Source organism: Bufo bufo, chromosome 7 (assembly GCF_905171765.1).
Source record: "Bufo bufo chromosome 7, aBufBuf1.1, whole genome shotgun sequence".
Taxonomy (NCBI): domain Eukaryota; kingdom Metazoa; phylum Chordata; class Amphibia; order Anura; family Bufonidae; genus Bufo; species Bufo bufo.
Window position 1 is genome coordinate 5,110,721 of NC_053395.1, and position 255,879 is coordinate 5,366,599.

General features: G+C 46.2%; 4 protein-coding genes across 6 annotated transcripts; 1 reads left to right on the plus strand and 3 right to left on the minus strand.

Moving 5' to 3' along the window:
- Window positions 1–30,529: 30,529 nt before the first annotated feature.
- ABCB10 (ATP binding cassette subfamily B member 10) lies at window positions 30,530–55,725 on the minus strand. Its single transcript, XM_040441788.1, has 13 exons — window positions 55,018–55,725; window positions 46,846–47,046; window positions 46,146–46,348; window positions 45,077–45,211; window positions 44,807–44,953; window positions 44,506–44,641; window positions 44,094–44,189; window positions 43,476–43,685; window positions 41,072–41,151; window positions 33,690–33,870; window positions 33,216–33,259; window positions 32,977–33,011; window positions 30,530–31,531 (listed from the first exon to the last, which is right to left on the minus strand). Exons 1-13 carry the CDS (start codon window positions 55,388–55,390, stop codon window positions 31,273–31,275), a joined length of 2,100 nt encoding a protein of 699 aa, XP_040297722.1. The 5' UTR covers window positions 55,391–55,725; the 3' UTR covers window positions 30,530–31,272.
- Window positions 55,726–70,208: 14,483 nt separating this feature from the next.
- Window positions 70,209–106,308, minus strand: LOC121008279. Of its 2 annotated transcripts, XR_005780546.1 has the most exons (5): window positions 105,916–106,308; window positions 105,356–105,482; window positions 104,379–104,452; window positions 75,221–76,132; window positions 70,209–70,259 (listed from the first exon to the last, which is right to left on the minus strand). XR_005780546.1 is itself a non-coding variant. In XM_040440724.1 (4 exons), the coding sequence occupies exons 1-4, from the start codon at window positions 106,229–106,231 to the stop codon at window positions 75,846–75,848; spliced, it is 804 nt and encodes a 267-aa protein (XP_040296658.1). In that variant the 5' UTR covers window positions 106,232–106,308; the 3' UTR covers window positions 75,117–75,845. The 2 variants fall into 2 exon arrangements, 1 of the variants encoding a protein (XP_040296658.1); XM_040440724.1 differs by lacking the exon at window positions 70,209–70,259 and having other exon boundaries at window positions 75,117–76,132.
- Window positions 106,309–106,362: 54 nt separating this feature from the next.
- On the plus strand, window positions 106,363–188,578 carry LOC121007910. Its single transcript, XM_040440179.1, has 11 exons — window positions 106,363–106,472; window positions 123,276–123,502; window positions 137,073–137,264; window positions 137,518–137,543; window positions 137,903–138,191; window positions 141,093–141,341; window positions 157,636–157,661; window positions 161,395–161,665; window positions 162,366–162,563; window positions 162,975–163,193; window positions 188,284–188,578. Exons 1-11 carry the CDS (start codon window positions 106,363–106,365, stop codon window positions 188,502–188,504), a joined length of 2,028 nt encoding a protein of 675 aa, XP_040296113.1. The 3' UTR covers window positions 188,505–188,578.
- An 8,493-nt stretch (window positions 188,579–197,071) lies between these two features.
- On the minus strand, window positions 197,072–209,951 carry LOC121008277. 2 transcript variants are annotated; one of them, XM_040440723.1, is made up of 9 exons: window positions 209,716–209,951; window positions 209,595–209,620; window positions 207,763–208,027; window positions 202,466–202,660; window positions 201,488–201,562; window positions 201,345–201,382; window positions 200,634–200,919; window positions 199,469–199,663; window positions 197,072–197,374 (listed from the first exon to the last, which is right to left on the minus strand). In XM_040440723.1, the coding sequence occupies exons 1-9, from the start codon at window positions 209,798–209,800 to the stop codon at window positions 197,343–197,345; spliced, it is 1,197 nt and encodes a 398-aa protein (XP_040296657.1). In that variant the 5' UTR covers window positions 209,801–209,951; the 3' UTR covers window positions 197,072–197,342. The 2 variants fall into 2 exon arrangements, with proteins under 2 accessions (XP_040296657.1, XP_040296656.1); XM_040440722.1 differs by having other exon boundaries at window positions 209,701–209,951.
- Window positions 209,952–255,879: the final 45,928 nt, after the last annotated feature.

Here is a 255,879-nt window from a genome sequence, read left to right on the forward strand (position 1 = left end):
TGCTGAAGTGAGTTTGTCAGTTCAGAGGTGCCATGTACTGTGTCTTCCATTTCTCCAACCCTGCGTTCCACCTCAGCAGTACGGTTTCTAATTTTCTCAATATCATGACGCAAAAGGTTGACATCACTTTGTAGGTGATCTATTTTTGCAGTTAGGGCGGCCTGGCATTCTATCAGTTTGAGGCATATCATCAGGTTGATTTGTAGCTGTGTCCTCCTCCTCTGACTCATGTTGTCTATCAGAAGTTTGCCAGAAGCATGGGAAGGCGCTGTAGTTGTTTTTCGCCCCGTATACAGCTGCGTGTGTGAAGTAAAGAATCTTGCAGAAGGACACTAGTAACTGAACACCATTCATATATAGCCCATGTCTGTCAGCTTTATCTCCCAGTAACTATTTGGCTCAGCACAGCAGGTTTCTCCGCACTATAGGGGTTAATGCAGCTCAAAGCTCTGAGTGATGTGGTGACCCTGCTGATAAGATGGCCGCTGAGCTGTCCGCTGTCTCAGCCTCTGCTCCACCCTATCTCTCTCCCCAAACAGCAGGAACGGCAGTTCTGTAATGTTTCAATTACTTTTATTACAGTAGGAATACTGTGGCCTCTCACCCCCTCCACGCTAGTCCTCCTCGGCTTGTCTCACTCTCTCCTCTTCTTCTGCAATGGCAGGCACAGTGTCCTCAGATGCAGTGCATTTGGTGTGGACCTCGCGTTCCCTCCTCACCACCGATCAGCTCAAACACCACAGGCTTTTCAGGAGGTCTCTTCCAGGGATGTAGCACAAGTAGCAGGTAAGATGGAGATGGGAATGAGCAGGATTATTGTCAGAATGTATGGAGAGCCTTCTTCGATGCATCCTCACACCATGCCTGCCAGGCCACTCCCTTTTTCCCATTATTGTCGCCACTAATTTATGGCATTACAAATTAAAAAAGCAACGAGTATGCTTCTGGACAGGCAACATGGCAGTGTTTTTCTGTATTAATAAGTTGACCTCTTCGTCTCCCCCTGTACTACCACTGCTCCGACATTTAGTTCTCTGCTGTTTAGAACTCAGCATTTGGTTCCACGCTCGCCATGTACCGGGCGTCCATAACTCGGCGGCTGATGCTCTTTCCTGTTTTCATTGGCAGGAATTCAGAAACAGCTTACCGGGTGCTACCATGGAAGGCCTACCGTGCCGAAGCAGCTATGGGATTAGCCGAGCAGCGCATGATGTCTCTGGTGAGGGCGTCGGTGACGCCAGCAACTTGGTCCGGACATGGTACGGCCTGGGCTGAATGGTGGGCGCAGGTAGGGGATGTAGCGGTTGCAGACTTTTTGTCTGCTTGCTTGGAAGTGATAATTTCATACTTATTAAGCCTAAGAGAGCAAAGGGTTTCTGCTGTGGTTGCGCAGCATTGCTTGTCCGGAGTTAGTTTTTACTTTAAGTTGGGCAGTTGGCCAGATGATGTTACCAAACATTTTCTAATTAACCAAGCCATTAAGGGCTGGGGAAAAGAACACGTCCGCCGCGAGCGCAGGCGCCCCATATCATATTCTCTATTAATGCTCTTATGCAATGTCCTGCCCGTGGTTTGCTCCTCACCCTATGAAGTCATGCTGTTTAAGGCAGCCTTTTGTTTGGCATTTTTTGCCACCCTTAGGATTAGGGAGCTGGTGTCCCAATCGCATTCCCGGTTGGGCGGTTTATGTGGTCGCGACGTTCTCCTCAGTGACTCCTCAATCTGGGTTTTCATTTGTCGCTCCAAAACAGATGTCTTTGCACTCCCCCTTCATAAGGTAGATGACCCTGTATGCCCTCATGCGGTGGTGTCGCAGTTATTGAATACACGCTCTCCGGTCTCTCCTGTTCTCCTACATGCTGACTGTAGCCCTCTCACGCGTTTTCAGTTTAAATCCATTTTTCACCGTTGCCTTTTTGCATTAGACCAGGGGTGGCCAACCTGTGGCTCTTGAGCCACATGCGGCTCTAGCTGTGGAGCCGGGAAGCAGTCAGGCCGGCTCACTCTCCACCCCATGCTCATCTCTTTTCCTGACCGGGCACTGTTGCTACTTTGCAGCTCCAGCTCACTCTCCAGTACATCCTGATGCACACAGTGTGGGAACGTAGTACGTGGGGACACGCACTATGACCTGACATTGTGCTCATCGGGTCACAGTGGAGAGGGTGTCAGACCTGCAAAGTAGCAGGTGCACAAGCAGGAGCCCAGTGCCTGATCAGGAGAGGGAAGAGATTTTTTAAAATCAAAGAACTGAGCATGGGTGTCTGATCTAGGCATGGGAGGTTCTGATCTGAACATGGGGGGGTCCTGGTCTAATCAATGGGGATCTGATCTGAGCAATGGGGGTCAGATCTGAGCATGGGGGATCAGATCTGAGCTTGGGGGGTCAAATCTGAACATGGGGTGGCAGATCTGAGAAGGTGGGAGTCTGATTTGTGTTGTCTGGTCTGATTTGGAGGTCTGATGAGGTTTGGGGATCTAATTTTAGGTCAGATGATGATTGGTGATCTGATTTAGGAGTCTGATCTGAGGTCTGATGAAAAATATATTTTTTCCTTTTTTTCTCTGATAATGAAAAATAAGATTATTTTTTTCATCAGACCTCAGATCAGATGAAAAATATATTTCTTTTCTCTTATTTTTCTTTGCTAAAACCTAGGTGCATCTTGTAGGGCGAAAAATATGGTGACTTGTGTGTAAATGTAGAGCTTGTGGCTCCTGGTAGTCATACTTTTTTTGGGGGGGTCTTTGTGTCTGTAAGGTTGGCCACCCCTACATTAGACCTTCCTGTTGCGGATTTTGGTACCCATTCTTTCCGCATTGGCGCAGCTACCGAGGCGGCCAGGGCGGGCTTGCCGGAGTCTGATGTCCAATGGATTGGCAGATGGAGGTCTGTGTGTTTTGCTTCCTATGTCCGTCCACATTTATTGATTTAATTTCTATTTTCAGATGCAATGCAGCCCACCATCTACTTCATTGGACATTCCTATATGTTTTTAGCCGGCCAGCGGGCAGAATACCGTCCGAGTGGCCGCAGTCTCGGCTTTCACAATATTCAGGTTATGTGGCGAGGTCCTTCCAGAAGCCGTTCAGTAGACCTCATCAGATCAGTTCGCTTGCTGGTGTTTATGGTCATTCACGCAGGGGTAATGACCTCTGCCTGTTAAAAATCGCAGAGCTGATTACCCTGATTAGAGCAGACTTGGAACGCCTTCCTTTCTTCTTTCGTGAGGTTGTGATAGTCTGGTCTCAGATCATTCCCAGGGTCACGTGGCAAGGTGCTCAGAATTCCCAGGCCATAGAGAGGGCCAGAATGGTCAATGCCCGGATTGCCCGATTTGTTCATTCACGGGCAGGGGTGGTAGTGAGTCACCGCCAACTGAAAGGTGACATTATGCGGCTTATGCGGCCTGATGGGGTTCACCTTAACGACATTGGGTTAGACATCTTCTTGTCAGGATTGCAGCACAGTGTGGAGCAGGCTTTGTTTTTGTTGGGTGGGGGTCGGAGCGCCGTGTAGGGGTACACGGGCTCCTCAGTGGAGGTCGGTGAATTAATCAAGATGGAGAAGAAGGCGGACTTGCACACGGGGGATTCCGTGGGGCATACTGCTTCTTGATACTCCAAGTTTTGTTCCATAATTTTTGATATTGCAAAGTTGGTGGTTGGAGTAAATCATGAATAAAGCTGTGACCGACTCTCACCCAACAAAGAAGGTGTCCTGGTGTTTATTCATTAGCTGCAAGCATTTAAAGGTGGGGTAAAGGGTTATAATTCTCGGCAGTCAGATACAGCACACATTCCTGGAGCCACGTTCCATTTTCATTCCACATTGTAAATATGTTGTTCACAAGTCACTGAAATATCATAGTCGAGTGCTGATCAATCACATCATTTTATTCAAATGCATTTATGAAGATATAAAACTAAATTTGGAGCCAAACAGGACCCCATCGAGGTCTCTTATAGCTGCTAGTAATAGTCATCATGAAAACAAAAGAAGAAATTCTGAGTGCAACCATTAAGATGATGACTTTGTAGCGGTCAGAGGAGGGAGAGACCGCAAAGCAGGATTCAAGTACAGTACAGCGGACAAGGAGACTGAAGCAAAAGCCGGCTTTATTAAGGAGCAAAATGAAACTGCCGGAAAACCTGAGTAACAATACAGTACTCCCGCACCAGAGGCACAATGGGTCAAAGACAGGAATGGTATTAACAGGTGAACATACACTCACCTAAAGAATTATTAGGAACACCTGTTCTATTTCTCATTAATGCGATTATCTAGTCAACCAATCACATGGCAGTAGCTTCAATGCATGTCGGGTTGTGGTCCTGGTCAAGACAATCTCCTGAACTCCAAACTGAATGTCAGAATGGAAAAGAAAGGTGGGCTACAACAGCAGAAGACCCCGGGTACCACTCCTCTCCACTACAAATAGGAAAAAGAGGCTACAATTTGCACGAGCTCACCAAAATTGGACTGTTGAAGACTGGAAAAATGTTGCCTGGTCTGATGAGTCTCGATTTCTGTTGAGACATTCAAATGGTAGAGTCCGAATTTGGCGTAAACAGAATGAGAACATGTATCCATCCTCTGATGGCTACTTCCAGCAGGATAATGCACCGTGTCACAAAGCTCCAATCATTTCACATTGGTTTCTTGAACATGACAATGAGGTCACTGCACTAAAATGGCCCCACAGTCACCAGATCTCAACCCAATAGAGCATCTTTGGGATGTCGTGGAACGGGAGCTTCGTGCCCTGAATGTGCATCCCTCAAATCTCCATCAACTGCAAGATGCTATCCTATCAATATGGGCCAACATTTCTAAAGAATGCTATCAGCACCTTGTGGAATCAATGCCACGTAGAATAAGGGCAGTTCTGAAGCCAAAAGGGGGTCCAACACCGTATTAGTGTGGGGGCACTAATAATTCTTTAGGTGAGTGTAAATCATCAACAATGGCAATGGAGTTTTGCATATACACAGAATAAGCTAAACACAGTGGCGTACACACAATCCATGGGGCCCGGTGCAAAACTGAATCATGGGGCCCCCCTCCCCGTCGCCGCCCCCCCAACCTCCCTCCACCAGCAGAAGAGTTAGGCTACTTTCACACCTGCGTTAGGTGCGGATCCGTCTGGCATCTGCACAGACGGATCCGCACCTATAATGCAAACGCTTGTATCCGTTCTGAATGGATCCGTTTGCATTACCACGAAAAAAAAAGATAATGCAAACGGATCCGTTTTGACTTACACTAAAAGTCAATGGGAGGCAGATCCGTTTTCAATTGCACCATATTGTGTCAGTGAAAACGGATCCGTCCCCATAGACTTACATTGTAAGTCAGGACGGATCCGTTTGGCTCTGCATCGCCAGGCGGACAACAAAACGAATCTGCACAGACGGATCCGCACCTATAATGCAAATGCTTGTATCCGTTCAGAACGGATCCGTTTGAAACTGGCGTTTCTGGGTCCGCTTGTGAGATCCGTATCAAGGCTCTCACAGTGCAAAACGGATCAGTTCAGCCCCAATGCATTCTGAATGGATAAGGATCCGTTCAGAATGCATCAGTTTGCCTCCGTTCAGCCTCCATTCCGCTCTGGAGGCGGACACCAAAACGCTGCTTGCAGCCAAACGGATCCGTTCAGAACGGATACAAGCATTTGCATTATAGGTGCGGATCCGTCTGTGCAGATACCAGGTGGATCCGCACCTAACGCAGGTGTGAAAGTAGCCTAACTCTGCTATATTTCTGTAGCCTGCAACCTCTAACTGCCCAGTTGGGCTGAAACTACTACACCCAACATGTTTTGGCAGTAATAGTAAATGGATATTGGTGCAATTCTGGGCTACTAGTCTATATAATACATATGTAATTATATAGACTAGTAGCCCAGAATTGCACCAATATCCATTTACTATTACTGCCAAAACATGTTGAGTGTAGTAGTTTCAGCCCAACTGGGCAGTCAGAGGTTGCAGGCTACAGAAATATAGCAGAGCTAGTTATAAAGCCAGCCCCTGCCAGCCCCCAGCAGACCCTACTCTGAACTCACTCACTCACTCATAAATGTGGTGAGCAATTAGGAAGACTTTTTTTTTATTTTTTTATACACAAATCTAATCTTATCTTATCTTAACTTCCGGACCGGCACCGGCTTCTTCGCGCTCTTCCGAAAGCGCCTTTTCCCTGCTGCGTCTCGGCATCATGTCCGGAGCGGCCGCCCAACAGGAAATGACGAGGCACGCCGCACCCGCACGGGGAGGAGAATCAGGGGGTGGAGACTCAAGGAGGTTAGGGCTGGCCTAGCTTGGCACTGACTGTGCAGCGCAGAAACGCAATACTGGGCAGCGGGCCCCGGGTCGGCCGCCCGGGTTAAACAGGCAGGCACAGCACTACTGCAGGGCGGGGCCAGGGGTCCACAGGCGGCCGGGCCCCCTGGAGTGCCGGGCCCGGTCGCAACTGCGACCCCTGCGACCCCTGTATGTACACCCCTGGCTAAACAGTAAGCAGTCAGCTTGCAGGCTACTCTCACTGCCAATTTCCTAGCTAGCCCTGCTACCCAGGGGACGCTTCTACAGCGCACTGACTAAGTCCCTGACTCTATAACCTATCACAGGAAAGCACCGGTGCCACTCACAGTTCTGAAGATTCTCCTGGGTACAATAAGATGCAGTCTGGATCCAGGTCCGGTCGCTTGCTTGGCTGTCTTTCTCTCTCTGGTCACAGCAGATGCAGATCTCCACCTAGTTTCAGCTCTGGCAGGAAGGATCCGGCTTGTACTGGTCTCTACACACGGTCCCACTCCTCTGGAACACACGGTGAAGTCCTCTGTGTGCAGCTCCACAGCTGTCAGGGAAAACTCAGCTAATATAGCCTCCTGCTGCTCCAGTCTTTTACTGTTATCTCTCAGCCATCCATCTCTCCCTGTTATCTCAGCAAGGCCTCAGCAACTTCTGGAACAGCCCGGGGAAAACTTCTTATCTCTTTCTTAGCCTCTGGCCAGCACAACTCAGGTCCCTGTTTAGTCACAGTGGCCTCTGGTGGCCGGAGGGAAACATGACAGTCTGCATAGATATAAGTGCTGGAAATGCTGCTGGTTGATTCAGGGCGGCCTCTTACATGCCTCCCCACTTAAAGGTGGCAGTCCTCGACCTCACTAGATAGTCGATGGAAAAAAAACGGTCCACCAGTCTTCACATTTGTTTCCATCTGAGTTAACACATTCTGGGTATGGGGCAGGAGGAGAAGGTGTCCTCTGAATAGGTGCAGGATCTGCGGACTGGCATGGCCGCAGCATATTCCTATGTAAAGTCCGTGAAGCAAACTCCTCATTTTCAACTTGCACTTCATAAACCAGACCATTAGGGTACACTTTGTATGGCTGTACTTCCCAACGCTCACTCAATTTGCCTCTGGGGCATTTCTTTCGTATCAGGACCTGGTCTCCAGGCTTCAGTGGCACCTTCTGGACTGGAGAACGGACCGTATGAGTTCTCTACTGTAACCGCTGGCCTGCCAAACGGCAGATGGTCTGGAGTCGCTGACGGTGTTCTTTCACCCATGAGGTGGTTGATCGCTCCATTAGGTCTTCTGGCTGTTCCAGGTTCAATTCAACGATTTCTCTACCAGCTCTCCTAAACAGAAACATATACAGGGTATAACCAGTGGTGGTATGGACCCGATTATTGTAGGCCCAGACTAGTTTGGCAGGTAATCAGGCCAGTGTGCGCTCTTGTCTTCCTCTAGCGTTCTCAGCATTTGTAGCAGTGTCAGGTTGAAGCGCTCACAGGCCCCATTCCCTTGGGGATGATAGGGGGTCATCCTGGATTTTTCAATACCGTACAGTCGGTGTAGCTCCTCCATTGCTTTCCCTTGAAACCACGCCCCTTGATCTGAGTGGATCCGCTTTGGACACCCGTAGACCCGGATGAAATCCTGACAGATAGCGCGTGCTGCGGACTCAGCCGTCTGATCCCGAGTTGGGGATACTACTGCAAATTTGGAGAAGTGGTCAAACATCAGTGGCCTTAACCCCAAACCCATCTCAGGGTGTAACGCTAAGCACCGACGGAATTCCTCATCATATCTCCACCAAGCGCTACTGCCATGGGCTCCGTAAGCACTATAAATCGTGTCCAGATAGACGAACAATTCCGAGCAACGGTTAGGGTGGCGCTGACCCATGATACAACCTAAGACCAAGAAAGCTTGTAACCAGTTATTCATGGTCTTGGTGACCCTTGATTTACGTTCAAATGGCTTATCAGAAAAACGCCTCTCCTTGTCTATTGTATGCTGGTCCACCGATATCAATGACCAAATATCAATGTATTGGTTGGACCAGATTTTGTCTCTTACAGTATCATTCAAATGGTATCCCAGAGGGCTAAAGCCACAAAAGAAGGAGTCCTTATGAACCCCTGCCGAAACTGGAGCCGGTTTCTGAGAAGGAGGAGGGGTTGGAAGAGGAGGCGACAACTTGCTAACAATGCTTTCAGCGTAGATGCCAAATCAACCTTAGCCCCACCCGCCCCCCATGCCCTGGTATATTGGTACTCACCAGGTGCTGAAGTTGCCGACGCCGAGGAAGGACCGGGTTCTGGGACCTCAACCCGGGGTCCTCTATTGGTGCCAGGCTGGGAGCCCTGGATGTATGACTAGGCACCTGCCTCTTGCGCTTTGAACATAACGTCCAGCCAGACTCCTCAAATGCGCCCCTTGATCAAGCCGAAGGTGACGGAGAGCACCATACAGAGGACCTGGAACACCTACTTCTCCCGGAAACTCTGGAATGGTGACGGGACCGGCGCCTGCAGGAATTACGACGATAGCACCTCCTGCTTTCCCAGGAGGAGGTAGAAGACACAGAAATCTCCCTGCGCGACCTAGCAATGGAAGCGGGGGAGATGGCGGGGGGGGGGTTACTACAATAGGGGACTCCAGCTGTATACCAGCTGTTCCAACCTGGCCTTGGCCACCATCTATAGAAATGGGGGCAACATCTAGCCCTTTTGGCTATCGCCTAAAACAACTGCCGGCGCTGTGGGCTGGGAATGAGGGGGGTTGGGGGAAAATCATGGGCTGCTGACCTGCCATGCGCATGTGAGATTGTGAAACAGCTATTTCTGCATAATGTCTGTATTTAAACTGTCATTTGGCATTCTGGGCACTAGAGGCCACTGTTCTGCAGCTACAGCCAGCACACTCTGAGATTTGAATATGCAAAACAGATGATGACTCATGCTGCTGCCTGTGAGTGAACCAGGAAGTGTGTTGATCTGGCATGGTGGAAGGATTGTGCTGTGAGGGACTAAATCCGATTCCATCCTGGCTTGCAGATGTCAGGCAGTTAATGGACACTCAGAAGAAGGAAAGTAGCTGTAATACCCTTTCTGTATCCAGCTCTTTTGAAAGAGAGGTGTAGCGTCCCACTACGTGTGTGTGGACACTGCTTAAAAGCATTTTTTACCCTAAAAATTGTATTATGCTGTATTATGTGACGTTGTACTAACTTATCTGCAAAATCCCTGTTACCAGGCAGATTAGGTGTAATTTATACATCCCACTACTAGATGGGGATAAAACTTAGGTTCTATAAATACCTAGTTCAGGCCTAGTTAGTGGGGAGGAAGAGAGAGTCAGTTTGTGGAGATCAGACAGGGTCATCCATTGATCTCAAGTTACTCTGCTGAGTTCGGAGAGAGTGCAGATCTAGCACTTCTGCTAAGTTAAAGTCTAGCCCAGAAAGGGACAAAAGAAAAGACTCAAACAACCAAAGGATAAAAGCCATAAGTCCGGCATCCAGGACCTTTGGATATTTAGGTGAAGGATACCATAGCCTCCTGCAACCTCACCAAATTACACTGACACAGAAAATTCCGGCTAAGCTTAAATCTAGCCTAAGAAAGCCTAGAAACAGTGGATCTACAGATTAACTCTAATACCAACAAGAGACTGTATTCTGTACTGCTGCAGCCAAAGTCAACCTCATTATTACCACTATTGGTTGTACCACCATTAACGGTACTGGCGCCACGACAAATAACATCAAGGGACTCAGCCGCAACAAGCACCCTAAGCACCCCTAACATCAAGGGCACCTCAACCACCATCTTGGCTGATGCTTCCTACCACAAAGCGTGCCCCGGAGGATTTCGTGCTGTCCACCTCAACACTGTGCTCCGGCCCAGGGGGGCTTTCTGCTAACCGTGAGTAAACCGATGAACTGTGTGTTATTATTTGGCCCCTCATCTGTCCACCGTACACCTCACGTGTTGCCCCTGCACTACTGGCTGGCTGCAGAGGTTGTCCTAGGAAGACCAGTTCAGCGTGTGGACAGAAGGCCTCATAATCAAGCAAGGCCGCACGGTTGCTAAGAAGTTGGTGGCCATCTCCAGTAGGCTGCATCCTCGGGCCCAGAACGGACACAGGTCAGTACACCTGGTTACTGATTGCAATATATTGTGTGGCGCCTGAAGTTACAGAGACTAGCCTAGGCCTAGCATTAGTCAGTCAGTTAGGATTGATATTGTTTTGCTAGGCTGTACTGTACTGGACTGCAGCGCAGTTATTGACTTGCAGGCTCTGCTGCGTTTGCCACCGGCTAGGGGTGTCCTCTGTAGCGGCACAGCACGACTTGCAGGCTCTGCTGTGTCCTCCGTCAGCTAGGCCTGTCCAGTAGGCAGGGACATTGACTGTGGGTCCGGGATATAGCGTTTCTATGCATGTTTGTATTGCTTTGGTGATGCTTATGTTATTACTTGTTTACGTAAAGTTTTCTGTTCTTGCATAGTAAGCTGGTGTCAGTGTTGCTTTCCTTGTCTGTGACTTCGCTGTATTCTGGGGAGCCCACCCCTGGTACACGGCCCAGAAACGAACAGTGGGCATTGCCGGCGGGCTGTGACCTTAACGGACGGGAAAGCGGGTACGCCGTGCGGACCGCCGGCCCCCTTTTGAAGCAACAGAGCTGGCCGTAGGCTGCGGCAGCAACGTCTTGCTCAAAACATCAGGAGCAGAGAAGGCGGGCTGAGGGGATCTGAGGCTGCTCAAAAACTAATATAACCAGCCCTCGCCCCCCCCCCCCCTCAGAGTATCGCCAGAAGGGCATTCCTAAGGGAAGCGTCCCTTGCGGTCATCTTGGAGTAGACAGAGCCAGTCAGTACCTACCAAACCTGGCTACTCCAAACGCCTATTACAGGAAATAACTCACATAAGCACTGAGGCTGCGGGAAGAACTATATAACCTCCTGAGAGGGAGGGGTTAACAGCCCGTCCCCACCCCTAGAGCATAACACCATTAACGAGGAACATTTTTAACATTAACACCTTGCTGACCAGCACCATTATAGGGGCCAGACGACCCACATGACCATGGGGCTTGGGAAGGGGGACCACCAGTCCCTAAGCACCCTCCCCAATCCATCGGGCGCTTGCCAATATGGGGGAATAGAGAGGGGTCTGCTCCTCCTGTTTACAGAGGTATGGGAGCTTAGAGAGGGGTCTGCTCCTCCTGTGTACAGATATGGGGGCATAGAGAGGGGTCTGCTCCTCCTGTGTACAGATATGGGGGCATAGAGAGGGGTCTGCTCCTCCTGTGTACAGATATGGGGGCATAGAGAGGGGTCTGCTCCTCCTGTGTACAGATATGGGGGCATAGAGAGAGGTCTGCTCCTCCTGTGTACAGATATGGGGGCATAGAGAGGGGTCTGCTCCTCCTGTGTACAGATATGGGGGCATAGAGAGAGGTCTGCTCCTCCTGTGTACAGATATGGGGGCATAGAGAGGGGTCTGCTCCTCCTGTGTACAGATATGGGGGCATAGAGAGGGGTCTGCTCCTCCTGTGTACAGATATGGGGGCATAGAGAGGGGTCTGCTCCTCCTGTGTACAGATATGGGGGCATAGAGAGAGGTCTGCTCCTCCTGTGTACAGATATGGGGGCATAGAGAGGGGTCTGCTCCTCCTGTGTACAGATATGGGGGCATAGAGAGGGGTCTGCTCCTCCTGTGTACAGATATGGGGGCATAGAGAGGGGTCTGCTCCTCCTGTGTACAGATATGGGGGCATAGAGAGAGGTCTGCTCCTCCTGTGTACAGATATGGGGGCATAGAGAGGGGTCTGCTCCTCCTGTGTACAGATATGGGGGCATAGAGAGGGGTCTGCTCCTCCTGTGTACCGATATGGGGGCATAGAGAGAGGTCTGCTCCTCCTGTGTACAGATATGGGGGCATAGAGAGGGGTCTGCTCCTCCTGTATACAGATATGGGGGCATAGAGCGGGGTCTGCTCCCCCTGTGTACAGATATGGGGGCATAGAGAGGGGACTGCTCCTCCTGTGTACAGATATGGGGGCATAGAGAGGGGTCTGCTCCTCCTGTGTACAGAGGTATGGGGGCATAGAGAGGGGTCTGCTCCCCCTGTGTACAGATATGGGGGCATAGAGAGGGGTCTGCTCCTCCTGTGTACAGATATGGGGGCATAGAGAGGGGTCTGCTCCTCCTGTGTACAGATATGGGGGCATAGAGAGAGGTCTGCTCCTCCTGTGTACAGATATGGGGGCATAGAGAGGGGTCTGCTCCTCCTGTGTACAGAGGTATGGGGGCATAGAGAGGGGTCTGCTCCTCCTGTGTACAGATATGGGGACATAGAGAGGGGTCTGCTCCTCCTGTGTACAGATATGGGGGCATAGAGAGGGGTCTGCTCCTCCTGTGTACAGATATGGGGGCATAGAGAGGGGTCTGCTCCTCCTGTGTACAGATATGGGGGCATAGAGAGAGGTCTGCTCCTCCTGTGTACAGATATGGGGGCATAGAGAGGGGTCTGCTCCTCCTGTGTACAGATATGGGGGCATAGAGAGGGGTCTGCTCCTCCTGTGTACAGATATGGGGGCATAGAGAGGGGTCTGCATCCTCCTGTGTACAGAGGTATGGGGGCATAGAGAGGGGTCTGCTCCTCCTGTGTACAGATATGGGGGCATAGAGAGGGGTCTGCATCCTCCTGTGTACAGAGGTAAGGGGACATAGAGAGGGGTCTGCTCCTCCTGTGTACAGATATGGGGACATAGAGAGGGGTCTGCTCCTCCTGTGTACAGAGGTATGGGGGCATAGAGAGGGGTCTGCTCCTCCTGTGTACAGATATGGGGGCATAGAGAGGGGTCTGCTCCCCTGTGTACAGATATGGGGGCATAGAGAGGGGTCTGCTCCTCCTGTGTACAGATATGGGGGCATAGAGAGGGGTCTGCTCCTCCTGTGTACAGATATGGGGGCATAGAGAGAGGTCTGCTCCTCCTGTGTACAGATATGGGGGCATAGAGAGGGGTCTGCTCCTCCTGTGTACAGATATGGGGGCATAGAGAGGGGTCTGCTCCCCCTGTGTACAGATATGGGGGCATAGAGCGGGGTCTGCTCCCCCTGTGTACAGATATGGGGGCATAGAGAGGGGACTGCTCCTCCTGTGTACAGATATGGGGGCATAGAGAGGGGTCTGCTCCTCCTGTGTACAGAGGTATGGGGGCATAGAGAGGGGTCTGCTCCCCCTGTGTACAGATATGGGGGCATAGAGAGGGGTCTGCTCCTCCTGTGTACAGATATGGGGGCATAGAGAGGGGTCTGCTCCTCCTGTGTACAGATATGGGGGCATAGAGAGAGGTCTGCTCCTCCTGTGTACAGATATGGGGGCATAGAGAGGGGTCTGCTCCTCCTGTGTACAGAGGTATGGGGGCATAGAGAGGGGTCTGCTCCTCCTGTGTACAGATATGGGGACATAGAGAGGGGTCTGCTCCTCCTGTGTACAGATATGGGGGCATAGAGAGGGGTCTGCTCCTCCTGTGTACAGATATGGGGGCATAGAGAGGGGTCTGCTCCTCCTGTGTACAGATATGGGGGCATAGAGAGAGGTCTGCTCCTCCTGTGTACAGATATGGGGGCATAGAGAGGGGTCTGCTCCTCCTGTGTACAGATATGGGGGCATAGAGAGGGGTCTGCTCCTCCTGTGTACAGATATGGGGGCATAGAGAGGGGTCTGCATCCTCCTGTGTACAGAGGTATGGGGGCATAGAGAGGGGTCTGCTCCTCCTGTGTACAGATATGGGGGCATAGAGAGGGGTCTGCATCCTCCTGTGTACGGAGGTAAGGGGACATAGAGAGGGGTCTGCTCCTCCTGTGTACAGATATGGGGACATAGAGAGGGGTCTGCTCCTCCTGTGTACAGAGGTATGGGGGCATAGAGAGGGGTCTGCTCCTCCTGTGTACAGATATGGGGGCATAGAGAGGGGTCTGCTCCCCTGTGTACAGATATGGGGGCATAGAGAGGGGTCTGCTCCTCCTGTGTACAGATATGGGGGCATAGAGAGGGGTCTGCTCCTCCTGTGTACAGATATGGGGGCATAGAGAGGGGTCTGCTCCTCCTGTGTATAGATATGGGGGCATAGAGAGGGGTCTGCTCTTCCAGTGTACAGATATGGGGGCATAGAGAGGGGTCTGCTCCTCCTGTGTACAGAGGTATGGGGGCATAGAGAGGGGTCTGCTCCTCCTGTGTACAGATATGGGGGCATAGAGAGGGGTCTGCTCCTCCTGTGTATAGATATGGGGGCATAGAGAGGGGTCTGCTCCTCCTGTGTACAGATATGGGGGCATAGAGAGGGGTCTGCCCCTCCTGTGTACAGATATGGGGGCATAGAGAGGAGTCTGCTCCTCCTGTGTACAGATATGGGGGCATAGAGAGGGGTCTGCTCCTCCTGTGTACAGATATGGGGGCATAGAGAGGAGTCTGCTCCTCCTGTGTACAGATATGGGGGCATAGAGAGGGGTCTGCTCCTACTGTGTATAGATATGGGGGGCATAGAGAGGAGTCTGCTCCTCCTGTGTACAGACATGGGGGCATAGAGAGGGGTCTGCTCCTCCTGTGTACAGACATGGGGGCATAGAGAGGGGTCTGCTCCTCCTGTGTACAGATATGGGGGCATAGAGAGGGGTCTGCTCTTCCAGTGTACAGATATGGGGGCATAGAGAGGGGTCTGCTCCTCCTGTGTACAGATATGGGGGCATATGCAGCATATGGGTAGGTTACCCGACACTGCTATATCATAACGTGTATTTCCCTTTAAGCCAGTTAGGCCTGTTCCAGGCAATCCTTATTCCAGCCAGCAGAGGGAGCCCCCAGTTTAGTATAAATATGCTAGGGCCTAGCCTAGGAAGTTAGTTAGAAGTTTCTAGAGTCAGTGCTGAGAGATTCAGAGGTCAGTCTACAGTGCAGAGATTGCACTCCTGGTGTGGAGGGTCATTCCCACCCAGCTTTCCAGGTTAATTACACCTGAAGTACTCCAAAGATAGAGCCTTCCATCAGGAGGGAAGAAGACCTCTACCAAGTCTTTACTCAAGGGTTATCACCAGGATTTAGGTGTCTGGACCTTGAGGATATTGCTGCAAGTAGCATAAGAGGAAATCCCTGAACCTAGGAGGCCTGTCTCGAAGTTAGCCTTGCTGTAAGTAAAAGCCTGAACCACTACTGTTAACTGTATGGTAAAGTGTGGAATAACTCTGGAACTGTATTCACTGGCTGTTCATCCTACTACAAATCCATGCAGTAAAGTTGACCTGTTATATGCATATCCGGACTACTCCATTATTCCACCTATCACTACACGGTGTGTCACCGTTCAATTGACACTGGCGTCACGACAACTATTAACCGCCTGTTCCAGCATTGACCCGGATTGAAGACGACAGTGAATCCCAGGTTAGTGGGTTGCCCTGCACTACGACTCCCCGTATACCTAAAGCCGCTCTACTGACCCCCTGGGATACTGCATCGCTCTTTTTGGCGTCACGAACAGGATCCGCATGCTTCTGGAGTGCAGAGAAGTGTGAACTGTGTACTTTAACTATTCCACCACCGTATTGCAAGGACTGTACCCTTTATTCCCAAGTCGGTGGATTACAATTGTGCCTGGGAGGAATCGGAGGCGCTGTGCTGTGTTGCGCTACCCCCAGGAAAAGAAAACCGTGTTGTGGATTACAATTTATTCACTAGTCAACAACCCTGCTTGCTGTCAGGGAATGGTGATCAAGATGGCCACCGGCCGCCTGGAGTAAAGTTTCCCGCGCTGCTGAGGACCTTCGTGGGCGGATCCCTTCAAAGACACAGAGAATCCCGCCCCTCTTCATCATCGCACCGCCGCGGCCCTGCTTCTTCTACGTCACCGCGAACTCAGGAAGTCCGAAGTCTCGCGGGACTTGGCCTGCGCAAACCCGGCGATACCGGTAAGAACTTGTAACCGGAGGGAAGGGGATTGTTCCGGCCCCTTTAGTCGCCAGCGGCCACATCGTAATATGCTAACATGTCAGAACCGGGAGTTCCCGAGCAGCCGGCCCCGGGAGAGCTCGCAGCTCCTAATCATCCTATGGCCCCCAGCATGATGCCCTTTACCATGCCTTACTATTTCAGGGCCCCATGGTTTCCCCGCTATAAAGGAGAGACCCATACCCTAAGAGACTTTAAAGAAAAGTTGCTGGCATTATTCAAACTGTACCCCATAAATGCCGATCAGCAAATGGAAATCCTGCTAGCGCAGCTGGAGGGAGCTGCCCGCAGGGAGGTATTATCCTGGCCTGCTGCTGAGCGGAGTACTCTAGAGCAGATATTCACCCGCCTCAGGGCCACTTTTGAAACAAGGACTGCCTCAGAGATAAAGATGCACTTCTTTGGCAAGAAACAGAAGTCCGGTGAGTCCCTCCGTGACTATGCCCTATCCCTTCAGGAGGCTTTAGGGGCTGTAATTCAGATAGATCCCAAAGAGGCTGATAATCAGGACCAGACCCTGAGGGAACAATTGATCACCGGGGTGTCTAGTGAGCAAATAAGGACCCAATTAAAGATGCTGTCCGCCCAGCACCCTAACAGTACCTTTCTGGATTTTAAAGAACTGGCTATAAAAATTCTGGGGTCAGCAGTACCTGCAGAGTTGAACATCCCACTGGAGTCACCAGCCTGCAGGCCAAAACCCCTTATCCCTGCTCAAGCTGAGGCCGGCCAAGCTGTTCAAGCTTCAGCTGCTGATGCCATTGCCGTACTGACGGATCGAGTAAACCATCTCACTAAAAGTCTAGAGAGAATGTGCAAAAAGATAGAGGAATGGGAAAAACCCATAATGTCAGAGGAAGAGTTTCTGTCACCTCCTAAACCATTCCCACCTCCATACCAAGAGACTCACCCCAGGGATCCTGGGAGGCGTAATAGAAATCGTTCCAAGGAACGCAACCGGCCCGTGTGCACATACTGTAAAAAGGTGGGACATACAGAATCCACGTGCTGGCAGTTAAACGGGCTACCCTCGAGGCTGAGGACCACCCCTCGGGAGGTAGAACAATAGGTCCAAAAGATCCAAGTTGGATGCCCCGGTATGTAGGATCCCATCCTAAAATCAATGTAGAGATCAACGGGGTCCCCTTTGAAGCCCTACTAGATACTGGGTCCCAGGTCACTACCATTCAGCTGCCCACATTTGAAAAATTCTGGGACACCAACCAGTTAACCCAGCCGCCTGAATCCTGGGTAGAGATTATCGCCAGCAATGGCAAGCCAGTAAAGGTTCATGGATACTGGGAACCCACTCTGCAGGTGGGAGAAGCAACCTTGCCCCAACAGGGGGTGATAGTAGTCCAAACCGGCGACAGAGGAGGACATCCTGTCATTCTAGGCACCAATGTCTTCAAAAACTGTTATTCTGTTACACCAGACTTTGCCCACTGCTTCCTCTGCATCCAAGAGGGTGATTCAAAAGACTATTACTGTGTTAAGTGCCCAGCAGAGGTTTGCTAATGGGAAAGGAGAAATTTGTACTGCCAGGATTCGTGATATTAAACCTGTGACTTTGCCTCCTAATTCTCAAACTCTTTTATGGTGTCATGCTATCCCGGGAGTCCAAGGCCGAGATTATCCAGCCCTGGTGGAACCAATCCAGATGGAGAACTACCCTTATGTGAGAGCTGCCAAGTGCCTGGTGAACGTCTCCCAAGGTAAAGTACCTGTCCGTCTGATTAACCTGAGTGATCATCCTGTTGCGCTTACTAAGCATTGCAGTGTTGCCCAGCTTTCTCAGGTGTCCTTCCAAGACATCATTCGTCTTCCAGTGACAGAAAAGCCGCCAGCTGCAGGCAGTGGACGTCCGTCGGAGACCCAGCCACAAGTGCCCTGGTGGGAAGAGCTCCATGTAGGGGACGAGACTACCCCCAACAACAACAAGAAGGGATTATACAGCTTGTCAAAGAGCACCACGAGGCCTTCAGTAAACATGCTACTGATTATGGAGAGGTTAGTGCCATACAACACACCATACCTACTGGCTCTCATCCTCCTATCAAGGAGAGATACAGACCCTCACCGCCTACCTCATATCAGACTGTAAAGGAAATGATCCAAGAGATGAAAGACTCTAATTTAATCCGGGACAGCCGTAGCCCGTGGGCTGCACCCCTGGTCCTTGTAAAGAAGAAGGATGGTGGTATCCGTTTCTGTGTGGATTATAGGAAAATTAATCAAATAACCCACAAAGATGCATACCCACTGCCCCGCATTGAGGAGTCACTAACTGCTTTGGGCTCCTCCGCCTATTTCTCCACCTTGGACTTGACCAGTGGCTACTGGCAAGTACCCATGGCCCCTGCAGATAGGGAAAAGACTGCTTTCACCACTCCCATGGGCCTATTCGAATTCAATTGTATGCCGTTCGGGTTATGTAATGCCCCAGGAACTTTCCAGAGACTAATGGAGCGGTGTTTGGGTCACAAAAACTTCGAAACATTGCTGCTGTATTTAGATGACGTCATTGTGTACTCAAAAACATATGAAGACCATCTGAAACATTTAGCAGAAGTATTTGAAATCCTTATCAAATATGGCCTGAAGGTAAAGCCATCCAAGTGTCACTTGCTCAAACCTGCAGTAAAATACCTGTGGCATGTGGTAAGCGGAGAGGGCGTGCAACCTGACTCTGATAAGTTAGCGGCTGTCCGTAATTGGCCGGTCCCCACTACCGTCAAAGAGGTGAGGGGTTTCCTTGGTTTTGCCGGCTACTATAGACGTTTTATCCCCCATTTTGCTCAAATAGCTGATCCCATCCAGGAGCTCTTGAGGGGGCAACCCAAGAAAAGTCCTAGAACTCCTGTGCCCATCGAGTGGAATGAGGAAAGAGAGATAGCGTTCCAATTGTTAAAAAAGAAACTGACCGAGCCTCCTGTGTTAGGTTATCCAGATTATAGCAAGCCCTTCCATCTGTATACTGATGCTAGCAAGCGAGGCCTGGGAGCTGTGTTAGCCCAGATCCAAGAGGGAAAAGAAAGAGTGATAGCTTATGCAAGCTGCTCCCTGAAAGGTGCTGAGAAAAATGACCAGAATTATAGTTCCTTCAAACTAGAGTTCCTGGCATTAGTGTGTGCAGTGACGGAGAAATTCAAAGATTATCTAGCCGCCACCCCGTTCATTGCATTCACTGACAATAACCCTCTGGCACATCTAAATACAGCCAAATTGGGGGCTTTGGAGCAGAGATGGGCCTCTCGCCTTGCCAACTATAATTTCTCTGTAAAGTATCGTGCTGGACGTACTAATGATAATGCTGATGCTTTATCCAGGCTTCCCACAGAGACAGCTCCTGATGATGTGCGAGATGCTTGGGAAGATGTAGAAATGCCGGCCTTCTACAACAAATTTGCTCAACAGGATCAGGCTCGAGCTACCAATGACAGAGCTGCAGTTCCTTCACCCTCCAGTAGGCCTGAACTCAAAGAAGAAAGGTGGGTGAAACTACAGTCTGAAAGTAGAGTGCTGGGTGAGTTGTTGGACTTCATTACTAGTGGCAGAGCCCCTGAGAGGATTCGGCGTAAGAGTGCAGATCCTGAGCTCATCAAACTGTGGAGACAGCGCCATCAGCTCTTCATACAAAAGGGCCTATTGCTACGGAGAAGCTTAGACCCGGTGTCCAACGAAAGGGTACACCAGATTCTCATACCCCGACGAGATACAGGTATGGTGTTGGAGATGTACCACAATCAATCCGGTCACTTTGGGGTCCAAAAGACTGAGGCTAATATCCGCCAGCGGTTTTACTGGGTGTGCATGAGAGAAGACATGGAGAAGTGGTGTCGGGAGTGTGTAGCCTGTGCCTTAAAACGAAGTGAGCACCATGATCAGAGGGCACCACTGAGACCCATTGTAAGTACTCGTCCTCTTGAACTTGTCGCCATCGACCATGTGAAACTGGAGCCTAGTCGCTCAGGGTATGCTTATGCCATGACTATTATTGACCATTTCACTAAGTTTGTTGTAGCGGTGCCTGTGAGAGACCAGACAGCCAAGACTACAGCTGAACTGTTCTGGAAGCACTTCCTCCTGCCCTACGGATGTCCAGAAAAGATCCTCACCGATCAAGGACCTGCTTTTGAGTCCCATCTGTTCCATGAACTGTGCCGCTTACACAACTGTAAGAAGATCCGGACAACGGCCTACCATCCTCAAGGTAATGGATTATGTGAAAAAATGAATCAGACCTTGATAGAGATGCTGAGGGCCGTACCTCCTGACACCAGAGGAGATTGGCCCAGTCTGTTGCCACAGCTCATGTTCACATACAATCATACCATACATTGTTCCACCGGGTATACCCCCTTTTATTTGATGTTTGGGCGCCAAGGGACATTGCCTGCTGATCATTCATTGGACATACACGTACCTGATTGCATTAACCCATTACCTAACACCGACTGGGTTGCTGAGCATCAAAGGCGATTGAATACAGCCAAAGCCATTGTTCAGGAACGTATGGACTATGCTAGGGACCGACAGCAGAGAGACTATGATCAAGCAGCCCATGCAGAACCCTTGACAATAGGGGCTGTGGTATGGTTAAAAAATAACCGCCGCACCAGTAAACTGGACAGTAAATGGGAGCGAAGTCCCTATGTTGTCACTGCAATTCCAAATGTTGGAACTCACACTTATGAGATCACCCGGGAAGGCAGGGGATCCCAAATTGTGCACAGGAACCGGTTAAAGCTCTGCCTGACACCAGAACCTAGTGCCGAGAGTTCTAGATCTGAATCCCCTGTGTCAGAGTCATCAATACCGCCCGAGGATCCTATGCAGGCTGTCAGTAATCTAAGGTATGACGCTGATCCCATGCATTGGCTTCTGACACCGTGGCTGAACTTGTTGGTGCCTGCTCCGGCACCTACCGTATCTTCACCTCCAGAAGAGCCGGTTCAAGATGCCCCGGATCCAGTTTCCCCTCTAGTGGATCTAGTTGTTCCTGTTGTTCCTGTGGTTCCTGACCAAGGTCTCACTGATGGAGACCCTCCTGTTGCTCCTCTCTCTTCTACCTCGTTGCTAAGGGAAGAGGAGACCCCTGTGTTGAGAAGGTCCACCCGGATGACCAGGGGACGTCCGCCAGTCCGTTTAGGGGACTTTGACTATGCTGGTGGTGTCTCTTCCCGAGCAGTTGCTACTGGTAATACTTTACTTGACATTTGTGCGCAAGAATGGACCCCTCCACGTGAGCCCTTGCCTGTTATAAACCCACAGGAAACCCCTGTGTAGTTCCCTTATTATACTTCAGCCAAGAAAAATGGACTAACCGGGTTCACCTTAAGTCCGCTGTGCCAGGTCAACGGCCGTGCCTAAGAAGCAAGAAGACGCCCCTTTCCCTTGCTCATTTGTTCATTAAGTTCCAAATGTTATGTTTTCTGTGTGAAATGATTATTTATCATATTTATAATGTAATGTTTAAGTATGTACCATTTTATGCCGGTTCAGGAAGGTGTGTGTGAGTACGAGGCCTTACTCACGTTAAAGTCTGGGGGTGTGCAGCATACGGGTAGGTTACCCGACACTGCTATATCATAACGTGTATTTCCCTTTAAGCCAGTTAGGCCTGTTCCAGGCAATTCATATTTCAGCCAGCAGAAGGAGCTCCCAGTTCAGTATAAATAGGCTAGGGCCTAGCCTAGGAAGTTAGTTAGAAGTTTCTAGAGTCAGTGCTGAGAGATTCAGAGGTCAGTCTACAGTGCAGAGATTGCACTACTGGTGTGGAGGGTCATTCCCACCCAGCTTTCCAGGTTAATTACACCTGAAGTACTCCAAAGATAGAGCCTTCCATCAGGAGGGAAGAAGACCTCTACCAAGTCTTTACTCAAGGGTTATCACCAGGATTTAGGTGTCTGGACCTTGAGGGTATTGCTGCAAGTAGCATAAGAGGAAATCCCTGAACCTAGGAGGCCTGTCTCGAAGTTAGCCTTGTTGTAAGTAAAAGCCTGAACCACTACTGTTAACTGTATGGTAAAGTGTGGAATAACTCTGGAACTGTATTCTCTGGCTGTTCATCCTACTACAAATTCATGCAGTAAAGTTGACCTGTTATATACATATCCGGACTACTCCATTATTCCACCTATCACTACACGGTGTGTCACCGTTCAATTGACACTGGCGTCACGACAACTATTAACCGCCTGTTCAGCATTGACCCGGATTGAATCCTAGGTTAGTGGGTTACCCTGCACTACGACTCCCCGCATACCCAAAGCGGCTGCTGACCCCCTGGGATACTGCACATAGAGAGGGGTCTGCTCCTCCTGTGTACAGATATGGGGGCATAGAGAGGGGTCTGCTCCTCCTGTGTATAGATATGGGGGCATAGAGAGGGGTCTGCTCCTCCTGTGTACAGATATGGGGGCATAGAGAGGGGTCTGCTCCTCCTGTGTACAGATATGGGGGCATAGAGAGGGGTCTGCTCCTCCTGTGTACAGATATGGGGGCATAGAGAGTGGTCTGCTCCTCCTGTGTATAGATATGGGGGCATAGAGAGGGGTCTGCTCCTCCTGTGTACAGATATGGGGGCATAGAGAGGGGTCTGCTCCTCCTGTGTACAGATATGGGGGCATAGAGAGGGGTCTGCTCCTCCGGTGTACAGATATGGGGGCATAGAGAGGGGTCTGCTCCTCCTGTGTACAGAGGTATGGGGGCATAGAGAGGGGTCTGCTCCTCCTGTGTACAGAGGTATGGGGGGCATAGAGAGGGGTCTGCTCCTCCTGTGTACAGATATGGGGGCATAGAGAGGGGTCTGCTCCCCCTGTGTACAGATATGGGGCATAAAGAGGGGTCTGCTCCTCCTGTGTACAGATATGGGGGCCTAGAGAGGGGTCTGCTCCTCCTGTGTACAGATATGGGGGCATAGAGAGGGGTCTGCTCCTCCTGTGTACAGATATGGGGCATAGAGAGGGGTCTGCTCCTCCTGTGTACAGATATGGGGGCATAGAGAGGGGTCTGCTCCTCCTGTGTACAGATATGGGGGCATAGAGAGGGGACTGTTCCTCCTGTGTACAGATATTGGGGCAAACAGAGGGGTCTGCTCCTCCTGTGTACAGAGGTATGGGGGCATAGAGAGGGGTCTGCTCCCCCTGTGTACAGATATGGGGCATAGAGAGGGGTCTGCTCCTCCTGTGTACAGAGGTATGGGGGCATAGAGAGGGGTCTGCTCCCCCTGTGTACAGAGGTATGGGGGCATAGAGAGTGGTCTGCTCCTCCTGTGTATAGATATGGGGGCATAGAGAGGGGTCTGCTCCTCCTGTGTACAGATATGGGGGCATAGAAAGGGGTCTGCTCCTCCTGTGTACAGATATGGGGGCATAGAGAGGGGTCTGCTCCTCCTGTGTACAGATATGGGGGCATAGAGAGGGGTCTGCTCCTCCTGTGTACAGATATGGGGGCATAGAGAGGGGTCTGCTCCTCCTGTGTACAGAGGTATGGGGGCATAGAGAGGGGTCTGCTCCCCCTGTGTACAGATATGGGGCATAGAGAGGGGTCTGCTCCTCCTGTGTACAGAGGTATGGGGGGCATAGAGAGGGGTCTGCTCCTCCTGTGTACAGATATGGGGCATAGAGAGGGGTCTGCTCCTCCTGTGTACAGATATGGGGGCATAGAGAGGGGTCTGCTCCTCCTGTGTACAGATATGGGGGCATAGAGAGGGGTCTGCTCCTCCTGTGTACAGATATGGGGGCATAGAGAGGGGTCTGCTCCTCCTGTGTACAGATATGGGGGCCTAGAGAGGGGTCTGCTCCTCCTGTGTACAGATATGGGGGCATAGAGAGGGGTCTGCTCCTCCTGTGTACAGATATGGGGGCATAGAGAGGGGTCTGCTCCTCCTGTGTACAGATATGGGGGCATAGAGAGGGGTCTGCTCCTCCTGTGTACAGATATGGGGGCCTAGAGAGGGGTCTGCTCCTCCTGTGTACAGATATGGGGGCATAGAGAGGGGTCTGCTCCTCCTGTGTACAGATATGGGGCATAGAGAGGGGTCTGCTCCTCCTGTGTACAGATATGGGGGCATAGAGAGGGGTCTGCTCCTCCTGTGTACAGATATGGGGGCATAGAGAGGGGACTGTTCCTCCTGTGTACAGATATTGGGGCATAGAGAGAGGTCTGCTCCTCCTGTGTACAGATATGGGGGCATAGAGAGGGGACTGCTCCTCCTGTGTACAGATATGGGGGCATAGAGAGGGGTCTGCTCCTCCTGTGTACAGAGGTATGGGGGCATAGAGAGGGGTCTGCTCCCCCTGTGTACAGAGGTATGGGGGCATAGAGAGGGGTCTGCTCCCCCTGTGTACAGATATGGGGCATAGAGAGGGGTCTGCTCCTCCTGTGTACAGAGGTATGGGGGCATAGAGAGGGGTCTGCTCCCCCTGTGTACAGAGGTATGGGGGCATAGAGAGAGGTCTGCTCCTCCTGTGTACAGATATGGGGGCATAGAGAGGGGTCTGCTCCTCCTGTGTATAGATATGGGGGCATAGAGAGGGGTCTGCTCCTCCTGTGTACAGATATGGGGGCATAGAAAGGGGTCTGCTCCTCCTGTGTACAGATATGGGGGCATAGAGAGGGGTCTGCTCCTCCTGTGTACAGATATGGGGGCATAGAGAGGGGTCTGCTCCTCCTGTGTACAGATATGGGGGCATAGAGAGGGGTCTGCTCCTCCTGTGTACAGATATGGGGGCATAGAGAGGGGTCTGCTCCTCCTGTGTACAGATATGGGGGCATAGAGAGGGGTCTGCTCCTCCTGTGTACAGATATGGGGGCATAGAGAGGGGTCTGCTTCTCCTGTGTATAGATATGGGGGCATAGAGAGGGGTCTGCTCCTCCTGTGTACAGATATGGGGGCATAGAGAGGGGTCTGATCCTCCTGTGTACAGATATGGGGGCATAGAGAGGGGTCTGCTCCTCCTGTGTACAGATATGGGGGCATAGAGAGGGGTCTGCTCCTCCTGTGTACAGATATGGGGGCATAGAGAGGGGTCTGCTCCTCCTGTGTACAGATATGGGGGCATAGAGAGGGGTCTGCTCCTCCTGTGTACAGATATGGGGGCATAGAGAGGGGTCTGCATCCTCCTGTGTACAGATATGGGGGCATAGAGAGGGGTCTGCTCCTCCTGTGTACAGATATGGGGGCATAGAGAGGGGTCTGCATCCTCCTGTGTACAGATATGGGGGCATAGAGAGGGGTCTGCTCCTCCTGTGTACAGAGGTATGGGGGCATAGAGAGGGGTCTGCTCCTCCTGTGTACAGATATGGGGGCATAGAGAGGGGTCTGCTCCTCCTGTGTACAGATATGGGGGCATAGAGAGGGGTCTGCTCCTCCTGTGTACAGATATGGGGGCATAGAGAGGGGTCTGCTCCTCCTGTGTACAGATATGGGGGCATAGAGAGGGGTCTGCTCCTCCTGTGTACAGAGGTATGGGGGCATAGAGAGGGGTCTGATCCTCCTGTGTACAGGTATGGGGGCATAGAGAGGGGTCTGATCCTCCTGTGTACAGGTATGGGGGCATAGAGAGGGGTCTGCTCCTCCTGTGTACAGATATGGGGGCATAGAGAGGGGTCTGCTCCTCCTGTGTACAGATATGGGGGCATAGAGAGGGGTCTGCTCCTCCTGTGTACAGTTATGGGGGCATAGAGAGGGGTCTGCTCCTCCTGTGTACAGATATGGGGGCATAGAGAGGGGTCTGCTCCTCCTGTGTACAGATATGGGGGCATAGAGAGGAGTCTGCTCCTCCTGTGTACAGATATGGGGGCATAGAGAGGGGTCTGCTCCTCCTGTGTACAGATATGGGGGCATAGAGAGGGGTCTGCTCCTCCTGTGTACAGATATGGGGGCATAGAGAGGGGTCTGCTCCTCCTGTGTACAGATATGGGGGCATAGAGAGGGGTTTTAGCACTTCCCACTTTGGTTGCCATATTTTGGCTGGTGGGGTGATTTGAGAAGATGCTTAGTCTGATGTGGTGGGTGAATCCCCTGAAATTCCCGAGGTATTTGAGCCTCTTAACTTTTATCAGCTTGTAATGTAAAATGGCAGAAGGAATTTCTACTCTTACTTGGTGTCACAAGAGGGTAAACTTCATCTTCATTCTGCTAACAACTCTGAGGAATATGATGTCCCCACATCTGTCCTTCTATTGTAGTTGGATAATCTTCATGGAAAGAGGCCAATGTGGCTGCAGACGAGTATTATTATCTTTTATTTCAGTAACTTAAGAAACAAATTCTTAATCCTCACGTTTTCCCCTTCTCATCCTGTCTTCCTTCCACCTCCTCCTCTCCCTTCCTGCCCTTCTTTTCTTCCGGTCTCCTACTTTCTTCTTCCCATTCCCTCCTCCTTCTCTCTTCCTTCCTCCCATTCCTTCCTTCCTTCCCTCTCCTCTTTTCCTTCCTTCCTTCCATTCCCTCCTCCTCCTCCTCCCTTCCTTCCTCCCAATCCCTCCTCCTCCTCCTCCCTTCCTTCCTCCCAATCCCTCCTCCTCCTCTCTTCCTTCCTCCCATTCCCTCCTCCTCCTCTCTTCCTTCCTCCCATTCCCTCCTCCTCCTCTCTTCCTTCCTCCCATTCCCTCCTCCTCCCTTCCTTCCTCCCAATCCCTCCTCCTCCTCCCTTCCTTCCTCCCAATCCCTCCTCCTCCTCTCTTCCTTCCTCCCATTCCCTCCTCCTCCTCTCTTCCTTCCTCCCATTCCCTCCTCCTCCTCCTCCTCCCTTCCTTCCTCCCATTCCCTTCTCCTCCTCCTCTCTTCCTTCCTCCCATTCCCTCCTCCTCCTCTCTTCCTTCCTCCCATTCCCTCCTCCTCCTCCTCCTCCTCCTCCTCCCTTCCTTCCTCCCATTCCCTCCTCCTCTTCCTCTCTTCCTTCCTCCCATTCCCTCTTCCTCCTCTCTTCCTGTCTCCTTCTCTTCCTTTCTTCTTTTACTTTGTCTTCTCTACTTCCTCTTTTATCCTTTCATTTTCTTTCTTTTCCAGATCAACCTTGTGTATATAATCCAGCAGGAAGGTCTTCCGTCTCACCCAATCTTCCCGAGGGTTTCTTTTTTGTCTCAGTTGGAATTTCACATCCATTAACGCACTTTCAATAACCTTCCGGATATCCTTGGTCCTCTACCGAGTCTTCACGTGGTCTTCCTCGGTGTAGTTCTCTATCGCTATAACAGTTTTGGCTCCCATGAGTCTGAATACTTTTTCAGTCTCAATGAAATCTCCACCTGTCTTTTTGGTTAGGACAATGATAGGGACGACTCCTGTAAGAGACAAAGTACTTCTGAGAAAAACATTCAAGCTCAACCATGACAACCCCATAGTTTACACAGCAGAGAGCTCCTCCATAGGAGATCCAGCAAATACTGCTCCCTAATGATTAGACCGCTCATCGCTGGTCATTAGTCATGAGATAGAAGTCTCAGCCATGTAGTCGTCTGACTACTCTTACTGTAAAGAATCCTTCCCTTTAGTCTTCAGTCTCATGTATACAGCGTGCTCTGGTCCGATGTACAGCTCTGGTAATAATTCATGGGACAGTTCTTCATGTTGACCTCACATCTATTATCTTTACGATCTCCTTTAAATGGGATCCATCAGCTCCGACCCCCCCCCCCCTCAAACTAGAGCACGTGGTGTACAGCGTCAATGACGCCGAGTCCGATTATGTATTTTTATCTTCTACGACATGGTGCCACAAACCAGCAGTAAAATGTATTGCGGGGACTCCCAAGCTCTGCACATAATGGAGTGGAGTCCCCTCAATGCGTTTTACTGCTGGTTTGTGAGAGCACAGCCCCAGAATGCAGGTAAGTATGAAGATACAAAATACTTCCTCAGACTGAGCGTCACACTATAGACTGCTTGCGCTACTTTGGGGGGGTGGGGGGGCTGACAGATTCCCTTTATGGCTGTAGATCCCGGATGATGGGCATCAATGACAACGAGGAATTTAATTTCAAGGCGTATTAGAGAGTTGCAGGGCTTTTCACGACATTCATTTCTAGATGACCGAGCACTGGAGCAGGTTCACACAGCACAGTTTCATGATCTGTGGTTATACGTTGGGTGCCCTATGTTTCTGTATCTGCCCCTGGTTTGCACTACGAAAAGATGCCCGATAACTGCTCCTTGAGGAGGCGGCCATTGAACAGGGGCGGATTGGGAATTTAAAGTGGTCCTGGAATAAAATCTAAAAGTGGATCCATGCTGTAGGTGGCTCCTAATTGACAGAAGGCGGGGCAACATAAGTAGGCGTGGTCAGCAATACACTAGTGCGGCACCAAATACCCCCCCACCAGAAATACCACAGAGCAGCACAAAGAAGCGCTGCCCCCGCTGCAGTATTCCACTGTCTCACTGAGGATGGAGCTACAGTTGGGGGGGACCTGTGTCTGCCGGTCAGGTGCATAAGGACCTGATGTTTCTAGCATTAATTAATGAGCCATGTGAAGGGCTTGGGCAGCCCCCCTGGGCATGGGCCCACTATGGCCAGTCTACCCATGGTCATTGAGGGTGCCTTCAGCTGCCTCAGTATTTAGAGGGGCCACAGATGCCCCTCACCCACTAAACCCGTCATTTTCACACAGTTCTTCATAAATAGTTTTATTTCGTCCATTGCTTCTATTGAGAATGTATGCGAGACGCTAAAGAGAGAAGAGATTGTAATTACTGGACCTCATCTCTAATGCTCTGCATGATGCCCGGGGGTCCGCTCTGCAGGGCCATCTCAGTTATATCTAGCCAACATTCAGGCTTGCTCCATATCAGGTGGGGGCTCCACATCTGGGGGACACCAGCCTCCCCAAGACCCTGATGTGTGCAGAAAAGGTACCTATTCCATGTCTTCTGCACCTCATTTTTGAGATACCCTCAACAATTTGGTGGCCCCATCACACACAGTAGCATACCTTCAATGAAGGCAGACCACATGACTGCTGCTGGGTCTGGAGGGAGGGGTATCCGGAGCTGAACTCCTCTTCCCAATATGAAAACATGGCATGACCATACAGCCGCTTCTAAGGGGAGCTCAGTGCAATTATCACAGCTTCCTATGCAGTCAATGGTAACTGTATAAATTCCCATGCATGGAGCTCCCCCTAGTGGTGTATGCACTGTATGAGGGACATTTGTCAGGTCTCTAGTGTAAATACAATGAGTTTTTCTAAGGGGCCCCATGAGATCTGTGCGCACCCCTGATCACCCATATATGAAGATGGGGACGATGAAGTCGGAGTAGTTGGGGTTCAGTTCAGCATCTTGCAGCCTCCTCATCATATCTGTGTCGTTATCCATCCACTTCACCTTCTCACCGATGGGGATGAAGTTTCCTGGAAATAACCAGACACAGGACATTTCAGAGAAGCCCCAGCTCTGGAGACACCGAAGCAGGGCCGTCAGAAATCTACTACTATATCTCATTGTCAGCAGGGACCATAGCATAACCCCCATCATCCCTGTCCCTAGGAAAATACAAAGTCTAGCAACACAATGTATTACCCCCACCATGCCTGTATTCAGGAGGTTACCTCACACAACAGAGTTCTTTCCTCATCCTCATTCCCAGGAGCTTACAATCTAGTCCACCCTTATTCACACAATAATATCAGTAGCTGGAGTATTTTCACGCAGGACAACACCTGAAGTTCTCACTCACCCAGTTGGGCATAAATTTCAGCTCTCTCAAAGCTGTTCATGGTGGAGAACCCTCTGTTGTCCACAATGGTGATGACCTGGGTCAGGTCGTAGGCTTTCCTTATCATAGTCATGGCTCCTCCGTCATCTCTTTCTCCAGCTTTAGCATATTCTATAAACTGTTCTCCCTCGGAGGATTTCCCATGACCAGTGAAACCAAAGAGCTGCAGCAGAATCCGGGAGTAGTCCTCATTACCACCATGACGCATGAACTGCCTCAGAAGCTGCCAGACATAGCCATAGATTCTTTGAGGGGCTTCGTCCAGGCTGAAGTCATGGATGAAATCTCTTGACTGCGTCTGACCCATGTCTACAAGGTTTCTGTAATTCTGACTTCCTTGACTTTTTATTTCACTTATCACTTTATAAAAAGGAAGGGGGGGGGGGGGTTGGTGAAATAAAATTTTATGAGCACTGTGTGGTTGAGAAGTAATAACTTTCCTGGAATACCACACCCATCATTTTCTAATGCTGCATTTCCACAGGACAATGAACTATTAAATGATTGACTGGTGGTCTGAAGAATCAGTGGTTGCACAAGGTACAATATAAACTGGTTGTAGGATGGTATTTATAAAAGGTAACAACATTGTCATCAAGCTCCAAAATGTCACCCCAAAGAGCACGCTGCATCCCGAGGACACTGGAATCTGAGGGACCCCTGCATCTGTCAGTGTCACAGCTGGATTTGTAGGATGGTCGCGGCACGACTACAGCCCAGCAGACAACACATGAGATGATATTTGTCTCATTAGATATTGTTATGAACCATCTTTTGATGACAAGAGAAATATTGCTGGACAGCTATCCACCATTAATGGTCCCAGCTAGGTGAATGCTACTTGAGGCTTCAGGACGCCATTACACATGCCACCAAATCAGAAGCTACAACCCAGGAGATGTTCTCAAAAATAGCTTTTTATTTTTCTGTTTTATGTAATAACATATTACTTATCTCGTTACCATGTGCGGAGATACATTTATCCACAATAATGGCTGGAACGTCCAAAGCAGCAGCAAGGTAGGGCCCGGAGAGCACCCGGGAGGTCACACATCACCAGTGCTAAAAAAAAATGCTAAAAAAGTAAAAAATGATGAAAACTGATTCCAAAAACTCCTGAAAAATACATCTCATGTATAAATAAAAATTATAATAAAATACAGCATGGTGCGTTTGTCACGGGGCACACTTCACAGGGTGCTCATCAGGGAGCTCATGACAGGGTGCTCATCAGGGGGTGCTCATCACGGCATCTCTACTGCGCAGGGGGTTGGACTGTTTCTCCATCAGTTTAGTGAACAGTCCGTTCCTGTTCTGCAGAAGCTGTTCGTGTTTCCCACACTCCACCACTTGGCCCTGGTCCAGTACGGCCACCGCGTCTGCATTTTGGATAGTTGACAAACGGTGGGCGATAATGAGAACCGTCCGCCCCTCCATCAGGCGATCCAGAGCTTCCTGAACGAGGTATTCATTTTCTGCATCCAGCGCACTGGTTGGAAACACAAGCAAAAAGAGATGCAAGGAGAAAGCAAGAACACAGAACACCCTGCTTGGTTTAATAGTGTGAAAAGACCTCAGACCGCCAGCTCATAACCAGCATGGATCGGCAATATAGCCGGTCGATCGACGCTTCCTTAGCTGTATTTTTATGCTGCCGTTTCTGGCCCGAGGAATAAAGCACATCATAAAGACGCGCAGTGAATGGTGTGGATTTTAAATTGTAAAAGTAGCAGAATTGTTGTTTTGCCCGCAGCAAAGGGTTAATACAGATAATGTGCACCCCACTATGGCCAGCTGTAGAAAAATGCAGCTGATCCTTAAAAAGAAGCCTCATACGGTTAAGACTATGGATGATAAAAAAACTAAATCATTACATGCTTAAGGAGATCAGACTGCATGGCGGGAAGACCTTGTGACCACCAGAAGGAGGCACATGGCCACCTCATTGGGGGAGGGGATGTTATTCTCCTTGTACTATTGTATGAATTGTAAAAAGGGGGGGGGGGGAAAGTCTGTAAAAGATTAAAAACTGCCCGACGTGTCACGAGAAAGAGATGGAAAGATAATGATGTGGTGCCTACTAAGACTAGTGGTGAGCGTATTTGTACCACCCATCCAAAGTTGATTCGGTCAAACACTTGATGTCTGAGACCTCTCTCGGTACAGCACTAAAATGTATTGGCTTGTTTTACCTGAAGCTGCGCAAGACTTCTGTGAATTAATTCAGTATTCATTTCTGCACCTTTAAAAACATTCAAAATTAGGAATCCGAAGTAGCAGCCGGTACCAAACCCGACTTCGGACTTAAAGATGCAGAAATGACTACAGAATTAATTCACTGAAGTCTCGCGCGACTTCGGGTGACACTAATGTTGGCTCCACGGAGGCCATACATTTTAGTACTGTACAGAGACAGGTCTCAGACAGCATTAAAACCAAAGTGTTTGAACCAATCGACTCGCTCAAGCCTAATTTAAACCACCGGCCCAAACATGTCGGGTCATCAACAAGGAGGCCCCACAATACACAGGAAGTGTCTGATCACTGAGGGATCCAGTACTGGGACCTCCACCAAATGCGAGAACAGGGGCTCTGTGTCCCCCATCTGAAAGGAGAGGCCGAGCGCTGCACTGGAGGGAAGACAGTCATAAAAGGGGAGAGGAGGTGAAGCTGCAGGACCCGGATTGTCCGGCCAGTCATCGACTATTTTTGATTTTCCGTCTTATTTCCGGGTCGGATTCGGCTTCATTCTCCAGTAACCTATTCTAATACCAGGATGGGATCTCAGCCGAGAGAAGACAGTCCAGAGATCCCAGCGAGGTCTGGACATGACACGGTCTGTCTGCAATGTTAACCCTTAGTAGTTAGAAGACCCAAAAGAATGGAACAAGGGGCGAGGCCAGCTCCTGCATGATTCTAGCGATGACTCCTTACCTGGTGGCTTCATCCAGAAGAAGAATCCTTGGATTCTACAAAAGAAGAAAAAAATTAGATTACCTGTACACGCAAGATTACCTATAGACATGAGATTACTCTTGGTCCGCGCTTTGTAAAAACACGTTATATGCAACGTAATCACATCTGATAAATACAAATCACTTATCACTACAATCCACATCATCATCCACGTCTAACCAGATTGTGATCCTGTCCAGTGATCATCATGTACCTACCTTCAGTAATGCTCTGGCAATTGCAATTCTTTGTTTCTGGCCACCTAAAAATATACAAAACGGTGGACGAGTATTTCAATGGATGATGTGAAAAAAATAACAATTCACTGAACTTTTTGCTCAGATTTTCAGATAAAAGAAATGTTGACTGAGGAGACTGAAGCAGATAAAGGCTCCTCATAACCATCACAAAATCATCCTAGCAGAAGTTTTCATTTTGCAAAGTTTTTATGCTTTTTCTTGCTGAAGTTTTCCCTGTGCACCTACAGAATGAATCCGGTAGATGAAGGGGTCATACTTGGCCCAGTAGACCATCAGAAGGTCCATGTGTGTGGAAAATGAGCACAAAATACTTTCAACAATTGGGGCACCTTCTGGACCAGGATGTGATGCCCTCACTGAACTAGTTACCCATCTTCCCCTTATGTCAGATCCATATTGGTTGGTTCTTTGCAGACGTTGAGGCGGCCATACCTGACAGAAGGACGCCTTTCTCCCCGACAACAGTGTTAAATCCTTTTGGAAAATTTTCAATGAATCCCAAAGCATTGGCTATGTCTGCCACTCTATGGATCTGCTCTTGTGTGACTGAAGAAGGGTCCTCTGCCCCGTAGGCAATATTCTCGGATATTGAGCAGGAGAACAAGACTGGTTCCTGCAGCAAAGAAAAATGCAGAAATGATAAAAATACGCTCCACCATCTCCCATAACATTATTAACAACTGGGGAAAGACTCGCATAGTGATGATCATAGAGCAGATGACAGGAGGATATATCCAGCTTGTCCATCAACAAGACGCAAGTCCACATACTCATCAGGGTACGGAGCTAAAGATGCGGCTGCTGCATTTGTGGGAATTGTGAGGGTGGATTTGATTGTGGGGACTATAGTGGAGTCTGCCGGGCAAGAGGTTCCCAAAGGGCTCGGGGTAGATGGTGGACATTCTAATGCTGGAGTGCAGAGAGTTTATCCTGCTTCACCAGTGGAACCATAGACATAGTGCCACGCCCTATAACCATAATTTGCTTCTTGACCACCATGGACACCATGGTAAATATCATTTACAGAGGGTGCAAGGTAATTCAGCTTTGGTTGTGTGTAGGGATGAGCGAACCCGAACTTTACAGGTTCTGGTTTGGTGTTCGGGTGGTGAGGGAATTACGTTATGGATTTATAACGAAATTTGTAGATGGAATGCAAAATGGAAACCTTTAAAAGGTTGTCTCACTTCAGTAAGTGACATTTATCATGTAGAGGAAGTTAATACAAGCCACTTACTAATGTATTGTGATTATCCATATTGCTTCCTTTGCTATTATACACTGTTTGTTTCCATCAGTGGTGGTCGTTCCTGTACAATATAGCACTAGCCTATGTGCGCTCCCATGGTCCTGGCCACCAGAGAGGCCAAGTGTGATATCCTTGTGATTAGTCCTAGAGATGCTTTTCCAATTGACCTGTGATTTATGTGACTGCTGTAATGCTTGTGATCTGTAGTGATTTTATGGCCCATCCAGATCCTTAGCTTTGATTGTTTACCTACATATGGCATCTCTTCTCATGTGCCTTACTTCAGTGATTAATAGATTCATGAGCTAAATTCCCCCTAGTTCTGTGATCACACTTCCTATAAATATAGACCCAGTCTAAGGGGAAGCACTCTCAGGGGTCCGCAAGAGCCAAAAGCCCCATCTCTGCCAAAGCACCATTTTGCCTAAGCGCTTGCCAGTTAATCATGGCAGTCGGACAGGAGACGGAGGTGCTATGTGTACTACTCCAGCACAGGTATGCTACGATATTGTCTCACTCAGGCTCTGGCTGCTCTTCTCATCACTATGGCTGTCTACTTTCACATTCATCCACACCGTCCACCCTCTGTCCCTTCTCTCCACATCAGTCCCTTCGTCCTTCCCTCACCCTTGTTCAGTTCATATACACTTTATACCCTCATACATTACACTGACCCATCTTCGTCTACAGTGCAGCATAAAAAAACACCAATATAAATCTCTCACCCACTTGCTGTCTCTTTCTGTTCTCCTGCTACTGGCTGCAGGAGATATTTCACCAAATCCTGGCCCTCCCTCTGTTGCTAACTTCTCCTCTGCCACACACAGAAACCCCAAAAATCTGATTAATGTTCACTGCACGTCTTCTCCAGTCTCTTAACTGCACACTCTGGAACGCACGGTCAGTCCGTAACAAACTACCCACAATCCACGATTTCTTCCTCTCACGCTCTCTGAACTTGCTGGCCCTTACAGAAACCTGGCTTGACCCTCTGACACTGCATCCCCTGCTGCCCTATCCAATGGTGGACTTCACTTCTCCCATACCCCCAGACCTGATGACAGGCATGGTGGAGGAGTAGACATACTACTTTCTCCACAGTGCACATTCCAGGTCATTCCCCCTGTACCCTCTCTCACATTCCCCTCTTTTGAGGTTAGGTTCACACCATTAGACTCTTCCATTCATTCCCCCTGAGAGTTGCAGTTGTCTACCGTCCCCCAGGCTCCCCCCCCCCCAATTTCACGATCACTTTGGAGCTTGGCTTCCTTACTTCCTATCTTCTGAATCACCAACCCTTATTATGGGTGATTTTAATATCCCCATTGATGATCCCATCTCCCCATCAGCCGCTCACTTTCTTTCTTTAACCTCCTCTCTTTGCCTATCACAGCTCACTTCCTCTGCCACGCATGAACAGGGCAATATACTTGATCTACAGTCGTGGCCAAAAGTTTTGAGAATTAGATAAATATTGGAAATTGGAAAAGTTGCTGCTTAAGTTTTTATAATAGCAATTTGCATATACTCCAGAATGTTATGAAGAGTGATCAGATGAATTGCATAGTCCTTCTTTGCCATGAAAATTAACTTAATCCCAAAAAAAACTTTCCACTGCATTCATTGCTATCATTATAGGACCTGCAGAGATCATTTCAGTAATCGTCTTGCTAACTCAGGTGAGAATGTCGACGAGCACAAGGCTGGAGATCATTATGTCAGGCTGATTGGGTTAAAATGGCAGACTTGACATGTTAAAAGGAGGGTGATGCTTGAAATCATTGTTCTTCCATTGTTAACCATGGTGACCTGCAAAGAAACGCGTGCAGCCATCATTGCGTTGCATAAAAATGGCTTCACAGGCAAGGATATTGAGGCTACTAAGATTGCACCTCAATCAACAATTTATAGGATCATCAAGAACTTCAAGGAAAGAGGTTCAATTCTTGTTAAGAAGGCTTCAGAGCGTCCAAGAAAGTCCAGCAAGCGCCAGGATAGTCTCCTAAAGAGGATTCAGCTGCGGGATCGGAGTGCCACCAGTGCAGAGCTTGCTCAGGAATGGCAGCAGGCAGGTGTGAGCGCATCTGCACACACAGTGAGGCAAAGACTTTTGGAAGATGGCCTGGTGTCAAGAAGGGCAGTAAAGAAGCCACTTCTCTCCAAAAAAAACATCAGGGACAGATTGATCTTCTGCAGAAAGTATGGTGAATGGACTGCCGAGGACTGGGGCAAAGTCATATTCTCCGATGAAGCCTCTTTCCGATTGTTTGGGGCATCTGGAAAAAGGCTTGTCCGGAGAAGAAAAGGTGAGCGCTACCATCAGTCCTGTGTCATGCCAACAGTAAAGCATCCTGAGACCATTCATGTGTGGGTTTGCTTCTCATCCAAGGGAGTGGGCTCACTCACAATTTTGCCCAAAAACACAGCCATGAATAAAGAATGGCACCAAAACACCCTCCGACAGCAACTTCTTCCAACAATCCAACAACAGTTTGGTGAAGAACAATGCATTTTCCAGCACGATGGAGCACCGTGCCATAAGGCAAAAGTGATGACTAAGTGGCTCGGGGACCAAAACGTTGACATTTTGGGTCCATGGCCTGGAAACTCCCCAGATCTTAATCTCATTGAGAACTTGTGGTCAATCCTCAAGAGGCGGGTGGACAAACAAAAACCCACTAATTCTGACAAACTCCAAGAAGTGATTATGAAAGAATGGGTTGCTATCAGTCAGGAATTGGCCCAGAAGTTGATTGAGAGCATGCCCAGTCGAATTGCAGAGGTCCTGAAAAAGAAGGGTCAACACTGCAAATACTGACTCTTTGCATAAATGTCATGTAATTGTCGATAAAAGCCTTTGAAACGTATGAAGTGCGTGTAATTATATTTCACTACATCACAGAAACAACTGAAACAAAGATCTAAAAGCAGTTTAGCAGCAAACTTTGTGAAAACTAATATTTGTGTCATTCTCAAAACTTTTGGCCACGACTGTAGTCTTCTTCCGTCACTGCTCAGTCTCAAACTTTAGTAACTTATCCTACCCACTTTCTGACCACAATCTTCTTTCATTTACCATAAAGACCTCTCACTTTTCTCATGGCAATCCTACTTTTCACACTTACAGAAACCTACACACCATTAACTGACAGCAACTTATTAACACCCTACAATTACCTCTTACCCCAATCACTTCCCTCCCCTGTCCAGACTTGGCTGCCAATCATTACAACCAGACCCTCAAAACCACCCTAGATGAAGTTGCTCCAATATCAATCCGACCCTCTCGACACAGAACACGGCAGCCCTGGAACACACCTGAAACACGTTTTCTCCAGCGCTGCTCCAGATGTGCAGAACGCTTATGGAGAAAATCACGAATATCAGCAAACTTCCTCCACTATAAATTTATGCTCAAAACATACAATTCAGATCTCAACATTGCCAAACAAAAGTACTTCACCTCTCTCATCTCCTCACTCTCAAATAACCCAAAATGACTGACACTTTTCATTCCCTTCTAAGCCCTAAAGTTCCTGAACCTGTCACTGACCTCTGCGCTGATGGCATGGCCACTTACTTCAGAGACAAGATTGGCAGTATCCGGCAGGAAATAATCTCCCAGTCCCCAAATAATTTCAATCCTCCTTACTCCAATTCCTCCACATGCTCTCTCTCCTCTTTTGACCCTATATTAGAGGAAGAAGTCTCCAGGCTTCTCTCTTCTTCTCGACCCACGACCTCTAGCAGTGATCCTGTTCCATCACACCTCCTCCAGTCACTCTCCCCGGCTGTCATCACTCACCTAACTACAATTTTTAACCTCTCTCTCTCTCTTCTGGTATCTTCCCCTCCTCTTTATAAATACTCTATTATAACCCCACTACTAAAGAAACCATCTCTTGACCCGATCTGTGCTGCTAACTACTGACCTGTTTCTAACCTCCCCTTCATCTCTAAACTCCTTGAACGTCTTGTCTTCTCTCGCTTAATAAGCTATCTCTCTGCAAACTCTCTTCTTGACCCCTTACAATCTGCCTTCGCCCTCTTCACTCTACAGAAACTGCCCTTACTAAAGTGTCTAACGATCTCCTAACAGCAAAAAGAAATGGTGACTATTCGCTACTGATTCTGCTGGATATCTCTGCAGCGTTCGATACCATAGACCATAAACTTCTCCTCACCATGCTCCACTCAATTGGCCTTAAGGACACTGCTCTCTCTTGGTTCTCTTCCTATTTCTCTGGCCGCTCCTTTAGTGTATCATTCACTGGCTCTTCTTCGTCTCCTCTTCCTCTTGATGTTGGTGTTCCTCAGGGCTCAGTACTAGGTTCTCTACTCGTCTCCCTCTATACAGCCCCCCATTGGACAGACTATCAGTAGATTTGGCTTTCGATACCATCTCTATGCTAACGACACCAAACTATACACTTCATCCCCTGACATCACCCCTGCTTTACTCCAAAACACCAGTAATTGTCCTGCAGCTGTCTCTAACATCATGTCCTCTCTGTATCTAAAACTGTACCTCTCAAAACCTGAACTTCTCGTCTTTCCCCATCTACTGACTCACCTAAACTTGCCAGTTTAGGGGAGTCAGCACTATCATAACTCCTGTGCAACATGCCCGCTGTCTTGGGGTCACATTTGACTCTGATCTTTTCCTTTGATCCCCATATTCAATCACTTACACGCTCTTGTCATCTGCACCTCAAGAATATCGCCAGAATCCGCGGTGGAAACGGCAAAAACTCTTGTTGTTGCCTTGATTCATTCTCGTCTTTACTACTGCAACGCATTACTAATCGGTCTCCCTCTCGCTAAACTCTCCCCCCTTCAGTCTGTCCTAAATTCTGCAGCCAGGCTCATCTATCCATCCAACCGCTACACTGAAGCTACTAGTCTGTGCCAGTCACTCCACTGGTTCTCCATCCACCACAGAATACAGTTCAAACTTCTCACCCTCACCCACAAAGCTCTCCACAGTGCTGCACCTCCATACATCTCCTCCCTCATCTCCATCTACCACCCTACTAGTGCTCTCCACAGTGCTGCACCTCCATACATCTCCATCTACCACCCTACTTCTGCTCTCCACGGTGCTGCACCTCCATACATCTCCTCCCTCCCTCATCTCCATCTACCACCCTACTCCTGCTCTCCACAGTGCTGCACCTCCATACATCTCCTCCCTTACCTCCATCTACCACCCTAATTCTGCTCTCCACGGTGCTGCACCTCCATACATCTCCTCCCTCCCTCATCTCCATCTGCCACCCTACTCCTGCTCTCCACAGTGCTGCACCTCCATACATCTCCTCCCTTACCTCCATCTACCACCCTAATTCTGCTCTCCACGGTGCTGCACCTCCATACATCTCCTCCCTCCCTCATCTCCATCTACCACCCTACTCGTGCTCTCCATTCTGTTATCGGCCAAAGATTAATAACCTCCATAAATTTATACCTCTCACTCCCGTCCAAGACTTTTCTCGAGCTGCACCTACTCTCTGGAATAATAAATGTAAGCTCTTGCGAGCAGGGCCCTGACTACTAGTGGTTCAGTTGCATATAAGCCAGTTACTTTGGTTTTGTACATGAACTCTATGAATTTGTAAAGCGCTGTGGAATATGGTGGCGCTATATAAATATTATTATTATTTTTCCTATAGTGTGCAAGCACGACCACCACTGCTGGATTACACGGTTATACGGATACGTGCTGTGTATAATGTGATGGAAAGGAGGCAATATGGAGAATTACAATACATTAGTAAGTGCCTGGTATTAACTTTCTCTACATGATAAATGTAACTTATTAAAGTGAGAGGACCCCTTTAAGAGGCATTCTGTTTTGATCCGTCATAATAGAAGTCTATGGCCAAGTATAACAAATCAGTCTGGTTTCTGTTATGCAGGACAGAAAACAAAGTCCTGTCGATAGGAAACCAGGCGGATCGGTTAGACTTGGCCATAGACTTCTATTATGACGGATCAAAACAGAATGCCTCTCAAAGAATTCCATTTTGCATTAAATCTATGAATTCCATTATATTCTGTTATAACGGAATCCATACCGGAATTCCCTCACCACCTGAACCCGTAAAGTTCGGGTTCGCTCATCCCTACACACAACCAAAGCTGAATTACCTTGCACCCTCTGTAAATGATATTTACCATGGTGTCCATGGTGGTCAAAAAGCAAATAATGGTCATAGGGAGTGCTGTTATGTCTATGACTAATATCAAACCAGTTCGCCTGGTGAAGTGGGATAATCTCTCTGCACTCCAGCATTAGAATGTCCACTATCCACCCCAAGCCTTTTGGGAACCTCTTGCCAACCTGAAACTGTAAAGTTCGGGTTCGCTCATCCCTAGTTGTGAGGGCTCTTCTGAGAACATGGTCCATATACGGTAGAAGCTGTGTCATATATGCTCTTGTTTCCATGAACTACTACTCTTATCAGAGTTATCAGAGCGACACATACTTTAGAAGCTAGCCACAAAGCCATGGACCATTTCTGATGTTGGAAGACTTGTTGATATATAGGATGTTGATGGTTACCTGACTGACGGTGCCAATCTTAGACCGTAACCACAGTGGGTTGAGGTGACAGACATTGTGGCCATCAATATAGATGGATCCTGGAAAACAAATAATGGATAAAATCAGTAAAGTCATGCTGATCCTGAGAAGATGACCAGATGGTAGTGCAGCCATCCCAACCTGGTCGAAAAACCAAGTCAAGTAATGATGAAATCCAACATTAACATGATTTAAGTATAGACCTCGAGGAAGGGACAAATCAGACCCAGTGTTACAAGATCTGGGAAGTGCCCTACAACTGTATTGCTTGGTAAATGGCACATGTTGCGGGGCTTGTAAAGCATGTGATTTCAGATCTGTATCAAAAACAATAACTTGCTCTGCAACAAATCGCACTTTTACAATACGTGACTTTATAAACTGCAAGAGTAAAGGTGTAGTTTATATTTGTCAATGTTCCTGTCCAAAAGACAATAAGGGAGTTGAGAAGAAAAATATGTGAACCCATCAATGATAAAAAGAATATCACCCCTGTAGCTAACCATGTCATCGAGAGACATGCAGGGGACCCTCGGGTCCGCAGATTTTCAGTGTTGGAAGTAATTCCCCCTTCGCTAAGACAAGGGGACTGGGATAAAAAAAAATCCTTCAAAAGGAATCTGAGTGGATTTATAGGGTGACTATGCCCTGCTATGCATTAATTCCATCAATATAGGTGTATTCTACGCATACTGTAGATCAGGGATTTATTTGGATGAGAGAGGAGGCACTGATTATCTATCTTTTTTATTTTATGATTTGATTGAACGTTTATTGGATGGTGCCTATAGGTTATCGACCTGGGGTGTTAGGATGAAATCAATTGGCCCCCCGTACTGAGTAATCAGATGAAGCACATGTAAATATAATTAATTTGCAAACGTCTATGTGCCTCCTGAATAGCGCTCCCTCCCCAGGCTGTGGAGGAGGCGCCTGCGTCCCATTGACCTGCAGCGCCACCTTCCACCTGGTGTCACGGATGGTGTACAGGAAACAAGACAATGCAATATAATCAATGACTCACTGGATCCACAACTAAGGAACAAAAGGGAGAGCCCTGCATGAGACCTGCCACTCTCCCTGACTTCTCAGCCTATGCGAACACCCCAAAGGTGGATGGGCGCATATCCACGTACCTCGGCTATCTAATACCTGAAGACCCTACAATAGTGAGGGGACACGACCACCGGCTCCCTACACTAGACACGGAGGGAGTCAGGGTCTCCTGAAAATCCAGCAGACAGAAAATCACAAATAAAGGAACAGCACTTATCTTGCAGAGGACTGGGAAATAGAAACAGCATGCACACACACTCCAGGAAGTTGTATAAGCCGCACACTACTGCATTATGGGGAGGAACTTAAAGGGAAGTAATCAGTCCAACTGCATGACAGCTGAGATAGACTAACGAGATGAGGAACTGAAATCAAAACAAAGAAACTCAAGGAGGAGGATCTGGAAGGCTCCTGTCAGAGCTTCTCAGCTGTCTGGTTGTGACACCTGGCTACAGGGAACGTGTGCGTTCCACTTACCTGGAAGTGGGCGGCGTCGTACAGCGATACGTTCCACCCGCCGGAAATGCTTATTCCAATGGACGGAAGGCTTGCCGGACACCGGTATTTAAACCTAGCGCCTGGCGTCTGCAGCATCACGCACATTGGAGATCTGGCCATACTACAGAGACCGTCACATGTAAGTGGTGGATTGTGGCATAATTATTTTATTGCCACAACCTATAATTATCTGTTTTTGATAAAGTTCAATTCTCTGTTGTAGGTGGCGCAGTGTCATCACCTGGAATCACATGTGACACGTCTTAAAGGTCCCAGTATTGTACATAAATATAAGACAGTGTCTCTTTCTTTATTTTTTTGTTTATCATCATTTATCCTTTTGAGTATTGAAAATTCTGTCCCCTTTATCTCTCTTGGATGGACCCCCCTGAGGAACCCGAGTTGGGTGAAACGCGTCGGAGAATTGGGGAGTAACTTTGATGATTAGAGCCTACTAGGGCGAACTAGGATAGGAACGAGGACGGAGAGGCTCCCCCACCAGGGGCTGTCTCTGGGCTGAGGGTGAGGATAGGGTCTTTGTAGGGAAAATCATCCTGCCGATAAGCCTCATTACCCCTCCCACCCCTTTCCCCTCCTATTCCTAGTTTTTGGCTTTTCGTTTCACTTTTTTTGTATTTTTCTGCATCTTTTCATTTCACCATGTACTTACTGAATAGGGCTGCAATAGTCAGCAGTGAGACCTTTCTGGTCCAATTTTAAAATGATTCTAATAAATAGTGGTTTTAAGGTTCTTTTTTGATATTTTCTTTGGTTACGCTATATTCTAGTTATATGGGAGCCATTGTCATCTTACGTAAATGGCTCATACCTGTACTGGGATCATACAGCCTTAAGAGCAGAGAAACTAGGGTGGATTTTCCAGAGCCACTTGGTCCCACCACGGCCATCACAGATGCTGAGGGGACGGTAAGGTTCAGTCCTTGGAAAATAGGTGCATCAGGCCGGCTGGGGTACATGAAACAGACATCACGAAACTCCAGGGCACCTTTAAACTTCTCTGGTGCAATCACTAATCCCTCTGTAATAAACAAGAAATGAAGGGGAATCATCAAGATTATCAGGTACTGGTCATCATCATCCATCAATCATCACAAATCATCTGGTATATGAATATTCATCACATTCACCCAAAAATCCTCATCCATCAAAAACCTATTATCCATCTCATTCATTGTCAATCACTCATTTTGCTTCAGTCACTGATTCATTCATCATCTTTAACCACATTATCTTCATCACCATCATCATCAACTCCTCTAATTATCATCCACCAGTCATCAGTAGGTGAAATCTGAGCCAAGTTTCAACCATGAAATGGGGTATAGACAAAGGAGTCGCCTCCTCTCGCTGCTCAGAAATCTGCTCAGTTCCTCTTCACAGCCGCTCTGCTCGAGTTTCCATCTTATCTTCAGGACTTTGGTCTCACCATTAAAAGGCATCGCAGGTTTCCGGTCCAACAGTTCCCAGATACGGGACCCGGCGCCAAATCCCTTCATCAGCTCGGAATAGAATGAACTGATTCCTGGAACAGAAGGTGAGGCCATAAAGACGTTACTTCTAGGTGACTGCAGCTGAGCTGAGCCTGGCAGCAGATCGTCTCTGCATCTACAGCTCGGAGATTAATCTCCAGGTAACAGTGAAATGCTCCGCTATCTCCTTCCTCCACAGTCTAATGATGGAGATTAATGCTGGACGCCTCAAACATAAAAGTATCTATGAGTCCTCGAGGCTGACGGTACAGTCGGGACCACAAGGTCGGCGAGACTTCAACCCCTAGAAGCTTCCAGAACTTATCATTATAAAAAAAAAAGATGAAGTATGGAATAATTAGTGTGTACCTCCAATGCTGATCCCCACCCAGAAGGCGTACATCAGGAAGGAGGACAGCTCACCCACAGTCATGTGCGCCGCGCCGGCCAGCAGGCCACCTTTATATAAGACAGCCAGCACAATGAGGTTCCCGGACAGGCCGGTCTGCAGGAGACAACAAGCAGAGGAGATCCAGGATTAGGACCACAATAAAAAGGCAAAATCCAGACAGAGGACGCCTCATAGATCTGAAGTGACAATACCGAGTAATGACACCTATGTCATAGAAGAAGAAAGGACACACAAGATGGACATCATGTCAGTACTCACTAGGCCAAAGAATCCGGCCCGAGCAAAGGCCTCTTTATAAGCCAGGTCCAGAACAAAGTCCACTTTACCGTCATACTTCTTCATCTCCAGCATCTCCTTCCCAAAGGCTCGCACTGTCCGGATGTTCCCAATACGCTCCTCCGACAACTGAGGATACAAGCCACAGTATAGGCAGGTAAGGGCTACACAAGAGCCACTGATAAGGGGCCTCCAATGAAAGGTCAGCACAAAGGTCACAATTAAAAAGGTCGTTTCCACAGAGGACATTACCTGAGAGGCTTCAGCAAGAGAGTCCTGAGTAAGCTTTGAGACTTTTCGTAAATATCTCCCATAAATCACTGCGACAATGGCGAGCGGCGGGACGATGCTGAGGACAAACATGGCCAATTGTGGAGAAACAAAAAACTGCAAAGGAAGGAAAGACATAAAAATAGAAGTCTGCCTCATTGTGTGTACAGTATTGTATATATAACAGAAGTGTACGCACATATCTATGTGTCTGTGTGTGTACAGGTGTGGACATATGTGCGTGAATAAGGGTGTATACGGTGTGGATGTGTGTGTACAGGTGTAGATTTCAATGCATGTATATACAGGTGCGGACCTATGTGTGCGCGGGTACAGGTGCGGACCTATGTGTGCGCGGGTACAGGTGCGGACCTATGTGTGCGCGGGTACCGGTGCGGACCTATGTGTGCGCGGGTACAGGTGCGGACCTATGTGTGCGCGGGTACACGTGCGGACCTATGTGTGCGCGGGTACACGTGCGGACCTATGTGTGCGCGGGTACACGTGCGGACCTATGTGTGCGCGGGTACACGTGCGGACCTATGTGTGCGCGGGTACAGGTGCGGACCTATGTGTGCGCGGGTACCGGTGCGGACCTATGTGTGCGCGGGTACCGGTGCGGACCTATGTGTGCGCGGGTACAGGTGCGGACCTATGTGTGCGCGGGTACCGGTGCGGACCTATGTGTGCGCGGGTACAGGTGCGGACCTATGTGTGCGCGGGTACAGGTGCGGACCTATGTGTGCGCGGGTACAGGTGCGGACCTATGTGTGCGCGGGTACAGGTGCGGACCTATGTGTGCGCGGGTACAGGTGCGGACCTATGTGTGCGCGGGTACAGGTGCGGACCTATGTGTGCGCGGGTACAGGTGTGGACCTATGTGTGAGTCTGTATACGAGATATAAGGGCCAGCTGCCCTGTTTCGGGCTATGATAACCTGCATTTGTCCAGGGTACCACCGACACCAAAACACTCACGCTCTCCCCCCAGCATCGGGTACCCGTCTGCGGTCAGCGCTCAGCACATACACACATTATACACGGAGCGTTACCATCATTCCCACTCCGACAGACGCCTGCGCCAGGGCTCTCAGTCCATCCGACAGGTTCTCTGTGACCGATCTGCCAATCAGCAGCGTATCTGATGACAATCGATTGATCAGCTCCCCGGTGCGGGTCTGGTCAAAGAAGCCCACCTCCTGTCTGAGAAGTGAGGAGAAGAGGGAGGAGCGCAGCCTGCGTACGATCCGCTGCCCTGGGGGAGGGGCCAGAAAAGTGTCCATTATAGAAACAATGTAACAGAAAAGGAGATGACAGTAAGTGTCAGCGGTGAGGGCGGCGGCTGCTCTCTGCATAAAATGGCTCCAGCAGGAAGTCAGCTCCCCTGATCTCAGTCATCAGGACCTCGGCAGGCACTTACCTAAGGGTCACTGGGTCTGACCAGGTATAGGATGTAATAGAAGTGATTACACCACAATATCCAGTCCAGCAGGTTATAGGTGTAACTAGAGACCTAGCTGTTATCGGCCCGGAATGGTTATGGAATGTCCCCATGGTCATACAAAGGTTCCATCACTGGACACTGAGGCCACCAGGGCAGACATGGAATTCAGCATAAATGTGAGGGAAGTGAACAGCCAGACCTTGCTGCACACTGGCCCATGGGGGGCGAGTACAACCAGTGCTGTGGGGGCTCAGCAGATGAGGGACCACAGTCTCCTATATACCTGTACTTCGTGCCATATTTCATACCTGAGGTTTGCATGAGGTAGACGCGGGTCCCATTGGCCGCAGCTCCGCAGAGGAACACCCCGCTCAGTAAGGCACACAAAGTTGTAAGGCTGGATGTCAGATCCTGAGCGGAGTTCGAGTAGATCACATCAATCACTTTACCAAGGAAAAATGGAGCAGACATGGTGATCACACTAGAGAAGGTGAGGAACCCAACCGCGGCTGCAGGAAGGAGACATTGCTGAGTTATTAACCGAAAGTCAGGAGATTGTCCAATGTCTTGTAGCTTTACCTTTACGATATATCAAAAACACATCTCTCCTCCCCCGTGGAAGATCCACTGAGATCATGGACCACAGAAGCCTCCACCACCAGTCACATCATGGACCAGAAAAGTTCCCACCACCAGTGACATGATGGACCACAGAATCCCCCACCACCAGTGATGTCATCAACCAAAAGAGCCCCCACCATCATGGACATCAGCTCCCACCATCAGTGACATCATGGACCACAAAACCTCTCACCACCAGTGATGTCATAGACCACAGAAGCCCCCAGCAGTGACAGAAGGCTGTCAATCACAACACACATCACATCCAGATCGAAAACTTGCTTGTGTGAAAGAAGTGTAAATAGTGCGATGCCTTCTGACTCTACTCTTGTGAGGGGATGAGAGGGATCTCTGAAGAACAAAAAGGCAGGCGGAGAACATTCAGGTTTGGCAGTAGCTTACTCCCCGCTCCACACTCAGAGTGTGCATGTTCATGGGGGGGAAATAACTTTTGGTTGAGCTCAGTGGCGTGCCTAGGGTGTTCGGCACCCGGGCGGGTCCTTTCTTTGGCAACCCCCCCCCCCCCCCCAATACTTTAAAAAAAATTAGTGCCCCCTCCATAGTAATAAAGTCCTCTGTGCCCCCTCCATAGTAATAAAGTCCTCTGTGGCCCCTCCATAGTAATAAAGTCCTCTGTGCCCCCTCCATAGTAATAAAGTCCTCTGTGGCCCCTCCATAGTAATAAAGTCCTCTGTGGCCCATCCATAGTAATAAAGTCCTCTGTGGCCCATCCATAGTAATAAAGTCCTCTGTGCCCCCTCCATAGTAATAAAGTCCTCTGTGCCCCCTCCATAGTAATAAAGTCCTCTGTGCCCCCTCCATAGTAATAAAGTCCTCTGTGCCCCCTCCATAGTAATAAAGTCCTCTGTGCCCCCTCCATAGTAATAAAGTCCTCTGTGCCCCCTCCATAGTAATAAAGTCCTCTGTGCCCCCTCCATAGTAATAAAGTCCTCTGTGGCCCCTCCATAGTAATAAAGTCCTCTGTGGCCCCTCCATAGTAATAAAGTCCTCTGTGGCCCCTCCATAGTAATAAAGTCCTCTGTGGCCCCTCCATAGTAATAAAGTCCTCTGTGGCCCATCCATAGTAATAAAGTCCTCTGTGGCCCATCCATAGTAATAAAGTCCTCTGTGCCCCCTCCATAGTAATAAATTCCTCTGTGACCCCTCCATAGTAATAAAGTCCTCTGTGCCCCCTCCATAGTAATAAAGTCCTCTGTGCCCCCTCCATAGTAATAAAGTCCTCTGTGCCCCCTCCATAGTAATAAAGCCCTCTGTGTCCCCTCCATAGTAATAAATTCCTCTGTGCCCCCTCCATAGTAATAAATTCCTCTGTGCCCCCTCCATAGTAATAAATTCCTCTGTGCCCCCTCCATAGTAATAAAGTCCTCTGTGACCCCTCTGTATTAAAAAATAAAATAAAAAAACACAGTAACTACTCCCCTTGTCCCGTTCCTGAAGCTCACAGTCCTCTCTTCTCTGCAGACACAGATCGCTCTGCAGCACTGTGTGGGCAGGACTTATGCAGATGTCCGGGCTGCAGGCTCCGCCTACACAGGCCAGCAGCGCGATCTGTGCCTGCAGGCTGAATGGTGGAGCGGGGAGAAGTCTTCCTGCTCTACCATTCAGAATGCCGACAGCCTGAAGGAGGAGAGGAGCGCGGGGAGCTGAGTGGCGAGTTGACAGGACCGCAGCTCCCTGCGCTCCAGCAATGAGCGCTTCTATCTGTATTGATGGCAGCGCCCATTGCTTCTGGCACCCCGCTGAGAGCCGGCACCCGGGGAGGACCGCCCCCCACCCCTTAGTACGCCACTGGTTGAGCTATCTGAAGTGTCACCTCCATAGCAGATGTTCTTACAAAACAAAAAAAAACTTTGGATCTGCAGGAAAAGGTCTCATGTCTATGTCCAGTTAAGGCTACTTTCACACTAGTGTCTTTTGCGGATCAGTCATGGATCTGCAAAAACGCTTCCGTTATAATAATACAAGCGCATGCATCCATCATTAACGGATCCGGTTGTAGTAGGTCTTCTATAGCTATGACGGAACCGTCTTGAACACCATTGAAACTCAATGGAGGACGGATCCGTTTTCTATTGTGCCAGATTGTGTCAGAGAGAACGGATCCGTCCCCGTTGACTTACATTGTGTGTCAGGACGGATCCGTCTCGCTCTGCTTCGTCAGGCGGACAACAAAGCGCTGCAGGCGGCCTCCGGAACGGAATGGTAACTGATCGAAGGCAAACTAAGGCATTCTGAGCGATCCTTTTCCATTCAGAATGCATTAGGGCAAAACTAATCCTTTTTGAACGGATCTCAGACATGGAGAGCCAAAACGCCAGTGTGAGAGTAGCCTTAGCGATAAGAGTGGCCATTGTGCTGTGTCCTGCTGCAGGGCAGGGGACACAGCGTTTACAGCCTTCTGGGTAGGATATGGCTGACCCCACCACATAACACGCTGAATAAACAGACTCTGATGAAAGCTCCAGATATCAGGAGAGGACATGCCCTGGACCCAGTCACCGTCTACAGCAGCGCCAATCTCTATACCCAGAGCTGAAGGCTAGAGAAGAGCTGAGGCCTGGAGTGGTCTGACGGGAGCATTACACAAGGCTATGCTGTCCACCCTCCTGCTCACATGTGCCCCAGAACAGTATCATGGTGTTCATTGTCCTATCAGTCCCCCCATCATCCTGCCCGCAGTCCCCAGAATGAGAAGGTTACAAGTCTTTACTAATTCATTGAACAGGAAAAGCTACAATCTCACTTGGGCAGACGTTTTCACACAGGCGTCGATAGGATGCAGGTGCGTTCAGGGAAACGAGCGAGTTCGCAGGCAAAGTCCGTCAGTTTTGCCTGAGTTCGCGTTTAGTTTTTATCACGCGGGTGCAATGCATTTTGCACGATAAAAACTGAATGTGGTACCCGGACCCGAACCCAGAGTTCTTCACTGAAGTTCGGGTTTGGGATCAGTGTTCTGTAGATTTTATTATTTTCCATTATAACATGTACCGTATTTTTCACCCTATAAGGCGTCACGTACCTGCTCCTCCCACTTTATGAATGAAGCAGGCGGAGCAGGCGCGTGACGTAGTGAATGACGTTACACTGCCGCCGCCGCCCGCTCGGCCTGCCTACAGGAGTTTCAAGTGAGTACCGTACTCTATGTACTCTGTGCTGCAGAGGATTACTATAGTTTAAAACAGCGCCCATGCCTACACGTTACCTATTAATACTACAGTGAGTGGGGCCCGGTGTAATAGAATACAGTGACTGCACCGGGCCCCGCTGCCATTACACCAGATGCCGGCCCCCGCCCCTCCTCCCTCCCTGCTGATACACCGCCGGCCGCGCTGTGCAGCATCGCGGTCGGCGATGTATCGCTGTAAATGGCAGTATTCGCCCCATTAGATGCACTGCCATTTCCCCCCCCACTTTTGGGGGGAAAAAGTGTGTCTTAGAGGGCGTATTTTTCGCCCTATAAGACGGTGCGTCTTATAGGGCGAAAAATACGCCCTATAAGACACACTTTTTTCCGCCAAAAGTGGGGGGGAAATGGCAGTGCGCCTTATGGGGTCCCATAAGACGCACCTAGGTTTTTGAGGAGGAAAATAAGAAAAAAAAATGTTTTAACCAAAATGTGTGCTTTTGAACAAATGGGGATCTGTGGATGACGCACTGTTATGGAGGGGGGGGATCTGTGGATGACGCACTGTTATGGAGGGGGGGGATCTGTGGATGACGCACTGTTATGGAGGGGGATCTGTGGATGGCACCGTTATGGAGGTGGGGATCTGTGGATGGCACCGTTATGGAGGGGGGGATCTGTGGATGGCACCGTTATGGAGGGGGGGATCTGTGGATGGCACCGTTATGGAGGGGGGGATCTGTGGATGGCAGCGTTATGGAGGGGGGATCTGTGGATGGCACCGTTATGGAGGGGGGGATCTGTGGATGGCACCGTTATGGAGGGGGGGATCTGTGGATGGCACCGTTATGGAGGGGGGATCTGTGGATGGCACAGTTATGGAGGGGGGATCTGTGGATGGCACAGTTATGGAGGGGGGATCTGTGGATGGCACAGTTATGGAGGGGGGATCTGTGGATGGCACAGTTATGGAGGGGGGATCTGTGGATGGCACTGTTATGGAGGGGGGATCTGTGGATGGCACTGTTATGGAGGGGGGATCTGTGGATGGCACTGTTATGGAGGGGGGATCTGTGGATGGCACGGTTATGGAGGGGGGATCTGTGGATGGCACGGTTATGGGGGGGGGGATCTGTGGATGGCACGGTTATGGGGGGGGGGGATCTGTGGATGACACTGTTATGGAGGGGGGGATCTGTGGATGGCACTGTTATGGAGGGGGGATCTGTGGATGGCACTGTTATGGAGGGGGGATCTGTGGATGGCACTGTTATGGAGGGGGGATCTGTGGATGGCACGGTTATGGGGGGGGGGGGATCTGTGGATGGCACTGTTATGGAGGGGGGATCTGTGGATGGCACTGTTATGGAGGGGGGGATCTGTGGATGGCACGGTTATGGGGGGGGGGGGGGGATCTGTGGATGGCACTGTTATGGAGGGGGGGATCTGTGGATGGCACGGTTATGGAGGGGGGGGGGGAATCTGTGGATGGCACATATATAGCATCTTATACTATATGTGTTTCATCCATAGATCCCCCCCATAGCAATGTCCCTGTGAGGGAATGACCCCCAATACAGGTGTGGGGGCCGGCATCTGGTGTTGTAATGGCAGCGGGGCCCGGTGTAGTCACCGTATTGTATTACACCGGGCCCCGCTCACTGTAGTAATCTCATGTAACGTGTAGGCATTAAACTATAGCAATCCTCTGCGTACTCACTTGATACTCCTGTAGCAGGCAGGCGGCAGCGCAACTCGCTACGTCACGTACCTGCTCCTCCCACTTTATGAATGGGGAGTTTGAAGTGAGTACGCAGAGGATTGCTATAGTTTAATGCCTACATTAATGCCTTACATATGATTACTACAGTGAGCGGGGCCCGGTGTAATAGAATACAGTGACTGCATCGGGCCCCGCTGCCATTACACCAAATGCCGGCCCCCGCCCCTCCTCCCTCCCCATTGATCGCGGCCGGCGGTGTATCAGTGTTAGCAGAGTTAGCATTCGCCCCATAAGACACACTGCCATTTCCCCCCCACTTTTGGGGGGGGGGGGGTGCATCTTATAGGGTGAAAAATACGGTATGTCCTGGACAATTTTTTATTTCTTTTTTTTCAATTTTGCAAATTTTTTCTAAAATTCAGTTTTCACTTTCCATCATGGGGTATTGAGAGCAAAATGATGGGGAACATGGATTCATTTTATTTTAGCACAAGGCCACAACATAGAATGTGAAAAGGATCTGAAGGCTTTCCAAATGCAGTGTAACTGCCAGCAACGCATAAAATAATGGAAGACGGACAGGATAGAGAGCTACGCGGTTCTGATCCGCGAGTGCGGTTCTGCGCGGTGTTGCCCAGCAGCTCTCGATTCTGCCTGCCTGCCATTATTTAGTGTTTTGCCTCTTTGGGAGGCTGCCTCGAGTCTTGACCGGCTTCAGGTGGACACTACATGGTGTGAATGAGCCTCTCGCCCAGGTTAATATTCAGCAGACATCCTAGCTGTCGATTGTGGTCTGATTTGGGGGGGGGGGGGGATCTGAGGCTTCATTCACTTGTAAAAATGGAACAATTGTTAAATGTTGCACAAAAAAATGTAACCTCGGCAAAAAGAGTCGAATGCGTTAAACACGTAGGGCAGGAACCTGGAAGATAAGACCCAACATCCTGACATCAAGCCCAGAATCTGCTGGGGAGAAGACTCTGAAGTCACTTATCTCTGTGACAACACCCACACACCCCATAGTATGAAAACTAAATGGACTGAAGGGGGTGGGGTGGTCATATCCTGGACACCTCTACTAGAGCTCATCTTAGGAGTAAGCAATGGAGGGTTAGGGTTAGACCAAGTCTGTGAGCCGCAGCTCCACCGAAGACTGTGTGGTAATGGAAGCCATCACCAGTAGATCCGCTGCTAGTACGACAGGTCATCATCAGAGACCGCAGCACGGACAGAACTATAGGGAGAGCAGAGGAAAACCCTGGCCAGGTGCTTGATGGGGCTTGAAGGTCCCTCTGCCGTCTAAGAGGGTACCAGTATTATAAATGGCACGTTGTAGATGGGGCCCTTGTACAAGGTATGCATTGGGGCCCAGAAGCTTCAATTTAAAGGGTATTCCGTTTGGTAAAAGTTAAATAACTTTTAGATTGGTGGGACCCCCATTGATCATGAGAACTGGGGCTCCATACTCCCCGCAGCTCCCCTGAAACGACTGCAGCCGCGTGCGGCCGCGCCATTCATTTTTCTGGGAGTTCCGGTTTAGCCGAATACATCACTAACCTATCTCCGGAATAACCATAGAAGTGAAAAGATCGGCCACACACATGTGCAACCAGCCATTCTGGTCATTTCAGGGGAGCTGTGAGGGGTACGGGGCCGCCGTTCTCGTGATCTGTGGGGGTCCCAGCGGTAGTACCACCACTGATCTAATAATGATCCTCTATCCTGTGGACAGGGGGTTTAGTTAGCAACAACCGGAATACCCCTTTAAACCTCTGAACTGCATCATGGCCTTACAAAGTGCAGACGGCCTCCCTCTATTCAGTAAGATGCCTGTACACATGGAGAGGAGAGCAGGTGTTAATAGGACAGTCCCTGAGGGATGCGGCATGAAAAGAGCAGGTGCCGGATGCTCCTGCTGCTCATTGCATCTCACTGGATTCCAGGAGAAATATATCCAGCACTGCCTCTCCACGGAGCTACTGAAAGGTCCCTGAGGGCAGCGTCACCAAACAGGAATATCATCCGGCATACTGCCTGGATCTGAGATAACATATAGACAGACAAGACTAGAGAGAAGCTGTGCAGGGTCCATACATTGTATACAGAATAAGTGCAGATACTGAAAATTACACACCTGACCAGGTCAGAGATGCCCACACTACAGCAGCACCATCCCCGGGAGATGCCCACACTACACCAGCACCATCCCCGGGAGATGCCCACACTACACCAGCACCATCCCCGGGAGATGCCCACACTACACCAGCACCATCCCCGGGAGATGCCCACACTACACCAGCACCATCCCCGGGAGATGCCCACACTACACCAGCACCATCCCCGGGAGATGCCCACACTACACCAGCACCATCCCCGGGAGATGCCCACACTACACCAGCACCATCCCCGGGAGATGCCCACACTACACCAGCACCATCCCCGGGAGATGCCCACACTACACCAGCACCATCCCCGGGAGATGCCCACACTACACCAGCACCATCCCCGGGAGATGCCCACACTACACCAGCACCATCCCCGGGAGATGCCCACACTACACCAGCACCATCCCCGGGAGAAGCCCACACTACACCAGCACCATCCCCGGGAGATGCCCACACTACACCAGCACCATCCCCGGGAGAAGCCCACACTACACCAGCACCATCCCCGGGAGATGCCCACACTACACCAGCACCATCCCCGGGAGAAGCCCACACTACACCAGCACCATCCCCGGGAGAAGCCCACACTACACCAGCACCATCCCCGGGAGATGCCCACACTACACCAGCACCATCCCCGGGAGAAGCCCACACTACACCAGCACCATCCCCGGGAGATGCCCACACTACACCAGCTCCCTCCCCGGGAGATGCCCACACTACACCAGCACCATCCCCGGGAGATGCCCACCCTACACCAGCACAATATACCCACACTAACCCTGAACTATCCTCACCATTCCCTTGTACTAATAACACCAGGTACCTGTCAGCCTCCACTTCTCTGGCTGGGCCAGCTCAAGCAACCTTTTGACATCCTGGGAGGCCAGGCTCTTTTTTGGATCTTCCTTTCTTTGGCTCTGCACCTTCTCAGACTCCCCCTCAGTCTTGCTGGTTGGAGCATTGCTGTAACACCTGTAGTTGGCAGCAGATATTGACTGGCAGCACCATGTCCTGTGCAGTCTATAAACTCCAGAAGTCCTCCAGGGCACAGGCCATTGGTGTATTGGTCCATTGATGGTCCTTTGGGGGTTTTTGCAGAAAGTCCTATAAGTGTAGCACCCAGCATGGACAGGTCGTCTGCAGAGCAGCCACAATCTGCCCTTGACAGTTGGCAGCCCCAGCGATAGGCTCAGCATGGCTGCAGCAGGTCACGGCAGCCTCCAGGGTCTCCTGCAGCTCAGGGGCACATGCAGGAGAGCAGATCATGAATGGGCTGAGGGGCAGCTGAAGGTCAGGAGCAGAGGGTCACCTGCAGGGGGCTTCCTCCATGTGCTGCTGCAGTCAGTCAGTGTCCTCCTGGAGTAGTAGTAGTGGTGGTGGTAGTAGTGCTGGCTAGGTAATATGGAGAGATAGGGCCTGTGTGGGGATCTGAGATAAGTCTGCTCCCTCCTCCTCTGTGGGTGTGAGTCTCTCATGATCTGCTATGTCATGGTGTCTGCTGCTGGAGACTGTCAGCTTATTTCTCCCCAGCACTCAGTATTACAACAGCCACCACTTCCCTAACTCACCCTCCTCTCTATTACACCTCTGCCCCTCCCCCAAGGGTGGGGATTAACCCCCTCTTTACTGGCTGGAAATTCCTTCAGGAAATGATCATTCAGTTGCATTCAGAAGTCTGAGTCTCCTAAAAAATCACATAATAATGAAGGATTATTACATCTGCTGCCCAGAAAACAGAGAAATTACCAGATTATTTATTTATCTATCATAGATACATGGCATCCTGCCTCCTGTATATATATATAGATACATCATATCCTGTCTGTCTCCTGTACATATAGATACATTGTATCCTGCCTCCTGTAGATATAGATACATTGTATCCTGCCTGTTTTCTGTACATATAGATACATTGTATCCTGCCTCCTGTAGATATAGATACATTGTATCCTGCCTCCTGTACATATAGATACATTGTATCCTGCTTGTCTCCTGTACATATAGATACAATGTATCCTGCCTCCTGTACATATAGATACATTGTATCCTGCTTGTCTCCTGTATATTATACGTTGTGAATGTGATATGTTTGCTTCCCTGCAAGGAACTCTCATGACATCACAGTACCATGTGACGGGGGTGGGAAAGTGACATAATCCAGTCATGTGACTATTCTAGGTCAGGACAGAAAAGTGACAGCAGGGACAGAAGCGTGTTATAGACCGTGAAGCTATATACAGTAATGTCACCTCCAGTCACCTTCATATGCTGCATAACCTGATAATATACACCTCAGCTGCTGCAGAACATCATCATACTATCTTTAGCTGCTGCAGAACCCCATAATACACACCTCAGCTGCTGCAGAACCTCATAATACACACCTCAGCTGCTGCAGAACCTCATAATACACACCTCAGCTGCTGCAGAACCTCATAATACACACCTCAGCTGCTGCAGAACCTCATAATACACACCTCAGCTGCTGTAAAACCTGATAATACAGACTTCCGCTGCTGCAGAACCTCATAATACACACCTCAGCTGCTGCAGAACCTCATAATACACACCTCAGCTGCTGCAGAACCTCATAATTCAATACACACCTCAGCTGTGTATACTATCTTTAGCTGCTGCAGAACCCCATAATACACACCTCAGCTGCTGCAGAACCTCAAAATACACACTTCAGCTGCTGCAGAACCTCCTAATACACATCACAGCTGCTGCAGAACCTCATAATACACACCTCAGCTGCCGCAGAATCTTATAATACAAATCACAGCTGCTTCAGAACCTCATAACACACACCTAGGCTGCTGCAGATCCTTCTAATACACACATCAGCTGCTGTAGATCCTCATAATACTAACCTCAACTGTTGCAGAACCTCCTAATACACATCTCAGCTGCTGCAGAACCTCATAACACACACCCGGCTGCTGTTGAACATCTCAGCTGCTGCAGAACCTCATAACACACACCCGGCTGCTGTTGAACCTCATAATACACACCACAGCTGTTACTGAACCTCATAATACACACCACAGCTGTTACTGAACCTCATAATACACACCACAGCTGCAGCAGAACCTCATAATACACACCATTGTATCCTGCCTCCTGTACATATAGATATATTGTATCCTGCCTCCTGTACATATACAGTCAGTCCATAAATATTGGGACATTAAACACAATTCTAACATTTTTGGCTCTATAAACCACCACAATGGATTTGAAATTGAACAAACAAGATGTGCTTTACCTGCAGACTGTCAGCTGTAATTTGAGGGGATTTACATCCAGATCAGGTGAACGGTGCAGGAATTACAACAGTTTGCATATGTGCCTCCCACTTGTTAAGGGACCAAAAGTAATGGGACAATTGTCTTCTCAGCTGTTCCATGGTCAGGTGTGTGTTATTCCCTCATTATCCCAATTACACTGAGCAGATAAAAGGTCCAGAGCTCAAGTCTTCTATTTGCATTTGGAATCTGTTGCTGTCAACTCTCAAGATGAGATCCAAAGAGCTGTCACTATCAGTGAAGCCATCATTAGGCTGAAAAAACACAACAAACCCATCAGAGAGATAGCAAAAACATTAGGCGCGCCCAAAACTACTGTTTGGAACATTCTTAAAAAGAAGGAACGCACCGGTGAGCTCAGCAACACCAAAAGACCTGGAAGACCACGGAAAACAACTGTGGTGGATGAGCGAAGAATTCCTTCCCTGGTGAAGAAAACACCCTTCACAACAGTTGGCCAGATCAAGAACACTCTCCAGGAGGTAGGTGTATGTGTGTCAAAGTCAACCATCAGGAGAAGACTTCACCAGAGTGAATACAGAGGGTTCACCACAAGATGGAAACCATTGGTGAGCGTCAAACAGGAAGGCCGGATTAGAGTTTGCCAAACGATGTCTAAAAAAGCCTTCACAGTTCTGGAACAACATCCTATGGACAGATGAGACCAAGATCAACTTGTACCAGAGTGATGGGAAGAGAAGAGTATGGAGAAGGAAAGGAACTGCTCATGATCCTAAGCACACCACCTCATCAGTGAAGCATGGTGGTGGTAGTGTCATGGCGTGGTCATGTATGGCTGCCAATGGAACTGCTTCTCTTGTATTTATTGATGATGTGACTGCTGACAAAAGCAGCAGGATGAATTCTGAAGTGTCTCGGGCAATATTATCTGCTCATATTCAGCCAAATGCTTCAGAACTCATTGGACGGCGCTTCACAGGGCAGATGGACAATGACCCAAAGCATACTGCAAAAGCAACCAAAGAGTTTTTTAAGGGAAAGAAGTGGAATGTTCTGCAATGGCCGAGTCAATCACCGGACCCTGAATCCGATTGAGCATTTCACTGTCTGAAGACAAAACTGAAGGGAAAATGCCCCAAGAACAAGCAGGAACTGAAGACAGTTGCAGTAGAGACCTGGCAGAGCATCACCAGGGATGAAACCCAGCGTCTGGCGATGTCTATGCGTTCCAGACTTCAGGCTGTAATTGACTGCAAAGGATTTGCAACCAAGTATTAAAAAGTGAAAGTTTGATTTATGATTATTATTCTGTCCCATTACTTTTGGTCCCTTGACAAGTGGGAGGCACATATGCAAACTGCTGTAATTCCTGCACCGTTCACCTGATTTGGATGTAAATCCCCTCAGATTACAGCTGACAGTCTGCAGGTAAAGCACATCTTGTTTGTTTCATTTCACATCCATTGTGGTGGTGTATAGAGCCAAACATGTTAGCATTGTGTCCATGTCCCAATATTTATGGACCTGACTGTAGATACAATGTATCCTGCCTCCTGTACATATAGATACATTGTATCCTGCTTGTCTCCTGTATATTATACGTTGTGATATGTTTGCTTCCCTGCAAGAAACTCTCATGACATCACAGTACCATGTGACGGGGGTGGGAAAGTGACATAATCCAGTCATGTGACTATTCTATGTCAGGACAGAAAAGTGACAGCAGGGACAGAAGCGTGTTATAGACCGTGAAGCTATATACAGTAATGTCACCTCCAGTGTCCGAGAGAAAGACTTCCATCATGTGTTCAAGGAAGGGGGAGGGGGGTAACGCGGACACTTCATATGCTGAATAACATCATCATGCTATCCTCAGCTGCTGCAGAACCTCCTAATACACACCTCAGCTGCTGCAGAACCTCATAATACAAACCTCAGCTGCTGCAGAACCTCATAATACAAACCTCAGCTGCTGCAGAACATCATAATACTCACCTCAGCTGCTGCAGAACCTCCTAATACACACCTCAGCTGCTGCAGAACCTCCTAATACACACCTCAGCTGCTGCAGAACCTCATAATACACACCTCAGCTGCTGCAGAACCTCATAATACAAACCTCAGCTGCTGCAGAACCTCATAATACAAACCTCAGCTGCTGCAGAACATCATAATACTCACCTCAGCTGCTGCAGAACCTCCTAATACACACCTCAGCTGCTGCAGAACCTCCTAATACACACCTCAGCCGCTGCAGAACCTCATAATACAAACCTCAGCTGCTGCAGAACATCATAATACTCACCTCAGCTGCTGCAGAACCTCCTAATACACACCTCATATACTGCATTACCTTATAATACACACCTCAGCTGCTGCAGAACCTCCTAATACACAACTCAGCTGCTGCAGAACATCATAATACTCACCTCAGCTTCTGCAGAACCTCCTAATACACACCTCAGCTGCTGTGCAACCTCCTAATACACACCTCAGCTGCTGCAGAACCCCATAATACACACCTCAGCTGCTGCAGAACCTCCTAATACACACATCAGCTGCTGCAGAACCTCATAATACACACCTCAGCTGCTGCAAAGCCTCATAACACATACCTCAGCTGCTGCAGAACCTCATAATACACACCTCAGCTGCTGCAGAACCTCATAATACACACCTCAGCTGCTGCAGAACCTCATAATACACACCTCAGCCGCTGCATAATCTCCGAACTCCTGATGAAGCTGCATCGCGGCGAAACATGTCGGGTGGAGGAGTGTTAGGCGCGGCATTTTAGGCAGGAATGAAGGTTGAATGTGACCCGTGTATGTGTGTGGCCACCATTGTTTGATCAAATGTGAGTTGCACGAATCAAACAATTCCATTACCATTGGCAATAATTGCTACGAGTTTCTGGGAGACTGTAAGATAACATTCAATGGTAGCCGCCTAGATTGCACCTAACGGTTTATTAATGACTGTTGGTACAACTAGGGACAACCCAGGGCAAAGGGAGGGGGTAAATAACCGCCCTATTACTGGCCCATTAACAAGCACCACCAACCCCTTCGCATAATGACACAGACACCGTTCTTCCTTTCAACACTTATTTTGTTGGGTGGTAATCGGCCACAGCTGATAATTTTAACGCCAACCATAAAACCTTTGAACCGTTCGATCTGCCAGCCGCTGGCCTCCCAGCGGGCAGTTCCGCTCATTTCCTCCGATACCTCTCCGTTGTCTCAAACTGCCGCCAGCTGTGACTTAATATAATAACCGGGTAGTAATATCTCCATAAAATGGAACGACCAAGGTAACACCAAAACAACCAAATATCCACTATACCGCTGCTAGCCAAAAGGGAGGGAGGGTGGGGCGAAGAGGAAGGCGGGAACCGGGCTTAAGTAAACCGTTAGCCCCCGCCTCCTCCTTATCCCGGGAACAGCCATTAACCCCTTCCTATACCCCTTAAACCCTTAAATCACAAGGGGGCAGAAAAAAAACCCCAGGGGCTTAAAAGGGGGGGAAGAGGGGAAAAAAGAGGGCGGTGGGGAGGACCACCAGTCCCTGTCCACCCTCCCTAGACAGTCAGGTGGCCACCAGAACTCTCGCCTCGCACATCAGTACCACACATGTAAACTGCACCTGATCCTTAATGTAGTCTGGCTATCCTCAGTTGTGTGACAGGCTCTGCGCCCATAAAATAACCAAATGGTCCATAAAGTGTGCGGTGGCACCAATTGCAAGTGAGGAACCGTCACCCCCTCTCATTCCTGATAGTTTTAACCTATCCCTGTAGGTCTTTAGATATTTAACAATAAATAATGTTATTTAGTTTAGGACCCCTACAGGGATTTTTGTCGGTTCACTGACCGAATTGAGTACTTGTAACCTCATAATACAGACCTCAGCTGCTTCAGAACCTCATAATACACAGTCAGCTGCTTCAGAACCGCCTAATACACACCTCAGCTGCTGTAGAACCTCATAATACAGACCTCAGCTGCTTCAGAACCTCATAATACACAGTCAGCTGCTTCAGAACCGCCTAATACACACCTCAGCTGCTGCAGAGCCTCATAACACACACCTCAGCTGCTGCAGAACCTTATAATACTAACTTCAGCTGCTTCAGAACCTCATAATACTCACCTCATCTGTTGCAGAACCTCCTAATACACACCTCAGCTGCTGCAGAGCCTCATAACACACCTCAGCTGCTGTAGAACCTTATAATACTAACCTCAGCTGCTTCAGAACCTCATAATACTAACCTCAGCTGCTGCAGAGCCTCATAGCACACACCTCAGCTGCTGCAGAACCTCATAATACTAACCTCAGCTGCTTCAGAACCTCATAATACTAACCTCAGCTGCTGCAGAGCCTCATAGCACACACCTCAGCTGCTGCAGAACCTCATAATACTAACCTCAGCTGCTTCAGAACCTCATAATACTAACCTCAGCTGCTGCAGAGCCTCATAACACACCTCAGCTGCTGCAGAGCCTCATAATACACCTCAGCTGCTGCAGAGCCTCATAATACTAACCTCAGCTGCTGCAGAGCCTCATAACACACCTCAGCTGCTGCAGAACCTTATAATACTAACTTCAGCTGCTTCAGAACCTCATAATACTTACCTCATCTGTTGCAGAACCTCCTAATACACACCTCAGCTGCTGCAGAGCCTCATAACACACCTCAGCTGCTGTAGAACCTTATAATACTAACCTCAGCTGCTTCAGAACCTCATAATACTAACCTCAGCTGCTGCAGAGCCTCATAGCACACACCTCAGCTGCTGCAGAACCTCATAATACTAACCTCAGCTGCTTCAGAACCTCATAATACACACCTCAGCTGCTGCAGAGCCTCATAATACTAACCTCAGCTGCTGCAGAGCCTCATAACACACCTCAGCTGCTGTAGAACCTTATAATACATACCTCAGCTGCTGCAGAGCCTCATAACACACCTCAGCTGCTGTAGAACCTTATAATACTAACCTCAGCTGCTGCAGAGCCTCATAATACTAACCTCAGATGCTTCAGAACCTCATAATACACACCTCAGCTGCTGCAGAGCCTCATAATACTAACCTCAGCTGCTGCAGAGCCTCATAACACACCTCAGCTGCTGTAGAACCTTATAATACACACCTCAGCTGCTTCAGAACCTCATAATACTAACCTCAGCTGCTGCAGAGCCTCATAACACACCTCAGCTGCTGTAGAACCTTATAATACTAACCTCAGCTGCTGCAGAGCCTCATAATACTCACCCTAAGCTGCTGTAGAACCTTATAATACTAACCTCAGCTGCTTCAGAACCTCATAATACACACCTCAGCTGCTGCAGAGCCTCATAGCACACACCACAGCTGCTGCAGAACCTCATAATACACACCGCAGCTGCTGAAGAACCTCATAATACAAACCTCAGCTGCTGCAGAACCTCATAATACTCACCTCAGCTGTTGCAGAACCTCCTAATACACACCTCAGCTGCTGAAGAACCTCATAATACAAACCTCAGCTGCTGCAGAACCTCATAATATTCTCCTCAGCTGCTGCAGAACTTCATAATACACACCTCAGCTGCTTTAGAACCTCATAATACTCACCTCAGCTTTTGCAGAACCTCCTAATACTAACCTCAGCTGCTGCAGAACATCATAATATACACCTCAACTGCTGCAGAACCTCATAATGCTCTTCTCAGCTGCTGCGGAACCTCATAATACAAATCTCACCTCCTGCAGAACCTCATAATACATAGTTCAGTGTGGAGCGATGGCGTAGTGTATTTATAAGCACTCACTCTACTCTCTTGAGATGAAATGCAGTGTGATGAACCAGAAGCATCACTCACATGAGGTGCCGGGGAGTGCCGGGTGTCGGACCCCCGCCAATCAGATATTGATGACCTATAGGTGATAAATATTGTTGACCCTTTCGCTCCATAACCTGTTTTTTGACCTTACTTTACCCTAACTGAAGCTGGACCTTCCCTGGACATCCCAAGACAGGAGGGTGCATCTTCAATACTATGTATTCATGACAAGCTGTTACCAGTGCCTGCTACACAACCACATCTGAAGAATGTGAGTATTAGCAGCACCAGCCGTCTGGTAAGTGGTAGTAGTAGTATTATTAGGAGGTCCCTGGTTTCCGATAGGTGCTACATTATTATTGAGGACAAGGAGGATGAGATTGTGGACTGAATAGAGTCCTCCTCTCAGTCACAGCAGGATGACATGGAGGTGACTTCAGAGTAGTAGTGGGGGAGTGGGGCAGTGGTAGCGACAATGTCACTTAAGGCAAATACAGACCAGGGAATTGGGAGGGAGGCCAAGGAGCTTGGCTGCCTCCAGCTATTTGCAAAATGTGTGAGTATCTCTAGTATGGCACTTTTTTTCTCCACAATGCCAGAAGACAAAAAGCACTGCCATGTGCAAGATCTGCAGGATTATAATAATCTCTCCTAGACTTGCATTGACAGAACAGTCTGCCGCTACAACGTTTTATATGTGTGACGTTCCATCTCGCTGGAAATCTACTTTGCAGATGTTAGAGCATCTGTACAAGCAACGGAAAATGATGAATGATTTCATCACGCATCAGACCACCTCAGCAGGGAGGATATGCTGTTTCGAAAGCCAGACAGTGGCAGTTAAGCAGAGACTCCTCTCACATACTCACGCCATTTGAAGAGTCCACCAGATTTGCTAGGGACAACTACGGCATCAACTATCTCACCCCCCTTACATTTATCTCAGAGCAGACATTAGTGGTGATGCAACAAGGGACGATGGTGGAAGAAGAACAGCTTACACATTGTGCTGTTTGTCGAGTAGCTGTGTGGGACCCATGTGAAGAAAGTCCTATGGAGGTGGAAGTGGAGGATGAGGATCTACCACTGGAGGAAGAGGAGTCATTTGTGCAGGAGACATTTGTGCAGATGAACAATCATCTCAGTGGGGGTGGCGTTGGAAAGATCTGAGTCCTTGGGCACACTGGCCAGAATGGTGAGCTGTATGCTCACTTGCTTTCACACTGACACGTGTATCAAGCCATCTGATTATTACTAGATAGATGCTTTTAGACCCTCACTATCAAAGCAAGATGGGGAAATGTTTTTCTGTTGCCAAAAGAAACGACAAATTACCAGGAAACACTGTGTCTGAGGCCCCTATCCACCCACCACAGAGTCCCCAATCTCCCACCATCTCCGCTACCACAAGGAGCAGAAGTTGCAGTTCAGTATCATCAACTTGGTAGAATACTTTTTTACCGTGCAGCGCTAGGATAACGCAAATAAGCAAGTGAAGACCTCTCACCTCAATACCCAGGTTCAGGCCTACCTAATCTCTGGCCAGTCTCCGGCCCATACCCAGTTCCCTGACCCCATGGATTTCTGGGCAGGGAGACTGGAACAGTGGCCCGAACTAGCACAACACGCTCTCTATCTTTTTTCTTGCCCAGCCTCCAGTGTCATCTCGGGGGGCTTTTTAGCATGGCAGGGGGTGTGGTGACACCCAAACGGAAGAGGTTGTCCTCCATCAGAGTCCCAAAAAAAATCACTTTTGTCAAAATTAACAAGGCATCGATCGTGAGGATTTTCATACCCCTCTGACTGATGCCAACGAATAGTTCTGCCCTTGCTGACGGTGCCCCATCTTGCCACTGCCTCTGTCTAAATGCCTACCATCATGTTCTATACCATATGACTGCTGCCCCCACTGCAGATGCAACTCCCTCCTATTGCTACTAAATATCCTTACTGTGACCACCATTACTGCTACACAGTTACCACTACTACTACTCTACTACCCATACTACTACTACCACCACCACCACTACTACTACTACTACTACTACTACCACCATTACTACTACTACTACTACTATTTCCCCTAACCTACCACACACACATCTGTTGACTTGTCTGTTCCATGCTATGCTGCTACTGCTGCGACTACTATATACGCTATGCATCTGACACTACTACTACTATTGCTGCTACTAATACTATCCAGAGACAGCTAACCTACTGCCTTGTATCTTCCATGCTATGCTGCTTCTTCTGCCGCTACTATTGCGGCCACGTGCCACTTATGACCCTTTCCACATCCACACTGTACTGCTTCTGCTATTACTACTACCCCTACTACTACTACTACTACTATTGCTGCCACTTGCTTCTTATTACCCTACCCTTTCCCCATCCACACTGCACTGCTGCTGCTACTACAACCCCTACTACTATTACCACTACTACTAGCACTGCTATTACTACTACCACCACCACCACTACTACTACCACCACTACTACTACTAGTACTATTACTACCCCTACTACTATTACTACCACCACCACTACTACTACCACTACTACTACTACCCCTACTACTACTACTACTATTGCTGCCACTTGCTTCTTATTACCCTACCCTTTCCCCATCCACACTGCACTGCTGCTGCTACTACAACCCCTACTACTATTACCACTACTACTAGCACTGCTATTACTACTACCACCACCACCACTACTACTACCACCACTACTACTAGTAGTACTATTACTACCCCTACTACTATTACTACCACCACCACTACTACTACCACTACAACTACTACTAGTACTAGTACTACTACTACTACCACCACTACCACTAATACTAGTACTACTACCACTACTATTGCAGAAACATGCCTCTTATTACCATACCCTCTCCACATCCACATTGTACTACTACTAATTATAATAATAAAGTTTATTTCTATAGAGCCACCATATTAAGCAGCACTTTACAAATTCATAGAGTTCATGTACAAAACAAATGTAACTGGCTAATATGCAACTGAAACACTAGTAGTCAGGGCCCTGCTCGCAAGAGCTTACAATCTATGAGGGATTGGGGGTGACACATAAGGTAGTTGATTGTGATAAGTAGGATTTGAGCCATTATTGAACTGACAGGAGCGGTGCCGGCCGATCTGCTTCGGGTTTGGTACTACTAGAGGATCGAGTTCAGGCCAGAGGAGTTGGTGGGGAGAGGTTTAGTCGGGGAATAGTCAGTTTAGGCAGCTTAATAAGCCTGCCTGAAATGATGTGTTTTAAAGGCACGTTTGAAGGTGGAGAAGATGTGAATTGACCTAGTATTCGGGGGCAGAGTATTCCAGAGAATAGGTGCAGCTCGAGAAAAGTCTTGAAGACGTGAGTGAGAGGTACGAATTATGGAGGTTATTAATCGTAGGTCGCTAACAGAGCAGAGAAAACGAGTAGGGTGGTAGATGGAGATGAGGGAGGAGATGTATGGAGGTGCAGCACTGTGGAGAGCAGGAGTAGGGTGGTAGATGGAGATGAGGAGGAGATGTATGGAGGTGCAGCACTGTGGAGAGCACGAGTAGGGTGGTAGATGGAGATGAGGGAGGAGATGTATGGAGGTGCAGCACTGTGGAGAGCAGGAGTAAGGTGGTAGATGGAGATGAGGGAGGAGATGTATGGAGGTGCAGCACTGTGGAGAGCAGGAGTAGGGTGGTAGATGGAGATGAGGAGGAGATGTATGGAGGTGCAGCACTGTGGAGAGCAGGAGTAGGGTGGTAGATGGAGATGAGGGAGGAGATGTATGGAGGTGCAGCACTGTGGAGAGCAGGAGTAGGGTGGTAGATGGAGATGAGGAAGGAGATGTATGGAGGTGCAGCACTGTGGAGAGCAGGAGTAGGGTGGTAGATGGAGATGAGGGAGGAGATGTATGGAGGTGCAGCACTGTGGAGAGCAGGAGTAGGGTAGTAGATGGAGATGAGGGAGGAGATATATAGAGGTGCAGCACTGTGGAGAGCAGGAGTAGGGTGGTAGATGGAGATGAGGGAGGAGATGTATGGAGGTGCAGCACTGTGGAGAGCGGGAGTAGGGTGGTAGATGGAGATGAGGGAGGAGATGTATGGAGGAGCAGCACTGTGGAGAGCAGGAGTAGGGTGGTAGATGGAGATGAGGGAGGAGATGTATGGAGGTGCAGCACTGTGGAGAGCAGGAGTAGGGTGGTAGATGGAGATGTATGGGGGTGCAGCACTGTGGAGAGCAGGAGTAGGGTGGTAGATGGAGATGAGGGAGGAGATGTATGGAGGTGCAGCACTGTGGAGAGCAGGAGTAGGGTGGTAGATGGAGATGAGGGAGGAGATGTATGGAGGTGCAGCACTGTGGAGAGCAGGAGTAGGGTGGTAGATGGAGATGAGGGAGGAGATGTATGGAGGTGCAGCACTGTGGAGAGCAGGAGTAGGGTGGCAGATGGAGATGAGGGAGGAGATGTATGGAGGTGCAGCACTGTGGAGAGCACGAGTAGGGTGGTAGATGGAGATGAGGGAGGAGATGTATGGAGGTGCAGCACTGTGGAGAGCAGGAGTAGGGTGGTAGATGGAGATGAGGGAGGAGATGTATGGAGGTGCAGCACTGTGGAGAGCACGAGTAGGGTGGTAGATGGAGATGAGGGTGGAGATGTATGGAGGTGCAGCACTGTGGAGAGCACGAGTAGGGTGGTAGATGGAGATGAGGGAGGAGATGTATGGAGGTGCAGCACTGTGGCTGACATGGGGGCTGATGGCTGGCTGACATGGGGGCTGATGGCTGGCTGGCACATCTGTAGAGTGAAGAGGGCAAAGGCAGATTGTAAGGGGTCAAGAAGAGAGTTTGCAGAGAGATAGCTTATTAAGCGAGAGTAGACAAGAGGTTCAAGGAGTTTAGAGATGAAGGGGAGGTTAGAAACAGGTCGGTCGTTAGCAGCCCAGGTCGGGTCAAGAGATGGTTTCTTTAGTACTGGAGTTATACAGAGTGTTTGAAAGAGGAGGGAAAGACACCAGAAGAGAGAGAGGTTGAAAATTGTAGTTAGGTGAGTGATGACAGCCGGGGAGAGGGACTGGAGGAGGTGAGATGGAATAGGATCACTGCTACAGGTTGTGGGTTGAGAAGAAGAGAGAAGCCTGCTGCTACTACTACTACTACTACTACTACTACTACTACTACTACTACTACTACTACCATAACCACTACTACTAGTACTACCACTAGTATTGCAGCCACGTGCCTCTTTTTAACCCTATACTTTCCACATCCACACTGTACTACTGCTGCTGCTACTACCATTACTACTACTACCACTACTACTACCACTACTACTACTAGCACCACTACTACTACCAGCTACCCGTTCCACATCCACAATGCACTGCTACTACTACTACTACTATTACTACTACCACTACTGATGCAGCCACTTGCCTCTTATTATGCTACGCTTTCCTCATCCACAATGTACTACTACTACCAGTACTACTATCACCTGTACTCGCGCATCTTCCGATCATGCTCCAGTGAGGGAATTAAGGACGGCACATTGTCTTTGTACCGTGGATCCAGCAGGGTGGCCACCCAGTAGTCCACACACGTTAAAATGTGGGCAACTCTGCAGTCGTTGCGCAGGCACTGCAGCATGTAGTCGCTCATGTGTGCCAGGCTGCCCAGAGGTAAGGACAAGCTGTCCTCTGTGGGAGGCGTATCGTCTGCGTCCTCCGTATCCCCCCAGCCACGCACCAGTGATGGGCCCGAGCTGCGTTGGGTGCCACCCCGCTGTGAAGATGCTTCATCCTCATCCTCCGTCTCCTCTTCCTCCAGTAGTGGGCCCTGGCTGGCCAAGTTTGTACCTGGCCTCTGGTGTTGCAAAAATACTCTTTCTGAGTCACTTCGAAGAGACTGGCCTGAAAGTGTTAGAGATGACCCCTCTTCCTCGTCCTGGGCCACCTCCTCTTCCATCATCGCCCTAAGTGTTTTCTCAAGGAGACATAGAAGTGGTATTGTAACGCTGATAACAGTGTCATCGCCACTGGCCATGTTGGTGGAGTACTCGAAACAGCGCAACAGGGCACACAGGTCTCGCATGGAGGCCCAGTCATTGGTGGTGAAGTGGTGCTGTTCCGCAGTGCGACTGACCCGTGCGTGCTGCAGCTGAAACTCCACTATGGCCTGCTGCTGCTCGCACAGTCTGTCCAGCATATGCAAGGTGGAGTTCCACCTGGTGGGCACGTCGCATATGAGGCGGTGAGCGGGAAGGCCGAAGTTACGCTGTAGCGCAGACAGCCGAGCAGCGGCAGGATGTGAACGCCGGAAGTGCGAACAGGCGGCCCGCACTTTACACAGCAGCTCAGACATGTCGGGGTAGTTTTGAATGAATTTCTGCACCACCAAATTCAGCACATGCGCCAGGCAAGGGATGTGCGTCAAACCGGCTAGTCCCAGAGCTGCAACGAGATTTCGCCCATTATCGCACACCACCAGGCCGGGCTTGAGGCTCACTGGCAGCAACCACTCGTCGGTCTGTTGTTCTATACCCCGCCACAACTCCCTCGCGGTGTGGGGCCTGTCCCCCAAACACATCAGTTTCAGAATGGCCTGCTGACGTTTACCCCTGGCTGTGCTGAAGTTGGTGGTGAAGGTCTGTCGCTGACCGGATGAGCAGGTGGAAGAAGGGGAGGAGGAAGCTGAGTAGGAGGAGGAGGCAACAGGAGGCAAAGAATGATGCCCTGCGATCTTTGGCGGCGGAAGGACAAACAGCCAAACAGCTCTCCGCCTGGGGCCCAGCCGCCACTACATTTACCCAGTGTGCAGTTAGGGAGATATAGCGTCCCTGGCCGTGCTTACTGGTCCACGTATCTGTGGTTAGGTGGACCATGCCACAGATGGCGTTGCGCAGTGCACACTTGATTTTATCGGATACTTGGTTGTGCAGGGAAGGCACGGCTCTCTTGGAGAAGTAGTGGCGGCTGGGAACGACATACTGTGGGACAGCAAGCGACATGAGCTGTTTGAAGCTGTCCGTCTCCACCAGTCTGACAGCATTTCAAAGGCCAGTAGTTTAGAAATGCTGGCATTCAGGGCCAGGGATCGAGGGTGGTAGGTGGGAATTTACGCTTTCTCTCAAAGGTTTGTGAGATGGAGATCTGAACGCTGCCGTGTGACATGGTGGAGATGCTTGGTGACGGAGGTGGTGGTGTTGGTGGTACATCCTCTGTTTGCTGGGCGGCAGGTGCCAACATTCCTCCGGAGGTGGAGGAAGAGGCCGAGGCAGCAGCCGAAGAGGGAGCAGGGAGGGCCTGAGCACTTTCTTGGTTTTGAAGGTGTTTACTCCACTGCAGCCCGTGTCTCGCATGTAGATGCCTGGTCATGCAGGTTGTGCTAAGGTTCAGAACGTTAATGCCTCGCTTCAGGCTCTGATGGCACAGCGTGCAAACCACTCGGGTCTTGTCGTCATCACATTGTGTGAAGAAGCTGCCTTTGGGGTGCTCGGTCCCAGATGGCGGCGGTCAGTAGCAGGCAAACTGTTTTGGCGACAGTTGCTCTGCTTTTGCACCCTGCTCCCGCTTTTGCTACGCTGTTGGCTCGGTCTCACCACTGTCTCTTCCTCTGAACTCTGAAAGTCAGTGGTACGACCTTATTCCATGTGGGGTCTAGGACCTCATCGTCCCCTGCATCGTCTTCCACCCAGTCTTCCTCCCTGACCTCCTTTTCGGTCTGCACACTGCAGAAAGACGCAGCAGTTGGCACCTGTGTTTCGTCATCGTCAGACGTGCTAATGTGGTATTCCCATGTCCTCATCAGGAAACATAAGTGGTTGTGCGTCAGTGCATTCTATGTCTTCCACCCCTGGGGAAGGGCTAGGTGGATGCCCTTGGGAAACCCTGCCAGCAGAGTCTTCAAACAGCATAAGAGACTGCTGCATAACTTGAGGCTCAGACAGGTTCTCCGATATGCACGGGGGTGATGTGACAGACTGATGGGCATGGGTTTCAGGCGCCACCTGTGCGCTTTCTGCAGAAGACTAGGTGGGAGATAATGTGAACGTGCTGGATCCACTGTCGGCCACCCAATTGACTAATGCCTGTACCTGCTCAGGCCTTACCATCCTTAGAACGGCATTGGGCCCCACCAAATATCGCTGTAAATTATGGCGGCTACTGGGACCTGAGGTAGTTGGTTCACTAGGCCGTGTGGCTGTGGCAGAACGGCCACGTCCTCTCCCTGCACCAGAGGCTCCACCAACACCACCACCACCATGACCATGACCGCGAACCTTATTAGATGTTTACCTCGTAGTTAGCGTTCACCAAGCAAAGTAAAAAGTGGTTAAATATGTTAAAAATTATTAACCGCCAATAAAAACCCTGATGTAGGGTATTGCACAAAATATTTTTTTTTAACTCTATATGACAGCGGTATTTGTGGCCTAAATGTGACACTTATGCACGTCCCAGATGTGCAGTATATTAGAGGGTTTTTTCACCCCAGTAAGCAAAAAGCAGTATTTCTGGACTTGCAGACATGCAGATAGTCTATGCTGGTGCACTATCGTTGCATAAAATGGTTGCTGATTAGGTATTGATAGTGACAAACTGAAGTAAAAAAAAAGTTCATTTTCAGCAGTAGTTGCTCAGGGCAGGCTTAAAAAAATTGTGCACTGCACCCACAAAACACATTGGATTTAGATCGCTGAGTACATAAACCAGTCTTGATAAGATTTCTCCCTGATCTCTCCCTCACAGCAGCAGCAGCCTCTCCCTACACTAATCCGAGCAGAGTGACGGGCGGCGCTACGTGACTGCAGCTTATATAGAGGCTGGGTCACATGCTGCACTGGCCAATCACAGCCATGCCAATAGTAGGCATGGCTGTAATGGCTTCTAAGGGCACAGAGTTAAACGCTTGTTGATTGGCTGCTGTGCAGCCTTTGAAAAAGCGCCAAGAAAGCGCCGAACACCGAACCCAAACTTTTACGTAAATGTTCGGGTCCGGGTCCCGAAAAAGCTAAAGTTCGGTACAAACCCGAAATTTACAGTTCAGGTTCACTCAACTCTAATCACCACTACTCCTACTAGTATTACTACCACCACTACAACTACTACTACTACCACTGTTATTGCAGCCATGTGCCTCTTATTACCCTACCCTTTCCACATCCACACTGTACTGCTACTAATACTACTATTGCTACTACCACTTCTACTACCACCACTACTACTATTACCACTACTACTTCCACTACTACTACTGTTACTACTACTACCACTACTATTGTGGCCACATGCCACTATATCCATACCCTTTCCACATTCACACTGCACTGCTACTACTACTACTACCATATACCCTTTTCACATTCACACTGCACTGCTGCTACTTCTGCTACTACTACTACTACCACCACTACTACTTGTACTACTACCACTGCTACTAGTAATACTACCACTACTATTGCAGCCTTGTACCTCTTATTACCCTACCCTTTCCACATCCACACTGTACTGCTACTACTACCACTACTGCTGCTACTACTACTACCACCACCACCACCACCACCACCACTACTACCACCACAACTACCACTACTACCACTATTACAACTACTACTACTACTACTACTACCACCACTACTACTGCTACCACTACTGCTACTACTACCACTACTACTGCAATTGCCACCCCTACTACTACCACAACCACTACTACTATCACTACTACTACAACTACTACCACCACCACTACTACTACCACCACTACTACTACTACTACTCCCACTACTCCCACCACTACTACCACTACCACTACTACCACCACCAATTCTACTACTACCCCCACTACTAATACTACTACTACCACCACCACTACTACTACCACTACTACTACCACTACTACTACTAGTGCTACCACTACCTCCACCACCACTACTACCACCACTATTACTACTACTACTACCACTGTTATTATTATTACTACTACTACCACTACTACTTTCACTACTTCCACTACTACTATCGCCACCACCACTTCTACTACTACTAACACTACTACTGTTACTACCACTACTACTACCACTACTACTAGTATGACTACTACTACTACCACCACTACTACCACAACCACTACTACTATCACTACTACTACTACCACCACCACCACTATACTACTGCTACTACTACTACTACTACTACTACTACCCCCACTACTACTACCACCACTACTACTACCACTACTACTACTACCACTACCACTACCTCCACCACCATTACTACCACCACTATTATTATTACTACTACTACCATTATTATTATTACTACTACTACCACTACTACTACCTCCACCACCACTACTGCTACCACTACTACTACTACCATAATTCTACTACTGCTTCCACTACTACCACTGCCACTACTACTACTACCACCACCACTACTACTACCCCCACTACTACCACCACTACTACCACCACTACTATTTCTACTACTATTACTACTAGTGCTACCACTACCTCCACGCACCACTACTACCACCACTATTACTATTACTACTACTACCACTATTATTATTACTTCTACCACTACTACCACTACTACTAATACTACTTTCACTACTACCACTACTACTACCACTACTACTATCACCACCACCACTTCTACTACTACTAACACTACTACTGTTACTACCACTACTACTACTGGTATGACTACTACTACTACCACCACTTCTGCTACTACCACTACTACTACTACTACTACTACTATCACCACTACTACTATTACAACTACTACTAGTGCTACCACTACCACCACCACTACTACTACCACCACCACTATTACTATTACTGCTACCACTACTACTACCACTACTACTACTACTACTACTACTACCATCACTACTGCTACTACCACTACTACTACTACTAATGCTACCACTACTACTATCAGTACTACTACTATTACTACTAGTGCTACCACTACCACCACCACCACTACTACTACCACCACTATTACTACTACCACTACTACTACTACCACTACTACTATCACCACTACTACTATTACTACTACTACTAGTGCTACCACTACCACCACCACTACTACTACCACCACTATTACTATTACTACTACCACTACTACTACTACTACCACCACTACTACTACTACTACTACTACTACTACCACTACTACTACTACTACTACCACTACTAGTACTACCACATACCCTTTCCACATCCGCACTGCACTGCTGCTCCTTCCGATTAGAAGGGAGAAGTTTTCTAGGTTCGTTCACAATGAGCCTCGTTTTCTTCTGACAATCCGCCCTCGTGCGTCGTACGGGCAGCGTCCTGACCCCGTCAAGGTGTTATTTTTAGACGTTTGGTCTCAACAAGCTGTTGTTTTATCCCATAAGACCGTGTGGTTAAACACCATCTGCCCCGATAAGGGACAATTTTTGGTAGCTTAGGAATATGAAGACACATGCCGGAGCGGTGTGATATTAGACACGTTGTATGTTACCGCAATCATACGTGTGTTTCCTCACAGTTATGTAAGTCAGAGTCACTCAGACATCATTTACTATTGCTGTTGTTGTGTTCCAGAGCCTTAAAGAGGGGGAGGGGAGCATAAATTAGTTTAAAAAAAACATAACTAAAAGATATTAAAAAATCTAAATCCTAGGAGGCTTCACAGTGTCATATACCTGTTTTAAGGCCAACTGGAGCATTTTTGATTTGTGTAGAACGGATTCTGACAAGAATCTACGGGGGTCATTTACCAAACTGGTGTAAAGTAGAACTGGCTTAGTCGCCCATAGCAACCAATCAGATTCCACCTTTCATTTTGGACGGCTCCTTTGGAAAATGAAAGGAGGAATCTGATTGGTTGCTATGGGCAACTAAACAAGTTCTACTTTGCATCAGTTTAATAAATAGCCCCCTATTATTATTTTTTTAAGTAGACAAATGGGACTAAAGACAAATTTCAACAAATTTGATCAACTCTATTTAGCTATTATTGACATGTGAATCTTATTGATATGCAAGGGTTTTCACAGCCTTCATGTCCCCCATGTATCTCATGTGCCCATGCTCCCATGTCCACTATGTCCCTCATGTGTCCATGCCCGCATGTCCACTATGTTCCTCATGTGTTCATGCCCCCATGTCCTCTATGTCCCTCATGTGTCCTTGCCCCCATGTGTCCATGCCCCCATGTCCTCTATGTCCCTCATGTGTCCATGCCCCCATGTCCATCATGGGTCCAAGCCCCCATGTCCTCTATGTCCCTCATATGTCCATGCGCCCATGTCCTCTATGTCCCTCATGTGTCCATGCGCCCTTGTCCTCTATGTTTCTCATGTGTCCATGCCCCAATGTCCTCTATGTCCCTCCTGTGTCCATGCCCCCATGTCCCCTATGTCCCTCATGTGTCCATGCCCCCTATGTCCCTCATGTGTCCAAGCCCCCCATGTCCCCTATGTCCCTCATTTCTCCATGCCTCCCATGTCCCTTATTTCTCCAAGCCCCCCATGTTCCTTATTTATGCACTTCTCTCTCATGGAAGAACTTTTGGATAAATTTCTTGCGCTCGGCTCTCTCTTTTTTGGGGTTCCGTTCCTCCATCATTCTGAAATTAACATTTTGTAGGACTTTATGGATCAGGTTCAGGAATTTCAAATGTCTTCCCAAGGTCTTCAGATTGTCTTCTTGTGTGTAATTCTCTACAGAGAAGATTTCCTCAGCCCCCATACCCTCAAACAAATCACGGAATTTGGAGAAGTTACCGCTGGTCTTATGGGTGAGGACGATGATGGGGAAGAACCCTGTATAGTGGAGAAGAAACATTCACAATTAAGAAAGGTAGAAAGAAATACACAGGACATCTGGACCAGCCAAAACACCCACAAAAGATAGAGACTGCACAAAAGGAGAATCACTGTCCTCCCAGGCCTGACTGAGGCCCATAACCACCTTCTGTTTCTCTCTACTAGGGGCTCATATATAACTGCTGCCTCTCTAATATGGGCCAATAGATACCTTCTCCCTCTCATTACTGGGGCAACATGTACCTTATGCCTGTCTCCATTAGACATTTTCTGCCTCTCTTTACTAGGGGCCCATATGTACATTCTACCTCTCTTCTGGAGGCCATATATACCTTCTGCCTCTCTCTGCTAGAGGTCATATGTACCTTCTACCTCTCTCTGCTAGAGGCCATATGTACCTTTTACCTTTCTCTGCTAGAGGTCATATGTACCTTCTACCTCTCTATGCTAGAGTCCATATGTACCTTCTACCTCTCTCTGCTAGAGGTCATATGCACCTTCTACCTCTCTCTGCTAGAGTCCATATGTAACTTCTGCCTCTCTCTGCTAGAGTCCATATGTACCTTCTACCTCTCTCTGCTACAGTGCATATGTACCTTCTGCCTCTCTTTACTGGGGAATATATGTACCTTCTGTCTTATTTTTAAACCTTGTTTTATTGAAGGTTTTTCAAAAGTTTTTACAGAAACAAAACATAACATTACCAACAATCTACGTAGGAATCGATTGGAACAGATCTATTAGTCTGTATTGATAAGGTAGCAGGAATTACTTGTGCCAAACTTACAGTACAGACCAAAAGTTTGGACACACCTTCTCATTCAAAGAGTTTTCTTTATTTTCATGACTATGAAAATTGTAGATTCACACTGAAGGCATCAAAACTATAAATTAACACATGTGGAATTATATACATAACAAAAAAGTGTGAAACAACTGAAAATATGTCATATTCTAGGTTCTTCAAAGTAGCCACCTTTTGCTTTGATTACTGCTTTGCACACTCTTGGCATTCTCTTGAACAGCTTCAAGAGGTAGTCACCTGAAATGGTTTTCACTTCACAGGTGTGCCCTGTCAGGTTTAATAAGTGGGATTTCTTGCCTTATAAATGGGGTTGGGACCATCAGTGGCGTTGAGGAGAAGTCAGGTGGATACACAGCTGATAGTGCTACTGAATAGACTGTTAGAATTTGTATTATGGCAAGAAAAATGCAGCTAAGTAAAGAAAAACGAGTGGCCATCATTACTTTAAGAAATGAAGGTCAGTCAGTCCGAAAAATTGGGAAAACTTTGAAAGTGTCCCTAAGTGCAGTCACAAAAACCATCAAGCGCTACAAAGAAACTGGCTCACATGCGGACCGCCCCAGGAAAGGAAGACCAAGAGTCACCTCTGCTGCGGAGGATAAGTTCACCCGAGTCACCAGCCTCAGAAATCGTAGGATAACAGCAGCTCAGATTAGAGACCAGGTCAATGCCACACAGAGTTCTAGCAGCAGACACATCTCTAGAACAACTGTTAAGAGGAGACTGTGAATCAGGCCTTCATGGTAGAATATCTGCTAGGAAACCACTGCTAAGGACAGGAAACAAGAAGAAGAGACTTGTTTGGGCTAAAGAACACAAGGAATGGACATTAGACCAATGGAAAGCCGGAATTAGACTTACCGGTAATTCATTTTCCACGAATCCACCATGACGGCCCAGAGAGATTGACCCCTGACCTCTGTAGGGGCAGGAACAGAGATAGGTTTAAAAGGACCCCTCCCACCACCATTCACCAGTGAGTTCCAGATTATAGTGCTACAACCACCGGTTACGAGTGAAACAACTCCAAGTGTTTTTTTTTTTTTTGGTATTAACTCATACCAAGTCATTGGAAAAAAAAAATTCTTTTTTTTTTATTTTTTTTTATATATATATAGGGCGGGATATCATGCTGTCATGGTGGATTCGTGGAAAATGAATTACCGGTAAGTCTAATTCCGGCTTTCCACTTCACCACCATGACGGCCCAGAGAGACATAACAGATTATATACATCTTAGGGTGGGGCAACGGCCTGTAGGACCTTGCGACCAAATGCGAGGTCGGAAGACCTGGATAAGTCAAGCCTATAATGTTTAATGAAGGTGTTTACATTAGACCAAGTTGCAGCCCGGCATATTTGATCTAGGGAAGCGCCTGCCCTTTCAGCGAAAGAGGCAGATATAGCTCTTGTGGAGTGAGCCCGGATGACTTCTGGACAATTGATGCCCTCGATCTTGTAACAGTCTGTAATAGTCTGTTTTACCCATCGGGCAATGGTAGATCTGGAAGCTGCCTTCCCCTTATTTTTACCACAGAAGAGCACTAGTAAGTTGTCCACCTTCCTCAGGTCTCTAGTGACCTCTAGGTATTTTAGTACTGTTTGTTTGACGTCCAGGGTATGGAAACGTTCCTCTCCAGGATTTTTAGGATTCACACAAAAGGAGGGAAGAATGATCTCCTGGTTTCTATGGAAGTCTGTTACTACCTTTGGCAAAAATGTCGGGTCTAACCTCAAGGTAATACGATCCTCCTGTATTGTGAGATATGGTTGTCTTATTGACAATGCCTGGATCTCACTCAGTCTTTTTGCCGATGTTATGGCTATAAGAAAAGCCACCTTCTGAGAAAGATTCTTCAAGGAACATGCGTCCACGGGTTCGTAGGGTGGACCTGTGAGTCCTCTAAGGACAATGTTTAAGTCCCAGGTAGGCACCTTTGATCTGAGAGATGGTCTTAGTCTGGCTGCGGACCTCAGGAATCTTTGGATCCATCTATGGCTGGCTAATTCGGAATCGAAATAGGCACTAAGCGCTGAGACCTGGACTCTCAGGGTGGAAGGACTTAACCCTAACTCTAGTCCCTTTTGAAGGAAATCCAGAATTTTCTGTATATTTGGTCTGGTTTGGTCTGGGGCTTCGTCGCCTGACCAGGTGCAGAATCTTTTCCAGATCTTAAAATAAATGGCGTTAGTCACCTTCTTTCTGCTGGCCTTTAAGGTAGATATAACACCCTCAGAGAGACCTCTCTGTCTCAGGAGGTTGGACTCAGGATCCAGGCCGAGAGTTTGAAGATTTCCGGATGAGGATGGAGAACCGGCCCCTGGATCAGGATATCCTTTCTCGCTGGGAGAATAAATGCTTCCTGTGGGGAGAGTTTGGTTAGAATCGAGAACCAGCTTCTCTTGGGCCAGTACGGGGTAACCAGGATAACTCTGGCTCTGTCCCTGATGATTTTTTGTAGAACCCTTGGGATTAATGGGAACGGGGGGAAGGCATATGCAAGGTCCCAGTCCCAGTGCAGGGAGAAGGCGTCGATCGCTAGGGGCTAGTGTTGAGCGAACAGTTCGAGCATAGTTCGGGTCCGTACCGAATTTTGGGGTGTTCGTGACACGGACCCGAACCCGAACTTTTTCGTAAAAGTTCGGGTTCGGGTTCGTCGTTCGGCATGTATTTTGGCGCATTTTGAAAGGCTGCAAAGCAGCCAATCAACATGCATCATACTACTTGCCCTAAGATGCCATCGCAGCCATGCCTACTATTGGCAAGGCTGTGATTGGCCAAGTGCAGCATGTGACTCAGCCTCTTTATAAGCTTGTGCGCACGTCGGGACGTGCTCACTCCCGATGTGAATAGAACAGGGATAGACGCAGCTGATGCTAGGGCGAGAATAGGCAGGGATAATTGAATAACTGGAAGCAAATTTCTCTCCTCCACCTGTGATTCATCTGAACAACTGCAGCTGAGCTGCTTTTTTGATAGGGATTGGCTATTTTTAGAGTGGCCAGAGTGATTTTTCCATCCACATGTACCTGGGCTGACCGCCGGCCGCCATTTTGCGACTTGTAGTGCTGCAGCAGAAGCTGCCACAGTGTGCATTCCAAAGCTCCAAACAAGTCAGACATCTACACCTGGGATTCAGACCAATAGCGATTTAGCAGCACAGTCCAAGGCTATTTTTTTTAAAGGTTGTGCAGACCATTTTGTGGCACATGTTACTGGGCTGATAGGCGGCGGCCATCTTGGGACTAGTGCTGCAGCACAATCTCTCCCAACGTCCATTAATCACTTGTAATAGTGGTCTGTGCCATAGAAATCCTACATCAGGGACTTGGGTGTGCTTGTGTCACCCCTACTAATACCAGTCCACCTGTAATCCATACAGTGAAAAGCCATAAAGTATTCCAGTGAGGGGATTTTTTTTATTTAAAAAAGGCCAAGTTAGTTTATCTGGCGTTCAATATACTAGATACAGTTAGGCCTGCGTTTCATACATCTGGAATTAGCAAACTAATGTGCTGGGGTTGGGAAAACATATATGTACCCATACTAGAATCTGTCAAAGAAAGCGGTACTCACATATAACAGTCATTCCATCTGTAATCCATACAGTCAAAAGACTGAAAGTATTCCAGTGAGGGGATTTTGCTTATAAAAAATAATATATTTTATTGTGGTGCGAGTTGAATCGCAACAATGAAGAAAAATACTATTAAGGGACGAGGACGCGGTCGTGGTGGTGTCCTCGGAGCCTCTGTTGCTGGTAGAGGACGTGGCCGTTCGGCCCCAGGCGCACACAGTAGGGAACGAACTCCCTCAACTAGCCGGCAGAATGTACCGCAATATCTCGTGGGGCCCAATGCCGCTCTTAGGATGGTAAGGCCTGAGCAGGTACAGGCATTAATCGATTGGGTGGCCGACAGTGCTTCCAGCACGTTCACCACATGGTCTTCCACCCAGTCTTCTGCGGAAAGCGCACAGGTGGCACCTGAAAACCAAGCCCATCAGTCTGTCACATCACCCCCAAGCATATCAGGGAAACGGTCTGAGCCACAAGTTATGCAGCAGTCTCTTCTTCTGTTTGAAGACTCTGCTTCCAGGGTTTCCCAGGGGCGTCCACCTAGCCCTTCCCCAGTGGAGGAAGACATACCATGCACTGACGCACAACCACTTATGTCTCCAGATGAAGAGGACATGGGAATACCACCACAGCAGAGTCACCGACTCTCTGATGATGACGAAACACAGGTGCCCACTGCCGCGTCTTTTTGCAGTGTGCAGACTGAACAGGAGGAGGTCAGGGAGGGAGACTGGGTGGAAGACGATGCAGAGGACGATGAGGTCTTAGACCCCACATGGACTGAAGGTCGTGGCGATGACTTTCACAGTTCAGAGGAAGAGGTAGTGGTGAGACCGAGACAACAGCGAAGCCAAAGAGGGAGCAGGGGGCCAAAGCAGACGAGCCGCCGCCCCCAGAGTTCGCCTGCTACTGGACATCGCCAACAGGGACCCAGCCCCACAAAGGCAGCTTCAAAGAGTTCCCTGGCATGGCACTTCTTTAAACAATGTCCTACCGACAAGACCCGAGTGACTTGCACGCTCTGCCATCAGAGCCTGAGGCGAGGCATTAACGTTCTGAACCTCAGCACAACCTGCATGACCAGGCATCTACATGCAAAGCATGAACTGCAGTGGGGTACACACCTTAAAAACCAGGCACTCGCTGAGGCTCCCCCTGCTCCCTCTACCGCTGCTGCCTCGGCTTCCGCCTCGAGAGGAATGTTGCCACCTGCCGAGCAGCAAACAGAGGATGTGCCACCGACACCACCACCACCGCCACCGTCAACTAGCGTCTCCACTATATCACACAGCAGCGTTCAGCTCTCAATATCTCAAACCTTAGAGAGGAAGCGCAAATTCCCCCCGAGTCACCCTCGAGCCCTTGGCCTGAACGCCAGCATTTCTAAACTGCTGGCCTTTGAAATGCTGTCATTCCGGCTGGTGGACACAGACAGCTTCAAACAGCTGATGGCCATGGCTGTCCCGCAGTATGTGGTTCCCAGCCGCCACTACTTCTCCAAGACAGCCATGCCTTCCCTGCACATGCAAGTGTCCGATAAAATCAAGTGTGCACTGCGCAACGCCATTTGTGGCAAGGTCCACCTAACCACAGATACGTGGACCAGTAAGCACGGCCAGGGACGCTATATCTCACTAACTGCACACTGGATGAATGTAGTGGCGGCTGGGCCCCCGGCGGACAGTTCCTTGGCGCACGTCCTTCCGCCCCCTAGGATCGCAGGGCATCATTCTCTGCCTCCTGTAGCCTCCTCCTCCTACTCGGCTTCCTCCTCCACTGCTTCCACCAGCTCATCCGGTCAGCCACACACCTTCACCACCAACTTCAGCACAGCCCGGGGTAAACGTCAGCAGGCCATTCTGAAACTCATATGTTTGGGGGACAGGCCCCACAGCGCAAAGGAGTTGTGGCGGGGTATTGAACAACAGACCGACGAGTGGTTTCTGCCGGTGGGCCTCAAGCCAGGCCTGGTGGTATGCGATAATGGGCGAAATCTCGTGGCAGCTCTGGGACTAGCCGGTTTGACGCACATCCCTTGCCTGGCGCATGTGCTGAACTTGGTGGTGCAGAGGTTCATTCACCACTACCCCAACATGTCAGAGCTGCTGCATAAAGTGCGGGCCGTCTGTGCGCGCTTCCGCCGTTCACACCCTGCCGCTGCTCGCCTGTCTGCGCTACAGCGGAACTTCGGCCTTCCCGCTCCCCGCCTCATATGCGACGTGCCCACCCGGTGGAACTCCACCTTGCACATGCTGGAGAGACTGTGCGAGCAGCAGCAGGCCATAGTGGAGTTTCAGCTGCAGCACGCTCGCGTCAGTCGTACTGCCGAACAGCACCACTTCACCACCAATGACTGGGCCTCCATGCGAGACCTGTGTGCCCTGCTGCGCTGTTTCGAGTACTCCACCAACATGGCCAGTGGCGATGACACTGTTATCAGCGTTACAATACCACTTCTATGTCTCCTTGAGAAAACACTTAGGGCAATGATGTTAGAGGAGGTGGCCCAGGTGGAGGAGGAGGAGGAGGATGAGGGCTCGTTTCTAACACTTTCGGGCCAGTCTGTTCGAAGTGGCTCAGAGGGAGGTTTGGAAAGCGCCTGACTATATAGGGAGGGTGCTTAGGGACTGATGGTCCTCCCCCCCCCTTTTCCCCTTAGGGGCATTTAGGAATCTGGCCCCGTCTCAGTAATGGTTAAGTAGGTTGCAGATTAGGGTCATTGAGGGTTGATCCCTGGGGAACCTCCTTAGACAGGATGAGGGCGGTGCAGGAAATCCTGAAGGTCACATATACATCATCTCTGTCCTGGTCACTTCCTCTTGCAAGTGGAAGCAGATTGGTATGGACATACCCCTTTGCTCTGTCCATACCAGGAGTCCACAGGTGGTTCTGCCCTTTTGAGCTGCTCCCTGGTGAGTTACATGAGGAGGGGAGGGTTAGCTGTGCTCTGTTAGAGCAGCTTGAGCTCTGCCCTGCCATCCTCCTCCCCTGTGCCTGCTTCTGGGGCTTTGTGCAGCTGCTGCTGCGGTATACATGCAGCTCCAGCGCTTCAGCGAAGGTCCGGCGGTCTGCTCGCCGTTCCTCCTAACCCCCCCCGACTTTTATTATCCCCCAGCTTCCCGCGTGTGTGCGCCGTTTCTTTCGACCCATCCTGTGGTGCTGCGCTGTGTTACCGCCCCCCCCCCCCCCCTTCCTAGCTTCTGTTCCATGGCGTTAGGGCTAAGCAAGCCGGGCGGGATTGTTGGTCTCCCCGGTAATGTAGGGCAATATGGGGCCCCCCCCCCCCCCCCCCCTGCTGCTTTGGACGGCCTCCTTTAGCTCCCATGGCGCAAGCTAGATCGCTTCGCCTAACCCCCGCCCCTCTTCCCATGCAGCGTTTACCGGGTCCCGTACTGGGCACCGCTGGGCAGGCGAGTTTTCATATGTGGTGCTTGTTTTAGCTTGCCCCAGTCTCCTGTCCAGTATTATAGATTAACCTCTCGTGCTTGCCATGTCCGATTGCGGTGCACCTGTGCCTATGACTTCTAAGGGGTATTCCTACTGTCCAAGCTTTGCGATCAGAGCCCCTTCCGTACCATGAGGCTCTCTGGGTCTTATTTGCAGCCATTATGGCGACACCCCCCCCCTCCTTCCTCCCCTTCACGCAGGCACAGGTGCGGTTTTTTCTTCCCTTAGGTTGCCTGGAGGCATGGCCGTAATGGATTCCACATGCGCCAGTCCTGTTGCCGTTCCTGGGTTTCAGGGAGAAATGGGCGCTCCAGATCCTCAGGTGGCGCTTATCATCGTCTTTAGGACGGATGTCAGGCGCATCGGAGGAGTCTGGTTATACAATCACCGTATCGAGGCTGTTGCCTGACCGTCACTCCAGGGCTCGGCCTGGTCGCTGCAGCCCGTACCCGCTCCTTTGGAGGTTCCGTCCCTCTCTGTGACTGGTGAGTACTGCGGGGAGGATGGTTCTTGTGCAGAGTTAGAATCACGGGTAGAGGCGGTGTCCCTGCCTTAATAAATGAAAAATTTAAAATACAAAAAAAAAAACAATCTCAATGGTCGTTTAATGGCTTCAGGGTGGATTTACAGAGCCTGTACGTTACCCGCACATATTTTCCTGGAAATTGGGCAACTCAGGTGCAGCCCCGAGCAATGGGATATCATTAGCATATATGGAGGTTTTTTCTGGCTATACGTTTTAAAAAAAAAAAAAAAAAAAAAAAAAAAATTACTAACCGAATTAATATATTATAGGCATTAAAATATATAAATGAATAACAAAGGGTATTATAAAAAAAAAAAAAAAAAATAATAATAATGGAACTGAGTATATATATATATCTAGGTATTATAAAAAAAAAAAAAAAAAAATTAAAATAAAACGTGATTAAAAAGAATGAAATGATACTAATAATAAATGATTTAACAATGTAATTTTATGGATAAAAAAAAAAAAAAAAAAAAAAAAATGGAATATACATATTACGATAAAGGTATAAAAAAAAAAAAAAAAAAGAATAAATACATATATAAATAACTAAACAGGTTTGATGGATGTATATATTTATTATGTATGTTTATATTCTCCTGCATGAGAAGCCTTGCTTCTATCTTGTGTTTTGTTTATTGGCTTTTCAGCATGGAGTGTAGTATTTAAAAAATAAAATAAAATAAAAAGTAGTACTGCCTGTTATGCTCCTATCTGCGGGCACTAGGCCGTGTGTGTATAAAAAAAAAAAAAAAAAAAATAATATATATATATATATATAAGCGTTTTATTTGGCCTTTCAACAATGACATACAGGACATGGTTAGTACATATATACGGAGGCGAGACGCAGTAGTAGTAGTCCCTCTAGCATTCAGCTCTATAGTCCGTGGCTATGGACCTTCCTTTAATGTAAATGGTTGTGAGTTCATATCATCACAGCCGCAATTACGGTCTTCTCTTTCTGCAGTCTACGGTACGGGTCACCGGCCCGAGGTTCCGTTGGTATGGTTGATACCTGGGCACTGCTGCTGAGCTTCTAACATGTCTGTGCAGGCAGGCAGCTTGGTGGTGATGCACTTTCCTCATGTCCAGTGTTACAGGAGTTACAGTGCGGTGGGATCCAGTTGGGTCAAATCCAGGTGAGATGTACACGATGTTAGCAGTTCATGAGACTTTCTTCTAGTCCAGCTGGGTTGGTTGCCGTGAGGGTGGTATTAGTATACTGGTGCCACATGATTTGTACGAAGCAGGGCTGCCCCTAGTTGAGTGGATATGGCGGAATCAGTAGTCGCAGGTATAACTAGATGGTCAGCCAGTAGCGGATAACCAGGTCCGTTCGTAGACATCGCTCAGGGGGAGCCTTGATATAACACCATTCATGGAGTTACACTGTTAAACTGCAGCCTTTCATTCCCCGTTCGGATCTAGGTTGTGATGCGGGTCAGACCCACTGACGGGTCCTCTTGACAGGACTTCACAGGTCGGCATGGTGACCCTCCAAGCATTATTTGCATGTATCGTTTCATTGTACGGTAGGCGATACCGGTATAGTTAGGGAGTATTTAGTTTGGATAGTCACGTCCCGTCTCCTTCAGCCTTCTGTTCTGGCTGATTGATATTTTCTCCAAGGTGTTTGTCTCTTCATTCAAGGCCGCACTGCGCGGGGGGTTGTTATTCCAGAATTTTTGTATGGGGTAATAGTACTCGGGATTGGGGTCCGTCTATACATGTCGACCCAGTTAATATAAAGGGGTGGGTACCTCCCCTCCGCCTGGTTTCGATCCGGCTGGTCGGTTCGTTTGGTATTCTGTAATGACTTCACGCATGGTGGGGCTCCAATTGTTTTTCCCTTTAGGTTAGGTTTTCCCCAGGCGGTTTGACAATTTGTGGGTGATTTGGGCCGGCGCTCGGGGCTCCCGGGGGTGTGTGTACCCGGACTGGTTTGTTCTGGTACGGTAAAATAAAATAAATCTGGTTGCATTTATTATCTATGCCAGTCTGGATAGGCACAACCCTGTTCTCTATATAGAGCTTTGAGGATACAATTCTGATTACTCCGACTGGGACACAGCTTGTATCATCTCCACTGGGACTCACCCATATGATATGGGCTTATTACACTGGGACTCACCCATATGATATGGGCTTATTACACTGGGACTTTAATTGTGAGAAACATCTAGGTCTCCAGGAAAATCGAGTATTCATCGATTAAGGATATTGTTTTGTTAGTTGCTTTTTAATTTTATGCATGTATCTTACCTTCTCCAGAGCAAGGGGGGGCTCTCTTCGTCCAGAGCACCTTGCGTGATCACTCACAGTGAGCCATCCGTTTACTCTTTCCAAGTGCACTATGGTTTGACAATTTACCTTGGTTTTAAAAAAAAAAAATAAAAAATATATAATAATAATAATAACAAAAAAGAAAATACTTTTTGGATGAAATATAACTATTCTGTGTCTAGTTGTGCGATCCTCTTTTGCGTGTTGTGGCTCGGGCTAATTGTTTTTTCTTTCAGATTTGGGGCGTTTAGCGGTTCGATGGCTGGCTTTCGTATACCTTCTGTGCGGTGCGGAGAGAGGAACAGAGGCTGGTGGGCGCTCTTTGGTTTTTCGAGAGGTGGAAGTCTTTTGGACAAGGATCCTGGAATTCTGGTGGTCATAACTCCATCCAGAGGTGGTTGGTATAGAGTTCCGCCGGAGGCGCGGTGATGCTGGTGACCCGCGCTGTGGTAATGCGCCTTTGTCTATTCCAGAGCTCTGGACCTCATGTGTCCTGACATATGATTATCCCTTTCTCACCCACCTCCTCAGGCAGAGTGTCCCATAGTCTCACTGCTCTTACCGTAAATAATCCTCTTCTATGTTGTGAAAATACATTCTCACCTCCAGACACAGAGAATGTTCCCCTTGTCACAGTCCTGGGGATAAATAGATGAGGGGAGTGATCTCTGTACTGACCCCTGATATATTTATACACAGTTATTAGATCTCGCCTTAGTCGTCTTTTTTCTACAGTGAATAAACCTTATTTTGCCAATCTTCCAGGGTACTGTAGTTGCCCCATTCCAGTCATTACTTTAGTTGCCCTCCTCTGAGCCCAGAGCTGTACACAGTACTCCATGTGTGGTCTGGCTAGTGATTTGAAAAGTGGTTGGACTATGCTCTCATCACGGGCCTTATTGGCCTTGGTTTTTAATGGGACCTGATGGTGTCTTCCTTTTGGGTGTTAATTTGGACAATTCCTTTTCTGGCCTGTACGTGAGCTAAAACAGACTCGGTTATGCTGGGTGGTGGTCGGAGCCCCGTTGGGAGAACGGGCCTCCTCCGTGGCGGCATTTGAGTACAGCGGAGATATGGTGGTTGCAGATGGAGTAACTGCCCGCTGGGAGTCCAGCGGTTGGCAGACAGCTCGGATGATTACGGTTTAACTTGCCCGCTGGGAGTCCAGCCTTTGGCATACCGTTCCGATATTATGGTTTATTAAGGTTTGCCGCTTTAATAAAGAAGCTGTGGCCGATCACCATCCAGCAATAAAGTGATACAGTTGTCGTGTCTTTTGTTATGGGTCAAGGTTGGGTAAAGGGGCCAAGGGTGAGTTAAAGGTGGTATCCCCTCCCCCTGTTACCCTGGATACCAGCAGTCTGGAAAGCGCCTGACTATATAGGGAGGGTGCTTAGGGACTGATGGTCCTCCCCCCCCCTTTTCCCCTTAGGGGCATTTAGGAATCTGGCCCCGTCTCAGTAATGGTTAAGTAGGTTGCAGATTAGGGTCATTGAGGGTTGATCCCTGGGGAACCTCCTTAGACAGGATGAGGGCGGTGCAGGAAATCCTGAAGGTCACATATACATCATCTCTGTCCTGGTCACTTCCTCTTGCAAGTGGAAGCAGATTGGCCCTCCCTCCCTCCCTTTGCGGTTATTCTTGGGAGGCGGATCGAAGTGCACGGTTCTGTTCAGTTATGGATACTTGGTTATTCTGTTTTGTTTTTCTATTTTTAAGAGACCCTGCTGGGAGTCCAGCGGTTTTGGATGTTGCTCCGATGATTACGGCTTTGGAGAAGCTGCGAATTTTGGTCGAGTTTATCAATAAAGTGAAAAAAAAATAAATAAAATAAAATAAGAAGTCACAGCTGGCGGCATTTGAGTACAGCGGAGATATGGTGGTTGCAGATGGAGTAACTGCCCGCTGGGAGTCCAGCGGTTGGCAGACAGCTCGGATGATTACGGTTTAACTTGCCCGCTGGGAGTCCAGCCTTTGGCATACCGTTCCGATATTATGGTTTATTAAGGTTTGCCGCTTTAATAAAGAAGCTGTGGCCGATCACCATCCAGCAATAAAGTGATACAGTTGTCGTGTCTTTTGTTATGGGTCAAGGTTGGGTAAAGGGGCCAAGGGTGAGTTAAAGGTGGTATCCCCTCCCCCTGTTACCCTGGATACCAGCAGTCTGTTTAAGCAGCAGAGGACAGGTTCACAAGTCGCCAGCCAAGGCACTGTACTGGAGGACGAGGAGGATGAGGAGGAGGAGGTGGAGGGGGACGAGGATGACGCAAGTTCACAGCGGGGTGGCAGCCCAGGCCCATCACTGGTGCGTGGCTGGGGGGATACGGTGGACGATGACGATACGCCTCCCACAGAGGACAGCTTGTCCTTACCCATGGGTAGCCTGGCCCACATGAGCGAATATATGCTCCAATGCCTGCGCAACGACAGCAGAGTTGCCCACGTTTTAACGTGTGCAGACTACTGGGTGGCCACCCTGCTGGATCCCCGGTATAAAGACAATGTGCCCACTTTAATTCCTGAACTGGAGCGCGACCGTAAGATGCGCGAGTACAAGCGCACGCTGATAGAGGCGCTCTTGAGAGCATTCCCACATGTCACAGGGGAACAGGTGGAAGGTGAAGGCAGAGGAGTGGCAAGAGGTCGCCAACGCAGCTGTGTCACGGCCAGCTCATCTGAGGGCAGGGTTAGCATGGCAGAAATTTGGAAAAGTTTTGTCTCCACGCCACAGCTATCTGCACCGACACCTGATACGGAACGTGTTAGCAGGAGGCAGCATTTCACTAACATGGTTGAACAGTATGTCTGCACACCCCTCCACATCCTGACGGATGGTTCGGCCCCATTCAACTACTGGGTTTCGAAATTGTCCATGTGGCCAGAGTTAGCATGTTATGCCTTGGAGGTGCTTTCCTGCCCGGCGGCCAGCGTTTTATCTGAACGCATATTCAGCACGGCAGGGGGCGTCATTACTGACAAGCGCAGCCGCCTGTCCACAGCCAACGTGGACAAGCTGACCTTCATAAAGATGAACCAGGCATGGATCCCACAGGACCTGTCCCTCCCTTGTGCAGAGTAGTCCTTATTAACTGCCTAAAACATGTCTTGTTGTGCTACGGGCCACTTCTTTATTTGATACAAATTTTATGAAACCCACAGTTGAATGAAACTCTTCTCTGTCTGGGCGCCGGGGCCTAACCAGATGAAAGTGGCCGGTTAAACTAACGGGTGACATGAAGCCATAACCTCTGCCATGCTACCTCTGTCTTCTGTCTGGGTGCTGAGGCCTAAGTCAAATAAAGCGGTCTTCTGCTGTGCTGGGGGATATGAAGCTAATCTCTGACCTCTCTCCTCTGTCTGGGTCCAAAGGCCTAAATCACTGAAAGAGGCCTTCTCCTGTGGTGTGTGATATGATGCCAGAATATGTGCTGTGGGGCCTCTCTCCTCTTCCTGGGTGCAGGGGTCAAATAAACTAAATTGTGGCCTACTCCTGTGGTGGTTGATATGATGCCTGATTCTCTGATGTGGAACCTCTCTCCTCTGTTTGGGTGAAGGGGTCAAAGTAACTAAATGGTGGCTTCTCCTGTGGTGGCTGATATGATGCCAGAATATGTGCTGTGGGGCCTCTCTCCTCTTCCTGGGTGCAGGGGTCAAAGTAACTCAATGGTGGCTTCTCCTGTGGTGGCTGATATGATGCCAGAATATGTGCTGTGGTGCCTCTCTCCTCTGTCTGGGTCCAAAGGCCTAAATCACTGAAAGAGGCCTTCTCCTGTGGTGTGTGATATGATGCCTGAATATGTGCTGTGGTGCCTCTCTCCTCTTCCTGGGTGCGGGGGTCAAAGTAACTCAATGGTGGCTTCTCCTGTGGTGGCTGATATGATGCCAGAATATGTGCTGTGGTGCCTCTCTCCTCTTCCTGGGTGCGGGGGTCAAAGTAACTCAATGGTGGCTTCTCCTGTGGTGGCTGATATGATGCCAGAATATATGCTGTGGGGCCTCTCTCCTCTTCCTGGGTGCAGGGGTCAAAGTAACTCAATGGTGGCTTCTCCTGTGGTGGTTAGTATGATGCCAGAATATGTGCTGTGGGGCCTCTCTCCTCTTCCTGGGTGCAGGGGTCAAAGTAACTCAATGGTGGCTTCTCCTGTGGTGGCTGATATGATGCCAGAATATGTGCTGTGGTGCCTCTCTCCTCTTCCTGGGTGCGGGGGTCAAAGTAACTCAATGGTGGCTTCTCCTGTGGTGGCTGATATGATGCCAGAATATGTGCTGTGGGGCCTCTCTCCTCTTCCTGGGTGCAGGGGTCAAAGTAACTCAATGGTGGCTTCTCCTGTGGTGGTTAGTATGATGCCAGAATATGTGCTGTGGGGCCTCTCTCCTCTTCCTGGGTGCAGGGGTCAAAGTAACTCAATGGTGGCTTCTCCTGTGGTGGCTGATATGATGCCAGAATATGTGCTGTGGTGCCTCTCTCCTCTTCCTGGGTGCGGGGGTCAAAGTAACTCAATGGTGGCTTCTCCTGTGGTGGCTGATATGATGCCAGAATATGTGCTGTGGGGCCTCTCTCCTCTTCCTGGGTGCAGGGGTCAAAGTAACTCAATGGTGGCTTCTCTTGTGCTGATTGATATAAAGCTGATGGTTGTGCCATCTGACATGGTTGCCAGGGTCTGATTCAATGGGGGCCTACTCCTGTGGTGGGTGATCTAAATGCCTGATTCTCTGCTGTGAAACCTCTCTCCTCCGTCTGGGTGTAGGGGTCAAAGTCTTTCAAAGTCGCCTTCTCCTGTGCTGATTGATATGAAGCTGATGGTTGTGCCATCTGACATGGTTGCCGGGGTCCCATTAAATTGTGGCCTACTCCTGTGGTGGTTGATATGATGCCTGATTCTCTGATGTGGAACCTCTCTCCTCTGTTTGGGTGAAGGGGTCAAAGTAACTAAATGGTGGCTTCTCCTGTGGTGGCTGATATGATGCCAGAATATGTGCTGTGGGGCCTCTCTCCTCTTCCTGGGTGCAGGGGTCAAAGTAACTCAATGGTGGCTTCTCCTGTGGTGGCTGATATGATGCCAGAATATGTGCTGTGGTGCCTCTCTCCTCTTCCTGGGTGCGGGGGTCAAAATAACTCAATGGTGGCTTCTCCTGTGGTGGCTGATATGATGCCAGAATATGTGCTGTGGTGCCTCTCTCCTCTTCCTGGGTGCGGGGGTCAAAGTAACTCAATGGTGGCTTCTCCTGTGGTGGCTGATATGATGCCAGAATATGTGCTGTGGTGCCTCTCTCCTCTTCCTGGGTGCAGGGGTCAAAGTAACTAAATGGTGGCTTCTCCTGTGGTGGTTGATATGATGCCAGAATATGTGCTGTGGTGCCTCTCTCCTCTTCCTGGGTGCAGGGGTCAAAGTAACTAAATGGTGGCTTCTCCTGTGGTGGTTGATATGATGCCTGATTCTCTGCTGTGAAACCTCTCTCCTCCATCTGGGTGTAGGGGTCAAAGTCTTTCAAAGTCGCCTTCTCCTGTGCTGATTGATATAAAGCTGATGGTTGTGCCATCTGACATGGTTGCCAGGGTCTGATTCAATGGGGGCCTACTCCTGTGGTGGGTGATCTAAATGCCTGATTCTCTGCTGTGAAACCTCTCTCCTCCGTCTGGGTGTAGGGGTCAAAGTCTTTCAAAGTCGCCTTCTCCTGTGCTGATTGATATGAAGCTGATGGTTGTGCCATCTGACATGGTTGCCGGGGTCCGATTCAATGGTGGCCTACTCCTGTGGTGGGTGATCTAAATGCCTGATTCTCTGCTGTGTAACCTCTCTCCTCCGTCTGGGTGTAGGGGTCAAAGTAACTAAATGGTGGCCTACTCCTGTGGTGGGTGATATGATGCCTGGTTCTCTGCTGTGGGACCTCTCTCCTTTGTCTGGGTGCTGTGGTCAAAATAATAGTAAGTGACCTTCTCCATTGGTGGGTGACTTGAAGCCTGATTCTGTGCTATGGGACCTCACTCCAATTAATATTGTTTAATTTTTATTTATTTTATGTTAACTCATCATTTCCCTATCTACATTTGTTTGCAGGGGATTTAACTACATTTTGCTGCCTTTTGCAGCCCTCTAGCCCTTTCCGGGTGTGTTTTACAGCCTTTTTAGTGCCCAAAAGTTCGGGTCCCCATTGACTTCTATGGGGTTCGGGTTCGGGATGAAGTTTGGGTCGAGTTCGGATCCCGAACCCAAACATTTTTCGAAAGTTCGGCCGAACTCGTCGAACCCGAACATCCAGGTGTTCGCTCAACTCTACTAGGGGCCTGTCCCTTGGGTTTAGGGAGCAAAAGGTTGATACCTTTGTGTTTGTCCTTGTAGCGAAGAGATCTACCACTGGAAGGCCCCATCTCTGGACAATCAGATTGAAGATCTCGATGTTTAAGGACCATTCTCCCTGGTCTATGGTAGTCCTGCTGAGGAAGTCCGCCGCACAGTTTAGGCTTCCTTTTAAATGAACTGCCGATATTGATCTTACATTTTTTTTCCCCCCAGAGGAAGATTTTTCTGGACAGACCTTCCAGTTTTTGAGACCGTGTGCCCCCCTGATGCTTGAGGTAGGACACGGTCGTTACATTGTCTGAATAGACCTTTATATGTTGGTTCCTTAGTTTTGGAGCGGCTGCTCGTATAGTTTCCCAAACTGCCCTGAGCTCCCTGTAGTTGCAGGACTGAGCTGCAATTTTCAGAGGCCAGTCTCCCTGGTAGAGATTGGAGTAGATTTTTGCGCCCCACCCTTTTAGGCTGGCGTCGGTCTGAATATGTACTGCCGGGGTCTTGAACCAGACCATGCCTTTTTTAAATTTTTTTGTTTGAAGCCACCACCGGACTGAAGATTTTATGTGGCCCGGGATCAGGATCTTCCTGTCTAAAGAGGTCAGATTTTTGTCCCATTTTCTTAGAAGCCAGGACTGAAGGGCTCTGTAATGGGCCTGGCACCACGGGACTGCTACGATGCAGGCTGTCATCTGACCTAAAAGGCTCATCGTTTCTCTGAACGAGAAGGAGCGACGTCTCAGGAAGGCCCTGATTGATGACTGTAGGTTCTGGATTCTTTCTGCTGGAAGGAAGGTAGTTTGTTTTTCCGAATCCAGCAAAACCCCCAGGAACTTTACCCTGGTATTCGGAACTAGGGATGACTTTTTTAGGTTTATAACCCAACCTAGATATGTCAGAAGGGAACAGAAGGTTTCTCGATCTGCTATAGATTGATCCACCGTGTTTGAAATTAGTAGAAAGTCGTCTAGATAAGGGACGACCGTCACCCCCTGAGGTCTCAGGGAGGCGACCATCTCTACCACCAGCTTCGTGAAAATCCTTGGGGCTGAGGCCAGCCCGAAGGGGAGAGCCACGAACTGGAAGTGGTGAACAGACCCTCTGTGATCCCTTACTGCAAAACGCAGGAACTTCTGAGACTGGGAGTGAATGGGAACATGATAGTATGCGTCCTTCAGGTCGATTGTACAGAGGGACGCATCCCTTTGAATTAAGGGGATGGTAGAATTTAAAGATTCCATCTTGAACCTTTTGTAGATCACAAATTTGTTTAGCCTCTTGAGGTTTATGATCATGCGGAAGGAGCCCCCCGGTTTTTTTTACCAAGAAAAGGCTGGAGTAGAACCCCCGCCCCCGTTGTGGCACGGGAACCGGAATTACTACACCCAGGTCCAGGAGATTCTGGACCTCCTTCCAGATCTGGCTGTGCTGAAAAGGAGAAGGGTGGTGAGAAATCAGAAATACATCTGGAGGGGGGGAAGATAACTCTATCCTGTATCCCGACTTGACAAGATCTTGCGCCCAGAGGCTCGGAGAAGTCTGCTGCCACTGAGCAAAATGTTGGGATAGTCTTCCCCCTATCCTGGCGTCACTGTTTCTCGCCACCCTTGTTTTGGGGATTAAGGAGGTACCCTCTACCCCTCCCCCCTTTTGGGTAACTCCAACGTCCGGTTTTTCCTTTACCACGAAAGGAACTATTCTGGGTATATTGACCACGAAAGGAGGGTTTCTTTTTAGGGGTCCTATCCTCAGGGAACCCCTTCTTTTTATCAGTAGCCTTCTCGAGGATCGTGTCTAATACGGGACCAAACACGTATTCACCCGAGAAGGCTATAGAACACAACTTCATCTTGGAAGAGATGTCTCCCGACCAAGATTTCATCCAAAGTGCCCTCCGGGCCGCATTGGACAAGGCTGCATCCTTGGCTGAAAATCTAATTGTCTCTGCGGAGGCGTCCGCTAAGAAACCCGTGGCAGATTTTAGCAAGGGAATAGAATCTAGTATCTGTTCCCTGGGAGTTTTACTGCTTAGATGACCTTCTAACTCATTCAGCCACAGGTACATAGACCTGGCGACTGAAGTAGCAGCTATGTTTGTCTTGACACTAAACATAGCTGCCTCCCAGGACCTTTTTAATAAGCTGTCCGCCTTCCTTTCCATAGTGTCCCTTAACTGACAGGAGTCTTCAAATGGAAGTGAGGTTTTCTTATTGACTTTCGCCACCTGGACGTCAATTCTAGGGACCTCGTCAAAAATTTTTGAGTCTGACGGGTCAAATGCAAGGCGGTTTCTGAATTCCTTGGAAATTCCTAGCTTCTTTTCAGGATGGGCCCATTCATCCATCACCATCTCCTTAATGTTTCAGTTTATGGGGAATACCCTGGAGCGTTTGACCCTTAATCCCCCAAACATCTCTTCCTGAACTGTGTGGGGTTGCTGAATGTCCTCCACCCCCATGGTATCCCTGACAGCCTTTAAAAGGTCACTCATTTCACTGGGAGTGAAGAAAAATTTCCTAGAGTCCTCTACGATCTCGCCTTCAGATAGGGGGTCGTCGTCCTCTTTTCTAGAGGATGAGGCATCCTCTTCTAAAATCCTCGGAGTCAGAGGGAATGTCCGCCCCCCTGGGTCTTTTAGGTGGGCGAATCCCCCTGGTATCCTCACGGAGGGAGGCCAGTGAGGACCTAACCTCCTCCTGAATCATGGATCTAAACTCCTGCATAATTGAGGGCTGTTCGTCTCTCACTATTTTAGAAATGCAATGCTTGCAAAGCTTTTTAGTATAGTCCTCAGGAAGCCTGACGGAGCACTGGATGCATTTGGCGGTCCTTTTTTCTTTTTTTAAAGTAAGTTTGGCCTAAAGTGAGAGAGGCAGCCCATTAAATTTATGTCAGTCTAGTATAGGAGCATAATTAGATGCAGTATACCAGCAGACACACCAGGGGGAGGGGAACAGCGGTTAACTCTAAGCACACATCCCCCCCCTGCCACCTGTGAAGCTGCCGATTTGCCCAGGTGGGCTACTCACGCAGGGGCGCTCGGGAGCGGTCTGCTCCTGCTGCTGCTGTGGCTCCTTCTCCTGGTCCGACATGTTCCGGTCAGAGCACGATTGCAGAGAGCGCAACGGGAAGGTGCTTGTTAGCATTTTTTATAGGAGCTCCGTCTACTTCCGGGTTCCGTCCGGCGGCCTGGAAGTGACGTCAGACGCGCGCGACAGCGCAGAGCGTCTTTCCGGTCGGCTACCTCCCAGGAGGCAGGCGACTCAGCGGCAGCTCAGGGCAGGCTTCCCACAACAGGGAGCGTGACCCTGGCGTCTCCCTGTCAGCTTAAGAACAAAGTCCGCCGGAGAGCAGGGGACGCATCTCTGGGTGAAAGGACCCGCAAGGGAGGCAAGAAACACCACCGATGCGGTCACCCAGGTACTTAAAAATAATAAAACGAGGTCCACTTCACCTCCCTGAAAGCCAGAGAGGACTTTTCTCTGTCCTGGCCGCTATAGGGGCAGGAACACACTGGTGAATGGTGGTGGGAGGGGTCCTTTTAAACCTATCTCTGTTCCTGCCCCTACAGAGGTCAGGGGTCAATCTCTCTGGGCCGTCATGGTGGTGAAGTGGAAATCTGTGCTTTGGTCTGATGAGTCCAAATTTGAGATCTTTGGTTCCAACCACCGTGTCTTTGTGCGACGCAGAAAAGGTGAACGGATGGACTCTACATGCCTGGTTCCCACCGTGAAGCATGGAGGAGGAGGTGTGATGGTGTGGGGGTGCTTTGCTGGTGACACTGTTGGGGATTTATTCAAAATTGAAGGCATACTGAACCAGCATGGCTACCACAGCATCTTGCAGCGGCATGCTATTCCATCCGGTTTGCATTTAGTTGGACCATCATTTATTTTTCAACAGGACAATGACCCCAAACACACCTCCAGACTGTGTAAGGGCTATTTGACCATGAAGGAGAGTGATGGGGTGCTGCGCCAGATGACCTGGCCTCCACAGTCACCGGACCTGAACCCAATCGAGATGGTTGGGGGTGAGCTGGACCGCAGAGTGAAGGCAAAAGGGCCAACAAGTACTAAGCATCTCTGGGAACTCCTTCAAGACTGTTGGAAGACCATTTCAGGGGACTACCTCTTGGAGCTCATCAAGAGAATGCCAAGAGTGTGCAAAGCAGTAATCAAAGCAAAAGGTGGCTACTTTGAAGAACCTAGAATATGACATATTTTCAGTTGTTTCACACTTGTTTGTTATGTATATAATTCCACATGTGTTAATTCATAGTTTTGATGTCTTCAGTGTGAATCTACAATTTTCATAGTCATGAAAATAAAGAAAACTCTTTGAATGAGAAGGTGTGTCCAAACTTTTGGTCTGTACTGTATATCAACAACAGAGATAGAAAACCATAAGTTAAGGAGGTAGGAAGGGGGAGATGTGGTGAGGGACACCTAGTAGTCAAAGTAGGTTATCCTCCCGTTTGAAGTCACCCGTTAACGCTGTATAATCTGTGTTCTTCCCAAAGAGTGCTATGCGGGAGCCACTGACACCAGGACAGACCACCAACAACCAGAAGCACATCTAAATGAGCGATTCTCCCAGAAGCAATTTCTCTTGGTACCAGACCGTTCTTGTTCTACACGTTGTGGAAGTAACTAAAGAAAACTCTCCCAAGTCTCAAAGAAGTTTTGTACAGTTTTTTCTTTATGTAGGGACGCCTCAGTCAGGTCCATTTTAAATAAAAAGGGTATTGATATAATAAGAGAACAATTGGAGGAGCATGGTCGTGGATCCATACCTGCAGAATGGATTTAATACCAGCTTCCTCCATAAATGCCCTTCATCAAAAAAAAATTTAATGCATAGTAATTTTTAGTAAATTTACATCACTTTAGTTCCGTCCAGAGCAAATGATAACGCATAACAATATTTCCTAATGCGCTCTGGAGCGCATTAGGAAATATTCTAGCCACAGATCCCTTGACAAAGGTCGACAACCGACCGAAACGTTGGGTTGCACTGCTAGATCAATTGTTATGCATTATCATTTGCTCTGGACGGAACTAAAGTGATGTAAAATTACTAAAAAATTACTATGCATTAAAAAAAATTTTGATGAAGAACATATGGTGTGCCGTGGATCTCTCCTTGGAACCAATTGACGCATGTCCTCTACGAGCACCCACCACAAAAGGGTGTGCAGATCACATATTTTTCGTGTTGTTTCCTCCATAAATGCAGCAGCTTACGAGCACCCGGAGAACATGCTTATTTATTCTGGTCCAAAAATGTCCCATAAAGGGTCGTTAGGGGCAAAGTTTGTCAAGTTGGTGGTAGTAAAATGCTGTATCTGTGTCCAGAAGGTCTTTATGGCTGGGCATAACCATAGGCGATGGAATAGATCATCATCGGGGGCCTGACATTTAAAACACTGCGATGAGAGGTGAAGTCCCATTCAATGGCCTTTCCGCAGGGTAAGATACTGTAAGCTCGATGGCAAATCTTCAGAGGAAAAGAGCCGAGGGGAGTAGTTTGTGGATTCCAGGTTGTTAATATAGATATTGATATTGGCTCTGTATAATTTAGTAGCAGTACCTCTGTCTTATCCCAATTAATAGTGTAGCCCCACCATAGTTTACAGTTCTTGTATAAGGCCATGCATGATATCTGCAAACACTGCTACCTTCAGTTCTCTAGGAGTCCCTCAAAAGCCGGAGTTCACAATCAGTGACGCAGAAAAGGGTCTATGGAGAGATTAAATAATAGGGGCAACAAAGGACAACCCTGCTTGGTGCCTCGAAATAGATCTATCATTGGTGAGCTACACCCATTGACCGCCACACAGGTCATTGCATTCATATGGCGGTATCGAATGTAATGTTGAAACTGTGGGCCAAAATGTAATACTGTTTAAAGAAAGGCCACGTTACCTTGTCAAAAGCCTTCTCGGCATCTAAGATCATTATCTTTGCAGGAGGCTGGGATGGGTCCTGAGCTGGGACAGTGGCCGCTACTGCCATCCTGATATTATCCACTCTATTCCGCCCTCGAGTAAAGCCTGTCTGAGCTTCACAGAGGAGGTCCAGGAGATAGGATGCAATCAGATAGGATCTTGGCCACCAGCTCATAGTCCTGATTTTGAAGTGATATTGCCCAATATGACTGGGGATGGGTGGGATATTTATTAATTTAGGGAGGACTATCGCCAGGGGCGTAGCTATAGGTGGTGCAGAGGTAGCAGTCGCTACTGGGCCCAGGAGCCTAAGGGGGCACAAAGACCCTTGTGCCACATAAGACACTGGCATTATAGAAAGTGCATAATAGTCAATTTACACCTTTGGCTGGAGGGAAGGGGTTAGATTAAGAATTTGGCATGAGGGGTGCCCTTTCAATGTTTGCCTCAGGCAGCAGGAAGGATATGTGCTCTGCTGCCCCTTGCCAACAAGCACTAAGGGATGGGGGCCCAAGCTGAACTCTTGCACCAGGGCCCGTGAGCCTTTAGCTACGCCCCTGACTATCGCTCTCGACTCAGTGTAGCGGTCAATAAGATCCCCACCAAGAGTTCTGTCAGAGTGGGCTCTATATCTAGGGATAAGATCTATTGGGAGCCGCAGCTATGGCGCGTCTCACTTCACCCTCAGTGATCGTGTTCAGTTGTTGGGGACGGTAGATTTACCGAGTCCAGAAAATCATTAATCGCTGAGGGGTTCGTGGAAGAGGCTCCATAAAGATCCTCGTAGTAGTCGTAGGATATTTGTGCAATCTCCGCCTAATCAGTGGTATGGGTGCCAGTATTAGGGTCCTGCAGCTTCACGATTAGCTTCCAGGGCTGTTTATATTTAGTTAAGGGGTTAATAATTTACCGGTCTTTTTTTCCTAATGGTAACATTTAATTTGGGACAACTGAACTTGCCAGTGAGATTAAGAACGTATGTGTCACGACCATGGTCATGGCCGTGACTCCTGGAACCACATGCAGTTGCCTGCGGTCTGCTCTTGTTGTCAATCACAGGTGAGGGTTGAAGTATGTTGCCTCACGTGTGGTTGCCGCTGGCAACATGTTAATATTGGCAGTATAGCAGCCTGAGCTGTTGCTAGGCAGCTTGCTGTCAAGTGCATGCGGTTGCACCAGGCAACCTGTACTTGTATGTGTGCACTGCTTATGTTTGGTGTGCACGAGCTTTTGTGTGTGTGCACTTTCCCTTTAAGTGGCTTCACTACCCTGTCTGGTCTTGGAAGGGTTAATTCCCTTTCCAGTGTGTGTCTGTGTGGGTGTGGCTACTTGGACTATTTAGCCTCTGATGAGACCTGAAGCTGAGGGGTACGCCAGCCTTGTTATATGCTGGAGTCATCCTCCTGGTCTCTTATACCATCTGCCAGTGAGGGCCACCCTTGTGGTCATAAAAGTTATGCGTGATCTTTATTTTATGTTTGTGTGGTGTTTAGTATCACTGCAGCTATGGATCTGGTTTCCTGTGTGTTTATGTGTGTGTGCTGTGTCCTTTTTATGTTTGGTGTGGACACTAGCATTTGAGCACGGGATCCAGTCAGTGTGTCTGTGGCAGGTAGGTGTGGAAGTGCTTTCACTCACCTGCCATATCCATAGGCTGTTTATCCTTCCCCTTCCTTGCAGTTTGGCCAGTTTAGACTCCTGTTCCTCCGTGTCTAGGAGGAACAGGTTGTCTTACCCAGCTCCTAGCCCAGGGATCTCTTGAGGGCTAGTAGGGACCCGAGGTTCCTGAGTATGAGCTCTCCTACCATCTGGGTTGGCGCATACAGTTAGGAGTCAGGGTCAGAGTTAGGGACGCTGTAGGAGGTGACCTGCTCCCTAATTCTGTTGTCCTGGCCGAGCAGCTTCTCTATTCCTTAAGATCGCACGGATGAGGGTTTCCCCCACTCTCATCCGTGACAGTATGAAGGAGTCTATGAGATGCTTAACCATTGAGTAAACCTGCTGCATTTCAGGAGAGGGGTTCGAGGCATATGGCATTTGGGTTCGGAGGAGGGTAAAACAACATTTTTCTTTGTAGGTTTTTCCTACATGACAAATAACTGACGATATGGCCTCTCATTACAGCTTTGGAGGTAGCCCAGAGTAAAGGGACATTATCAGTATGGACAACATTGTCATCCAGAAAGGTGTTCCAGTGTACTTTAAGAAAGGCTTTAAAATCATCAGAATCTGCAAAGTACGAAGGGAACCTCCACTGTCGGGCACATGGGCATGGATCTGTTAGAGTGAGGAATAGAGAGAGGGGAGCAAGGTCCGAAATCGTTATCGGGTGAATATGGGAGTCATGGTCGCAAACAACTGAGAGGAGATAAGGAAATAGTCTCTAGAGAAGGATTGATGGGTGAGGGAGTGGCAGGTGTATTCTCTAGCTGTGGTGTCCACCAACCTCTAAGGATCACATAGAGAAAGATCTTCCATGAAGTACAAAATGGAAGTGGTATCTGCTGAGGATTGTGGGGACAGCGAGGAGCATTGCACTAAGTTAAAGGCTACCCCCATTATCAGATTTGTAGGGCCAAGTTCTAACAGTGTCTGGAGGAGCAGTGTGTAGGAGACATGTGTTTCTGGCTTTATGCATGGCAGGCAGTAGAGAGTTGTCCAAGTGTGAGAAAACTTGTGAACAGGTAGATCTCCCTGCCAAAGGTTTGATAAGATGTTTGTCCAAATCAGATCCCCAACATCGGGGACTGTGCAAAGGTGGCAGAGAGTAAATCCCAGCAGGATGGTGAATAGGAAGTCTGCTATCCGCAAATTACGATATCATGGCTACATCAAATATGACTGAAGAGGCAGAAAATTGGCTCAATAACAGAAGGTGATCCCAAAAGTGGCCACATGAGGGCAGCAGCCCCCATAAATCTCCTGATGCGGAACTAATAGAGGCGGGAAATCCAACCCAGTGTTATGAAGAAAGGAAGGTAGAGACAGTCAGAGATCTGGTAAAGAACAGTCCCTCAGCTCCAGTCACCTCTCCTAGGTGAGAGGGTGAGGGCTTCTTTTATGCTTGCTGGTGTGCCTCAGGCAGTGTACTCACCGGCGGCACTGGTGATGGTAGCGAGGCAGGAGGTGTAGGCCGCAGTGGTGGTGATGGGCTCCCCTGTCACTGCACCGTCCGCTAGGATAGCTGTTCTCTCTCCATATGTAAATTCTGCCTGTCTCTACTAGGGGTCCATACATACCTTCTCTACTAGGAGCCCATCTGCACCTTCTCTACTAGGGGTCCATACATACCTTCTCTACCAGGGGTCCATACATACCTTCTCTACTAGGGGTCCATACATACCTTCTCTACTAGGGGTCCATATATACCTTCTCTACCAGGGGTCCATACATACCTTCTCTACCAGGGGTCCATACATATCTTCTCTACCAGGGGTCCATACATACCTTCTCTACCAGGGGTCCATACATACCTTCTCTACCAGGGGTCCATACATACCTTCTCTACCAGGGGTCCATACATACCTTCTCTACCAGGGGTCCATACATACCTTCTCTACTAGGGGTCCATACATACCTTCTCTACCAGGGGTCCATACATACCTTCTCTACCAGGGGTACATACATACCTTCTCTACCAGGGGTCCATACATACCTTCTCTACTAGGAGCCCATCTGCACCTTCTCTACTAGGGGTCCATACATACCTTCTCTACCAGGGGTCCATACATACCTTCTCTACTAGGGGTCCATACATACCTTCTCTACTAGGGGTCCATACATACCTTCTCTACCAGGGGTCCATACATACCTTCTCTACCAGGGGTCCATACATACCTTCTCTACCAGGGGTCCATACATACCTTCTCTACCAGGGGTCCATACATACCTTCTCTACCAGGGGTCCATACATACCTTCTCTACTAGGGGTCCATACATACCTTCTCTACTAGGAGCCCATCTGCACCTTCTCTACTAGGGGTCCATACATACCTTCTCTACCAGGGGTCCATACATACCTTCTCTACCAGGGGTCCATACATACCTTCTCTACTAGGGGTCCATACATACCTTCTCTACCAGGGGTCCATACATACCTTCTCTACCAGGGGTCCATACATACCTTCTCTACCAGGGGTCCATACATACCTTCTCTACCAGGGGTCCATACATACCTTCTCTACCAGGGGTCCATACATACCTTCTCTACCAGGGGTCCATACATACCTTCTCTACCAGGGGTACATACATACCTTCTCTACCAGGGGTACATACATACCTTCTCTACCAGGGGTCCATACATACCTTCTCTACTAGGAGCCCATCTGCACCTTCTCTTCTAGGGGTCCATACATACCTTCTCTACTAGGGGTCCATACATACCTTCTCTACCAGGGGTCCATACATACCTTCTCTACTAGGGGTCCATACATACCTTCTCTACTAGGGGTCCATACATACCTTCTCTACTAGGAGCCCATCTGCACCTTCTGCCTCTATCTACTAGAGTACCAAATGTTCCTTCTGTCTGTTTCTACTAGGGGCCCATATATTTCATCTGCCTCTCTCTACTAGGTGCCCATTTTTACATCACGCCTCTATTCTTTCTCAATGACTTAAATTACAGTACACAAGACCGATGGAGCAGAAAACCAGCTTCACATGACAGCATCTCATTGACATCTTACTTTAGGACGAGGGGCTCACAGCATATAGTATATGACGGTCAGACCCTCACAGTGCAAGTTATAGAAGCCAAACACTCTCAGTGGATGTAAATCCTAGTGTATCTCCGTACGTATGTGATAATATGAAGGTTCTTTCATCCAGTACACAAAAAAGATAGAAGTGTATTCTCAGAATGTGCAGACCACCCACACACTGCTCAATGGAGATGGTGACACACAGTAAAGCCCACCCATGACCAGAGACCAGGAGCATACAGATTATCTCTAATGTATGTGTTGACCTAGTGGAGATCTGCTCCATCACTGCTCCCAGGCTGTTATTTCATAGGTTCTTTCTCAATATTAATGATGCACCCTGGTGGGAGATGTCCGCTCTTGTATACCCCATCACTGATGAACACCCTGATTACTGGGACACCCATTGGATCTGGGATAGAACTTTATATCTGTGGGCTAACACTACAGTCTTCTTGTTGAAGACGAAACAGCTGTGTCTTCATCCACGTGAGCAATCCCCATATTATGAGTCCTTCCGTCACTCACAGTCCACAGGTAATATAACTGTGTCTACGGACTACGACTAGCAGTGTCCGGTCCACTGTCCCCCCAATATCTCTAATAGAAAAGTCTGCAGGTCAACAAAATGCCAAGATCTTGTATTTACCTGTGAGATCTCGACAGATTTTGAGGAATGTCTTGATTATCTCCACCTCGTTTGGTGCAATTTCTCTCTTCACACTGTAAAAACAGTAATTTTATGGTGAGTTTTTCTGCAGATGGCACAAACCCGTTCACCCTAACAGGTATTAACAGGTATTATCCACAGTGGTGCTTGCCCCTCCAATGATCTATATAACTTTATAAGCCCAATCAATGCTGTCATCACTGGATGGTGACTGTAGGTGCCGCCATCATCTGACCACATCCTTAAAGGGAACCTGTCATCAACTTCATGCTGACCGTACTGAGGGCAGGATAAAGTAGTGACAGAAATGCTGATGTCAGCGGTGTGTCACACATCAGCTAACAGTAAGTGGTTGCCGAGAACCAGCATCATAATCATTGCAGCCCAGGCCTAGAAAAGAGTCACGGCCACCTGAGAAGAGTCCTGGTTATTATAATCACCTGCACCTCACCGATCTGCTGATGATTGGCAGTTCTCTCCTAGATAGAAAGGGAGAAAACTAGGTCGAAGACTGTCAGTCATCAGCAGATGGGCGGGAGAGCAGGAGATTATAATAGCCAGGACTCTTCTCAGGTGGCCGTGACTCTTTTCAAGGCCTGGGCTGCAATCATTATGACGCTGGTTCTCGGCAACCACTTACTGTTAGCTGATGTGTGACACACTGCTGACATCCGCATTTCTGTCGCTACTTTACGCTGCCCTCAGTACGGTCAGCACAAAGTTGATGACAGGTTCCCTTTAATGCTGCTGCCATTACTGACATTCTGTGCTCCCCCTCACCTGGAATAGAAATAGAATATTGGGAGCCTCTGACCAACGTGTGATTACGTGTGATGTACTATGCTTCATCTAGACAGTCCTGGCAACTACTAAAACGAAGAGTCATGTCTAAGAATGCCAATTCCACTGACCCCAGATAACCATGTACCACCCAGAATGCCCAATTACTCTCCCACCTGTAAACGAATATGGGCACAATAATATCACTGTAGTTTGGCTCTAAGTCTGAGTCTTCAAGGCGATCCAACACTGCATCAAATTCCTTTGTCCATTCAACTCCTCTATTCAATGGGACGAAATTTCCTGGAGAAGAAGAAATAAAGAACAATACAGATTTATAGTGATATGTGTCATAATAGAAGATCTGAAAACTCCAAAATAACCAAAGTCAACCAAAACCCATGGCCCCCTGCCAGCACACCAGCAGCATCAGCCCCAGTAGCCCCTGTTCGGTGACCTCTCTCCCCGATGACTTCTTCCTCACATTAGAACTGGTGTCACAGCTTTATCCCTCTCACAAGGAGCAGTTTGGACCTCCAAGTCCCTGATGTCCTCCACCTCTACACATATTTCTAATTCCTTGAATTTCTCAGTCACATCATGTCAGACAACAATTGGTGGAGGAAGTGTGACAATCAGAAATACCATTCATCAGGGTCTGACCAGAGTCAGTGGCCTTTTACCTATCATGGACATTGGTATGACCCATCTCCGGCAAAAAGTGAATGTCTCCTACCCAGATGAGTGTAAATCTCCCCGGTCTCTAAGGAGTTTAACGTGGCACATCCTCGGTTGTCCACCATGGTGATGGTACTGGTGAGTGGATAGGCGTTCCTAACAACGGTGAGGCCACCATCAGCTGAGCCAGATGCAGCATGGGCTTTGAACTGCTGGTCCTGGAGGACATATTTACACGAGTTGATGAGGGATGATTTCCCGTGTCCCAGGAAGCCCATGAGCTGTATGAGGACTCGGTTGAAGCCTTGGTTTCCCAGGGTGCAGTTATTTAGGGTGTAAGAGAATATGTACTCCTTCAGCTGATTAAATTCCATCTCTGACTTCTTGTAAACCTAAGATTTGAGCGTTCACAATGGAAGCAGAACTATCTCTGAAGTGAAAGTAAAGAGATTCCTAGAAATGTGTCTGAGTGGGCGTTCACAGGAGGAGGATGTGTGATATAGTCATGAGGGCACAGGGACATACTGCACCACCCATTCTGCGTTACTACTGGAAATCCTGGACTCCACCCAAGCTGCAGGTTTTCACCACCGCTGAAATATGTAAGATTATTGGGTGAGATTTACTAAGACTTTGATTCTTATGTAAAATTTCTGCTGGAGTAAGAAGCAAAGAGTTAATAAATGTGGTGCATATTCTGGGAGTCAGTCCATGTGCCAGAGACTGAACTCTACGCCTGATATGAGCTGATTTGGGGTTTTGTATTGTTTTTCCTGTAGTCCTCGCCTTAATGTCAAAAGTGATATAAGAAATGTTATTGGTGCTTTGCTCAGAGGACACCTAAGATGATGAGACAACCTCCAGTCCTCGCTCTGGTCTCCAGTCATCCTGTACTGCAGGGATTACAACTAGTGAACTGAGCGAACTTGTGTTTTAAGTTCGGCGTCTAAAGTTTGGGTTATCGAAGTATCCGCTACCACGGACCATAACGGAATTCAGAATCCATAACGGGATACTTCGATAACCTGAACTCGAACTTTAGACGCCGAACTTAAAACACAAGTTCACTGAACACTAATTACAACTGTTTTGAAACTACAACTCCCAGAATCCTCCAGACAAGAACAGCTGAGTAAGTGTGCATCCTGGGAGTTGTAGTTTCCCAGCAGCTGGAGTGCCAAACGTCACCGATCGGTGCTGTAGGTTTCGCATAAACAGAATCAGAGAGGAGACAAGAGTACAGTGTGACTCAATATTATTACACAACGCAACTGCAAAAAGACTGGACCCTACAGTGTTCACTTTTTTGGTGATAATCATTAGGTATGCAGCCATACATAGTAACATAGTAACATAGTACATAAGGCCGAAAAAAGCCCTATGTCCATCCAGTTCGGCCTGTTATCCTGCAAGTTGATCCAGAGGAAGGCAAAATGCATTCCTCTTACCATATACATTCATTGACAAAAAATGATAATAATCCCCCCCTCCCGATAGAAATGTCGTATTGCTGCAAAACTCATCCTGCAGTTATTCCTCGGGTAGATATGTAAATGGTGACAGGGATGGTCTGATTAGACATTGGGTCTTGCCACAATAGGGCGTAAATGTGCTTCCCCTCCTGCCCTATAAAAAAGGCTCTCAGAGGCTTCTTTTGAGTAGTGTACCTCTTGGCAGTGATAGTTGACTGCTAGACATGACTATGATGCATTTTTCCCAGTTGACAGACTTTGAGGAGGCACTTTACTGGACTGGGAGAAGCAGGATGTGGTTTTGATGAATTGCCCTTCATCTAGGCCGTTGTGACCTAGCTGTGAGGAAGTGTTGGAAGCAGTGGTTACAAAAGATCAGGCACACACGGTACACAAGCTCCAGATGGTGTGATGATCGGGGATGCCATTGCATATGACAGTTGGTCACCCCTAGTAGTGATGCAGGGACACTAACAGCTCGTTGATATGTTCAGGACATCCTGCTGCCACATGTGTTCCTCTCATGGCAGGGCTGACAACTGCTGGATGTAGTGATTGGTGAAACCATCTCATACAACACTCGGTTACCCCTAGTAGTGATACCAGGACCCTATCAGCTCAGTGGTATGTGGAGGACAATCTTCTGCCACATGTGTTCCTCTCATGGCAGGGCTAACAGCTGCTGGTGTGAGGATCGGGGGAGCCATCACATGATAGTCATTCACCCCTAGTAGTGATACCAGGACCCTAACAGCTCAGTGGTATGTGGAGGACAATCTTCTGCCACATGTGTTCCTCTCATGACAGGGCTGATAACTGCTGGTGTGAGGATCGGGGGAGCCATCACATGATAGTCAGTCACCCCTAGTAGTGATACCAGGACACTAACAGCTCAGTGATTTGTGCAGGACATCATGCAGCCACATGTGTTCCTCTCATGACAGGGCTGATAACTGCTGGTGTGATGATCGGGGGAGCCATCACATACGACACTCGGTTACCCCTAGTAGTGATACGAGGACACTGACAGCTCAGTGGTATGTGGAGGATAATCTTCTGCCACATGTGTTCCTCTCATGGCAGGGCTGATAACTGCTGGTGTGAGGATCGGGGGAGCCATCACATGATAGTCAGTCACCCCTAGTAGTGATACGAGGACACTGACAGCTCAGTGATATGTGCAGGACATCCTGCCGCCACATGTGTCCTCTCATGGCAGGGCTGACAACTGCTGGTGTGAGGATCGGGGGAGCCATCACATGATAGTCGGTCACCCCTAGTAGTGATACGAGGACACTGACAGCTCAGTGGTATGTGGAGGACAGTCTTCTGCCACATGTGTTCCTCTCATGACAGGGCTGATAACTGCTGGTGTGAGGATCGGGGGAGCCATCACATGATAGTCAGTCACCCCTAGTAGTGATACCAGGACACTAACAGCTCAGTGATTTGTGCAGGATATCATGCAGCCACATGTGTTCCTCTCATGGCAGGGCTGATGACTGCTGGTGTGATGATCGGGGGAGCCATCACATACGACACTCGGTTACCCCTAGTAGTGATACGAGGACACTGACAGCTCAGTGGTATGTGGAGGACAATCTTCTGCCACATGTGTTCCTCTCATGGCAGGGCTGATAACTGCTGGTGTGAGGATCGGGGGAGCCATCACATGATAGTCAGTCACCCCTAGTAGTGATACCAGGACCCTAACAGCTCAGTGGTATGTGGAGGACAATCTTCTGCCACATGTGTTCCTCTCATGGCAGGGCTTCTATTTTTCAGTAGGATAATGCTCGGCCACGGACAACAAGGGTTTTTCTGGAATGTATACTGGAGATTAGAGATGGCCTTATGGTTTGCCCGGCGGTCGTTTCACGGCGAACTTTGCTCGTTCGCGGTTCACTGAATGGGCGAACATATGGCGATATCCGCCGGCGCCATATTCTTTTACATTGTGCAGAACTCAGGTGGTACAGGACGGCCAATGGAGACGTTTCAGCACATGGACACAGCCCCTACCTTATAAATAAACCCGATCTGGCCGCCATTTTACATTCAGTCTTTATCCAGTGTAGGGAGAGGTTGCTGTGTGGAGCAGGACAGGCTGTTAGGGACACCAAACGCTGGCTAATAGGGCCACAAAAGTCCTTCTAAGGACTGGTATAGGTGTGCTATCGATAGGTGTGATACACAGAGGGGTGTGATATACCTATAATATACTTTCTAACATAGATAGTATATTAAAGTGCATTTGTCTTGTGCAGCAGTTGTGTGCGGTTCTGCTGCGATACCGCAGGTATATAGAGGGACAAACGCTATTGGGACAAATAATTGATACTGGTGTGATTGACCAGTATTATACTTTCTATATAGTGCATTTGTATTGTGCAGCAGTTGTTTGCGGTTTTGCTGCTTCACCACATCTACACAGAGGGACAAACGCTATTGGAACCAATAATTTCTACTGGTGTGATATACCAGTTGCTCCCCCCCCCCAAAAAAAAAAATTGATTGAGGCAGGGGTGTGATATTCCAATAATATACTTTCTATATAGTGCAGTTGGGTAGTGCAGCGGTTTGCGGTTCTGCTTCGTTACCGCAGCTACACCACTGGCGAATCTGAGGGAGGGGGGGGAATAGGCAACGGGTCAATCCCCCCCCCCCCCGAGAATATAGTGAGAGTCAGGGTGCAGAGCGGAAGCGTTCATCTCCATAGTCATCTGTATCGCCGTCCTCAGGACAGCGATACAGATGGAAGTGCTGCGGCGGGGGAGGGAGAGGCGTCTTCCTTCCTTGTTCCTCTGAGCCGTACAGCGCGGGACACAGGCCATGGAGGTAAGTATAAGAGTTTTTTATTTTTATACGGGACAATATTTGTGGCACATGATTTGGAGGGGGGCATGGAGAGGCACTTCTTACTGGCACATGATTGGGGGGGCATCTATGGGGGCACCTCTTACTGGCACATTATTGGGGGGAATCTATAGGGGCACTTCTTACTGGCACATTATTGGGGGGCATCTATGGGGGCACTTCTTACTGGCACATTATTGGGGGGGCATCTATGGGGGCACCTCTTACTGGCACATTATTGGGGTGAATCTATGGGGGCACTTCTTACTGCCACATTATTGGGAGGCATCTATGGGGGCACTTCTTACTGGCACATTATTGGGGGGAATCTATGGGGGCACCTCTTACTGGCACATTATTGGGGGGAATCTATAGGGGCACTTCTTACTGGCACATTATTGGGGTGAATCTATGGGGGCACTTCTTACTGCCACATTATTGGGAGGCATCTACGGGGCACTTCTTACTGGCACATTATTGGGGGGAATCTATGGGGGCACCTCTTACTGGCACATTATTGGGGGGAATCTATAGGGGCACTTCTTACTGGCACATTATTGGGGGGAATCTATGGGGGCACTTCTTACTGGCACATTATTGGGGGGAATCTATGGGGGCACTTCTTACTGGCACATTATTGGGAGGCATCTATGGGGGCACCTCTTACTGGCACATTATTGGGGGGAATCTATAGGGGCACTTCTTACTGGCACATTATTGGGGGGAATCTATGGGGGCACTTCTTACTGGCACATTATTGGGGGGAATCTATGGGGGCACTTCTTACTGGCACATTATTGGGAGGCATCTATGGGGGCACTTCTTACTGCCACATTATTGGGAGGCATCTATGGGGGCATCTACTGAGGCCACAAAGAAGGGTTATTTTATATGGGGGAAGGGGGGAGAGGATCACTATGGGGGCTTCTACTGAGGCCACAAAGAAGGGGTATTTTATATGGGGGAAGGGGGGAGAGGATCACTATGGGGGCTTCTACTGAGGCCACAAAGAAGGGGTATTTTATATGGGGGAAGGGGGGAGAGGATCACTATGGGGGCTTCTACTGAGGCCACAAAGAAGAGTATTTTATATGGGGGGGCTCTGTATGGTACTAGTATTATCAGGGGGGTTTATCCGTTTATCGGTTTCTACAGTATAATATTGGCGAGCACAGCGGCACAGTATTGGGGGCAGTAGGATGATTTGTCCAGAAGATGGGAGGATCTTTTTCGACCCTAGCAACACCCCTGACCTCCACCCATTCCACTACGCCGCGCCCACGGACGCCGTGACTGGCATCTCAACAGCAGCAGCAGAAAGTGACGTCATGTTCTAGGTGGTTGATAGACCGGCAGGCTGAGCGGCTACTTCCTGCCAAGCTAAACCTGTCTGCAAACATCGTCCATGATGAGCCAAGGTCAAAATAGCGTCTCTGTGTGATGTCATCGAGTGCTGGGAAGGCTGTTACTGGAAATGCAGCCAAAGGCTGTGTATGATACTGCCGGCTGTACCACTGTATCTAAGCTTATCATGTGTTATACAGACACCACCACCACCAAATCCCCTCCGCTCGAGTCAGACAAATTATTATCCCATCCATTCCCAGACCTTTGCGCAGCCATTCTTGGCATCGGATCAGGAAGAGGAGGTAACAACGGCCGCCACCCAGCGGTCTGACAACAGCACCCAGATCAGCCCAAGGAGGGTGGTCTCCGCTGTTGCTGCCAACTCCGAAATCTCTAATGTCAGTGGTGATGAAGGTGTCGATGTGCAGCGTCCCACTACGTGTGTGGGCTCTGCTTAAAAGCACTTTTTTATATTATTACAAGCACTAGGTTGTCATGTATAATAATTCTGCATTAGTGTATCTGCAAAATCCCTGTTAACAGGCCTATTAGGTGTAATTTATACATCCCACCACTAGATGGGGACAGAGCTTAGGTCTTATATATACCTAGGTTAGGCCTAGTTAGTCAGTTGAGACCAGGAGGGAGTAGAGAGGATGTAGTTCAGAAGTGAGCAGATCTGAGGTAGTCAGATCAAGTTAGTGGGAGGAAAGATAGAGTGAAGACTTTGCCACACAGATTAGCTTACTTTCACACTTGCGACAGGACGGATCCGACAGGCTGTTCACCCTAAAAGTCTGGCAGCTCTCGCCGTGCTGCGCCGGAGCTCCGCCCCCGTCCCCATTATAGTCAATGGGGACGGAGCGGCGGCACGGCGAAATAGCGGAAGGACGGATCCGACAGGGTGAGCAGCCTGTCGGATCCGTCCTGCCGCAAGTGTGAAAGTAGCCTAAGTGAGTGGAGCCGACTTCACTAGTAGATGTTACTCAGATGTGAGGGCAGAAGAGCGTTTTCCTTCTGTGGCCGGACTGTAGACTTGCATCCCTGACCAGTAGGAGAAGAGTTTGCCTCCCTGGAACAGAAACAAGCTTCCTAAGGAATCATCGGTGATAAGAGCCATTATTGAGGGCCACAGACACCTTTGCACATGGTGGAGGTTTATAGCTTCAGGCAGCCACACCAACCTTCTGAGGGACAGATGAGTTTTCCTGTCTACACATACTTAGCATCTAAAGGAACCAGGTCCACCTGACCCACTGCTCCAAAACCAACCAAGCACCTGACAAGCCCTAAACAGTGGATTTTCAGTATCGTCTCTGTACCATCTAAAGACTGCATAAGTGTACCACAGCAACTGAAAGACATCTAAAGTAAAAGCTGTGAGTAGCATCTTACCACTGTCTACCTCATTATTACCACTACTGGTTGTACCACCATTAACGGTACTGGCGTCACGACAAAAACCATCAAGGGACTCAGCCGCAACAAGCACCCTAAGCACCCCTGACATCAAGGGCACCTCAACCTCCATCTTGGCTGAGGCTTCCTACCACAGAGCGTGCCCCGGAGGATTTCGTGCCGTCCACCTCAACACTGTGCTGCCGGCCCAGGGAGGCTTTCTGCTAACCGGGAGTAAACTGATGAACTGGGTGTTATTACTGGCCCCTAATCGGCCCACCGTGCACCTCTTGTGTGGCCCCTGCCACTGGCTGGCTGCACGTCCGCGCATGAGTAACGCCTGTAGTGTACTAGTGCGGTGGGATCAGCAGTAATTTACAAGACATATGGAGGACGGATCACAGTAGGGGCGATATCAGCAGAAGACAGCAAAGCGTCTGAAGACGCCAGGAGTTGTAATATGATCAGGTGACCAGTCACATGAGGGGGCGGGGCTTAGCACTGTGTGGGGCGGGGCTTAGCGCTGTGTGGGAAGGAAGTGGTGAGCAACTGGTTTCAGACAGACTGCTGAGCCTTATAGTTCTCTGCCCTTATACTCCTTCCTAGTACTGTCCTCTGGTAATCAATGATGACAGCCTGGCTGGACATGTGCAGGGCCGGTGCAAGGATTTCTGCCAACACAAGAGAAGCTACATTCCCCCCCCACAACCAGAACTCGGTGGGGGTGTTGTAAAAAGGAGAAGGTGATGTGACATGGAGAAGGTGATGTGACATGGAGGGGGAGAAAAGTGACATGGGGTGGGATGAGAAATGTGACACGGAGGGGGTGATGTGACATGGAGGGGGAAAAAAGTCACATGGGGGGAGAAATGTGACATTGATGGGGAGAAATGTGACATTGATGGGGAGAAATGTGACATTGATGGGGAGAAATGTGACATTGATGGGGAGAAATGTGACATGGAGGAAGAGAAATGTGACATGGAGGGGAGAGAAATGTGACATGGAGGGGGGAGAAATGTGACATATACATGCACATACACATGTATAGCAGAGAACTACAAGGCTCAGCATGTCCAGCCTGTCATTACTGATTACCACAGGGCAGTACTGGTAGATGGTATAGCAGAGAACTACAAGGCTCAGCATGTCCAGCCTGTCATTACTGATTACCAGAGGACAGTACTGGTAGATGGTATAGCAGAGAACTACAAGGCTCAGCATGTCCAGCCTGTCATTACTGATTACCACAGGGCTGTACTGGTAGATAGTATAGCAGAGAACTACAAGGCTCAGCATGTCCAGCCTGTCATTACTGATTACCACAGGGCAGTACTGGTAGATAGGATAGCAGAGAACTACAAGACTCAGCATGTCCAGCCTGTCATTACTGATTACCACAGGACAGTACTGGTAGATGGTATAGCAGAGAACTACAAGGCTCAGCATGTCCAGCCTGTCATTACTGATTACCACAGGACAGTACTGGTAGATAGTATAGCAGAGAACTACAAGGCTCAGCATGTCCAGCCTGTCATTACTGATTACCACAGGGCAGTACTGGTAGATAGGATAGCAGAGAACTACAAGACTCAGCATGTCCAGCCTGTCATTACTGATTACCACAGGACAGTACTGGTAGATAGTATAGCAGAGAACTACAAGGCTCAGCATGTCCAGCCTGTCATTACTGATTACCACAGGGCAGTACTGGTAGATAGTATAGCAGAGAACTACAAGGCTCAGCATGTCCAGCCTGTCATTACTGATTACCACAGGACAGTACTGGTAGATAGTATAGCAGAGAACTACAAGGCTCAGCATGTCCAGCCTGTCATTACTGATTACCACAGGACAGTACTGGTAGATGGTATAGCAGAGAACTACAAGGCTCAGCATGTCCAGCCTGTCATTACTGATTACCACAGGGCAGTACTGGTAGATGGTATAGCAGAGAACTACAAGGCTCAGCATGTCCAGCCTGTCATTACTGGTTACTACAGGACAGTACTGGTAGATAGTATAGCAGAGAACTACAAGGCTCAGCATGTCCAGCCTGTCATTACTGATTACCACAGGGCAGTACTGGTAGATGGTATAGCAGAGAACTACAAGGCTCAGCATGTCCAGCCTGTCATTACTGATTACCACAGGACAGTACTGGTAGATAGTATAGCAGAGAACTACAAGGCTCAGCATGTCCAGCCTGTCATTACTGATTACCACAGGACAGTACTGGTAGATACTATAGCAGAGAACTACAAGGCTCAGCATGTCCAGCCTGTCATTACTGATTACCACAGGACAGTACTGGTAGATACTATAGCAGAGAACTACAAGGCTCAGCATGTCCAGCCTGTCATTACTGATTACCACAGGACAGTACTGGTAGATACTATAGCAGAGAACTACAAGGCTCAGCATGTCCAGCCTGTCATTACTGATTACCACAGGACAGTACTGGTAGATAGTATAGCAGAGAACTACAAGGCTCAGCATGTCCAGCCTGTCATTACTGATTACCACAGGATAGTACCAAATATTCGTGAAATATTGTGAGTTAGAATCTTGCCCCTGCCGCTCATCACCGCTCCTGCCCACTGCCTGTCCAAGTCTGAGGCCGTCTGCTGCCCGCCCGGCTGGGCTCCAAATTAAAATATCATCATACTGGTATTTTTTAGGTATTGGGGGCACATGGGCCGCAGCATAGTACTATCAGCATTCATATTGTTTCTCTTTACAGGGTGTGCAGTAATAACGGATACTGACTAGACCTGAGAGATTATAACACTGGCTAGAGAAAACAGAGTAGGGACATGAGGTCTGATTGACATATTTCCGCTCTGTAGCAGGTTCTGTCTATTGTATTTGGTACCATATATAATCCTGCAGAGCGGAATGTCCTCGGTGGGGAATGAGACAAAAATGGTTTTCTGGACGACACAATCCTTAGAAATGGATGATGTTACTTTCTTACTGTCGCCTCAATTCTAAACAATGTAATTAACGTCTCTCCACGAGATGATAGAATTTGTCAGAAACGTCCAGATTTTCAGTTCAGAGTGAAGTGCTCGAGTGCTGGAGGAATCGGACCCATTGTAACTGAGGCCGGCTTGTCGAGGTACTTGTCGAGGTACTGTGTGACTGTTCTGTGTGGCTCTGGTTACTCCTCCTGGCTTGTTCATTAAACAGTCTACATGATTGCCCTCAGAGAAGATGCCATAAAGATCTCCTATCTCAGGTGTGATAGGGAGCCTCCATACCTCCTCTTTCACCTTTGGACTCCCGCTCCCTATCTACAGCCTTCTCTTCAGATGCCATCACATTTCACCGTGTGAGCTCTACATGAAAGAGGCTGCTGACAACCTCAAGGACAGCACTGAGGCCGACACCTCTATCCTGAGTGCGAGATACAAATGAAGCTGATGAGGATCCAGGGCCGATATTACTGACCAACGAAGGAAAAACTCAACGTAATCCTAGAAAAGGAGAACAGGAACATGGGGAACCTTAAATCAAAAAGTGCTGGAATCCAAACTAAACCAGAGCCGAGTCCTAGAGCTAATAATGATGGGCCAACAGAACCAAAGAAACCACGTATGGAACCTATACAAACAACATTACCCCCAACATCACCACAAGATCACAGCGAGAAAGGAAACAGTACAAACAACGCAGGATACAACGAAAGTACAGACCCACTGCAGAGAAAACCACCAACACAAAGAAGAGAGGCCACCTCACCAGATCACACACCATCTCCCCAAACCACTAAAGTCACAGCAGATGGACAACCAGCGCCCACCGCAGTAATGGACGGTAAAGGCATACCACCTGCCAAAAACCAACCCACCGCCCAAAAAAGGTAAGTGTCAGAAGAGTCGCGATGTCCGTCCATCCAAGAAAGTAGATTGTACTGCTGAGATAAAAGAAAAGCCAGCTATCACTGTGATATATATACAGTGATACCCTGACTACTATGTAACAGGGGGCGGGGCTGTGACAACCTCCCAGACATGATATACAGGCAGGTTGTCAGCAGTAATAGATGAATAGATGTTCCTGTAGTATATGGTGTGTGGATCTCATGTCTGACCACATGACATTATATCAGTGATGTCATCAGCAGGGGGCGGGGCTGTGACAACCTCTCAGACATGATGTACAGGCAGGTTGTCAGTAGTAATGGGTGGTAGTATAAGCTGTGTGGATCTCGTGGACACGGTCAGTCACATTCATGAGGAAGTTACTGAAGAATTCTCCCTGGAGTCCATCATTCATCATCTTGGTTGCACATTTCCTGAAAGCTACAAGATCGAAGGTTAAAGTCATCAGTGAATTGCATTTCTTTCTTCCTTTGGGGAATGTTCTGTGTAATTAGGAGACGATGAGAGGCGTGTGATCTATCTCTGGCTGACATTACAGGATGGATGATGATTGGAACATCACTGTCCAGCCATCAGACCATAGAAGACCCCACCACAGTGAGTCCCAGACATAGGTCTCCATCTCATCAGTCTAGAGACATTCCTGGAGCAGCCTCATCATTTGAGAAGCTTACACCTCTTGTTGTCAGAGATGCCACTAAATTGTCCCAAATGATGAAACAAAGGACAAAGTAGTATCTTTATACTGGTGCCACAGAGGACTCTCCAGAAAAAGTAGACTCCAGTACCTTCAGCAGAGATACCAGTCCCACCATGTACATGTGCCAGCACAGTGCCCTATGATACAAAGCTGACTCTGTCCCGCTCCCTTCTCTTCAAACAAGAAAAAGATATCAACAACCAATCAGCAGCAATTTATGTCTCTGTCACTTCCTGTAAAAATATCTGCAGTCACCAATCAGAAGCCTCTTACGTGTCTCTGTCACTTCCAGCAGTCAGAGATGGTGGGGGCACAGAGGTCTTTATTACTATGGAGTGGGCACAGAGGTCTTTATTACTATGGAGTGGGCACAGAGGTCTTTATTACTATGGAGGGGGCACAGAGGTCTTTATTACTATGGAGGGGGCACAGAGGTCTTTATTACTATGGAGGGGGCACAGAGGTCTTTATTACTATGAAGGGGACTTTATTTCTATGGAGGGGACACAGAGGTTTTTATTACTATGGTGGGGGCACAGAGGACTTTATTACTATGGAGGGGACACAGAGGTATTTATTACTATGGTGGGGGCACAGAGGTCTTTATTACTATGGTGGGGGCACAGAGGACTTTATTACTAAGGAGGGGGCACAGAGGACTTTATTACTAAGGAGGGGGCACAGAGGTCTTAATTACTATGAAGGGGATTTTATTACTATGGAGGGGGCACAGAGGGCTTTATTACTATGGAGGGAGCACAGAGGTCTTTATTACTATGCAGGGGACTTTATTACTATGGAGGGGGCACAGAGGTCTTTATTACTATGGAGGGGGCACAGAGGTCTTTATTACTATGGAGGGGGCACAGAGGTCTTTATTACTATGGAGGGGGCACAGAGGTCTTTATTACTAAAGAGGGGGCACAGAGGTCTTTATTACTATGGAGGGGGCACAGAGGTCTTTATTACTATGGAGGGAGCACAGAGGACTTTATTACTATGGAGGGAGCACAGAGGTCTTTATTACTATGGAGGGGGCACAGAGGTCTTTATTACTATGAAGGGGACTTTATTACTATGGAGGGGACACAGAGGTCTTTTTTACTATGGTGGGGGCACAGAGGACTTTATTACTATGGAGGGGGCACAGAGGTCTTTATTACTATGCAGGGGACTTTATTACTATGGAGGGGACACAGAGGTCTTTATTACTAAAGAGGGGGCACAGAGGTCTTTATTACTATGGAGGGGGCACAAAGGTCTTTATTACTATGCAGGGGACTTTATTACTATGGAGGGGACACAGAGGTCTTTTTTACTATGGTGGGGGCACAGAGGACTTTATTACTATGGAGGGGAAACAGAGGTATTTATTACTATGGTGGGGGCACAGAGGACTTTATTACTAAGTAGGGGGCACAGAGGACTTTATTACTATGGAGGGGGCACAGAGGGCTTTATTACTATGGGGGGGGCACAGAGGGCTTTATTACTATGGAGGGGGCACAGAGGACTTTATTACTATGGAGGGGGCACAGAGGACTTTATTACTATGGAGGGGGCACAGAGGGCTTTATTACTATGGAGGGGGCACAGAGGGCTTTATTACTATGGTGGGGGCACAGAGGTCTTTATTACTATGGTGGGGGCACAGAGGTCTTTATTATTATGGAGATGGCACAGAGGTCTTTATTACTATGGAGGGGGCATAGAGGACTTTATTACTATGGAGGGGGCACAGAGGGCTTTATTACTATGGAGGGGGCACAGAGGTCTTTATTACTATGGAGGGGGCACAGAGGTCTTTATTACTATGGAGGGGGCACAGAGGTCTTTATTACTATGGAGGGGGCACAGAGGTCTTTATTACTATGGAGGGGGCATAGAGGACTTTATTACTATGGAGGGGGCACAGAGGGCTTTATTACTATGGAGGGGGCACAGAGGTCTTTATTACTATGGAGGGGGCACAGAGGTCTTTATTACTATGGAGGGGGCACAGAGGACTTTATTACTATGGAGGGGGCATAGAGGACTTTATTACTATGGAGGGGACATAGAGGACTTTATTACTATGGTGGGGGCACAGAGGACTTTATTACTATGGAGGGGGCACAGAGGGCATTATTACTGTGGAGGGGGCACAGAGGGATTTTTTACTATGGAGGGGGCACAGAGAACTTTATTACTATGGAGGGGGCACAGAGGGATTTTTTACTATGGAGGGGGCACAGAGGACTTTATTACTATGGAGGGGGCACAGAGGGCATTATTACTGTGGAGGGGGCACAGAGGGATTTTTTACTATGGAGGGGGCACAGAGAACTTTATTACTATGGAGGGGGCACAGAGGGATTTTTTACTATGGAGGGGGCACAGAGGACTTTATTACTATGGAGGGGGCACAGAGGGCATTATTACTGTGGAGGGGGCACAGAGGACTTTATTACTATGGAGGGGGCACAGAGGACTTTATTACTGTGGAGGGAGCACAGAGGGATTTATTACTATGGAGGGGGCACAGAGGGCATTATTACTGCGGAGGGGGCACAGAGGGCATTTCTACTATGGAGGGGCACAGAGGGCATTACTAATGTGAAGGGGGCACAGATAGGGCATTACAACTGTAAAGGGGGCACAGAGAGGGCATAACTACTGTAAGAGGGCACAATGTGGGCATAACTACTGTGAGGGGGTACAATTTTTTTTTTAACTATGGGGGGGGGGGACAGAGAAAGGACCCTCCTCCGGGTGTCAAACACTGTAGGCACGCCACTGAAGCAGGAACTATTTGCTCCCCGCTCCACCATTGAGACGCCAGCGCTCCGCAGCAGGATGTCCTCACACATGGTCCTGCTGATCTGTGTAGGAGGAGGAGGAGCGGGGCAGGCTGGGAATCAGCCTCTGCTCCTCCTACACAGCAGCGCCATGTGTCACAGTATCCTGCTGATGGGGAGCGCAGATCATGGGAGGAGCCGGGGGACTGAGGCCAGGAGGACTTATTGTTTGTTTTTTTCACTTCCTGTAGGGAGCACATATGGGCATAACCAATGTGAAGGGGGCACTGGGCACATATCTTGGCATATCCACCATAAGACGGCACATATCTTGGTATATCAACTGTGAGGGGGCACATATTTTGGGATATCTACTGTGAAGGGGGAACATATCTTGGCATATCTACTGTGAGGGGGCACATATCTTGGCATATGTACTGTGAGGGAGCACATATTTTGGGATATCTACTGTGAGGTAGGCACATAAGGACTGATTCACATATATCCGCTCTGGAGCATGCTATGTGTAAGGTATTTCATCTATAATACATGCAGTTTCATTGCTATAAGCGCCATGCAAAATGCCACAAGGGGGCCCACTGAGACTTTATCGCCGAAGGGCCCACATGAACCTGAAGCCGGCCCCAGTAGATGCCTCAGTGGTGGGACCCAGTAGATGCCTCAGTGGTGGGACCCAGAAGATGCCTCAGTGGTGGGACCCAGTAGATGCCTCAGTGGTGGGACCCAGAAGATGCCTCAGTGGTGGGACCCAGAAGATGCCTCAGTGGTGGGACCCAGTAGATGCCTCAGTGGTGGGACCCAGTAGATGCCTCAGTGGTGGGACCCAGTAGATGCCTCAGTGGTGGGACCCAGTAGATGCCTCAGTGGTGGGACCCAGTAGATGCCTCAGTGGTGGGACCCAGTAGACGCCTCAGTGGTGGGACCCAGTAGATGCCTCAGTGGTTGGACCCCCACAATCCATGTTTTATGTCTTATCCTATTGATTGGTCATAGAACAATATGCTGTGGACTGGTCATGCACTTGGCATCCCGAGATCCCAGGTTTCTGTAAAATGCAACTGATCTTTATTATAGACTGCAGGGAGCACCAACCAAGTACCTACCTGCAACTTAGGCCCAGAGTCATGTTGACAGCTGATACTTCAGGCTCCATTAGATCACAATTGTCTTACCTGAGCGAGCAAGATCCAAAATCTCAAAAAAGGAGAAAAAAACATAAAAAAATGTACAGGTGACCCCACTCCTGCCAAATAAGGCAGTACATCCCAACAAAGGCTTCTTGGAACCCAAGACCATAGCAGCAGGTACCGCTTTTTCTGATTTTTAGCAGTCCGCACATCTCCATCAGAATCGAGCTCCAGAGAAGGTTTCTAGAACACTTCCTAGGAATGTGGATTCTAAGACACTAAGATTCTTTGAGGCAGGAATGGCAGAAGAGGTTTTCAAGACATTTAAACGGTTCTCCGAGGTTCCTTCATGGTGATAACATTGAGAATTTCTAATTTAGGGAGTGGGCTCCCATCATATACACAGATGAAACTTCGCTGCCCTTGCCCCGGCATGGTGCCAATAAGGAAATAAGAGCGTGAAAAACAGGGAAAAGTATAAAATTTACAAGGTACAATGTCCACACAAGGTACAGATCAGGGCCATATCTACTGACTGGGAGGGCAATGCAGGAAGTTAAGGACTGGGTTCTCAGGAGACGGTAATGGCCTCTCCGTCTGTATATGCTGTGTGTCCTTTCACTGAATATACTGTTACTGTATACAATGCCATTGAACGTTACTATACGATACTGTTGCAGGGGCCCTGACAATAAAATCTTTTATTCCTCATCCTGGGTGGGCCCCTTCTGAGGTCGAGCACCAAAGAAGCCGCTTCCCCTGCTACCCCCATAGCGATGCCCCTGGTAATGACATGGGCGGCAGTTCATCTGATTGGGGGCCCTTACAAGGTTTGTCAGGAATATCAGGAGCAGGACAACCCTATAACATGTTCTCCATGAGAACTTCCCAGCAAGTTAGGACATTTGCTCCAATCACACTAGTGTCATGGTGTCTATTCATAGAGGAGCCGCCACCTCTGGGAGGACATCTTCTTAATGATGCCAATGAGTTAAAATGAGACATGACCCTGCAGACCACCCGAGTATTAGACCAGCAAATTGCAAACTTCTAAAACATAGATGAAACATCCCACGACAAAGTCTGACGATCACTCATTGACCACTGAATTTATCCTCCCTGTAATGGGTGTGCTCCTCTCTTATAACCCCCATGATGGGTGTGCTCCTCTCTTATAACCCCCATCATGGGTGTGCTCCTCTCTTATAACCCCCATCATGGGTGTGCTCCTCTCTTATAACCCCCATGATGGGTGTGCTCCTATCTTATAACCCCCATGATGGGTGTGCTCCTCACGTATAATCCCCATGATGGGTGTGCTCCTCTCTTATAACCACCATGATGGGTGTGCTCCTCTCTTATAACCCCCATGATGGGTGTGCTCCTCTCTTATAACCCTCATGATTTGTGTGCTCCTCTCTTATAACCCCCATGATGGGTGTGCTCCTCTCTTATAACCCCCATGATGGGTGTGCTCCTCTCTTATAACCCCCATGATGGGTGTGCTCCTATCTTATAACCCCCATGATGGGTGTGCTCCTCTCTTATAACCCCCATGATGGGTGTGCTCCTCTCTTATAACCCCCATGATGGGTGTGCTCCTATCTTATAACCCCCATGATGGGTGTGCTCCTCTCTTATAACCCCCATGATGGGTGTGCTCCTCTCTTATAACCCCCATGATGGGTGTGCTCCTCTCTTATAACCCCCATGATGGGTGTGCTCCTCTCTTATAACCCCCATGATGGGTGTGCTCCTATCTTATAACCCCCATGATGGGTGTGCTCCTATCTTATAACCCCCATGATGGGTGTGATTGTGCTCATCTTTTAGAGCTGTGATCTTCTCATCAGAAGAGGATAATGGGGTGAAGATTCTGCAGAGCTGGACAAAAAGATTCATCAACGATTGTCAGGTGATCAACCCTTCAACCATCACCAACGATGAAGACTGGAGGCCGGATGTGGAGAAATCCCCCATAGTCATATTCTACTCTTCTTCATCCATGAGCTCCATAGAGAAGATGAAATCTCACATGGAAAACATTGTCTCCAGGAAAGGTGGGAGAAAAATCATGATTCCTCAGATAGATAGAAAGATAGAAAGATAGATAGATAATAGATAGATAGATAGATAGATAGATAGATAGATAGAAAGATAGATAGATAATAGATAGATAGATAGAAAGATAGATAGATAGATAGATAGATAATAGATAGATAATAGATAGATAATAGATAGATAGATAGATAGATAGATAGATAGATAGATAGATAGATAGATATTAGATAGATAATAGATAGATAGATAGATAGATAGATAGATAGATATGAGATAGATAATAGATAGATAGATAATAGATAGATGATTGATAGATAATAGATAGATAGATAGATAGATAGATAGAAAGAAAGATATGAGATAGATAATAGATAGATAATAGATAGAGATAGATAATAGATAGATAGATAGATAGAAAGATATGAGATAGATAGATAGATAGATAGATAGATAATAGATAGATAATGCAAACAATTGCAGCACAAGGTAAAAATAGCAGTTGTGAGCTGCAAGCCCAAAGGGATAAAACAATACCCAAGTGATACAAAAATAAAAAGCAGGCCACACTCACACATGGAAAAAGTAATTCATAGTACCGTAGTATATCAGCCATGCAGGACGCGACCTTTCGGCTCTATACTGGAGCATTTCTCAAGCAACAAGTGATAGTGAGCAAAGCATATACAGTATATACACTCACCTCAAGAATTATTAGGAACACCTGTTCTATTTCTCATTGATGCGATTCTCTAGTCAACCAATCACATGGCAGTTGCTTCGATGCATTTAGGGGGGTGCTCCTGGTCAAGACAATCTCCTGAACTCCAAACTGAATGTCAGAATGGGAAAGAAAGGTGATTTAAGCAATTTTGAGCGTGGCATGGTTGTTAGTGCCAGACGGGCCGGTCTGAGTATTTCACAATCTGCTCAGTTACTGGGATTTTCACGCACAACCATTTCTAGGGTTTACAAAGAATGGTGTGAAAAGGGAAAAACACCCAGTATGCGGCAGTCCTGTGGGCAAAAATGCCTTGTGGATGCTAGAGGTCAGAGGAGAATGGGCCGACTGATTCAAGCTGATAGAAGAGCAACGTTGGCTGAAATAACCACTCGTTACAACCGAGATCTGCAGCAAAGCATTTGTGAAGCCACAACACGCACAACCTTGAGGTGGATGGGCTACAACAGCAGAAGACCCCACCGGGTACCACTCATCTCCACTACAAATAGGGAAAAGAGGCTACAATTTGCACGAGCTCACCAAAACTGGACTGTTGAAGACTGGAAAAATGTTGCCTGGTCTGATGAGTCTCGATTTCTGTTGAAACATTCAAATGGTAGAGTCCGAATTTGGCGTAAACAGAATGAGAACATGTCTCCATCCTCTGATGGCTACTTCCAGCAGGATAATGCACCATGTCACAAAGCTCCAATCATTTCACATTGGTTTCTTGAACATGACAATGAGGTCACTGCACTAAAATGGCCCCACAGTCACCAGATCTCAACCCAATAGAGCATCTTTGGGATGTGGTGGAACGGGAGCTTCGTGCCCTGGATGTGCATCCCTCAAATCTCCATCAACTGCAAGATGCTATCCTATCAATATGGGCCAACATTTCTAAAGAATGCTATCAGCACCTTGTGGAATCAGTGCCACGTAGAATTAAGGCAGTTCTGAAGGCAAAAGGGGGTCCAACACCGTATTAGTATGGGGGCACTAATAATTCTTTAGGTGAGTGTATATACACAAAGTGCGAGTGCATCACATCAGCAATCAATTAGTGGCAATATAGAGAAAACCACGGAAAGAAACACCACGGAAGCACTCTGTAGTGCTTCCGGTGTTCCGTTCCGTGACTCCGTTCCGCATCTCCGGAATTGCGGACCCATTCAAGTGAATGGGTCCGCATCCGTGATGCGGGGTGCACACGGCCGTGCGGTTGTGGATTGCCGACCCACTGTTTGCGGGCCGCAATACGGCCACGGCCGCCCAACGGCCGTGTGCATGAGGCCTAAATGTAATAGAAATTGTTGTATCTCTTCTGTGTTTTGGACCCACTCCTGCTTTTGGCTTACAAATACTGATCAAATACTAATGAAAATACTGACCGTCTGAAAGAGACCTACAGATTTTTTTGTCCTTCTGACGGATAAGAAGAATGAAAAATAAACAGTAAGGTGAACTCGGCCAAACAGGAGCAATAGTGACCACATACCAGAGTGTAGAGGGGGGGGGGGGGGGCAGCAGCAGTGGCAGTAACAGGGACAATAGTGGCCCCATGACAGAGTGGGGAGGGAGCAGCAGCAGTGGCATACAGCACAAGATGGTGGCAGATCACAGTAGTAGCAGAACCCAACATCAGCAGTGTGATAACGAGGCCCAGTGGTTGCATATCGTTTAAAAATGTAACGTACATATCAGTAGGCCAAGAAGCCCCATTGTAGGAATGGCAGTAGAGGCAGCAGGTGGGTTACATCAGGTGGTGGCAGCAGCACGTGGCCAGAAGTAACAGCCCATTTTGCTGAATATTCTGGTGTGGCAGCACACAACGGTGTGATCATTAGTGGCAGAATGATCTATTCTGATGCATTCCTGGCTGATCCACGCCTGATTCATCTTTATGAAAGTTAGTCTCTCAACATTTTGGAGGAAAGGCGACCTCTCTTTGGGGTAGCTACGCCCCCAGCAGCACTGAACACCTGCTCTGATACCACACTACTGGCTCGGCAGTAAATCATACCCATGGCAAACTCGGCCAGTTGCGGTCACAAATCAAGTTTAGCTGCCCCATAGTCCAGGGGATCTTGGATCATGGGTGACAGGGTGCAGTCCAAGTATACCACCACCTGCTGGTTGAGGTTCTGCTCCATGTCCTGTTGCTGGGTGTTTTTTTCAGTAGGTGGCGGAAAAAAACTGCTTATCATAGACTCCAGGCTGATGTTTCTGCTGATGGAGCTGGTGCTGTTCCTACACCCCTCCCTCCACCAGTCATGGCAGTGGAGCATGAGCGCAGAGCATCTCCCCAGTCAGACCTTCCTGAGGATGGGTGATGGGGCTTATAGGCAGCGACCAACTGACTACAAAGCATGTTTCTATAGTAGTCCATTCTTGCATCCCAAGCCAGTAGTCATCCCTCTGCTGAATCCTGACAATGCGTCTGTCACTACACAAATATGACAGTATACAGTACAGACCAAAAGTTTGGACACACCTTCTCATTCAAAGAGTTTTCTTAATTTTCATGACTAGGAAAATTGTAGATTCACACTGAAGGCATCAAAACTATGAATTAACACATGTGGAATTATATACATAGCAAACAAGTGTGAAACAACTGAAAATATGTCATATTCTAGGTTCTTCAAAGTAGCCACCTTTTGCTTTGATTACTGCTTTGCACACTCTTGGTATTCACTTGATGAGCTTCAAGAGGTAGTCCCCTGAAATGGTTTTCACTTCACAGGTGTTCCCTATCAGGTTTAATAAGTGGGATTTCTTGCCTTATAAATGGGGTTGGGACCATCAGTTGAGTTGAGGAGAAGTCATGTGGATACACAGCTGATAGTCCTACTGAATAGACTGTTAGAATTTGTATTATGGCAAGAAAAAAGCAGCTAAGTAAAGAAAAACAAGTGGCCATCATTACTTTAAGAAATGAAGGTCAGTCAGTCAGCCGAAAAATTGGGAAAACTTGGAAGTAAGGGCTATTTGACCATGAAGGAGAGTGATGGGGTGCTGCGCCAGATGACCTGGCCTCCACAGTCACCGGACCTGAACCCAATCGAGATGGTTTGGGGTGAGCTGGACCGCAGAGTGAAGGCAAAAGGGCCAACAAGTGCTAAGCATCTCTGGGAACTCCTTCAAGACTGTTGGAAGACCATTTCAGGGGACAACCTCTTGAAGCTCATCAAGAGAATGCCAAGAGTGTGCAAAGCAGTAATCAAAGCAAAAGGTGGCTACTTTGAAGAACCTAGAATATGACATATTTTCAGTTGTTTCACACTTGTTTGTTATGTATATAATTCCACATGTGTTAATTCATAGTTTTGATGCCTTCATAGTCATGAAAATAAAGAAAACTCTTTGAATGAGAAGGTGTGTCCAAATTTTTGGTCTGTACTGTACATCTGAGCATTTGGGCCAGGGACTTGGAGGGCCTCCCTGCCATCTCCACTTTATACTGCCACGGTATGTTGGGGTCATCTGCGTCGTCTTCCTTGTCGCCTGTGATCTTCTTCTGATCCTGTCCTGTCGCTTGGGCAGATAAACCACCTAGTTGTGTATAAGATTTCTGGGTGTTTATGTCTTCCTCAGGGCTCAGGTAGCTATTATTATTATTATTATTATTTATTATTAAAGCACCATTCATTCCATAGCGCTGTACATATGATAAGCGGTCACATACATAATACAGACAATTGCACTAAGCAGGAACAAGACGAGTTACAGACTGGTACAGAAGGAGAGAGGGCCCTGCCCGTGAGGCTTACAATCTACATAGTATGCGTGAAGGACACAGTAGGTGCGGGTGAAGCTGGTCATGGCGGTATAGAGGCAGCAGGGTCACTGGTTAGAGGCTTGTAAGAAGAGGTGGGTTTTCAGGTTTCTTTTGAAGGATTCCACTGTAGGTAAGAGTCTGATATGTTGGGGTAGCGAGTTCCAGAGTGTGCGGGATGCACAGGAGAACTCCAGGAGGCGATTATAGAAAGAGGTGATGAGAGGAGAGGAGAGAAGGAGGTCTTGTGAGGATCGGAGATTGCGTGTGGGGATGTATCGGGAAAGTAGCTCAGAGATGTAGCGAGGGGACAGGTTGTGGACGGCCTTGTATGTATTTGTTAGTATTTTGAACTGAATTCTCTGGGCAATGGGGAGCCAGTGAAGGGATTGGCAGAGGAGAGAGGCAGAGGAGTAATGGGGGAGAGGTGGATTAGTTGGGCAACAGAGTTGAGGATAGATTGGAGGGGTGTGAGAGTGCTAGATGGAAGGCCACAGAGGAGAGCGTTGCAGTAGTCTAGGCGGGAGCTGATGAGGGCATGTACAAGCATTTTTGCAGACTCAAAGTTAAGGAAAGCGTGGATGCGGGAGATGTTTTTGAGTTGGAGGCGGCAGGTGGTGGAAAGGTCTTGGATGTGTGGTTGGAAGGAGAGGGCAGAATCCTAGATCGCTCCAAGGCAGCGGACTTGGTTGACCGGAGAGAGTGTGCAGCCATTGATCGTGATAGATAGGTCTGTTGGGGGGTTGAACAAGATGGGGGAAAGATGATGAATTCTGTTTTATCCATGTTAAGTTTTAGAAAGCGAGAGGAGAAGAAGGATGATATAGAAGATAGACATTGTGGGATTCTGGATAGTAAGGTGGTGATGTCTGGACCAGAGAGGTAGATCTGTGTGTCGTCAGCATAAGAGTGATACTGAAAGCCATGGGACTCTATGAGCTGTCCCAGGCCAAAAGTGTAGATAGAGAAGAGCAGGGGTCCTAGGACAGAGCCTTGTGGGACACCAACAGAGAGGGAATAAGACGAGCAGGCGGTGTGAGAGTGGGAGACGCTAAATGTCCGCTCTGTGAGGTATGATGTGATCCAGGAGAGGGCCAGGTCAGTGATGCCAAGAGATGAGACAGTTTGTAACAGAAGGGAATGGTCGACAGTGTCAAAGGCAGAGGACAGCTCACAGAGATGGAGGACAGAGAAAAGTTTTTGGGTTTTGGCTGTTAGTAGGTCATTGGTGACTTTGGTGAGGGCAGTCTCAGTCGAGTGGTGGGGTCAGAAGCCAGATTGTAGGCGGTCAAAGAGGGAGCAGGAGGAGAGGTGAGAGGACAGTTCAAATTGGACATGTTGCTCAAGTAGCTTTGAGGCAAATGGAACAAGTGATATGGGGCAATAACTGGACAAAGAAGATGGGTCAAGTGAAGGCCTTTTGAGGATGGGTGTAATGGTAGCATGTTAAAAACCAGAGGGGAAGACACCAGAGGTTAGTGATAGGTTGAAGAGATGAGTAAAGGGCTGGGATAAACACTGTGGTGAGGTTAGGGATGAGGTGGGATGAGATTGGGTCAAGTGCACAGGGGGTCAGATGTGATCTGGAGACTGGAGAGTTTTTCTTCTGTAATGGTGGAGAAGCGGGTTTTGGGAGAAGAGAACTGAGCAGTTGTGTAGAGGGTCTCTGGGGACTGTGCACTGAAGCTTTCTCTGATGTTGACTATCTTTTGTTTGAACTATGTGTCAAAGTCCTCAGCTGAGATGAGATGAGATGAGAGGGTGGGGGCGCTGGGGGACAGAGAAGGGACGTAAAAGTGTTTAAAGTTGTTTAGGGCTGTGGGCCAGGGAACATATGAGGGATGAGAAGTCGCCTGTTTTGCATCAGCGAGTGAGGATTTGAATATGAGGAGGGATTGCTTGTATGCGGTGAAGTGATCCTTAGAGTTGGATTTCTTCTATCGCCGCTCAGCAGCCCTGGAAGCTTGTCTGAGTTTTTTGGTCAGGTTGGTTGCCAGGGATGATTTTTCGGGTTTTGTTGTGTGTGAGGGGGGCAACAATGTCCAGATCCGTACTTATTGTGGTGTTATATAGGGTGGTGGCAGTATCTGGGTCTCGGAGGGAACAGATGGTAGAGAGTGGGAGAAGAGAGTAAGAAAACAAGCAAAAGTCGAGATGTTTCAGGTTCCTGTGGGGGTGTGCTAGTGTGTGGACCGGGGGGAGCAGCAGAAGAGACCAGTAAAGAGAAGGTGAGTAGGTTGTGGTCGAATAGGGAGAGAATAGGGGGTAAGCAAATTAGAAAGGTTAGATAGGGAGCAGAGGCAGGTAAAGATCAGATCCAGAGTATGACTATCTCTGTGGATGGGAGCGGAAGACCACTGTGATAGGCCGAAGGAGGAAGAGAGTGATAGGAGTTTAGAGGTGGCTGAGTGACTGGTGTCAATAGGGATGTTGAAGTCACCCATGATAATAGTGGGGATGTCGGCAGAAAGAAAGTGTAGGAGCCAGGTGTTAAAGTGGTCAAGAAAGATGGTGGCTGGGCCTGGGGGGCGGTAAATGACAGCTATTTGGAGGTTGGAGGAAGAAAAGATGCCATGACATATAGGCGCATGTCTTCTGTCCCCTCGCCAATCATATTTCTCAGCATCCCATCCAGGACTTGAAGGAGTAGAATGACATCATTAATCTCATAGTTCTGCCGACTGACAAATAAAGTGGCCTCCTCAAAGGGCCTGAGCAAACGGTCACGCATGAGCTGCCACTGGCTAAAGTGGAAGTTACACTGGGGAGTAAACCTGTCTGTCTGCAGCACTAAGAAATCGTGGACCACAATTCTCTGCTCATACAGGCGGTCTAACATATGTAGTGTGAAGTTCCAATGGGTGGAAACGTCACATATCAGATGACGTTGGGGAAGAGCATTTTGTCTTTGCAGCTCAAGGAGGGCGTGTTTTGCCCAGTAAATGTGACTGAAGTGCCTGCACAGTTTGCTGGACATTTCTAACAGCTCTTGCATTTCAGTGGAAGACTTGGTTGACAATGAGATTGAAGACGTGCAACATGCTGGGTGCATTGGTCAGCCCTCCCTGATGCAGCGCTGACAGAATGTTCTTCCCATTATCAGTAACCATGGTTCCTATCTCCAGTTGGTGAGAAGACAGCCAGTGTTCGATTTCTTTATTGATGACGCTGAGAAGTACTTCCATGGTGTGGCTCTATTCTCCCAGGCTGACCAGGTGCAGAACCGAGTAACAACACCTAGATTTGCATAGATGATATGATGGAGGACCACTCAGAATTATTCCTACATTGGAGGACAAGGTGGAGGATGAGGAGGTAGAGGAGAACATTGTTGCAGAAATCCCAGCATTACAACATGAAGGTGGTATTGCCATCACCTGGCCAAGTTCCTGGTGTGCCTGGGCTGGAACCTAGTGGGCTATAAAGTGGAACTACAAAAAAAGAGGGTCAGTCAGCAAACAAAAATAAAGCACAACAATGCCATAATTATATTGCCCTATATGTTTTCTATAATTATGGCATTATTGTACTTTATTTGTGTTTGCAGAGTGCTTCTGCATTGTTCTTTTTTTCCTGTATTATTCTAGCCATGGCAGCATGCACCCGCACATTGGGATGTGCTGACTGACCCCCTTTTTTTTGTAGTTGTCATGGAGTTGTGGCCGACTCCATTTGTTCTTGGACTCCTGACCGGCCTGCCTGCCCCATAGGCTGATTTTAATTAGAGTAAGCGTAAAGCTGTAGCCTGCTCTCATTGTATTTATTGGAAGCCATTTGGCACCAGGAGAGGTATAGAGTGGGCTCGGCATGCATGTTGGTAACTGCATCCCTGGATTTAATGGAGGCTGTTATGGCGCCAAAAATGGTAAAAAGCAGAGTGGACCCAGCATGCATGTGGAACCTGCACTCCCTGAATTTTATGGTGGCCGTTATGGCACATAACAGGTAGGATTTACTGTTAGGTTCCCATCTGATAAAAGATCGCCTTGACGTTTGGCAGACGGGCCCAAATAATTTTGTACAAAATGTATTTGCCAAGAGTCTCTAATTTGCAAAATAAGCGCAGTATTAGCACCGGAATATTTTCTATAATTATGGCATTACTGTACTTTATTTTTGTCTGCAGAGGGCTATAAAGTGGGCCATAAAGGACATATATTGTCCTTGACCATAGTTATAATTTCATAGACCATAGTTATAATTCCATACATCAGTGCTGGCATGAACTCTACCATATAGGAGCTGTAAAAAAAAGAAAGAAAATATCATCCCTTTGAAAGATGATAAAACCGTCGGCGCCAATAGTGGTGGAGTCTAGTTAGTCAAATGATAGAAGGGAGAAGAAGAGACGGTGAAGTGGTAGGTGGTAAGAAGAGAATATAGAGGGAAGGCTGCTAAGGAAGGGTGTTGGTAGTACCAGACACCTACTGAAGAAAGTTGTGTAAGTATAGCCAGATAACGGTGGTGAAATAATGATTTCTCTGGCTACAAAAAAACAAAAAGGCGTATAGAACAAGAGGGAGTGGTGCTCTTGTTCTATACGCCTTTTTGGTTTTATGTAGCCAGAAAATACACGTCTGGTGAATCATTATTTCACCACCATTATCTGTCTATACTTACACAATGAACTCTACCAAACATGGAGAGGCTCCAGGACTGGCCCACCATCTATTCAACGCACATGTGTAGGGCTGGTACAGCTTTTTTGGAAAAGTGATGTTGGCTTGGGACTCTCCACCCTGGCTGAGCACAAGTCATAAGAGTCAGAGTCAACTACATGTAAAGGAAGGGACTGCAGGACCAGCAACTAGGTCAGGATCAGGTTCAGCTTCAGCGCCATTGGATGAGTGCACGCATACTGTGGTCTCTTTGCAATTGATCGATTGCTGTTGAAACATGTGACGAGGAATAGACTTCCTCAGGACGTGGTCACAGCAGGGACAGTGGACAGTTTCAAAATGGGTTTAGACCAATTCTTAAAAGTAAACAACATTAATGCTTAGGAAAACGTGTAGAAATCTGAGTCTCACTTCCTTCTGGGTTTCGCGTCCCCACCAATCCCTTGGTTGTACTTGATGGACGTATGTCTTTTTTTTCAACCGTATTAACTATGTAACTATGAGGAGTAGGAGGAGAAGCATCAGAAGCAATAGACAAAGGGAAGGAAAACATCTTCCTCCTGCTGAGTTTGAGGAGCCCTGGCTGCTGGATAAGGAGTGCGGCCCGCTGGGAGATGCAGTGGTTGCTGTGTCAGGCTGTAACACTAAATGAGTGCCACAGTTTTCCCCGGCCACTTTATGGTGACGCTCCATGTGTTGAGTAGGAGCTGGTTCCTGGTCTCCTGCAGCAGGTGAGGGGATAAACGCATTCCCTCGCTGCGCCATGTCTTGTCCCTTATGACTTCAACTAAGGCTACTTTCACACTAGCGTTGTTAGAATCCGGCAAACAGTATGCAAACTGAATCCCTTTTTTTCCGGATCCGTTAGACGGATCCGGTGAAATACTGGATCCATCTCATCCGGTATCATCCGGAATAACAGATCTGGTATTTACATTTTTATAAAGATCAAAAGAGAAACCAGCTCCTCCTATATCCCGGCGCATGCGCAGACCGGAAAACTGGATCCGGCGATACAGCAATTTCCGGAACATTTGGTACCGGCATTAATACATCTCAATGGAAATGAATGCTGGATCCGACAAGTGCAGTATTATTCGGGTATTTTGGCCGGTCAAATACCGTACAAGGGACGGATCAGAAGAAATCCTGATGCATAGTGAACGGATTGCTTTCCATTCAGAATGCATTAGGACAAAACGGATGCATTTTTGTCCGGTATTGAGACCCTTTACCGGATTTCAATACCGAACACTAGTGTGATAGTAGCCTAACCACAACTTCCTAAAACCCCCCCCCCCCCCCCCTTGATGGGAAGCGGGACAGCCCACTTTTACCCAAAGGGGTAAAAAGAATGGAATTGTCATGTCCCATGTCTTCATGGTTGATTATTATTAGTGTCATTTTTGCATTGCTGCATATGTTTGTCCCTCTTGTCTCCCTGTATGTTGCCCTGTTTTTGCACCCCCCTCCCTCCTTCTTGCCGGTACCAGTAGCCATTTTATGTTATATCTGCACCGGTGCTTTCATGTGCTGCTCAACTCTGCCAAGTTATCATCTTTTCACCTACTGTGCTGATGCATAACTACAAGATATCAGCTTGGAATGAATTCATCTGGATCCTTCTCACACGTCTGAGCAGTTGAGTTGATCTCTGTCTGATGAGAGTCTGAAGTAAGTACACGCTTCAGTACAGACGGCCATTGATACATGGAGCCATTGAGCACAACACTTATTGTCAGTAGTAATGAGCGGCATAGGCAATATTCATTTTTGCGATATTTCTCAAATATTTCACATAATATTTGAAATAAATATCTAAATTCGTGATCTCCAGTCATTATTTTCGCGATTGCACAAATCGGCACCAATGATGCACATATTTTTTGCGCAATACGTGCAACTTCACATTTTATCAGGTCTGAGTAGATATTACTGATTGGTGCACTAAGTATTGTTGTGACATCACAGCGCTGTGTCTGTAGCATGTACAGTCCTGATCAAAAGTTTAAGACCACTTGAAAAATGGCAAACAATCCTATGTATCATGGCTGGATCTTAACAAGGTTCCAAGTAGAGCTTCAACATGCAACAAGAAGAAATGGGAGTGAGACAGAACATTTTTTGAGCATTCAATTTAATGAAAACAACGAATAAACTGAAACTGGCTGTTTTTCAGCTGATCCAAAGTTTAGGACCACACCTCCAAAAAAAAACGAACCCCCCCCAAAACAGAAATCCAACTTCCAAACATGAACGCAGTAATGAGTAGCTCCGCCGTTATTGTTTCGGCAGCTTGATGCAAGCGTTTCCATGAGGTGAGTGGGAACATTTCTCCAAGTGGTGAAGACGGCCACACGAAGGCCATCTACTGTCTGGAACTGTTGTCCATTTTTGTAAACTTCCCTTGCCATCCATCCCCAAAGGTTCTCAATTGGATTTAGATCAGGGGAACAGGCAGGATGGGCCAAAAGAGTGATGTTATTCTCCTGGAAGAAGTCCCTTGTCCTGCGGCCATTGTGTACTGTAGCGTTGAAAAACCCAGTCGTTACCACACAGACGAGGGCCCTCAGCCATGAGGAATGCTCTCTGCCACATCTGGACATAGCCAGCGGCCGTTTGATGCCCCTGCACTTCCTGAAGCTCCATTGTTCCACTGAAGGAAAAAGCCCCCCAGACCATTATGGCGCCCCCTGCACTGTGGCGCGTAGAAAACATCTCAGGTGGGATCTGCTCGTCATGATGCCAGTAACGGTGGAAACCATCAGGACCATCAAGGTTACATTTTTTCTCATCAGAGAATAAAACTTTCTTCCACCTTTGAATGTCCCATGTTTGGTTCTCTCTTGCAAAGTCCAAGCGAGCAGTTCTGTGGCGTTCAAGGAGACGAGGTCTTTGAAGACGTTTTTTGTTTTTGAAGCCCTTCAGTCTCAGATGCCGTCTGATGGTTATGGGGCTGCAGTCAGCACCAGTAAGGGCCTTAATTTGGGTCGAGGATCGTCCAGTGTCTTGACGGACAGCCAATTGGATCCTCCGGCTCAGTGCTGGTGAAATTTTCTTCCGCTTGACTTTTTTGTTCCATAACCCTCAAGTTCATTTAAGAAATTCCAAATGACTGTCTTCCTGCGTCCCACCTCAGCAGCGATGGCACGCTGTGAGAGACCCTGCTTATGCAGTTCAACAACCCGACCACCTTCAAAAAGGGAGAGTTTTTTTGCCTTTGCCATCACAACGTGTGACTACCGGACAGAAGATGACAATGAATCCACATCTTTGCACAGATTTGGCCTTTTAAATGCATGTGGTTCTAAAATTTTGATCAGCTGAAAAACAGCCTGTTTCATTTTATTCGTTATTTTCATTAAATTGAATGCTCAAAAAATGTTTTGTCTCCCTCCCATTTCTTCTTGTTGCATGTTGAAGCTCTACTTGGAGCCTCGTTAAGATCCAACAATAAAATATAAGATTTTTTGCCATTTTTCAAGTGGTCTTAAACTTTTGATCAGGACTGTATGTAAGGACAGCAGAGAAACAGTAATCCCTATCACACTGCCTAACACCCTGCACTGGACCCTATCAGCTCCACTGTATCAGGATATAACCTACACTGACTATCTCCCCCTAACTATCTGTATTATATATCAGCTATCTATCTATCTAATGTAATTGGATAAGGAATAGGATCCAGATGAAAGCACAGAGCACAGCAATGTCACTGCTCTCTCTCTCAGAACTGCAATATACTGCATACAAGGGCTGCTGGGGAGGTTCTTATATAGTAAGGGGGAGGTGCAACTTTCCTATCGGTTGCTAGGGATGTTGCTAAGCTCAGACAAAGATATTGCAGCCTTCTCATTGGCCCACAAGCAAGAAGGGAGGTCACTGATGAAAAAAAAAATCTAGAATATTCGCGATTACGAATATATAGCGCTATATTCTACATCATCGCGAGTTCTCGAAGTGCCGATATTCACAATAAAAATTTGCAATAAGAATATTCACGATCAACACTTATTGTCAGGATATTGAGTCAGAACAGGAAAGGTTAGTTCCAGGACTCTGCCAGACCTACGTCACCTGCTGGAAACCAGACTTAAAGCATCAGATGTAATATAAGTTAACAGTTGCATAAATACAATACTTAGTAAGGAGGACAGTTATAAAATAGAAACATGGAAAGCTAGCCATAAGAAACAATGACAAGGTGTTGTAGTGCCCGTTATCCGAGGTACTGAAGATGGCGATATACTGTATCAGACCGCCCCTTTAATACTGACGCACAGTAAGTCTATGTATAAAATAACAGATGAACTATGTACGCGGCAGCAGTCCAACAAGATGCCCGCGGCGATTACACTCAACCTGCACTGTCCCTGCAGTCTCCCTTTCCAACATTGATGGACATGTCTGGTTCTTCAGTTCTTTCACCTCTCTCTATTGCTCATGTCCAGGACACCAGGCAGTGATTGTGGTGATCAGGGACATCCAGGACTCGGAGGAGAAGGTCAGATCTGAGTTGGGGATCAGCCGGTATTCTGAGTGTGAACTGCACGTGTTTACAAAGACAGAATGGCTTCTACAAGACCCTCGACAACAGGTGATGGCGAAGAAGATAACGACGATCAGAGACTGTTTACCTGGAGGTGAGTGCAGTGGAGATTACCTCTCCTCTATATTGGGGTCACCATGTCCGGTCATCCTCCCCCCTGCCTATTGTTATGAAGGTGATGGATATTAGTGGTGGGATGTCCTCGGTATCCGGCACCCCTAGAAGTGAAGCTCTGTGATGATCCTCCGTCCCGTCTCTCTTCTCCCGTTTTACTTTGACCACTATTTGCCGCTCTTTGCTGTTATTTTGTCTCATCTTCATCTCACTCGTCACTTTCTTATCCACAGGTTTTCAGAAGATGAATCTGAGTAAGGTAAGACAAATGCTTCTTGTGGATATCTACCAGGACCCCAACTCAAGTAGACTCAGTTCACCACCAGTCACCATGCTGAGGCTATATCTGCAGCAGCGCTCAATGTCAGGCAGCACCTGCAAAAGTGAATACTATTCTAGGGTGCAAAAATGAAGAGAGAAACAACCCTGGGAGTCGTCATCTACCATTAAAGACCTGGTGCCTTCTCTTAGTTATTCCAGTGAGTGTTATGCATGTAGGAAGGAAGGAAGGCTCCATCATTGACATAGGAAAGGATTCTTTACAGTAAGAGCAGCCATTAGGTGGAATCTTCTGTAATATCTCGGTCTTTGATGCCTTACATTTTATCTTTCTGTTAGGAACCCAATAATCTCAACACCTCTCAAAATAGCAAAAATGGTGCCACCTTCTTCATCCAAGAGACCTCCCAGGAGAAGAGCCACTGGCTGGAGCCGGTGCTGAGGACCAATGACAAGGTGGATTTTACTGTTACTGAAATCTCAAAGATTAAGAAGCTGTCATCCAGGGCGAAGGAGATCGGCCCCATCAGCTGCATCCTGCACTTCAACAAGGAGACCTTCCATAAGGTGACTAAGAAGGAGAACTCCGGAGAAACAGCGATTGACCGCAAGATTCTGCAGCATCTGGGTAATCTTACTGATCAGATCTACAACATGTACAGGAGAAGAGATGTGAATACGAAAACAGCCAGAGACCCCCCTTAATAGACCTCCCAACCCACATTCCCCAACGTATATTTATCCCGGAGGCAGTGACCCCCATAACAGAACTCACAACCCACACACCCCTTACATATCCATCCCGGTTATACTGCAGATTATACCATATATTATACTGTAGATTATACTGTAGTTTATACTATATATTATACTGTAGATTATACTGCAGATTATACTATATATTATACTGTAGATTATACTGTAGTTTATACTATATATTGTACTGTAGATTATACTGCAGATTATACCATATATTATACTGTAGATTATACTGCAGATTATACTGTAGATTATACTGTAGTTTATACTATATATTATACTGTAGATTATACTGCAGATTATACCATATATTATACTGTAGATTATACTGCAGATTATACTATATATTATACTGTAGATTATACTGCAGATTATACTGTAGATTATACTGCAGATTATACTATATATTATACTGTAGATTATACTGCAGATTATACTATATATTATACTGCAGATTATACTATATATTATACTGTAGATTATACTGCAGATTATACTATATATTATACTGTAGATTATACTGCAGATTATACTGTAGATTATACTGCAGATTATACTATATATTATACTGTAGATTATACTGCAGATTATACTATATATTATACTGTGGATTATACTATATATTATACTGTAGATTATACTGTAGTTTATACTATATATTATACTGTAGATTATACTGCAGATTATACTATATATTATACTGTAGATTATACTGTAGATTATACTATATATTATACTGTAGATTTTACTGTAGATTAATATATAAAATATACTGCAGATTATTCTTTAGATTATACTATAGATTATGCTGTACTTTATACAGTACATTATGCTATAGGTTTGACTGCAGATTATACTGTAGATTATACTATATATTATACTGTAAATTATACTATAAATGATAATGTAGATTATAATGTAAATTATACTATAGATTATACTGTAAATTATACTATAAATGATAATGTAGATTATACTGTAGATTATACTATAGATTTTATCATATACTATACTGTAGATTATACTGTACATTATATTGTAGATTATACTATAGATTATATTGTAGATTATACTATATTTAATAATTTATATTATACTGTAGATGATATTGTAGATTACACTATAGATTACTCTGTAGATGATATTGTAGATTATACTACAGGGAGTGCAGAATTATTAGGCAAGTTGTATTTTTGAGGATTAATTTTATTATTGAACAAGAACCATGCTCTAAATGAACCCAAAAAACTCATTAATATCAAAGCCGAATATTTTTGGAAGTAGTTTTTAGTTTGTTTTTAGTTTTAGCTATTTTAGGGGGATATCTGTGTGTGCAGGTGACTATTACTGTGCATAATTATTACGCAACTTAACAAAAAACAAATATATACCCATTTCAATTATTTATTTTTACCAGTGAAACCAATATAACATCTCAACATTCACAAATATACATTTCTGACATTCAAAAACAAAACAAAAACAAATCAGTGACCAATATAGCCACCTTTCTTTGCAAGGACACTCAAAAGCCTGCCATCCATGGATTCTGTCAGTGTTTTGATCTGTTCACCATCAACATTGCGTGCAGCAGCAACCACAGCCTCCCAGACACTGTTCAGAGAGGTGTACTGTTTTCCCTCCTTGTAAATCTCACATTTGATGATGGACCACAGGTTCTCAATGGGGTTCAGATCAGGTGAACAAGGAGGCCATGTCATTAGATTTTCTTCTTTTATACCCTTTCTTGCCAGCCACGCTGTGGAGTACTTGGACGCGTGTGATGGAGCATTGTCCTGCATGAAAATCATGTTTTTCTTGAAGGATGCAGACTTCTTCCTGTACCACTGCTTGAAGAAGGTGTCTTCCAGAAACTGGCAGTAGGACTGGGAGTTGAGCTTGACTCCATCCTCAACCCGAAAAGGCCCCACAAGCTCATCTTTGATGATACCAGCCCAAACCAGTACTCCACCTCCACCTTGCTGGCGTCTGAGTCGGACTGGAGCTCTCTGCCCTTTACCAATCCAGCCATGGGCCCATCAAGACTCACTCTCATTTCATGAGTCCATAAAACCTTAGAAAAATCAGTCTTGAGATATTTCTTGGCCCAGTCTTGACGTTTCAGCTTGTGTGTCTTGTTCAGTGGTGGTCATCTTTCAGCCTTTCTTACCTTGGCCATGTCTCTGAGTATTGCACACCTTGTGCTTTTGGGCACTCCAGTGATGTTGCAGCTCTGAAATATGGCCAAACTGGTGGCAAGTGGCATCTTGGCAGCTGCACGCTTGACTTTTCTCAGTTCATGGGCAGTTATTTTGCGCCTTGGTTTTTCCACATGCTTCTTGCGACCCTGTTGACTATTTTGAATGAAACGCTTGATTGTTCGATGATCACGCTTCAGAAGCTTTGCAATTTTAAGAGTGTTGCATCCCTCTGCAAGATATCTCACTATTTTTGACTTTTCTGAGCCTGTCAAGTCCTTCTTTTGACCCATTTTGCCAAAGGAAAGGAAGTTGCCTAATAATTATGTACACCTGATATAGGGTGTTGATGTCATTAGACCACACCCCTTCTCATTACAGAGATGCACATCACCTAATATGCTTAATTGGTAGGAGGCTTTCGAGCCTATACAGCTTGGAGTAAGACAACATGCATAAAGAGGATGATGTGGTCAAAATACTCATTTGCCTAATAATTCTGTACAGGGTGTATAAATTATACTGTGCATGATATTTTATCTTTACACTGTGGCATTTGCTTTTCTGTGCAGGTAAAAAAGTGCAGAGAGTGGTTGTGGTGGTTGATGATGTGGATGATGATGGATCAGAGGACGGTCTCCGAGCGCTGTATAATAAGACTCAGCTCAGCCGATCGGCGCATCTGGTCGTGTTCAGACGGGAGGAGAAGCAGGAGGAATTTCTGGCATATTTCTCATCTAACAACGATGCAGAGGTGGCGGCCCAGGAGAAATGGAGTAAACTCCAGAAATCCATCGAGACAAGAGTGAAGGTGCCACCCGGTAATGACCACACTCATCATATTAGGAAAGATGACCCCCCCCCCCAATGTCACACAGGGGCCAGAGTCATGACTATAAGAGTGCATTCACACGACCGTATGTATTTTGTGTTCCATGCGTACATGTCACGACCATGGTTATGGTCGTGACTCCTTGAGCCGCAGGCAGTTGCCCGCGGTCTGGTCTTGTGGTCAATCACAGGTGGGGGCTGTTAGTATGATGCCTCACGTGTGGCTGCCGCTGGCAACATGATGTTATTTGGCAGTATAGCAGCCTGAGCTGGTTGCTAGGCAGCTTGCTGTCAAGTGCATGCGGTTGCACCTGGCAACCTGTCTTTGTAGGTGTGCACTTTGTATGTTTGGTTTGCACGGGATTTTAGTTATGTGTGCATTTACATAGAAACATAGAATGTGTCGGCAGATAAGAACCATTTGGCCCATCTAGTCTGCCCAATATACTGAATACTATGAATAGCACTTGGCCCTATCTTATATGAAGGATGGCCTTATGCCTATCCCATGCATGCTTAAACCCCTTCACTGTATTTGCAGCTACCACTTCTGCAGGAAGGCTATTCCATGCATCCACTACTCTCTCAGTAAAGTAATACTTCCTTATATTACTTTTAAACCTTTGCCCCTCTAATTTAAAACTGTGTCCTCTTGTGGTAGTTTTTCTTCTTTTAAATATGCTCTCTTCCTTTACCGAGTTGATTCCCTTTATGTATTTAAAAGATTCCCTTTAGGTGACACTTACCTTCTTTGGTGTTGGAAGGGTTAATTCCTTTCCTAGTATGTCTGTGTGGGTTTGGCTACTTGGGCTATTTAGCCTCTGCTGGAAGCCTGTAGCTGAGGGGTACTCCAGGCATGTTATGCTGGAGTCATCCTCCTGGTATCCTGATGCCATCTATCCAGTGAGGGCCACCCTTGTGGTCATAAAACTAATGTATTGATGTTATGCTTATGTTTGTGTGGTGTCTCACCTTATTGCAGTTATGGATCTGGTTTCCTGTGTGAGTTTATGTTGTGTGCTGTGTCCTTTTGTGTTTTGTGTGGATAACAGCTATTGAGCACGGGATCCAGTCAGTGTGTCTGTGGCAGGTAGGTGTGGAAGTGGTTTCACTCGCCTGCCATATCCATATGCTGTTGATGTTCCCCTTTCCTTGCAGCTTGGCCAGTGAGACTCCTGTTCCTCCGTGTCTAGGAGTAACAGGTTGTCTTACCCTGCTCCTAGTCCAGGGATATCCTGAGGGCTAGTAGGGACCCGAGGTTCCGGAGTATGAGCCCTCCTACCTTGTGGGTTGGCTCATACAGTTAGGAGTCAGGGTCAGAGTTAGGGACGCTTTAGGAGGTGACCTGCTCCCTAATTCTGTTGTCCAGGCCTAGCAGCCTCCTTATCCTTAACATCGCACGGATGAGGGTTTCCCCCAATCTGGTCTGTGACAGTACAGATCCAGACAGAACATGGTGAGCTCGTCGGAAGAGCTAGGTCAGCACTGCGGTTACACATGGCGCTCATGTCCAAGGACGGCGTCCCAATAGCGTATGGGAAGGGGACCGGCGCTCACTCTACTTGCTGAATACAATTATGTCTTTATTCAAGGCATCATAGCATCAGAAAATGGCGCATTTCGACTCTGAGCCGAAACGCATCACTTTTTGATGCCATGATGCTTTGAATAAAGACATTACTCTATTCAGCAAGCAGAGTGAGTGCCGCTCATCTTCCTTACAGCACATGGTATGCTGTCCGTTTTTTGGCGGACACATTCAAATTAATGGGTTCGCAACTAATCTGCAAAAAATGTGGATCAGATGTGCACCAAATTCTTCCCAGAATTCCAGAGGAACATGTATGGCCTATAAGTCTCCTCACCCCGATTAAGGCGCTCTCTCCGCAAGGAGAGATAGGACCCCCCAAGACCAAAGATACAGTCATGGGGCCTAAAGGACAGATTCTCAGAGCAGTAGTGTCACATAAGGGACCATTCACACCACCGTATGGTCGCCATGCCCATGTTGTGGACTGCAAATTGTGGGTCCGCAAAACACGGGCACCGACCGTGTGACCTCTGTATTGCGGTGTAGACCCATTGACTTAAATGGTTCTGCGATCCACAACATGCGGCAAAATATGGGACATCTTCTGTCTTTTGTGGTGCGGAGTCATGGATCGGAATCCCACTGAAGGGCTTCTGTGCGTTTCCGTGGGCTTCTGATCCGTGACTCCGCATAACGAAAGATACAACATATCCTGTCTTTTGCCATATGTTGTGCATCGCAAACCAGATCAAGTCAGTGGGTCTGCACTGCAGCAGTTCACACTGCATGATCCCATGGGCACGGCGACCATACGGTCGTGTGAATAGACCCTAACCGGAAGGCCTCTGCTTGGAGTGGCGGTTTACGTTATTTGTACCTCTGCCTATACTTTACATTGCTGACTGTTTGAAGCCCACAAGCATCATAGCATAACCTGTTATTTCTCCAGTTTAACCCCTTAAGGACATAGGACGTACCGGTACGCCCTATTTCCCGAGTCCTTAAGGACCAAGGACGTACCGGTACGTCCTAACTTTAAATAGGCATTCCGGCGCCCCAGGGGTTAATCTGAACAGGATGCCGGCTGAAATCATTCAGCCGGCATCCTGTCACAACGCCAGGGGACCCCCCTGTCGGCGATCGCAGCAAACCGCAGGTCAATTCAGACCTGCGGTTTGCTGCGCTTTTTGCAGTTTCTGATCCCCGCGGTCCCTGACCGCGGGGATCAGAAACTTTAGAGAGCCTAAAATCAATGTGTCACAGGCGGTGGGGGCGTTGCGGGAGGCGGGCGGTGCGGCAGGCGGGATCGCGATCCCCCGCCCGCCTCCCCTTGAATGATCGTTGGCTTCTAGTGGGTATACCAGGGTGCCAGAACATTGCTGGCACCCTGGTATAAACGGCTGACATCTGTGCAGATGTCAGCCGTTTAACCCTTTCCATACCGCGGTCCGTACGGACCGCTGTGTGGAAAAAGTTAACTGTCATCGGTCAGGGAGCTCCGTCCCTCTCCATCGGGGGGCTGCTGTGCCTTTGCAGCCCCCCGATGGAGAGGGAGAGAGCCCCCCGACAGCCCCCCTCAGCCCTGTGCTTACCCTTCCCCGTCTGCGAAGTTGTGGCAGACGGGGAATGTTCCCATGGCAACAGGACGCCTGCTCAGGTGTCCTGCTGTCCATGGTGCTGAACAGATCTGTGCTAAAAGCATAGATCTGTTCAGTGTAAGTAAAATACAGTGCAGTACAATATATATTGTACTGTACTGTATTATACAGACATCAGACCCACTGGATCTTCAAGAACCAAGTGGGTCTGGGTCAAAAAAATGTAAAAAAAAGTGAAAAAAGTTAAGATAAAAAAAAAACATTTATCACTGAATAAAAATTTAAAAAAATAAAATAAACTACACATATTAGGTATCGCCGCGTCCGTAACGACCTGATCTATAAAACAGTCATGTTACTTTTCCCGCATGGTAAACGCCATAAAAATAAAAAAATAAAAACTATGAGAAAATTGAAATTTTGCCCACCTTACTTCCCAAAAAAGGTAATAAAGTGATCAAAAAAGTCACATGTACGCCAAAATAGTGCCAATCAAACCGTCATCTCATCCCGCAAAAAATGAGACCCTACTCAAGATAATCGCCCAAAAACTGAAAAAACTATGGCTCTTAGACTATGGAGACACTAAAACATTTTTGGGGTTTTAAAAATGAAGTTATTGTATAAAACTTACATAAATAAAAAAAATTGTATACATATTAGGTATCACCGCGTCCGTGACAACCTGCTCTATAAAATTACTACATGATCTAACCTGTCAGATGAATGTTGTAAATAACAAAAAAAAAACGTGCCAAAAAAGCTATTTCTTGTTATCTTGCCGCACAAAAAGTGTAATATAGAGCAACCGAAAATCATATGTACCCTAAACTAGTACCAACAAAACTGCCACCCTATCCTGCCGTTTCTAAAATGGGGTCACTTTTTTGGAGTTTCTACTCTAGGGGTGCATCAGGGGGGCTTCAAATGGGACATTGTGTCAAAAAAAAACAGTCCAGCAAAACCTGCCTTCCAGAAACCGTATGGCATTCCTTTCCTTCTGCGCCCTGCAGTGTGCCCGTACAGCGGTTTACGACCACATATGGGGTGTTTCTGTAAACTACAGAATCAGGGCCATAAATAATGAGTTTTGTTTGGCTGTTAACCCTTGCTTTGTAACTGGAAAAAAAATATTAAAATGGAAAATCTGCCAAAAATGTGAAATTTTGAAATTGTGTCTCTATTTTCCATTTAATCTTGTGCAACACCTAAAGGGTTAACAAAGTTTGTAAAATCAGTTTTGAATACCTTGAGGGGTGTAGTTTCTTAGATGGGGTCACTTTTATGGAGTTTCTACTCTAGGGGTGCATCAGGGGGGCTTCAAATGGGACATGTCAAAAAACAGTCCAGCAAAATTAGCCCTCTAAAAACCAAACGGCGCACCTTTCACTCTACGCCCTACTGTGTGCCCGTACAGTAGTTTACGGCCACATATGGGGTGTTTCTGTAAACGGCAGAGTAAGGGCAATAGAGATACAGTCTTGTTTGGCTGTTAACCCTTGCTTTGTTAGTGGAAAAAATGGATTAAAATTGAAAATTAGGCAAAAAAATGAAATTCTCAAATTTCATCTCCATTTGCCAATAACTCTTGTGCAACACCTAAAGGGTTAACGACGTATGTAAAATCAGTTTTGAATACCTTGAGGGGTGTAGTTTCTTAGATGGGGTCACTTTTAGGGAGTTTCTACTCCAGGGGTGCATCAGGGGGGCTTCAAATGGGACATGGTGTAAATAAACCAGTCCATAAAAATCTGCCTTCCAAAAACCATACGGCGCACCTTTCACTCTACGCCCCGCTGTGTGGCCGTACAGTAGTTTACAGCCACATATTGGGTGTTTCTGTAAACGGCAGAGTCAGGGCAATAAAGATACAGTCTTGTTTGGCTGTTAACCCTTGCTTTGTTAGTGGAAAAAATGGGTTAAAATGAAAAATTAGACAAAAAATTTTAATTCTCAAATTTCCTCCCCATTTGCCAATAACTCTTGTGCAACACCTAAAGGGTTAACAATGTATGCAAAATCAGTTTTGAATACCTTGAGGGGTGTAGTTTCTTAGATGGGGTCATTTTTGGGTGGTTTCTATTATGTAAGCCTCGCAAAGTGACTTCAGACCTGAACTGGTCCCTAAAAATTTAGTTTTTGTAAATTTCGGAAAAATTTCAAGATTTGCTTCTAAACTTCTAAGCCTTGTAACATCCCCAAAAAATAAAATATCATTCCCAAAATAATTCAAGCATGAAGTAGACATATGGGAAATGTAAAGTCATCACAATTTTTTGGGGTATTACTATGTATTACAGAAGAAGAGAAACTGAAACTTTGAAATTTGCAAATTTTTCAAAATGTTTGGTAAATTAGGTATTTTTTTGTGCAAAAAAAATAATTTTTTTGACTTCATTTTACCAGTGTCATGAAGTAAAATATGTGACGAAAAAACAATCTCAGAATGGCCTGGATAAGTCAAAGCGTTTTAAAGTTATTAGCACTTAAAATGACACTGGTCAGATTTCCAAAAAATGGCCTGGTCCTTAAGGTGAAAATGAGCCCGGTCCTTAAGGGGTTAAACATCTCTTACCGTTTTGTGTTCACAGCTCTTATGCATGCCTATGTGTTTCCATGGTTACAGACTACAAACATCCTGTGTGGTCTGAAGTGACTTGTTCTGCCTCTTCTGTGGGGTAAGAAGAGGGAGGAGAGGTCTGATTACAGGGTTAATTGCTATCTGTAACCCTAGAGGTACACAGGTCAGCACAGGAGCTGTATACACCAACAGTGGGACCCTGCTGTTCATTAGGACAGGATATGATGACTAGTGATGAGCGTCAGGGGCAATATTCGAATTCACGATATTTCGCAAACATTTTGTAGAATATTCGCGAATTCGAAAATCCGTGATTATATTCTTGATTGCGAAAATCGGCAATGTAATATTCGTGTAATGCGCGCGAAATACCGGCGTGGGTCACTTATCGTACATTTTCCAAGCTGTTAGAAGTTTCCTGAGACTGGAGAAAATGGTCGGCACGGCAGAACATTACAATGGCTTTATATGCAGGTAGAGCGCTCCAATATATTTGCTTGTGAATTTTCGGCAATTAATGATGCACATATTTTTTCGCAATACGTGCAACTTATGACATCACAGCGCTATGTCTGTAGCTGTATGTATGGAAAGCAGAACCTATCACACTGCCTAACACCCTGCACTGGACCCTATCAGCTCCACTATATCAGGATATAACCTACACTGACTATCTCCCCCTAACTATCTGTATTATATATATATACAGGGAGTGCAGAATTATTAGGCAAGTTGTATTTTTGAGGATTAATTTTATTATTGAACAACAACCATGTTCTCAATGAACCCAAAAAACTCATTAATATCAAAGCTGAATATTTTTGGAAGTAGTTTTTAGTTTGTTTTTAGTTTTAGCTATTTTAGGGGGATATCTGTGTGTGCAGGTGACTATTACTGTGCATAATTATTAGGCAACTTAACAAAAAACAAATATATACCCATTTCAATTATTTATTTTTACCAGTGAAACCAATATAACATCTCAACATTCACAAATATACATTTCTGACATTCAAAAACAAAACAAAAACAAATCAGTGACCAATATAGCCACCTTTCTTTGCAAGGACACTCAAAAGCCTGCCATCCATGGATTCTGTCAGTGTTTTGATCGGTTCACCATCAACATTGCGTGCAGCAGCAACCACAGCCTCCCAGACACTGTTCAGAGAGGTGTACTGTTTTCCCTCCTTGCAAATCTCACATTTGATGATGGACCACAGGTTCTCAATGGGGTTCAGATCAGGTGAACAAGGAGGCCATGTCATTAGATTTTCTTCTTTTATACCCTTTCTTGCCAGCCACGCTGTGGAGTACTTGGACGCGTGTGATGGAGCATTGTCCTGCATGAAAATCATGTTTTTCTTGAAGGATGCAGACTTCTTCCTGTACAACTGCTTGAAGAAGGTGTCTTCCAGAAACTGGCAGTAGGACTGGGAGTTGAGCTTGACTCCATCCTCAACCCGAAAAGGCCCCACAAGCTCATCTTTGATGATACCAGCCCAAACCAGTACTCCACCTCCACCTTGCTGGCGTCTGAGTCGGACTGGAGCTCTCTGCCCTTTACCAATCCAGCCACGGGCCCATCCATCTGGCCCATCAAGACTCACTCTCATTTCATCAGTCCATAAAACCTTAGAAAAATCAGTCTTGAGATATTTCTTGGCCCAGTCTTGACGTTTCAGCTTGTGTGTCTTGTTCAGTGGTGGTCGTCTTTCAGCCTTTCTTACCTTGGCCATGTCTGTGAGTATTGCACACCTTGTGCTTTTGGGCACTCCAGTGATGTTGCAGCTCTGAAATATGGCCAAACTGGTGGCAAGTGGCATCTTGGCAGCTGCACGCTTGACTTTTCTCAGTTCATGGGCAGTTATTTTGCGCCTTGGTTTTTCCACACGCTTCTTGCGACCCTGTTGACTATTTTGAATGAAACGCTTGATTGTTCGATGATCACGCTTCAGAAGCTTTGCAATTTTAAGAGTGCTGCATCCCTCTGCAAGATATCTCACTATTTTTGACTTTTCTGAGCCTGTCAAGTCCTTCTTTTGACCCCTTTTGCCAAAGGAAAGGAAGTTGCCTAATAATTATGCACACCTAATATAGGGTGTTGATGTCATTAGACCACACCCCTTCTCATTACAGAGATGCACATCACCTAATATGCTTAATTGGTAGTAGGCTTTCGAGCCTATACAGCTTGGAGTAAGACAACATGCATAAAGAGGATGATGTGGTCAAAATACTCATTTGCCTAATAATTCTGCACGCAGTGTATATATCAGCTAACTAACTAACTAACTAACTATCTAATATAATGACACAGTAAAGCACAGAGCTCAGCAATGTCACTGCTCTCTCTCTCAGAACTGCAATATACTGCATACAAGGGCTGCTGGGGAGGTTCTAATATAGTAAGGGGGAGGCAGCTTTCCTATTGGTTGCTAGGGATGTTGCTAAGCTCTGACAAAGACATTGCAGCCTTCTCATTGGCCCACAAGCAAGACGGGAGGATACTGATGAAAAAAAATCTAGAATATTCGTGATTACGAATATATATCACTATATTCAAAATATTAGCAAATTCTCGAAGTTGCGATATTCGTGATTAATATTCGCGATTCGAATATTCGTGCCCAACACTAATGATGACATCATCAGGGACTGATCTGGAGATTTCTGGGGGTTTTATCATAAGTATCTAACCACAGCCCACAGTCCTTAGTGGTGAAGGAGCAGTCAACTGCAGGAGAGCTGTGAACAGCCGAGGGTCTCCATATTACGATATATAATTTCCCGGGGTCCGTACACTGGGCTGAGTGTGAGGTCACATCTATGTAGAAGACTCCAGGTCCTCTATGATGTCACCAATAGGCAGGGGCAGATTAGGAACTCAAAGTGGGCCTGGAATTTTTTTTACAAGTACCCCCATTTTGTAGGCGGAGCCAGACTGATAGAAGGTGTAGCTAAGCCAAGTAGGCGGGGTTTTGGCGGGTCAATCTGTAGTTTTTATTGATACCATTGTAGAATGTATTTGCCCTTTTGATCGCTTTTTATTCAGTTTTTGGGAGATGAAGCAACAGAAAAACTACAAAGCCACAATTATTTTTCCATTTTGTTGTTCACTGTATGGAATAAATGTGTTTATATTTTATTAGTACAAACATTTTATGAGCAACAATAACAATGATATTTACCATATTTTGTATTGTTTATTTTTATATATTTTTTTATAGTTTAAAAAACTTTTTTTTTTTTTTTTTTTATTTATTTTAAGTCCCTTTAGAGGACCTTAACAAGTGGTCATCTGCTCACCTCTCTCATAGATTGCAGTGAATTACCATTGCAGCCTATAGGAGATTTACTGTGTTCCTATGGAGCTCTGCCACAGGTAGGCCTCCATAGGAACACTTCTGGGGCAGAGCTCCATAGGAACACTTCGGTGGCAGAGCTCCATAGGAACACTTCTGTGGCAGTCCTCCATAGGAACACTTCTGTGGCAGGCCTCCATAAGAACACTTCTGTGGCAGAGCTCCATAGGAACACTTCTGTGGCAGAGCTCCATAGGAACACTTCTGTGGCAGAGCTCCATAGGAACACTTCTGTGGCAGAGCTCCATAGGAACACTTCTGTGGCAGAGCTCCATAGGAACACCTCTGTGGCAGAGCTCCATAGGAACACCGCTGTGGCAGAGCTCCATAGGAACACTTCTGTGGCAGGCCTCCATAGGAACACTTCTGTGGCAGAGCTCCATAGGAACACTTCTGTGGCAGGCCTCCATAGGAACACCGCTGTGGCAGGCCTCCATAAGAACACTTCTGTGGCAGAGCTCCATAGGAACACTTCTGTGGCAGGCCTCCATAGGAACACCTCTGTGGCAGAGCTCCATAGAAACACCGCTGTGGCAGAGCTCCATAGGAACACCGCTGTGGCAGAGCTCCATAGGAACACCGCTGTGGCAGAGCTCCATAGGAACACCGCTGTGGCAGAGCTCCATAGGAACACCGCTGTGGCAGAGCTCCATAGAAACACCGCTGTGGCAGAGCTCCATAGGAACACCGCTGTGGCAGAGCTCCATAGGAACACCGCTGTGGCAGAGCTCCATAGGAACACCGCTGTGGCAGAGCTCCATAGGAACACCGCTGTGGCAGAGCTCCATAGGAACACCGCTGTGGCAGGCCTCCTTTATGGTCCCTGTAATAAGATCCATGTAATTTGTCCCCCACATTAATTTTATTCGATAATCATTTTGCTTAATAGACAACACTCATAGCTGGGTGGCAGCAATGTTAAGGTTACTTTTGAACATGTCACGTGATCATGACCTTTGCCTTCACTCACGGCAAGACGCTGCCTTCGGCGCACCTGTTGATTGACAGGGGGAAGGCGTTGCTGCATGCGCACGATGATGATGCGCCACCTTTAGGGACAACACATTGGAGGACACCATTTGAGAGGGAGGGGACTGTAGCTATTTAATAGGGCTTTCAGTGGCACACGCACGCTATTACCCATACTCCCCTGATGAAGCCGGACATACGGTTAAACATGTCGGAATGGGTAGTGTTTGTTGCCGATTTTTAGGCAGGGACTAGCTATATGGTACCAATTATAAGTGAGAGGGCGAGCATGCAGGGCGGTGCGATATACATGCAGCGGAATGTGTGGATGACACACTGATTCTATCGATACACCAATCACTCCAATGTACTCAGATGTATTCAGCCATACTGAGCACTGTGTGTATGTGTGAACATATTAAGCAGCGACAATTGCTGCAACAATACACCAGTTATTCCAATATGCTCAGATGCATTCAGCTGTACTGAGCGCAGTCTGTATGTGTGAGCATATCAAGTAGTGACCACTACAATAAATTCAGATTAGCCGCCATACATATACAGTGAAGTGTGAGGTGACAAATGGTGTGGAACGTTATACCAACCACTCAAGTGTGTTCAGCTATATAGAGTGTCATGTATATGTGGGAGTTTTTGTAAACAGTACAGCACTGCAGTATAATTAGAGCATTTGGATTTATCTCCAGTAATCTCACAAAAATACACCCTCACCTATAAAACTGTGGTTATCAACAACACAGTGCTGCAATATAAAGCACTGACCCTATTGCCGCCAGTATTTGCGAAACAACATATGCACCCAGCTAGTGTCTGATAGTTTTATTCAACACAAATTTTCTTTTCTATATTAGATGTTTTAACAGAATCGAATAAAGATGTAGTTTTATCATATACATGAGCTAGGACCCCTAAGGGGACTTTTTGGTCTTTTGACCACTTTTTTTAGGCCTCCATAGGAACACCGCTGTGGCAGGCCTCCTTAAGAACACCGCCGTGGCAGGCCTCCTTAAGAACACCGCCGTGGCAGGCCTTCATAGAAACACCGCCATGGCAGGCCTCCTTAGGAACACCACTGTGGCAGGCCTCCATAGGAACACCGCTGTGGCAGGCCTCCATAGGAACACAGCTGTGGTAGGCCTCCATAGAAACACCGCTGTGGCAGGCCTCCATAGAAACACCGCTGTGGCAGGCCTCCATAGAAACACCGCTGTGGCAGGCCTCCATAGAAACACCGCTGTGGCAGGCCTCCATAGGAACACCGCTGTGGCAGGCCTCCTTAGGAACACCGCTGTGGCAGGCCTCCATAGGAACACAGCTGTGGCAGGTCTCCATAGGAACACCGCTGTGGCAGGTCTCCATAGGAACACCGCTGTGGCAGGCCTCCATAGGAACACAGCTGTGGCAGGTCTCCATAGGAACACCGCTGTGGCAGGCCTCCTTAGGAACACCGCTGTGGCAGGCCTCCATAGGAACACCGCTGTGGCAGGCCTCCATAGGAACACAGCTGTGGCAGGTCTCCATAGGAACACCGCTGTGGCAGGGCTCCATAGGAACACCGCTGTGGCAGGCCTCCTTAGGAACACCGCTGTGGCAGGCCTCCATAGGAACACAACTGTGGCAGGCCTCCATAGGAACACAGCTGTGGCAGGTCTCCATAGGAACACAGCTGTGGCAGGTCTCCATAGGAACACCGCTGTGGCAGGCCTCCTTAGGAACACCGCTGTGGCAGGCCTCCATAGGAACACAACTGTGGCAGGCCTCCATAGGAGCACAACTGTGGCAGGCCTCCATAGGAACACAGCTGTGGCAGGCCTCCATAGGAACACCGCGGTGGCAGGCCTCCATAGGAACACCGCGGTGGCAGGCCTCCATAGGAACACCGCCGTGGCAGGCCTCCATAGGAACACCGCCGTGGCAGGCCTCCATAGGAGCACCGCCGTGGCAGGCTTCCATAGGAACACAACTGTGGCATGCCTCCATAGGAACACAACTGTGGCAGGCCTCCATAAGAACACCGCTGTGGCAGGCCTCCATAGGAACACCGCTGTGGCAGGTCTCCATAGGAACACCGCTGTGGCAGGCCTCCATAAGAATACCGCTGTGGCAGGCCTCAGAGACTTATAAAGGCCCAACGCTTCCATAACAACCTCGATCTCAGCATGGGGGATGCATTCAGGCCCCAGAAGTGCAGAGCTCCAGGAGAAAGTTTCAACAACATGTGAAGGGGTAAAATGTCCATAATAGGTGTTATTCCAGATCTCAGACCATGCGTCTGGGTGTCTGCTGTGAAAAGCAGCAGAGACCCGGCAGTAATGGTGGACATTGGGGTATATACACTGCTCAAAAAAATAAAGGGAACACTTAAACAACACAATGTAACTCCAGGTCAATCGCACTTCTGTGACATCAAACTGTCCACTTAGGAAGCAACACTGAGTGACAATCAATTTCACATGCTGTTGTGCAAATGGGATAGACAACAGGTGGAAATTATAGGCAATTAGCAAGACACCCCCAATAAAGGAGTGGTTCTGCAGGTGGTGACCACAGATCACTTCTCAGTTCCTATGCTTCCTGGCTGATGTTTTGGTCACTTTTGAATGCTGGCGGTGCTTTCACTCTAGTGGTAGCATGAGACGGAGTCTACAACCCACACAAGTGGCTCAGGTAGTGCAGCTTATCCAGGATGGCACATCAATGCGAGCTGTGGCAAGAAGGTTTGCTGTGTCTGTCAGCATAGTGTCCAGAGCATGGAGGCACTACCAGGAGACAGGCCAGTACATCAGGAGACGTGGAGGAGGCCGTAGGAGGGCAACAACCCAGCAGCAGGACCGCTACCTCCTCCTTTGTGCAAGGAGGAACAGGAGGAGCACTGCCAGAGCCCTGAAAAATGACCTCCAGCAGGCCACAAATGTGCATGTGTCTGCTCAAACGGTCAGAAACAGACTCCATGAGGGTGATATGAGGGCCCGACGTCCACAGGTGGGGGTTGTGCTTACAGCCCAACACCATGCAGGACGTTTGGCATTTGCCAGAGAACACCAAGATTGGCAAATTCGCCACTGGCACCCTGTGCTCTTCACAGATGAAAGCAGGTTCACGCTGAGCACGTGACAGATGTGACAGAGTCTGGAGACGCCGTGGAGAACGTTCTGCTGCCTGCAACATCCTCCAGCATGACCGATTTGGCATTGGGTCAGTAATGGTGTGGGGTGGCATTTCTTTGGAGGGCCGCACAGCCCTCCATGTGCTCGCCAGAGGTAGCCTGACTGCCATTAGGTACCGAGATGAGATCCTCAGACCCCTTGTGAGACCATATCCTGGTGCGGTTGGCCCTGGGTTCCTCCTAATGCAAGACAATGCTAGACTTCATGTGGCTGGAGTGTGTCAGCAGTTCCTGCAAGACGAAGGCATTGATGCTATGGACTGGCCCGCCCGTTCCCCAGACCTGAATCCAATTGAGCACATCTGGGACATCATGTCTCGCTCTATCCACCAACGTCACGTTGCACCACAGACTGTCCAGGAGTTGGCAGATGCTTTAGTCCAGGTCTGGGAGGAGATCCCTCAGGAGACCATCCGCCACCTCATCAGGAGCATGCACAGGCGTTGTAGGGAGGTCATACAGGCACGTGGAGGCCACACACACTACTGAGCCTCATTTTGACTTGTTTTAAGGACATTACATCAAAGTTGGATCAGCCTGTAGTGTGTTTTTCCACTTTAATTTTGAGTGCGACTCCAAATCCAGACCTCCATGGGTTAAAAAATTTGATTTCCATTTTTTAATTTTTGTGTGATTTTGTTGTCAGCACATTCAACTATGTAAAGAACAAAGTATTTCAGAAAAATATTGAATTAATTCAGATCTAGGATGTGTTATTTTTGTGTTCCCTTTATTTATACATATATTCACATTTTTTGTGATACCTAAATAAATGAGAGTTTTCTGTTATCCCAGTCTCCTGTTATATAGATCTGTAGATGCCAGTGTATTGTACATGAATGGCAGTGAACTTTTTTTTGTTACAGAGATTCCTCCTGCTGGTAACAGTGAGCTCTAGCTCATTGTTGAGGCTTCAGTTTCCTGTACAGATGGTTGTGAGTTTTAAACCCATTGCTAACAATTTAAAAGTAGAGACTGAATAAATGTTAAATATACCGAGGTGCCCCCCATACAGTGACTGGGGACAGCCCGGGGATGACTCTACATATGGAGATAGCCACATATTTAGTCAGCAGCGACCCAGGGGACTCCTACACTGCGCAGGGACTCCCAAAGGTTAGCTTTGTGTCTGCTTTGTTAGATGAGATGACCCCACTGCATATGAAAGGCAATCGGCTAACTGGACCTCACCTGAACTAGCTGACTGCCTCAATGAATACTTCTGTTTAGTTTTTACACAGGAAAATGAAGGAAAAGGACCTCAGTTAGGAAGGAAGACTAATGAATCTTTTGATGCATGTGTCTTTACAGAGGAAGAGGTTCTAAGTCAGCTGTCTAAAATCAATACAAATAAGTCACAGGGGCCTGATGGGATACACCCAAAGCTATTAAAAGAGCTCAGCGGGGAACTAGCAAAACCATTAACAGATTTATTTAACCAATCACTGGCAACAGGAGTCGTCCCAGAAGATTGGAAATTAGCAAATGTTGTGCCCATTCACAAGAAGGGTAGTAGGGAGGAATCGGGCAACTATAGGCCAGTAAGCCTGACCTCAATAGTGGGGAAATTAATGGAAACCATACTTAAGGAGAGGATTGTGGAACATCTAAAATACCATGGATTGAAAGATGAAAAACAGCATGGGTTTACTTCAGGGAGATCGTGTCAAACTAATCTTATTGATATTTTTGATTGGGTGACTAAAATAATAGATGGCGGAGGTGCAGTAGACATCGCTTATCTGGACTTTATTAAGGCTTTTGATACCGTCCCACACAGAAGGCTTATCAATAAATTGCAGTCTTTGGGCTTGGACTCCCATATTGGTGAATGGATTAGGCAGTGGCTGAGGGACAGACAACAGAGGGTTGTAGTCAATGGAGTATATTCAGACCAAGGTCTTGTTACCAGTGGTGTACCTCAGGGGTCTGTTCTGGGACCCATATTGTTTAATATCTTTATCAGCGAAATTGCAGAAGGCCTCGATGGTAAGGTGTGTCTTTTTGCTGACGACACAAAGATTTGTAACAGGGTTGATGTTCCTGGAGGGATACACCAAATGGAAAAGGATTCAGGAAAACTAGAGGAATGGTCAAAAATCTGGCAACTAAAATGTAATGTTGATAAGTGCAAAATAATGCACCTGGGGCGTAAAAACCCAAGAGCAGAATATACAATCAGTGATACAGTCCTAACCTCAGTATCTGAGGAAAGGGATTTAGGGGTCATTATTTCAGAAGACTTAAAGGTAGGCAGACCATGTCATAGAGCAGCAGGAGATGCTAGCAGAATGCTGGGGTGTATAGGGAGAGGCATTACCAGTAGACAGAGGGAGGCGCTCATGCCGCTCTACAGAGCACTAGTGAGACCTCATCTGGAGTATTGTGCGCAGTACTGGAGACCATATCTCCAGAAGGATACTGATACTTTGGAGAGAGTTCAGAGAAGAGCTACTAAACTAGTACATGGATTGCAGGATAAAACTTACTAGGAAAGATTAAAGGACCTTAACATGTATAGCTCGGAAGAAAGACGAGACAGAGGGGAGATGAGAGAAACTGCTAAATACATAAAGGGAAGCAACAAGGTAAAAGAGGAGAGAAGATTTACAAGAAGAAAAACTGCTACAAGAGGACATAGTTTTAACTTAGAGGGGCAAAGGTGTAAAAGTAATATCAGGAAGTATTACTTTACTGAGAGAGTAGTGGATGCATGGAATAGCCTTCCTGCAGAAGTGGGAGCTGTAAATACAGTGAAGGAGTTTAAGCATGCATGGGATAGGCATAAGGCCATCCTTCATATAAGATAGGGCCAGGGGCTATTCATAGTACTCAGTATATTGGGCAGACTAGATGGAACAAATGGTTCTTATCTGCCGACATATTCTATGTTCCTATGAACACCACATGTAATGGAAGGAAGAACACGGAGGCCCCACAGGTCATTGGGGCATTGAGGGGGGGGCACTTACTTATTCACATGATGAATAGAGATCTGATTAACAAACTGATAATTAATTAAATTTATTTGTTTCTATTTTTCTCTTTGACAGAAACTGAAGAGACGGAAGGTATTACGGTGAGATATGTTCTATCTATTTATCTATCTATCTGTAAAACATTGGGGGAAGTGTATATAGATATAACCGGCTATGATCTGCATATGTAGAAACCTTCACATATAGGCCTCGACATTTATCTTGGATTCTTCTTTAATTTGTAAGTTAATGTCCATAAATAATCAGTTTTACAATTAAATTAAGATATTTGATGAAAATTGTGACTGAATGCAAATAAAATTTGTTTAGAAACTAACCTAATATCTGATGATGAAGGCTTCTTCTTCTCATCATCTTCCTCTGGTCTTGTCATGGACTTTGTGCTGTTTCCCTTCAATATAAGATGGCATAGAGTCAGTAGTAGATGGGACTGAGTGGTTCTGTATGTGCGTGCTCTGCTCTCCTTTATTTGTACCCTATTTTCCATGCGTAAGGACCTCTTCCCTCTGAGGTCCGGCAGTAGAGTGCACTTCCTCAGCCCTGGTTTTCACTTACAATCGTTCTGGGTATTCCTTGGTCTCCTTTTAATGAATCAGGTGGAGCACTTGTCCCTCTGGAACAGCTGTGACATCTTTGTCGCTCACCTTCTCCCTCATCAGCCCAGTTTGGAGCTGATAGGAATCAGTAAGAACCTTTGATAATAACTCAGTCCATTTAGCATCTCAGGGCTGTGTCCACACTCTAGCCGTGGTTGTGGGTGACCACATATGATGAACACAGTCTTAAGATCTCCTTCTGGAGGATGCGCCACATTCCTTGCCATAAATTGGGTGCATCCTCCGGCTGTCTGTGCACCTGAATGAACCCTATGGGAGCTCAGAGCTGCTGTAGGTTTTTGTCTTCATGCCACCCTCGACACCTCCCCCCCCAGAAAGGAACAGCGCAGAAACGCCACCTGTGACATAGGAGCGGTCCGACACTTTTTTTTAGCTTCAGCCTTGAGATTGCAGAGGTGTATGTCGGGCTAAGTAACACAATGTTTATGGCGTCATTCAGCAAGTACAGAATTAAAGGTGAAAAAAATGGCGGAGGTCACACACAGGCGCGGATTACCTCACTGATTGACCCTTATCTATTTCTAAATCCCCGGTGCTCCTCAGCCTTCCGACTCTCATTCGGCTCAGTTCTCCATTTCAGACATCAGTCCTCAGACACCCGTCTGTCAGGACAGAGCTCGCCCTTCCCCGCTGAGAGCTCCACCTCAGGGGCGGCTGCGGTAAATGTGCTTACTAGCCTTGTTTTCAGTCACTCTCCGGCGCCCCCTAAATTCACACCCCACAGTCTATAGCATAGCTTTCTTTACTGTACCTTCAGTTCTTTACCTGGAGCGCTCGCACATCAGTTTTTTGTAGACTAAAATTCACGAATATCAGTCGCCGTCTCTGGAAAACATCACATTTCACAGTCTTCTGGCTTTGGCTTTGATTGAAGACAATTTCTTCTCCTCTAATCTTACTCCAAAGTCATTGATTCTACCGCCCCGTAGTATCACAGTACCACAACATTCATCTATAGCAGAGTGACCAGGCTGGAGCGAATCCAGCTGCAGATCCTAGATCTGAAGTCGATTCATTAAAAATACTTCGTGGTTAATGCTGTTTTTGTACAGCATTAGAATGTATGGGCTCTGTGTAGAAAAACTTTGGTAAATGACTCCGGGATTCCTATCCGCGGATTTATAAACAGTTTAAATAGGTATCCAAAGTCGGCTTTGATACTGGCTGGTACTATTAGGCTTCAACGAATCGAGATTCTGAGATCCGAAGTCGATTAGTTAAAAACCTTTGTTTGTAATGTTGTTTCCATACAGCATTAGAATGTATGGGCTCCGTGTAGGAAGACTTTGTCTCAGGTGAAGTTGCGCAAGACTTCAGTGAATGACTTCGGCATTCCTATCCGCAAATTTAAAAACATTTAAAAATAGGAATCTGAAGTCGGCTTCAGTACTGCGGTACCAGCCAGTACCAAAGCCGACTTCACATTCCTATTTTAAAATGTTTTTAAATCCGTGCATAGGAATGCCGAAGTCATTCACTGAAGTGTCGCGCAACTTTATCCGAGAAAAAGTTTCCCTACACGGAGCCCATACATTCTAATGCTGTAAGGAAACAACATTACAAACAAAGGTTTTTAACTAATCGACTTCGGATCTCAGAATCTTGATTCACTAAAGCCTAATAATTATCACACTTTTTATTGAAATCAATACAATAATCATTTAATATCTGTGTATATTTCAAAACAAACTGCAAATATCCCAATGCTCTGACATCGCGTAGATCTGTTACACTTTGTTAAAAATATCTCCATTACTTTAATTTAAAAAAGTTACCGCAAAATAATAAGAAATAATCATCTGTCAGTGTAACGTGCTACTCTTCATATCTTCAGTCATGTTTTTTCTGTGTGTTTGTGCATTTTTATTAATTATAATATTTATTCATTGAATATCTGGAAATATCAGAAAGTTTAAATAATATAATATACTAAAAAAGAAACATATTTCACCTCTTCCCAATAAACGAAAATCTTTACTTTTACAATAAAGTGATATTCTGGCCGTTACTCCAGGGTCTTCTCCTGTCAGATAGAAGTCATTGTAGATTTAGCCGTTACTTTCTGCTACAATGTAGATTACAATAATCCCCAAAGTACACGAGTTTTGTAAACATTTGCACGACTGTTACTGAGTTCCAGATTCTGTCAGCGATCTAGGATTAACGCTGTCCAAATTCGGAACCTCTGGAATGTGACATCAGATGATTTCCCGTCATTCACACGTACCTCACTGAGCGCACACAGATACTGGAAAGAAAACTATCATATTTTATTCTTTAAACCCAATAATTATATCCTCGTATTAATATTACTTTATGTACCAATTAACCTCTACCTCACTGGCCCTAAATGTAACCAAATGTATCTATTATACTTAGTCTAGACATGTGGATGCCTTAGGCTACTTTCACACTTGCGGCAGAGTGATCCGGCAAGCAGTTCCGTCGCCGGAACCGGCAAAACGTATGCCAACTGATGTCATTATTAAGACTGATCAGGATCCTGATCAGTCAGAAAAATGCATTGAAATATCATCCTGCACAATCCTGAACAATACCATCTGACGTGTCTTGGAATGTTCTTTTCTAAGTAGTTGCCTCACTCTTCAGTTCTCATGATTCACAGGAGACCAGGATTCATTTTTGATCTGACTATGATTTATTGACTTAATTATTGTAAATTTATGTGGAGGATGGACATTAGTGACCAATCTCTCGATTCCAGGGAGCTTCCTCTTATATCATCCTAGAGGTAGAGTAATAACCATATATCTGAAAATGATTGATTCATGTCCTTTGGTCTCATCCACCCTGAGGGGCAACAAAATTTATTCTTAATAGTAAAAAAAACTGATTCTGAAAATCCCAAAAAATATCACAGAGAGGAATTTGACAACCTTCTAAATCTGGAAGACCAGCACTCATATTGTAATTGTAAAATGGAGACCAGACGTCATTTTGATGCATCTCTTCATGTATAACATGTAAAGCAGGAGTTACAAGTTCCCAAATCCAAACTCAGCCATCACCTCATTTAGAATCAAGACCTCTACAATTTCTAAGCCTGGTCTGCCCCAACCCATGAAATGTAGATGCTTCTCCTGGTCTGTCCACTATAGCAGGCAGTAGGACTGGAGCGGGAACGACGTCTTCACACCACACCGGACGGTAAACTCATTATCCCTTTCTCTTCCAGAACTTCACGACTGTTGGGATCTTCTCTCGATCTTCAAACATTGATTACTCCTGGATGGATAAGATGCTTAGGTCTCCAGATCTACATCTATCCGTCTCCGATGTCAGATCCTTTTGTATTTCTAACAACCAAACTCAACAGATTTTTGAAGAACTAAATCTCTGCACCTTTGGTATTTTGTATCACACCAAGAACAGAGGCAGAGTAAACGTCACCGACGTGATGGACTCTCTGTACGACGAAGAGCTGAAGGACATGAGCCGTCTTCTTGGTAAGTTTCACAGCAATGATTACAAGGAACATTTTTTTTAAGATCCTAGAGCTTATCTGAAGGGGGATGGCCACCGCGGCCTGACACGTTTCCTACAATTTACATAAATAAAATGCTGTCCCAGTAAATGTGCCCCATTAGGCCTCTGTCAGACATTTGTGTTCGTGACATCTCTGACAAGATGGCCGGTGGTTCATCTGTGAAGGATCTGTGTTTGGTCCCTGTGTCAGTATTTTGCCCTCTGTGTGTCCTCCGTATTCCATAGTCACTGCTAGACTGAACATTAACCTGGACCATATTCTAACAACAATCTGTAAAAAGCATGGGCCAAATACAGGTGGCATCTGTGTTTTGTCTGTGATCTTCATGGACCCATAGACTAACATGTGGGCATCTGTAATCATGGACAAAAATAGGGCATGCTTCTGGTGTCACCATAGACCCACGATCCGTGGATACAGGTGCCTTCTATGGAGACCACAGACAGAGACCATTGAAAGGCCTTAGGCTGAGACCCTGTCCTGACATAGACCTTCTCCCACAGATGAGGAGCTTCTTATAAATGAGTCTTCTGATTCATTGTGCAAAGTCAAAAAATATTCCTATTCACTGACAGCAAACAGTGTGCACCCCAGACTTGTAGCGTCAGCCACATCTAGATATATACTGTCGGCTCACACCCCCCATCCCATGTCTTCAGGGAGGAATAATGTGATTGTGGTGATCGATGATCTGATGGACAACAGCTTAGAGGAAAAGAACCGGATTCTAAAATCTCAGCCCAGCATCAAGAAATATGCCTACAATCTGCTGCTTGTCACCGAGAAGGAGAAGAAAGACGAGCCACGTCTCCTGGAGCGACTGAGGGAGGCGCTGATGTTCAAGGGTGAAGAGAAGGGTATGTGTGCATATATATATATATATATATATATATATATAGGAGTGCATATAGTATAAGGGCAGAACTGGTGCTAAAAAGCAACCCTGGTGAGTGTACACCAGCCCACACACATGACCAATGATGAATAGTGGCATGCAACATGTGCTATGGTAAATTCTGCTGTACTTGGTAACCCTGTCCATAATCAGACCTCAGACCAGACCCCCTAAACTAATTCAGACCCCAGATCAGACCACATAAAAACTCATAATCCTCTGCTGATCACCCACACACAGACAGTGCAATCACACACCACGTACAACACCCCAATAAGCACCCTGCAGCCCGACATGTGACTTATATCACTAACAAAAAAGGATTGGTACCATATGTCCCCTTATTCACACACAGACTGCGGAGAACCTGTAGATGGGAAGAGCACATCGCAGCCGGGGGACAAGCAGCCATCATCAGGTGAAGACGAGAAGAGCACATCGCAGCCGGGGGACAAGCAGCCATCATCAGGTGTAGAAGAGAAGAGCACATCGCAGCCAATAGCTCCTGCAAGGAAAAAAAAAGCAGAGCCAGGGGATGACCAGATGAAAAAAATAGTGGAGCCGCTGGCAGAAAACAAACAACCTGAAGAAAGTGAGTATGGCCAACTTCAGTAGTGTGAACTTGTGTTTCTATTACTCACATTTTGATAGATAAGAGGAGGTAAAGGATGGAGCATTTACACTAGACTGTGGACGGTCTGACAGCAGTGCTTACACTAGACTGTAGTCTGTCTGACAGCAGTGCTTACACTAGACTGTGGACGGTCTGACAGCAGTGCTTACACTAGACTGTAGTCTGTCTGACAGCAGTGCTTACACTAGACTGTGGACTGTCTGACAGCAGTGCTTACACTAGACTGTAGACTGTCTGACAGCAGTGCTTACACTAGACTGTGGACTGTCTGACAGCAGTGCTTACACTAGACTGTGGACTGTCTGACAGCAGTACTTACACTAGACTGTGGACTGTCTAACAGCAGTGCTTCTAATAGACTGTGGACTGTCTGACAACAGTGTTTAATTAAAATGTGAACTGTCTGACAGCAGTGCTTACACTAGACTGTGGACTGACACATTCATTTTCTTTTTTTTACTTTGTCTTTCCACTGTAACTGGGACATCCATAGGAGCCACCAGGAGAAGATGACCACCTAACAAACTAATTCAGACCCCAGATCAGACCACATAAAAAACTTATAATCCTCTGCTAATCACCCACACACAGACAATCACACACCACGTACAACACCCCAATAAGCACCCTGCAGCCCCACATGTGACTTCTATCACTAACAAAAAAGGACTGGTCCCATATGTCCCCTTTTTCACACACAGACGAGAAGAGCACATCGCAGACGGGGGACAAGCAGCCATCATCAGGTGAAGACAAGAAGAGCACATCGCAGCCGGGGGACAACCAGTCATCATCAGGTGTAGAGGAGAAGAGTACATCGCAGCCGGGGGACAAGCAGCCATCATCAGGTGAAGACAAGAAGAACACATCGCAGCTGGGGGACAAGCAGCCATCATCAGGTGAAGACAAGAAGAACACATCGCAGCCGGGAGACCAGCAGCCATCATCAAGTGTAGAGGAGAAGAGTACATCGCAGCCGGCGGACAACCAGTCATCATCAGGTGTAGAGGAGAAGAGCACATCGCAGCTGGCGGACAAGCAGCCATCATCAGGTGTAGAGGAGAAGAGCACATCGCAGCCGGCGGACAAGCAGCCATCATCAGGTGTAGAGGAGAAGAGCACATCGCAGCAGCCAATAGCTCCCGCAAGGAAGAAAACAACAGAGCCAGGGGACGAACAGATAAAAAAAATAGTGGAGCCGCTGGCAGTAAAAAAACAACCTGAAGAAAGTGAGTATGGCCAACTTCAGTAGTGTGAACTTGTGTTTCTATTCCTGACATTTTAATAGATAAGAGGAGGTGAGGGATGGAGCATTTACACTAGACTGTTGACTGACTGACAGCAGTGCGTACATTAGACTGTGGACTGTCTGACAGCAGTGTTTAAACTAAAATGTGGACTGTCTGACAGCAGTGCTTACACTAGACTGTGGACTGTCTGACAGCAGTGCTTACACTAGACTATGGACTATCTGACAGCAGTATTTACACTAGAATGTGGACTGTCTGACAGCAGTGCTTACACTAGACTGTAGACTGTCTGACAGCAGTGCTTACACTAGACTATGGACTGTCTGACAGCAGTATTTACACTAGAATGTGGACTGTCTGACAGCAGTGCTTACACTAAACTGTGGACTGTCTGACAGCGGTGCTTACATTAGACTGTGGACTGTCTGATAGCTCTGCTTTCACTAGACTGTAGACTGTCGACTGTCTGACAGCAGTGCTTTCACTAGACTGTGGACTGTCTAACAGCGGTGCTTCTAATAGACTGTGGACTGTCTGACAACAGTGTTTAATTAAAATGTGAACTGTCTGACAGCAGTGCTTACACTAGACTGTGGACTGTCTGACAGCAGTGCTTACACTAGACTGTGGACTGTCTGACAGCAGTGCTTACACTAGACTGTAGACTGTCTGACAGCAGTGCTTACACTAGACTGTGGACTGTCTGACAGCAGTGCTTACACTAGACTGTGGACTGTCTGGCAGCAGTGCTTACACTAGACTGTGGACTGTCTGACAGCAGTGCTTACACTAGACTGTGGACTGTCTGGCAGCAGTGCTTACACTAGACTGTGGACTGTCTGACAGCAGTGCTTACACTAGACTGTGGACTGTCTGGCAGCAGTGCTTACACTAGACTGTGGACTGTCTGACAGCAGTGCTTACACTAGACTGTGGACTGTCTGACAGCAGTGCTTACACTAGACTGTGGACTGTCTGACAGCAGTGCTTACACTAGACTGTAGACTGTCTGACAGCAGTGCTTACACTAGACTGTGGACTGTCTGACAGCAGTGCTTACACTAGACTGTGGACTGTCTGGCAGCAGTGCTTACACTAGACTGTGGACTGTCTGACAGCAGTGCTTACACTAGACTGTGGACTGACTGGCAGCAGTGCTTACACTAGACTGTGGACTGACTGGCAGCAGTACTTACACTAGACTGTGGACTGACTGGCAGCAGTACTTACACTAGACTGTGGACTGTCTGACAGCAGTGCTTACACTAGACTGTGGACTGTCTGGCAGCAGTGCTTACACTAGACTGTGGACTGTCTGACAGCAGTGCTTACACTAGACTGTGGACTGACTGGCAGCAGTGCTTACACTAGACTGTGGACTGACTGGCAGCAGTACTTACACTAGACTGTGGACTGACTGGCAGCAGTACTTACACTAGACTGTGGACTGTCTGACAGCAGTGCTTACACTAGACTGTGGACTGTCTGACAGCAGTACTTACACTAGACTGTGGACTGACTGGCAGCAGTGCTTACACTAGACTGTGGACTGTCTGACAGTAGTGCTTACACTAGACTATGGACTGTGTGACAGCAGTACTTACACTAGACTGTGGACTGTCTGACAGCAGTACTTACACTAGACTGTGGACTGTCTGACAGCAGTGCTTACACTAGACTGTGGACTGACTGGCAGCAGTACTTACACTAGACTGTGGACTGTCTGACAGCAGTACTTACACTAGACTGTGGACTGTCTGACAGCAGTACTTACACTAGACTGTGGACTATCTGACAGCAGTACTTACACTAGACTGTGGACTGTCTGACAGCAGTACTTACACTAGACTGTGGACTGACTGGCAGCAGTACTTACACTAGACTGTGGACTGACTGGCAGCAGTGCTTACACTAGACTGTTGACTGTCTGACAGCAGTGCTTACACTAGACTATGGACTGACTGGCAGCAGTGCTTACACTAGACTGTGGACTGACTGGCAGCAGTGCTTACACTAGACTGTGGACTGACTGGCAGCAGTGCTTACACTAGACTGTGGACTGACTGGCAGCAGTGCTTACACTAGACTGTGGACTGTCTGACAGTAGTGCTTACACTAGACCTCGGACTGTGTGACAGCAGTACTTACACTAGACTGTGGACTGACTGACAGCAGTGCTTACACTAGACTGTGGACTGACTGACAGCAGTGCTTACACTAGACTGTGGACTGACTGGCAGCAGTACTTACACTAGACTGTGGACTGACTGGCAGCAGTGCTTACACTAGACTGTGGACTGACTGGCAGCAGTGCTTACACTAGACTATGGACTGACTGGCAGCAGTGCTTACACTAGACTGTGGACTGACTGGCAGCAGTGCTTACACTAGACTATGGACTGACTGGCAGCAGTGCTTACACTAGACTGTGGACTGACTGGCAGCAGTGCTTACACTAGACTGTGGACTGACTGGCAGCAGTGCTTACACTAGACTGTGGACTGACTGGCAGCAGTGCTTACACTAGACTGTGGACTGACTGGCAGTAGTGCTTACACTAGACTGTGGACTGACTGGCAGCAGTACTTACACTAGACTGTGGACTGACTGGCAGTAGTGCTTACACTAGACTGTGGACTGACTGGCAGCAGTGCTTACACTAGACTATGGACTGACTGGCAGCAGTGCTTACACTAGACTGTGGAATGACACGTTCATTTATTTTTTTTTACTTTGTTTTTCCACTGTATCTTGGACATCCATAGGAGCCACCCGGATTAGATTCTCATTGGCAGAGCTGATCTTGTTATGCTATGAGTAAGGATGAGCGAACACCTGGAATTTCAAATTTGCCGAGTTCGGCCCTTCGGAACTTCGGCTCAACAGTCGGGTTCGAGACTCAAACTTGACCCGAACTTGACCCCGAACCTTATTGAAGTCAATGGGGACCTGAACTGTACTAAAATGCCTGTAAAATAGATATTGTAAGGGCTAGATGGCTGCAAAAAGAAGCAAAATGGGGGTAAGAGCCCTGCAAACAAATGTGGATAGGTAAATGACTTAAAATAACATAGAATAGAAAAAATAATAATAATCTTGAGCTAGGAGGCGGATGTCAAAGTGGAGTAGGATGTTTAGGAGGCGGTGGACGTGGTGGTGTAGGTGGAAGCGGCGGAGAGGAGGAGGTGGTAGCCAACAGTGTTTTTTTTGTTTTTTGTTTTTTTCCCTTTATTTATTTATTTTTTTAATTTATTTATTTTCTTAGAAATTTGGGAAGACCCAAAACATTGGGAACTAGAAAAGAGAATGCAAAGAGAAAGTGCGCTGGAGTCTAATAATGGCTGGGTGCAGCCTGTATACTTGTCTACTCAGCACAAGGCATGGACAAGTCTTGTGTAGTGATGGCAGAACATCGGCCGGGACATTTTGCGAACGCGATCAAATGTTCGCGAACCACGCGTTCGCGGCTGGCCCTATTCACTTTAATGGCAGGCGAACCTGAAAAACCTTCAGGTCATATTTGCAGCCACTAAATACTTACTAGAAGCGCACAAATAGTCCCACAACATGAACAGTGACATACCAGAGGGGGATCAATTGCAAAAATTCCCACCAAAAATAAGTATTTTAATCAGGGGTCATTTTTATGCATCTTAAAGGGAAACTCTCAAAAATGTGCCCTGCTGGAGTACAAGACCCAACAATTAGATATTCACCTGACAGAAAAGAACAAGTGATTATGTGGCTGGAGGCGGTCAGTTGATAACAATTTTACTGTAGGCCAGTGGAGTACAGGCCCCAAACATTAGGCATTCACCGGACAGAAAAGAACTTGTGATTATGTGGCTGGAGGTATATGAGATGGTCAGTGGATAACAATTTTACTGTAGGCCACAGGAATAGAGGCCTTAAAAATTTGGCATTCACCTGACAGAAAAGGACTTTAATGCCACTGTATATACATAAGACAAGGACCATTCTTTGTTCTGTATGGTGACGGATATGTGTGGGCTGGTATGAAGAAATTCAATTACACGTGGTCGTCACAGGTGTTGAATTCCTCCGAGATCCATGCCTCATTCATTTTTAGAAATGTGAGGTAGTCCACACTGTCGTGAGCTAGGCGAGTGCGCTTATCGGTCACGATCCCTCCTGCTGCGCTGAACGTCCTTTCGGACAGGACACTCGACGAGGGGCAAGCCAAGAGTTCCATGGCAAATTGTGCCAGCTCTGGGTATAGGTCAAGCCTGCACACCCAGTAGTCCAGGGGTTCCTCGCTTCTCAGAGCGTCCACATCGGCCGTTAACCCAATGTAGTCGGACACCTGTCGGTCTAGGCGTTCCCTGAGGCTGGATTCAGAGGGCGGCTGTCGATGGGTTGGTTGCAAGAATGATCTCATATCCAAAGTGACCAACACATCTTCAAACCGTATAAGTGGGGTAAAAAAACCTGAAACCGCGCTGGCCACAAAGGGGGACACCACTATTACCCCTGTGTAATTAAAGGGAAAGAGTTAATGAGTATTGCTGGTGAATTAGCAAGTGCTGCCCATATAGGATACTGTCCATGTGTGGCAGGACCGCACTGGCTATAAAGTAACACTGGGGTGGTCTCTCTTGCGCAGGGAACCAGACAACCCAGCTGACCTTACCTAATTATAGACAGCGGTCCGACCACTGTAGGACCTGAATGCCGAGCATATGAAACGCAATACCTCAGAAGTTCATGCCCAGAGACTATTGCACATAGGATGATACAGCTAATAGCTATATGAATTACTTCAGGTGTTCCGTTGCCGAGAGTTTCTGGGGCACAGCAGTAAATGGAGTCTCAAAGGAATCTGGTGGTTTAAGTGAGTAGAAGAGATCTTCTGTTTCCACTATCGGCGCGCACGGTCCCGGCCGGTGACGCGCGCGCGCGAGGGAAACTACGCTGGTAACTTAGAAAAACGAAAGTTCCTCGTGACGTCACACTTTGGACGGATGCCTGCTTGAATCACAATACCTCCGATGCATTTCGGAATTCACGAATTCAAACCGCCCTCTTCTTGCAGGCGCAGTAGGATTGGTACCCGCACCTGTTTCGCTGTTGGTGGAAATTCCTCTGCCAGCGCCCGCAACAGCAGAATGCTGCTTATCTCGCAGCAAGGCCTGGAAATGCTGCATTTTCACAGCCCTCTGTGATGCTGGTAACATGTCCGCCACTTTGTGTTTGTACCGGGGGTCTAAGTACGTTGCCACCCAGTACTGGTCCTTGCCCTTTATGCTTTTTATACTGGGGTCCCTCTTCAAACGCTGGAGCATGAAGGCCCCCATTTGCACTAAATTGGAAGCGGTGGAGTGCCCTGGCTCCTGCTCATCGCCCAAGAGAATGTCATCCTCGGTCTCCTTCCCCCAGCCACAGACAAGGAGAAGGAGGGATCCCCGAAAAGTTTAAAGCCTGCTCTTCTTGCTCCTCCTCCTCCCCCCAGCCACCATCCTCCTCTGACTCCTCTTCTGCTGACTTGTCTCAGATGGAGTATCCCCCCCTGGGAATTCATTCAGCATTGTGATTTCTTCATTTCCAGCTCCTGCTCCTCGACGGCTTGATCAATGGCACGATGCAATGCACGCTCCAGAAAGAAGGCGTAAGGTACGATATCACTGATGGTGCCATAGCTGCGACTGACCAGTTCGGTGATCTTATCAAATGACTGCAGAGAAGTCTGCATGCATCGCGCATAAGCAGCCACTGGCGCGGTGAAAAGAAACCAAGCTCCCCAGAACCTGTCCTGCTGCAGAGTTTGTACAGGTAGTCATTAATGGAACGTTGTTGCTGGAGCAGCCTATCAAGCATATACAAGGTGGAGTTCCAGCGCGTCGGGCTGTCACAAATCAGACATCTGACGGGCAGGTGGTGTCCCCGCTGAACGTCAGCAAGGCAAGCCATGGCCTTGTAAGATCTTCTGAAATGGCCAGAGATTTTCCTGGCCTGTCGCAAGACGTCTTGGACCCCGAGGTATTTGGCAACGGATCACTGCATGACTAAGTTCAGGACGTGTGCCATGCACGGCACGTGTGTCATTTTGCCCTGTTTCAGCGCTCTCAGCAAATTGGCACCGCTGTCGCACACCACTTTACCAACTGAGCTGGGTTAGCCACTGATTGGCCTGTGACCGCAGAGCTGAAAGGAGTGCAGGACCGGTGTGGCTCTTGGCTTCCTGGCACAACAGCCACAGCACAGCATGGTAACGTCTCACCTGGCATGGTAACACCAAATCCACACGGGTGCCAGGGGTTACATGCTTGACGGCCGTCAGAAGGTTCACTCAGTGGACAGTAAAAGTTATGTACCTTCCCTGCTATGGCAGTAGTTGGCGGGCTAGCAGCTCCAACAAGCCAGCGGAGGATTATCCGGCGTCATCATTTTTTTAAGCTCGAACATTTGAGCCATGGAAGCCTGCCTTATGCCAGATGAACGCGACGACGGCACGGTGGAAGGTGGAGGGCAAATGGGAGAAGAGGCAGGATGTGGAGCACCGGGAGTGTGGCTTTGTGGGTTCTGACGGTGTTGTTCCCACTGGGCTTGTAGATGGGAGGCCAGGTGCCTTCTTAAGGCGGTCGTCCCTTGGTGAGTGTTAGGCTTACAGCGACTTATATGTTGACAGCACAGGCTGCAGATGGCAACACTATTGTCAGCAGCTGACACGTTAAAAAAAGCCCACACTGCTGAGCCATGTGCAGGCGTCCTGGGAGAGCAAGATGTGACTGTGCATGGTAGATGATTCGCTCCAGATACATTTGCAGTCTGCTTTTTGCCTCCTGTGCAATGTAAGTTCTGCCTGCTTCTCCTCATTCTCCTGCCTATCTGCTGCTCCGTCTCTCCCTCTGAACTCCCCTCCTCTTCATCTCTTGTAGGCACCCATGTGATGTCCATCGACACGTCATCATCGTCACCTTCACCACCACTGACATTTGAGATCTCGGAGTAGGCAGCAACAGCAGGGACCTCCCTCCTTGGGCTGATCTGGGTACTGTCGTCAGACCGCTGGGTGGTGGCCGTTGCTAACTCCTCTTCCTTATCCGATGCCAAGAATGGCTGCGCATTGGTATGGTCTGGGAATGGATGGGAAAAAAATTCCTCTGACTTGAGTGGAGTGGCTATGGTGGTGGTGGTGTCTTTGGGGGAGCACACAGCAGAGAGTGAAGAGGGTGCAGATACAGAAGATAAGGAGGGTGCAGAAGCATGCAGAAGCGGAAGACAGAGTTAGTCACTCAATCAACTCTAGTGCGTCCTTTGACGTAATTGCACGCACCTTCTCCAACTTCCCACTTCGGCTCCAGCCTTGTGCACCTGCCTGACCCCTACCACCTCTGCGGAATGGCCTGCCTCTTCCACTGCCTGTCATTTTCAAAATGACCCTGTGCCAAAGTCCCTAGAGAAGAGCAGTATTTGTGAAAGCAGGTATATCGCAGGCCTCAATCAGTATTTGGTGGAAGCAGGTATATAGAACCCCTTGATGTCGCCGTGTGCTCCTTTGTCTCGTTCTCACAACCGAAAACGACCGCCAGAAGTACAATCGGGAAATCCCTGGTGTAGTGTGGGTCGATGTGTGCGCAATTCCTCCAAAATAACATCAGAGAGATGTTCTCAAGTAGGTTCCAATAATGTGCCTGCCTCCCAGCGGCTAGGCATGGTTTATTTATACCAGAAGATGGGAGGTGGTCTTACAATCATGACCAATGAGGAGACAGGTTATGGTATGAAGTGATTGGCTGGAAGGCGGTCTTACAATCATAACCAATGAGGAGACAGGTTATGGTATGAAGTGATTGGCTGGAAGGCGGTCTTACAATCATGACCAATGAGGAGACAGGTTATGGTATGAAGTGATTGGCTGGCAAAGATGTGAATGATCGCGCGAACTTATGTTTGCGTGTTCACACACATATCTGCGCCCTTTCCATTGCCGCGCTTATCCTCGTGGATGAAGAAACCCTTGCTCGACGGTCCCCATCCCTTCCCCCTCAGCCGACGCCATGACACTGGTATCCTGCAGTAATACCAGGCCGGGCACAAATCAGCTAAAGGTCGGGACGACCAGACCATCGTGCGAAAGTCTCTGCGCAGATGCGAACGCGAATGCGAACGAATATGCGCATCTCCATAGGATAGATGGCGACCATACGCGAACAATAATTTTTCCACAACACCCTGAATCAATATTTGGTGGAAGCAGGTATATCGCACCCCTCAATCAGTATTTTGCGGAAGCCGGTGTATCGCAGGCCTCAATCAATATTTGGTGAAAGCAGGTATATTGCACCCTTCAATCAGTATTTTGTGGAAACAGGTGTATAGGACACCTGAATCAATATTTGGAGGAAGCAGGTATATTGCACCCCTCAATCTATATTTTGTAGAAGCAGGTATAACAAACCTCTCAATCAGTATTTTGTGGAAGCCGGTATATCGCACCCCTCAATCAGTATTTTGTGGAAGCAGGTATATCGCACCTTTCAATCAGTATTTTGTGGAAACAGGTATATAGAACACCTGAATCAATATTTGGTGGAAGCAGGTATATCGCATCCCTCAATCTGTATTTTGTGGAAGCAGGTATATCAAACCCCGTAATCAGTATTATGTGGAAGCAGGTATATCGCACCCTTCAATCAGTATTTTGTAGAAGCCGATATACCACACCCCTCAATCTGTATTTTGTAGAAGTAGGTATATCAAACCAATTAATCTGTATTTTGTGGAAGCAGGTATATCGCACCCCTCAATCAGTATTTTCTGGTAGCCGGTATATCGCACCCCATAATTAGTATTTTGTGGAAGCCTGTATATCGCACCCCTCAATCAGTATTTTGTGGAAGCAGGTATATCGCACCCCTCAATCTGTATTTTGTTGAAGTAGGTATATCAAACCCCTTAATCAATATTTTTTTGAAGCAGGTATATCGCACCCTTCAATCAGTATTTTGTGGAAACAGGCATATAACACACCTGAATCAATATTTGGTGGAAGCAGGTATATCGCACCCTTCAATCAGTATTTTGTGGAAGCAGGTATATCGCACCCCTCAATCAGTATTTTGTGGAAGCAGGTATATCGCACCTCTCAATCAGTTTTTTGTGGAAACAGGTATTTAGAACCCCTGAATCAATTTTTTTTGGAAGTAGGTATATCGCACAAATCATATAAATCAATATAAATCACTCTGTGATTTATATAATTATATTTTCATCCGCACAATGCTCCGTTTTGTGTAGGATGCCTTTGTGGTGCATGTGGACCGCGCCGGCATCCTCCATTGTACGCATTTTTTGCTGGGGATGGTCATTTGCTGCGGTCCACATTCAGTGGGACTGCTCCCCCAATGAAAAACACGCTACAGTGTTTGGGGTTTAAGCAGTTCCCCCATATTTGCCACTATATTTCTGTGATTTAGGTATATCGTACCCCTCAATCAGTTTTTTGTGGCAGCCAATATATCGCACCCCTAAATCAGTATTTTGTGGAAGCAGGTATATAGAACCCCTTAATCAGAATTTTGTAGAAGCTGGAATATCGCACCCCTCAATCAGTATTTTGTGGAAACAGGTATATAGAACCCCTGAATCAATATTTTTTGGAAGCAGGTATATTGCACCCCTCAATCAGTATTTTGTGAAAGCCGGTGTATTGCAGGCCTCAATCAATACTTGGTTGAAACAGGTATATCGCACCCCTCAATCTGTATTTTGTCGAAGCAGGTATATCAAACCCCTTAATCAGTATTTTGTGGAAGCAGGTATATTGCACCCCTCAATCAGTATTTTGTGGAAGACGATATATCGCACCCCTCAATCACTTTTTTGTGGAAGCTGGTATATGGCACCTCTCAATCAGTATTTTGTGGAAACAGGTATATAGAACACCTGAATCAATATTTGGTGGAAGCAGGTATATTGCACCCCTCAATCTGTATTTTGTGGAAGCAGGTATATCAAACCCCTTATTCAGTATTTTGTGGAAGTAGGTATATTGCACCCCTCAATCAGTATTTTGTGGAAGACGATATATCGCACCCCTCAATCAGTTTTTTGTGGAAGCAGGTATATAGAAACCCTTAATCAATATTTTGTGGAAGCAGGTATATCACACCCCTCATTCAGTATTCTGTGGAAGCCGGCGTATCGCATGCCTCAATCAATATTTGGCGGAAGCAGGTATATCGCACTCCTCAATCTGTATTTTGTGGAAGCAGGTATATCAAACTCCTTAATCAGTATTTTGTAGAAGCAGGTATATCGCACCTATCAATCAGTATTTTGTGGTAACAGGTATATAGAACATCTAAATCAGTATTTTGTGGAAGCAGGTATATTGCACCCCTCAATCTGTATTTTGTGGAAGCAGGTATATCAAACCCCTTATTCAGTATTTTGTGGAAGTAGGTATATTGCACCCCTCAATCAGTATTTTGTGGAAGACGATATATCGCACCCCTCAATCAGTTTTTTGTGGAAGCAGGTATATAGAAACCCTTAATCAATATTTTGTGGAAGCAGGTATATCACACCCCTCATTCAGTATTCTGTGGAAGCCGGCGTATCGCATGCCTCAATCAATATTTGGCGGAAGCAGGTATATCGCACTCCTCAATCTGTATTTTGTGGAAGCAGGTATATCAAACTCCTTAATCAGTATTTTGTAGAAGCAGGTATATCGCACCTATCAATCAGTATTTTGTGGTAACAGGTATATAGAACATCTAAATCAGTATTTTGTGGAAGCAGGTATATCGCACCCCTCAATCTGTATTTTGTGAAAATTGGTATATCAAACCCCTTAATCAATATTTTTTGGAAGCTGATATATCGCACCCCTCATTCAGTATTCTGTGGAAGCCGGTGTATCACATGCCTCAATCAATATTTGGCGGAAGCAGGTATATCGCACCCCTCAATCTGTATTTTGTGGAAGCAGGTATATCAAACTCCTTAATCAGTATTTTGTAGAAGTAGGTATATCGCACCCCTTAATCAGTATTTTGTGGAAGCAGGTATATCGCACCCCTCAATTAGTATTATGTGGAAACAGGTATATAGAACACCTGAATCAATATTTGGTGGAAGCAGGTATATCGCATCCCTCAATCTGTATTTTGTGGAAGCTGGTATATCGCACCCCTCAATCAGTATTTTGTGGAAGCAGGTATATCGCACCCCTCAATCAGTATTTTGTGGAAACAGGTATATAGAACACCTGAATCAATATTTGGTGTAAGCAGGTATATCGCACCCCTCAATCAGTATTTTGTGGAAACAGGTATATAAAACACCTGAATCAATATTTGGTGGAAGCAGGTATATCACACACCTAAATCTGTATTTTGTGGATGTAGGTATATCAAACCCCTTAATCAGGATTTTGTGAAAGCAGGTATATCGCACCTCTCATTCAGTATTTTGTGGAAATAGGTATTTAGTACCCCTGAATCAATATTTTTTGGAAGCAGGTATATCGCAACTCTCAATCAGTATTTTGTGGAAGCCGATGTATCGAAGGCCTCAATCAATATATGGTGGAAACAGGTATATCGCACCCCTCAATCTGTATTTTGCGGAAGCAGGTATATCAATCCCCTTAATCAGTATTTTGTGGAAGCAGGTATATCGCACCCCTCAATCTGTATTTTGTGAAAATTGGTATATCAAACCCCTTAATCAATATTTTTTGGAAGCTGGTATATCGCACCCCTCATTCAGTATTCTGTGGAAGCCGGTGTATCACATGCCTCAATCAATATTTGGCGGAAGCAGGTATATCGCACCCCTCAATTTGGATTTTGTGGAAGCAGGTATATCAAACTCCTTAATCAGTATTTTGTAGAAGCAGGTATATCGCACCCCTTAATCAGTATTTTGTGGAAACAGGTATATAGAACATCTAAATCAGTATTTTGTGGAAGCAGGTATATCGCACCCCTCAATCTGTATTTAGTGGAAGTAGGTATATCAAACCACTTAATCAGTATTTTGTGGAAGCAGGTATATCGCACCCCTCAATCAGTATTTTGTGGAAGCCGGTATATTGCACCCCTCAATCAGTATTTTGTGGAAGCAGGTATATCGCACCCCTCAATTAGTATTATGTGGAAACAGGTATATAGAACACCTGAATCAATATTTGGTGGAAGCAGGTATATCGCATCCCTCAATCTGTATTTTGTGGAAGCAGGTATATCAAACCCCATAATCAGTATTTTGTGGAAGCAGGTATATCACACCCCTCAATCTGTATTTTGTGGAAGCTGGTATATCGCACCCCTCAATCAGTATTTTGTGGAAGCAGGTATATCGCACCCCTCAATCAGTATTTTGTGGAAACAGGTATATAGAACACCTGAATCAATATTTGGTGTAAGCAGGTATATCGCACCCCTCAATCAGTATTTTGTGGAAACAGGTATATAAAACACCTGAATCAATATTTGGTGGAAGCAGGTATATCACACACCTAATATCTGTATTTTGTGGATGTAGGTATATCAAACCCCTTAATCAGGATTTTGTGAAAGCAGGTATATCGCACCTCTCATTCAGTATTTTGTGGAAATAGGTATTTAGAACCCCTGAATCAATATTTTTTGGAAGCAGGTATATCGCAACTCTCAATCAGTATTTTGTGGAAGCCGATGTATCGAAGGCCTCAATCAATATATGGTGGAAACAGGTATATCGCACCCCTCAATCTGTATTTTGCGGAAGCAGGTATATCAATCCCCTTAATCAGTATTTTGTGGAAGCAGGTATATTGCACCCCTCAATCAGTATTTTGTGGAAGCTGGTATATCGCACCCCTCAATCAGTATTTTTTGGAAGCAGGTATATAGAACCCCTTAGTATTTTGTGGAAACAGGTATATAGAACACCTTAATCAATATTTGGTGGAAGCAGGTATATCGCACCCCTCAATCTGTATTTTGTGGAAGCAGGTATATCAAACCCCTTAATCAGTATTTTGTGGAAGCAGGTATATTGCACCCCTCAATCAGTATTTTGTGGAAGCAAGTATATGGAACCCCTGAATCAATATTTGATGGAAGCAGGTATATTGCACCCCTCAATCAGTATTTTGTTGAAGCAGGTATATAGAAACCCTGAATCAATATTTGGTGGAAGCAGGTATATCGCACCCCTCAATCAGTATTTTGTTGAAACAGGTACCGTATATCACACCCCTCAATCAGTTTTTTTGGGGCAACAGGTATATCGCACCAGTTGCAATTAGGTATTCCAATAGCATTTGTCCCTCTATATAGCTGTGGTATCGCAGCAGAACCGCACACAACTGCTGCACAATACAAATGCAATCTAATATACTTTCTATGTTAGAAAGTATATTATAAGTATATCACACCCCTCAGTATATCACACCTATCGATAGCACACCTATACCAGTCCTTAGAAAGACTTTTTTGGCCCTATTAGTTAGCTTTTGGTGTCCCTAACAGTCTGTCGCTGCTCCTCAAAGCAACCTCATTTGCTGCCAGATCGAGTTCTGTGATAGGGTGGGGGTGTGTCTATGTGCTGAAACGTCTCCAGTGGCTGTCCTGTCCCACCTGATGGATGTGTCATGGGTCAAAGTTCGGCGCAATGCAAAAGAATATGGCACATGCAAACATCGCCATATGTTTGAATGTTTGGCGAATCGCGAATCGGGATTTATGCCTTTTTCATTTTAATGAACGTATGCTTCAGAGGGGGAGGAAGAGGCCGAGACTGCATCAGAAGAGGGAGCAGGAGGAACCTGAGATCTTTCATGGTTTTTGAGGTGTGTACTCCACTGCAGCTCGTGCTTTGCATTAAAGGGGTTATGCAGTTTGTTTTAACTGATGATCTATCCTCTGGATAGATCATCAGCATCTGATCAGCAGGGGTCCCCTGCCGATCAGCTGTTTGAGAAGGCAGCTGCACTCCAGTAGTGCCGCGGCCTTCTCACTGTTTACTGCAGGCCCAGTGACGTCACGACTAGTATCAACTGGCCTGGGTGCGGCTAAGCTCTGTTCACTTGAATGGAGCTTAGCCGCGCCCAGGCCTGTTGAAACTAGTCGTGACGTCACTGGGCCTGCAATAAACAGTGAGCGCCGCTGCCTTCTCAAACAGCTGATCGGCGGGGGTCTCGGGTGTCGGACCCCCGCCGATCAGATGCTGATGATCTATCCAGTTCGGCTCGAGCATCGCTATGCTCGTCAGATCTGAGTGCTTGGCCAAATAATTCAGGTACTCGAATACAATTTAATACAATGGAAGTCAATGGCACCCCCCTGCTCAGAAGAGAAGAGAGTGTCAGGTTCATAAAAAAAGGTTTGAAATTGATGGCAATCCCATCAAAATGGTTTGGAAACAACATTAAGAGGATAGCTGGATGCATCTTAGACTCCTATTATGTACGACATACAATAGACAACCACACAAAAGTTATATGCCAAAAGCCAGGTATGTGCAAGCCATCAATCTACCTATGAGACAGATGACAGTCAGCATACCTTACAATGGCAGCCTTGTGCACTACCCAGCTCTAATCTGACTGAGAACCAGTAAACCTCAAAGTTATTTTGCATCTGTTGGATGGCTTGGGTGGACCTGCGCACCTAGATCAATATCATTAGGGTGACAAAATGTTTTCTGATTGTCCTAACATAATATTTAATAACCTTTCTATACAGTTTGTCATGTAAAAACTAATTTGCATAAACATGGGCATATGGGAAAGACATGTAAATTAGCAGAATCTCTCATGAACAGCGCCCTCTATTAGTTGCATAGTGTTATGACAAGACTATTCACTGAGATCATATTCGCTATATTGCTCTATATTCATTTTTTAATATATATCAATATAGCGAATATTATGTAATAATTATGTAGTAAGTCAGTGATAATATCTGACACTTGAACAGCTGGGTAATAACTCAGTGTAGATCGCGAGTTATTACCCAGCTTTCCCAGTGTCAGATTTTATCACTGAGTTATTACCCAGCTTTCCCAATTTCAGATATCATCCTAGTGTAGATCGCGAATATTCTAATCGCAAATTTTTATCTCAAATTTCCCATGCAAACGGCTACACTAATAAGCTTGTCATAAGACTCAGTCTAATATTCTTGTCAGAAGACAATGAAACCAATAGATGGCGCTATTGAGTTATGAACAGCGCCCTCTATTGGTTTCATAGTCTTCTGACAAGAATACTAGTCTTGTCATAAGACTGTGAAACCAATAGAGGACGCTGTTCTTAACTCAATAGCGCCATCTTTCGTTTTCATAGTCTTATGACAGCTGAAAAACAAGGCAGATTCTGCTCATTTGCATGTCTTTCCCATATGCCCATGTTTATGCAAATGAGTTATTACATGACAAAAATGTATAGAAAGGTTATTAAATATTATGTTAGGACAATCAGAAAACTTTGTCTCCCTAATGATATTGATCTAGGTGTGCAGGTCCACCCAAGCCATCCAACAGATGCAAAACAATTTTGAGGTTTACTGTTTCTCAGACAGATGAGAGCTGGTTTGGAATGTCTCATAGTGCACAAGGCTGCCATTGTAAGGTATGCTGATTGTTATCTGTGTCCTGGATAGATTGAAGGCTTGCACATACCTGGTGTAACGGACCGTATCAGCAGACAAGGGGTTAAAATCCGTTTAGGCGATAAGCCCCTTTCTGAGAGACCGGCACAGCTACTGCAGAACACCAATGTCCCGAACTGGATACAAAGTAGCACTCCAAACTGGAACTTCACGAATAGCTGCTAGCAGACGAACAGGAATCAGCTTACACTCCTAGCAATCGGTCTTCTAACAGCATACAGTGAATCCCCCCAATAACGAGACAAGGCTCCGTGTTGAGGGTCAAGCAGTGGTCTGAGGTGCTGGCACACCCAGCCTGGTTTTTATTACAGTTGTTGCAAATACAGGTCCGCCCACAGGGGTTTGAAATACAGCCAATTCACGCCCCTAGGGGACCAGAATGAAGACTTGTGACATAGGACAGATATGCAGCACTGTAGGATACACAGAGACAATACATCCCCACAATGCATCATGGTTTCCTCCTCTCTGCCCTGGCGACACCCGAGGCGTAATCCAATTATCTCTCAGGACAAAGAGGAATCTCCAATACACATGCGCAGACAACAGGACAGACATCACCCTTTAAACACACAATGGGACAATGGCACAATAGAAACACACCCAGCATTTTCCTCCCAAGCTGACAAGTTACACTTATTATAAATTGTTACAACTTTGTGAGTTTACATTGGCCATACATATAACTTACATCAATTTAAACAGTATAACTTGGGGACAAACCTATCCAAAATTCACTTGAATAGGTTCAGCGGTTTAAAAGTTAGTATATGGCCCATAATCCAGGGGCAAGAGGCCAGCAGCCAGTCCTCTCCAAAACCCAGTGGTGAGGTTGGTTTTGCCACACATCTCCCCCCCCCCCAGGGAAGACTAACCAGATACCTGACCTCACGCCGGTCGGTACATGAGTTAGTCTGGCAGCCCACCCACAACCCAATACTGGACCTGTTGAATTTAGTAGCCTGCCTCTGTCCAGTGAGTCCACCAAGGTTATGTTGGAAGCTGGTACTCCCGGTCTCTGTGTTGCTCCCTGGCTTGGAGTGGAGGTTGCTTTGTGGGCAGGGATCAGCGGTACTCTGCCCTGGTGCCAGCGCTACCACGGAAGAAGCCTGGTTGGAGCCTGGTTGTTGGAGGGGGAGACCGACTGTCTCTACCCCCTGTGCTGTAAGTGCAGAGACCACGATCCCATCTGCACTGTTGTGGGGCTTACTGTCTCCCCCTGGTGCGTTAAGCTGCCGCTGGGGAGAGGGGGTAACGAGCTCCTCTCCCATACATACTTCCAGCCGCTGGGGAGGGCGACCGACCGTCTCCGCTCCTAATACAGTGTCCTGCTGCTGGGGAAAGGAGACTGGGCTCTCTATTCCCTGCTGGACACTCTGCCGCTGGGGGGACAGGACCGACTGTCTCTGCCCCCTGTAACTCCGCCTGCCGCTGGGGAATGGAGACTTGGCTCCCAATTCCCAAAAAATCACTCTGCTGCTGGGGGGCAGGAACAACTACCTCTGCCCCCTGTAACTCAGCCTGCCGCTGGGGAGGGAGGACGCTGCTCTCCTCTCCCTGCATTTCACACTGCCTTCCTGGCATATCACTCTGCTGCTGGGGGGCAGGAACAACTACCTCTGCCCCCTGTAACTCAGCCTGCCGCTGGGAGGGAGGATGCTGCTCTCCTCTCCCTGCATTTCACACTGCTTTCCCGGCATATCACTCTGCTGCTGGGGGGCAGGAACAACTACCTCTGCCCCCTGTACCTCAGCCTGCCGCTGGGGAGGGGGGGCGCTGCTCTCCTCTCCCTGCACTTCACACTGCCGCTGGGGAATGGAGACTGGGCTCCCAATTCCCTGCAGGACCGGTGGAGAGACCTCGGTCCCATCTCTACCGGCCACCTGGGGTCCTTCCCAGTAACACTCTACAATATCTGCCCAGCTGAATGGGTCTGGATCTGGGTCTGTCACCTTACCGTCCTGATGAGCCTTCTCAATGGAGTGGAAGAGATCTCGGTAGTCCTGCTCCAGTTCCCACTCCAGGGTTGCTAGGTGAGCCAGGTCTTGCTCTACCTCATAGGGGTCATCCCACTCATGCCTAGCCTCCCTCTCATAGAAAATGTCCTGAAGTCTGGACTGTACAGGGCTCCCGAAGTCAGGCTCTGCAAAGGACTCCCATAACAAGCCAGGACCATAAAACTCCTCTCCCTCTGGCTTGTCATGTTCGGCTGTCCAGGGTATATACTGTGCCATATACCACCAAAGCGCCTGGTAGGCATCCTCCAGCCATAGCTCCTGCCATACCCGGTGCTCTAGTTCCTTCACCCATTCCTCCAGGGGCTGCTCTCCCAGGAAGGGCATCCGCAGGGCCACTTGCTTCTGCAACCGCTGCTCTTCACTGGGGAGACTCTCACCCCGCTGGTATTGTAGATTATCCAGGGCCTGGTACCAGATGCCTTTCCTTAATGCATCCCGGCCATCCAGGTCCTCCTCCTCGTATAACACTGCTGGTTCCATCCTGCTGCTGTCAGGGACGCTGTACTGGGACATGTGTTGTCCTTAAATTGTAGAATCCACAAAAATGGTGTCTCCTGTAGCTGTCCTTTTGGCTGTAGGAACGATCCCGCTGCTTGCCACCAATGTAACGGACCGTTTCTGCAGACAAGGGGTTAAAATCCGTTTAGGCGATAAGCCCCTTTCTGAGAGACCGGCACAGCTACTGCAGAACACCAATGTCCCGAACTGGATACAAAGTAGCACTCCAAACTGGAACCTCACGAATAGCTGCTAGCAGACGAACAGGAATCAGCTTACACTCCTAGCAATCGGTCTTCTAACAGCATACAGTGAATCCCCCCAATAACGAGACAAGGCTCCGTGTTGAGGGTCAAGCAGTGGTCTGAGGTGCTGGCACACCCAGCCTGGTTTTTATTACAGTTGTTGCAAATACAGGTCCGCCCACAGGGGTTTGAAATACAGCCAATTCACGCCCCTAGGGGACCAGAATGAAGACTTGTGACATAGGACAGATATGCAGCACTGTAGGATACACAGAGACAATACATCCCCACAATGCATCATGGTTTCCTCCTCTCTGCCCTGGCGACACCCGAGGCGTAATCCAATTATCTCTCAGGACAAAGAGGAATCTCCAATACACATGTTCAGACAACAGGACAGACATCACCCTTTAAACACACAATGGGACAATGGCACAATAGAAACACACCCAGCATTTTCCTCCCAAGCTGACAAGTTACACTTATTATAAATTGTTACAACTTTGTGAGTTTACATTGGCCATACATATAACTTACATCAATTTAAACAGTATAACTTGGGGACAAACCTATCCAAAATTCACTTGAATAGGTTCAGGGGTTTAAAAGTTAGTATATGGCCCATAATCCAGGGGCAAGAGGCCAGCAGCCAGTCCTCTCCAAAACCCAGTGGCGAGGTTGGTTTTGCCACACCTGGCTTTCGGCATATAGCCTTTGTGTGGTTGTCTATTGTATGTCATACATAATAGGAGTCTAAGATGCATCCAGCTATCCTCTAAATGCTGTTTCCAAACCATTTTGATGGTGTTTTCGTCAATTTCTAACCTTATTTTATGAACCAGACACTCTCTTCTCATCCAAGCAGGGGGAGCCCGGGTATTGACTTCCATTGTGCTCGGTAGAACACACAAGCACTTTGGTGCATGCTCAACACTAGTGCTCAGGTTTAGAATGTTTATGCCTCGCTTCAGGCTCTGATTGCACAGCGTGCAAACCACTCGTGTCTTGTCATCAGCACATTGTCTGAAGAACTGCCACGCCAGGGAACTCCTTGGAGCTGGCTTTGGTGTGCTCGGTCCCTTGGGGCGGTGGGCAGTAGCAGGCGTACTGTCTAGGGGATGGCCACTCTGCAACCTCTTTTGCTGTGCAGCTGGCGCTGTGTAACCACCACCTCTTCCTCTGAACTGCACATGTCACTCGCATGACCTTGATTCCATGTGGGGTCTAGGACCTCATCATCCTCCACATCATCTTTTACCCAATCCTCACCCCTTCCCTTCTTGCCGCTCTGCACACTGCAGAAAGCCCCAGCAGTTGGCGCCTGTGTTTCGTCATCATCCGAGACGTGCTGCGGTGTTCCTCCCATGTCCACATCCTGAAACATAAGTGGTTGGGCATCTGCGCACTCAATCTCTTCCACTTCTGGGGCAGGGCTAGGTGGATGGGCCATGGAAACCCTGCCAGCAGTCATCAAAAAGCAGAAGAGACTGCTGCATGACTTGGGGCTCAGACTGCTTGGCTGATTTGCAAGGAGGTGAGGAGAAAGACTGATGCCCATGGGCTGTAGGTGCCAACTCTGCACTTTCAGCAGGGGATCAGGTGGGAGACAATATGAAGGAACTGGAGGCACTGTCAGCCACCCAATCTACTACCACCTCTACTTGCTCTGGCCTCACCATTCGTACACCGGTATTCGTGCCTACAAAATAACGCTGACATTTTTGTAGTCTACGTGCACCTGACATGGTGTTTCATTTTCGCTTGTAGCTGGCACAGATCGACCACGTCCTCTCCCTGCAACAGAAGCTCCACCAGCAGCACCACGACCGGGGCCACGTCCCTATTTTGATGCTCTCCTCATTCTTTGAGGTCACCCACCGACCTAACAGACGGATTATCTATATCAATTTCCCTGTCACGGATGCAGTGCAGGTGTACCTCACAAAAAAAATTGGTATATTTTACCCACTGAACTAACAGAGGGATTAACTATTATATTTTTGTGTCAGGGGTATAAAGATGGTGGATTGCACCCACAAAAGATCGCTATAGGTCACCCACAGAATTAACAGCCAGAATTTTTTTTTATCTATTAAAATGAGACTTCTCAACAAATCACCTGTATTTTATTAATTCACCATTTATATAACCTTCATTAAAAAATAAAAAAATGCATCAGATTCTTATACATTAATTATTGACCCATGTATAAATCATGTGGAGCTCACGCACAAAAACAAAAAAATATAAAACTGGATAAAAATGGCCAAACAGTTTTTTGTAGCAGTGTTTTTGGACGGTATGCAGCGTACTCAAGTTGTGTTTTAGAAATGTTCCTGAGTGTTGTAGTGCAATGGACACTAACCTGAGACGCTGACTCTCTGCAAGGGTAGGGGATGATAGGAAATGTTCGTGACGCCAGTGCCAATTAAACGGTGGCACGCCGTTTGCTGCTAGCAGGAATAACTGAGGAACACGTGATGTTAAAGCAGAACTCCAACTTTAGTAGTTATCATGAATACAGGACAATAACGGAAACGCAGTTCCTTTGCATACAGTCGATCTTTCAATACGGTTGATGCAGGCAATACAGGTGTAGCAAGGTGACTTCAGAGTGTGAAACACAGGACTTGCAGTACAGGCAGCTTGCACTCTATTCCTGTCTGATCCTGGAATATAGAAATTCTTCTCCAAGGTCCAATGCCCTAGCTCTGGCGTATACCCTTGGTTTTATCTATTAAAGTACCTCCTCTGTTGTCTTGAGTACCTCTTGCTTTCCTTGGCTTGCCTCTGTCCCTCTCAGCTTCCTCAGGCTCTTGAAATGAGATATTCCTGCTTCTGCATATGGGATCTCAGGAGGGGAACCTTCTGACTTGGATTTGGAACCCGGTTACAGGGACTGCAATACCCTCTCCTGGTACGCAGGCTTCAGGCCTGGACTTGTCTCTGACATTGTCTAATCTCTGGTTAGACTAGACTAGACTCTGGACTGGTCTCTGACATCGTCTAATCTCTGGTTAGACTAGACTACTTCAGACTAGACTCTGGACTAGACTGACTTTCCCTTCCTTGACTGGGCCTTATATAAACTAGGGCTCCCTAGCTCCCTCTAATGACCAGAAGCTGGAATGACACCCCTAGCAGGCCTGTACATGCAAGTTTCACAGTAACAGGGAAAACATAGCATTACATTACATGACATTTTATAAAGATGACATATACCAACTTCCCCATAAGTAAGGGGGGGACGACAGCACACCAAGTGACCCTTTTGTAGTGACGGGCATTACAGTCCCCGTACACTACAGGTATATTTATCTAATGGATGTTGTTGTCCAGATATAGATTATAGCAGCAGCTCGGCTGCAACTAACTCCATATACATATGGGTTTTAATCTCTGCACTGACTGGCGCTCTTGCGGCTTTGGATTGGATATGGTTAGTGTGCGTGCGCTGTGTCGCTGTGTTATTTGATATCTGTTCACATTCAGCCGGATGGTTTTATTTTGTTACTCACGACCTCGTTGTGTTCTGTCCCCACCTTTCCTGTCTCTCCCCACTGTTCTGTTAATCGGGTTTGCGTGGTTTCCAGTCGGCTTGTGATCGGCTTAACGGCTCCACTTTACGCACACCAACCATATCCAAACCAACGCCGCAAGAGCGCCAGTCAGTGCAGAGATTAAAACCCATATGTATATGGAGTTAGTTGCAGCCGAGCTGCTGCTATAATCTATATCTGGACAACAACATCCATTAGGTAAATATACCGTCCAAAAACACTGCTACAAAAAACTGTTTGGCCATTTTTATTTTTTTGGGTTTTTATGCGTGAGATCCACATGATTTATACATGGGTCAATAATTAATGTATAATTAATGTATAACAATCTGATGCATTTTTTAATTTTTTAATGAAGGTTATATAAATGGTGAATTATTAAAATACAGGTGATTTGTTGAGAAGCCAGTCTCATTAATAGATTGTTTGTGTTTCTTGGTGCGTGGGGTGGACAAAAAAAATCTCCAGATTCCTAACACTCTCCCTCACTTCAGCTGCTTCCTGTCCCTGCACTACTCAGAGCAGATGGGCGGGGCTACACATGATCCAGCTTGTATAGAGGCTGAGTCACATGATGCAGCGGCCAATCACAGCCATGCCATTAGTAGGCATGGCTGTGATGGCTTCTAAGTGCACACAGCTTAAAAGCTTCTTGATTGGCTGCTCTGCAGCCTTTCAACAAGCTTTATTAAATGCCCGAACACCGGACTCGAACCCAAACTTTTACGGCAAAGTTCGGGTTCAGGTCCGGGTACCCGAATGCACAAAGTTCTGTATGGACCCGAACTTTTCAGTTCGTGTTCGCTCAACACTAGCTATGAGGTTTGACCCCCTGGTGATGATGTAATCGATGGGTCCTGTCTTCCCTACACTACACTAGACCGTGTATCTTCACTACCATCAACCACTTGTCTTCTCCTTCTGGGTCCTGGATTGCAGGAGCACTGCAGCGGCATTAAGTCAGATTAGGGACCAGCACTACAATCCGTCAAAAGGTATTTGGGTGGTCAATAAGGGGTTAATCTGATCTGGTTATTTGGTGACATAATGAAAGATTGCCAGTCTGTTATGATATCCCAGAGCTAAATTTCCAATAATACCTGCGGCTACTTTTCCGGTCCATTCAAACAGCGCTTCAACAATTGGTAGACGCAGCAGTGGGCGCAGAAATTAGGAAAATGTGTCATTATGAATACTTGATGTGCTGCTGGACTCCCAGCAAAGCCTTCAATTTGTCCACCACAACATGATCCACCACCAGCTGTGACTACCAGTTTTGTGAAACCACCTCCTGAGACGAGGACTTGGGAGACAGAAATTCAGTTAATCCGACCTCTCTGCCAGTTTTCTTCCAAAGGTTGCAGACCACAGAAAATACAATGATAAACACACATTGTGGTCCTGTCCAGGCCCAAACCAAATAGAATCAGTCCCTGATGAGTCCAGTATAAGAAAATGAATATAGTCAATGGTGGGCACCACCACCAACAATGCCAAGGGTGCGGTAACAAACACTCTTCAAATAGCCTAATAGACCAAAAACTGAAAAGAGGTATGCCCACAAAATGACGAGACAAAATAAGGCCAATGAAACATACTGTATATACCTGACTTTTATCAGGGGTGACTCTTTTCCTCCCAAACCTACTCTCCTAATAGCCATGAGGGTCTGCAGGAGAGGGGCATCTGTGACAGAGCCAGCAGTGTCCATGACTCCATCTCTCTGTCCCCGCAGACTCATTATAGTTAGAGCTTTTCCCTGGACATGAGGAACGTGTCAGCGCTCAGCAGTCCATGGAGGAGCACCATCATTGGCATCACAGCTCTACAATTGTACTGTTTTCACAGGCAAGAATAATACAAATGAAAATGTGAGCAAATCAGAAGGGAAGGTCAGTAACCGGGACTCTGAGAAGAAGGCGAAAAGCAAAAGGCACTCTAAGAAGGAGCCAGAGAGTATACGGGATCCTCAGAAGGAGCTGACAAGCGACAGGGACTCTAAGAAGGAGCCCGAGAGTAAACAGGACTCTGAGAATGATCAACATGACTACTACAGCTCCCAGCTATAACATAATTACTGTTGTCAAAAGGGTGAATCCACCAGCATAAATGAATCATTATATTCTGAGGGACTATGCCACTAATGCAGATCTACTGTACCCATTAGGACTTATACTAAGCAAAAGTAAGTAAATTAATAAAGAAAATATTACAACAACCATAAGTATGTAAACTCACCTGTAAAGAAATAATTACACAAGACAAAGCAGCAAAAACAACAAAACAGAATAATGCACATAAACCAGCAGAAGGTAAGACGAGGGCATCCTCTTCCATCATCAGAGTACGTATAAGGTGATTACTGTAAGGCCATTGAGACTAAGGAATTATTTACTGTTAGAGCAGTGAATATAAGGGACTCTTTACTGTAACAGCAGGACTATGGACTCTTTACTGTAAGAGCAGTGAGACTATGGACTCTTTACTGTAAGAGCAGTGAGACTATGGACTCTTTACTGTAAGAGCAGTGAGACTATGGACTCTTTACTGTAAGAGCAGTGAGACTATGGACTCTTTACTGTAAGATCAGTGAGACTATGGACTCTTTACTGTATGAGCAGTGAGACTATGGACTCTATACTGTATGAGCAGTGAGACTATGGACTCTTTACTGTAAGAGCAGTGAGACTATGGACTCTTTACTGTAAGAGCAGTGAGATTATGGACTCTATACTGTAAGAGCAGTGAGACTATGGACTCTATACTGTAAGAGCAGTGAGACTATGGACTCTTTACTGTAAGAGCAGTGAGACTATGGACTCTTTACTGTAAGAGCAGTGAGACTATGGACTCTTTACTGTAAGAGCAGTGAGACTATGGACTCTTTACTGTAAGAGCAGTGAGACTATGGACTCTTTACTGTAAGATCAGTGAGACTATGGACTCTTTACTGTATGAGCAGTGAGACTATGGACTCTATACTGTATGAGCAGTGAGACTATGGACTCTTTACTGTAAGAGCAGTGAGACTATGGACTCTTTACTGTAAGAGCAGTGAGATTATGGACTCTATACTGTAAGAGCAGTGAGACTATAGACTCTATACTGTAAGAGCAGTGAGACTATGGACTCTTTACTGTAAGAGCAGTGAGACTTTGGACTCTTTACTGTAAGAGCAGTGAGACTATGGACTCTTTACTGTAAGAGCAGTGAGACTATGGACTCTGTACTGTAAGAGCAGTGAGACTATGGACTCTATACTGTAAGAGCAGTGAGACTGTGGACTCTTTACTGTAAGAGCAGTGAGACTATGGACTCTATACTGTAAGAGCAGTGAGACTATGAACTCTATACTGTAAGAGCAGTGAGACTATGGGCTCTTTACTGTAAGAGCAGTGAGACTATAGATTCTTTACTGTAAGAGCAGTGAGACTATGGACTCTATACTGTAAGAGTAGTGAGACTATGGGCTCTTTACTGTAAGAGCAGTGAGACTATGGACTCTACTGTAAGAGCAGTGAGACTATGGACTCTTTACTGTAAGAGCAGTGAGACTATGGACTCTTTACTGTAAGAGCAGTGAGACTATGGACTCTTTACTGTAAGAGCAGTGAGACTATGTACTATTTATTGTAAGAGCGGTGAGACTATGGACTCTACTGTAAGAGCAGTGAGACTATGGACTCTTTACTGTAAGAGCAGTGAGACTATGGACTATATACTGTAAGAGCAGTGAGACTATGGACTATATACTGTAAGAGCAGTGAGACTATGGACTCTTTACTGTAAGAGTAGTGAGACTATGGACTCTTTACTGTAAGAGCAATGAGACTATGGACTCTTTACTGTAAGAGCAGTGAGACTATGGACTCTTTACTGTAAGAGCAGTGAGACTATGGACTCTTTACTGTAAGAGCAGTGAGACTATGGACTCTTTACTGTAAGAGCAGTGAGACTATGGACTCTTTACTGTAAGAGCAGTGAGACTAACAGTAAGAGCATCCTGAACCACTTCTCAACAGTTAGGGCTCCTCAACCTTATCAGAAAGAAGCTGTTGTTCCTTCCCTTTTTCTATTGCTCCTGATGCTCCTCCTCCTCCTTGTCACGTGTTTTGCCAGCAATCGATCACTGAGGTGATTACAAAGTATGTGTGCACTCATCCAACTGGCAAAGCTGAACGTACTCATGGTCAAGTTGCTGGTACTACAGTCCCTACCTTTCCATATTGTGGACCCAAAATGGATAGTCCCAAGCCATCATTACCTCTCTAAAAAAAGCTGTACTAGCCCTGCGCAGATATTTTGAGCAGAAATTGAGCCAGTCCTTGAGCCTGTTGGCGTCTGGTACAGTTCATGCCAGCGCTGACGTGTGGAGCTGTAACTATGGTGAAGGGCAATTTACCGTATTTTTCACCCTATAAGATGCACCGGCCCATAAGACGAACCTAGGTTTTTGAGGAGGAAAATAAGAAAAAAAATATATTTTTAACCAAAAGGTGTGCTTTTGGTTGGTTTTGAACTAATGGTGGTCTGTGCATGACACTACTATGGGGGATCTGTGGATGGCACTGTTATGGGGGGATCTGTGGGTGGTACTGTTATGGGGGGATCTGTGGATGGCACTGTTATGGGGGGATCTGTGGATGGCACTGTTATGGGGGGTGGATCTGTGGATGGCACTGCTATATATGTGTCATCCACAGATCCCCCATCCCATAACAGTGCCATCCACAGATGCCCTAATATACCAGAGCTAAACCTGTGGGAAGGGGAGGGAGGAGGGGCCGGTGTCATGCAAATGCAGCGGGGCAGGTGCGCTCTCTGTACTCCGGCCCCGCCTCTCACTCACTGCTTTATTGCCTAAACCTTTTATAATAATAACTTTAATTGAAGTTCCGATCCCCAGCCCCATCTGTACTACTTACTAAATGTCCTGTAGCAGGCAGAGCAGGGCGGGCGGCCAGCCGTAACTCACTGACGTCACGTGCCTGCTCCGCCTACTTTATGAATGAAGTAGGCGGTGCAGGCACGTGACGTCAGTGAGTTACGGCCGCCCGCCCGCCCTGCTCTGCCTGCTACAGGACATTTAGTAAGTAGTACAGATGGGGCTGGGGATCGGAACTTCAATTAAAGTTATTATAAAAGGTTTAGGCAATAAAGCAGTGAGTGAGTGGCGGGGCCAGAGTACAATGACCGCACCAGCCCCGCCGCATTTGCATGACACCGGCCCCTCCTCCCTCCAGCTGATACATTGCAGTCTGCGATGCTGCAGCATTGCAGACTGTGATATAAAATGGCAGCATTCACCCCATAAGACGCAGGGGCATTCCCCCCCCCCCACACTTTTTTTGGGGGGGGGGGAGTGCGTCTTATGGGGCAAAAAATACGGTATGTCCTTTACAACCCACTGGGTAAATGTGGTTCCAGCCCAGGCACACCAGCATGTTGGCCAGGTGATGGTAATGCTGCATCTGTGTTGTAATTGTAGCATTTCTGCGCCAATGTCCTTCTCTGCCTCCTCATCTTACATCTTGTCCTCAGCCTTCACTGTAGGCACAGTTTACAGTGGTCCTCCAACAAACACCTATGCAAAACATGGTGTTTTCATGCTATTCTGCACCTGGTTTTCCTGGACGAACGGAGTCACATCGGGGAGGAACTACTTTGAGTAATAAACTAAGACATTTAATACTGGCTGTCTAACCACCAACTAGAGATAGAAACCATAGTAACCGATAATGGGAAGAATATTCTGTCTGCACTGCGTCAGAGAGGGCTGACTCATGCGCCTGGCATGGTGTAAAACATGCCCTCCTTGACCTTGAATGGCAAAATAATGTTCCCCTACATCACCTCATGCAACATTTCCATACTATGGTACTCCATTCTCCACATGTTGGACCGACTGTATGAGCAGAGGAAACCTGTGACTGATTTTTTGATGATGCAGGAGGACAGGACTACTCCCTGGTGTAACTTCAACTTTAGACAATAGTAGCTCATGTGTGATACCTGCCGTTGGCTTATGCCCTTTGAGGAGGCCACTCTATTTGTCAGTCACCAGGACTAAGGGATGAATGATGTCATTCCACTACTTCACTCCTTCCTGGAAGGTATGCTGATAAATCTGAGGGGAAAGAAGACATGGCACCTACATCTCACAGCTCCCTATTCCCTGTGGAGGCTGAATTGGCACAGGAAGAGGGTGAGGATAAGGACATAGCAGCAAGAGCAGCATAGGGAACTGAAGGGCGATGACGAAAAACAGGCAGATGACCGTGACAAACCGTGGCAGTATACAGTGGAGATGAAGGCAGGGAATCCCTGTGAGTCCCATGTGCAAATCGTCAAATGCAGGCTATTATTATCACCATTCAGCACAGGAATGACTACAGGCTCTCCACTATGTTAGACCTTCTCTACTGGTCCATGGGGAGTAATGGGGGGCATTTTTTACACCTTTTGAGAGGGATGAAAAACTCAACTACTATCGAGACATCCTTTGTAATCATTTGGTCACTGCCGATGTGGCCATCACCCATCTTCACTAAGGTCTAACTGGAGGGACCTTCTGACTATGGGGAAGGGGGGGGGGGGGCACAGGAGCAGCATTAGCAGGAACTTTAGATAGATTTCACACTACTGTTCTATTTTCCAGTGCCTATTACAACAGAGTAGATCATTCTGGCAGTAATGATCTGACTGTAGTGTGCTGCCACACCACAACATTGTGACAAGTGGCCTTTTACTTTTGCCCATGTGCTGCTGCCACTATTCTGATGCTGCCACCTGCCTGATGCCACACACCTGCTTCCTCTACTGCCACCTGCCCCTACTGTGATCTGCCACCATCTTGTGTTTTACTGCCAGTGCTGTTACCACCCTCCAGGGCCACTGTTGTGACTCTTTATGCTGTTGCCACACTCACCAGTCTGTTACAGGGCCACTAGTTTCCCTGTTTGGCCATGTTGACATCACCATTTATTTTTCTGTTCTTTTGATTCAATAGAAGAACAATAAAATAAAAAAACAAAAGGGATCCTGTCATTTAAGCATCCATAAGTCTTCTATCACACGGTCAGTATTTTGCATCAGGATTGTAATCATGATTTGGAAGCCAAAATCAGGAGTGGGTCCAAAACACAGTAGATATTTCCACCACATTTTATCTCTGTTTTGTACACACTCCTGTTTTTGCCTTACCAATATTGATCAAATGTTGACCAAATACTGACGGTGTGATAGAGGCCATTAAAGTCCTGCATGCAGGACTTCTTTTCCATCTGAATAAAACCGATTTCAGATGCTAATGGACAAAAGGCATGCATCACATAGTTAGCATTTTGCATCAGGATTTGATTATGATTTGGAAGCCAAAAACAGGATTGGGTCCAAATAGGGGTGGAATGGGAACTTAAATTGGCCCTAGAAAAAATACTAAAAGTGGCTACGTTTTGTAGTTGAGTCCAAACTGATGGAAGGCAGGGCCAGCAATACTATATTGTGGTACATTATACCACCCCAACAGAGCCAAATACCACAGTCCATCACAAAATACTGCCAGAAGCACAGAATACATCCCCAAAAACCTCCACTGGTCAGCTATGAGGAGGGCCCAGGCAACCTCCTGGGTATCAGCCCATTGGGAAATTTCCCTGTAAGGTCTATGGCCAATCCATCCCTGGGTCCAAACACAGAAGACATGCAAATATTACCATCACATGTCATCTCTGTTTTGGACACATCCCTGTTTTTGCTTTGCAAATACTGATCAAATGCTGACCAAATACTGACTGTGTGAAGATGGATGATCAAAATTCAGGATCCGCTTTTTTGGCTGTTCTTCTGATTCTTCAGAAGAAGGGCAAAATAAACAATGACGTCAACACATCCTTACTGATGACACCCTCCATTTGGACACAGCTCCTGCAGGGGCGCACAGCTTTTTATTTGCTTTACTGAAGGCTGCTGTGTGCTTTTCTCTTGGTTAAACACAGGCATCCTCAAACTGCGGCCCTCCAGCTGTTGCAAAACTACAACTCCCAGCATGCCCGAACAGCCTACAGGTATCAGCCTACAGCAGGGCATTGTGGGAGTTGTAGTTTTACAACAGCTGGAGGGCCGCAGTTTGAGGATGCCTGGTTTAACAGAAAGGATTAGCTAAGGTTGGTGGCCTGTATGTTGATGTGTGCAGCCATATATGTGACCTGCCTGTCATTCTGACGCACAGTAACAGTTTCGCTACCAGAAAGGACTAGCTATGCATGTTGCTGCACTGCACAGTGGTGTACACCAGGATACATTCTCTGTAAAGTTTAACTGCAGGCCGGGAAAGAGCTGATTTAACGAGCTTCATGACAAGCTAATTCGTAACTAAGTGAATTTCTTGGTGAAATTCGACAAATCGTCTGAATTGAATTTTTGAAAACTTTGCTCTAACTGTTACCTGTAAACAGCCAATCTACTGCCTTGTATGTTCCATGCTGTGCTGCTTCTGCTGCCGCTACTATCGCAGCCACGTACCCTTTCCACATCCACACTCTGCTGCTGCTGCTCCCAATGAAAAGGGAGAATTTTTTAAAGGCTCGTTCAGAACGAGCCACTTTATCTTCTGACAATCAGCCCTTGTGCGTGTCGTAGCAGCATTCTGACCCTGTCAAGGCATCATTTTTTTGGATGCTTGGTCCCAAGAAGCCATTGTTTTTTATGTGTTTAAACATCATCTGCCCCAAATAAGAGACAATTTTTGGAAGCTTTGGAATATGAAAAAGCAGAACACGTGTGCCGGCGCTGTGGAGTATTAAACACGCGGTATGTTATCGCTGTCATGCGTGTGTTTCCCCACAGCCATGTATGTCCGTGTCACCCAGACATCATTTACTATTGTGTCATTGCTTTCCAGAGCTTGAGGAGGGGGAAGAAAATGTAAACATTTATAAAAATAATAACAAAAAGGGATAATACATTTTCCTAGAAGACCAGCGTGTCATATACCAGTGTCCAAGGCAACTGGGGCCACTTTGGTTCATGTAGAATCGATTCAGGTTCAAACTAAACATTTTGAAAAATTTGGCAAACTGGAAATTAACTGAATCTCGACAGGTTCGCTCATGTCTAATCTGACCTCTATATGGTCACTGTATAGTCTCCAGTGTGATAATACTCTGCAGAGGTCCTGTGCATGACTCTATATGGTCACTTTAGGTGGCATTGCTGTGTGGTTTAACATATTTAAGGATGCGATTCGCATTGCATGCCACTAGGGTATGCTGGGTGAGCTGGGTGGGCTTGTGTGCCAGGGCTGTTAGTAATTCCTTACCTGACTCTGGTTCAGGGTCAAGCCATGGACTCCGGCTTAACTGATTATATTAAGCGATAAGGACTTATAGAAAAGAGCAAATAAAAACAAACCTGCCTGTCATATTCTTGCGAGGGTCCTACCGACCTCTAGAACATCTCAGGCAAACACAAATGCAAGCAATCAGACAGAGACATGACCCTGAACAAAACCGGATACATTAATACAGAGATCAAGACAAAGCTGGAAACTGGACCAGCAGGTAAGGGACTGGTGGCAGGAGATACCACTGGGCCAAACCCAGAGGGCAGAGACTCAGTGAGCACCATTCTTCACAAGGCCCTAGATGGTGGGGATGACACTTAGCCAAGGCTCACTGTTTGCACCTCCAGGATGGTCCCGGTGCACTTGGCCACTTACCTGCAGAGACTGGGACGCAGGCACTCTTCCTGGAACCTGAACAAACCTCACAGGACACAGTTCAGACAGGACAAACGGGAACCAGCACAAAAGCAGCTGCTTGGACCCCATGCAGAAAGACACATGGTGGTCTCTGGCAGAGCTGGCGAAACAGGCAGACAAGCAGATACCTGAACCCATGTGGAATGACACATGGCAGTCACAGGCAGAGAGATGCACACAGACTAGATGTCCTCCCTCTGGAGGACCCAGGAACCCTCTCTCAAGGAGTAGACTAGGACTCGCAGCTGCCTGTTCTCCATGCGAGTAGACAATGGATGAACAGACAGCTGTACAAAGAAGACGCAGACAGGAAGATGTCAGGATCCCGTGCAAAACGACACATAGCGGTCACAGACCAGACACGAAACCAAACAGACAAGACACGGAACCAGACAGGCCATGGGCCAACAGGCAGAGCTGCACACAAAACATAGAACCAGGCTAGGTGACCTCGATGACTTAGTCGGTGGCCACACAAGCAGGGAAGAATAACCCAGGTCAGGTGCACAGCTCCTACACCTAGCAAGGCTGAAGACAGACTGACCCCCAAACCACAGCTCACAGGAATATAAGCACCCAGTGACCACACCCAGACCAAGGCATTAACCCAAAATGAACCAAACAGTGAGGAAGCATGCATCTATAAGGAGCAGTTCAGACACAGGCCACAGATACCACAGCCAGCAAGTAGCCCCAAGCAACCAGCATACACAGGAATAAGCCTGCAGCCGGAACGCAGGAGAGCATGCAGCCGGCCTGCACGGCAACCGTGGCAAAGTGAACCACACTGTGATACTGCCCCCGATGGAAAATCGTGCCATGTCACCCATTTTTTAACCAACATAAAGGACAAAAAACGGTTTAGATTTTCTCAGTGACTTTTATTGTCTTGTATAAAAATCTTGTGGGGCTCAGGCTGACGAGACGTCCATCCAGTGGAATCCACCAGAGTCAATATGAGTCAGAAGTAAAAGTGCCCCAAACCACAAATCACTGCTTTTGCTTAAACACATTCATTTCATCATCTCCAATTTTCTGATGATTTCATTGACTTTCTCAGAGCATTGACCCCGACGAGTCTTAATCCAGTCCAGGGGCCCATCACAGAGAGATTGTATATTCACATATAGTAAGCCGTCTTCTGTTCCTAAAAATACTTCACGGTGGATCTTCTGTTATCTGAGAACCATTGAGTCCTGTTACCCCAGGTATTCACACAGGACCACACATAATAAGATATAAAATTGAGACCTTATATCATAATAAACATTATTCTTTCAAAGGAAACCTCCCAGAAGACAAGTGGAAGAAGACATTTTGTAACCCATTCTTCTTCTATGCTAAGATCCAAACACTTGAAGTGGAGGCTGCACTTGTACGAGGGGTGAAACAGCTCTGCCCCTCTTACAGAGAAATCCTTTTCTGTGTCCTTCTGCTTTGGGTTACAGTTGATCACATAGTCGTGGCGATACCATCACATTTGAACTGTAACCCGGTTTGTGAAAGTCGCTGAGGACACGGAAGCATTATGCTTACGTGATGTTTATTCATGTGTTTCTCCCCACACTTAAGTATTCTATGTAATCTGCACCATGAATGATACGTCATGTTGTGATGCCATGTAAAAGTCTCTTATACATCGATGTAACCACATGTGTGATGTGCACTACTGTGAGTGAAACATCCTGTATGTATTTAGATCATGGCGGGAATGTGTAATGATGTGATGATTTCACTTTGGAGGTTACTTTGCCGTCAGCAGGATGCTGATGGGCATTGAAGATGGGCACAATATTTAATTCGGGAAACACACTGTATTTAATCTACGTTGCACTGATTTGTTAAGGTAAATTTGTGGCAATGAAGGGTTAACTGCCTTGTGGTGAATGAGATGCAGGAGCAGAGGGTGAGCTGAGAGATGTTGTGATTAGTGAGATAGAAAGAACCAGCAACACACCTGCCTGTCGTTGGCTAGCAAGTGGTGGTGGGTGCTATTCATCATACAGGTGCACCACCTCAGGCCCTGGATAGGGAAGTTAAGTGTCTGGGCACCGTAGACGAGTGGGAAGCTAGAGCATATGGGTAGTTCATAGACAACCAGCCCCCCCACAGCTAGAGCCCTGTAGAGAAGCCATGTCTGTGATAGAGATTACTCAGCCTTTTGCTCAGGATGTGGAACAGAAGTGTCTGAACTGTTAGCAATCTTCAGAGAAAATTAGACCTGAAATCATTCACCATGGAGGGTGTCTGTGGAGGACTCGGCAGTCCGTAATTGTAAGAAGGAAGTCTACAGCACTTCACAAAAGTCTTTACAGTTTAGAACAATTTATTCAACATGTCCAGGCGAGTATAAACACAATTATCTGGACTTTCTCAGTGGTGTATCTGTGGGAAAAGGGAAAACATCATGTCCTGGACGTCGGTGACCTGTGTGCAATAATATGTGTGTGCTGCGGAGAGAAGAATACTGAGAGTCTGGGTCGATTGTTCATTACTGTCCATGAGGTGGAAGTGCTGTGGTGTCAACTGAAAATACAACTGTTCCCCGAGGAAACTACAGTCAGAGGGTCGTTACCCAGGGAAGGGGGAGTAAGCTGCTGCTTCTTAAAGAGATTGTGTTCCTTTTGTTTGTTTCCACTAAATAAAGACTACGAGAGACTTTCTAACCATGTCCCACATGAGACTGTAACTATCAAGCCTGCCACCTCATTTAAGATTCCTGTAACCACTAAGCCTGTTGCCCCATGTGAGTCTACTAAAATTCTTTTTTCAAAAGTCACATCTGTGCACAGCTGTGTTCCTTCTGCCACCATCGAGAGGAAAGCAACGTATAGCACTCAAGGGCCTGAAATGTCCTCAGGAAGGTCTGACCCCCTTAGACAATATTGAGACCACATGTCTCATTCTACTTTTTACCCGGTCTGGTGTTTACAGGAAGATCTTATATTGATCCAAACTACCAAATCTTCATCCAACTACCAACAACATCTACATCCTCTGAGGCTTCATTATTGGCAGTCATGTGAGTCCATGTGGACATAGACGGGATCTGGTAATATCATGTGTGCAGATCTCAGCATAGAAGGATGTCTTCACAGGGGCTGGGTAAATCTGCTTGTGGTGGGTCTTCTTTGATTTCTGTACATAGTTGGGTGTTCAGCACACTTCATACTAGCAGCATGCAATGAACTTAGCAAACAATAACTGGGCACACATGGTCCCTGGGCTGATGGGAGGTACATAGAACAGGTCTTAACCATGACATGAACATACCTGGACCTTGCAGAAGATTCTTTAGTTTATTCATTTTCTGTCTCAGTATCCTCCTGTCCTTCTTATCATTGTGTGACATTAGAAGAAGGTCAGCGGCCCATTCCTCAATGCTGTGCTGCTCCTGCAGGATCCATGTCTTTCGGGGATTACTGCTGTCCTCCAGATCATCAATGATAACCAGCACATTCTTCTTCCCTGTACACAGGAGAGCCCCATCAAAGCCAGGGATTGTGTTATTGACATTTTCATTATTTATCAAGGTTTTTGGTATTAAAGAGGATTTCTAGATATGGCTGGAATTTTTACGAAACAGGACGTGTCTCCATTTTAGTTGTCACTTTTGAAGTATTTTCTCAGAGAACAGCCTGATCAAGAAGTAAGCAAGTGGCATCTAATATGGCTGCTCCTCCTGTGGTCACCACAACAATGACTAATATTTGAGTATTTATTATTAACTATTATTAACTCTGGCCAGTAATCTATAATTCAGGTTGAGGTAAGTCCCAGCGGAAGCCTGTGCTGTCTATGACAGCTTTACAGCTGGGCTGCCTGCTAGTCCCCATGGGGAATACTACAATGGCCGCCGCCTGTCAGGTGAATCAGATCTGTGAACTGTCAGGTGGAAGGAAGGGCAGAGGCTTCGGTTGTGGGCGATTCATTTTTTGTATAGAGTTTCACTTTAAAGATAACAAGTATAATTAGCTAATGTCATAATCATCTCTAACCTCGAATAATCTGTGGTAGTACCATGACTTCTGTCATAACCCTCATCTTACTACCATAGTCGTCTTCGCTTGCACTCAGTTTCTGTTCTAGTCCCTTTTCCATGGTCTCTCTGTAGTGACACAACCACCGTCTGTTTCATGAAGATGCCTGAGAGATTGTCAGAGCCTCGTTCTTCTGCAGTGTCATTGATGAGTAATATCATCACGACATATGCATAGAGAAATGATAACTGCGTGTAACCAGGGTTGACAAGTTCCTCCTGTCAGGAGTACTGAATTGTTGGTGGAAGGCTATGTTCTCTGCAGTATTTACTTGCTTTGCTAATTCTCTGGGATGTGCAATCCTTTTACTTCCTCTAAATCTCTGCTCTGTCCACCGTGATCATCCAGGAAATAATGAACTATAAAGAAGAACATGTCCCCCATATCTCATCTCTTACCAAGTATCATATAAAGGGTTTCCAGTTCCTGGTCATACAGAGAGTCAGTCACATTGGTGACGTTGACTCGTCCTCTGTTCTTGCTGTGATAAAGGATCCCGAATGTGCACTGGCTGATGGTATCTAAGAACTTCTGGTAGTTTTGGCTGTTAGAGATTATATAACTTTGGACACTGGAAACATGATGATCGAAAGCTTCGGATCTAAGCTCTGCCACCAGCCAGGAGTAATCCCTGTCACTTGATCTTGAGAATATTCCAACTGTGTGACGTTTTATTTCTGGTCCCTGATAAAAGGCAGAATGTTTAGAAGATGTTCACTGGAGTAGAAGATGGGAAAACACTAGTGGAGTCTCATTTATCCTTCTACAATAACAGGTCAAAGAGCTCATTATCTATTGCTCAGAGTGCAGACTCCCGATAGACAACATAGTGCAGACTCCATAGATAACAACATTTTTAGGATTACCATCAAAGGCTCATATACTTTGGACAATGACTTGGACCATCCACAGGACTTGAGCAAATGATGGCAAATGTGTAAATCTAGGCTTGGGAAAAGTTGTAATACCTTGAGCTATTATGGCTTATAAATGTCCCGGAGGGGCTCCCTTACCCAGACATCCACTATGAACTATAGTACACGTTGTTCTATGGACCATGAAGTCTTGGTGGTGGTGAAGATGCTCATTGCCACCTCATTATATCTTACCTGTGAAGTGTAATGTTCTTTGTCCCTAGGTTTCCTACCTGTAAAGTGATAGAGGATTGTAGTTGTCACATGACATGGTCATATTAGCTGTGTTATTATTACATAAAGTACACAAATTAGTAACGCAATAAATCACATTTTACCAAAGGAAGAAAATCTTCTTATTATGCTGGACTTCCTTTGTTCATGTTTGACCGGATTTGTAGAGATGATGCTATCTATAATAAAACAATGTATGAAACAAGATGAAGGATAAAATACACAACAATTCTCAGCATGTGTTATAAAACCTCAGATAGCTAATATACCTGACACCAATCAGTGTAAAGGACAATGAAGATTCATCTCATTAGCATTAGAAGATGGGGTCAGCAGAGTCATCTGATTATCATTAAAGGATGGAGTCAGCAGAGTCATCTCATTATCATTAGAGGGGGTGATCAGCAAAGTCATCCTATTATCTTTGGAGGGAGGAGTCATCAGAGTCTTCTCATTATCATTAAAGGGTGAGGTCAGCAGAGTCATCCCATGATAATGAGAGGGTAAGGTCAGCAGAGTCATCTCATAATCGTTATCAGATGTACTCAGCAGAGTCATCTCATGATGATGAGAGGGTAAGGTCAGCAGAGTCATCTCATAATGATTATAGATGCAGTCAGCACAGTCATCTCATTATCATTAGAGGGTGAGGTCAGCAGAGTCATCTCATTATCATTAGAGGGTGAGGTCAGCACAGTCATCTCATTATCATTAGAGGGTGAGGTCAGCAGAGTCATCTCATTATCATTAGAGGGTGAGGTCAGCAGAGTCATCTCATTATCATTAGAGGGTGAGGTCAGCACAGTCATCTCATTATCATTAGAGGGTGAGGTCAGCAGAGTCATCTCATTATCATTAGAGGGTGAGGTCAGCAGAGTCATCTCATTATCATTAGAGGGTGAGGTCAGCAGAGTCATCTCATTATCATTAGAGGGTGAGGTCAGCAGAGTCATCTCATTATCATTAGACGGTGGGGTCAGCAGAGTCATCTCATTATCATTAGACGGTGGGGTCAGCAGAGTCATCTCTCAGTAAATTTACCAAAACTGGGACAAAGAATAAGGAAAATGAGTGTTCATCACCTGAGCCTTGTATCTGCATCTGTATCCGTAATTTCCTCTTTATCATTTCCAGACTCATCATCTTGTCCAGGTCCGACACAAGAAGTAAATCTGCGGCCCATTGTGCAGCCTCATGTTGTGTTTTCAGGATGCGGGACTTCTCATAGTCACTGCTGTCCTCTACGTCATCAATGAGAATGATCACGTTGTGCTTCCCTGCACACAGCAGAGGTCACAGGTCATCATCACAGGAGGCATCATTTATTATTATGAACTAATAAATACATTTATAATGCTGTAATAAGCCTTGTTGTTATGGTGACAACCTCCATGATTTTATAACAACACTGGCCTAGACGTCAGAGCCCCTCTTCTTTTATTAATATTGATGAAAAATAGTGAAAAAAAGAATTTCCACATGGCCGTACTCTGCAATGTTTAAACAAATCTGACATCACACGAATCTCATAGTGACCGACCAATGTCTTCTATGTCCAGTAGGAGTTGGACGTACAGTAACTCAAGCATTTCTCTTATATTTCTTAACAGGGTTGTTCAAGATATATAAAAATAGATAAAACACTGTAAATCTGATGGTCAGCAAGCTAAGCAAGTTTTAGGCAAAACAAAATTACAGTTCCTCATTTTCCTATTTCTGTTCTGGCCCTTTGTTTACATGTAGTTGCAGAGATGTGGGGATGTAACAAGAGTCTCTGATGTTTTCCTCATGAAAATTTGTGGATGTCAACAAAGATTGTATTTCCCCTCCCTGTCTGCAGTCTGACTGCTGGAATACTCATATTGTTTTGTAGGACTACAAGTTCCAGCTGTACAGAACAATGGCATTGCTGATACATACAGGATCTTCCCCCTACCTGTTCTTGTGTAATGCTCTGAAAATAGCAGCAGAGTACAAAAGAGAGGACTCCTCCAGCCTGTCAGCTCTGTGTCTGCAGGGTGAGGGGGGAGGGAAGATCTACAGCATTTATCTCTTCACTGCATGGAGAAGAGGAAACTCTGCAGCTGCTCAGCACCTGAGGCAGAGCCTCCAATTCTGAGTATGTGCTGCTGATGGTAGAAGGGGATAAACTTTGCTCAATAATCCAGTAGGAGGGGAGACACAGGGCAGAGAGCTCAGCAAGGAGATTGGGCAGTGCATGGATCGTGGCCAGCAGATTGCACAGTGCAGGGAGCGTGGTCAGCAGATTCCACAGTGCAGGGGGCATAGCCAGCAGATTGGGCAGTGCATGGAGCGTGGCCAGCAGATTGCACAGTGCAGTGGAGTGTGGTCAGCAGATTACGCAGTGCAGGGGGTGTAGCCAGCAGATCAGGCAGTGCAGAAGGCATGGCCAGCAGATTGTGCAGTGCAGGGAGCATGGCCAGCAGATTACACAGTGCAGGGAGCCTGGTCAGCAGATTGCGCAGTGCAGGGGGCGTAGCGAGCAGATCAGGCAGTGCAGGGGCGTGGTCAGCAGATTGCGCAGTGCAGGCAGCATGGCCAGCAGATTGCGCAGTGCAGGCAGCATGGCCAGCAGATTGGGCAGTGCAGAGAGCGTGGCCAGAAAATCGGGCAGTGCAGAGAAGCATGGCCAGCAGATTGCGCAGTGCAGGAAGCGTGGTCAGCAGATTGTGCAGTGCAGGGGGCGTGGTCAGCAGATCAGGCAGTGCAGGGGGCTTGGTGAGCAGATCAGGCAGTGCAGGAAGCGTGGTCAGCAGATTGGGCAGTGCAGAGAGCGTGGCCAGAAAATCGGGCAGTGCAGAGAAGCATGGCCAGCAGATTGCGCAGTGCAGGAAGCGTGGTCAGCAGATTGTGCAGTGCAGGGGGCGTGGTCAGCAGATCAGGCAGTGCAGGTGGCGTGGTCAGCAGATCAGGCAGTGCAGGAAGCGTGGTCAGCAGATTGCGCAGTGCAGGGGGCATGGTCAGCAGATTGTGCAGTGCAGGGGGCTTGGTGAGCAGATCAGGCAGTGCAGGTGGCGTGGTCAGCAGATTGAGCAGTGCAGGGGACGTGGCTTGTTGCTCCAACCAGCACAGCCTTCACAATGAGGTTCCATGCACAGAGGTAGACCTGCTCCTCCTGCTCCCTCATACTTGTGCACGGAACGTCATCAGAACAGGGAAAGAAACTGACATCACAGGTCATGTGACACTCAACTAACTAGAGAAGGGGCCCTGGAGATGAGGTAAGTCAACTGAAATTCCCTTACATTTGCTTAGTTAGAAACATAAAAAGAACAAAAAGTAACTTTAAGTAACACATGGCTTTAAGTGATTGTCTCATCAGGCGGACACTTCTTGGAAAAGTTACTTGGACCCTTGGCAGTCACACATCAGAGGTTACAGGTAACAATACACCTGCTGGGGATTTATGGGACCGAGAAATCATGTTATGCTCTTACTGACTTGGTCCACCAGAGCGGGAGCTGCTTGTTGCCAGCGACTATTTGCTCTGGGTAATTGGGAGGTCCAGAGGTGGGTCCTATGGAGGACTTATCTTGTAGAAATCAAGTCCTCTCTGCTAAACATTCAGTTTAAAAGATAGGGGGCTGTGGTCACTGACCCCTGGATCCCCTTAGACTTGTCCAGCCTGCTGAAAAGCCATGGACCACTGGAGAACATTGGAGACCACTGATGGTTTTATCAGTAGTAATAAGTCAGAGCAACTATTGGTCCTGTAGTTTTTTCTTGATGGTGTTTTGTTAGTCATCCAACTAGCTTTCTCAGTTAGAAGGCTTGACTTACCAGTATGTAATATTGGAGATTCTTTCTATAAGTCATTCTAATTGAGAAAGTTGGTTGGATGACTAACAAAACACTTTTAAGAAAAAATACAAAAGTCCAGTAGTTGCTCTGACTTATTACCACTGGTATACCATGACCTGGATGAATGAGATCCTTCACAGACTTACTCTGGTTTTCTTCTGGGAGGTTCTATACATGATCACCATCTGAAACTGCCTGTTTACCCGCTGGTGAATGAATCCTCCTCCACCATTCATGTGTACTGTATGTTGGGCTGGCAGAGTCTGCAGATGTTAATGGAGAGCAGGGAACTAGCAGTCTCCCCAGGCGCTGGCTAATCTCTTATGTGAGCAAAGCATAGGGCATGTTAAAACTCATTTTACCCTCAGCAAGCAGACAGCAAATAAAAAACGTATGGCGGCACACCATTACACATGCAAACAGCAGAAATAGGGATTATTCTAGATTAAAGTGGTACTCCACCTACTATACATCAAAAATGGAAGCTTTTTGTGCACATTTTTGATCAAACATATGTCGGGTCCATCTACCAACGTCAAGGTGGCTTCTGCAGATGGGTACCTAACACTAACAGAACCACCTCTCCTGGGCCTAACCTAAGCCTTCACCTCTGGGTGGTGGAGGAACCAGCGATATTTATACTCTGTTCTGCCTCAGCAACGACATGCTATACACATGTGAAGGTCAACCAATCCCACCAAAGTTGGCAAGCAGGGCCGGGATGAAGGGTAGGTAGATATAGGCAATTGCCTAGGGCGCCACCTCTGGGATACTCTGGAATTGGAGCTCAGACACAATGAGGTCTGAATTCCAGGTGAGCTGCACCTCCTTGCTCTTGTTAGATCAGGCATTTCTAGTACAGGGATTGGGGGGGGGGGGGGGGAGGCAGTTATGCATTGGCCTAGCTGCTGTTTTGTTTACACTGACGAGCAAAAGGGTAACAATGTTTAGAACTTTTGACTTTCAGGCTCCATATCTCACCATCCACTACAGCTTTGAACATGAGACTCCTCTATAGACAATCCTATAGACAATCATCTTGGCTATCTCATACATACATTGGACTTGCAGCTATTTAGCATCTGATTAGTTCTGCAGATTTTTCTCATGTAACTGCATTGTTACTGTTTTGCTCCTGGTGGTGGAACAATCTCTTTCTTCTTGGATACTACAAATTAAAACTTCCACTCACATTCGCTGAAAGCTCAGTGTGTGATTCCCAAGTGAAAGGTCAGTGGTTCGAATCGAGAGAGCTGACATAGAAGCTAGGAGCAGGGCCAAGGTAAGGGCGTCTAAAAGTGTTCCCAGATCATGGCTACACCTGCTATGCGTCCAGTATTGCAGATGGTGGCCTTCAGCCTCACAATGTGGGTGACAATATCTCCCTGACAGGCCAAGAGTATGAACTGGCACCAAGTTATTCCCTCTTCCTAGCCCCTGAGACACAGCAGCCAGATTTGGGTTAGGCTTCTCCCACTGAGCTGGTGGAATGTGTGGGGGCAGCATACAGGAGGATGCAGAGGGGAGTGTTCTAGTACCACAGAGGGACAATTAGCATCTTAGTTTAGATCCAACATACCCTACTACCAGGCATGGGATTCAGCCGGATCAAAACCTGACTGCATTATGTTGAATGTAGCAGCTGAGGGGTGTATTAGGAGGTTGTGCAGCAGCTGAGGGGTGTATTATGGGGTTCTGCAGCAGCTGAGGGGTGTATTAGGAGGTTGTGCAGCAGCTGAGGGGTGTATTATGGTGTTCTGCAGCAGCTGAGGGGTGTATTAGGAGGTTGCACAGCAGCTGGGGTGTGTATTAGGAGGTTCTTCAGCAGCTGGAGTGTGTATTAGGAGGTTCTTCAGCAGCTGGAGTGTGTATTAGGAGGTTCTGCAGCAGCTGAGGTGTGTATTAGGAGGTTCTTCAGCAGCTGGAGTGTGTATTAGGAGGTTCTGCAGCAGCTGGGGTGTGTATTAGGAGGTTCTTCAGCAGCTGGGGTGTGTATTAGGAGATTCTTCAGCAGCTGGAGTGTGTATTAGGAGGTTCTGCAGCAGCTGGGGTGTGTATTAGGAGGTTCTGCAGCAGCTGGAGTGTGTATTAGGAGGTTCTGCAGCAGCTGAGGGGTGTATTAGGAGGTTGTGCAGCAGCTGAGGGGTGTATTAGGAGGTTGTGCAGCAGCTGAGGGGTGTATTATGGGGTTCTGCAGCAGCTGAGGGGTGTATTAGGAGGTTGCACAGCAGCTGGGGTGTGTAATAGGAGGTTCTTCAGCAGCTGGAGTGTGTATTAGGAGGTTCTGCAGCAGCTGGGGTGTTGGACACTTTTCTGTTGCTCGCCCTGTTGCCTGTTATAAGTTGATTTAATTGTTTGTGGGAGAGGAGAGAGGCATTTGCCATGTCTGCCTAGGTCACCAAAATACCTTGTCCCGACCGTGTTGCTGAGTTCAGCTGACTTTTCTATTCTCTTGTCTCCACGGAGTAAAATGCTTTTAATTATCACTGATTTTAAATCTTGATTTCTGTAACCTGAAAAACAATCTAGACCTGGATTATTCATTCACTGCTCTTACCGAGTATAGAACAAAGGGTTTCCAGTTGCAGGCGGGACTTTATAGTTGTGACCTTATCTCTCTCCATCTTCTTGCTTTGATAGAGAATCCCAAAAGTGCATTCTCCAACTTCTTGTATGAACTCCCTGACTGTGTCTTTAGAGATGCGCCAGCTCCGGACAGCGCTGACCTGGGAGCGGAAATCCTCTGATCTCAGCATGTTCACCAGCCAGGAGTAATCTCTGTCACTCGAACTCGAGAAGATTCCCACTCTGCGTCCTGTCGTCTGATAACACGCAAGGTTCATTATGATGAAACATTTAAAGGGGTTTTCCAGCTTTTAATAATGATGACCTATCCTCAGGATAGATCATTAATATTAGATTAGCGGGGTTCCGACACCCGGCATCCCCGCCGATCAGCTGTATGAAGAGAAGGTGCACGCCGTGTCATAGACATAGCAGCGAACAGCGCGCACCTTCTCCTCATACAGCTGATCAACAGTCTGTGAGATGGGGAAACAGCTCTCATTGTGTGAACACTGTGTAAATGAAGTTAAATGATTTGGACTGACATTCTGCTGTTTGGCCACAAGAGGCCGCTGTTTCCTAAGCACAGCTACAGACTGCATTTCTATGTTGATGAGATGTAAAACTGTCAGGGGTGGAGTTATAAGCCTGGGGAGGAAGAGAAGCAGCATCCATCTTAGAATGAGCCTGGAAGAAGCTACAGGAGCTGTGTGTGAAAAGATTTCCTTGACATCCAGGTGTGAAAGCATCCTCCAGGAACCAGAGCTGCAGCCAAGTGGAGCTGATTGTGTCCAAGACCCTTATCCTGTCCAGAGGAAGGAGAATTTCTGCCAGGAACGCTGAAGAGAGCTGAGGAGTAAAGCCTTCCTCCATCCACAGTCACCAGCTTATACAGAGCAGACCCGGGCCGGTAAGACTAATCGTGCACACATCTCATACAGCACTGGTGCCTAGGATCCCAGAGACTGAGACCGGGCCTGTAGTCAGTTAGGTTTGCTGTTGGTGTCGGGCCACATGTATTGTTAACTGCTATTAACAAGGACTTGACGTCTAAAGTGTCAGTTCACACCGGAGAGCTGAGAAGCATCACAACTAATTCCAGCCAGGCTGTGTATTCAGGAGAAGCACTATAGGCACGCGCTGTTTAACCAGTTGTTGGGGGAGGGAATTATTACAGCATGGAATAAGATTGTAAGCTGTTGTGCTGTACCGCAGGCTAGCCCGCACCACGCATCCAACAATTGTTCCTGATTTTAGGGTAATAACAGGTAATGTGTGGCTGTTTTAGTTGAGCCCGTCAGTAGGTAAATTTACCACTAATACCTCCAGCATCCATCGGAGGGCGCCGCGCTGTGCAGCACAAGGTTCTCAGCCTTCTGGCTGGGTGTATGTACATTTATTTGTTTGTTACCAGCATTTGTGGTCGTGTTCATGACCACGTTTAAGTGAAATACGGTTTTGGTGAAACTGATGTTGGAGTTGCTTTCCTCGTTCGTGACTTCGCTGCATCCTGGGGAGCCCACCCCGGTACACGGATTACAGGCCCGCCTCCGATCTGTTATTGATGACCCATCCTGAGGATAGGTCATCAATATCAAAAGCCTGGAAAACCACTTCAAGTAATCTGGAGCAATCACATTCATACTTTACTGATAGAAGCAGCAATGGTGTGAACATGACCCAACAGGAGGTGAGGAGTAATAGTACCATTGCTATAGGTGACAGTCAAGTGTTACATAATTTAATTACAACTACAGCTGTTGAAATGTATAACCACAGGATGCACAAGGGGTTGATGGAGAACCCCAACCTCCGGTCTCTTACCTGCGAGTAATGCTCCTCAGTGAAACCTGTGAAGAAAGCTGAGACGATAAATCCATTGTCAGTGCATATATCACCCAAGAGAAGCTACACAGTTATAGTGTATGACCTTTACTGTCAGGACCTCGTCTCTTCCGTTCCTCCTGCCGAGTTGGGTCATATGTGACGGATTCTGAGGAGAATTTCACATCTGTCCAAGAAAGTGACATGAATATAAAAACTACAAAAAGGAAAAATTTAAAGGAAGAAAGCAAAACGGAAAGAGAGATGGGAAGAGGGAAGAAAAGTAGGAATGAGTGAAAGAAGAAAGGGAAGATATAAGGAAGATGGATGTAGGCAAAGAAGGGAGCAAAGATAAATGAAGGTGGAAGGGAGAAAATGAGAGAGGGATGAAAGAAAGGGGAGAGAAGGCTGGAAGAACTGAAGAAAAAAGTGAGAAAGTAGGGAGTAAAGAAGGAAAGAAAAAGGGAAGGAAGTTTAATTAAGAGAGGAAAGGAAGGAGAAAGGAAGGAAATGAAGGACAGATGGAAGGAAGGTTACAGGGGTGGGCAACCTGCGGCACTCCAGCTGTTATAAAAGTACAACTCCCAGCATGGATACTTGCTCTTCTCAGAACTTCTCAGAAATAAATGGAGCATGCTGGGAATTGTAATTTCACAACAACTTGAGTGCTGCAGTTGCCTTCCCCTGGATAGAGGGTGGAATAAAGGAAAAGGAAAAAAGGAAGGAAGAATGGAAGGAAAATAGAAAGGAGGGATGGATGGAAGGGAATCAAGGAGGGAGGGAAGAAAGAAAGATCAAAGAATGAAGGAATGAAGTTATAAGGAAAGATTTGGCGACTTTCTATTTTCCAGAGCTGTATAGAACGATATCCACATGACTATAATATTATCACCTGCCCTGTTGTGGTTTCTCGTGTCTTGACGCTGCTGGTGATTGCTGCTATTGTGACTCCAGATTGATTTCACGTGTGGAAGACGAGACCCTGAAAAGACCCCCAGCACCGTAATCAGCTATAGTATCAGTAATAGATAACTGGTCGCTCATTGTTTGTGCAGAATTGTATAACTCTAATAATTGATCTAGATTTATCCCAGTGATTACAGCTGTTTCTCGTGCCAACCTTTGCTCTTTCCTCTCACGCTCCTCGGGGGATGGTCATTCACTAAACGGCTCAAAAAATTAGATCCTTGTTCCATTTTGCTGAAGAGGATGAGATTCTCCTTGAGTCGGATATAGTCTTGGTTTTCTTGTAGGATTCTCCTCTTTTCCCGGTCAGTGCTGTCCTGCAGATTCTGAAGGATGATGATCAGATTCTCCCTGTCTGCAGCGGTGGGAACACGAGACATGGCGGAGAAAGAGAAGAGAACATCGACATTAGATTGTTAAATGTCTCCAGACCACAGACCGAGGGCAGCAGATGGGTCACACAACGATCAGCCACAACATTAAAGGGGTTCTCAGCCATTTTTATTTTGATGACCTCTGATAAGGGGGGTTCGGCTCCAGGCACCCCTAGCACTATGCTGTTTGAAGAGACCACGTGTTACACTGAGCGCTGTGACCCCCTCGCAGCTCACCAGGAACAGTTCCGTCAATTGTATCATCGTTGTTCTTGGTATAACAGCTCAGCCCGTTCACTTGTGTTGTGCCTTAGTCATGTGACCGATGAACATGAAATCACTGACCAAGGAAGAGGCTGCACCGATCTGATATTGATTTAGGTTGGAAGTTCTTGTAGTTTATGTTCTGGAACAAAGATCCTGATATACATGGTGCCATCACAGTGATACGTGCCACGTAACGTTGTACTGACCAATACAAGGTTTTGTGAGGTGGTACCTGGTCTCTTCCAGGAAGATAATGCCACACTGCAAAAATTGTACAGGAATTGTTTGCTGCTAGAGCTTTATCTAACTCCGGGGGACCCACCACATCTGTGTATTACACTAAAGCCTTGTTTAGTCAGCGGTGTCTGTGGTCTGCAATCCTCATGTCCACAAAATTATACAAAAGGTACCCTTTCTGTACATTCAGTATTTTTCTCACTCCCAGCACTAGGAATGACTATTCTCTTCCGCGATGTGGACCAAAATGGTCTATATTCTGTAGTGGAACAGCCAAACGAATCCACAAAAATTAGATGTGTGTATGGCTCCATAAAAGTGAATAGGTCAATGTGCTATCCAAAAAATGCACACAGATAAAAAATATAAACTGAGGACTATCGTTGATTTACTGAGGTCTAGAAGGGCTGTCTGTCCCGCAGGCAGATCTGTGTCTTCATGGATTTAGATTTTTAAGCCGTAATCTGAAAGCCAACCATTCCTTTTTTTTAGATAATTTGGAGTTTTTCCTCCAGGTTCAGTAGGTTCGCTCTAGATTTATACTAATTTATAATATAGGATTCCGCATCCTTGTTTTACACATTTTAACCCTTCCCAAAACAACAGCATTTTTTATTTTTCTATTCACACAGGCATATGAAGGTTTTAGTTTTGCTTTTACAGCGTTTAGAATGAAATCAAACTGACCTGTTCTCTTCATTCTCCTGGTCAGTAAGATTGCAGTGATTCCACATTTATATAGTTTTATCGTTTTTGTTTTTACGGTGTTCTCTTCATTCTACGGGTCAGTACGATTACAGTGATACCACATTTATATAGTTTTATCGGTTTTGTTTTTACGGCGTTCTCTTCATTCTCCGGGTCAGTACGATTACAGTGATACCACATTTATATAGTTTTATGGGTTTTATTTATACAGCGTTCCCTATGAGATAAAACTGACCTGTTCTCTTCATTCTCTGGGTCAGTACGATTACAGTGATACAACATTTATATAGTTTTATTGGTTTTGTATTTACAGCGTTCCCTATGAGATAAAACTGACCTGTTCCCTTCATTCTCCGGGTCAGTACGATTACAGTGATACAACATTTATATAGTTTTATTGGTTTTGTATTTACAGCGTTCCCTATGAGATAAAACTGACCTGTTCTCTTCATTCTCTGGGTCAGTACGATTACAGTGATACAACATTTATATAGTTTTATTGGTTTTGTATTTACAGCGTTCCCTATGAGATAAAACTGACCTGTTCTCTTCATTCTCTGGGTCAGTACGATTACAGTGATACAACATTTATATAGTTTTATTGGTTTTGTATTTACAGCGTTCCCTATGAGATAAAACTGACCTGTTCTCTTCATTCTCCGGGTCAGTACGATTACAGTGATACAACATTTATATAGTTTTATGGGTTTTGTTTTTACAGCGTTCCCTATGAGATAAAACTGACCTGTTCTCTCCATTCTCCGGGTCAGTAAGATTACAGTGATACCACATTTATATAGTTTTATTGGTTTTGTATTTACAGCGTTCTCTATGAGATAAAACTGACCTGTTCCCTTCATTCTCCGGGTCAGTACGATTACAGTGATACCACATTTATATAGTTTTATGGGTTTTGTATTTACAGCGTTCCCTATGAGATAAAACTGATCTGTTCTCTTCATTCTCGGGTCAGTACGATTACAGTGATACCACATTTATATAGTTTTATGGGTTTTGTATTTACAGCGTTCTCTATGAGATAAAACTGACCTGTTCCCTTCATTCTCCGGGTCAGTACGATTACAGTGATACCACATTTATATAGTTTTATGGGTTTTGTATTTACAGCGTTCCCTATGAGATAAAACTGACCTGTTCTCTTCATTCTCCGGTCAGTACGATTACAGTGATACCACATTTATATAGTTTTATTGGTTTTGTATTTACAGCGTTCCCTATGAGATAAAACTGACCTGTTCTCTTAATTCTCCGGGTCAGTACGATTACAGTGATACCACATTTATATAGTTTTATGGGTTTTATTTATACAGCGTTCCCTATGAGATAAACACTGTGCCATGTGTTATCAGAGTTATCAGAGTCAATTTTAGCTTGGCTACATCTGTATATAGGCACGTGTACCCAGCTCATCTGCTGTGCCATTAATAATCTCTTCAGTTATACATAGACTTATTGTGCATCAGACTCAGTGTCAACAGGCCATCTAATATATAGGGGCGCCATTCATACTTCATCTGTTTAATGCGCTTTGTGACAAAGTCATTTGGATCTAAGCAAATTTTTGCGAAAATTTGGAGAAGCGGCTGAATCGAATTTTTGAAAACTTCACTCATCTCTAGCTACAATAAATTTTGGTCAAGTTGTTTGTGATTTGTGTGGTTCATTCCAATAACCAACGAGACTCCTCCTGTATGGCAATAATCCAGCTGCCAGGTTTGATCCGCCCAGCAAGTTTGGCCCATCTGGTTTTAACCCTAATACAAGGAGTTATTTGACCCCATGCGGTCCATGTCCAACTTCCTGGGGGGCCAAGGTGGTGTTAAACACTAACTTTTCTGTGATGCCTTTACATGTACGGGGATGCACGAGCTGCACTGAAGGGATCGCTGTGTGTCTATCCTTTGCCAACAGATGTGGTTACCCACCTAACGTCGTTTGATATAGGGATCTGGAATTGTAATACTGGAGCAGACTAATTTATTTAATAAAAGACTAATTTATTCACTAAACTACAGATTTTTTTTGCTACAAGATTAATAATGTTGCTAAAAGAATAATTTTTCAGATAAAGGCGTAATTTTTCAGACAAAAAAAAAAGATCAACTGGGCAACTCTGTTGTGCGAAGAATCACATTTTTTCACTGCCCACAGGGTGTTAAATATGACAGCTCCGTAACACTAAATCACAGTAACAGAAGCAGTTAAATATAAATGTGGACGCGCCACAAACAGTAGAATGAGACCAGTTTATCACCCCAATTTGCAAATCAATACCTAATAGCATTGTTTATCTATTAATCAATGTGGACGCACCACAAACAGTAGAATAAGACAGACGTATCACCCCAATTTGTGAATCAGGGCCTAATAGAATTACTTATCGATTAATCAATGTGTCTATCTATAATAGAACAGATTAAGTATAAATCGCACAACAAGTGAACTGATAAACACACCTACTGTATATTTTAGACTGCCTGTTTACAATAATTCTGATGCACAGTAAGTCTATGTAAAACAGAACAGATTAAGAATGAATGGTGCAGCAGGTGAACAAGATGCATGGGGTGATTACACAGAGCCTGCACTGTCCCTACTGCGTCTAAAGACTCTCCCTACGATCTCCCTGCACTGTCCATATCCAATATTCTACAATTAAATGCTTTCTAACACCCTGTTCCTAGTGCTTGCCAAGTCTCTCCCTATGCTCAGTTCACAGTGAAATGGCAGCGACCATGCAGGTTGAGGCATTTATAGGGTTGTGACATTACAGGGGATAACTGACCTACAGATTGACTGGCTATACGGCATTATGAGTCATATTGCCAAGGCTTCTTACTTTCACTATGTAACACGTGTAGCCACCATTTTAGGAAAAAAAAATATTTGTTAATAAGAAACGTGAGGAAATTTTGCTTTGGGGCAAATCAAATTTTTGCTGAAATTTGGATTGTTCAATTTGTTTCACTTCAATTCATTCAACACTAATTAGAGTGATACCACATTTATATAATTTCAATGGTTTATTTATATGGTGTTCTCTGTGAGATAAAATTGACCTGTTCACTTTATTCCCTGGGTTAGTACGTATACAGTGATACCACATTTATATAGGTTTATGGGTTTTGTTTTTACAGTGTTCCCTATGAGATAAAACTGACCTGTTCCCTTCATTCTCCGGTCAGTACGATTACAGTGATACCACATTTATATAGTTTTTTGGGTTTTGTTTTTACAGCGTTCCCTATGAGATAAAACTGTCCTGTTCTCTTCATTCTCCGGGTCAGTACGATTACAGCGATACCACATTTATATAGGTTTATGGGTTTTGTTTTTACAGTGTTCCCTATGAGATAAAACTGTCCTGTTCCCTTCATTCTCCGGTCAGTACGATTACAGTGATACCACATTTATATAGGTTTATGGGTTTTGTTTTTACAGTGTTCCCTATGAGATAAAACTGACCTGTTCCCTTCATTCTCCGGTCAGTACGATTACAGTGATACCACATTTATATAGTTTTATGGGTTTTGTTTTTACAGCGTTCCCTATGAGATAAAACTGTCCTGTTCTCTTCATTCTCCGGGTCAGTACGATTACAGCGATACCACATTTATATAGGTTTATGGGTTTTGTTTTTACAGTGTTCCCTATGAGATAAAACTAACCTGTTCTCTTCATTCTCCGGGTCAGTACGATTACAGTGATACCACATTTATATAGTTTTATGACTTTTGTTATTACGGCATTTCCTATAAGATATAACTGAGCTGTTCCCTTCATTCTGCAGGTCAGTACGATTACAGTGATACCACATTTATATAGTTTTATGGATTTTGTGTTTACATTGTTCTCTATGAGATAAAACTGACCTGTTCTCTTCATTCTCCGGTCAGTACGATTACAGTGATACCACATTTATATAGTTTTATGGGTTTTGTTTTTACAGCGTTCACTATGAGATAAAACTGGCCTGTTCTCTTCATTCTCCGGGTCAGTACGATTACAGTGATACCACATTTATATAGTTTTATGGGTTTTGCTTTTACAGTGTTCCCTATGAGATAAAACTGTCCTGTTCTCTTCATTCTCCGGGTCAGTACGATTACAGTGATACCACATTTATATAGTTTTATGGGTTTTGTTTTTACAGCGTTCCCTATGAGATAAAACTGACCTGTTCCCTTCATTCTCTGGGTCAGTATGATTACAGTGATACCACATTTATATAGTTTTATGGGTTTTGTTTTTACAGTGTTCTCTATGAGATAAAACTGACCTATACCCTTCATACTCCGGGTCAGTATGATTACAGTGATACCACACAGTGAAGAGCGGCAGGGGCAATATTCGAATTCGTGATATTTCGCAAATATTTGGGTGAACATTTGTCATATATTTGCAATACGAAAATTTGCAATCAACACTACTCCTAAAGTCAAAGATATTGCAGCCTTCTCATTGGCCCACAAGCAAGAAGCAGTGAGGGATCATGGGTACTGATGAAAACAAATCTAGAATATTCGCGATTACGAAGATATAGCACTATGTTCTAGATATTTGCGAATTCTCGAAGTGCCAAATTCGCAATAAAAATTTACTATTAGTATATTCACGATCAACACTAATACCACATTTATATAGTTTTATGGGTTTTGTTTTTAGAGCGTTCCCTATGAGATAAAACTGACCTGTTCTCTCCATTCTCCGGGTCAGTACGATTACAGTGATACCACATTTATATAGTTTTATGGGTTTTGTTTTTACAGCGTTCCCTATGAGATAAAACTGACCTGTTCTCTTCATTCTCTGGGTCAGTACGATTACAGTGATACCACATTTATATGGTTTTATGGGTTCTGTTTTTACAGCGTTCCCTATTGGATAAAACTGACCTGTTCTCTTCATTTTTTGGGTCAGTATGATTACAGTGATACCACATTTATATCGTTTTACTTGTGTTGTAAAACAGAAAAAAAAAACTTTGGGAATTTTTTATTTTATTTTCGTAGCCACATTTTGGTTCACATAACTTCTTACTGTTATGTCTGCGGAGCTGTGTGCGTGCCGTAGATTTCAAGGATATTTCTGTGTATGACTTTGTGATCACTTTTTATTCAATTTCCTTGGGGTGATGAAGCACAAAATTCTTTGCTGTTACGGCATTCGTGCATTTGGGTATGTAACAGTGCTCATGATTATTTTTTATTGTTATTTTTTCTTTAATTTTATTATGATGAGGGAGGGTGATTTTATTTTTTTACATTTAAAAAAAATGTTTATGTTTTTGTTTTAGCTCCTCCTAGGGGACTAATATGTGATCTTCACATAACTTCTGCCATATCAGCATGTCTTCATGAGGGATCGTCATGCCAAACTAATTTAATCAGTTTCTATGAGGAGGTAAGTTCTAGACTTGACAGCGGCGAATCAATGGATGTCGTGTATCTGGACTTCTCCAAAGCATCTGACACTGTACCACATAAAAGGTTAGTATATAAAATGAGAATGCTCGGACTGGGAGAAAACATCTGTATGCGGGTAACTGGCTGAGGGATAGAAAACAGAGCGTGGTTATTACTGGTACATACTCAGATTGGGTCACTGTCACTAGTGGGGTACCTCAGGGGTCAGTACTGGAGGGGTCACTAGTGGGGTACCTCAGGGGTCAGTACTGGAAGGGTCACTAGTGGGGTACCTCAGGGGTCAGTACTGGAGGGGTCACTGTCACTAGTGGGGTACCTCAGGGGTCAGTATTGGGCCCTATTCTCTTCAATATATTTATTAATGATCTTGTAGAAGGCTTGCACAGTAAAGTATCCGTTTTCGCAGATGACACTAAACTGTGTAAAGTAATTAACACTGAAGAGGACAATATACTGTATATATACTACAGAGGACAGTATACTGTATATATACTACAGAGGACAGTATACTGCATATACACTACAGAGGACAGTATACTGTATATACACTACAGAGGACAGTATACTACTACAGAGGACAGTATACTGTATATATATACTACAGAGGACAGTATACTGTATATACACTGAAGAGGACAGTATACTGTATATATACTACAGAGGACAGTATACTGTATATATACTACAGAGGACAGTATACTGTATATATATACCACAGAGGACAGTATACTGTATATATACTACAGAGGACAGTATACGGTATATATACTACAGAGGAAAGTATACTACTACAGAGGGATCTGGATAGATTGGAGGCTTGGGCAGATAAGTGGCAGATGAGGTTTAACACTGACAAATGTAAAGTTATGCACATGGGAAGGAATAATGCAAGTCATCCGTACATACTAAATGGTAAAACACTCGGTAACACTGACATGGAAAAGGATCTAGGAATTTTTATAAACAGCAAACTAAGCTGCAAAAACCAGTGTCAGGCAGCTGCTGCCAAGGCCAATAAGATAATGGGTTGCATCAAAAGGGGCATAGATGGCGGTGATCAGAAAATAGTCCTACCACTTTACAAATCGCTAGTCAGACCTCACATGGAGGACTGTGTACAGTTCTGGGCTCCTGTAAACAAGAATATTTATAGAGTTACATAAACAATTAGTATAAGTGTCCATATACGTGAAATTAAACCTGGATTTGGACCCTTTAAAAATTCGCTTTTATTAGTTTTATTTTAAAAAAGCATAAGTATAGACACCCTTTGGTAACTGGGTATCCAAAATAATAATAGGACAAGATGTTGCCCAGCTACCACCGTGAATTGGTGAAGAAAGTAGATACAAAAATAATACAGATGTATACGAAATTCCCGTAGCATTAGTGACTTTTGGGGCTTGGGGTTGGGTAGAGGGTGGGGCACATTAATAGGGGTATTAGGGATGATTCTTTCCCTGTACCCGCCCTAAGGTAGTCCTCTGCCCAGGGATGAGCCCTAATGGTGGGATCACCCTGTCCCCGTACCTACCCTGTCTGGCCCTGTACAACCCTGTACAGTGGGAATTTATTACAAGAGATGTCAGAATTTTTATATATTATATGTATATTTTACCCCGACGCGTTTCCCCACATTTGGTTCGTCAGGGGGTCGGTTAGAGGATAATAGTTATAATAAGTAACATCAGGCAAGATGAAAAAAACACAACAGATAATTTGGATATAGTTACTGTGTCCTGACTGATGCCTTGATGGGGCAGGCCGTTGAGGAGGAACTGAGGATTCACATTTGTTCCCCAGAAGAGGAGATGTCACATGTTAGATGTCCCCTCATAGTTTGGACTGCCGCCTGCCGTGTCCGATGGGACATCGGACACGGCAGGCGGCAGTCCAAACTATGAGGGGACATCTAACATGTGACATCTCCTCTTCTGGGGAACAAATGTGAATCCTCAGTTCCTCCTCAACGGCCTGCCCCATCAAGGCATCAGTCAGGACACAGTAACTATATCCAAATTATCTGTTGTGTTTTTTTCATCTTGCCTGATGTTACTTATTATAACTATTATCCTCTAACCGACCCCCTGACGAACCAAATGTGGGGAAACGCGTCGGGGTAAAATATACATATAATATATAAAAATTCTGACATCTCTTGTAATAAATTCCCACTGTACAGGGTTGTACAGGGCCAGACAGGGTAGGTACGGGGACAGGGTGATCCCACCATTAGGGCTCATCCCTGGGCAGAGGACTACCTTAGGGCGGGTACAGGGAAAGAATCATCCCTAATACCCCTATTAATGTGCCCCACCCTCTACCCAACCCCAAGCCCCAAAAGTCACTAATGCTACGGGAATTTCGTATACATCTGTATTATTTTTGTATCTACTTTCTTCACCAATTCACGGTGGTAGCTGGGCAACATCTTGTCCTATTATTATTTTGGATACCCAGTTACCAAAGGGTGTCTATACTTATGCTTTTTTAAAATAAAACTAATAAAAGCGAATTTTTAAAGGGTCCAAATCCAGGTTTAATCTCCTGTAAACAAGGCAGACATAGCAGAGCTGGAGAGGGTCCAGAGGAGGGCAACTAAAGTAATAACTGGAATGGGGGGACAACAGTACCCTGAAAGATGATCAAAATTAGGGTTATTCACTTTAGAAAAAAGACGATTGGGGGGAGATCTAATTACTATGTATAAATATATCAGGGGTCAGTACAGGGATCACTCCCATCATCTATTTATCCCCAGGACTGTGACTGTGACGAGGGGACATCCTCTGCGTCTGGAGGAAAGAAGGCTTGTACACAAACTTAGAAGAGGATTCTTCACGGTAAGAGCAGTGAGACTATGGACTCTTTACTGTAAGAGCAGTGAGACTATGGACTCTATACTGTAAGAGCAGTGAGACTATGGACTCTTTACTGTAAGAGCAGTGAGACTATGGACTCTTTACTGTAAGAGCAGTGAGACTATGGACTCTATACTGTAAGAGCAGTGAGACTATGGACTCTTTACTGTAAGAGCAGTGAGACTATGGACTCTTTACTGTAAGAGCAGTGAGACTATGGACTCTTTACAGTAAGAGCAGTGAGACTATGGACTCTATACTGTAAGAGCAGTGAGACTATGGACTCTTTACTGTAAGAGCAGTGAGACTATGGACTCTTTACAGTAAGAGCAGTGAGACTATGGACTCTTTACTGTAAGAGGAGTGAGACTATGGACTCTTTACTGTAAGAGCAGTGAGACTATGGACTCTACTGTAAGAGCAGTGAGACTATGGACTCTGTACTATAAGAGCAGTGAGACTATGGGCTCTTTACGGTAAGAGCAGTGAGACTATGGATTCTTTACTGTAAGAGCAGTGAGACTATGGACTCTTTACTGTAAGAGCAGTGAGACTATGAATTCTTTACTGTAAGAGCAGTGAGACTATGGACTATATACTGTAAGAGCAGTGAGACTATGGACTCTTTACTGTAAGAGCAGTGAGACTATGGACTCTTTACTGTAAGAGCAGTGAGACTATGGAACTCTTTACTGCAAGAGCAGTGAGACTATGGACTCTATACTGTAAGAGCAGTGAGACTATGGACTCTTTACGGTAAGAGCAGTGAGACTATGGACTCTTTACTGTAAGAGCAGTGAGACTATGGACTCTGTACTGTAAGAGCAGTGAGACTATGGACTCTTTACAGTAAGAGCAGTGAGACTATGGGCTCTTTACGGTAAGAGCAGTGAGACTATGGACTCTATACTGTAAGAGCAGTGAGACTATGGACTCTTTACGGTAAGAGCAGTGAGACTATGGACTCTTTACTGTAAGAGCAGTGAGACTATGGACTCTGTACTGTAAGAGCAGTGAGACTATGGACTCTTTACTGTAAGAGCAGTGAGACTATGGACTCTATACTGTAAGAGCAGTGAGACTATGGGCTCTTTACTGTAAGAGCAGTGAGACTATGGACTCTTTACTGTAAGAGCAGTGAGACTATGGGCTCTTTACTGTAAGAGCAGTGAGACTATGGACTCTGTACTGTAAGAGCAGTGAGACTATGGACTCTTTACTGTAAGAGCAGTGAGACTATGGACTCTTTACTGTAAGAGCAGTGAGACTATGGGCTCTTTACTGTAAGAGCAGTGAGACTATGGACTCTTTACTGTAAGAGCAGTGAGACTATGGACTCTTTACTGTAAGAGCAGTGAGACTATGGACTCTTTACTGTAAGAGCAGTGAGACTATGGACTCTGTACTGTAAGAGCAGTGAGACTATGGACTCTTTACTGTAAGAGCAGTGAGACTATGGACTCTTTACTGTAAGAGCAGTGAGACTATGGACTCTTTACTGTAAGAGCAGTGAGACTATGGGCTCTTTACTGTAAGAGCAGTGAGACTATGGACTCTGTACTGTAAGAGCAGTGAGACTATGGACTCTTTACTGTAAGAGCAGTGAGACTATGGACTCTTTACTGTAAGAGGAGTGAGACTATGGACTCTTTACTGTAAGAGCAGTGAGACTATGGACTCTTTACTGTAAGAGGAGTGAGACTATGGACTCTTTACTGTAAGAGCAGTGAGACTATGGACTCTTTACTGTAAGAACAGTGAGACTATGGACTCTTTACTGTAAGAGCAGTGAGACTATGGGCTCTTTACTGTAAGAGCAGTGAGACTATGGACTCTGTACTGTAAGAGCAGTGAGACTATGGACTCTGTACTGTAAGAGCAGTGAGACTATGGACTCTTTACTGTAAGAGCAGTGAGACTATGGACTCTTTACTGTAAGAGCAGTGAGACTATGGACGCTTTACTGTAAGAGCAGTGAGACTATGGACTCTATACTGTAAGAGCAGTGAGACTATGGACTCTTTACTGTAAGAGCAGTGAGACTATGGACTCTTTACGGTAAGAGCAGTGAGACTATGGACTCTTTACGGTAAGAGCAGTGAGACTATGGACTCTCCTGTAAGAGCAGTGAGACTATGGACTCTTTACTGTAAGAGGAGTGAGACTATGGACTCTTTACTGTAAGAGCAGTGAGACTATGGACTCTTTACTGTAAGAACAGTGAGACTATGGACTCTTTACTGTACGAGCAGTGAGACTATGGGCTCTTTACTGTAAGAGCAGTGAGACTATGGACTCTGTACTGTAAGAGCAGTGAGACTATGGACTCTTTACTGTAAGAGCAGTGAGACTATGGACTCTTTACTGTAAGAGCAGTGAGACTATGGACTCTTTACTGTAAGAGCAGTGAGACTATGGACTCTATACTGTAAGAGCAGTGAGACTATGGACTCTTTACGGTAAGAGCAGTGAGACTATGGACTCTTTACTGTAAGAGCAGTGAGACTATGGACTCTTTACTGTGAGAGCAGTGAGACTCTGGACTCTTTACGGTAAGAGCAGTGAGACTATGGACTCTTTACGGTAAGAGCAGTGAGACTATGGACTCCTTACGGTAAGAGCAGTGAGACTATGGACTCTCCTGTAAGAGCAGTGAGACTATGGACTCTATACTGTAAGAGCAGTGAGACTATGGACTCTTTACAGTAAGAGCAGTGAGACTATGGACTCTTTACTGTAAGAGCAGTGAGACTATGGACTCTATACTGTAAGAGCAGTGAGACTATGGACTCTATACTGTAAGAGCAGTGAGACTATGGACTCTTTACTGTAAGAGCAGTGAGACTATGGACTCTTTACTGTGAGAGCAGTGAGACTCTGGACTCTTTACGGTAAGAGCAGTGAGACTATGGACTCTTTACGGTAAGAGCAGTGAGACTATGGACTCCTTACGGTAAGAGCAGTGAGACTATGGACTCTCCTGTAAGAGCAGTGAGACTATGGACTCTATACTGTAAGAGCAGTGAGACTATGGACTCTTTACAGTAAGAGCAGTGAGACTATGGACTCTTTACTGTAAGAGCAGTGAGACTATGGACTCTATACTGTAAGAGCAGTGAGACTATGGACTCTATACTGTAAGAGCAGTGAGACTATGGACTCTTTACTGTAAGAGCAGTGAGACTATGGACTCTTTACTGTGAGAGCAGTGAGACTCTGGACTCTTTACGGTAAGAGCAGTGAGACTATGGACTCTTTACGGTAAGAGCAGTGAGACTATGGACTCCTTACGGTAAGAGCAGTGAGACTATGGACTCTTTACGGTAAGAGCAGTGAGACTATGGACTCCTTACGGTAAGAGCAGTGAGACTATGGACTCTCCTGTAAGAGCAGTGAGACTATGGACACTTTACGGTAAGAGCAGTGAGACTATGGAACTCTCTGCCTGAGGAGGTGGTGATGGTGAGTACAATAAAGGAATTCAAGAGGGGCCTGGATGTATTTCTGGAGTGTAATAATATTACAGGCTATAGCTACTAGAGAGGGGTCGTTGATCCAGGGAGTTAGTCTGATTGCCTGATTAGAGTCGGGAAGGAAATTTTTATTCCCCTAAAGTGGGGAAAATTGTCTTCTACCTCACAGTTTTTTTTTTGCCTTCCTCTGGATCGACTTGCAGGATAACAGGCCGAACTGGATGGACAAATGTTTTTTTTCGGCCTTATGTACTATGTTACTATATTGCAATGAATTATTATTAGAATGTGTTTCAGATTCGATATGTCCTTATGGAGCTCTGCCACCTACAGGCCTCCATAAGAACTGCAGCTGTAATAGCACAAGTTTCTTCAGAGAAACAGACAACAAATGGCTCCCTCAGTCTCCACTTGGGGAAGCCATTCAGGCCCCGGGAGCGCAGCACTCCTAGGGAGGGCCACCTCTCATGCACCATCTTTAAAGACTTGACTTTACTTTAAACATATGGAGGCAATCAGGAATGGGTTAATAGTGTTGTTTTTTTCCATAACGTGGCACACAGATCGCCATTACTCCCTGTCCACATTAGGGCTTTCTATTTAAATTCCATATTATCTAATCAGTGTGGTAGGAAACCCATAAAATCATGTGGAGAACATACAAATTCCATGCAGACCTTGCCAGAAGTAATATTTGAATACTGAACCCCTAGTATTGAAGGGCAACAGAAGCAACCACTGATGGGTTGCATTTCAAATGACAGTCATCACATTTATGGAAAGCCTTGATGCAGTGGGGCCGATTCTCACTGGCGTGTATGTCCATATCTGTGCTGATAGGATTGCATTCTAGAAGGTATTCTGCTTAGACTGCCAGTACCAGTATGTTTTTTACAGCCAGACAGGTCATACTCTGTGTTCATATATGGAGTCAGTGCTATGATGCCAAAGGTGTATTCCCCATATCAGTATGCCTGGGGACATGGCTGTGCATTTAACCTTAATTTAGTCTCTAAATTTAAATTGTCACTTTCAGGAATCAAACCCCCAACCATTTTCATTGAAGTCAAAGACTCTAAACACTGAACTATAGGGCTCAATGGTGGCAAAAAAGCTCAGTAGTATTTTCCTGTGAATTATGTATTCAGATAAACTATGTACTGAAGCCTACAGAAATATCTCTATATATGCCATGATAAGCATTCGTACAGCTTGAACTGTTTCACTTTTTTTTTACGTTTCACCCACAAACTTTAATGAATTATATTGGGATTTTATGTGATAGACCAACACAAAGTACAAGTATGTGTGAAGTGAAAAGAAAATGATACATGGTTTTCAAGATTTTTAATAAACAAAATTCTGAAAACTGTGGGTTGCATTTGTATTTAGCCCCAGTGTACTCTAATACCCCTAAATAATATCCAGTCTGACCAATTGCCTTCAAAAGTCATCTCATTAATAAATTGAGTCCACCTGTGTGTGAAGTCTTCTCAGTATAACTCTAGCTGTTCTGTGAAGGCCTCATAGATTTGTTAGAGAACGTTAGTGATCAAATGGCATCATGAAAACTAAGGAACACATCAGACAGGTCAGGGATAAAGTTGTGGAGAAGTGTAAAGCAGGATTAGGTTGTAAAAAAATATCCCAACCTTTGAACATTTTACGGAGCACTGTTCAGTCCATCATCTGAAAATGGAAGGAGTATGGCAGAATGACAAACCAACCAGGACAAGGCTGTCCACTTAAACGGACTGTGCTGACAAGGAGAGCACTAATTAGAGAAGCAGCCAAGAGGCCGATGGTCACTCTGGAGGAGATGCAGAGATCCACAGCTCAGGTGGGAGAATCTGTCCACAGGACAACTATTAGTCATGTACTCCACAATTCTGACAATTGAGTCCACCTGTGTGTGAAGTCTTCTGAGGATAACTCTAGCTGTTCTGTGAAGGCCTCATAGATTTGTTAGAGAACGTTAGTGATCAAATGGCATCATAAAAACCAAGGAACACATCAGACAGGTCAGGGGTAAAGTTGTGGAGAAGTGTAAAGCAGGATTTGGTTGTAAAAAAATATCCCAACCTTTGAACATTTTACGGAGCACTGTTCAGTCCATCATCTGAAAATGGAAGGAGTATGGCAGAATGACAAACCAACCAGGACAAGGCTGTCCACCTAAACGGACTGTGCTGACAAGGAGAGCACTAATTATCGAAGCAGCCAAGAGGCCGGTGGTCACTCTGGAGGAGCTGCAGAGATCCACAGCTCAGGTAGGAGAATCTGTCCACAGGACAACTATTAGTCATGTACTCCACAATTCTGACCTTTATGGAAGAGAGGCAAGAAGAAAGTAATTTTTGAAAGAAGCCATAAAAAGCCCTGTTTGCAGTTTGTCACAAGCCATGTAGGGGACACAGCAAACATGTGGAAGAAGGTGCTCTGGTCAGATGAGACCAAATCTGAACTTTTTGGCCTAAATGCAAAACGCTATGTGTGGCGGAAAACCCTGCACATCACACTGAACACATCATCCCCACCATGACACATGGTGGTGGCAGCATCATGCTGCGGGGAGGCTTTTCTTCAGCAGGGACAGGGAAGCTGGTCAGAGTTCATGGGATGATGGATGGAGCTAAATACAGGCCTCACATATACTTACTACTTTGTGTTGGTCTATCACATAGAATCCCAATAAAATACATTTAAACTTGTGGGTGTAACGTGAAATAATGTTGAAAGTTCAAGGGGTATGAATACTTTATCAAAGTACTGTACCAGGACATTTTATGGGAGTTTGTTTTCTATATATACCAGGACATTTTATATTTTTTTTACCAATTGTAAACAATGGCACACAATAAATTACAATAATCACACAACCAACCATTATAGAAGGAGAACAATTAAAATATTAGAAGCGCCATCTCTATCAAATGACAGAAATGAACAGTTTTGTGATTATAGTAATTCTTTTTTGCCATTACCTTTTTTTTACAATTGGTACAAAAATTTAAAATGCCCTGGTATATATAGAAAAAGAACTCCCATACAATGTCCTGATATACACTCACCTAAATAATTATTAGTGCCACCATACTAATACGGTGTTGGACCCCCTTTTGCCTTCAGAACTGCCTTAATTCTACGTGGCATTGATTCCACAAGGTGCTGATAGCATTCTTTAGAAATGTTGGCCCATATTGATAGGAGATGGAGATTTGAGGGATGCACATCCAGGGCACGAAGCTCCCGTTTCACCACATCCCAAAGATGCTCTATTGGGTTGAGATCTGGTGACTGTGGGGACATTTTAGTGCAGTGAACTCATTGTCATGTTCAAGAAACCAATGTGAAATGATTGGAGCTTTGTGACATGGTGCATTATCCTGCTGGAAGTAGCCATCAGAGGATGGATACATGTTCTCATTCTGTTTACGCCAAATTCGGACTCTACCATTTGAATGTCTCAACAGAAATCGAGACTCATCAGACCAGGCAACATTTTTCCAGTCTTCAACAGTCCAATTTTGGTGAGCTCGTGCAAATTGTAGCCTCTTTCTCCTATTTGTAGTGGAGATGAGTGGTACCCGGTGGGGTCTTCTGCTGTTGTAGCCCATCCGCCTCAAGGTTGTGCATGTTGTGGCTTCACAAATGCTTTGCTACAGACCTCGGTTGTAACGAGTGGTTATTTCAGCCAACGTTGCTCTTCTATCAGCTTGAATCAGTCGGCCCATTCTCCTCTGACCTCTAGCATCCACAAGGCATTTTCGCCCACAGGACGGCCGCATACTGGATGTTTTTCCCTTTTCACACCATTCTTTGTAATCCCTAGAAATGGTTGTGCGTGAAAATCCCAGTAACTGAGCAGATTGTGAAATACTCAGACCGGCCCGTCTGGCACCAACAACCATGCCACGCTCAAAATTGCTTAAATCACCTTTCTTTCCCATTCTGACATTCAGTTTGGAGTTCAGGAGATTGTCTTGACCAGGAGCACCCCCCTAAATGCATCGAAGCAACTGCCATGTGATTGGTTGACTAGATAATTGCATTAATGAGAAATAGAACAGGTGTTCATAATAATTCTTTAGGTGAGTGTATATAGTATACAGATATATCTGTAGGTTCCTTCCAGTACAATGTACACCTGAATACATAATCTATGAGAAACGTGCTGTTGAGGTATTTAGCCATAGAAAATCTCTCATTGACCAGCCTTGAGCTCTGTGGCTCAGTAGTTAGAGTCTGTGCCTTCAGTGCTAAAGGTTGAAGGTTTAATTCCTGGCAGAGACAACTTTAAAAAATAATGAATAGAAAATATGTATGGGTTTCTCTAATTTGAAAAAAAATAAGTTTTATTTAAAAAACTAAATATGATCATACCATTGGAGCCAAATCACACTCGTTTATAAGCCACACCCCTTTTTCATGTAAACCTGGCTGGTATTTGAGAAAGGTGAAAACCCTATCTATGTATGATCCTGTGCATCCACATATATGTATAATCCTGTGTGTACACATGTATGCATGATCTTGTGTCTACTCTATGTATGACCCTGTGTCCATATCTATGTATGATCCAGTGTTCACATCTATGTATGATCCTGTGTTCACATCTATGTATGATACTGTGTTCACATCTATGTATGATATTGTGTGTCCACATCTATGCATGATCTTGTGTCTACTCTATGCATGATCCTTTGTGTCCACATCTATGTATGATCCTGTGTTCACATCTATGTATGATCCTGTGTGTCCACATCTATATATGATCCTGTGTTCACATCTATGTATGATCCTGTGTGTCCACATCTATATATGATCCTGTGTCCACATCTATGTATGACCCTGTGTCCATATCTATGTATGATCCTTAGTTCACATCTATGTACGATCATGTGTGTCCTCATTTATGTATGATCATTTGTGTCCACATCTATGTATGATCCTGTTTGTCCACATCTATGTATGATCCTGTTTGTCCACATCTACAGTACAGACCAAAAGTTTGGACACACCTTTTCATTCAAAGAGTTTTCTTTATTTTCATGACTATGAAGGCATCAAAACTATGAATTAACACATGTGGAATTATATACATAACAAACAAGTGTGAAACAACTGAAAATATGTCATATTCTAGGTTCTTCAAAGTAGACACCTTTTGCTTTGATTACTGGTTTGCACACTCTTGGCATTCTCTTGATGAGCTTCAAGAGGTAGTCCCCTGAAATGGTCTTCCAACAGTCTTGAAGGAGTTCCCAGAGATGCTTAGCACTTGTTGGCCCTTTTGCCTTCACTCTGCGGTCCAGCTCACCCCAAACCATCTCAACTGGGTTCAGGTCCGGTGACTGTGGAGGCCAGGTCATCTGGCGCAGCACCCTATCACTCTCCTTCATGGTCAAATAGCCCTTACTTTCAAAGTTTTCTCAATTTTTCGGCTCACTGACTGACCTTCATTTCTTAAAGTAATGATGGCCACTCGTTTTTCTTTACTTAGCTGCTTTTTTCTTGCCATAATACAAATTCTAACAGTCCATTCAGTAGGACTATCAGCTGTGTATCCACCTGACTTCTCCTCAACGCAACGGATGGTCCCAACCCCATTTATAAGGCAAGATATCCCACTTATTAAACCTGACAGGGCACACCTGTGAAGGGAAAACCATTTCAGGGGACTACCTCTTGAAGCTCATCAAGAGAATGCCAAGAGTGTGCAAAGCAGTAATCAAAGCAAAAGGTGGCTACTTTGAAGTACCTAGAATATGACATATTTTCAGTTGTTTCACACTTGTTTGTTATGTATATAATTCCACATGTGTTAATTCATAGTTTTGATGCCTTCAGTGTGAATCTACAATTTTCATAGTCATGAAAATAAAGAAAACTCTTTGAATGAGAAGGTGTGTCCAAACCTTTGGTCTGTACTGGATCCTGTGTGTCCACATCTATGTATGATCCTGTGTGTCCTCATTTATGTATGATCCTGTTACTTTTACCTTCATACAGTTTGGATCTTTCTAAGCTTTTATTTGGTTGTTAATTCCTCTGGAAACAAATTCAATGCATTACAGCAAAACCTGTTCCAGACTATAATTCACATCCCAACCTCTGGGCGGCCACACATAGGCATTTAGGATAGAAATCTTGTGACACAATGTCACGGTATCATCTGGTGCCCCAGATCTCAGGAAATGCTAAGCAAACAAGGAAGATATTGAAGGACTTGTCTGCGGATTTACGGTTCCTGTTACGCCATGCTGTTTGTTCTATAAGTTGTTCTCCGTTCTCTTACCGAACATGAAGCCAATCTTCTGTCTGATGGCTGAGAATGTCCCCCGGTGATATCCACTGTAAATGACTATGTAGAAGGTGCAGGAGGAAATCTCATCTAGTATCTTTTTCAGGTCAATGTCAGATGTGTCAATGAATCTGATCGTCTTTATCACATCTGAGAAGTAATGAGAACTCAGCGCTTCATGTAACCATACGAAATCATTATCTCCAGCTTCAGTGAAAATCCCAAACCTGTGTGAGGGTCTCGTATTCCCCTGTGTGACAGAAAAATGTGTGCTTCATTATAAATAGAAAATAGACAGTAGATAGATGATTGATTGATAGATAGATAGATAGATAGATATTAAATAGATAGATGGACAATTCTCACCCAACCCAACATCCTCAGCAAGGCTTCATGCCAAACCATGGACCACATCTACACCCTGCACAACCTCATCAAGAGCCCTGGCCACAATACAAAGCATGGAAAGATCTAAGCCTGTTTTGTGGACTTTAAACGCTATGAACAACTTCAGAGGCAATTTTTGTTTTTGATATTTTCAATTGGCTTTTATTAAAAATATTGAGCCTATCTGTCGCAAAGGGTTAACTGTCTTTCTAGCAGTGTGACTGGTACTTCCACTTTCATTGTGTGCCGGTCATCTAATAAACACTTATTTAAGCCACATTCTTATCAGTAAGATAAGGATTGAGCTATAATGAGTATTTGTAATGTCAGAGAGCAGAGATAAGGAGCTCATCAGCTCTTGGTCTGACGCAAAAGACAGAAAATCCACAGGGTGCCATTAGAGCATCTCAGTTCTGTACAGAAAAAAGGATTCCATATTTTTAATAAAGACCAATTTAAAAAATTATTTTTACCTCATAACAAGTACAATGCAATCATAAAAACTTGCCCCCAAAGGTGTAAATAGCCTATAAGGGGGCCTTTGACTCAGTGTGGCACCCGGGCCTATTGCTGAAACCTCTGGAAAGCGGAATAGGAGGAAAAAACGTATGATGTCTTCAGAAGTTCCTACACTGAGAACAGATGTGGCGTGAGGGTAAATGGGAGGAGAGCAGCTTATTTGAATTTCCAGGAGAGCCGAGGAGTCAGACAGGGATGCAGCCTCAGTCTAACCCTCTTCAACATCTACATCAATGAGCTGGCGGTGGCTCTGGAGTCCTCCTCAGCACCAGGTCTCACTCTTCATGACACTGAGGTGATTGGTGAAATTTCTGCTTTATGCAGATGACCTTCTACTACTATCACCAGCCAAAAAAGGTCTCCAAGATAACCTGGAAATCCTGGAGAAATTTACGACAACGTGGGCATTGCCCATAAATCCAAGGAAAACCCCATGGTGTTCTAGAAGAGAAACCAGAAACCAGCCGGGCATCCTCCCTTTCTGCTAAACAACTTTCCGCTTACAGAAACTGACAGATGCGCCTACCTGGGATTAGATATTAGCCAGTCAGGAGCTTTAAGCAAGCCATATAGACACTGAAAGACAAGGCTTGCAAAACCTATCTTACTGTCTTAGAGTCCTTGATACCATCATTGCCCCAATCCTCCTGTATGGCAGCGAAGTCTGGGGCTCAGGTGCATACCCAGACGGATCAAAGTGGAACTCTGGGCGAACAGAAATACTCCACCTAGAATTTTGCAAACACCTTTTCCAGGTCCACGGAAGCATTTCTAACAGCTCCTGTCAAGCAGAGCTTGGCAGATTCCCACTTTACCTTCATTCAGAGCCCATCTACATAGCAGCAGTCCCAGTTCCTACCACCACAAAGCCTTGCTTCACCATGGAGCCCCAGAAAAACAAAGCACCCTGGAAGAAGTCACCCAAACTAAGCCACCGACCAATAGACCCTGACAAAGGGGGAAATCCAGAGAGCGATACACAAAAGCAAAGAAGAATATATTAGTGTCTGGAAAAACCACATAAGAATATCACAGAATCTGACGATCTACCAGAGCCTGCAGAGGGAGTACAAACTGGCCCCATATCTGTAGAATCTCCACAACCCCAGAGTGACAGATCCTGAGCCGGTACAGACTGATCACCCACAGCCTGCTCATCGAATCCGGGCAGCACCGACATAGGTACAAGCACAGGGAAAGCAGACTATGCCAGCAATGAGACCAAGAGGCCGTGAAGGATGAGGCTCATTTCTTGCTGCGGTGCCCCAAATACTCATCAGTGAGGAACACCCACTTTGGGAGACTGACAGATCTCTGCCCAGACTTTGCCTCCATGGAGGAGGAAGAGAGACTCTCCAGACTGCTGGGAGACTCCTTTACTCCTACCCTGAATGTGTCCCCATTCCCCGACCATACCCAATTATTTCCCACTTGCTTTGGCAATGCTATTATGTATTTAGTCCTGCCAATAAAGCCAATTTGAATTGATCAACAGAAAGATAGATAGAGCGATAGATAGATAGATACTTACGGTGCATCCAGTTCTGCCTTTACTGGGTTTACTGGGTTCTGTCATTTGGAGGAGAATATCTTGGTCACAAACACATAGATCATTATATGACATGTTAGATACATGTACAACACATGATGGAGCTGTATATACTCTATATGACACATGTATACCTGGAGGGCAGTGGGTGGGCAGGGAATGGCAGCAGCAGGTGGTCCGATACCCGGGGTCTGGGGTATTTTTCTAATTTAGCTTTCAGGGTATTTGATGATTTTCCCCCGCGACCTGCCCCCTATAGACCCGGACGGATGTTGTGTCGCTCTGGGAGCGCTTTATCCCCTGCTATAGTCTATATGATCTGCAGGAAGGACACAGGATGATCATGTCAACCTCTACACCACCAGGGGTTTAAATAGGGATCATCCAAAGTCAATTTGCTCATCCCTAGATGTATCTATTAACTCCTTTACTACTACATCGAGCAGTAATACAACACTTCAATGCTCTAGACCACCAAGAATTCACTACTAACCCCTTCACCACCCTAGACAACTAGGATGTCACTATTAACCATCTCACTGCTCTACATCACTGGAGATGTCACCATTAACCCCTTCACTGCTGTAGATTACTGGAGATGTCACCATTAACTCCCTTTAAGTAGCCTTAAATAAAAGGTAGAACCAACTGCTCTCCATGAATCCCCCTCAATTAAGACATGAAGGAAGACAAAATCTAGAGAGAACGACTCATGGACACAAATGGTCACGACATCTGTTCCCCGGATTATTGATGATAAATTACCGAAGTTTCTCAGTAGGGTCAAACAGAAGACATGACAATCACTATAAACCTTACTTTTTGTTTCCTCCATGATGTATTTCATCTTATCAAACTTCTTCAGTGCTTCTTGCTCCATCTTGACTGTTGGTCTGGAGATGCTCTTCTGTCCTTAGATTGTAGTGTTGTCTGCTGCTCAGGTCACAGCTGATTCCACGCAGCTCAGTGGATACTCTATCTCTGGTTGTGGGGAATGTCCTTCATTGTCTTGGCCTCATTATTCTGTGGATCTTACATGTCCTTCTGCTGCTGATCTCCCACCAGAGACTCTGGTCATTAAGTCTGAAGCTGAGAACTTCCTTGTTTCTTATCTTTCCGGCAATGAGGAAAGATTTTCTTGGATCCCTCTGAGTCCAATGTTCAATTCTGAACTGAGAGATAAAAGACAGACATCTGCAAGAATTCACAAAGTGGGAATTTATAGTATGAAGACCCTGAGGAGGATGAATCTGCTACAGATTGGAGCACTGGAAACCCCCACACATGTATATATGTCAACTGCTGAGATGGAAGAGATCTACCAACACTAGTACAATAGGGGAATGGAGGAGACACCACAGCAACAGGGGCCCTCAGGGGAAGGACAGCAATGACCTGATTGTGGTTACTTAGCTTTACTCTTGAATCAAAAAACCCTGAGATGTGCACAAGATATTCAGCTTAAAAAACTGCTTTTGTGATACTGTGTCATGAGATGTCTATGCTATGTGTGTCCATGTGTCGCCACACAGTGGTTGTGATGTGCATTGCCGCCTATCAAGCATTTTGCTGCACATGAGATATTGAAGACTTTTGCCAGATACAAAAAAGTTTAATGGAATGGGCCCCAGCACTTGAGTTTGGAGCTCACTATTAGTGATGAGCGAATCAAAGCTGACAAAGTAGAATTCGATCCAAATTTCAGGAATTATTCGATTCGCATCCGAATTTCCTCACGCTTCGTGGTAATGAATCACATTTTTTCCTAAAATGGCTGCTGCACGTGTTTGGACATGGAGCAAGGAACTCTGGGAAGGCGGGATCACCCATAATGCCCTGCATGCAGCCAATCAGCAGCCAGCCAGCCCTGTGATGTCACAGCCCTATAAATATCCTCGGCCATCTTGGATTCTGCCATTTAGTGCAGGGAGAGACGTCAGCAGGCGCTAGGGACAGTGCGAGGAAAGACTTCATTGTGGTGAAAAAACTATTTAAAAGTTCAGGGAAAGGATAGGGAGGAATCATTCCACAGCATTTCTGTAGAACAGGGTTCAGCAGGGGAAGTTACAGTCTGGGGAATAGGAACAATCCTATTACACCTTGCTGCACTGACTGCGGATCCAAATTGCTGTTATACAGCTCTGTAATTCCAGCAAACCGTTCTTATTAGGGTGCACGTGCTGTGTGATACCGCCATTAACAGGGTTATTACAGGGAGATATTTCTATGTCTTCTTTGCCTTTGTGCAGTGCAGTTACTTCTAAAGCATTTTTTGGCTTGTATTAGTGGGAAAATATATATATATTTGCCTTTCAGCAGTGCAGTTATATGTTCTAAAGCCTTTTGTGGCGTGTATTATCGTAAAAAAAAAAAAATAAGGGCCTATTTGCCGTTCAGCGGTGCAGTTATATGTTCTAAAGCCCTTTTTGGTATGTATTAGGGGGGAAAAAGAAAAAGGACTTATTAGCTGTTGTGTGTTGAAGTGAGAAAATTGCAGCTCTTTTTGGCGTGTATTAGTGGCAAAAAATATATATTATTTGCCGTTCAGCGGTGAAGTTCCATTGTACTACAGCCATTTACGGGGTGTATTAATAGGATAGATACGTATGTCCTATAAGCCGTTCTGTGGTGAATTGTTATTGTTATATAAATTTTTTTGGGGTGTATTTATTGGAAAAAGAATATGTCTTATTAGCCGGTCTGCAGTGAACCGACATTGTTATACAGCCATTGTTGGGGTGTATTAATGGGAAGAATAAGTCCGTGCTGTTAGCCGTTCTGCGGTGAATTTACATTGTCATTCAGTGGTGAAATTTGTTTGTGATACAGCCTTTTTTGAGAAGATTGGTCGGTGAATGTAGACTTTCTTCTGTATGGACTGAATAATTGCGTCGATTAGCTATTCATTGGTGAAATTTGTTTGTGATACAGCATTTGGAAAAATTGGTCAGTAGCTGTAACTATGGTCAAGGACAATACATGTCCTTTATGGCCCACTAGGTAAATGTGGTTCCTTCACAGCCACACCAGCAACTTGGCCAGGTGAGGCCGCTTCCGCCTCTACGTTCTCACGCCATTGATCCTCCAACAATATCCGCCTCTGCCTCCTCATCCTCCACCGTGTCCTCAGCCTTAGTCTTTAGCGCGAATATTCTAATCCCAAATTTTTTGCGCAAATATCGGCACTTAGAGAATTTGCGAAATTCTAGAATATAATGCTATATCTTCGTAATCGCGAATATTCTAGATTTTTTTTATCACTAGATAAAGCTATAATATTTATTTATTTATTGTATATAGCTTCTCTTTATCCCTATTATTCTTTCTATCATTCATACCTTTTTTTATAGTTATTATTTAACTTATTATTAATAAACTTTTATTATAAACATTTTCCTATCATTAATAACTTTTTTTTATAGATGTTATATTATTTTTAACATACAATAGACAACATATAACAGACAATCAGACAATGGCTGTATGTCAAAATCTGTGCATGTGCAAGCCATCAATCTATCCATGAGACAGGTATAGTCAGCATATCTTACAATGGCAACCTTGTGTGTAATGAGACATTCAAGACCAGCTCTCATCTGACTGAGAACAAGTAAGGTTACAACTTCCTTGGTTTGAGTTGGATGGCTTGGGGGACCTGCACACCTAGATCATTATCATTAGGGTGGAAAAAATTGTAAAAAAAATGTTTGGATGCCAGCTAACTCTTCTCTCACTGCTTAAGAGGGCTGCATAAAAAATTTCAGTTTTCTAATTGTTCTAACATTTATATTCAATAACCTTTCTATACTGTTTTGTCATCTAAACTCATTTGCATAAACATGGGCATTTTACAGTAAATGCTGGTGATGAGGTGTTATCCGTATTTTGAGCTATAGACATGGATCACTTATAATCAATATAATTCATTATGGTTTTCCAATTTGTCCGTAAAAAAATATTGTCTGTCTGTGATTTTGGGATCAGTTGTCCAGAAAAAAAGAGAAAAAACCCTGGAAGCGATCAGCATGTTATCTTACTTTTGAAACCATCAGACCTTTTATTCACTCGTTGAAAGTCACATCAGAGAGAATCCCAGACCCCAGAGGATCACATAAGGGATGAGAGGATTAGCTATGAAGGCTGGGACACCAACAGCAGATGGGAATGTACAGAAAAACATTACAAGCTTCAGAGCTGAAATCAACATCTTCTGCTCTTTGCTCTCATTACTATTATAAAAATCATCTCCAGAATCCAATGTCCTCCAGATTTATGGCATTATTACTATCTTCTGTGTTATCTCCTGTTCTACAATAAACCTCAGCGTCACGCAACATGTAGAAATATTGCATTAATGTATAGCGTGTGCAGCTCTGGAGTATCATACAGGCTCATAAATATGTTGTGGAGGTATATACATGTAATAAATATAATAGAATTACATGGGCTGCGTATCCGTAATGTAAGGTAGTACATAAAGTAGAGCCGGACTGGGGGGGCAGGAGCCTTTAGGGGAGGCGACCATGACGGGGGGGGGGGGGATGGTTAGTGAGACCCCCCCCTTTCCTTCTTCCCGGGGTAGGGATTGGGGGGTTTGAGTTAGTGGGGGTGGCCAAGGGGTTAAAAGGAGTGGGCAGCAGCCGGTCAGGGGCCATTTTGTGAGAAAAGCGCCCACCCACCCGCCCTGTTGAGGAGGTATTTAAGGGGTGGAAAAGTGGGGTATGGGTGAAGTGGAGAAGTGGGGTGAAGTCAATGGGCAAGGGAAGATTGTCACGGCAGTACGGCGGTGGGAGGTCCTTGGAGTCGGTGTGTTTTGAGGGTAATGAGGATGGGAGGGCCCTACAGGTGGGGCTAGACTCCCAGGATTGTTGGGTGGATGTGGTGGAACTGTCAGGGTGAGCCATCAAGGGGGCCTCCAAGCTAGTGGTCAACGGCTGGGGGTAAGTTGGCTCACCTTCGGCACGTTTTTTTGGTTTAGGGCTTCAAGGTCCTCCCCCTCGGAAAAAGATGAGGTTACAGTATTATAATATTTGATATAATACTTTATGTATGTTTGTAATAAATAGGCTGCTGTGGCCAAAATTAATCCAATAAAGCAGTGCCAGTGTCTTTATTGGGGTAGAAAGGGTTGTGGGAGGCAGATGGTTAGAGGTGGGTTGGTGGTATGTCTATAGGAGTCGAGTGGTATTAACCAGTACCTCCGTCATGTGTGATTTCTGCTGAAGAGAAGGTTCATTCAGCAAATGGCTGATTGCGTTGAAGTCTCTATTCTATTCCAGTGTGATGGAGCTCGGCAGGCTGGGCCTCTGCCAGCTATAGAGGAGGACAACCTCCACCTGAGTTAAAAAGACAGATCTCCTCAGCTTCCTGTCATATTTAACACCTATGGCTGCCTTGTACCAACTTCAAAAAAAGCAACACCTACCCCCTGATAAACCGGATACTGGAGGAAGGGAATTATTTTTGGCGGAAGATTTGAAAAGTTTCAAAGAGATTTCAATATTCCATGTTCTCGCTAGTGTTGAACAAATCAAAGCATCTGAAGTGGAATTTGATCCGAAGTTCAGGGAAAATTTGATTCGCAACCAATCCAAATTTCCTTGTGCTTCATGGTATTAATTTTTTTCCCCTAAAATGGCAGCTACACGTGTTACAAAGTGAAGATAAGAAGCTCGGGAATGCAAGATCACTCATAATTCAGCGCAGACAGCCAATCCGCAGCTAACCAGCCCCTGTGATGTCACAACCCTATAAAATCCTCATCCCGCGCGGTCTCTGCTCTTTTACTAAAAACTGAGCATAGGGAGAGACATGACAAGTACTAGGGACAGTGTTCAAGATGCCTTTAATTGTGGAATCTTGGATAGGGAAAGTGCAGGGACAGTGCAGGGACAATATAGGGAGATTGTAGGGAGAGTTTTTACAAACTATATGGAGAGCATAGGGAGAGTGCAAGGACAGCACAGGGATAGTGCAGGGACTGTAATCTGAAGCTGTATCCGTAGGAGATAGCACAGTTTGAATCAATCCACAATGTAGGGCACAGAGCTATCTAATTCAACAGTGTCCTCTTTGTTTAATAGATAAGCAATTCCATTAGGCCTTGAGTCTCATATTGGGGGTAACCTGTGTAATATAATTGTTATTGGCTTTCCACATTGAAATTGAATAACTTATTTTACATATACAGTTTCTGTTACAGTACAGTACAACAGACAGGTGCCAGGACCCTCTGAGGGAACGGGTGGTGGCTAAAATGTTGCTGTAACCAGCTGAATTAGCCAGCATAAGAAGGGGGGGGGGGGGTGGTAGCAGCAACAGGCCAGAGCTGCCAGTGTCATCCAGCAATCGTGTTTTGACAATTAATCCCGCTGTCCTGGAATAGTTGACTAGTTCTTACACATCATCCCAACTGACATCAGAAACCCACAGCCAGGAGTCGTTGGGTTCCTCTGACACCACACTTAGTTGGCATAGCCCGGGAACAAGCTCTGTGCCCTCACCTGTCCTGAACCTGCCTCTTTCCTTTGCCGACCCTTCTGCCAGGGAAGTGATTTATGCCGGCGGCTCTGCTCCACTTTTCAGTGAAGATGAGCTTATTGAGGACAGTCAGCAGCCACTGGCCAGCCCAGATTTGGCAGAGTAGTCCACTGTTTCCTCCTGTCGTCGTGCAAGTAGCAACAATGACGCATGGGAGCAGGTGTTGCGAGCAGTCAGGGATGTGGCCATGAGACTGGTGTGGGTGACATAAGTGACAAGCAGACAGTAGTGAGTGATGATATAGCTGATCACATGTGGGAGCAGGGTAAACAGGGGGCTTCATCATCAGGGGGTGAGGGTGGCAGCAGGCCTGTGAGACAGGGGCACCGTGGCAGCGTGCGGTTGAGCCACCAGGGTGAAAGTAAGGCTGTGATCCAGCAGAGTGGCAGCAGTGTGAGATCTTGAAATGTATACAGAAATAGGTGGTTTATCTGCACAAGCAACAAGAGAGGAACAGGAGGAGCATGAAGAGCTGGAGGGCGATGAGGAAGACCAGGCAGATGACCCTGACACACCTTGGCAGTATGCATTGGAGATGGAGGCTGGGAGTCCCTTTGATTCCCTTGTACAAATGGCCAGATGCCTGCTGAGTTGCTTGCGTAGTGACAGCAGCATTATCACCATTCGGAAGAGAGAAGATTACTAGCTCTCCACCATGTTAGACCCTCGCTACCGCTCCAAAATGGGGCCTTTTACATCTCAACTACTATCGAGACATTCTGTGTAGTCGGTTGGTCACTGCTGTAGCGCACTATCGCCCATCCTAAAGAAGGTCTGACCGGGGGCCCCTCTGTGCTCACGCTTTACCGCCATGACTGCTGGGGGGCGGGGTACAGGAGCAGCACCAGCTCCATCAGCAGCAAGTCTGGAGTCTCTAATGAGCACTTTTCTTCACCGGCCTACTGAAGAAACCACCAAGCAGCAGCAGGACATGGAGCAGAACCTGAACCGGCAAGTGATGGCATACTTGGACTGCACCCTGCCACCCCACATCCAAGATCCCCTGGACTACTGGGCAGCTAAACTGGATTTGTGGCTGAAACTGGACGAGTTTTCCCTGGGCAAGCTTTCCTGCCCGGTCAGTAGTGTGGCATCAGAGAAGGTGTTTAGTGCGGCGGGGGCTATAGGTACCCCAAGGAGAACCCGCCTTTAAACAGGAAATGTTGAGAAATTAACTCTTATAAAGATGAATCAGGCATGTATCAGCCAGGATTTCTACACGCCAGTGTCTGATGAATCAGACTAGATCACCTGCCTGATGCCACACACCTTCTGCTTCTGCTGCCATCTTCTCCTACTGCCACCATCTTGTGCTGTTACTGCCACTGCTGTTGCCCCCACACCCCCCCACTCAGTGACTGGGCCACTATGTTGACTCCTCATGCTTTTGCTACCCTACCCACTCTGTGACGGGGCCAATAGTGTTTGGCCTTGTTGACATCACCATTTATTTTACCCTTCTTCTTCGCGGCTTGTTTGAAGAAAAGGCGCTAAATCTTGCACTCACTGATGTGATGACGTCACCATGTCATCACGCTGGCCAGATGCGGTGACGTCATCACGCTGGCCACCGAGGCCTCTCCATGAGCAAATGGATGAAGTGAGTATGTATTTTTTTTGTTTTTTTACTGCCATTTCAGGAAAAATTTATTCAGTACCAGGAAATCAAATCAAACTTTTCCTGAACTTTGGATTGAAGTCCATTTTGGATACTTTGATTCGCTGAACATTACTGATCACCTAAATGCTTAAGTAATTAAACTGAACAATCCCCAAGAAATTAAAGTTCCAACCATGTGGAAATACCCTTGAGATCAAGTTAACACTCACAGGTAAATTGCTGCCCTAGCCTGTGCATTGCTTTACTGATCACCTACAGATGTAGTAGAGTTAACACTCATGCTTTATGAGATGTGTTATCTAAACTAAATGCATTAAGCAAACACCTTCAGTTGCTTTTCAATGGCTTTTGTTTCAAGATAACACGATGAGTTTAGAAATTTGAGTTAAGCGTTTGAGTGTTAACCCTGCTACATCTGTATATGCTGAATTCATTAAATTGACCTCCTCCCCCTTAAAAAATAAAATTTCAACCATGTGGACATAAACAAAAACAGATGATTGAGGTCCAGGCCCGACACTCAATTTCATGTTACCACTCATAGGTATAATTGCCGCCCTAGCCTGTGTATTGGCGTACTGATCACCTAAATGCTGGATTACATTCAATGACCTCCTCCCCCCCCAAATTTTTTTTTAACTGCGTGTGTGTGGAGATAATAAACGGATTTAGCCCTAATATTACGTTCTCAATCGCTGATTCATACAGTTTTTTAAAGTAAAATAAATAAATAAATATGTGAGATGACCTCACTAGTATTCTATATGCTATTCTAGATAGATGGTGTGGCGAAACTAACCTCGCCACTGGGTTTTGGAGGGGCCTGTTTGCCAGCCTCTTGCCTCAGGATTATGGCCCATATACTAACTTTGAAGGAGAAGACAGACCGGCCGCACAGCCTAAATCTGTGGAACTGTTTTGGGCAGGAAAGCCATGCTTGCGGTCGGCCAAATGTGACTTCCATGGAATTCGGGAACCCCTGCTCGGATCTGGGTGATTTTTGGATATGTTGTTCACCCAGATCAGAGCTATCCATGGATGTATACATTATGGGGATATGTGGGGTTTTGAGGTGTTTTCTGTGTTTTGGGAAAAATGTGTGTTTTCTGCCTGTGAGTGATTAAGTTAGCCCACTATGTTTGGTAATTGTATCACAGGCAGAGCCCAATGTGTTTTGGTAATTGTATTTTGTTAATTGCGTCACAGACCATGCCATTGTGTTAGTTAATTGCGTCAAAGACAATGTCAGTGTGCTTGTTAATTGCGTCACAGACAATGCCATTGTGTTAGTTAATTGCGTCAAAGACAATGTCAGTGTGCTTGTTAATTGCGTCACAGACAATGCCATTGTGTTAGTTGAATAGGTTTAGTTTTGTGTTTAAACTGTACAGGATTGGCTGCTATGTCATGTCCTCAGTATGTCATGTGTATATAAGTCAATGCTGTGTGTTCAATTAAGAGTTCCTGTTTTACATTCAACATAGAGCCTCTTCTCATGTGTATGGGGATTGCTATACGCTGTATACTCCCCTGGCTATTACTACTAGCTCTTGTAAGAGCTGTTCCTGCTCTCTGCATTTAGGAGAGGTTCACCCACTGGAGCCTGGAGCCTTGTCGTAGGTCCAGGGTGGGTAGGAGACGGCGAGACCTCAACCAAGCTTTGGCGGTTCGTAGGGTCTGCAGTGCTTACAGTGTTGAGCGGAGTGCTTGGAATCCTCGGGAAGCACTTGGAGCAACTATCAACAGAGGTACCCGGTCGAGGTGCCAGGAGATCCGTTACAGATGGTAGAGCACGTGTTGTACAGTTTTCACTTATTCCACCCCCCAACCCCAAATTTCTGTGAAAATGGGGGGGGGGGTGGGGGGAATAAAAGTATGTTCTTATAGGTAGCTGCGTTTAAGGTTTTCAGTAGCTGCATTTCTGCTAGGAGGCACTGTGGCCTCAGCTCCTCACTCTTCACTCCGTGGCTGACAGCTTCTCTTCCTTCTGATTTCATTCTAGCCTTTCCCTTCACTCTCCCTGGCAGTAGAATACAAGCTTGATTGATTTCTGACTCTCCCTGATTGATTTCTGACTCTCCCTGATTGATTTCTGACTCTCCCTGATTGATTTCTGACTCTCCCTGATTGATTTCTGACTCTCCCTGACTGATTGACTCCCTAAGATGGTTTTTCTGGCAGACACTGTAAGTCCCATCCACCCTCATTCACAGCCCGGCGCAGAATGACATTCTGCTCGGGCAGACCCCTGCCTGCTGCAGCACGGATTGGCTCATCCAGGCTGTCTGTCAGCCTGCGAGCCAATCAATGCAAGCCCTCTCCGCCACTTGCTCTCAGGGTCATGTGAGAACCCTTCTTCTTCCTCCTCCCTGGTACTTTTTTCTTGCCGACATGTGCACTAAAATGGTGCTACGGAGTGGATTTGTCCAAAACGAACATGAAAATATTCTGTTTCGTCTGCTCTGTGACAAAATAGCAAAGTTCAAATTGAACCTGGATTGGTTCGAACTGGTTTGCTCATCATTACGTCGTCCCTGCTCACATGGCATTGCTGGTCGGTCTCATGCTGTTAGCATTACAAGATGTATATTTATCAGAGATAAGTGAATTTCATATTTTGAACTTCGTTCACGCTTCATTTACTGGTAAAAGGTGAATTGCGTTATGTATTCCGTTACCAAGGACCATAACGCAGTTCTATGACGGATTGCATAACCAAATGTCTTTAGAGGCATTCCGTTATTTATTCCGTCGTAATAGAAGTCTGCGGGCTGCAAAACGGATCCGTCCCATTTCCGTTATGCAGGGGCATCCTCTCCTGATCCTGAGTCATCTCCTGCATAATGGAAACAGGACGGATCCGTTTCATAGCCCATAGACTTCTATCATGATAGAATTAATAATGGAATGCCTGTAATGTCATTTCATCATAGAATTGCGTTATGGTCCGTGGTAACGGAATCCATAATGCAATTAACTTTTTACCAGTAAATGGAGCGTGAATGAATTTTATAAGTGGAAATTCGCTCATCATTAATATATATGTATACTGTATGGAATGTATTTCATGCTTGTTGTGTACTGTAATATGTTAGCGTATTGTCACATGCGTTTTCTCTATAGTGCGCACATCTTCTTTATGTTCTTCACTTTCATCATATCCTTGCAATAAAAGTTCAGGTTGGATTTATTTATTTGTGAATGAGTTTCTAGGAGGGGGTTTAGCTGCCTCTCTTCTTATGCCCCTCACACATAAGGAGGACAGAACATCGATATATGTCCTGTATCACAGAGTTCAGGGGATTTATTGTCCAGGATGCGTTTATTGTATAAGCAGTGTGCATAGGACTATACCTAAATCACTTCTCAGCCTCCGGACATCAATTGCTAGCAAGGTGAAACAGATGACCAATGTAACCAATGTGGTAATTCCTCATGAAGCACCTTTATTAGAGGAAATAGACCTGAAGCTTTCACTGAACAAGGTTCCATCGTCAGGTGATGATTCTAAATATGTTGCTGATTTGTCTCTTGCTGATTTGCTCATTCTGTTTCCATGTTTGCCCTGACTTTGACAATCCACCTCCTTCTTCTCAGCTTCAGTAAAGAGGAATATCTTCCTAGGCTTGGCTGCTTCTTCAGAATCATTTGTTTCATCTTATCTCCACTGTCATCCAGATCATCAATCACCACAATCATCTTCCTCTTCACTGAACCAACCAAAGAAATAAAGGCAAGTCACCTAAAACAGAAGAATATAGACAAAAAGAGGAACAGAAGAACAGAAAAGGAAAAGGATGAGAAAAAAGAGGTCAAAAGATGAAGAGGCTAAAAAAAGAGGAAGATGAAAAAGTAAATAGAGACAAGACGTGAAAGAGTAGACAAACAAAACTATAAAGAAGAGAAACAAAAGAACAGAGAAGGAAGAAGATGAGATAGAAGAAGTCAAAAGATGAACAAGATAAAAAGAGAATGAAGAAGACAAAGAAGAAGATGAGGAGAAGATATTAAGGAAGTAAAACAGCTTCATATATAAAGAAAAAAAGTAGAAGGGAGAAAAAGAAGACAATAGACAAGAAAGACAAGACTTTTAGAATATAAAGAACAAAGCAGGGCAGAAGAAGAGTCAAGAAAGAAGGTGGGGACAAAACATGAAGGAGAGGACACAGAGAACTATAGAGAAGAGGAATAAGGGAAGAAGATGAGATAAAGAGGATAAAAAGAGAAGCAAGAAGGCGAAGACGATGAGAAAAATATGTGGAGATAATACAAGGCACCTGAGATGAAGAAGAGAAACAGAAGAAGAGAGAAGGAAATAGAGAAGGACAAGACATGAAGGAGCGCTGGAACCACTGCTCTCACCCCTTTTCTCTGACTCTAACAACATGGACCTTCTGTCCTTTCTCTCCTTCCTCACTGTGGGCCCAGCCGCCAGAGCTGTCGCCTGTCCTTCCATGCAGGTCTCAGCTTTGCTACCTAGGCATTCCCTGCACTGCATGTAGAGCGCATATGTACTCCCCCTAGCTCTTAAAGGGTCAATGCATGCGCCCTTATTCCAAACAGCCACTGGCTGGTTAACTTTGGGTACTTAATACACCTTCCTCTGAGGTGTTTGAGCAATAGATTGTTTTGCTTGCTAGTTCCTTGCGAAGATGTGCAAAGAACAAAAACAGAACATAATGAAGATAAAAAGAAAGAAAAGTAACAGAACAGAAAAGACAGAATATAAGGGGGAAAAAAAATAAAAGAGATAAAAATAGAAGAATATAAAAAATGGTGGAAGAGGAGAGATGTAAGAAGACAAGGAATGAGAGGATGACAAGACAAGGAGATAAATCCTGTTTCATGAGCTCCTGTCTTTGATGGATCATCATTCATAATACAGCTTCTCACCAAGACTGGTTGACAGCTGCTCCAGCTCCTCATGATACAGAGAATCCTTGACATCAGTGAGACGTATCTTCCCGTTCTTCACACTATGATATAAAATCCCAAGCTTAAATTTGAACGCCACCTTTAGAAAGACCTCATTACCACTACCAGAAAGGTTACAACATTGAACAGTTTTGTGTCCAAAATCCTCTGATGTCAGCAGTCTCTTCAACCAGGAGTAGTCATCCTCCTCCGATCTAGAGAAGAGGCCAATAGTAGATCTTGATGGAGCTGATGCTGCCTAGTCAAAGATCAAAAGATTTATTTAGAGTCTAAAAATTAATATATTCATAAGTTCATACTGGAAACTTCCATAGAGTAAATTGACCTATGAGGCCCTGGGAGAGCAGAAGTATATTATATGAAGTGAAGGAATAAGAATAGGAATGGTGTTTACCGAAGGTCACAAGAACTGGTGAATGTTGTGGGACTACAGTTTATTCAACTCTATATAAAGTCCTTGAAGATACAAAACAAGAAATGTACAGCTTGCATGTATGTTGGAGGGGGCTGGTAGCTCTGCAGGAGCCATGTAAGCCGGGGATATTGAGCTCTCTGTTGATGGATAGGCGATGCCAATGGTAGGTCTTGATGGATTTGATCTAAAGATTCAGATAGATTATAACCTAAACAAAAATCATACTGGAACCTTCCCTGGAGTACATGGACCTGCAGAGCCCTGAGCAATGGTGGAGAATATTGTATGTGAGAATGAGGTAATGAGAGATGATTACTAATGTGTATTTACCGACAACCAAGTTACAGAAATGATATAACCAACAACAAATGAGTAATACTCCGTTCCTTTTTAAAAGAATTAACTTTTTATTAAACATGATTAAGATACTAATTATTTCATAATTACAGTAGAGATTCGAACAAATGTCAATCACAGGATCATAACAGCAGGATAGAAAAAGGTACCAAGAATCTTTAATATCTCACGTATATTTAATTTACGTAAGGTGTAGCAAACTATCTCATTCTCACTCATTCTCGCTGTTAGCTATAATATGCTGGGTAGCAGTAACATATAATGGGTTGTTCAATGCCACATCTAACCATACCTTTCACGGATGTTCCCGTGGCAGCTTCCAGGAGATCAGAGAGACTGGCAACACGGGGGTTAAATTGACAAGTTCTTTGTGGATCTTATTGTGTCTGTGTTTGGGTGAATGCCACACCCCTTGCTGTTATGATCCTGTGATTGAGAATGTAATATGGCGTCATATGTTTGAATCTCTACTGTAAATATGAAATAATTAGTGTCTCAATCATGTTTAATAAAAAGTGAATTCTTTCAAAAAGGAACGGAGTATTACTCATTTGTTGTTGGTTATAGAAGTATAACTGAGTATTCCTGTCAGGTACTGTATGTGTGTTGTCACCTGGTGGATCTAGTATAGTGATAATTACAAGTCACAGAAGTTGTAGCACAAGTGTGAAATCATAAAACCGGCCTCTGCTGGTATACTAACCTCCCAACAGCTTACACATTTCAATGTTTCAAAGCTCTTACTCATAGGGATTATGTTTTAATGAAAAGAGGGAAACATACATTACAGGGAGTGCAGAATTATTAGGCAAGTTGTATTTTTGAGGATTAATTTTATTATTGAACAACAACCATGTTCTCAATGAACCCAAAAAACTCATTAATATCAAAGCTGAATATTTTTGCAAGTAGTTTTTAGTTTGTTTTTAGTTTTAGCTATTTTAGGGGGATATCTGTGTGTGCAGGTGACTATTACTGTGCATAATTATTAGGCAACTTAACAAAAAACAAATATATACCCAATTTAATTATTTATTTTTACCAGTGAAACCAATATAACATCTCAACATTCACAAATATACATTTCTGACATTCAAAAACAAAACAAAAACAAATCAGTGACCAATATAGCCACCTTTCTTTGCAAGGACACTCAAAAGCCTGCCATCCATGGATTCTGTCAGTGTTTTGATCTGTTCACCATCAACATTGCGTGCAGCAGCAACCACAGCCTCCCAGACACTGTTCAGAGAGGTGTACTGTTTTCCCTCCTTGTAAATCTCACATTTGATGATGGACCACAGGTTCTCAATGGGGTTCAGATCAGGTGAACAAGGAGGCCATGTCATTAGATTTTCTTCTTTTATACCCTTTCTTGCCAGCCACGCTGTGGAGTACTTGGACGCGTGTGATGGAGCATTGTCCTGCATGAAAATCATGTTTTTCTTGAAGGATGCAGACTTCTTCCTATACCACTGCTTGAAGAAGGTGTCCTCCAGAAACTGGCAGTAGGACTGGGAGTTGAGCTTGACTCCATCCTCAACCCGAAAAGGCCCCACAAGCTCATCTTTGATGATACCAGCCCAAACCAGTACTCCACCTCCACCTTGCTGGCGTCTGAGTCGGACTGGAGCTCTCTGCCCTTTACCAATCCAGCCACGGGCCCATCCATCTGGCCCATCAAGACTCACTCTCATTTAATCAGTCCATAAAACCTTAGAAAAATCAGTCTTGAGATATTTCTTGGCCCAGTCTTGACATTTCAGCTTGTGTGTCTTGTTCAGTGGTGGTCGTCTTTCAGCCTTTCTTACCTTGGCCATGTCTCTGAGTATTGCACACCTTGTGCTTTTGGGCACTCCAGTGATGTTGCAGCTCTGAAATATGGCCAAACTGGTGGCAAGTGGCATCTTGGCAGCTGCACGCTTGACTTTTCTCAGTTCATGGGCAGTTATTTTGCGCCTTGGTTTTTCCACACGCTTCTTGTGACCCTGTTGACTATTTTGAATGAAACGCTTGATTGTTCGATGATCACGCTTCAGAAGCTTTGCAATTTTAAGAGTGCTGCATCCCTCTGCAAGATATCTCACTATTTTTGACTTTTCTGAGCCTGTCAAGTCCTTCTTTTGACCCATTTTGCCAAAGGAAAGGAAGTTGCCTAATAATTATGCACACCTAATATAGGGTGTAGATGTCATTAGACCACACCCCTTCTCATTACAGAGATGCACATCACCTAATATGCTTAATTGGTAGTAGGCTTTCGAGCCTATACCGCTTGGAGTAAGACAACATGCATAAAGAGGATGATGTGGTCAAAATACTCATTTGCCTAATAATTCTGCACGCAGTGTATAGTCATGGCATCACCCGATACAAGTAAAATATCCATAGTGGTATAATATCCTGTCTTACAGTCAAGCCTACAGATTGCCTGATTCCCAGATAAAAATCCAGGACAGGTCTGACAGGTCACCTCCAGGGTTGCCAATTGTCCAGAAATTCCTGGACACTGTAAAAATATGGGACTTTTTTCCGTGATTATGGGGGGTTTTGGTGGGACTTCAGCAGGTCACTTTCATTGTAATTCACAGCATTTTAAAGCTCATTGTAAACTCAGAATTTGTATCGGACTTATAGACATGTATAACTTATAATCTTTACAGTTCGTTATAGTTTTCCAATTTGCCTGTAAAAAGTGTTGGCCGTCTGTGACTTTTGGATAAACTTTCCAGAAAAAATAAAAATTTAGGTTGACAACCCTGGTCACCTCCTGTGAATGGATTGGAGAACCTTTTCTAGAAGGACTATTCCCCCTTCCCCCATGTACATATGTAGAGTGTCAGGGACCCTCTGAGGACTCCATCCACTGATTATTAATATCTGATAGAAGTTTAGGAATGACCCTTCAAGGAGCCAGTGGTGGACCCTACAGACTGGACGTGGCACTGCTCATGAGGTGATGAGCCAATAAAGGAGTCTGAAACATCTCATACATTAGAGAAAACACAATATGTGTGGAAATCAAGACACTTGTAGAAAGTCATTTGTATGGAGCCATGTAGGACGGGGTATCGCCTCCTGAAATAAACCAGGAGGATAAGGTCTCTGCTGAGGAATCATCTTGTAATAAGATTGGAATAACGAGCTGAATGAATAACGAGCCGCTGCCACTGATCTCTTCACTGTAAGCGATAGTGAATGTACGGGCAAGTGCGATATCTGCTCCTACACACATGAGAGTCCCCATCACTTGTCCAACACATCGCTACAGCTCTGATCTGCATCAGTCATCAGTGTCTCCTCCTCCACATATCACTCACAATGTCTGATACTCACTATGGACCTGGACAGAAACAATACATATATGTAGATAGATGATAGAGAGATTGATAGATATGAGATAGATAGAAGATAGATAGATAGATAGATAGATAGATAGATAGATAGATAGATAGATAGATAGATAGATAGATAGATAGATACTTACGGCGTGTCTATTGCTGGCTTTACTGGGTCCTGTCATTCGGAAAAGAATATCTCGGTCATAAACACATAGATCATTATATGACATGTTAGATATAGTACACGTACAACACATGATGGAGCTGTATATACTCTATAGGACACATGTATACTTGGAGGGCAGTCGGTGGGCAGGGACCAGAAGAGTAGGACAGCTTCAAAATGAGTGCACAGTGTGGACAGGCGGCAGGGAAAGCAGGAAGAATGGTCAGCTGTACAGCTAGAGGTATAACCAGTAAGAAGAGAGAGATTGTGATCTCGCTGTGTAAAAAACCAGTGAGACCACAACTGGAATACTGTCCAGTTCTGGAGACCTCACCTACAAAAAGATGTAGATAAAATGGAGCGGTTGCAGAGAAGACCTAAAAAAATGTTGGATGGTCTGAAGCTGAAACATATCCGAACAGACAGAAAGAACCTATGGGGTAATTTATCAGACTGGTAGGGAAAAGAGGGACAAGATCAAAACTATGTTATACAAGGAAGGGAGAGGGGGACATGATCGAAACCTTTATATATGTTACACAAGGAAAGAAGGGAAAGGGGGAGACATGATCGAAACCTTTACATATGTGACATGAGAGAAGAAGAGAAAGGGGGAGACATGATCGAAACCTTTATATGTTACATGAGGAAGAAAGGGAAAGGGGGAGACATGATCGAAACCTTTATATGTTACATGAGAGAAGGGAAAGGGGGAGACATGATCGAAACCTTTATATATGTTATACAAGGAAAGAAGGGAGAGGGGGACATGATCAAAACTTTTACATATGTTACACAAGGAAAGAATGGAAAGGGGGAGACATGATCGAAACCTCTAAATTTGTTACATGAGGAAGAAAAGGAAAGGGGGTGACATGATTGATACCTTTATATATGTTACACAAAGAAAGAAGGGAAAGTGGGGACATGATCGAAACCTTTACATATGTTACATGAGAAAAGAAGGGAAAGGGGGACATGATAGAAACCTTTATATCAGCGACTGAAAAAGAATAAAATAGACAAATCACCGGGACCAGATGGCATACACCCCCGTATCCTAAGGGAATTAAGTAATGTCATAGCCAGACCCTTATTTCTGATATTTGCGGACTCTATACTGACAGGGAATGTCCCACAGGATTGGTGCATGGCAAATGTAGGTGCCAATATTCAAAAAAGGTCCAAAAACAGAGCCTGGAAACTATAGGCTGGTAAGTTTAACATCTGTTGTGGGTAAACTGTTTGAAGGTTTTCTGAGAGATGCTATCTTAGAGCATCTCAACAGAAATAAGCAAATACCACCATATCAGCATGGCTTCGTGAGGGATCGTCATGCCAAACTAATTTAATCAGTTTCTATGAGGAGGTAAGTTCTAGACTTGACAGCAGCGAATCAATGGATGTCGTATATCTGGACTTCTCCAAAGCATTTGACACTGTACCACATAAAAGGTTAGTATATAAAATGAGAATGCTCGGACTGGGAGAAAACGTCTGTAAGTGGGTAAGTAACTGGCTCAATGATAGAAAACAGAGGGTGGTTATTACCGGTACATACTCAGATTGGGTCACTGTCACTAGTGGTATACCTCAGGGGTCAGTATTGGGCCCTATCCTCTTCAATATGTTTATTAATGATCTTGTAGAAGGCTTGCATAGTAAAGTATCAATTTTCACAGATGACACTAAACTGTGTAAAGTAATTTACACTGAAGAGGACAGTATACTACTACAGAGGACAGTATACTGTATATATACTACAGAGGACAGTATACTACTACAGAGGGATCTGGATAGATTGGAGGCTTGGGCAGATAACACTGACAAATGTAAAGTTATGCACATGGGAAGGAGTAATGCAAGTCACCCGTACATACTAAATGGTAAAACACTCGATAACACTGACATGGAAAAGGAATTTTAATAAACAGCAAACTAAGCTGCAAAAAACAGTGTCAGGCAGCTGCTGCCAAGGCCAATAAGATAATGGGTTGCATCAAAAGGGGCATAGATGGCGGTGATCAGAAAATAGTCCTACCACTTTACAAATCGCTAGTCAGACCACACATGGAGGACTGTGTACAGTTCTGGGCTCCTGTGAACAAGGCAGACATAGCAGAGCTGGAGAGGGTCCAGAGGAGGGCAACTAAAGTAATAACTGGAATGGGGCAACTACAGTACCCTGAAAGATTATCAAAATTAGGGTTATTCACGTTAGAAAAAAGACGACTGAGGGGAGATCTAATTACTATGTATAAATATATCAGGGGTCAGTACAGAGATCACTCCCATCATCTATTTATCCCCAGGACTGTGACTGTGACGAGGGGACATCCTCTGCGTCTGGAGGAAAGAAGGTTTGTACACAAACATAGAAGAGGATTCTTTACGGTAAGAGCAGTGAGACTATGGACTCTTTACGGTAAGAGCAGGGAGACTATGGAATCTTTACGGTAAGAGCAGTGAGACTATGGACTCTATACTGTAAGAGCAGTGAGACTATGGACTCTATACTGTAAGAGCAGTGAGACTATGGACTCTATACTGTAAGAGCAGTGAGACTATGGACTCTGTACTGTAAGAGCAGTGAGACTATGGACTCTATACTGTAAGAGCAGTGAGACTATGGACTCTGTACTGTAAGAGCAGTGAGACTATGGACTCTATACTGTAAGAGCAGTGAGACTATGGACTCTTTACTGTAAGAGCGGTGAGACTATGGACTCTGTACTGTAAGAGCGGTGAGACTATGGACTCTATACTGTAAGAGCAGTGAGACTATGGACTCTTTACTGTAAGAGCGGTGAGACTATGGACTCTATACTGTAAGAGCAGTGAGACTATGGACTCTGTACTGTAAGAGCAGTGAGACTATGGACTCTGTACTGTAAGAGCAGTGAGACTATGGACTCTTTACTGTAAGAGCAGTGAGACTATGGACTCTATACTGTAAGAGCAGTGAGACTATGGACTCTATACTGTAAGAGCAGTGAGACTATGGACTCTTTACGGTAAGAGCAGTGAGACTATGGAGCTCTCTGCCTGAGGAGGTGGTGATGGTGAGTACAATAAAGGAATTCAGGAGGGGCCTGGATGTATTTCTGGAGTGTAATAATATTACAGGCTATAGCTACTAGAGAGGGGTCGTTGATCCAGGGAGTTATTCTGATTGGAGTCGGGAAGGAATTTTTTATTCCCCTAAAGTAGGGAAAATTGGCTTCTACCTCGCAGGGTTTTTTTGCCTTCCTCTGGATCAACTTGCAGGATGACAGGCCGAACTGGATGGACAAATGTCTTTTTTCGGCCTTATGTACTATGTTACTATGTTACTATGTTATATATGTAACATGAGGAAGAAATGGAGGGACATGATCGAAACCTTTATATATGTTACACAAGGAAAGAAGGGAAAGGGGCGACATGATCAAAACCTTTATATATGTTACATGAGGAAGAAAGGGAAAGGGGACACATGATTGAAACCTTTACATATGTTACATGAGAGAAGAAGGGAAAGGGGGCGACATGATCAAAATCTTTGTATATGTTACACAAGGAAAGAAGGGAAAGGGGGACATGATCCACACCTTTACATATGTTACATGACGAAAGAAGGGAAAGGGGAGACATGATCTAAACCTTTATATATGTTACATGAAGAAGAAAGGGAAAGGGGAAACATGATCAAAACCTTTACATATGTTACATGAGAGAAGAAGGGAAAGGGAGGACAGGACGGAAACCTTTATATATATTACATGAGGAAAGAAGGGAAAGGGAGACATGATTGAACCCTTTACATATGTTAAATAACAGAAGTAGGGGAAGGGGGCACATGATGGAAACCTTCACCTATGTTACACAAGGTCCAGGAGGGCAGTGTCCTCACTAAGAAGCTAAACACAAGAACAAGGGGCACAATCTGAAATTAGCCGGGGGTAAGATCAGGAGCAATGGCAGGAAATATTATTACACCAAAAGAGAAGTTCAGGCTTGGAACAAACTCCCAGCAGATGTGATTAGGAAATGTACACTAAGTGAATTTAACCCCGCCCGTGATAAACACGTCTGTCCTAAGAGAACTAGGAATAATATAAAGACGACTAGATGGACGAGGTGATCTTTTTCTGCTTTTTCTGTTTCTATTCTCTGCCCCCTATAAAGAGCTGTGCGACTGTTATGTGGCTCCCGGTGCACTCTATCTCCTTCTATAATCTATATGAGCTGTATGATCAAGGCAAGAAGAGGAACTGAAGATCAGGCAGGGAGGACACGCGATAACCATGCTGACCTCTACACCACCAGCGATGTAACCTTAAACCCATTCACTATTACATGGGATATTAATAAAACCCTTCAATGTTCTAGACCATTAATGAATTCATTATTAACCCCTTCACCACCCTAGACCACTAGAAATGTTACTATTAACATTACTGGACATGTCACCATTAACCCCTTCCCTGCTCTAGATTACTGGAGATGTCACCATTAGCTCCCTTTCAGTAGCTTAAACTGAAAGATATCACCAACTGACTCATGGGCACAAATGGTCTCCAGATCTGTTCCCCGGATTGTTGATGATGAATTACAGTATTTTTTTTAGCAGGATGAGACAGGATGGAGAAGACATGGCAATCACTATAAACCTTACTTTGTGTTTCCTCCATCATGTATTTCATCTCATCAAACTTCATCAGTGTTTCTTTCTCCATGTTGACTGGTGGTCTGGAGATCTTCTCAGCTCTTCTATACTTAGGTTGTGGTGTCCTCACTGTCTTCCTATCGGGTCACAGCTGATTCCACACAGCTCAGTGGAAACTCTATCTCCGTTTTTGGGAAATGTCCTGTGTGATCTTATCCTCATTTTTCTGTGGGTCCTTCTGCTGCTCCCCTCCCATCACAGACTGTGGTTTTTACATCTGAAGCTGTGAAATTTATATTTTCTTATCTCTCCAGGAATGTTGGAGTCCAAGGTTCAACCCTGAACTGAGAGATAAAAGAGAGACGTCTGCAGGAATTCAAAGTATGAAGACTATAAAGAGGATGGATGAGTCCCCTACAGAATGTATCCCTGGAGCCCCCCAAACATGTATGTATCTATGTTACCTGCTTAGATGGAGGTGATCTACCTAAACTAGTACAATGGGAGAATGGAGGAGACACCACAGGAACCAATCAGATTTCCAGGGCCATGACCTGATTACTTGTGCTGGAAATTCCTCCACTTTTACTTTGTCATAATTCTGAAATATGAATTTAATTAGTTTTCATATGGAGTGATAATTCTGCCCCCGGATGACATCAGAAGTTTAACAGGTGAAGCTGATATCTGTAGACTGTATCACACTATATATCTCCAGTGTCATCTCTAAAGACAGAACCAGCACTACTACTCCCATCCTATGTATAGTTGTGTCCTTACTTACTTTTGCTTTTAGCTTAACATACCTTGAAATACTGTATGTGCACAAAATAATCAGCTAAAAAAATGAGTCATGAGATGTTTCATGAGATGTTTATGCTATATGTGTCTTTTTGCCGCCACCCAGTGGTCGCGATTTGCTTTGCCACCTGTCAAGGGTTTTTGCTGCACATGAGAAATTAAAGCCTTTTGCCAGATCCAGGAAAGCTGAATGACATCAACCCCAGCACTGGAGTTTGGAGGTCACTATGTACAACGTGGATAAACCACCACTGATCACAATTCTCTGGAGAGATCCCTGAGACAGGAAGAGATCAGAGTGTAAATTTACTTTCTAAACCGACAAATCTTCATTCACTCGATGATAGTCACATCAAACAGACCCCAGAG

Excerpts from the sequence above, each read along its gene's own strand:
- ABCB10 (XM_040441788.1), bottom strand. The coding sequence starts at position 55,390 with ATGCTGAGCCTATCGCTGGGGCTGCCAACTGTCAAGGGCAGATTGTGG. Across the intron at positions 43,686-44,093 it reads ACCTGCGATGCCTTTTAATG|AGGGATTAGTGATTGCACCA; the intron begins GTGAGACCAAAG and ends TGTTTATTACAG. Across the intron at positions 33,260-33,689 it reads GAAAGGCGTCCTTCTGTCAG|GTGGCCAGAAACAAAGAATT; the intron begins GTATGGCCGCCT and ends GTATATTTTTAG.
- LOC121008279 (XM_040440724.1), bottom strand. The coding sequence starts at position 106,231 with ATGGAATTTAATCAGCTGAAGGAGTACATATTCTCTTACACCCTAAAT. Across the intron at positions 104,453-105,355 it reads GTGCCCATATTCGTTTACAG|TGTGAAGAGAGAAATTGCAC; the intron begins GTGGGAGAGTAA and ends CTGTTTTTACAG. Across the intron at positions 76,133-104,378 it reads AATCTGTCGAGATCTCACAG|GGTTCTTCCCCATCATCGTC; the intron begins GTAAATACAAGA and ends TCCACTATACAG.
- LOC121007910 (XM_040440179.1), top strand. The coding sequence starts at position 106,363 with ATGAGGGCACAGGGACATACTGCACCACCCATTCTGCGTTACTACTGG. Across the intron at positions 123,503-137,072 it reads AAACATTGTCTCCAGGAAAG|GACACCAGGCAGTGATTGTG; the intron begins GTGGGAGAAAAA and ends GCTCATGTCCAG. Across the intron at positions 137,544-137,902 it reads AGAAGATGAATCTGAGTAAG|GAACCCAATAATCTCAACAC; the intron begins GTAAGACAAATG and ends TCTTTCTGTTAG.
- LOC121008277 (XM_040440722.1), bottom strand. The coding sequence starts at position 209,800 with ATGTCACTTTCTTGGACAGATGTGAAATTCTCCTCAGAATCCGTCACA. Across the intron at positions 200,920-201,344 it reads AAGAACATTACACTTCACAG|GGACCAGAAATAAAACGTCA; the intron begins GTAAGATATAAT and ends GCCTTTTATCAG. Across the intron at positions 199,664-200,633 it reads AACCCTTTATATGATACTTG|GGAAGAAGAATGTGCTGGTT; the intron begins GTAAGAGATGAG and ends TCCTGTGTACAG.